The following is a 288,358-nucleotide window of genomic DNA, read 5'->3' as shown; positions in this document are numbered from 1 at the left end:
TAATAAGCGAAAACTATAAAGAATTATTGCTTTTTCTTTTAACTATCATATTCGGTAAAATAAATTAGTAATCGATTGATTGAAAATAAGTGTAATTAACGAAAATTGTTTGGTCGTTTTTTATTTATTAAATACATTAAATTTTAATGTTAAGTTTAAATCATGAAAGTCTTTTATAAATTTGTTGAAAATATTGAACTAAATTAAAATCTCTACGAAACTTTCATTAGTGTAAACCATTTAATGAAAATTTATTTTCCCGTGCAACATTATTTTTAAAAACTATCATTTCTGTAGCAATTTTGTTTACGGACCCTTTGTTTTCTGTATGAACACATTATTAAGTTGGCCATTAGACATCAGCCAATTTCTTAGTAAGTGATTATTTAGATTGCATCTTATACTTTATTTTGATTTTGCCGCACTGTATTTAAGAATGATTTGAATATTTTTAAAAAGCATAAAGAAACAAACAAAATGGTTCTTCACAAAAAATTCCAAAGCTGAACAAATTAATGATTTTTAAGCAAATTATATTTTAACTTAAAAATTGTTTACTTCAAAACTGTTAAAAAAAAAGTTTTCAGCTTCTATTCATAAGAGAATCTTCAAAAAAAAGGATTTCGAATGCAACCCACACTGATAACATTCTTATTTGGTGCCTTTTGAAATAATTTTGTTAAAATGCTCAAAATTGTCATTTAGACATTTTTTTAAATTGAGATTATTCAATAATTGTAGCTTAAACTGTTTAATTTTGTATGATGTTTGGAACGGTTTGTGAGATTTTTGTTTACTGTGGAATTTTTGTTAGTATTTAATTCTTGTGTAAAATGTTTTTTTAATAATAAACTATTATTTATTTTTAGGTTATTCTAGTTCAAAACTATTTTTTTCCAATTTTTATTGACATTTGAGGGATTATATTTTTGTAAGAAAAAAAATATCAATGACATTTTTCAAGCACATTTACGAAATACTACCAACAATTTTTTTTAATACGTTCTTAGGATATTTGAGCCAAAAATTCAATTTTTACTAACTTTTGTTTGTATTTTCTTAGATTCTTATTACATATTAGCAGACAAATTGTCAAGTAGTATTTTTTTAAATTATTTTGGAGTAAAAATCATTGTTTTGTTCTTTAAATGTTGAAAATTACAATTTGTCAGTTTTTTTGATTTGTCACATTCTTGATGTGTAGCTGAAAAATCAATCTCTCCAGTTGACAATATGTGCAAAATTGAGCACAATTAGGGTTATAATTTCAAATGAGATTCTAATAAAGCTTTTGACGTAAATATCTTAAGATCGACTCGAAAAAAGTTATACATATTATTTTAATGGAAATATCAATCTCTCAGCAGATAAGTTAAATAAAAATGGTAGACAAAACAATGTTTTTCTCCGTAGCACAACAAAACAATGCTTTTTGAAAGGATTAAGAAGTTAGGTTAAAGTAGCTATCCGTGATGGAATAGGACACATTTAGGCCCATTGTGATATTACATGAATCTTGAGGCTTCTCCTAAGCTTAATTAAACCAGTTTGCGTCCCTTACGAAACGTGAGAGGTTGATTATGCTAATATAGTTTAGATCGTTTAGCACGTTATAAAAGAATTCTCCTAGGTAATTCTTGCGTTTTTAAGCTAGGGCATGTACAGAGAAGGTGGAGAACTGTTTCCTCCTCTTCCACATTCGTAGCTTCTGCAAAAGCCATTTGAGAATGCACGTGGCGTGCTTTCCTATTAGACAGTGACCGGTTATGACACCTATTATCGAGCTTATATGCGATCTGCTTAGAGATATCAAGCACCTTGATTGCTTTAAATCTAGTTTAGGCCAGATGTTTTTTGTGTTTGCCTTCTTCATAGCTTTTGTCATTAGCAATAGTTTACAAGTAGCGATTGGTTTCCCAGCATTTGCCAAACGTGGTAGAAGGGGCTGTACTATACTGTTCCTGGCGAGTTCATCTGCCTTACAGTTACCTGGAATGTCTCTATGGCCCGGCACCCAGCAAAAGTGAATATTAAACTATTGAGCCATCTCCATTAGAGATGATCGACAGTTATGGACTATTAAAGATTTTGTAGAGACAGAGTCTAGAGATTTGACAGCAGAATGACTATCTGAGAAAAAACGGATTTCAGATGTTGATATCACGTTTTCTTTAAGCCAATACAAGTCTTCTTTAATTGTCAAAAGTTCCGCCTAGAACACGCTACAACTATTGGGAAGGCGGAATGAGAGACTTAACTTCAGTCGTTCAGAGTACACACCTCCCCTATAATAATAAATACCATAAATATTTCAATTAATTATTGAACAAAGGGATTATAAATTTAGAAAACCATCACGAATTTTATTGGAAAAAAGCTAACTACTTTTTCGCATTTCAAGTGATCATTTTGAAATGGGATTTAAATAATACTAAAGAACCAATAAAACCTATTTGAAAAGTTCAATTTTACTGCCAATAAGAAAAACCTAGTGGACCAGAATTATTTTTCCTTACTAATTCATAGGAAGAAATAAGCGGGGACAAATTGCCATTAACAAAATTATTGATACTTGAATTTTGAAAATTGTTTGGAAACCTTTTTTTTGTGTAAAGCTGATCACGACAAAATGATGGTCAATCCAAAAGATTCAGACACAATTTTTACGATATAAAAATAATTTTAAAACTTTTTTAAAAAATATAACTTAATTAACGCCTTAGAAAAGCTTACAGGTAAAAAGAACTAGGGTTTTTGGTGATTAAATTTTCAGAAATTATTTGTATAATTTCTGAAAACTTAATCACCAAAATTTAGATGAAATGAGAAACGAGATTTTTCTTTGAATAGTTACAATAATTTTCGAAACGATTTATTTAAAATGTTGGCTAGGCAATGTCGCTTTTTGGCGATGACATTTCTCAGGGCTTTTACGAGAGTAAAAATTTTTCAAAATTTGAGTTGAAAATTGTTGAAAAATTGTTAATATAAACGAAGTTTGTAATATTGAAAATGTATTATTCATGATATATTTAAAGTTTTAAGACAACTGTCTAAATATGAGTCTGGCTACATTAATAAATATAATATTAGGTATGCGTTTTTGAAATTTTGAGTAGTACAAAATCTTACAACCCCCCATTTCATACTAATAATTAAAATCCATGTTCTCAAAAGAGATCCTAATAGACTATTAAAAAATCTATTTTTCAAAAAATTTTAGTGGTGGCCTAAGAAAATATGTGAAAAAATATGGGTTCATTTTTACTCAAAGAGTTTTGAATAGCTTTAATATGAAAAAGGAGACACAGTAATCTCCATTGTAAAGCTTTTTTTTGAAAAATTGACAATAAAAAAGCTGAGGAATTACAAAAAACTTCACTTATTAAAATCCGAAAGTTTTGGCCTATTCATTTTTTAATTCGTGAGGAAAATTATCCTTCACATTTTAACTCTTTTTAAATGGGTATTTCTTTCCATTTTGTATGCTTTATTTGAAATGTAGAATCGTATTCCAAAATCTCTGAAGTATTTCAAAAAGCGGAAATGAGTTCTTAGTAAAATGATTTTTTCTTTAGTTCGTATTACCTAAGTCTTAGAATGGAATGTTTGAAAGACTGTTTTTTGTAAACGTATTTTTTAATAGACACATTCATATTTTTTGTAAAAGTGTCTTCATCCAGAATTATTCTCATATTCGAGAAATAGGATTAAAGAGATTTTTCCAAAAAACAGGAAAAATTCAACAGAAAAAAAGGATTTAAAAACAACTCGATGATGATCCTAAATAATTTCATTTTGAAACGAGGAAATAACTTTTACAGCCTTGCATTGTCTTTCATTCCTGTACTTTAAATCCTATCAATACATTTTCCATCATCAGTGACATCTGCGATTTCCTTAAAAAGGGCCTAACATATACCTGTGAAGGAATAAAATTCAAGGACATTCTAACACTCTTTCCTTAGTTCATCTGTTTATCTAGCTCTGAATATAGGTCGAAAATTGCACTCATTAGGCACCCATGTACCTTACCTACCTCACATCACTCCCTTTTTCCAATAGAAACAAATACTTACAAGAACGATGTGTTTACTTTATTTTTATTATTTAACTTTCTCATTTTCTATCATTATATCCTTTTTCCACACACATTACCGCCAAAAAATCTTCTTATACCAGAAGCATCTTAAACTTATCTCATCAGCAGGCAGCAGCTAGCTCAGCGCCAGAGTCCTTATTGTATAAAGGAGGTAAAAGTTCATTTTCCACGTGCTTAACTGATAGTCGGTTTGGGTATAGGTATATATCTTCATCATTAGATGTGATATCCTTTTCACCTCTATACCTACCCCCCCACCTCCCCCGAAATATCCCATCACATTAATTTCTTTCTCTCTCTTCTTACTTATTTCTTGAATAAAAACAAAATAAAAAACAAAAAAAAAGAAAGAAAGAAATGAATAAAATAAAAATGAGAAAAAACAAAAAAATGTGACTTGAGCGAGAATAAGTATATCCTTGTGCAGGATGCTGCTCCTGATGCTGCTGCTGATGCTGCTTCATTTTGTCTGTTGAATGTTTAAATAAGGATTAAGCAACGAGCTTCGCTCCTTATGGTGTATTTCTTTCTTTTTATCTTATATATATTTTTTTTCTCTTTGCTCATTTTCATTACTTTATACTTCGACCCCACTTTCACTTGCTTGACGCTGCTACTGCTGCTGATGCTGCTACTCGGGTTACCCTTGCCGCCTGCCACCGCGCCGCCTGATGATGCTGATGACGATGGCAATGGCAAGGATATAATGATAATGACGTTGATGATGATGAGATAATGGCGCTAACGATAAATGTGGGTTTCAAGGTCAAGGTGAAAGCGCCGCTATACGTCTATGTCTGGCTTTTTGACTCCTTGCTGTCTCTCACTCCCACCTCTCCTTTTGGTAGAATGCCTCTTGCTTCCTTCCATATCGTCGCGCTAAAAAGAAAAGAAAATGAGATAAGAAAAAGAAGATAAGATCCTTGGATTAATTATTATTATTTGTTGAGGTTAAAGTCTTGATGGATAGATGGATTTTTTAATCGATTTGTTTTTCTTAAGATTGTGATGAAAAGTTACAACGGGATATAGAATTTCATATTGGGAGGAGCTGATGATGACGATGATGGGGGTGGGTGATGTTTGGTGGATGGTGTTTTAAAGAACAAAGAGTAGAATGGGGATGATTGATGCTGCACACACATGATGCTGATGCCACCATATGTCAAATTTCGTTTCAAAATGGTTGAAGTGACATACGCACGTTTGCAATTTTTCCATTCCATCTACATAACATATAAACATACATATATATGTATAGTATCCTGGAAGATTGCTTGCTCCCTGTCTTTGGCAGTTTCTTACGCCACCTCGCCCACCCTCTGCAAGTGACAGCATCAGTACAAACTTAGAGTGGTGGTCGGATAGAGAGATGGGGTGACATATACTTTGTGTGATGTTGGTTAAGAATCCTCACACTTCTTCCGACCTCTCCTGATGGTGTATACCATTTCCATTTCCGTGAAGAAGAAAAAAGGAAAAACTCTTTGAATTTTCCATGTCATATGATACATACAAAAATAGGTTTAGGTAAAAGGTACAGGTTAGAAAGGTATACAACATATGTACATAAGCTTCGTCGTTGGTGGCGGTGGCTGTGGAGGGTGTAAGTTGGTGGCAACAAGACGGGTGTAAGACGGATTCGTAGAGGAAATTGTTTCGCTTTTGACTGACATTTTTCATAAAAACGAAACGATATTCGCCACACAGTTGGTGTCACAGAAGAAGGTTGTTTTTTTTTTGTTTTGGCACAAAGAGGCTGAGATGGATGGGTTGTTGGTGGATATATATGACCCTACCCACAAAACAAGAATATACCCATTTATCCCCCGCAAAGCTGACAACGACAAACAAAGTCTAGGTATAGGTATAAATGTTCTATGTCCTTGGTTACCAAATTTGTCTTATTTTCGACCCCTTTGGAAAAAGAATCGTTTTTCGGTGGTTTAAAATTCTTATGTGAAGTTAAAGAAGATATGATTTAAAACTAAGATCGGTTTAACGGTTTTTCCCAAAACGAATAGTGGCAACCATGAAAATATAAATATTCAAATAGAAAGGTTGAATTTAGGCAAAAGAAAGAAAGGAAAAGATTAAGACAGAAAACATCATGGATGACATGTGCGAACCCAAAAGTCAGATCACGTCCCTTTTGCTTTTCTTATTTTACGTGTACCTTCATATGAACATACATATATAATAGCAATAGAATCGAATTGCAAATTTGATGGAAGTTGGGCGTTTTTTTGAGAGTTTCTGTTTCTGTCTTTCTTCTTAGCTTAACTCAAAAGCTTAAGAATCAAAAAAAGAACATATATAGCTCAACCAAAAACAAAATTAAATAAATAAATAGCTATTGCACGCAGCATGATAAAAACGAGGGCAATAAATTGCAGATTCTTATCACAAATGTTGAATGATGTTGAAGGGTTTAGGAATATCTACGCAGTTTTATTTTTTCTTTCTTCTTTTATAAGTTATACACTTTAAGTAAAAAGGGATGAATGAAAATTTCATGGAGTGGAAAAGAGTTTGTGTCTACTTTTCAAAAATAAAAAATAGAAACTCAACAGAAACAACAACAAAATGATGGATTTCCTTATCGAAACAAAAAGACGATTGAAAGTTCACAAAAAAAGAAAAAGCAATCATTTTTAAAGCCTGTAGATAAGATAAAAGTTCAAAAAACTTTTAAATCTAAAATAAATTTGATGAGAAATAATAATTTGTCTTATGTTTAATGTTCTTTGTGTTTAAAGTACGTTTAACGATAATGATTTGCACAACGTACTTTGTGTTAAGGTTGTAGAGGTTTTTGAAGATCTTGTATCTTAACAATTTGAGGTATTTGAAATAATATCGTTATTTTTGTTTGAAAAATTAACGAAGTAAAATTTACATGCAAAAATTTTGCTAAAAATCAACAAAAAAGTACTCATACGCCTCAGTGAGCAACAAATGTTTTGAGCGATAGGGAAAAGAACTAAAAGTGTATTTGCAACATAATTTTGTGACCATTATCATCGTTTTTAGGATACAATATGGATCTTAGAGGCCATTCAAATGATTAATTGACTTTATTGTTGAATGAAAGACATCTCTTAGACTAATTTTAGTGAACTTTTTGACTTCTTAAAAGAGTTTTTATAAAAATAAATTATAATAGCTTAATTCATTTTGCCTTCAGAAATGGTTTATTCTGAACATTAGCAAGTTTTCGAAAAGACATTGCTACAAAAGGCCACAAATGTTGTAACAGTTGATCCGCACCTTTTAAACTTGTCATAGGGAGTTATCGTAATCTGTCCAATTTGTTGAATTGACTATTTAAATAATTGAGAGGTTTCACGATCCCTAGAGTCTCAATTCATTCAAGTTTTTTTCACTTGTCCGTACGGATACATCTCGAAAATTGATAACAAATATTGTTTTGCAAATAAAAATGCCAATACATGATAAGAGGAACTCAAACAAATTTACGAAGCGTTTTCTTATAAAAATCGTGCTCTAAAGTTACAAAAATAATAGAGTGAGCAAGAAGTCATTCTGGTTAATGACTTTGAACCCGAAAAACCAGGTCTTTGATTTCAACTTCATGGTAAGCCTGCATAACTGAGCTCTGAATATGTCGTAGAAGACCTATAAGCTATTCACTAAGAATTTCAACCTAAAAAGTGAGTAAAAGAAGACCTGCCTTAGTGGAAACACGTAGAAAACATGGAAACCAATGCTGCGAAAAGTCTTCAGATACACTCCCACAGGACAGCGCACTGCCAGGCCACGGATGAGGTGCCGCGCAAAAGTGGAAAGTGACTTCACCCAATTTGGAGTGCGCAACTGGAGACATCTAGCTATGGGACGAGATATGTGAAGAAGTTTGTTGGGTGAGTCCCTAGAACGCATAGGATTGTAGTACCCCTTAAGGTAAGTAAGTAAAAGAAAAATTAAACTCGAACATTTTAGTATGTTCAACATTGGTTAATAGAAATTTTATAACTTGCGATTTTCCGCTGGCATTCACAGCCACGCCGTTCTCGAAGCCATTATATTTTGTTTTTCTTTAAATTTACTTTCCAATTTCTTACCACAATTCTTTTTCTATTGGAGTCGAAAAATCCTTTTAAAATGAGTTGAATAATCAAATTTGGACGTTTTTGAAATCTTATTAAACTTTTTAAAAATTCAAATGACAAAAATAAACAACTTTAGTCAGTTAGAAAAGTCAACGTATCAAAAAAATCAAATGGGGTGGCGCAACAGTCCGTTGTGAACCAGGGCCTAGTGACTTACAATTTTCAACCATTATTGAGTGCGAGTACTGTTGTCAGGAATGGAAGGGACCTACAATTTTAGGCCGAATCCGAACGGCTAGTTTGAGAAAGCACTTTTTTCATGACAAGAATTATACTCTTGAAGGATTTGTCAATTCCTCGCAGTACCCGCGAAAATTATTTTTTTTTAATTAAGGTGGCACTGGCAGGGATTGAACCCAAGACCCCTTGCATGACAGTCCAACGCACTAACCATCATGCCACGGGAACTACGTATAGCTTGTTTATTTCGTGTGTGATATTTGAATAATATTGTTGAAAATGGAAAAGAAGAGTGAAACCGCAATTGAAATAAAAAATGTAATTATAAAGCATAGAAACGAAGGGAAAAGTTATGCTATTGGAAAAATTGTGGGTAAGAGTTCCTCAATGTACAAACAATAATACAAAATTATAATGAAAGGGACCATGTAGCAAATAATCTCCGTTCTGGTCGTCCGAAAAAATTAAGTATCCGAAGCATTATTCGGAAAGTTAACCACAATCCTCGAATAAGCGCACCTAAATTGGTGGAAGACATTGCAAATACGTTGGGAAAAGAAGTCCACTCAGAGTTTTATGATATGAAGGGTTTAATGGGAGAGTGCCATGACAAAAACCAATAATCAACAACGCTAATCGAGAAAAACGGCTAGAGGTCGCGAACCGGTACACAGTTTTTGGAAAACGGTACTTTTAACTGATGAAAGTGAATTCAACATTTTTGGATCCGTTGGCAGGGGAAAAATATGGCAGAAGGTGAACCAAGCCATGGATATGAAAAATCTTGTTGCTACAGTGAAGCACGGAGGAGGAAATGTGATGGTTTGGGGGGCTGTAGCAGCCTCTGGTGTAGGGAGGCTAGTTTTAAATGATGGGACTATGGATCGCTTTCAATGTCTGGACATTTTGCGTAATAATTTGCACACCTCTGCTGAAGCACTGGTGCTCGGAAGCAGCTGGATCCTGCACCAAGACAACGACCCCAAACATACGGCAAAGATTATAAAGAAGTGGCTGGTGTGTGGGGTCCCAAAACAGCTGGGATGAACTGAAACGGAGGGTTCGCAAATTTAGGATAACAGAGCAAAATTCACTGAGAACGGCTCTTGTGAATGTTTGGTCTTCAATAACCCCTGACGTCACCCAAAATTTAATTCAGTCTATACCTCGAAGACTCAAAGCTGTCCAGGACCCACAAGGTGGTCCAACAAAATATTAAATTAAATTTATTTAATTTTTGATTAGTTTAATTTTGATCCTATGTAGAATTTCGTGCATAATTTGTTTTTATTTTTCTCGTTTTTTTTTTTAATTTTGTCTAATAAAATGATTAATTTTGTTAATTAATTGTTTTAAATAATAAATTCTCCAATTAATGAATTTTAACTAAAAGTGGTAATTAAGAACTTTTCAACACTATACGTACACTTTTGTGGCTGACTGTATATACAAAAAATTAAACTCAATATTGGCGAAAATTGTTTTTTTCAACGAAAATTTCTTGAGGAAAAATGAAAAACATTGTGTTCAAATTTATTTTAGTTTTATTTAAATGTTGTTTTTAATATTTGGTAAAATGTTTAGAAAAATAAATCAGTTAGATTTTTTTTCAAAACATTAAATGGAAGCATGTTGAAATATTTTGTTTCAAATTTCTGTATGATCCAAAATTTAGTTAAATAATAAATGATTCTTAAAAATGTTGTATCTCTTAAATTATTTTCTTTAAAATACTGCAAATATAAGAAACTGCATGCCAAAATGGTTTATGAAAAATTAACAGTTTCTTATAAGTATTATCGATCGTATGATTGCTTATCCCAAACTAATGTGTCCCGTATTCTTCGATATAATACCTATTAAAAATCGGAACAAATCAGATAGCAGTGCCCAACAAAAAAATACTGCACAAACAAAATAACAGTTTTTTTTAAGAATAAGGATGTTTTGTATTCAAAATTCACTTCAAAAATTTTATATCACAACAGTATTTTAAAATATGCTTTTAAGACTAAGTTTTAAGACTAAGTTAAAACACAACATATCCCTTAACAATTAATGCACGATGATTTTGCTAAGTGCAACTCTTTATTTTCATGAAAAAAAGTTTTAAAAATTTTAGTGTCTCACTTAAAGGTAATTTTTAACTTCCCATAGGAAGTTATTGTAATGGGTCCGATTTGTCAAAATAAAAATTTTGACATTTCTCGACGTTTCAGGGTCCCTAGATTCGAAATAAAAGATTTTTAGAAAGATGTCTAAGCGTGCGTGTGTACGTATGTTCGTCCATAGCTCAAGAAATTTTGTTATATAGATAATAAAGCAGAAAGATGCAGAAAGCGCTCTCAAGAAAATAGCGTGGGTAGTTTGTTTACCATAGCAGTTTGAAAAAATTGTCACCTCCAAAATTTTACGACTTAAATATGATTTCATCTCCAAAACAATTTTGAAAAACGAAAAATAATGTTTTTGACATCTGATAAAATTTTGAGGAAAATCGAATTGACAGTTTTTTTTTATAAAAAATAAAAATCTAAAAATAACATTACTCAAAGTTAGTAAAAATTGAATATCGATTCAAATATCTTTTCAAAAACTTGAAATTTAGGCTTCAAACTTATTTTATCATATAACAAATATAGTCTTCAACATTCTGAAAAATGTTGAGAAAAATTGAATTGATTGTTTTTTTACAAAAAATAAAACTCTTAAAATAAGCAATACTAAAACTTGGTAAAAACTTACTTTCGACTGAAATAGCTTTTCAAAAATTAAAAATATTTGCTTCAAACTTATTTTATTTAACAAAAATATTGTTTTTGATATTCGGTAATTTTTATATAAAAATCCAAGAGTCCGTTTTTTCATAAAAAATAAAATCTACAAAAAATAGTACGTAATTTGGTAAAAATTGATACGAGTACATATAGACAAACTTTTAAGCAAGACAAATCGACAGACGGGATCTGAAGTTATTAGTGTGGGTCGCATTCCAGCCTCTTTTTAATTATTGTAATGTGAACACTAATTGGTTTTCATTTGACTCTTTCTAAAGTTTAAAAAAAAAAACTTGAATGTAAATCTTTTATGTGTTTGAAATAGTTCGTTTCAGAGTTAATTTTGAATTAATTTCAGCTATATGTGCTATAAAACACCTGTATTCAGCTCTGTTTTTATAACTTGAATGTTTGATCTTAAGGAAACGAGGTTATAATAAGAACTACAATCGCTTTTCTAATGTTTTCGTTTTTCTGTGAAGAACTGTTTGAGCAGAGTAAATGCTTCAGTTTTCTTTTAAAGTTTATGTACATCACTAGAATATTTAAAACTGATGAATATTTTTTGGACAATAAGTAAGATGCTTAACATGTTACAATAGAATATTTAAGTAAAGGATTCAAAAATCGTTAAGAAATTTTTAATTTTAATAACACCTTCTTAACCGTGTTGTGATAATTTAGATTAACAATGGACAACAATTATATGAACAAAATTAAAAATATGTGTGAACACATAATGTATTTAGAAAATAATAAAAAATTCAACATTTGAAAATATTTCTTATCTTAGGAGCACTTAATTAATAAAATGAACGAATGTTTAACAAAAATTATTGATTGATGTTCAACACAATAATTCAAAAACTGTTATTCTGTAATTCGAAATACTTTAATAGAAGATTGAAAAATATTTAAATCATTTTGACGAATAAGAATTTTAAAATACATAATTTTGACCAAACAGTTAATTGTACAAACAGAATATTTTAATACATTTTTTATACCGTACAGTATTTAAAGCACATTATTAGAACATGTACAGTATTTCAACCTAGAAAATACCAAATTACCAAAAATTATTCAATATTGATGTACAACTGAATAAAACAATCAAATTTGTATGTTGCACACTAAAATTGTTATAAACATTTTGTAAAACAATTTTAAAAATATGGAACTAAATTAAACTACGGAAGTTATTGATTTGATATTTCCTATATTTTGTTTATTTTAAAGGTCTCTTAAATGTGCCTAATCACACAAAATATCAAGTGCGAGTTGTTAAGAGACAGAATAAGGGAATTCAGCAGCTTCATTCTTTCAATAAAATTAAAACTGTCAATACTTTTCAAAACATTATAGATTCGCTTCAAAAGCGCCTGAAAGTATTTTTTGGGTTTAATTAAAATTAAAAGAAATTGAAATTTTCTTCTAGAACGATTTTTTTTAATTGTGTTGAAATATTATTTTGTGTCATATAAATTAAAAACATACTTAATCAATCTTGTTTGTTGGTTATATTGCGTTCCTTTTTTCTAAACCATTTTTGATATGAAAAAAATCGAGCTTTTTAAAAATGATTTCAACAGAAAATTTCAACTTGATGTCCGAATCGAAAACATTATTTTTGTTTAAGGATTTAGAAAAATGGAGTCATAACATTTTTGAAAGGAAATAAACAAAGAATTATTATGTTGTATAGGCATCACTTTGTTGTATACACAATTAAGTTCTTAGATACCCCACAATAGCCAGACGAAGAATTTTGAATGGATTGGAACCTTGCCATAGTTTGCAGAAAGAAATAGAAGTACATAGAACCCATCGCCATTTTACTATCATCGCATATCACATTGTTATAGAACTTTTCTTCTTTTTTGAAGGAAAACGATATAAAGAAAAACTACTTCAGTTTTGGGTTGGTTTTTGTATACTATATTATATTGATGGTGATGCCTTATGTCTCGTCCTTCAAAATTGGAAAATCTTTCATTCTTATATAGGTTCTGCTGCTGGAACGTCTTACTCCCACGGACCGACCCAACCGACCGACCACCGTCTCTCTAACCCCATTATAAAGCCAACCAAACCTCTCTCTATAGGTACCTCTTTTATTCTCAAACTCTAACTTTTTTTCTTATACAATCCACCACCATCATCTCGTCCTAAGTCGTACTCGTAGTCGTATAGTCGTCGTCCTTACAATTCCCATTTCTCTTTGTGTGTACTCATCCAAATAAATAATACGAAAAACTAAATTTATTTCCTTCACTCCTATGTGCACATAAGTGTCTATCTATGTGCTTCTGGATGGATGTGCACGAGTCAGCACTTGAATGAGATTTCGTCCAATTTTCTTCGTAAAGTTTATTATCCTTTTTCGATGTGCTGATGCTCTGCTTTCTATACATACCTATACACATATTTATATAGGAGTAGATAGATATAGGAGCTGATGTCGTCGTTTTGTCGTATAGTCGTAGTTGTTGTTGCTATGGTATTTCCGATTTTCTTTGCGCTCCTCTTTTGTGAATTTTGCAGTGAAAACTGACGAAGAAAAGAAAATTGAAAAAAGAAAATCAAATCGCAAAAGATAGGAGCGAGGAAAAGATTCAATCCTTTTTTGTGTGCTCCTTCTAGTTCCCAGCATACACTCCTGCTACTCCTGCTGCCGATATATGTAGGGATGATGCTGTTATGGGATGAGAAGAACACCCAACCCCCCTCAAACCAACAGCAACGCCATCACGCAGCAAAAGCTCTTTATTTCTTGTTATGTTGGAGGAAAAAGTTTAGAGATTCCTTTTTTCTTCTGAACTGTTGTTGGCTCCATTTTGAAAGGAGAAAAAGGGAGTAATGGGATTTCCTTCAGCCAAAAAAAAAAACAGAAAAACTGAAGGAACTCCAAATGATGTCAAAATCATTCGTAGACTTTGGGTTCCCGAAAAAACAGATACTTTGGCGTCAGCTTGCACCGCCATCTTTTGCTATGCACCCACATTTTTGCCTTACATAAGAACATAGAGGATTGAAGTCCTGACGAATGGTCCTCAACTTTTTTGTTACTTCCTTTCAATATATGCATGTACCTTACCTACTCTCGTATTGTTCAAAGGTGAGCTCTCTTATATCGCGCAGCCAGAACACAAAGGACGAACGGCATCGTATTGAGAATACGAGAGAGAGTTCAATTTTGAAAAGTTTTCCATTGTTCACGCGAATAAGCCGGGCCAAAACTTTTGCTATATTCCGATGCATCAGCTTCTTGAAGACTTTATTTTTTTTTATTTGTTCTTGTCATATGTGTGCCGACCGCCCCCAGAAGTGGCTTGATACAGTATATTTCAAGTTTCTTTCCCAACAAGACTTACAAAAAGGATCAAAAGGATCGCAACGAAAAAAACTTACGTGTTCGAAGAGAGTGTGCTCGGGTGTTTGCAAACAATACAACAACAATACCAATGCAACTTATTTTTCTTTTCTTTTTCAGACGTGAAATTCAAGCACAAGGTAACCACCTTGCTATGAATCAGCAGCACCATCAGCAGCAGGTAAGTTCGATCCGAAATATTATACAAAATGAAAAAATGACTTCAAATTAAAATACTTAATTGCATCTATTTATTAAGATGGGAGGACGTTTTGGTTTTAATTAAATGTTTATTACGCGGCAATATCCTTCATCTGCTTCATCTGATATAATATTATGTTTCAAGCGATTATTTTAAGAGGCTAATTGTTTAATTGAGGCAAGGTTAATATATCTGTTGTAAAGTTCTTTAACTTTGTGTGTATCAAGCAACACAACGGTTTTGAATTAATTATTGTTAACAATTTGTGTTGACAAATGGAGGTCGTTTGAGTTTTTAAGATTATTTGCTCCAATTTTGTTATTAAGTATATTTATTTGAGAAACACTCCTTTGGAGTATCAGAGCATATTTACAGTGATTGATGTTGTGTCAAGTGGATTATAATTATATGGGAAGACTTGCAAAGCGATGTTTAGAAAATGAAGGAACTTCTTCTGGTTGAGATAACGTAATGACACCATATGTATAGGTTCCCAGTCTATGGTTGTCTTATCTCACAGTTTAAGAATACTAAAAAGTTATTGAGGAAGTCTACTTGTCGTGTTTTTTTTTTGTTTAGATTATCAAAAGGTATAGGAATGGGAAATGAAGCTGATAGAACATGAGTGTTGTTATAGGTTCTTGCATTGAAAAAAGAAAAAATGAGTATTAGAACTTCACATTCAAAACATTTAATTTTCAAGAAAGGACGAAAATCCAAACTAGGATAGAGGAGACAAAAATGTTGGGCTTTTGATTTTCGTTATTTATGTTTCTGTTCATGTAAAAAATTACAGACAGGGCAATTCGTCTTAAATTTAGTATAATTTCAAGATTGATAGTAAATTTTTTGAAAAACTTTGAAATGCTTTTGGAAGAAGCACAAAGTTTATGAATTTTTCAAGTTTAGCCAGGAAATATTTATATTTTAGATCAGGGAATGTTTTATTTCTTCGATTATCCAAAAGTTAAAAACATGTTAAAAATGTATTTGTTTTCATAGTAATTTTTTCAGATTCTTAGACTTCAGAAATATGTTTTTTTTTTTAATTTTCAAATGTAATTCAAGTTTGATATTAACATCCGTTAATACCATCCGAAAAAACATAGACATTTATAAAAACAAATTTGTTGAAGTAGGAGCATCATCTTCTTCAGATCCCCTTTTCAAGTTTATTTTAAGCTAGTTCTAAAGGACCCTTGGAAGATTTTTATTAATACTTTCAGAAACTTAAAAATTGTTTTTTAGATATTTTTTGAAATGTTTACGTTGATACTCCATCTGAGGTTTAAATAAATAAAATATATAAACAATTTTTTTTTAATTTTAAAGCAAAATAAACTGTTGTTCTTCTGATCTGAATTTCAATTTTTGTAACCCCCCTTTCCCCCCAAAACATTTATTTTCGAAAATAAGACTTTTACTTTCACTACAAACAAATATTTTTTTAAAAATTAAACCATGGTTCAGTTCATGTAGGTAATGTTTTGTTGAGCTTTTCATAACTAATGACGCTTTGATATAATTGCCGATTTTTTACTTTAAGGATCGACGAAAAATTTTTGGATATACTCGTAGTTTAAGATTTTTCTACTCATTCTGTCCTTAAAATGTCCAAAAAAAACTTAAGATCGCTAAAACTGTTTTCACAGTTTCACTAGAAAATAAAAGTCCTGACTATGTGGCACGAACTTGTTAATGTATCTAAGGAGTCTTTTTAAAATTATTTCATGTACTTTAAAATTCAAAAATGTATCTGCAAATAAAGTTTATTTTCGAAAATATTTGAAAATCGTTAAATTTTTTAAAATGAATTTTGTGTATATACAATTTTTCATTTTTGGTTTAAAAATAGTTTTAGTATGCAGTCATTTAGAACTTATTAAAATACGTTTTACTTTTTAATTTGGTAAAAAAATAACAACCCGTTTCTAAGATATCGAAACTATATCTTATATATAAATAATTTTTTTTTTAATCCAAAATAGAAACAATGACATTTTTTATTAACAAATATAATTGAACAATATAAGGGCTTGTGCAGAAAACAAAACGGATTGAAATCGGTTCATTAGTTTTTGCAAAACCTTAACACAAATGGAACTTATCTACGGAAGGTACCCGCCTGGAGTTTTAAAAAAATATTTGTTTTATTAAAAAAAACATTAAGACAAATTTTTTGGAGAAAATTCAACTAAAAATGATGCGTTCGTTTTTGAGAAAATTTCGATTTTAGATTTTTAAACAAAAAAATTGTGTGTCATTTTAAGTCTGAAAAAAAAAAAATTAAACAGATTCCTTAAGCGAATCTGCTTCAATCCTTAACTTTGAGGTTTGAGCTCTATCGACCGAATTAGAGAATGTAATGTTTGATTGAATCGAAAATGACCACTTTGTAAAAATTATCATTTTTTTTATTCTGATGCACTAGAAGATTTTACAGAAAAAAACTATGAAGACATTAAATTAAGGTCAATTAAGAGCTCTTTAACTTTTATAACAACATTTTTTTGATCAAAGGAACAAGAAAAACTAATCCAATAACACTTTCAAATTAAAATATATTGTTACTTTTTAACGATAGTCATGAGTAACAATAATTAATGAGAGTTGTTTGGTAGAAAATTTTATTTGCTGAAATATTGTGGCTCATGTATTTTATAAATTCAAAAGCAAATGACTTATGGGGAAATTTAAAAGAAGGGTTTTCGAGTCTTTTAAATCGTTTTCGGTTTGAATTAGTAAATGTTTCAATTTTTGGTGTTTATTCAAAATTATTTAAATTATTAATTACTATTAAGTAATATTTTAAGGGAGTTTTTCATTTCCCATTCGATGAAAATATTTTAATTAAAACTTAATTTTCATGCAAAACGGTCGAAATCATGAAAGTTTGACATTTGACCAATAAAATTCGGATGACTTTGAGTTTTAAGAATAAAGAATTTCTCTTCATAATGAGTGTTAATTATAACATTTTATTTTAACAGATGAACAAAAAAATCCTTTTTGGAGGATTAAGGTTTCCTGAATTCAAATCTGATCTTACAATTCTCTATCACATCAGCTTAGGATTCCTGTCGTTTTTCAAATATTTTATCAAATACTATAAATATTTCAATTGCATATTAAAGAAAAAAAATTTCAAACCTGTACGAATATCATTGAAAAAATATATTCTAGGAATCTAGATATAGCCTCACAAAACCTTAAATATGTGTTTCATGAAAGAATAATATTGAAGCTATATTTGAATTAAAGCCATCAAGCCATGATTATCATGAATAAAACCTTGTCGACCACTGTTATCTTATCTAAAATAATTTTTGTTTTGGAAAACTAGTTTTTACTATTCAAAAAGCCATTTGCCCTTAAAATTAAAGAGAAATTGCATCCCTACTTTAATGTATTGTAGTTTTCTTGTATTCTCTTTGATTTTCGAAAACGTAAATACTTGGCACAATACCTTGAACATAAACATGAACAAGCTTAACTGAAAATTGAGGTTTTTGAACTTCTGATCTTGTGTTCTTGCTTTTTATTTAATATGTAACTCTCTTAAAAAAGAGTGAGTTTAAAAGAAAAAATAATATTTCAAAATCAAACAAAAAATAGTGGTTCTAGTTTTATTATATTTGAAAAGTTATAGTTATATATATAAGTGTTTAAGTATAATACAAATGTTCAACTTTCTTTGAAATATTTAACAATAATCATATTATTGGAAAATTTGATATGTACTTTGCAACAATTCCGACAAAGCTAAATTTTGCTGGAGAGCACATTTTAACATCCTTAAAACTCTTAAAAATGTCCTTTTTTTACTAAAGCATAAATTACATATTTTCAAAAAAAAATGTAAAGGAACTTTAAATGACCACTCCATCAAAATTAAATTGTATTCGAATGTTTGCGAGATGAATATCTAATTTCCCAATACCATAATTAATTTAAAAAAGAGGCTGGGATGCGACCCACCATCATGTCAATTTGTCTGGCTTTAAAGATTTGTAGGTTTTCGTGTTTTGCTAAAGAAGTTGTCAATTGAATTATTCTAAACATTTTAAAAATTAATATCAATATTTTGCATGGTGATGAAATAGTTTGATTTCAAAATCTATTTTTGTTAACGAGATTTATTAGTCGTTTACCAATTTTTACAAATTTAAGTCAAAACCTTCTATTGTTAACGTGATATCAAGAACCGAATAACATTTTTACAAAATGTCGTACTGGCTTTTATAGATTTTATTTTTTTATGAAAAAACCGACTGTTGGATTTTTATCAAAAATTCACTGAATGTCGAAAACAATATTTTATGTGAGATAAAATAAGTTTGAAACCAATATTTTTATTATTGAAAAGACATTTGAATCAAAAATCTGTTTTTACCTTCTTTTGTTAATTATTTTGTAAGTTTTTAATTTTTTGTTAAAAACTGTGAGTTTGATTTTTTTCAAAGTTTTAAAAAGTTATTTGAGTCGAAAATCAATTTTAACTAATTTTTATTAATTTTGGGTTAGGTTTTTATTTTTTGCAAAAAAACTATCCATTCGATTTTTCTCAAAATTTGTTTGAATGTTGAAAACAATATTTTTTATAAGTTAGAATAGGTGTAAGCCATAATCTAAAATTTTTAAAAAGATATTTGAGTCGAAATGCAATTTTAACCAACTTTGAGTAATTTTTGTTTAGGTTTTTATTTTTTATAAAAAAAATTGAAACGTTTAGAAATGTCAAAATTTTCAATTTCACAAGTCGGACTCATTACAATAACTTCCTATGGGAAGTTACAAATGTTTTAAATGAAGCTGAGTGTTGAGGACATGAAGTTTTGAACCAAAATTCAGCTTTGTCTTAATTCGTTCGACCTTTATTTTTTTTGTATTTTTCTGCATAAATAATAAATTTTGAAAATAAACAAATTATTTTACTTCTAATTTAACAGCATTTGCAAGATCGTACATGTTTTAAGATTTTACGAAACTTAAATAAACTGTTCACTGCATTTTAATTATCATAAACAATTACAACTTACAAGTGCAGTTTTGTAACTTTCACTTAATATCAGCACTTATTTTTTATTAAGATTAACAAACGGCATGTCACAATAAAACTTGGACTTTAAAAAAATGTATTTAATAAAAGATCACATTTCTATAATATTTACATTTTTAACCACATCATCTTAGCTAAGCCATCTGTTTTGGTATTATTTATTTTCCAGAAGAAAGTTCTAGGTACCACGCGTAACCCTTATTCAAATAATATTCAAAATCGAATAACATAATGCAAAGTGAAAAATTGCGATTTGCCTCTTGTAAAAGATCACTCAGGCATTGATCCCTTCTTTAATGCCTACAATATAATATCCTTGCAGACAAAATTCACTTCATCCATGAAAGTGAATAATATATCCTTTCCGATCACTTCCTGATTCTGTAGGTACCTTCAAATAAAAAAAGGATGCGCGCGCTTATAAAAAGGGTGGACGTTCGTCGGTCGTATGCTGTATGTGCACAGGTAACACAACACAACCTTATGTCTATCTGATTTATACCTCCAGAGAAAATCTAAATAATAATAAATAGGTATCTTCTTCCGGGTGCATAAATTAAAAATAAAATTGGAATCCTTTTGTTTGCCTACTATCAAGTATCCCATATGATTAAAGTGTAATGATATATCCTTTGATCCCTTGAGCTATAGTTTTAAAATAAAAACTCCCTAAAGAAGATAAATAATCAAAATTCAATAAACACAAATTTTTACCTACGTATATGAGTACGAGGATTTTTGATCTTATGGAAGGTGAACCATCAGTAGTCAAATTATGAAAGGAGTAAAATGCATGTAAATTCATCATCAGGAGATTGATTTGCGTGCTTTGGGCCACATGGGGTGCGTTTTTGTATGTTCACTCATATGAACGTATTTTTGGAGGTGTTTACCAGAGTTAACGTTCAAAACTGAAGGCGCAAAACTCACAAATTTAAATTTCTCGGCTATGTAAAAAATAACGAATAAAAATGGGCGGAATGTTGAATTTGATTGAGTGTCAAATTATTGGATTAGAAAAAATAGAAACAGAATTAAAATTTTAAAGAGCCGTAACATTAACCCAAAATAGAAAAAAATGTGTTCTTTATGAGATACAGCTTTTTCTTATTCCCTTAAAAATTTTAAGAAAAGGATTAAAATAAATAAATACACAAATTTTGCTGACGCTACAACCCACGCTACGGAAAACCCATTTTTCTAACTCTTGAATGCAGATTTAAAAAAATACTGAACATTTTGGATGAAATTCCTTACGAGGGCGAGTGTGACATAGAAAAATCATCAAATCAATGAAATCAAAAAAAAAAAAACAAAACAAAACCTTTGGAAATGTCAGCATTTCAATAGCTTAGTTAAAAAATATTGAAACTCAGGATACAAAATGTATAACGTTCGTTTATACAACTTAGATAGATTCGCACAACATTTAACCCACATAATATTCCAATAGAAATCTCTAACACTCTTTTCTAAGCCTAAAATGCATATGTTTCACGCTATTGGTAAAAATCAAATTTTCCAAATTCAAAACTAAATCGACCGGAAATTATTTTGCATATAAATTTAATTTGACAAAAACACCAAATGTGAACATTTGAATATTATGATGATGCAGAGACACACTAAAAAATAAAATAAAAGAAAAAAAAACTATGGACCCATTAAAATTGAACCAAATCCTTTTTCTCTATCAATATTCATATATAAAAGGGTAGAAAAGGATCATCACTTCTGGTCTTTTTTGTATCTCTCAACAACAACAAAAACTAGAACTCAAAACATAAAACAAATTCAAACCACAAAAGCCATCATCATACACTCTACCACTTCACTATTTTATTCACCGTGTATAGTTTATACAATATGTGTCCTGTGAAGGTCTATACGAGATACCTGGATAAACCAAAAAGGATGCATTCATCCTCGACACAATCAAATAAAATAAAATCAAACACAAAAAAACCCATCACACAAAAGATACAGAAGCGTGAAAGGGTATGTCTGGATGTTCCATAGGTATCCTTGGAAGGTCTATACTCTCGATTTAATGCATATTTTTCAAAAATTTTATGCATGTCGCAGGATAATAATCGAAAGTAGGACATAAATTATCCAAATCGATTGTTTTTTCAAGGCGTCGTCATCGTCGCGCTGTTTGTTGCCGTTCCCGTTTTTAATAAAGTTCTATAGGAGTACTAAAAACTATCCTGGTATACATCCAATAACATGGGTTTTATGGTTTATGAGTTTTGCCTATATTTCCCGTATATTCAGAAAATCGTATTCGAGTGGTGTTGTATTTTTTGAGTATCCCAATATGCAAACAACTGCGTATAATAGTTAAGCAACCCTTTTTTAAAAATTCAAAAAATAAAAAAACACACAAACACAATTTTTCTATGCTCTGTTGCATTTATGAATTTGCGCATAAATTATTATCCTGACACAGGATCGAGATCATTGTGTGTATTAAAAAAAAACAACAAAGGATTCAAGGATAAATCAAAATTGCAAGTGTAAGGTATGTTTGCGCATCTAATGGTTAAAAACACTGTTATTCAAGAATATCAGGGCTTCCTTTTAAGTGCTTAGGGAATTATTTTCCACTTTCGGTGGCTTAAGATCGGTTGGAAATGATTTTATATATTCGTTTTCAAAGAACGAGGATTCTCAGCAAAACTTGTCAAAATTTAATTTTTTAGTGCACTTTGTCACCAAAAGCATAAAAAAAAGAGGCATTTCATTGATTTTCTTAACAAATTCCGATTAAGTCAACAAGGTTTTCTAATTGGCAATAAAATTACAATTTTTCAATGGATTTTGGAATTTTTATTAAAATCTAGCTTCAAAATTAATAAATCCCGACAGAAAAAACATGTGTGTAAGGCTTTTTGAGGCTATCAAAATTTTATGAAGCAGACGTTTTTTTTTAACAATAAGGATGTGGTATATAAATGGGAGAGTTAAAGAGCACAGTAAACAGCGATAAAATATTAAATTAAATCACCAAACAAATTTTGGATTAGTTCAAAAACTCAGTTGGATAATTTACAGCTTCGGTAGCATCACAAACTGTATCAATAGATTTGTATGATACCAAGTGTCCTGGTAACAAATGTTGTATCTTGAGATTTAATTCATTGACTTCCAAATTTTTTTCTGCTAAAATTGCTCTTTCTGATGCCAGCCACGCATGATTTTTATATTGTCTGTGTACATCGGAAATATCTGGTCAATAAGAGCATCTTGTGAATCAACAATCTTGGAGAAATTGACCGGTAATTTTATGCATCCAGTTTCATCTGTAGTAACTTTTCCGTCCGTCGCCTATATCTAACAGTTGTTTTGAATTGCATTTGAACACGCATATTTATTTTCAGTTGTACTTTTTCAACATTACGCCACAGTGGTGCGCCTTTATCTCATCAGCGTACGTTAAACGCGGAATGACGGGAAGTGTTTGTGTGCCATAGTGTATTCATCCCAGATGATAATTTTGCAATCTTTCAGCACTGGATAGTTGTTTTCTTTATATTGCACAAGACTAGGTTATTTTGAGTATTTAGTGGCAGTTACAATACTGAATGCGCAGTTCTGCCTCCATCCCATAAAGTTGCCAAAAAGTTGGCAATGATAATGCAAAGATCCTCAATAGCAATCAATGCTTCACTGTAGATTGCTGAATACTATCGTAAGATCGTTGCGTCGTGTACGATGTTGATGCAATTAAACAAAAGCATTTAGGAATATAAAAAATAGATAAAAACCAATTCTCAGACCTACCGAATGTATGTGCAAAATTTCGTTAAAATTGTTTAAGCCATTTCTGAGGATTATGGCTACTAACATTGTGGCAGGAGGATTTTTATATTAAAAATTTAATATAATTTTCGAAAAATCTTCATAAGTTGTCAGATTTCACCTGGCTTACCAGTCTAAGAAAAACCGCTGATCAATTTGTGTTTAAACGGTTTTGAAGAAAAAAATCGTTTTGAAAGTTATACAAATATACGTTGTCTTAACGATTTTACTATAACAAGCTTTTTATAATATTGAAAACGGGTATTTTTAAAACTTGAGCAAAGTATTCGAAAGCAGTACCGAACATTACCTCCAAACGCACTCATAAATAATGAGGATTAACAGAAACTTAGTAAGATGATTTAAATTTTATCTAGAAGAGAAAGATTTCTATTTTGAAAAACCATCATACAATTTATTGTTAAGAAATATTTTGAGTTTGATCTTAGTCTTAAAAAACCCCGATTTTGTTTGTTTAAAGCAGTTTCAAAAGAGCAAATTTTAAAAACCATATGTTGTTTGTGGGAGAGAAAAAAACATAATTCTGTAAAGCAGTGTTTTTCATTAAAAAATAAAATACACGGCTGAGTCACACGAACTTGCTCCTGGATGCAAACCGCCTTTTTAAAAAAGTACCTTTATATATGTAACATTTAAAATTTTACCTGAAAAATAAGTTTGTATTAAAAAAATGGTATTTTATAGAGCGTTTTTTTTTGTTTAAATTAATTTGTTATATATAATTTTTATATTGTTCTAAAAAATATTTTTGGCATGCAGTTGTTTAGTGATTTTAAATGTACGCTCTACATTTGAATTTCGTAAAATAATGTCGACCCGTTTTTGAGATATAGAATTTTGAAAAAAAAATTTAATATTTTTTTATATCCAAACAAAGAAAAAACGGCACTTTTGATAATCAAATATTGTTAAGGCATATTGCCTTGTTCGTGGAGTCGCTAAAAAAATTATTAAAATCAGTTCAGTAACTTAAGATAATTAAAAACAAAAAAACGGTTCTATGAGCGCTACTTATCCCAATCAATTCAAAAATAAGTTTTTTTTTACCAAAAGATGCCATGTTAAAAAATAAAATTTTAGAAAGAAATACAAAAAAATCTCTTGGTTTGCTTCTGAGAAAACTCGAATTTTCGTTTTTTGACCAAAAAAATTGTATAGGGGCCACTGTTAGTTTTGATCTTAAAAAAAAATAAAAACAATTCTTAACGCGAATCTGCTCAAAACCTTAACTTCCAAGTTTGAACTCAATCGACCTAATGGTTTAGGCTGTAGGAGCGTGGACAGACAGACAAAACCGACCGGACGGAATCGCGGGACTCACTTTTTTTCGACTTCTCTACCATCGTAATATTATGTTTGATTTAAATCTCGAGTTTGAAATTTTTTCCGAATGCAAAACGTGCCATATACAGTGGACGTCCAATATAACGAATGCCCGATATAGCGAATTTTCGATATAACGAACGCTTTTGAAATTTACATTAACATCTCTAAATAACGAACGATGATAAAAATTTGCTATCCGATATAACGAACGCGTATATATATATATTGCCTTAAAAAGATTTTTTTTCTTGCCATTGTGATTTGTGCATATATTTTTATGACAACACATAAGTTTATTCTCGTACATATGTATGTGTGTGCGCCAAAGGTTCAAAACTGTAACAAGCTTTCTGTTTTTCGTTTAGTCTTCGCATCGCCTACTAAAACATTTTTGTTAGAATTCTTTTTTTTTGGTTTGTCTATCGCTATGCAGTTTTCAATTGTATGTACGGTCTTACACACACATATTCAATGACACGACGGCAAGATAATGTTAGCAGTTAAATACTGTTTTTGTTGTTTAAAGTCTCGTCTGGTTGAAACGCTCCGTAATAATTTTGTAGATTTAGTTTTGTGTACAAAATATTAAAATGAATACAAAATCTCAACGTACTCGGCTTTCATTAAAGGACAAAGTCAAAATTATTGATGAGTGCAACAAAGGCGTTTCACTTAAGGAAATTTCAATAAAATTCCGTGTGCTAAAATTATTAATAAAATAAATAAATCAACCACTTACTTAAATTTTTTTGAATGGAAAAGTCGATCGATATAACGAACGCTCTCGATATAGAGAATGACCTCGAACATTATATCATTCGTTATACTGGACGTCCACTGTAGTTCCTATATGTCGCAAGTAAAAATCAAAAAATATGTAATCAAAAAGTGAAAAGAGATATTGAAAACTTTAAGTGAATTTAGTAAAAATTTTGACAGGATTTTTATTTGTTGCACAAGACAGTTTTAGTTGGCTTTTTAATTAATTCCTTACTTAACTAATACATTCCTTTTGAAAAACGTTTAATGTTAAAAACGTTATTTTTATTTATAAACAATATTTTGGATGCAATAAAGTCCAGTAATAATATGCTTTTATACGATGTTCGGCTGATAAATAATTCAAGTTTTCGACTTCAATTCTATTTTATTTTTTTAGTAACCTTGTCAATTATGTATTAAATATCAAAAAGCCAAATAAAAAAATATATTTTAGTTTTTTTTTGAGAATATTGAAAACAATATTGAATCAACTATACTACTTTTTAGTGAAGGAATCTTTTCATTGGACAAAAAGAGTCGTTGCCTGAAACCTGGTAGATCAATTTGATTTGACGTTGCGTTGGTCCTATAACTAATACAAGTTTTTGGCCTCGATATTGGAATGCAACACTGGAAAAGTCGAAAAAACCTTGAAAATCGTTAGTTCTTTGTTTTTAATTATTGACGATTTTAGTTAAATATACAATTTCGAAAAGGGCGCATTTCCGATATTTTGTCAAATACGTTTACACCCATTAAGATCGAAAACCGCACATCTCTGGTATTAATTCTCATAACGTCATAAAATGCATGCATTAGTTTGAAAAATAACCTGCCTTTTTCAATTCCTAAACATTTTAAATTATCAGAATTGTGCTTTTTTCGAAATTGCATATTCAATTCAAATATACCTTTATGATATTAAGCTAATGCAAAATTTTGACTAAATTCCATCTCTTTATACCCAATACTTTCCAAAATACTCCTAAAAAAAATGGACAATTTTCCAAACAAAAAAATTGCATTTACTCCAAAATAATTGTATGCGACAAAAATACCGTTTTTCACATTTGGTAAAATTTCTCTAAAAATTAAAGTGGCAGAAGTTTTTGTTGATAGAAATTTAACTTAAAAAAAACACTTCTAAATATTTGGAAAAATTGGTTTTGAAGCAAATATCTTTTCAAAATTAAAGTTATTGATCTTTAACTATTTTTTTTATTAAAACCATCATTCTGAATATTTGGAAAAATTAAACAGAAAGTTTTTTTTTATGAAAATAGAGATCTGAATAAAATAAATAAAAAACTTCAAAATTAGTACTTTTTCGTATAAAAATATTGTATGAATTGGTATGCATTTCAACAAAAATATTTTGAAAACAAAATAAAAATATTTATATCAAGCTTATTTTTTGATATGCAAAATTAATTTACTTTTCGTTTTAAGAAATCAATATCAATAAATATATTTGAAGTCGAAGTCTCTCCTTGTTCTTGAGATATGACCGATGAAAAAAGGTATCTCGAACGTACGTAGGAACATGATTAATTAATGAAAGGTCTTTTCATTGAGTTCTTGAATTTGTAAAAGGTTCTCAAAAATTACGAACTTTGAATATTTTTTGAGAACACTCTTCTTCCTGATAATTGAATATACCTTAGTACTTCTACTTTATAAGCCTATTTCAAGCTTGTATAAACGCTGTTGTAAGTTTTGAAAACACTTTACTTTCTAAACGATCCAATCATCTCTACCGTAATTCATATTCCACACACATAAATCCTCTCAATTTTAATATACCTCTGCCTACTTTTTCCATTTTAAAACTTTTTTATTTCCACGAAATTATGCAAACCTAAATATAGGGCCAGGTTTATGAGAAGATGAAGATACATCATGAAATAAAAATCGTTCTTCATGAAAATCATTTCATTTGTTCGCACATCAAATTCTACATAATAATACACCATCCAAAAGCATATCCCTCCGTTCTTATACCTTCCCTCATAGCTCTACTCTGCGCTGACTATAGTGTATATTGTATACGATTGGTGCAAAACCTAAATGAAAATCCCAAACGCTCAAGTCACTTATTTTATACCTATATGTAGGTAGAACCGCTTTTGACGTGACTTAATACCGAAGGATTAGCTCAAATTAAGTTTATTATCATCAATCTATCGACTTCCTTAAGCTGGAACATCAATTTCCTTAACTCAATAGCTACCGCCATCTTCCCGCCAACGGCAGCGCAATTCCATCAAATATCTTATATCGTACCTTACGTGCAGGTAGGTATATATAGAATCGTCTTCGTCTTAAAATTGCGCTACATGATGTCTCTCTGTGCATAGTTTGATGGTGTAGGTATAAAAGGTATATCTAAGATAGCAAAACTCCTGTTCCGCATGCAAGCAACAAGGACATCTTTACTCTCTATACTATATTATACTCAACTCATTCTCATCTTTATAGAAGCCCTGGCTCGATGGTATATCCAACACTCATTCCAAAGCTTGCGTATGCTTATTTGCGTTAAATTACCATCAAACCAAAGATCCAGAACGAACCTCATCATCTTGGGCTTCTTCTTGTATTTGGAATTGAAAGGATGTTGATACAATCACGTGCGCCATCATCATTCCATACCTTACCTACCTCCTACCATCACACCTACATGCATATAAAGGTACAGTAGAAAACCCAAGACGAAGCTCAAACCCCTATCAACATTAGCATCACCATCATTTGGGATACCAAGTCGATGATGCCTTGGATTGGGAATCCCTCAAATCTTAACGATCGTATTCCTTCTTTTTTATGTCATCATCAGGAAATTAAGAACAAGAAGAAAAATAAAAAAAAATGTTGTTTTGCTTCCAAAACTCGTCTTTCCGATTTAACCCCTCCCCCAACCCATTCAAAACCATCATCAAGCAACAGCAACACTTTCACTTTTCATTTTCATTACGGAAAATTCTTCCTCCTTCGTGTCACCTCATTTCGCGTTGCCATGTGTTGAGTCGTTGGTTGGTAGGTGAAGGAGAGGAAATTTAATTTTCCATTTCATTTTCTTTGCAAAAATGTCCTTTACCATCTCTCCTCCCTCCACCTCTTTCCCATCCCTTTGGAGGTCCTTGTGCCGCTGCCGTACAATCGTTTTCATTAAATACAAATTTCATTCATAAAATTGCCTTCCCATCTTCGTTTGTAACACCACCATCCGCACCCTTAAGTTTGCTCCACCATTTTATTCGCATACACCCGACAAACGAACGGAACGTTGCCAAAGTAAATGTTATAATGAGTGCCATTGCAAGGGGTTGCGGAGTGGTGGGGGTGTTTTTTGGGGGCAGGAAACTCGGGATAGAGTAATTCAAAAACCGGGCCAACAAAAACTACACGACCGACACGACACGACGACGAAAACAACAACAACAACCAAAAGGACGATGATGATGAGGACGAGGACGATGACTACGACTACAACAACGATGAAGAGAAAATGAAAGTAAACCGTTATTTTTTTGTTCATCTTGTTTTTGTTTCTCATTTTGTTGTTTTTTTTTTTCTTTTTTATTTTATTCTTGTTAGATGAGTTTTGGTTGCCTGTGGGGTGTGAGTTAAAACAGGACGAAGGTGGGTGGTGGGATGTTGATGATGGGAGATGGGGTAGAGGAGGGTGATGTTATAAAATGTTTTGGGATGTTCGTGGTTCGTTTATTTGCAATTAATTAAAATTTTGTTAGGGTTGGTTAGGGATGGAAAATCCGTGTCAGTGTTATGTCTGGCGTTTGGGTTTTTGGCTTTTCTTTTTTTTTCTTTCTTCTCATTTTATTCTCGTTTTTCATTGCAACATGATGATGAGAGGGTGGAGGAGGAGGAAAAGGGAAAATTAATTTGTTATACCGATGTATCTACTATATAAAGGTGTAGGTATACTATATACATATATATTTTGAAAGCAGACGGAGTTATTGAACTTTTGTGCGCCATACTGACTGTCTGTGTCTTATATATGTATGTTTCTATATGAAATGAGGATGCCAAGAAGCAAGCTGCTAATAAGGAATGTTAACGAGGGAAGTCTTCATTTTGAGTTGGCTTTTGACTTTTTTTATTCACCTTAGACTGTGCTGTAAATGACTGAAGGTTGTGTGTCCTTGTCCTATATTTTCACGTCTGAGTGCGGGGGAATCATATTTTTTCCGAGGCTAATTTAATTAATTTTGAAAGGAAAATTAGGGCAAGGTTAAATCTAACGACGACTCGACGTTGCCGCCGCCAAGCCGCCACCGGTATAAAGGTCTTTAAGGTTGTTATGAAGATATGTTTTTGGGGTTGGTATATTTAATAAGGGTTAATGACTGAGGATGAATATGAAAGTTGAGAAAACAGGAAGCATGTATTTAGGATGTTAATTTTATTTCGTGTTAATTGGTATACACATTTACATAATTATACAGACGCTTTGTTTACACTTGGAAAAAGGTTGGATTTAATGGGATTTTATAGGCAATGTGATGTCTGGGTGGAATTATAATATGTTTGATGTTATTAAGCTGACTGTTTTTCATGGTTAAATAGACGTGTTGTTTAATGTGGGACATAATTACACAATGAAATACAGTTGCATTTTTAAAAGATATTTGACTGTACATGATATATGAAATTGAAAATAGTAGATGCAGTTCTACTCGTCGCAATAATATATATTATCATTTTTTAAAAGAAACGAAAGGCCTTTTTTGATTGGAGTATGATTTGAAATGAGAATGGCTTAAAAATAACATTCATGTTTTATAACCTTATAACTTTACAAGATTTATTGAACTTAGGAGTATGATTTTTGAAGTGCATTTTAATAGATTTGTGGTAAAAAAAAACACTAACTGCTCAAATATATTTTAAAGAATCGATGTTTATGATAAAATAAGCTTAATGCATTAGTCTTTTAGCTTGGTCATTCCAGAGCTAAGGTATTTAAAATGTTCTTACTATAGAGTAATTTTGCAATACTGCTAAATTTTCTTCTTTAAATATAACGTACTAGCTGACCCAACAGACGTTGTATATTTATATTTATACATATGGAAGACAAATAATATATAAATGTAATTATTCTATTTTTTGAAATAACATACATTTAATAATTCGTTGTAGTTAAAAATGATTTTTAAAAATTTATGTTAATGAGAGTTGATGAACAGTATTTTAGATTTAAATAAGTCAATTGACTCGTTGAAAGAAAATGAAAAATATACAATATTTAATTTGATGATAAACAAATTGTTTATTTATAAAAATGTACAAAGGTTTCATAAGAGTTGTTTCAGTTGACTTAAATCTGAGAGTGGAAAAAATGGTTTACCAAACCATACCAAATAAACCTTATATCATTTTTTATTAATTTTTAAGTTGAAAAAGATTTACATTGATTTTTTTAACTGTTTTGGAATATTTGCAAAGGAAAATGTTAGAAGATGGTATTATTGTTATGTTATGATATTTTATATATGACATTTTTCTAAACTAATTTATAAAAGGTTAAGTTTAATAAAGTTTTAACATAAAAGATTTTAAAGCATGGCTTAAAAGCCGTCTGCCGATTATATCTAAAATTATCACATTGCAATTAACATTTATACATTTTAAACACAGCAAGAAAATTGAAAACGAAAAAGTGTAGAATATTTCAACATTAAATATAATTTGACATTCATTTGAGTTTAAGACTTTATTTTAATCAAATCTAATTAAAACTAATAGAAATTAATATAAATATATTACAAAAGTTACATTGTTTAAATTTAAAAGATTGATGAATTAATCGATTAAAGAGTAATGCAAGATTAAGGGATTTAACATTAACTTAAAGATGGGCTTTTAGTTTAGCTAAAATAAAAAAAATAGATCGATTCTAAAAGAGATTTAAATAAGTATTTATGTGAGCGATAGCTTCAGTAACAAACCGGATAAGAACTTTCCAAACACACTCACCATTTAGAATTGAGTAACCCTCTTCTGTAGAAAGAAAGCATTGTATTAGAGATCTTGCTAGGAAGTGATAGACGTCTTCGATTTGATTAAGGTTTCAAATATTATTATGATTAATATCAACCCCATGAGGTCTGTATTTTAGCTCTAGCATTTCAGTTTGGATCTTGAATCAATGATTCAGTTTGCTGTTATGACATGGACTCTTTAGCACTGTTCAAAGAATTTTGAAATATTTTTTCGTTAATTGCTGAGATGCAGTCATAGAATTCATCCTTCCATGAAATAAAGTTATTCAAGGCTAAATTCAATGTCATATTATATTTAGCAGCTAATTCTTGCCAATCTTTGAACGGCGTGTAACAACGCTGAAGTGCAATCATGAGTATTTTTCTTTGAAGATTATTGTCACATCTCTTTAAAACTTTGACAATATACTCCGCATTTGCTTTAAGGTTTTCTAATAAAATTGGAGTAAGTCCAGATTCGACATATATTGCATAGTTAGATGTGTTTAAAGGGACCTTAAATCCAGGTTTAAGATATATCTCTGGATAACTTCAAAGTCTTCACATACTTCGTAACTTCGTGTAAACGCTAAGTATTTAAAATTTTTAACTACCTACATTCTTTCGCTATTAAGGTTCAAAGAACGGTCATTTCTGGCATCACGATTATGAGATCTAAAAACCATAGTCTTCGACTTAGATGTATATATTTAAAGATCCCAAGAGTTACAATAGGTTAAGTTTGTTAATTTGCAGTTGTAGAGTTACCGGATTTTCAGTAAGAATGACAATGTCATCCAAAAATAATAGCACCTTAATAAGCAAATCACCATAATATACACTCCCTGGAACACTGTCTTCAATGTCGTTCATAAAAAGTGAGAAGAGCAAAGGACTCAAAATGTAACCTTGCGGGATACCGACTTCCGTCTTAAATTGCTGTGAAGAGATTCTATCATTAGAAACTACCGCTGATGCATTTGAAAGAAGTTTCCCATACATAATTCAACACCTGCTAGTTTGAAAAGTTATAGTTTTCTGTTTAAAGTATTAAAGGCAGCTTTAAAATCTAGAAAAAAGCACAGAGATTAGTTTCCTTATCCAAAAAACGTTTAGCGACATTAGTTGGAGTACAAATTTGATCAACTCGATACCCAGCCTGAAAACAACTTATTTTGTTGTTTGTTTCAATCCAAGGTAGCATAACAGTTTTAGTAATGAATTGAGAACAGAAATACATCAGTAGTTTTCGGGAAAATTAGGATTTCCTTTTTTATAGATCGCTAAAATGGATGACTTTTTGAAATTCTTTGGTATTTCTTCGTTGTTGAACACTCGGTAAAGTAAGAACCATATAATGTTCTAAAAATTGAGAGCTAGCATTTTTCAAAAACTCGGCTGGGATGCCATCTAAACCCAAATTGTTTTTCATTTTTTCTAAGGCAAACAGTATTTCAGTTCTTCGATGTAAATAAAAGGCAACGCAAAACATATGTAAGATTGGTTAGGATCTACTTTTGTAAGTTTTAGTGTGCTACCTTAATTAAAAAAAAAATATATTATAATTTTCGCGGGTACTGCCTTTTGCGAGGAATTGACAAATCCTTCAAGAGTAATTCTTGTCATGAAAAAGTGCTTCCCAAAACTAGCCGTTCGGATTTGGCCTTAAATTGTAGGTCCCTTCCATTCCTGACAACAGTACTCGCACACAGGAATGGTTGAGAGTTGTAAGTCACTAGGCCCTGGTTCACAACGGACTGTTACGCCACCCCATTTGATTTGATTTGTTTCGGTTACATAAAATTCGTAAATTTTTCCAGAATTCTTTAGCATCCCATCCATTTTAAAAGGTATTCATATATAAAGTTGAAATTGTCATAAATCTAAAAGTAAACTCATGCCTTTAAAATTGCGTTTTTCATGAAACGCAATTTGAAGAGAAAAGAATTTATTTCTACAAAAAAAAGTGTTAGTTGAATTATTTAAAAAAACTACCAACAATATTTGCATATCACGAATTAGTTTCAATTCAAAATCTGTTTAAGAAAACGAATTTTCAATAATTTTCAAAGGATTTCTTAAAAAATTCTATTTCTTATATAAACAAATATAAATTGGATGAATGAAATTAATTTAAAGTCAACGCTTCACGAGATACCGAACACCGAACACCAATTTAACAATTTTGCGTACTATTTTTTGTAGATTTTAATAAAGAACTTAGTGTTGCATTTAATGATTTTTTTTAAGATAAAAATAGTTTGAAGCCAATATTTTTAAAATTTTAAAAGATATTTGAAGCGAAAGTAAATTTTTACCAAGTTTCAGTATTGTTTTTTTCTAGGTTTCTATTGTTTATAAAAAAAAACTGTCAATTATTTTCTTAAAATTTTACTGAATATTGACAACAATATTTTTTAAAAGACAAAATTAGTTTCAAAACAATATCTCAAAGTTTTAAGAATATATTTGTGTCGAAAATCAATGACTGTAATGTTTTTCTTATGGTTTTTATTTTTTATAAAAAAAAAGGTGTCAATTCGATTTTTTGAAAATTTGACCAGATGTTAAAAACGTTATTCTTCTTTGCACACAATTATTTTCTAGATAAAATATTTTTTTTTTCGTAAAATTTTCAAGGTTACCAATAATTTTTTCAGTATATATTTATTAAAAAAAAAACGTTAATTGGATTTTTTTCGAAAAATATTTTTGTTTGGTATCAGGGTACAATATATAATATCTTTTCTGCATCTTTTTGCATTATTATCTGTTTAACAAAATTTATTTAAAGTCGATTTCTTTACTGATTTTTGAGCTATGGACGACGAAAAAAACTTCCCGAATATACGAACTTACAAACGAACGTACACACGCACGCACAGACATCTCTCTAAAAATCTTTTATCTCGACCTTGAAAAGTCGAGAAATGTCAACATTTTCAATTCGACAAATCGGACTGATTACATTAACTTAGTATTGGATGTTAAAAAAATGATAGGTGAAATTATTTTTGCGTTTCTGGTAAATTCATCGCATTCAAAAATTCAAGGATAGTTGATTGCCTCGTCAGGAGCAGTAACATAGTCGAGTGATTTGAATAATATTCCATTGCTGGATAATGGCTTTTATATTTTGAAGTTAAAAGCTTTTGTATCGATATTTTTGCAGTTGAAATAGATGTTTTAAGAAGTTACACATAATTAATATAAAATATTGTTTTTTTTTTTTCAAAGTAAGACTTAAGCACCTGTTATTTAATGACCAAAACTATATAAACTTAAATCCTTGTTTTTAAATTTCTAATATCTTTTGTATTGCTAAATGTTTTTACTATATTCACAGCAACCAAAGTTTGAAAACATTATTTTTTTATAGCAACACAATAAAATAATTCTATTTTTGTCTTCCCAACACTAAAGAAACTTTAAAGAAAAAATCATAATGGTATAAATAAAAAAATTTTATTTGGGACTTTCGTAAATAAAAGACCCCACAAAGTTCTTACCATCTTCAAAAAAATTTCTTTGTTGCGATAAATTCTGAAGGGAATTGTCATGAATATCCTGAACAAAGTGACCAAAAGATCTGGAAAACTTTTGCCAAAAGTGATGTCTACTTCATTAGTTTTTTGAGACTAAGAATTTTTCGATCTAGAATTTTCTACAGATTATTCTAGTGATTCAATCCAAAAGGCTATGCTAAACATTCTAAAATATTAATATAGCATACAATTGTTCTCGACATTCTTATATATTATTCTTTTCCAGAGAGTCCTTGAGATATCTTGGAATAAAAATGGTGTTTCTGTCAAAAACCATGAACTTAGAATTTTTGACTTTAAAACGGCTAAGAGCTTTTAATTAAGCAAAATAGGCCACTTCCAATAACTTCCTATCTACAGTAAAAATCATCGCTTAAATGTCATAACAGACAAATATTAGATTATTACCTCTCCGCTGAGAGAATACTTAATTTTTAACGAATTATATCAATAAATAAAATAAATACTATTATAAAGTGCTTTAAATTCAAGCAGTATTAATCTGTCCTATTACGAATTCTATGGTAAACAGAAATTTTCTGAAAAAAAACATTACCAAATAAGTTCGTAGTGAAAAGTCTTGCCTTACGAACAAATTTTGTAAAACGGTTTGCCGAAATTAAATATTAAGAGTAGTTGAGAAGAACTTAGAGGCATACGAAATATGAAAAAATCTTTCATAAAAATAATACAGAAATTATAATAATAAAATGGACTCTATGGCAAATACGTGTCCTTTTTTAAACAATTTATCTTTAATACTACGGCTTGTAACATATCAACATTTTACGACAAGCTTAATTTTCCTTTTTATTAAAAACACCACTCAAGCTTTAGAAGAATGGAAGAAACCTACCTATAGACTTTTAAGAAGAAACTCAATATTTAATAGACAAACAGTTTCTTATATCAAAAAAATGGAGATTTTTCAATTTTTCGGCGACAGTATTGCCGTTACTAACTTTGACGTTTTTAATTGAAAGAATTAAACCCTTTAAATAAAGTAAAGTTCTTCCTAAAGTAAAAACCACTTTTTGAAGAAATCTAAACTTTTTTTTGTATTACTTGTTATTCAAAACCAGCCAATTAAAAAGTCGTCTGCGTGTGGTGTCTTGATACTTAAAATTTGCCTGCGTAATGAGGCTTATTTAAGTATGCACATGCATCTCATTCTCTTGTCGTCGTCATCATCATCATCATCAAAAATTAACGATATGTAAATCAAATTTCATATAATGCACGGATAATTTGCTGCTTTTATTTTGTATTCACGTTTTAGTCCTTTCGCTTCTGTATATTGTGCGGCTCAGGCGAGGTTTCTTGACACCTGGTCCTCAACACATTTCATATAATTACTTGCAAACACTCGAACCACCACATGTCATAGCTATTTTTTATGTTCACATTAAAAAATGAAGAAAAGAAGAAAAAAAAAAGCAAATATCCTTGAGATGTGTATAGGAAATCCTTGAGTTTTCAAAAGAATATAAACTCACAATCTACCTCTCTTATACTCTTCATCTCTTACACGAGCTTGTACATATATTTGCACGTATAGAGAAATTTTAAATTAACATAACAAACAAAAACAAGGCATAGCAACATTTATTAAAAGGAGGTATAAGAATAAAAATATATAAAATGCGGGAACAATATAAAAGGATTCAAAGATGATGACAAAAATATAAAACGACAAAAACACTCAACGGGTTCCCTCTGGCAAGGAAAGGCAAGACAAGGCAAGGTAAGGTATCCTAACGACACGTTCCCCATGTCATACATCACAATCACAACACTCTCACTCAACATATCATATGACGAAGAAAGGACTAACTATGGAAGCGTCGGTGGCGGCGGTACCCGTATGTGCGCTACAGGGTTATACACACCTCCACCATCATTCCCTCAGTTGTGTATATGAGCTATATGAGATCGAGCACCACGCAGAGGAAATGTCACGCCATTGTCACATAATCACCCAGAAGATGTACCTACTTTCAATTTCAGGATTCAGGACCTCAATGCTGCAAAACAATAAATGAAGTCTCCCACTTGCTTTTTATACACACTGTATGCTTATTATTTTTATGATTATTTTATTTTCTCATTCTTCTGATTGTGTTTTTGTTGTTGTTGTTGGGGTTGAGGACTTTGTGTTTGTTGTTTATTTTTCCACATACATTTATTATGATTATTTTTTTTTGCAATAATTTCTTTTGTGCCATTGAATCCTTTTGATATGGGGACATGACGACAACGAGTGTTTAAGGAACATATACGCTGCCGCCACCACCGTCGCCGCTGAGTGGGATATGTCGTTCGTCGTCTTCGTATCGTTTTCTCAAGAATCTCTATGGTCTATGGCCGGCATATCGAGGGCTTATATCCTGATACCGATTCCGATTCCGTCACCATCTTCTGACACAATACAACCCATCCCTCTATACATACAAACAAGTATTGGAAAGGAAAGGAACTCTACTCTACAAAAGTATATCCTTATAAAAAGAGAGTGCGATATCCTTGAACCGGTATAATATTATCCACAAGCAGCACAACAATACGATTTTGAATTAATTTGAATTGAAGCGAATAATTTGGATATCGTTATATTTTCGTTTCGCATACATAACATATACATAAAGTCGAGGGGGCGACTCACGACTCACGAGTTGTTTTGCGTTACGTTGTGTTGTGAGTAATACGTAATTTTGCTTTATTGTTCGCCGATATGGAATTTTGTTCGACATACTAAAATATAAAACGTTTCCACTTGGATTGTGGTAATGCTTTCTCTAGCTCAGTTCACGCCCGCTGCCGCCCTCCTATTTCTATACATATTTATTGTATATTATAGATATGTTAATGATGTGTGTTGTTCGACGAATACTTTATTTTTATTTAAAATGTTAAACGTTCTATAGCAAAATGTTGAGTAAAGGTATGGGATGAAATATAAAATTGAATTTGTTTAGCGATTGCGATTTTCTCAACACAAAAAACAACCATTCGTGCACAAAACGAATACAAATATTATGTACATACGAAATGTTTACAATTATTGTGATAGAAATTACAAAAATTTAACTTTTCTTGGAACTTTGTATAATTTTAGATTTGTTAGGTTAGGAGGTTATGGACGTGGAATGATATTCATCCTAACATCCCAAAAATGAAACAAAAAACAACCATTTTGAAGTTTTGTTCTTTTTTTGACATGTCCGGTTTTCATCTTAATAACTTTAATCCGGTCAAATTTAATGACTAATTTGGCTTTTGAATAGAAGGTGTTATGATAAATAAGATACTTTCACAATAATTGTTCTTTTTTAGTTTATGAGTATCGATAGAAATTTTGTTAACGAAATCAATAAAAAAAGTACGTATACGCCACAGTCTATATTTATTTGCTCAGAATACCATAGCGACGTAATGAAAGTTTTTGATTAAAAGATTAACTAAAAATTATCAAAACCTGTTGATTTTATGTTCAATAAAGTTTGCTATGCTAAATTATTTCATCGTTTGTGTAAATCGTTGGTATTTTCATAGTAACTTGCCAGCATTTTGTTGGAACTAGATCTTGACTTTCATTTATTTAGTCTGCTTTTTTTTACAAAAGTTTTGTTCAAAAAACATTTCTTGTGTTTTTATCATTGCGTCGGGTATGGAGAAGCCGGTTTTAGTGGTTAATGAGGGCAAGACCAAATCTTAAATGAAACGTCATCATGGGCGTCAATAATTTTGAAGTAGTAAAGGACTGCCATGAATTCTGGCAACGACACCAGTGCTCAATTCAATGAGGAATAACTCTTGCACATCGCTGCTTCCTTGGACTTAAAAAGTAATTGAATAGTAAAGTTCTTTCTTGAGCATCTAAAGTCACCATTCATAAGACGCCTTGCCTAGACCATGTCAAAGAAAGATGTGAGCGTTAAGATGCTTCGAAGGAAAAATACTTCGGACGGATGGAGATTAAACGAAAAGAACGAACAACGAACTGTACAGTGAATTGACCTAGTTAAAAGAATAAAAGTCCAACTAATGAGATAACTGCGTCTGTAAACGGAATGAGCATCAACGGTCCAGTCTGGAAGGTGTTCGAATCCAATCAGGAGCCACAGCGCATAAGAGGAAGGCCGTGACTCAGGTGGCGCAAGCATTTGGAAGAGGACCTCAAACAATTTAGTGTGTGAAACTGGAGACAGTAAGCTAATGACCGAGTTTGATGGAGACGCATGTCGGTTGTGGTCCAGATCCGTCTCTGACTGTAATGTCAGCTAAAGTAAGTAAATAATTATGTAAGTTAAGTTTACGGTCGAAATAATCGTTCTGCGAAGCTGACAATTGTAGAACTCGTAGCGTGAATATTATTGAGTAGGATGATCACCCCACAAGTCTTGGGTTAAATACCTCCCTGTGCAACCATAAATTTTTAAACGGGTGCGAGGAATTGATAAATCCTCCAAGAATAATTCTTGTTATGAAAAATTCTTTCTCAAATTATCAGATTTGGCATATAATCTGTAGGTCTCCTCAATCTCTGACATTCCTCGCACATATGACTGGTTCTAGGCCTAGTTCTCTACGAGCTGTTACACTACCTAATTTTCTTTTTTTTAAGCTGATATTTTGTTGTCTTGGCCAAATAATAATTTTAATCTTGTGTCTTTGTAAACGATCAACCAATCTTTGCATCCTTCCATCAAAGAAGTCTGCAAAGATGACTGTCCATAACTTTAACATAACATAACCTTCCAAGTGCTGCAGCCATAAAGAAGCATCACAGATTCGACATTTGTGCAAAACAGTCGTAGCTTTGTTCTTAAGCTGATAGAGTTATTCCTCCAAATTTTTTACAGCATACCGACGCTTTTGCTTTGCCAGTGCGGCAGATGACATCTTGTTTGGTCCCGCCTTTGATGGAAACGATGCTTCCAAGGTATTGAAAGCTCTCTACTTTTCCACCGTTTGTGAGATATTATTTATTTGAGAGAATGGTCGGGTTCCGAGGCTGATCATTTTTGTTTTGCTGGAATTAATTTTCAGCCCCACAACTTCTGCTTCTCTCTCCACACTTGTTGTCATTTGATGGAGATCCATTATCCTATGAATGAGTAAGCAAACATCGTCCGCGTAATTCAAGTGCTTTAAATAGGATGTCAAAGTCCATTGGATTCCTCCGCTACCTGCCAGAGCTGAGCGCAGTACATCGCTTATCACCAACAAAAACAATATTGGTTACAGAATACAGCCCTGTCTGACTCCGCTTCGGATTTTAAAATCGTCTGACATCCTACCATTCGTGCAGAACGTGACACTTGGATCCATCATATGTTGCTTTAATAAAAGCAATTACTTTTTATGGCATGCCTCTCCTCCACAAAGCTAACCAGATATTCTCACTGTTTACGCTATCAAAGGTCTTTTCGAAGTCGATGAACAACAAGCTAGAAATCAGATCGGTAAAATTCAGCTTATTTATGATCAGATCCATTGAAAATATTTGGGAAGCGCGCCACTTAGAAAAGTTGTTGCAGACTTTTGAACGAAGTTATGTTAAAAACGGCAACGAAAGGTTTTAATTAAAATGTTTCTATGAGATCTTCTCATCATCATAATTTTTCCAACCGAGATCTAGTAGTTACCGGATGTAATTTAGACTCTCTACCCACGATTTATTAGCCAACATAATCCCTTTGCGCACCCTAAGCCTTCGAGCGTCTTTGTCTGTGCCATCTTTTGCCAACGAAAGCATAGTCTGGAAGGCTCTGTTGTCTAACACGAAATTTACTGCAAGTACTTTACAAGCTTGTTCGTCTTCGCAAACTAGGCTAGTTACCGGATTCACCTGATCCTAATTTTATTCGCGATATATGGTTCAATTCTTCACGTATGGAATAATATTCAGTACAGTTTTCCTCTCGAATGAGGCTAAGATATTGGAATGCCATCTCGGCTCCATATGTAAGTACGGGCATTAGCATTTTCCTGTACAGTTACAGCTAATAGTTATAGAAAAATCTCTGGATTGAAAATGATTTTCCAGTTTTTAGTTTCAATAATATCAACACACTTAATGGAAGATCCTGTACGTGTTAATCTAGTTTATAGAGCACAAGACACTTTTATTTTAAGAAACTTTTCGCATTTGTCACTTTTCAGATGTGATTGCTTACGAATGACTTTGAGCATCAATTTATTCTTTTAATTTGCGAAGCACTGCACTACCGACATCGTACAAATGATATTTTCCACACGTGTTCCACAAAACTAACCACCATACTCATTTCTCTATTTGCTATTTAGAAAATAAAAAAAAATGTAATTTACTATCCCCACCCTTGGATTGATTTTACTCCGAATTTATTAGTTTTCAATATCATCCCTTATCGGCCAATAACTCCGAAAAAACAGCACCAAAAAAAAAACAACCCTCGTCTATATGGAAAAGGATATTCGATATATTGGTATATATATAAAAAGAAATAACATACCAATCAATCACGTATACGCATAATTTTTCATGTGTGCCGTTATGATCACAAGTAAAGTATAACCAGCCCAACAAACATCCCTATTTAACGGGTGATGCGAGTCCTTGCAGCACGAGGAGCTCGACAAAGCCGTAAAAGAAGAGCCAAAATAGAATTTATAAGGGTTGAAAAAGAAAACAACATACCTACCTACATGCGAGTATACACACGTGTATGTGAATTCTAAATCTATGTACAGAACATATATAGATATAGACATATCTATATGTGAAATCCTTTTCTAAGCCAAATCGGGAGAAATGGAAAATGAAATTCTTTATCATTTTATAGCGGGCTCCTTGTGAACAAAAAAGGAATGATGAGAAGCTGGAGCACTATGCTTTAGCATTACCTTTCGTCCTTTTTCAGAGGCAGCAACTGGAGAGGCAACAATGTGAGACTTCACGTCGTCGTCGCTAAAGCAAATATGTGTCCTAGCAAACATTTGTAGTGGCAACACAAGTATAAGCAGGGTGGGTGCGGCCTAAAGGGATAAAAGGATTCGTTTTCTTTTATACTCGCTGTGATGTTCATCCTTGTTTTCTTGTTTTTTTTTTTTATTTCTTGTTAAAGAATAAGAAAAATAAAACGAAGATATCTGAACGCACACAAACACAAGATCTTATAGTCGCTATAAGAAGAAGTATGAGTGAATGTGTTATTCTATTGAATCCTTCCACGTCGTCGGTCTGCCGAAATTATTCAAATTCAAAGAGAAGAACAAAAAAAAATATTCAAATTCATAATAAAAGAACGTGCAAAACAAATATGGCACAAAAGGAAAAAAAAACAACAACAGAATCCTTGCGAGGACTTTTTCGACATGTTCGAGTAGTATAACGGCAACGTATACCTCTACCCTGGGCAAAATTGATGTTTCACGAAGAGAAACAAAAAATAAATAAAACACCAAACAGAGCTCAAGAAACCTCCATCAAGCAGGATGTTGAAAGCAAAAAACAAGCACCACAAGAAGCTTCACCTAAGCTTCCCTCCATCCCTTCTTCTAGATACATATACGACCTGTGATGGTTGGTAGTGGATGTACGAGTATACTGGCCCAAGTATTGTGATTTTGGGATGTCGTTATGTGACATGTGTGTTATGTATGAGTGCTATGGTGACGGTCCTGGTTCAGCTCAGCAACTAAAAGGGTTGATTTCCGCCACAAAAAAAAGTTTAGCTGATGGTGTTTCCGTGATGAATTTCGCGGTGTTGCTGCATAAAGTACCTTCCCAAAATATGATGAAAGTGGTTTTGCCTTTGTGTTGTTGTGTGTGTCTGAGGTCTCTGTCTACTTTATATTGATGTTTAACCTTTTTTTCGGGTACCTATAAGAGATTTTTTGATGTTCATTGCCTAGCGACCTAAGGCTCAGACAAACTTAGCCTTAGAAAGATAAATACAAAACTTTAGCTTGTTTGAAAGTTTGTTTTACCTATAAGCTTATGGAAAATAACTTTTTCTAAAGACTTCTTTATAACGCATTTATAATTCTATATAATTCTAGATTACAATATTAACTCAAAATTGATTTCTTTTTTAGAAAAGCATGAAAAGATTTGACGTTAGGAAAAAAAAATATGATATAACTTATTTCAAATAAAAACACTCGAAGTTCAAAATTCTTAGCCGTTTTACATCCGAAATTTCTTATAAGCATTTTCTGACGAAGAATTGCATCTCATAATGTCCAAAAGTGAGGTAATTCTTCCAACATTTCAATCTCAGTATAAAGCGAGTTACCTATAGTTTTTAATTTTCGCTAGAAGCTATTACGGAAGTGGTCCAAATTATCCTTACGTTAAGAAAACCTTTTTCTTTTACGCCATATATCACTGACAGCAATTCAAGGAAAGTTGATCTCAATTTTCTTGTGCAGGCAAAATGCTAGAGACTTAAATCAAATTTGTATTCTTCATAATTTAATATTGCCCAAAATTGGTACAAGTAATTAAAATTGTGAAATAGTTTTTTTTTTGTTATAAATGAAAGAACACTGACAAAATTGTATTACAGTTCGAAATTTAGAAACACAAATATTAAATTTTATTCAGAAATATCTTATATTTCGAAGAAGGACAATTTTGACGTTTATGTAGTTCGTTACCATTTAGTAAAATTTAAATTTAATACAGTTTTAAGTAAAATTTTGTATTATAAAGAGTGAGGTATAAAATTTTGAAATGTAGGAAAACAAATATGATTTTTTTTTAAATTGACAAGACATTTATTTTTTTGACCTCCACGAATGGCTCCGACATAGTCTAATGTGGAGTTCCAATTTTCGATTACCTTTTCCAATAAATGGTCGTATACGAGTAGAATATTGTGTTTGAAGTAGTCAATCGTTTCCAGCATATCAGAAGCATAAACTACCTTCTTTACGTATTTCCAAGAATATATTCAAGGCTACATATATGGCCACTTAAAATGGCGTTAAATCAAACGATCTTGTAGGACAATTCACGGGTCCGTAATGCGAAACCATGAGATTTTCAAAAGTTTTCTTCTATTAATCAATTGTGACGCAAACTGTTCAACATGTTGTTCTGCACCGTCTTGTTCATTAAATTCAGTTATCATGGCTAGTTCGAAAACGTTACTCAGGTGCACAGTGGGCCGTTTATGTAAAACTGCTTGCAATATTCATTTTTCAAGTGGGTTTATATGCAAATCTTTTTATTTCACTGGATTCAAAAATATTTGAAGCTAGAGTAATCGAAAAATTATTCAATTTGGGTTATTCGTGTTTTTTTAGTTGTTTAATTTAATGTTTTTGAAAACACTACTTTTTGCACACTTTTTCGACTTCAAATTGTATAGAAAGAAAAGATTCAACGAGTGGTGCTAAGATCTCCACTGATTTGGAAATATATATTATATATTTCTTAACATAAATCCAAAAGATCAACTGCCTCATTTTGCATCGAATTGAGCTAGGGAGATTTGAATTGATAAAGGCAGTCATTTTTGTAGCGTCTTCTTTTTCATGGAAAATTCTTTGGAAGTATGATTTCTCTGTTTTGTGTGTGGTGTGGTGGATTTGAATAAAATGGTTTTATTTAAAAAATGTTAATCATTTTTGATTTATGTTTATTACCTTAGAGTCCTAGAGCTAATTTTTTAATCCTGTAATAAAATTTTAAACAGTCTACGCGGTCATGTCCGATATGAAAAAGGACACAAAAGAACTTCAATAAAGAAGAATCAACTCAATACGAACATCATTACGACTATGGAATCTCTTTACTGCACGCTAGAATCATATGCATGGAATTTATTTTGAAGCTTGCATTTACTTTTCAACAACAAGAAGGAGGCGGAAAAAATAAGAAAACAAGAGATCCAAAGGTGGCGTTGATGTAGATAAACCAAAGCAAGGGTTTGGAAACACTAATGACAGAAACACTGCAAGAAGATTTTTCGAACAGTCAGATGCAACCGCTCTAATAACTGGAGTCAGTTGAGAAGTTATAATGAGGCCCAAAGTATTATTGCAAGTTTTGGATTGCAGAAATGCAGATAAAATTGGGGAATGTACTAAGATAACGACAGAGCTTTTAAAGCAAAAGTATCCTGAAAAACTACTCACACCTACTCTAAACAAAATATTGGTTCATAGTAAAAATATCATTGAATATCAATCACTTCCACTTGCAGAACTATCAGAAGAAGCCCAGGAATGCAAAAATAAAGACTACAAGAAATATCGATATCAGGATACGTGTAAAGTTTCAAGGATTCGGCAGAATAAGTACCTATTTAACATGCTAACACCCTCTTTGGATCCACTTATTTCATCCTGTGAGAAGACAAAAAGATCTGAAAGAACGATACTCTCCAGAAATGATGACATTTCCCCGGACTTAGAAAATAGTTTTCAAGAAATTTAGTGCTTATACAATTATACATATATTAATTTGTTTTGTCTTTATTTCTTTTTCCACTATTTGACTCTTGATTATATTGGTTTTTATTTTGATAACGTTGATTAAAATTTTGTTTTACAAGCAAAACATAACATAGCTCAATAATATATTTAATAACTTTAATCTATAATTCTAATTCCATATTGATAAGCAATAGTATAACTTGATTTTGCGTCAGTATTTCGCTTGCAAAAGTAATCCTTCTTATTTCTTTAAGAACTGGACATCTTCCAAAAAAGTGTAAAACTTTTGATATATCACCAAAATACATTATCTACTCTTGATTGTTCAAGATAAAAAAAAATAAGCAATATCTTTAACCTATTTTGCAACATGACCACAATTTCAAAACGTAACAATGCAATTCTTTTGCAAATTTAAAACACCTAAAATTAACAAACAAAAATTATTAAAAGTGGATTTATCTCAGCAAAACTAATGCATCAATTTTCCTTTAGCTATTCTTCAAAATATTTTGATACAAGTATTGAATTTTTTGTGGGGTAAAAGAAGCAAAACTTAATTTAAGCTGTTTTTAATGACTGAACGATTAAACTTAGGAATAAAAACTAAAGTCGACATAAAACTGGATAATCTAACACGATAGAGAACTAGGAGCCCTAGTGACTTACAACTCTCAAAAGTGATGGAGGGGACCTAAAGTTTTTGTGTCAAGTCCTAACGATTAACTTGAGAAAGCACTTTTCATTTCTATAGAATTACTCTTTGAGGATTTGACAATTCTTCGCAAGAGGCAGTACCCGTGGAAAAACTTTGCGGTACACAAGCATGGATTGAACTCTGACTGTCTATACTTCTTCAAATCTTACACGCGTTAATTTCAATACTTCATTTTTAAGTTGGCTGGATTCATAACTCAGAAAATTTTCCGCCGATTGACTTGAAATTTTGTTTTTTTTTCGGCCAAAAATCCATATATCACACAAATTCTACGTACTTCTATAAAAGTAGCCATTTTGAAATAAATCAAATACAGTATCTTGTACTCTTAATTTGTTTTATAATATTTCTCAAAGAAAAATCCCTAAAAAAGACCCTCGTTGACTTAAGTTCAACAATATGAAGTTATGACTGTATTTAACATTTGTTTAAGATTTTAAAATAATTAATTTCGTTAGCCAAAAACTTTAAATTTAAATGTTTCAAACTAGCTCTTAAAATTAATAAATGTTTAGGAAGGTTAAGTAAATTAAGAGTTTCACAGACAAAAAATAAGTTGTATTTTCTACAAACTTCTTTGCATTTTGAGTTTTTTTTACACTTCAGAATTTCAGAAAGAAATTAGCTTATAGCAAGCTTCAAACTACATTCAGAGGCTCATCATAAGTACATGTGTTAGTTGTAAGTAAGATAATTATACAATTAAAGCCTAACACACGCATAATATACAAAACATAATTAACATTTAACATGAATTAATACAGAACAACAAAAGATAAAATAAAGACGTTTACGATAGTGGAGCACTGGTTCTTAACAATGATTTTAATCCCACTTTATTTAAATTTAATTCTATCAATCGTTCAAGTTAAGTTTGAAATGCTCGCACTATTTTAAGATTTTTTTCGAAAAAATTAGATGTAAATTAAAATGACTCATTCAGTGTTGTATTATTTTTATTATTTGAAGTTCAATCTATCAATTTAAAAAAAATCTAGAAAATGTTCTTAAAAACTAAAAAAAAATTGATATCACCCGTTTTCACAAACCGCACATAAACGTTAAAGTCAACTTTAGACAATGCCGTCTTTTGAAATATGACCACAATTTCAAAACGTAATTAAAAGAAGTTGTCTAAAATTCATTCAAGATAATATATGTTAAGGAATGATAAATCATTTTGATTTTAGATAGTTTTTGTTTTTTACTGGAGGGGGGAGTATAGCAAAATTTAAGTTAAGCTGTTTTCCCTTTCAATTAATAAATGTCATAAAAACGGAATAGTCAAACAGAATTGACAAGTAAACTTTCATTAAGGACAAACTTAACTTAAACTAGGAATATTTATGATGGTAAACTTAAGAGGCTCTTACGATAAACTTTTTGTCTTTTAAATACAATTGTTTCCAACATTTATGTTGAAAGAAATATATTTTTTAACAATCTTTATGGAGTTTCCAATTGAGTTATTTTTTAACTTCATGTCTTTTTAAAAAAAATATAAAACAGATTTGTATATAAATTTTCCTTTTCGTCAAACAGTTTAAAACTTATTTTGAATATTTTTTGATTTCCTGAATTTTCTGTCTAATGCATTTTAAAATTTAGTTTTTATTTTTAAGTCTGGATTTATTTTAATTTATTTAAGATAAGCCTCCTATATAAATATTAATATAGCCCGACTTTTAACATACATTATTTTTGAATTTGTTTAGATTCTAAAATATATTCTTTGCTAAAAAACAAGCCAGTTCTTAACCCGTGATGTGAAACAAGGAAAATTGAAATAAGACCAACTTTCCAAAATTTGACTTATTGCACCTGCGTTTGATCTCAGCGCTGGTGTTGTTTTCTGCGGAGCCTAGGTAGACGAAAACCTTGACTACCTCAAAGTTACGTATGCCGATGGTGACATTTTGACCAAGACGTTGAGGTTGTATGTCCTTTCTTGACGACAGCATGTACTTTGTTTTGACCTCATTAACCGTTTAACCCATTTTTACTGCCTCTGCCTCAATACTCACAAAAGCCCCATTAACAACACGCTGAGTTTTTCAGATTTTGTCAATGTCATCAGCATATGCCAATAATTTGACAGACTTTTGAAAGATAGTGCCTCTAGTGTTGACGTGTGAGCTCTGCACTATTCTTTCAAGCACGATGTTAAAAAAATCACATGAAAGCGCATCACCTTGTCTAAAACCTTTTTTACATCGAAGTTCTGTTAAGTTGTTTCCAACCTTTATGGAGCAGTGTGAATTTTTCATGGTCAGCCTGCACAAACGGACTTGTTTGGCAGGGATGCCAAAACTAGACATGGCTCTATACAGCTCGTCCCTGTATATGCTGTTACATGCTGTTATATGCGGCCTTGAAATCGATGAAAAGATGGTGGGTGTCGATTTGACGTTCTTGGTTTTTTTTCTAGGATCTGCCGTAATTTGAATATTTGATCAACTGTGGACTTTCCTGGTCTAAAACCACATTGATAAGGACCTTTTAGGTTGTTGACGATGGGCTTTAGACGTTCACATATTACGGCAGAGAAGATTTTATAGGCGATGTAACGTAGGCTGATTCCTATATAGTTGGTCCAGTTTAGATTGTCTCCTTTTTTCAGGATCGGTTCTTTTTTTTTTCATCCTCTTTTTTTCCGGCCCATCCCATCGTATTTCCTAGATGGCGGTAATGTCTGCTTTATAGCGGTCTATTAAGGGACCTAACATTCAACGTGCATATCCGAAATTCGTTGTCCTTAATTTGTTTGCGTTGGTTGTCAACAGTAAATCCGTCCGTATCCGAGGCTTGTAGGTGCTTCGCAACTATGAAAGCTTTCACGTGGCCAGGAAGTCACCCCGACGGCACAACTTCCAACCTGGAGGGCCAGATCCTAAGTATAACTCCAAGGATGGGGAGCCGGATAAGTCGAAGAAGCCCTATAAGGTGTTCACTAAGTAGTTCTACCTTACTGGAACTGTAGACGCCACCGTTGATTCCATCACGGGAATTCCTCCGCTGCCGTCTTGATAAGGAGAGGTGCCTTAGTGGAAACACCTCTCCTCTCCCCCCCTCTCTCGTTTGCTGCCCCAAACAACTTTCCACTGGGGTTGGAACCCAACCATGGGCAGGTGAGAGTAGGAGTTGATAAACAGAGGTGAGTTTGGAGAAAAACCTGTGGACGCTTGTGTCCTCTTGAATGCACATGTCTACCATTTGAACATCTATATCACCTTACAATAGTGAATTAAGTTCAATTTTAAGCAGTTAGTTTTTGCACTTTAAAATGTTTAAAATTTGGCCTTATTTGCTTTATTTCATGGCATTTTTTAACCAACCTGTTAACTCATTCTAACTGTGTAAAGTAGTTGATTGAAAATTGTGTGGTACAATAAAAAATTCCAATTTGGAATCATCTGAAGTCTTTTGATATAAAGTATGTTTGATGTGTAATATGACCTCAATTTTTTTACCTAAGCATACAAATGTCCTTTAAATGTTACACAAAAAAACAAAAAAGTTACTTGTTGTTAATTACCTGTGACATTTATTTCTTCAAGTATTTCATAAAAATCTTTGAGTTGACAAATCTTAACGAAAAACCACAAAACCCACAAGTAAATAATTATGTTTTTAAAATGACGTACCTAAGGTATAGGAGAATGCACAAAGTTATAGTCCTTATTTATTTTCAAACTTATTATAATAGTTTTGCCTTTAAATACAAATCCCATATATGTTTGACGTTTGCTATGCAAACAAGAACTATACACACAAATCTGTAAGTAGAACAAAAAGAGTCCCAAAAAACACAAAAATCCAGAACATGGAATCAAGAACCTTTATAATTCAACAAATCCACTATACCATAAAATGGAGCACATTCCTTTTGTGTATATTCACTCTCATATCGTAATTACGCATAAGCTTCCCTTGTATTCGTCATATACGTTAGTTGAGGAGGCTTCAAGGGAAACCGATCCACATTTTTATTTTTGTATACTTTATTTTATTTCTTTATATCAAGGAGTAACAAAATATATATGTATAATTGTATATCCCCTTTTCGTCATATATCCACCCCACCGCAACAGCAAAAGCATCAGCATCATATACACAGAAAAAAACCGGGCTAATTTAATAATATTTCTAATAATATAAAAATAATATAGAAGAAGAAAAAAAAAGAAAACAAATTCCCAACAAAAAGAAGGAAATTCCTTTCAAAATAGTTTCAATCTTTTTTCGTCCTTCTCCGAGCATCAGCCAGCATCTCTCAGTTGCCTCATGTCCCTCATTACCAATTCTTTCCTTCAGTTCAGTACAAATCTCTCAAAAAAGGGAAGTATCCTTTCAGGATAAAAATGAAATATTTTCTACTTTATACTCGCTCGCAGGAGTATATAGAATCAGCCACAGTATAGGGAGCTGTAGGAGCTGCACCATCAAGCACTAAACCAGGATAAAAAGGAATACTTTGCGAGTCTATGGATATTTTTATTTTCTTCTTATTCTGTGGAGGGAAGGTACCTATATTATTCTTTGCCAAAGGATGATGGTATAAGAATACCACCAGTATCAGACCAAGCCATATCGCATCCTTCATATAGACCTATAGATCGAAAAAACAACAACAACAACAACAACATAACGACAAGAAAATGAAAATAGAAAAAGAAAATATTATTGTGCTTGTATATTTTTCGCAAATTGGAAATTTGGTTAGACGGGCAAATAGTGCAATGCCAGCAACAACAACACCAACAAAAATAAAAAATAGAAACAACAACATCATCAACAAGGACATCACGATGATGATGGACGATGTTTATGGAGCCCTTTTCCCAGCCATCGCTCGCCACCGGATGTCCATTGGCAGCATATGAATTTGAATATATGTATGTGTTTGTGTTTTTGCTATACACTGTGCCGTTATGATGTTCATTTATCTGGTTGTCTGTCCGTGAAGATGATAAAAATAATCTCAGTCATAGTTGAGAACAATTTTTCTTTTCTTTCTTAGTTTTTCATTTTTTTTCTGTGTCCTGTTGTTTTTGTTCATACTTTCCTATCAATGTCCTGGCCGAAATAATTTGTTCCTTTTTCATTCATTCACTCACTCGCCCAGTCGCTTATGTCGTTCGGAATGTCCCGCATTATCAGTCAAAGGATATCATACCATTCTCATCCTTACCATCCTCATCATCATCATCAACATCAAACTAACAAGCAATATTGTGAAAAATCGTATATATACAAAACTTGGATTTTCCCAAGCAAAAGAAAATGGAATCCATACTTCAGAAGGATTTGGAATTTTTTTCCTACACGAGGATCTATGTTATCTTGCGTGATACGTGAAGAAGAGGAAGAGTATAGAACGAATATCTCTGGATGTGATGTTATTGGGATATAGAGAGATATGATATCCTTTTGCAAATATAACGAGCAAAAGGATGTGATGGTGATAAGGATGAGTACGAGGATGAGGACGTTCTGAAAATTCAACGAAAATACATTCAGATATAGGAAAAGGAGTAGGTATAGGAGTATGAAGCAATGTGATCAGTATTGAATTTGAAATTGAAATGTAGGTACATTGGAATTTTCTGTCACCAAATCAAACTGAAGACGACGACGACGAATACGAATATGCGATATGTGACATCGGCTTCCACTTCGACTTAGCATCTCGCACATATATGAGTAGAACATAAAAGGACGAAGCTAGCTATTGGCACAAAACAAATTTAATACGGAAGAAAAAAGGATTTATCATGAAAGATATTCCATCATGTGTATCTATCTCTGTACGATACGACGTATGGATCCTGTGATAACTTTTAACACAAAAAATAAAGGACGAAAAAAAATAACCGCTAGTGGCAACTGTCTCTAGTATTTTTCCTATACTCGTACAAGAACATTGTACACACACAATAGGTAGAAGTATCTAAATATTATATGTTATGTGTTTTCTTTCTTTTTGGTACATACATATTTTCATTCTTCTCCCCCTCATCAATAATAAGATATATGTATCAAGGAAAGCTTAGATATCTACATACATACATATATTGAATTTCGTTGCGCATAATAAGATACCCTTCAACTCAAATCAAATTTTATTTTCCGGGGGTTTAATCCGTACAGCCTTCAGTTTTGAATGAGTTTTCTTCTTCTTCGATTTAGGGAGTTCGTTCCAATGTGTTATGTGGGATGAAGAGGGCTGGGGTTGGGTTTGAATTTGCTATTGTATTTTTATTTTATATATTCAACATTTTTTTTATATTTATTTCTATGCATAAAGTGTCGAAAGAAGATAATATGATTTATTAAAGATTTAAGTAAAAGTTGAAATTACATTAGACCAGGTACACCATCTTTTTTCTTGTTATCTATACCAGAGAATTCAAAATTTTCTATGCATTGGGTTCCTATATCTTCTAGAGTCGGTAAAGTAGTTATAAATAGAAATATCAAGGTAACCGAAGTATTGATTTTTATTCAAAAATCAGGAAAGCTTAAAAAGATAATCTAGAAATTGTCAATTCAGTTAAGTCTTAATTACAAACCAAGCTCTGTTTTTTGACTACGAATTTTCGAAATTTCTTAAATACTGCAGTTTTATATTTTTGAGATAAGACTCATATATTAAAGCTTTTAAAGTTGTTTGTAGGGTTGTGTTTTTTAAAAGTGCTTGAATTCATATTCAGAAAACGAAAAAGATTCCGGATTTGAAATAGAAAATTTTCAAAATACATTCAAATTAAACTGACAATAATCTTTGTGTAAAATTTAATGATTATGCAAATCGAAAATTTTTAATTTTTTTGTTAATTTTGTATTTAAATTTTTATATATTTTTTCAAAGATTTATTTCTCTTATTTCGAGAACGTAAAGTAACTTTGAAGTCGGTTTTTTGCTTTGTTATCAAGATATTTGAGTCTTAATACAATTTTCAGTACTTATTTTAAGGTTTTTATTATTCTATAAAAAAATTGTCAATTGAATTCTGTATAAGTTGAAAAAAGTCTTAAGGCAATTGTTTATCAATTTTAAGTGCTTTGTTTTTAGGAAAAATTTGACGCGATGGCAAAAACGTTATTTTTATTTGCAAACAAATAATCTAGATGTAATATTATTTTTGGCATTATAATTTGTAATGTAAAATTCGACTGAATGCTATCGACCATTAATGGTTCGTGAGATATTGAGGATCAAACTAATATTTTTGAAAACATAAAATTTAGACAAAATGTTTAAATTCCTATATATTTTTTGATTTTAAAAATGCTTTTATTTATTAAACTAAATTTATTTGAAGTTGGTCATATCCCAAAAACTTGGCCGACAAAAATATGTATTACTTAAACACGGATATTAAGTCGTACGTACGCACTCATCTCACAGAAATCTGCCTTTAAACCTTTGATTTAGTTTCTAGGGTCCACAAAACGTGGAGATATGTAAGAAAATATAAATTTTTAAAATCGGACGGATTACAAAAACTTTGTGTGGGACGTTAAAAATGTGTTGGGCATCAGCGCTACCACTTTCTTCAATTAAAGTAGATCTACTTCTTTTTTTCAAATAATTTTAAAATCTACTTCCTACTTCGCAACGTCATCAAAAAATTGAAAACTACTTACTTCAATTTCAATAAAAATAGACTGAATCTACTCTTTTTTCTCCTTATCTACTTTTGTATTTAGTCTGAATTTTTTCTAGAGAATTAAAAAACGATTGAGTGTTTGCATTTGCAGCGAGGTTCCGTTTTATCTATTGTATTCTAGTTTAACCCTTTTGTAATTTTTACTTGTGACACATAGGACTTGTATGGTAAGTTTTGCATTCTTAAAGAAATATGAACTCAAGATTTTAATCAAACACCACATTACGATGGTACAGAATTAAAAAAAAGTTGATCCCCCGATTTCTTTCGTTTGTCTTTTTTTACACTTAAAATAACAGAAGTCCCCTTACAAATTTGTACGTTAAAAATCGATAATTTGAATTTTCTCAAAAACAAGCCGATAGATTTTTTTCTTAATTTTTACCAACATTTTTGTTCTTAGTTTGGCTTCTTTCAAAATAAGAAAATATTTTTTTATTGCTCCAAAAGGTTACCCGAAATTGTTATTTTGTTTTTTAAGTTTTCTCAATTACTATACTATTTTTTTATGGAAAAGATCTTTTACTGTCTCAATAATATTTGGTGACGAAAAATGTCATTGTTTTTATTTTTGAAATACTATTTTTTTCGATATTTCATATCTTAAAAATGGGCCATCAATCATATTTTACAAAATTGAAATACGTGACGTCTTTAAACAAGTTCAAAATTCAAACATAACACATATATTTTTTTGAGAAATCAAATGGCATTTATATTTATGAAAACAAACTTTTTTTGCAGGTACCTACATTTTAAGTTTTTAAATACAGGAAATAGTTTTAAACAGACTTTTTTGGATACATGAGGGAGATCATGTGAACTAGTCGCATTTTATTTTTTTTCTGTTTGTTATTTTTACTTGTGTTCAGTTGTGCCATAGTATTATTTTGGATTTGGTTTTTTTGTTTTCGATATAAAAATATATATTCAAGATGTCCAAAAAAAAAAGATAAAAGGTTTTTTGAACTCTATTTCTTGTTGAACTCGTCTTTGCAACTAAAACGTCCTTAAGTCATTTCATTTGATCAACACGAGCACAATCTTTGTATTTTCGATGCTAACAATACAAATTTTTCACCCCTTCTGATCTGGCTATGGTCTACAAAACTTTCATACGTCCAAAGCTTGAATATAATTCGCATATCTGGGCAGGTGTCCCCAAAACAAGTTTAAATCTTTTAGATAGAATTCAAAAAAGGGATTTAAAATGAAAGGCGACAGAACTATAATCGAAACATTTACATCGCTAGAACACCGCAGCAATGTTTCATGCTTTTCGTTGTTTTATAGATATTTTTACAAACAATGTTCTGTCGAATTAGCCAGTTGCATTCCACCCCTTAAACAATTTAGCCGTAATACTCGCACTTCTAGGAATGCTTATTAGCTTACCCTTGAGCTTAATTTCGGGCGAACTGTCAAGTATAGATATTCTTTCTTAAATCGCACATCGCGAATGTGGAATACTTTGGCCAACTCTGTTTTTCCCTCCCATTTTGATGATCAGAACCTTAAGACCAATGTGCACTGGTATCTCGTTTTAAATCCTACCCCATTTTCCTAACGCTCGCACTGTGTTTAAATATAAACATACAAAGGGTACTAATAACCCCTTGAGTGCTTGTGAATTAAAAACAAAAAATTGTGTAAGAAATGTTACATTAAGACATTGAATTTTATGATATGAAGACTTAAATAATTCTAGAATTTTATGATATGAAGGCTTAAATAATTCTAGTTTTTCTTAAATTTTTCATTTACATATCGTATTTTAAAAATATTGAGAATAATATGAAAAAGTTCATTATTAAAATCTACTTCCATTTTTCTCAATCTACTTCCGCTTTTTTGAGAAGTGGTAACGCTGAATGGGCATTAATACATACGAATTAAAAACCTTATTGACTTACACTTTTTGAAGACACATAAAATATATAAAAAATATGCATGAATTCTTGAAAAAGTTAACCAAACATTTGTATCACGTTGAATACTTTAAGATTAACGAAAAAATAATATAACATCCAAAAAATTGTAGAGCAAAAAATACTGAAGTGACAGTATTTTGAGAGTTGATTGCAATTTTTTGTAAAAATTTAATCATTCCTAACATAAAATTCTTTTGAAAATTATAACCATAGTAAGTATTGTAGTGTAAAATAGTAAACCTATGAAAAAAATCTGTCACCAGTAATAACCCAGTAATAACTCGGAGAATGGTAAAAAAGTATTATTCAATAACTTCTTATATCATCTTGTAAACATGTTGATTAAGTTTTCGAAATAGTTGCCAAAAAGTATGTGTTTTCATTATTTTCCAAAATATTTTAGATTAAAAACATTAATTAATTTTAAATAGAAAAATATTACAAATGTATTTGTCAATGAAACCTTGTCTAATAGAAAAGTTGAACTAGTAACTTATCAGAAAAGTTGGTAAACTTTAATTCTGCATTTACGATAAATGACTTTATAAATCCAAATTATTGAATTTAAATAATTTACTGACTTTCAAAATAGACTGGCATTAATTTCATAAAATCAAAGAGGCTGCAGACTAATTGAATTTTTACATTGACGTTAAGTCACGACTTTTAAAAATGACAAAGCTTTTATATCAAAAGTCACAGTTATTTTGGAAGTCAAAACACTGAAAAAAGAGTTTTTCATTTACATGATTTAACTGCAACCACTTAAATATTTGAAGTTTTACAACTATTATTTTAAATTATTTAAAACCTAAACAAAAATGTTCGGATCCTTATAATGATTATTTATATTTATATGACATCTTTTGTCAAAGATCGTATTTTGCTTTTAATGTTGATTTTTTAACGTCTGGAAATCGACTAAATGTTTTTTGTAATTTTTTAAGTATTTCTTTCCATTTGAACAGATTTTCATAAAACTCCTTACTTATTCTATAAGAAACGTTAAAGCATAGAAAATACGAGTAATATCAAGAAAATTGAAAACATGATTTCTGGGTAATATATAGATTTTTAATTTTAGAGTCTTTTATTAAAGAACAATAAAAAGTCAACAGAGAACTCCAAACTCGAAAACAAATTAGTCTTTTTTTGAAATAAAAACATCACAATTTTTAGGTGAATGAATTAATTTTCTTCCTGAGAAAGAAAAACTGAGAAATTTCTTAATGAGTTATAGATACTTTTAAATTTCTATTTAAATCTTAAAAATTTGCAATGAATAATTTGTAATAATAGTTTCTCACTGCAAAACACATATTTTTTAGTTAATACTCTTCCCAAATATTCCTTACGCCCTAAATAAATTATAACACAATCTTCCTACACCTTAAATTACTTTTCCATCACCGCTATCACCCACAATTCTAATTCCCTTAATAATTAATTCAAATGATTTCAAAAACAAATAGAAAAATTCAATTTCCTGACAACCGTCAACCTTCAGTGCAGTCAGACCCTTCTATATATTTCAAACAAAACCCAAAGATCTTAATCATTTAAAGTCTTCCCCAAATTACCCTCAACACACTAATCCTTTTTGAACCCAACTTTTATAGATATCCTTTAAAATATGTCATTAGGAACATTTAAATATCAACGTTTGTATAAACCATATCATTATCAACCTGCCCTGTCTTTCTATAATAATCAACCTACATCCATATTATTTCTAACCGTTTTACATTTTCTCTGACTTCTCTTAAAATAAAATAACCCAGAAGACGAAGAAGTATAATATGTCGGCGAAGACGAAGTAGGAAAAAATAGGAAAAAACAACAACCAAGAAAGCAAAATGTCATTGCAAATTAACTCCACAAGGAAAAATGTCATCCCCAGGATAAGTATAAAAATCGAACACCATCACATCACCCCCCACCGCCACCAAACTGATGGGATACCAACAATCTTATTCTCTGCATATACCGCTGCTGTTCCACGCAAATTAGTTCCGGATATGGATTTTGAATAAGAAAAAAAAAATAAGAAAAGCGTTTCGATACGTGCTACACACATAGCACCCTACCCTCTCTATAAGCCCCAACCCTTCGAATTTGCAAAATAATACAAAAAAAAACAAACAGTCTTCTTATCCATCAGTCATTTTAGCGTTTATACGCCTTTCTTTTTTGCCATACCTACCCCTCCTCCCCACCCCTAAAATCACCCTTCATGTATCTTTCATCCAAGAGCATAAGTAATCAAATAGTAGGACCTCTATACGTCTACAACACCAACCAAAAACAACAACAACAAAGCCAAAAGTAAATGACGTTAGCAAAAAAGCGAATGTGAACTAGTGATAAGGCCACACCAACAACCAAAATCTAAGACAAAAAAAAGGGTTCCCAGAAACCACCCTATACACAGAGTATAGATTTAGCAACCCACACCCCCACCCACAGTATATATATTGTAGCTATAACTTTCCACCCCCTAAGCAAAAAAGCAACCCATAATAAAAAAAAAGCGCCATCGTTTAAAATGTTCGCATATCGCACGCATAACTCAAAACTTTACTTCGTTTTTATTCCTTTTTCCATCCCCCTTCTCCACTGTGCCACCATCACCCCCTCAGTTCAGCTCGATAAACACTTTGGGTCGCTAAACAGAACACAGCGACGAAGACGAGCAACACAAAATCTAAAAAAAAAAAATAAGGACGAAAAGGCTGACATAGGGAAAAATCAAGAAACCGCCGAAAAAGAATTTCCAAATCCACTCGCAGGGGCAGAATTTGAATTCAATTCCCCTTCTCGTGTCTTTCGTTTTGTATTCTTTTTCCAGTTTTCTCCTTAAAAACAGAAAACAAAATCGTCAGTGTATTTGTGGCGAGAACAACTGGAAAAAAACGTCGAAAAAAAGCGCAGGACTATAAATTCTCAATATGTACCTCGATGGAAAAGTAACAATTTTTGTCAGCGGACCGAACAAAGCGTAGGAACGGAAAACGGGAAATGGGAAAGAAAAATCCACCCTCATCATCATACAAACCCCTGGAAGGCTGCTTAACACAGTGTGGGTGAAAAAACTATCCCCTTTTACGCATTTTTGCCTCGCTTTATACTTACTTTGATGTCCTTGCTTCTGTTGCTGCTGCTGCTAAACACACTACACTAGAGCTCCTGTGTTATGTCGGTATATCGGCTGTCGGCTTTAGGGTGGGCGGTATGGCAAAGCGGAGACGAAGAAGGAGAGTCTTGCGGTTGTATTGGAATATATCGTTGAAGGAGTGCGGGCAGACGTCAGCTCCTTGTTCTACATCACCAACCTGTGCGTGAAGTGGAGTGGGCGATGATGGTTGGAAAAGGACAAATTTCGTTTGCGAATGACTTTTGTCATGCTTTCAAGTGTTTTTCCATTTATTTTCTCGATTTTTTTTCTGTGTTTGTCTTTTTCGTACTTTTGCGTGTTTCTTGTTTGACGCCGCCACTGAGTACGCGCACAAGAACAACACAACGACTACGAATACGTCGCCCTCATCCCAATCCTTGGCACGCGATATGACACATTTGTATTCAACCATCAGAAAACGCCACTTCCACTGCCACTGCCACCGCCACCATATACTAGTTCGGGTGGCGCACATCATCGGGCTTCTATCAGGCACTGCAAACGACATCAAGGACTAAGGACGACCGATTTTCCTTGTGGCATCAGCAGTAGCATTTGATTGCTTGACTTGCAAGCTTTCGGTCCAAAAATGTATCCACATCTCGTCGAGTTTGATTCTAACGTCGAATTTACGAAAATAAGGCCAAGAAAGTTCCGTTTTCTTTTTTGGTTGATACAAAATTTTTGTTGCGAGAATAAGAAAATCATCGAACTTTGCGAATAGAAAGGACGACTTTAGGCAAATTCGGGTGTCTATTGAATTTTCGGTTTTTGGTTGGTTTTCCGTGAGTGATACGCAGTCGTGTATTATCCTTGGAGTCCTTTTTCTTCTGTGTTTTTTTTTTTTGGGAATACAAATTTATTGGCAAAGTAGAGAAATTCACAGGAATATCTTTGAGCGATTAAGGATACTCGTCATTCCTTAAGTTGACGCGTTACGAATTGGACAGAACTTTTGTGATTTTATTTCGGTTATGCGTTTTTTTTTTCAAAAGGACTTTGACTTTTAACAAAGAATTAAAATAATAAAAGACAAAAGTTCATAAATATTAAATTAAAGTGAATTAAGTGTTTTTATTTTTTAAATAATATTTAGTTGAGAAAAAAAAATTAAATCAACTTTTTCAGGTGAGTGATTTTATTAAAAAAAATAAACTTTTGTCCTTTAAGTTCAAAACTTTCAACCGATTCGTTCTCTTCGTTAAGCGGGCTAATTGAACACTGAGGAGCATGGACTCATTTTCGCTTCGAACATTCCTTTTCTTTTTTTTTAATTAGAATTCATTGGGATTCATCATGATGATGGTTCGTAGTGTGTGCGTGTACCTACAAATATATCTGTGTGTATATAGAGCCGTGTCCTTGGCCGTGACATAGTACGAGAGTATTTCCATGCCATTCATAAGAATTAACTCATTAACATATTAAAATTCTGAGGCTTCAAAAAAGGGTAAAATAATAATTGTTGTTCGTTTGGCAAATACAAAAAAAAAGCAGATGCTCAACGAGTTCTAGGATAACATTTATTTTTTTTTCTATTGGTATGTTAATGAGAATAACCCTATATAGGGTCGCGAGGATCGAGTCCTTGTGATTTATGCAAATTAAAATATTCGGGAAAAAGAATTTACAAAAAAAAAAGGTGTGCAGTGTTGAACAATAGTTTTTAGGAAGGTAGGTAAATGAAGTTTTGAATTCCTCCTGATAGGCATGTGTAAGGATGTCGTGAAATTTATTTAAATTTTTTAAGGTTGCAGTAGAGAAATTCTTGTATAAGTTGTTTGGCCAATATATCGACTCTTTTTTGTTGGAAGTATAATTTGCATATTTAAGGATTAGGTGTGCAATATTGGAAAGGATACGCGAGTGGTAGTTATTCGTTTGCTCATCTGCTTTTAATGGTTGCATTACCCTCATGGTATTTTTTTTTATAAATTGACAGGATGCAACTATACGTTAAGGATTTTTTTGTTTTGTTATTCAAATTAGTTTTTGCAAGCATTTGCAAATTTTAGAAAAATTAAGTGACTCTAAGTGTGTGTTGCTTAACTAAACCTATACAGCTTGGTATTTTTGCATGGTTCGTTGAGGGATTTAAGAGGTTGTTAAGGATCTTGTTAAGAGCTTATTTTGTAGTTTATTTTTCTCTGTAAGACAAGGGTACTAATCTTCTATAGTTTTACTACGTTTCAACATATTATAGTTTTATAAAAAAATGTCGACGTTTAAAAATAAATCAATTGATTCAGAAAATGTTTTAAAATATATTCAATTCAATTCATAGTTGTTTACAATTAAAACAAATATTTTTCCTTTTATAAAAAAAGGAAAGTAGAGAAAGTAGTGTTTAAATGTCGGAAATAAATAGTTTGATGTTAAAAATTCTGTTTTTGATGTAAAATTCTTAAGACACAATTTCTGACAATGTTGGAATTGAAAACGATTCATTAAACTAAAAAAAAAATGGATGCAGAACAAAAAATTAAGATTTAAAGTTTTTTGAATTGAAATTATTTCTAAGTGGCACAAAAGTTAAAGTTTTTGAAGTGAAACTCTTAAAACACATTTTAAGTAAAGGTTCGAATTGAAAATAATTTATTGAACTCCAAAAACATGCGAGCAAATCAAAAATTGAAAATTGGAGTTTTGAAATTATTTTTAAGTGACATGAAGGTTTCTGTTTATTTTTAAATTTAGAAGGAAATAATTGTATTTGAAAAAAGTCAAGAAACTGCAATAATTTCTTTTACTTTCCATTTAAAACAAACTTAAAATTAAAACATTAAAGAAATAAACATTTTTTTTTTTAAATTTGACTATGAAAAGCCCAGATTTTAAAGCGTTGTTAAAACTGAAGAAAAAAAAAACAATTTAAGCTTTAAACATATTATTAGATTTTTTTATATTTAAAAACTCATCACTGATAAGAAATTACAAAAACTAGAAGACTAAGATTTGTTTTTTTTTTGCAAATTGTTTCAACTTTAAAAAACCCTGTTTTTATAATTTAAGAACTTCAAGTGGTAGCGAATTTAAAGTTAGGTTTCCGAACATCTTAATCCCAAAAAATTACTCAATTTTGTCCACAAGTGTAATTTTGTTGCATTTGAAATATATTTTAAAAGTAATGAATATTGTTTTTGAGCTTAGATTTTAAATAAAAATGTATTTATATGCATTATTAAATAATGAAGATATCAAAGTACTCATTTTTAAACTTCTAAAAAACAATAAATTAACACTCGTTTTAACAAAATAGGTTTTTGAAGTTTTGCTTGTGATAAAAAAAAATAATAATTGAAATAAAATATTGTGAGTGAAATCCTGAAAAATACTTGTTTACTTTTTTTTCAAAAAATCTACACTTAAAAATTATTGAATAAACAAATTATTAACAACGTGAAAATAGACTAATAGAAAATACTTATTTGCATCGACTTAGAATTGTGTGTACTCAAAAAAGGAAACAATTCAAAAACTCAATGAACTTAAGATACTAATATAAAAACAAATACCCATTTCCATGTCTTGTTGTCAACAGGAAAAATTAGTTATTTTATATTCAAGTTGTTAATATAAATCGTAACATATAAAAAAGTCAGTTAAATCAAATCAAAAACCTGTTAACTCAAGAACCTTTAAGCTTAGCGCCCTAGATTTTTCTAATTCCTTTTCAGTTTTGAAACCAACACACTCAATTCCGGTTTTGAGTCACCATTTTTTTTTAAATTATGAAGACCATAAATTTAAATATTTATAATAATATAAAAAAAAATTAATTTATTTAAATCTTGCAATTTTTTATCTTTAAAAAATACAATTTTAAAATTCATTCATCATTTTCTTCTGGAATAAAAAACTAAAATACTTAAAGTGTCAGAAATAATAAATAAAGCTTAATATAATACAAAAAATATCAATAGTTGTGTTAAAAATGTGTGAGTAAATTTATATACAATTTAATTTAAATGAATTTTATGCAACTAATCAATTTAAAAAAAAAATGACTTTTCTGGCTTAATTTTTCAACGAATGAAAACCACATATTTTTTCGACAATGTTCAAAATATAACGAAGGAAAAAACATACAAATTAAGAAAAATAATACGTGTTATAAAATAAAAATATTGCTTATTTTATTTACAATCGCAAAATTTTAATAACTTAAAATTTCAATCAAAAAAGTTAAAAAATATTTGTACCTTTGTTAGAATAAAACTCAGAGCTTAATTTCCAAAATTTGCCACTACGGAAACGTAGACACTGAAGTCTTCTCATTTATTTTGGTCTTTGAAGAAATAATTTCATATGTCAATTGTTTTGAAATTCAATAAAATACAAAAATATAATTTTAGAAAATAATGTTTACGTTTTAAGTGATATCTAAATTTGTGTGGTAAAAAAGTACTCTTTGTTTTTTATTTTAGAATTACACAAAAACTTATTCAAAATATTTGTTGTTTTTTTCAAAAGTTTAGAAATTGTTCAGGATCATCACTTGGGTTAAAAACAAAACTTCCAATAATTAGCTTTCCAACATTTCGTGAATTTTTGAAACCTTACATATTTTTTCCCAATTGTTTGAATAACTTATAAATAAAATCAGTTTTCAATTTTTATAAAAATCGTTTCAAAAGATCAATTTCATATTCTGAAAAATGAATTTAACACATTTTTATTGATAGAAGATGATGTCTAAAGTAAACTCCGAAACATTGGTCCTTCAATTCATAAAAACCTCTTCCTGTATTTATATTCTTGCCTTGTTTGCCTTGTGTGTCCTTGACAACCAATTCATTTGTTTACAGAAGCGCTAGATGATCAAAGTTGATATAAAAATAGCTTTTAATCTCAGACAAAATGCTATTAAGATATTTTTAAAATAAATCACTCAAAAAAATAAACGAAGCACACTCCCTGTATTTCAAACGTCTATAAACACATATTCCGCTTTAAATAAAAATATAGTAGTTATATGTAGGTAAAGTTTTACTTGTATATGTACCTTTGCAAAATATTCATGTACAAGAAGGTACCTACCTTGTTTTTACCTTTCTAATGTCCTTCAGTTCCTCTTGTGCAAAGAGATTCAGAACCTCAAAAGCAATATTAGCAATTGGTTAGGTTACCTATACCTAAAATAGCGATACATTGGTATTTGTAGGTAGGTAGGTACACCAAGGAGCAAACCTCTGGTGGATAATCCAAAAAGCCAATCCAGAGTCCTTGTTTCTTCAAAAAAAAATTTTAAAAAAAAAATAAAACAAAAAGAAAAACAGAGAAAATCAAATTCAAAATGTCTGTACTTGTTCAAAAATTGTATACCTCATACCCATTTCTTCTTCGTTCTTTCCAATCCTTGACGGCTTGTGAAGGATATCAAAAGGAGTAAATCTAAAATCCAGTTAGGTATGCATATACAAACATACATACATACAGACAGAAAAAAAAAACTTATTTTCTGGAATGAGAAATGTATATTTAGATATATGAACGAATCCCTACATCAATATATACGAAGTCCCGTTTTAAAAATCGAAAATAACACACACTCAATCAATTCCAGAGGAATAGTTGAATATTGCAAAAGAAAAATCCTTTAACCTGGAAAAATTGTGTCGCACAAAAATTGCCATACAAGAGAGAGAGGGCCAGGACGATGATAATGGTGGGGGTGGTGTCCTGAATCCTGACTCCTGACTTGTGATGTTCTACACAAGGACTCTTCGCATCCCAAAATCATATATCTTCAATAAATCGAAGGATATGTGTACATTATTTTTTTTTCTCTCCTTCTTCCATTTTTGCAAATCAAATATACGGGATATAGTTAGGAAAAGGATGTATGCTCACTCGTATGTAAGGGTGGGTTTTATGGTGGTGCGTGGTGCACAAAGATTGACATTTGTATTAGCTCAAGCGCCATTATTGACGAAAAATGAGGTATTGAGGAAGCAATGGTACACGACCCATGCAAAATCACACGGGTTGGTGGCACCTTGAAAGGGTTTAACCAAAGAAAATGGATTCCTTGGCTTTTTCTTTATTTGCATGTGGGGAGCATCAATGATCTCGAAGGATAAATTAGCAATAACGAAAAAAAAACACATTAACAAGGATCTCAAAAAGCCATACCTATTGGTTATATTGATGCAGCTTATGCAAATCACTTTCACTACCCAAAAGGATATGTGATTAATTTGTCCGTTGCGTGACATTCGTTTTTTTTTATTCTAGTTAACCGGATAGAATTTCACCCCTCTGCTGATGTGATCCTTGCGATTGATCCTGTGTGCGGGTTAGAGTTTCTGCTGTTCTGCTATGTTATTGCAAAAATGACATCCTTTCCGCACAGCGTATATGCAAATTAACTAACATCAGTTTTGGCATTTTCGCCACTAGGTACTGGCTTCGAGATTGAGCACGTTACAGCGAGTATAGATTTTAGCTTATATATCCCCTTGGCAGGATACAAAAGTCATTTTCGTTCGTTCGTTTTTTTGCATACTTTTTTTGTTACATCCTTGCAAACATTACAAAGAGTCGTAGAAAGACTGAGAAGGAAAGAAAACTGGATAAATTTAAATGACAATACTGTCAAATTCTCGTCCTTCACAAAGAGGAGGGTTAAATACGAAAAAATATCCTGCAAATCTCTTCAAGTATAAAAATAAAAATAATAAAAAATAGAAAATCCTTTTGCATTTTTTATGAGAATTTTATTTCAAAAAATTTCTATATCTAAATACAAAATATTCACATGGAAAATCCTTTTTGCTAACTGAAACTTAAGAGCAAGGATATATTTTGAATTCAGTACAGCAGAAGAAACAAATGACGAAATAAATCTTAGAATATGTTTTTCTTTTATTTTTATATATTTTGTTTTTTTTTTTTTGTTCTTTTTGGCCACGGAATTGGCCTTTCTCCCAACCAATGGTGGACTGAGCTGAACTGGAGCTGGGTTGGGTTGATATGGCAGAGTATAGTTCTCTTTCTTGTACCTCGAATTCTTCTGATGGCATAAGCAATCATTGTTCTTTTCTTTTATTTTTTTTTTATTTTTTGAGTGCGGGTTGAAAAGCATGGGTCTTAGTTTCGGGTCGTTGGGTTATCGCGCGTGCACTTGACACCGAACCAATATGCAGTAAATCTGCCAAAAAATGTCTGTTCACGAGGTTGAATTCCAAAAATAAATGTTTCCGAAAATGTATGTAAGAAAGATTATAAGAAAGGTTGAAGAGAATATTGAAGAAAGTAATTGTTACAGCATTAGAAGAAAGGGGACGCGGTTTTCTTTGGCAAATAAGATGATAAAGGACAAGGATATTTTGAAGAGAAATCTATTTAAAAATAGCATATTTTTTATTTTTAAAAATATGAAACTTACAAAATTATTTCGAAATGCAAATTTGAGTTCAATTCACTTTTCTTTTATTTCGATGTCTTTTTAGCACAATGTGAATAAAATTATTCCAAATTCTTATGTTTGTAAATGAAGAATTTCAGAAAATTGGAGACATTTTAATGCATTCATAAATTTTGGAGTTTTGAAACAATCATAATTATAAATATAATAATACTTCGAGTTTAGAAATATTACTTATTGGAAAATAACAATGAATCTACGATCGAGAAATTAAAAAAAAAAAAAAACGATATTGATGCAGCTAAATTAATTGAATTTGTTAAAAAATGACTGTTTTTAAGAATTTTAGTAAATAATATTTTGATATTTGATAGTTGTTATTAATCAAGTATCAACGTTTACCATTAATTTAATTAAATGATACAAATTTTGAAAATTTAAAATTATAAATATTGGTTTTGAATACTAAACAAGTTTATAGTTATAAATAAAAAGTTGTTTGTTTTTTTTATAGATAAGATTTTAAAGTGTCAAATGTCAATTTTTTCAAATAACAATTGATAAAATACAAAATTATGGTTGATATGTTTCATAGTTTTGTGAAATAATTTATTTGCCTAAAGAAATAATTCGTAATCTTCAAATAACGATATTATTTTATTTAAAACCACACTAAGGGGATTATTTTTGTAAATATGTAGTTCTATATTTTCAAATAATTCCTAAAACTCCTTGACCGTTCGAAGTTTTATAGAAAAGCACTTAGTCAGCTGCATCAAATTTAATAGTATTTGGAAGGTCAAAACATATCTTCAAATTGTGTTTGGAGATTTAAAAAAGTTGATAGGTTTTGAAAATATAATAACTAAAAAAGAAAAAACATTTGAGAGGTTATATTTGGTCAGCGGAGAAGAAAAGCTCGTTTTTTGGAATTGATGATATTTTTGGGCTATGTTTAACAACATTATGTTTCGCAAAAATTGTCACCAACTAAGCAGATTCCACTTATAATCTGAATTGTTCTAAGCTTTTGTATTGCAGGTAATATCAAAAACTAGGTTAAGTTAAAATGGCTACTAATGAAAAAACCAACGCATAGTAGACAAATAGTTGGTCCGTTGTGATACCAAATGGATCTTAAGATCTTCGAAACTCCTTAAAATAATTATTGAGCGTTTGAAATAATAGATCTAGGAATTTCTTAGATCACAAGGATCATTGTAGTAAAAGCCTCCGATTTGGAGTTTTCGTCTTTGTGATAGGGCGGCACTATGCAGCTTCTGCTAAATTCGTTTGCAGGGGCTCCATCATGCCTACTCATAGAGCATCTATTATCAAGCATTGACCAAATGTATTTGATTGACAAGTGGTTGTATTAGACCATCTCTTTACATTGTCATGCTTAAGCATAAGTTTGCAAATTAGTAGGGATATACCAATGTTATATTTGTTGCCCAGCAAAGGTAAAGTTCTTCCATTTGTACAAGTTCGTCAGATTTACAAGTTCCTGAAAACCCAAATAATTTGAATGTCAGACCGCTTCACCATCGAAACAAAAGAGATGGTCCACAGTTTTAAGCTGTTGGTGAGTTTATTCAGACAGAGTCCAAAGATTTTATGGCAGCTTGACTATCAGAGAAAATTGCTTACATTGGTTGATATCACGTTTTCTCTGGGCTTCTTTGATTTTCAGAAGTTTTGCAAGAAACAATCCACAATGATTCCAACACAAAATATCGAAGATAATAAACGTCTAGATTTTATTTAAATATTGTTTTTTAAGATATCGTGTGATAAAACAGTAAACAGTAAAAATGGCCGTAACTTGCTCAATTTTGAAACGATGGAAAAAAAAATGATTCAAAAACAATTTTGGAATTTTATTATGTGACTTGAGATTTTTTTTTAACTCTTCTTTTCGTAAATGCCTAAATTTTATGAGCTCTACTCAAATTATAATAAAAAATTGAGATGTTACGAAGAATATCATTCAATTCTTTTATATTTTTATAAGTAAAAGTAAGTTTTTAGAACAAAATTTTGATTTCATTTTCTGTTTTTTTATAATTTTGAAGAATATTAAAATTAGTTTTATAAAACCCGTTTTATTAGTCGTCGTTTTATCATTCTTCAAGAAGAAATTAAGTTAGTTGTATGCTTTCGCGCTCAAATTTCGGACCTATTTTTCAACGATGGATTGCGAAAAAACTTTACATGATTATTTGAACAACATTTTTTTATTTGATTAGTCAATTCTTGAACTGTATTGACAAACAAAAAAAGGCTGATTTGTCTTCATACAAATTGTCCTTGACACGTCGTTGGATGCACTGAGGCCAGTGTGACGTAGTAGAACGGCTGGCACGATATATCAGCTTCATATATCTTCTTTCAATCGTTTCGTGAAAATCGTGCCAACAGTTTTGGAAATGTTACAATGTAAATAGGCATCTATTATTAAGAAAAAGGGTTAGCAAAAATGGTTTCGGGCAAGTGGGCGTGGCAGGATCCAACAAAATTAATGTCGAAATGTTCAATTTTCTAGCACTTTTACAGCAATTCAGATCTTACGTCAACATTAACGCACCAAATATTCTCTTTCAAAGCGTCAATTGTCTTGAGCTTTTCTACGTAAAAAAGCGATTTCACATTATACTACAAATAATAGTCCAGCAGTGTTAAATTACATGATCTTGAAACTTGGAGGCTACGTCATGCCACAAGCTTATGACGCGAGGTAATGCAATTAATAAAAGTTTTACGTAAATAAATTGATTGTTTCGTTGGCGTCATTTTGTTGGAACAAAGGATGTCCACGTCAACTGCCTCCAAGGATTTTAATTCTAAGCAAAAAGAAATCTTAAACCAAACTGAGAATTAATCAAGTGAAAGCTGTCAAAAAGACCGAAACAAGTATTGTCAAATTGAAAACCAAACGTCTAAGCCAAAATGCGTTATTTCGTTTTAAGCTTTGACAAGTAACAGATATCAATTGATAATTGGACAATATTGAAATTCAACATTTTGTGATTGAATTTATTAAACACTTTTCGATTGTTATTAAAAACAGTTTGAATTTTTCTCAACTATCAAGAATCTTATGGATTAGCTTCTTGAATCTTGACTCTTGATACTTCCTCGGACCAAAAACTTACATTGAAGATTTTTTGGACGGAAAAAAGAAAAACATTTTGTAACTCCTTCAAAACTTATAACAAAAAATAAGTAAATGTCCTTTGAATACATGATTTTTAAACTCAAGTAAATAAAAAAGTCAATGGCAAAGGATCTGACCGAACGATTGTAACAAAGTTTTTGACGAAATTTCTCTTTTTAAAAAATTAACAAGCTGATTTCAGGACATATTTTAGTTTATTTACGTACATGTATAGCTTAAGTTTTCCGGATTTGAGGTTTTCGATAGTTATATTATTTGGAAACCTTTTTGAGAAGAAATGGAACATTTTATTTGATATTTCTTCGACAATTATATTACTAAAACGCTATTTTTCAAATATATATTTAATATATAATCTATTGATATATTCTTTTAGATAAATAACTGTATGTATCCATATCCTGTTAGATAAAATGTCCTTATAGGTTTGTCTAAGAAACATTTTAAAATCTTGAAACCATTTTAGGATAAACAGCTATACAACACATTTACCAATATCTACTTTTTTGAGCTCATTGAGATTCTAAACATCACAAGGACGATATACTTACGGGGTTGGTATTGTTGCATGAATATATATCTAATACCCATATCCTGATAAAGGAAAAAAACTGAAAACGATATAGCAGGTTAGAGATGATACTATATATACTTACTTGAGAGTATGATGTCGACACAAAATGTCCTCATCATCATTATACTTTGTGATGATTTTTGACGCATTTAAAAAACACTCACATAAACAAAGTACCTATTTACAAATATATATAGATACATGTAATGTATAATGTATCTTTTATCCTGGATGGCTCAAGAAAATTACGGATGCGAGATATCAAAACCATTTCACGATAATTCGACACATCGTTTCTTCATATATATACCTACATATTTAAGTGGGTATACCTCTGCATACGAGGCGGTACGGTATTGAAGCGGTGCTAACCCAGGTTATGGGGTTTCATCTTGTATCTTTTATAGTATAGGTACGTTCGTAGGAGGAACCAAACAAAAAGGGAAAGCCCTTCACATTCTATAGTTGGCTTTCTTTTAATGGTGCACCATTTCAAGAATCTGTATTATACGTTTCGTACTTGAGATTTTCTCTTCTTTTTTTTTATTCTTGCTTTTATGTTCAAAAGGATACATTTTTATAGTACCTATTTTATCTCGACAAGAAGAGCTAAAAAAAAAGAAAAATATGTAAGAATTGGATTGAATCTTTCTTCCGTGCGATAAAATGGCATAATTTAACGATATATTCCTATATGCTATGATGTTCAGTTCAGGACATGAGTGCGGCTTTCGTTTGTGTTGTTGTTCTTGTTCTTGAGTGAGTAAGGCAACAGAGAAAAAGAGAAGAAAAAAAAACACCACTTTCAAAAGGACACTTGAGATCTTATTCACGTTAGGGATATCAATTTGATGGTCCTTTTTGATGTGATACTTCGTTGTCAATTTAAATTTGAACAATTCGATGGATTTGTCATTTGTAAGAAATACATATATGTACCTACCTATACCCGTATATAGAGACTGATGGTGACATAAGAACTCATATCGATATGTCTTCTATAGCATACATATAAGAAGAAGTTTGAGTGAAAGGATATACAGCATCTTCATCATCGTCGTTGCCGTTGTCGTTGTAGCAAGGACAAATTGACACGTATCGAAGCAAATTATGCTAATGTCAAATCCAATATTCTGGCACGCTGATGTCATTGCTGCTCCTCTCTCTCTCCGTTCTTTCTTTTGCTCTTAAAAGGATATGATGTTTCTATATATGTTTGTACCGTACCACTACCTCAACCACCTATACCTATGAGCCTCGACGACAACGACGGTATATGGCAGCGGCAGTATCGGCGGCGGTGGTGGTGGCGAGTATATTTCCAATTCCCAAAGTACAAAATGTTATTACGATAAAAGCTCAATGTATTTGTTTATTTATTTATTTTAAGATACATTTATATATACAAAATTTACCTATAGATAGATATTTATGTACGTATGTTTATGGTATGTGCTTTTTTATAAGAAACGAAAGGACATCCTTCTTCAAAAAGGTTTTCAATCAAATTCGTTTATGTTTCTCTTGTTTCGTTTCGTTTTTTTTTATTTTATTTTATTTTTTCTTTTCTTTTGGTTTTATTTTACATTTCAAGTAGATTTGTATAAAAATACAGAGAGATAGTAGACATTGGAAACAGCATTAGGATAATTCGCAACAGTGAAATGACAGGCATTTCGTTTTCCCATGTTGTTCGGTCTTTTTTACAATTCTTATTTTATTTTTTATTCATTGGTAAACAACAACAAGAAAAAATTTTATATCCTCGATATCCTGATTTTTTTGTATGTATGTATATATTTTTGTTGCTTATCCTTGTGTCTAATGTTTTTTGTTGTCAGCTTCGATGAAGATTATGCAGAGTTTTTGAGAAGGAGGATGTGCGGTATGAGTAGATGACAACATCATATGACATGGGAATGAGAGATGATCTTTGGAGAATTGTTGTCAGAAGGATAAAAGAGTAATATTTTGAAAGCACTATAACATAATACACGAGAATAAATGGAATTTTATTTTGAATAAATAATTATTTTTTTATTTTTGTAAAATGATTGCGTGAAAAAAAGGGCGGCGGCGGTCGCGTTGACGACAAGAGACATCGAATATGGATAGTTGATAGAGATACAGAACTTTTATATATACGATTTTACTAAAAGTTTTTTAAGATATGAAAACATTTAAGACTTTAGACTATCCATGAATGACACAAATTCTCGTTAGATTTCTTCAAATACCTCTTGTGGAATGATCACATACGGAATGTTTCCAAAAGTGCCACAAGATATTTGGGTTTCCTTAGGTGATGCAAGAAGTTTTTCTTTATCTCTATTCTCTTCCTGTTATCTAAAAGACTTTTATACGACCAAAGCTTGAGTAAACTTACATTTCTGGTCTGGTGCTCTTGCAACTTATTCAAGACCCTTGAATTATAGTTTTAAATGCATATAGCAATCAAATTGTTGATGATATATCATCGTTGAATCATTTACGTCACTTAACCACCGTCCTAAAGTTTCTTCTCTCATCCTTTTTTACCGTTATTTTAATGGATCATGCTCTAGAGAAATAACCAGTTGTATTCCTCACCCTAAGCAATTCAAACGTAATACTCGCTTCTACAAGATTCCTCATGAGCATACCTTCGATTCCCATATAAATTGTACTGTAAAATACAGATTTTCGTTCCTTAACTTCGTGAATGTGAAATGCTTTACCAAACTGTGTCTTTCCCAGTCTTTGCATTCAGAAATTTAAAACCGATGTGCAGTAAATTTTTCTTTCAAACCCACTTTTCTTTCCAAATGCGCGTCCTTGCGTTATATGTCTTTGCATAACAAGGGTATCAACATTTCCTTTAAAACTAAATGTTACCATTAACTTTTAGTCATGGAAGTCACTAGGCCTTAGTTCACAAAGGACTGTTGTGATACCTAATTTATTTCTTTATTTTTTTTAAAGACAAGTTTTGTTTATTTTAAGTCTTCTTAGAGCTATTTGCCCATCAAAATCGTGCTTCCATAAGAGTGTTAGGGTCAATTTAATAGTTGCTGAGTTTGAGAGAATAACTTATCGATATGCTGTATTGTAGAAGATCTTTGAGCTTAGAATATCGTAAATTTGCTGAAACAGGTGACTACGAAAGTCACCTTAAAAAATTAAGTCTGTTGCACTTTAAAAAGTTGTTCTCTTGAAGTTTGCCTTTAATTATCTTGGCTTTATTTCAAAGTACCGAAATTAAATTTCAAGGAATTCGAACAGTAAAAACTATATATTGGCCTTGACGAAAAATCTGTAAAAAGGGTGTTTTTTTGGCCGCACGAGAAGTTTCAATGGTTTTGTGTCTATGATATCAGAGTTTCACCTTTCTGTTCAGTAATATTTGGCAATTTATCATGAAATGTTTAACATTAGAAAAACTCTTGAAAACGTGGAAATTTACTTTGAAAAAAAAAAACATATTCCTGACTTCATAGAACACTTCTCCTATTTTGAATTGTTGGATCATTTTTGGATAAATGGATTTGTAAAAAGCGAAATTTCCGTAATTTAGCAAAGACATTAAGCCTTTTAAATAAAGTAAAAGATGGCGTTTCGGTAAATAGCAAGCGATATGGAAATTCTATGGTAAAATTCTTTTCTTTGATGTTGCTAGTGCTGTTTACTTCGGATTCTTTCCTTGTGCCAAACTTATAAAGGGTGATTTTTTTGAGGTTAGGATTTTCATGCATTAGTATTTGACAGATCACGGGATTTCAGACATGGTGTCAAAGAGAAAGATGCTCAGTATGCTTTGACATTTCATCATGAATAGACCTACTAACGAGCAACGCTTGCAAATCATTGAATTTTATTACCAAAATGATGAGGCTCATTTCTGGTTGAATGGCTACGTAAATAAGCAAAATTGCCGCTTTTGGAGTGAAGAGCAACCAGAAGCCGTTCAAGAACTGCCCATGCATCCCGAAAAATGCACTGTTTGATGTGGTTTGTACGCTGGTGGAATCATTGGACCGTATTTTTTCAAAGATGCTGTTGGACGCAACGTTACGGTGAATGGCGATCGCTATCGTTCAATGCTAACAAACTTTTTGTTGCCAAAAATGGAAGAACTGAACTTGGTTGACATGTGGTTTGAAGAAGATGGCGCTACATGCCACACAGCTTGCGATTCTATGGCCATTTTGAGGGAAAACTTCGGAATCTCAAGGAATGGACCGGTAAGTTGGCCACCAAGATCATGCGATTTGACGCCTTTAGACTATTTTCTGTGGGGCTACGTCAAGTTTAAAGTCTACACAAATAAGCCAGCAACTATTAGCTTTGGAAGACAACATTTCCGAAGAAATTCGGGCTATTCCGGCCGAAATGCTCGAAAAAGATACCCATAATTGGACTTTCCGAATGGACCACCTAAGACGCAGCCGCGGTCAACATTTAAATGAAATTATCTTCAAAAAGTAAATGTCATGGACCAATCTAACGTTTCAAATAAAGAATCGATGAGATTTTGCAAATTTTATGCGTTTTTTTTTTTTTTTAATTCTCAAGCTCTTAAAAAATCACCGTTTATATTAACATTATTTGAGCGTTGTGCTTCATTAATGTCTATCTATTTGTCTGAAACGGCCGGAATTATTGGCGAATAACTCTTTATAACGATTATGCACAATGTCGCCTCTTATGCCAATATGTACGGAGTTCATGTTTTGAAACGATTTTGGAGATACGAACAGATTCGAAGGAGGTCTTAAAGGCTATACCGCAAAATGACTATTCCGACTGTTATGAGGATTTGAAAAATCGTTGATAAAAGTACGTTTTATTTTACACGTATTAATTTGAAGTGGATGGAATTGATTTGAAAAAATGAACACAAATTCAATGTACATCTTGATCACAAAAGTAAAAATCGAAGAGATTTGATTCCAAAAAGACTGTAACTACATTACTTCTAGGAGTGGTCCTGAACTAGTCAAACACCTCTAAAATAATTTGTATGTGGCTATGCTAAATTATTGGCTTATGCCGACAAACTGCCAGCCTTAAGTATTGAAATACACGCAAGGCCAGATTTAAAAAAAAATTGTGAAAAATTGGACTGATCTAATTTACAATGTCATTCATAACCGCTGCGGAAATATCCCAAAAATCATTGGTAACAAATTATAAAGAATTGCATTAAAACAAATTATTTAAGGTTTTTTCAAGTTCTAAAAACACATCATTTAAACAAATATGAAAACTAACCCTTTATTTCTGAAGGTGTAAATTACATTTTGAGCAAATGAATTATGTTTTCGCCATGAAACCTCTAGAAACATATCAAAAAAGGAACAATTAGGGAACAACGATTTAAGAGTGAATGAATTTATAGAAATTTCATTTCTTGTTAGGAGGCAAAGTGAATTTTTCAAAGATTCTTAAAATCGTACTGGTTAAATTTCGGATACATTTTAAAGAACTAGTATCAACATTAAACTTTCAAAATTCAAAAATCACAAGGCAGCTTTCTTATAAAAAAAACAGGTAAACTTTAACAAGGATTTTTTGAATATGTTGTTAGGAAAAACTTGAGTAAAAATAAGTTTATAATGAAAAATTCACCAATATTAGTCCTCAATCATAACAAATTATATGTCTCTTCCGTAGTTATTTTTTAAAAAGACAAATTAAATTTCGCTTCCGTAGTTATTTTTGAAAAAGAAGTAAAAAAAACAGTAACCTAAAAAATTGTGTCAATAGTAAAAACACTGATACTCAAAGGTTTGAAACATCCAACAACCTCATCAACAAGTTTCTTCTAAATCCCACACAAAATACGAAAGCAATTAATCCTTTGAATAACACATAAATCTTTCAGAGTCTAAAACAAAACCAACAACAACAACAAACTCTCACTTTCTACAAAAATTAAAATAATCTCAAGTTCCTGACCTAGATAAAAATGCAAAAAGAAATAATACGATGGCAATGAAAATAAAATAAACAAAGAGAAAAAAAACCTATAAAAGGAAATAAAATGAAAAATTAAAATCCTGCCATTACACCATCTAGAGAATAAACGAGGGAGAAATTAGTCTCTGTGTGCACAAAAGTAGGACACACCGAAACTCTGTCTTCTCCATATATACAGTGGGGGTTTGTGGAGGAGACGACAGAGGTAAAGGCGACGACAGCGTACGACGATGATGACGACGAAGAACGGTGGCGGTAAAGCTAGTACAAGAACTCTGGTATATCCTGCAACAGCAGAAGCAGCAGCGCCATCAGCACGAGTAAAAGAAATAATACTCTTCTCTTATTCTGCAAGGACAAAGTTTTGTGCCGGCTCGACCTATTCTTTTTATTTTGTTGTTTTTAATTTCATTTTCATTCCAACATTTTACTCAGACACACCCACAAATGCAAATTAGATATTCATTATCCTCTTTTTTACTCTCATCTCCCTGCTCCTTCCCCTTGCATATCCTTATACCTACCACCCAACCGAGTGTCGTATAGTCTTCTGTTTCTGGGGGTTGTAGGATGTGGGGGTGTCAGACATGAAACAAAATGATTAAAAAAAACGAAGTAAAACGGAAGACGACGACGAAACTTCCGGTAGACAAATTCCGGTGAATGAACGTATAGTCTTCATCATTGTCCTTGTGAATGAGCTGGGAATTTATGTATTTATTTGTGACTGTGTGTGTGTTGAGGTTTGTGTTGGTGTATGAACGCCGCCGAGTGGGAGAAGGGGTGATTACATTTTTGTCTCATTTGAAATTTTCTCATTAGTGTTGTGCATAGAGAAAGCTTTCAACCTTTTTGATGCAACACGTCTGATGAACGAGAGGGATGAGAGGATGGTTTTTGGTTTGGGGGGTGGTGGAAAAGCTTTTGTGAATTTATTCATTATTTTGTGTTTATTTATGTTGAAGGTCCTTTTTGTTTGTTTTTTTTGCAAAATAATCCATCTGTATAATTGTAAGCTTCATTGATCACTTGTTGCTTTTTGAAAGAGTTGTTTCCGTTTTCCGGTGATGGTGATGGCGATGGGTGGTGGGTCTCTCACTATATATTGGCAATTATTCTACTTCATTTTGTTTCCCCTTTTTTCTCGCTAATGATTCATCATCCCCTTTTCGAGGGGGATTACCTTCATTTTGCTTCAAGGAAAAGGTTGATTTTAATGGCGCCAAAATGAAAATGAAAATGAAAATGAAGATGAAGATGAAGACAAGATGACTAAGATGTTGATGGTGATGACGAAGACGAAGACGACGACGATGAAGACGTGCTATATGCCGCAATCATGGTCTCTGTTTTGTTTTTGTATACCGTTCTCACAATCTTTGTTAATAAGCTCGCTCTTTTCAAAAAAAAAAAAGGAAAGAGGAATGGGGCTCTTCCTCTTCGTCCTTCGTTGTAGTCCTCGTCGTTGGTTTGGTGGATTCTTGATGAAGTTTCTCCTCTTCTCTGTTTTGTTTTTTCCAAAAAATAAATGGAAGAGGGGGTTGATTTTTTTTTGTTGCTGTTGTTTGTAATTGTATTCGTGGCGCTTGAACTAATTTTCTGTTCTTCTTCGTCTTTTTCCTCGCATTTTGGGGCAATTTTTCGTCTTCATCTCACTTTTGTGTACATTCTTCGCTTTCTTCTGCTTCTTCTTTTATACGAACAAAAAATGTCTCTCTTTTCATTTGAGTTCTTAAATAACGGTAGTAGGTACTTATATGTATATTTTATGATTATTCATATACATATATAGTATACTATATAATTAGAGAAAAGTATAGCGCAATGAGGAGCAGATGTTGTCTACCGAAGCGTCTAGCAAGGATTTTATTTTTTGTTGTGCTGTGTCGGTAACTAGCAAGGATTCCCCCAAAGATGAAGATGGAGAAAATGATGATGAGAATTTCGTACGTCATATCATATTTAGCATCATGACCTTGTCCAACTTTCAATACTGATGCTGTTTTTGTGCCAGTATACCTATTTAATTAAATATGATGATGTTGATGAGAAAGGATCTCAAGGATGACTTTATATTGAACTTGGGAAAGTTTTAAGAGTTTAAGAAAATTTAAACGTGTGTACATTGCAGGAAAGTGAAAATGAAGACATTTTTTTCGATTCTTCAATTTGCATCGTTAATTTTGTGCGTATTTTCATTGACAAGGATTTAATTTCTTTTTTGGTTTAATTGTATTTTTTTTAATTATTCTTTAATTTTAAACTGAAATGTTTTATAGTTTTGTTTTCATTTCATTCATTTGATTTAATTTAATAAAAGTAAATTTTATTTTATTTTATTGTATTGTATTGTATTTCATTTCATTTCATTTTATTTTCATTTTGATTTAATTTTATTTAGGTTTTATTTATTTAGACTTCACATATTTTTCTATTTTTATATTTAAAGTTATATTTACATTTTATTTATATTTAAATTTAATTTTCTTTTGTTGTTATATTTTTTTGATTTTTAAATGTAAAATTCCTAATTTTCTTACGTTTTAGTGGAATTTATTTTGTTAAATTTCAATTTATTTTACTCTCTTCTAGTTTATTTATTTTTTAAATTTTGTATTTATTCATATTTTGTTAAATTCTATTTTATTACTTTGAATCATATTTTGTTTAATTTCTTTTTCTGTATTTAACTTTCTTTTATTTTTCATATTTTAATTTTTTATTTATTTGTATTTTAAGATTTTATTTTATTTATCTTTTCTTTTGTATTTATTTTGCTTATTTTTTTAATTCACTGAAAAATTGTCAATTTGTCTGTTTTTCGATATATTTTATTTTTTGAATTTTCAGTTCTAATCAAATTATTTTCCTATGTCCTTAAAGCCGGTTTTTCGTGTTAATCATAGTTTTTGAGGCTTTAAAAAAAATAAAGTCTTCTAAACATTGTTATCGACTCAACATCAAAGTATTTTACAAAGTAAAAGACAACAAATAAAGATGACATACGATTTCAAGGGGGAAGGTATGTATCCTTTTACATCCTTAAAATGGGGTTGAAGAAAAACACATACCTTAGCTTTATGTATGACCATAGAAGACATACATACTTTAGTCCTTTTTTTCCTTCAGTATTGAAATGGTCAAAGTGGCCTTTCAGAATTTATACATCAAGAATTTTATAAAATAAGTATCCCTTTCTTATTGAGCTTTAAGGCCTTTTTTATTTTATTTGAAGAAATAGAATCAATTTATTTGAAATTTAGGTAAACATATATGGTACGAGTATATGTGCTCTTTTGATCTCTTCTTTTGTGCTAAGGGTTTTCTTCTACCCTTTTCTTGACTATTTTATTTTATACAAATATGTAAAACCAATAAAATCTCTTAGATATAAGATAAAAGAATCTTCCTTTTTAAAAGATGTTTATGGTCATTTAACAGGCTTTTCAATGAAAATCATTATTTAATTTATATAAGATTGGAAAGTTTTCTATTGTAAATATTAATTCGAGCATGTGATTAGCAGTCTCCTCTTTTAATTTTTAAAGAGAGACTTAAACATGAGCCATCAGGTAACTTTTCTTACTTATTAAAAAATAGCTACTTCTCGTTACTCGCATTATTTATTTTAGAACAAGTTTGGTTAGCATGAAAATGGTTATAGTCAAACATCTTTAAGACATAGCCATATGCTTTAGGGGGCTTGTTTTAAGAACCATTAAAGAGGAACAATTTTGTCATACACTATTTTATCAACACTTTAACTTTTTCTCAGAACACACAGTGGAAGCTCTTTAAAAGAAACTAATACTTGATTTCAACGAATTCTTTCTTGGTGCTTTGTTTGCATTAGTCTTAGCGTGATTTTATATAGCCATTAGCCTCAATAAATGATCTGTCTACCACTGAAAGAATTTTTTACATCGGACCATTAGTTCCTTAGATTATTGCGTTCAAACAAACAAACAAGCAAACAAACACAAACAATCTTTTCAGCTTTAGAATATAAGCATAGATTATTAAAATTATCAGCAACTTCGAAAGCATTAGGTATGATGTAGTCTAACCTGGAGGTCTAATTTTCGATTATTTTTTCCGAAATTTGAATGTTGTTTTTAAATTGGTTAATCGTTTCGGGTTTATTGCCGTAAACTAGCAACTTTACATTACTTGAACTCTTGCACATCACGGTTGTTCAATATTACATATTTTTTACAGTTAACGAACTTAATTAACAATAAAAAATGTCTGTCTAAATGTCTATTTTCTTCAGCTAATCTTTTTAAGTCTTTGAAATCACTAAAGAAGTATCGTTGATCAATTCCGTAAACAACAAGTCTTATACGAGAAATGCTAAAAGTAAAATACAAAAAGTGTCTGCTTACAACTTTTCAAACTAATTGATACTTAATCCGGAGCTATGAATCTTTAAGAAAAGTTGAAATCTTGTTTTTTAAGTGCCAAAAAATAAGAGTTTTTCTAATCAAAAATTAACATCTTTTAAAAAGACTTCTTTCTCATTAAACGACTATAAAATTAAGCCAGTTGAGTGAAGTGGTCATCAGATTGGAATGCAAATTGCAACACCACTCAAACATAAACTCAAACTACCTGCTAATCCCGCATACGTTAAGCTACAGCTACTTTGTTTCCAGCTTTAGCTCCAGCGATAAGGTTTACCTCTATTTAAGCCCGGACATTATTACTTTCTGATCTTCGTATATAAGTCCTCTGACATTTTAACAGCAATTTTATCACACATTTCGACGTCGCGTTGCGAAGTGATTTGTGTTGATGCTGATTTACCAATAAAACCAAAACAACATCAAACATTTAATAGAAGACGACGAGCACGTCGTTTACGGTAGTTCCAATATAAGCTCAAACTTTCTCATACCACACCCCTCTTGAATACGTCGGTGGGAAATTTGACTATACCATAGGTACCGTTCCAATATATTTACATATGCATCTACGTATTTGGCCTTAAGCCACCCATGTTGGTAAAAAATGTGTATCTTTCAATTATGTAGCTACATGCGGCATTCCGAGGCGAAATAGTTTTTATTGTCTGATGTTGATGCTGCTACTGCTATTGCTGCAACTGCAACTCCACTGCTGCCTTATTTTTGTATTGATCGCAGCTCTCTCGCACGTCACCCCACATTGCATGCTGTCGGTTTGTTGTTGTCCAAAATACTTGTCGCTCCCCGCATTCCTAAGTGCAGTGCACCCGTTGCAGTGCCTGCGATACGATGTCGCGACATTCTTACATACATAAATACTTTATACAAAATGCCAGAAAGAAAATCCAACTCTGATGGCTAAAAAAAATAAATGCAAAGTGCACCAGGTTCCCAGGAAGTAAATACCCTCTTGCTCCACTCCAAGGACACTTGCAAGTCCCACTCCGTATATAATTGTTGGTTTGGATCGCTATAGGAACATATGTAGGTATAAGGTATGCTTTGCTATGTTATGGTGCAACATTATGGTTTGTTGTTATTGCTATATTTGAGTTGCACTTCATAGACGAGAGATAGAACGATTTTGCAGAGACACATCATATAGAAAGATACTCAAAGCATTGAAGATAGATATTTTTTGTAGGAGGTAGGCTTAGATACATTGAAAAATTATAGAAGAATTTTCATTTGAGTTATTGTTAGGCTGATCGAATTTGACGGATTCTTTGAATCCGTGAGATTAATTTTCAAGCAATCAATCATCATCGTTGTTGTATATTTTTGAATCTGTTCTATAAGTTTAAAGCTTGACAAACCTTTGGCAAGTAAAAATGTAGAGTCGTCATCATCATCGTCGTCGTCGTGGAACCTAGTTTATAGTTGTCCCCTATATACAGTCCCGTCCAATTCGGATTGAACGGTATGAGTTTCCGTTTGGATTTATTATTATGGAATTGAAATTGAACGACGAATGTTGTTTTTTCTTTATTTTTTCATGAAATAAATTGGAATGCTGTCGCATTTCCTTATAGTTTTGGTTTTGGTATATCCACCAGAAAGGAGGAGGGAATATGTGTTTAGTTATGAAGAGTAGAAGTGTATCAAGAAGCATAGCATATACCTTATGGAAGCCGTAACAAGTTAAATAAGCTACTGGGTTATGTATATTCTACATTGGTATCGATTTATCTGATTGATTTTAATGTCAATATGCACTGAGAGCGGATTTGAAAAATGTAAAAATATAAAAGGAGGCTTTATGGGAAAAGTGATGTGACGAAATCTTATCATCGTTTTGTAGCTAACGCTGTGACCGCATAACTAATTTTGCTACTTAACATATCCAAGCCATTCATCCAAAAATGTGCCTCGGCACTAAAGATAATTGTTTGCCCAAAAGTCTTCTTCCAAACGACTGAAAGCCCAGTCAGCGAACAAACGACATTGTATATTGTCGTGAACATGAGTTCCTGGGTCATTTAAATCTTTTATGGGTGTAGACCCAAGTCCTCACCGAAATTCGACAAGTTGAAGTTCTGCTTTACAATTTTACGGACCGTGGCGATGTCCTTGGCCGATCTTGCGTGTCTTGAACGTACAGGTGTTGGCTGATTGTTTACTGAGCCGATGGTCTCAAATTCGGCCCCTAAACGTTTAAGAGTCGACTTTAAAACAGGCGCAATTCGCTCTACGTTTGCGTTAAAGAACACTCATTTTGATAATAAAGTTTTATCATTTGAAAGTTCTTTTCAATCGTGTAACTTGCCATGATGATTTGACAAAAACAACTGAATAATAAACAAAAGATTTCACAAATGGCACCAAAACGAAATGGCCGTCACGGGGTGCCAAAATCTACCTGCGCCAAATAAAAAACTTGTAGTATACGGTTTACAACATATAAGGGTATAGTTTACTTTGCGAAGTGATGTCTTGAAAAAAAGTTCCTTTAAAAGATTTTTATTGATAGAGCATATCTTAATATCACTACCGTCGGCGATCTATATTCATTTATAAAAAATGACAAAAAATCTTGTTTTAGGGGTGTGAAAAGTCAAATGAACCAAACCAATTTTATATGGATTATGAGTAAGGTTTAAGCTTTATTTGTGAGCCCTATTATTCACACTATGTTTGAAATAATACATCGTTTAAATAACCTTCGCAACTTTGCTGGATTGCACGCAATCTTCGAATGGTCCAGTTTTCATTGACTTTGGTGCACAAATCAGGGTCCGATCGAATCGAATAGGTTGTCTTTGCTAACCGCTGTGGTTTTTTATCTTTTTCACATAAACCTGCGCCTTAAAAAAACCCCACAGCAAAAAGTCTTATCAATTGTGAATTAACACAATCGTGGTGCAGTCAATTGACGTGGCTTTGGCTGGAGATGACTATGCCATGGAACCGCTCGCGCAGAATATAGATTGTGTCTTGAGCTTTATGGCACGAAACGCCATCCATCCTGTTGAAAAAATATATTTTTGGTGTCTATATCAACCACCTGCCTACAAGAAAAGTTGGTAATCATCAAATTAAAAATGTACCTCATTCCTATCTATGAATATTGGACTCAAATAGCGATCAACTTTCAACTACGAGTGCAGAAATTGACACATAATTTTATATGTTACAAAAGTAAAAAAAAATTGAACGACATCACGAGCTTCCCAAAAGTCCACTTGTCGCTGTAGAAAAATATTTCCGATAAATCTGGGTGTCTATCGAAGATACAAAAATGCCATCAAAATTACCCCACTTATTTCTATCATGAAATGTTGCATCAAAAATCTACAAACGAAAAAGAAGGTCCAAATAACAATTGAACTCCCATCATATCACCACTTTAATGACTTTTGCATGTTATATTTCATGTTCGATTGAATCAGCAATCCATTCTACTCGTATACTGTAGCCATGTTCGGACCATTAAGTCGCATGTCTATCAAACAGACCCAGATACCAAAAAAAAGGCAACAACTATCAAACCAAGTCAGCCATCAAAGAGTTGAAAATCTATCCTAAATTGACAATTAAAAGTCTTAAAAGCGCCACCACCATCGATCGCTCGTCTATTATTATTGACTTTGTGTGCCGTCAATTATTATTTCAAAATTATTTCACTTTTCAACAGCAGAGTAAAAGGCCACCAAGTCTGAGAACCATCACACGGAGAACAGATGCCAATGACGACGGTAGAGATGACTTCGACAATGGCGATGGCATAGAGTGCAAAGATACGAAGTACGAAGACGACGACGAACGTCGTCTAAAGTCGCAAGCACAAAGCGTGCGATTATCAACTTCAATATAATTGTGTAATAATTTAAGCGATCGCTTTTGCAAAAACAACAAAGCAGCAGAAGCTCTTGGAACTCACCATCATCATCGAGCAATTACCAGCATAAACAACAACACTGATTGGGATCACTCATGGCGAGAGAGAGAGACTCCTCCAGCCACCAGCTTCATCCAAAAAAGTTCCATCCAAATCCAAATCAGTTGTTTTTGAAGCCAGCAGTTAAGATCCATCAATATTTTAAACCCATAAAAAAGGTACCTCTTCGACTTGCACATAGAAAATGCAGGCCAAAACCAAATGAAGGTGGTGGCGACGATGGTGGCGGTGGTGGTGGTTTGCAAGCTCAAGCATCCATCTTACAACCTGCCAAATGAACACTTCTGTGTGCCAGTGCACGAGAGTTATTACACGATCCTCTTTCTGTCGGACCTCATGAAATATCCATAAATCCGTTTTACTGATCGCTTTTCGTGAGGCATGAAACACCGATTCGATGATGATGATGATGCTGGTTGTAAGTCCACTTACAAGCTCGAGATTCCGTCTATGGATTATTACCCCCACAGTTCACGATCCACCATAACCATCATCATCATCATCCACGCTCCAGAAAAATATTACACGAGATACACAAACAGAAGAGTGAGGGAAAGAGCGAGAGGGTTTGAGAATAAAAAGATGAATGGACCATTGGACCTCATCTGTGCGCTGATTGTGGCCACCATCTGGACGTAATTATATGCAAAGTGCCTCCTGTGCATTCTTATTTACGACCAGCACCGTTGCATTACTCAGACTTACCTCTTTACTTAGTCTAGTCTCAAATCTCAAGTCTCAAGTGTATCTGTGTCTGAATATGGTTAAAGTTGGAGTTTTGTTGTGCCACAGTCAAGACAGAGTCAAGTCAGAGAGTTAGATGATGTGGCAGCAACGTGATTCTCTTGAACTATTGCGCTGAATCTTATATGTTGGTCTGGGTCGTTTGCTGCGCTCTGCGCTGGTCGCTCGGCTGGACTTCACTTCAGAGCCACGATATCGTTGAGAGTTGATTAGTCGTGATGCCACAACAACACACCACAACTTTATAGACCAATGGGTAAACATTTGTTTTCATGAACGGATGTTCACATCTTTAATGGGGGCCTATACCTATAGTAGAGTTTACCTTACCTTACGTTACTTTACTCGTGCGTCGTCGTAATAATATAAGGCCGGTGTTTATTTTATTTTTGTTCTGTTTCTGTTTTCTGTTGGCAAACAATGTTGTTGCATAAGTCTGCAGGAGTTATGTGATCGAAATGACCTGGTTTACTCTTCGAAAACGAAGATAGTGAGACGGGTGGGCGGCCGTTCTGTGTGGTATGTTTACGGATACCACGAGAATGCGACTTTTAGGAAAATAAAAGACTATTGGCCTAGTGATTGGTAGTAGTCCTGGGAGACATGATGTTTCTTAGAACCCTTCTGGTCATTTTTTGACACTAAGATTAGGATGTTCAAAGGGGAATATTTTGCAAAATGGAGATTGCTACAGCATTTTTGTGATGATGTCGATTTTTTTCATTTAGGGCACTTCTAAAGTTGAAATCGAAAAAGCTGTGTAGTAAATCGCTTAAAAAATGTTCGAGTTTGAGTTATGAGACCGGATATAATTTAAAAAGTGCAGTATTTGGATAAACGTGTTTTAAGTTTTGAGAAGTAGGATATTATGAATAAGTTTGCAAATACCCATAATACTAATAATTAAGAAGTTTATGATCTCATAATTTTTGAACTCCTTAAGGATGCCTTATGCCCCAAAATACTGATCCCACAAACTAAAGATACAATCTTGGCACAAAAGAGCCAATAGAGTTCTCAAAAATACTAAGTTTAAAGCTATTTTTGCAAGAACACAAATGATCCAAAAAGGTGACTCACATTTCAAAACTGCTTAAACAATTTTTTCAGTTAATTTTAGTGAGAAAATGGGAAATAAATATCTGCCTCCTATCGCCGCCACACCCTATTGAGTTCAAACTTGGAATTAGGGTTTGAACCGGATTTGGTTAGTCGTTTTTTTTATAAATTCGCTTTCTCAAAATACTGGTCAACATTTTTTACGAAATTAAAATATAAAACCTAAATTCTTCAGCACTAAAAAGCTAAAACTAAAAATGTTGTGCACGAAATGTATTAAAGAAAAATTTGCTGTATTTAATTTCGAAATAAAAACTAATGAAAGATTTTTTGAGAAATTAATTGGGATTTAAATTTTTGATGTTACTTGAAATTATTTTGTAGGTTGATTCTTAAATCTTAAAATACATACGTAGAGGTACTATTTTTAAACAGACTCTTTTGATACAGTAGCATTTTATTAATATTCAATTTTGTTAAACTTATTTGACATTTCAAAACCAGAAATTAGAGTAAGAAATGTTAAGGAAGAAAAATAAAATTCAATAAGACGCACGAGTATATCCCACATAATCATTTTTGCACTACGGGGGATGGTTTGGTTTTGCGAACTTCACATAGAAGAGTAAAGGTACGCCCTTTTTTTTTCTAACTCAGTTATAGGTACACACGATGACGACGACGACGTTTGTTCATCTTCATCTTTTGCGTTTCGTGACGCTTATACTTTTTTTTAAGGTGTACCTACGCAAAAATATACAATTTCATCAAAACTCACACCAAAAGTCGATATAGGATTTTGAATGTTGGGGGGATATGTGATGATGTTGACGGTGGGTGTTCTATGTAACATATTCAAAGGGATGAAGATGGATCATGAAGAATGGTATGGGATTTTGCCGTACTGGTTTTGGAATGATGGTATGTTTCCAGATCCAGAAAAAGAATGAAAAAAACCCGAAGGGTAATAAAAGGAAAGGAGACTTAATATCAAACAGTAAGTGACAAAAAGGAAATGCGACATCCATTTGTGAATATAAAAAAATTCGTTTATCTGGTTATACAAATGTATGTATACCTATAGTCAACCACCCTCTCTCTCTATATAATGTAACACTAGATATCTACATTTCTACAACCCTTATACTCCAAAATGATGCGACTTTGCAATACCTTCACATCTGGTAGAGCATCCTTTTTTCCAAATTTTGTTCTACATATTTTTTGAGGGTATAGGTACAGCGACAACTGTTTTTATTATATACATACTTTTATATTGAAATATACGTTTTTATATATATATTTTTATTATTATCCTTTTTTATGTTTGGTTTTTGCATTGAAATTGAAGATCGAGTCTCAAGGAGGATGGGGTTTCCTCTATAGGTACATAGTGTGCATTTTATTATTTTTTTCAATTTTTAGTGTGGGGTAGGAAAAAATGCAAAACAAATCATCCTAGAAGCTGACAAAAATATTACATTCATGTTGTCTCCATTTCCTGGCTGATAGGAGGGTATAGGGAGCTTTATCTACTATAGGTTTTAAAAGGTACAGAAACAGTTTTTTTTGTTCATAGAATATCGAAAAGGAGCTACAGTTTCATCTATACTGCTTTTTGTTTGGAACTAGTACGTTGTTCCTAAAGTTTCTTTACCTTTTTTCATTTTTCAAGCTTGTGGCTAAAGATATTAACGTCACATCAGAAATGTTTAAGCATGAATTAAGGCATTTTGAGTAAATGAAAAGGTGTCGAAAATTCCATAGTAACTCGAAAATAGAAATATAATGACGTAACTGAATTATTGTTTTTCTCAATTAGGAGAACTCAAATTGTAGCTGAAAAATCAGGACCAAGACAAGACGGGTCAACCGGAGGCGATTGAAACTTCCAAGTTCAATAAGTTCAAGGTAGTCAGCCTTTTCTCATCTTTGTCTGTTCTATCATGTTTTGCTTTTTAAATTAAAACAAATATTAAAACCATATACGCAAAATGTTTAAACACAAAAAGGGTATACATGAATCTATCAGTTACGCAATGACAAATTTCGAATACATGTGAAGATATACATTTTTCAAAGAAGGAACAAATTTTGAAAGCACCGAAAAAAACAAATCTCCATATTTATACAAGAATTTGCATATATTCTATTTTTTCGAAGGAATAAAATTACTTTATTCGTCTTTCTTTTCTGATGATGGGGTTTTATATTTATTTTTATTTTTTCAATTTTCTTACAACTCCATCACCGCATCTAAAACTGTCAAATAAAAACGAAAGCCGTCACTCTTGTGGGAGAGTCTTCTTTTTTTCAAATAAGGCGCATATTGTATATTTTTGTTACAGTCTTTTCATATTCAATTCCCATAGGTGTAGGCGAGTTAATTGGTATTTGATACATACGCAGAAAAATAAAAAGAAGAAAGATATTAAAAAGAAATATTGTACAACAAATTGATGGAAAAATAAGAAGAACACACTTTTCTTTTTATTTAAATTTATAAATTCATGGAAAATTTAACCTTTTCAGAGTTTGGACAAATATGTTGCATATTTCAAAAATATACTCTCAGAGATCTTTCAAGAAAAATATCTTTAATTTAATTTTAAAGATGTAATCAAGGTTGAAGTACCAAAAATATACAGTTTTTCAATGCACCCAGAAACCACCTTTAAATCTCAAAGTTTGAATATAAATTTGATGTTATATCATTCATATTTTTCAGTTTTAAAACCAGATAAAATCAATGAAATTTTCTTTTGTCTTAAAAATAAGTTTTTAGCATTGGAAAAACCCTCAAACCTGAATTTTAATCTATAGAGTCTCATTTACAAGAATGCATATTAAATCTCAAATGATTGTAATCAATTGGTTTTTATACTGAAGTCAAAAAAAGATTTCATTCCCAAAAGATTTCATTCCCAAAAGATTACATTCTTCTACAAATCGTTTTCAATATAAAATCAATAGGTTGCATTTATTTGAGAATCAATGCATTCTCTGTATTCATTTGAAACTTTTGTATTATTTTGAAGTATTTTCATTCACTTGACGTCTTTGCATTATTGACTTTACTACCCAATTTTAAAGTGTTGATTTTAATTTCTGTTGTCTGACATCTGAAATTGATGTCTGACATGTATATGGGCCAATATTTTGTGTACTGATATTTCACTTAAAAATGCAAAAGAATGCAAAAACTTCAAGTGAATGCAAAAGAATGCAAAAACTTCAAGTGAATGCTGGCTTCAAATGATTGAAAAGACTTCAAAAGAATACAAAAACTTCAAACCTATGTAAAGACTTCAAGTAAATACAAAGAATGCATGAATTGTAAAATGAATTCAATCAACTGATTGCATTCAAATGATTGGAGAAAAAATAATTGCATTCCTTTTAAGGTCAAATGATTGATGACTGCGAAATTTGAAATCAAAATCTTTAGTTGAAATGAAATCAATGAATGTAATCTTTAAGTTGTATAAAATAAGTTTTGTTTAGTGATTGCATTCCCAAAAGATTGCATTCTTTTATAAGCTTAAAATGTACTCGAAAATTATAATTTTTTTTTTGGAAAAATGGAAGGATACTTTGAAGTTACTGAATTTTTATACACACAAAATATTAAACCATTTTAATTTTATATACATAATTATTTGAAATATTTTTTAGAAATTGACCATATTTAATGAAAAAATGTATGAACTTGAAATACGTGGAAAATTGTTTTCTTGTAAAAGCAAAGTTCTAAAACAATTCTTTTTTCACAAAATGATGTCAATAAAATTGTTTAACAGTTTAAAATTACATATTCACGACGTCAATTTGTTTTTAAGCTTTACGGTTAGTTTTCTGTCACAAATATTTTTGTTTTCATTTGTTGGATAATGGTCATACACTTTTTTAAAGTGCTTGGTACAACCTTATAGGCATCGCATGAATTTAGTTTTCAGGACGTTGTAAAAAATTGGAATCTACAGTGATCTAAGTGTGGCAATTGCTACAAAAATCGCAAGCCCATTTACCTAGCTTAGAATATTTGAATGACTAACACTTTGTTTTGTCTGACCTTTTCAAAGTAAAGGTGTTCCTTAGGATTACATCCTCAGTCCAAAGGTAAAATATTGCAAACATTGTTCAACTAAATTAATTTCTTACATAATTTTTCTGATCTTAAAAGTGGTATTGTTATAGATATTTGTAGAGACATTGAAAGATATTTGTAGCTACCATGAATTACCATTACTTTGTTTTTAATAACTTCTGATTTAATTTTATTTCCTTAAACATATTCTTTTCTGTTAATTAGTGGAATTTACTTTGTAACCTTCGATATTATGTACCTATGATAAAGATTAACTTTTAAACTGCTAAAAAATTCCTTTAAATATTTAAATATGTTTGCCCTAGGTTCAATCTAAAAACCTTATTGAAATCACGCAATGATTGTAGTTCTTAACTGATTATATTTATGTATCTTGATCCATGTTATAACTATTAAACAAAACACAATGTCAAGGAAGAAAATGTCTTTAGGTAACCTATCCAATACCATAAATGATTACAATCACATTGTCTGAATAATAATCTATTCCAATTGTCATACAATGTATTTGCAAAAGTGTTGTTTTACAAATCTCACTCAATGCATTTTTCATGCTCCATGTCCATAGGTGATCAGATACAAAGTTGCAAATTCTTCAAGGTCACCAATTATTGTTATATTTTTCCCCTGCAAATAGATGTAGTCTAAAACAGTTCCGTATATGTAATTTACAATTGTTGCCCTCAATCAACCTCCTTCGTCGTTATTGTCGTGGTTGTATAGTTGAATTCTTTTGTTTTGAAATTCTATATATTTCGCAACATAAAAGCGAGCTGTACCTATGTACATCATTTTCATGAGCACTCTACAATTGTTTCACCACCTCGCATTACTTATTCGAATTCAACACCTCGACACTATTATAAAACAAAATATGCATAAATCTATAGTACATACCATAAGTACACCTATAAACTATAACTGAACCTGAGAATTGAGAAAATGATGGATGCCTTTTGCTTTACTTGCATCAAGCATGATGCAGGCCCCCTCATATAACCCAATTGGAATGTTTAACTTGTTCGGTCGTCCGCTAAAAAAAAAAAACAATTGTGGCACAATATGCGCTGCCATACAAAATGATTGATGGCCAGCTGGGTCTATAAATGATAAAAGAGTGTTTTGTTTACGCTGACGCTGCGCTGGCCTGGCTGTTTGGATATAGCTGGCTAGTTGCCTTAAAAAAACTTTGGGTCAGTCAGTAGCAGGTTCCATGCTGCTGTTACACACTTCGATTCTCTGTTATAGTGATGTGTTTAGTATGATATGCAATTTTGCATTCCAATCAAAGTGCAATAAAATTTTTGTACCATGTCGATTTCCTTTGTATGGAAATTATGATCTCTGCATTTTCTGATGTTATACCTGCTGCGTACATATATGCCTACTTAAAGAGAATTGTGGAAGTAAATACAATTACAATACTTGCCTGCTGGGCCACATTTACTGATTTGAAACACTCTATCTTAGGATCAGATATCGAGAGGTATAACACTCATGGTAAATAGTCGTCATTCATTACAAGTTTACTAAACCTTCGATGTTTCGAAAATACCCACCCACCATTTTGAGTGATGAAATGGACGAAGGAAAAAGGACAATGTTCCTAATGCACTAACCAATCAAATTGCAATCCACAATTCTAGAGGATACTGTGGCTATATACACGAGTAGGTACTTGGGATGGAAATCATTTTGTCTTCAAAAACATCGACCCTTCCACAAAATTCGTTCTTTTTTGTGTTTGCTTACAATACCCTCTCTCATGAGATAATGTATCTTTTTGTGTGCAAAAATGAGTTTATTTTGCGCATATATATAGAAAAAAGGGGATTGACCCTTGTGCAATTTGTTATTGAGTAAGTATTTTTGTTGGGAGAGTAGAGAAAGAACTGTGTGGCCACTTTACTGGTGACACAATTTATAATACATACAATATCTTAATTTGGCAAAGTGACAGATGTAGTGTGAAAATAGGAAGGGTTTTCATACCAAAATTGTATCACTCAAGGAAGAAGAAGATAGGAAATCTATTAGTGAAAAGAAATATAAAAATTGGATTTAATAAAATTCCCAAAAACTTTGGAATAACGGTAAATTTTAGTATTAAGTTTATACTTTCTTCACTTACCACTGAGAAAAATAAAAAAATTATTTTAATGTCAAAAAGTCAATAATAAATGCTTCAAAATATGAAACAAAACACAAAAACCCATGCAAATGAAAGAGCTGAGGTCAAAACTTGAAACTAGTTTGTTTTCTATAAATTCCAGATGACATGTAAATTTAAGCTAACAATAGGTTTTTATTCTATTTTAAGTCTAATGCTTTGCAAATATGAACATGAATGAAGTCACTATATGGGTAAGGTACTTCAATTCCAATTGTTTACACTGAGAATAATAAAATTCATTAAATTATAATTTCAATGCCTAAGTAATTCAAAAAGATTCACAATGCACGACAGCGACAGCAACGACGACGACGACACAGAAGCCATCACATCTACCACCATGTCAGTGAAACGTTGCGCTGCACCTCTATTATAACCAATTTTTTTTGGGTGTGCCTTTAGTTTTGGTTTTTGCTTCAAAGTTAATTTGCATGCTGAAAAGCTGTGTAACCAATCCATCTTGCGAAGTCTCAACGTTTGCGTGTAAATCAGTTGAATGCGTTTTTTTTTGTATTCTGATGGTTGATGGTTATTTTAGGATGGCTTTACTACTTCTTAATACAATTAGCATAATCACATGGAAGTTTCTATGTATACCTTACCTACCATCACCATATTAAAGCAGAAACGATACAGCTCCATTGCATTGTGGCATGGCGGAGCAGTGGCATAGCGGGGCGCTCAAAAAGGTGCAATCAACAATCATCAGTCAACATTTGAGTTGAATGATGGAGGTACACATAACCAGCAGAACGCAGTACTTGACTCTCCATCGCCACCATCATGTAACTTTAATTTTCCAACCACAAGCATCTCTTTTCTCAAGATACAATTGGCGTTTATAGTAAGTTAGGTCTGTGGAAAAATTCAAAGCGGTAGTCTCTCCATAGAAAATGGGTTGGGTCTATGGTGGTTTGTGCACACAATAAGTGGCTACATCATGTTCTTTTAGTATAGTTAAGGTTGTGCTAGATTTTGTTTGTGACGCTACAACAAGAGTGGGCGTCTATTACGTGAATCTACAATAACTTCTGTTAGAAGCTCTATTGTCATTTAGATTTTACCATAAGATATACAAAGCGTAACCAGTAAAGCCTCGTTCTTTAAAATTGAATAATTGTTTTGTAAGTGGAATGGGGTTAAATTAATTATATTGGCAAATGGCAATTCAATTATTGTTATGAGAAAAAATTACATTATATACTTTTAGAGTCGTTTAAAAATGCTGCTACATCAGCTTTTGAAAAGATCTGCGATGTTGGAGTTCAATTTATGTAAATTTCTCATGATCAGATAGATTAATGACATTTTTTATCTGGGAAATGTATTTTTCTTTTGTTATTTCACTTTAACGAGGTATCAGCATGTGAAAACTATTTTAAGAATTCAACATTGGGAGTTTTGGAATTTAATTCTGAATAAGCAGTCAGCTCAGTAAAAATTGATTCATTTCGAAGGCAGTTGTATCAACACTGCTTAAGCGCTCCTACTTTCATCTTGTATTATTAACATTGTTGCACTTTTTAATAACCTAAGTAAAGAACACACGTTTAAGACATGTTTTTCCTATCGGAATCAACTTCGGATTAGCCAAGAAATTAATTGTATACTGTTTCTCGTAAAATTAAGCTAACTAGTAAAACAGTATTGCTCGTAAATTGGTTATAATTTAAAAGCAAAACTGTTTTGTTAACTTCGTTACCTTAACTGTCCATAAACTTTGAGGTTGTAATTTAAAAAAAAAGCCGCTAATTCCATAAGTCAATGGAAGTTCTAAGTCTACAAATATTTACTCTCCAACTGCTTCTTATGACCATTTATGGCCCTCCACGACCACTGACATTTAACCAAAGTTGCAACTTTTAATGTTCTTGGTCTTCATTAAGAAAAAAATCACAAATTAATAGCAATTTATTTTAAAAGATTTAAACGTGATTATATCCGATTAGAGATGCAATAAGCTTGTAAGTTCATTATTAGTTCCTATTGAATATGCATAAGGAAATTACAAAATCCCCCAAATATGTATAATCCGTTATTCCGAAAAAAAAGAAAAGACCCTTACTTTCACACATTTTGTCCGTTCAAACTTATACCTAGCTACTTGATTTTTATTACTCTACAGTTTGCTGAAGCTGATGATGTGCTTGTCTCGACCATGATTCGTTTTTTTTTTTGTTAAGTGTTCCCTCGCAGTGTTGGTCCTTGATAGACACATATGCAAATAGACTTTGGGGCTGGTTTAATGTTGGCTAAAAGTCTTATGGCCAAATCGTTAAAAGAGAAGAAAAAAGTGCATGTCTATTTCTGTAGAGAAGGTAAGTAGGTACCTTTATATTATGGAATGTGGTTTCTGACGTGATGGAATATTTACTTGGGTACTTTTTTATGATTATTCGCTAATAAAATAAGGATATTAAAATTGAGAGGCTATTTAATTTGAATGAGTTTCCGGGTTTGTATATGTATGTATTTGAATTTTCAATTTATGATGTTGGTTTTGGTTCCTTTCTCTTTTATTAGCTACCAAGAAAATACATTTTTATTTTATAAGTTGACAGACTAAAAAAAAACAACAGAACCTATATAGAAAGGATATTGAAAAGAAAATACATACATATGTACATGTATCATTAAAAAGTAAGAACGACAGCGGTGATTTTATGATTTTTTGTTGGTCTGAGTTTCTGTATGTGTGCAATTCTATCAACGATAGGATTATCCTTTTTTATTGGAAAAAAATGGTACATGCAAACATTCAAAAGGTAGGTAAATGTATACAAATTTTATTTTTTATTTTATACATTTTTAAAATAAATATACTTAAACACATTTATATTTAAAGCAAAGATTTTATGAGTGAATATAAATTGAAAGTGAAAAATTGTGAGGTTTACAACTACGAATATATAAATTTAATCGCCTTTTTGCCATTAGCGAGGTATAGAGTTCCTACGTGTCATTTTGAAAATTGTAGGAACTTAATACCGTGCTCTTGGAGGGCTGATGCTCATCATTATAACAAAACAAAATTAATCAAGTGAAAAACAGAGTAAAGGATAAATATTGATTATGTTTTAAACATAAGTGAATAATTTCTAAGTACTTTTAAATTGTTATAAAAATGTGGATTTTATTTTCAACCATTTTTGTCATTTAATTAATTTTTCTTACTTTTACTACTTGATATTGTTTCTATTTAGTGAAATGAAAATAACTATTTTTTGGTTTAAAATACACAAATTAAAGCATTTATTTAGAATAGTACAGAAAAAATATATTGAAATTTCAGAGAGTTTATTAAGGATTCTCTCTGAAATGTAATAATGTATCAACAAATTGTCATTGGTTTTCCGGGTTTTAAAAGATTTAAGTGCCTTTTTTTAGTTATTTTCATTTCAAACATTTTGTTACAAAAGTTTTTCCAAAAAAATATATTTTCTCTTCAAATGTTTGATTTTAAAATCTTTTTTTTTAAACATAATTTTGTAATAACAAAAACCTAAAAAAATTATTTTACTTTATTTTTGAAATTATCATATTGTATTAGATTGAATGCAATACTATTCCACAGACAAATAACAGGTGTTTTTTTAGACATGTGACTTTCAATCTGTAATAATTTTCTCAAAGTTGGTTTCTTAATAGCTTTCACTTGTTTTATACTACATTGGGTTTGTCATTTCATAATTAATACACTTACTTGTTAAGAACGTTTGACAATTTTGCAAATTTATTACCAAAATAATGTTTGTCCGCAAGAAGCATGAACACAATCATTTGATACATAACCTTTTGGTAGGAGTGTCTTGGGTCTTTGCCGTGGCATCGAAGATTGTACGAACAATTTTTTGTTTTGTGGTTATGTAAAGTAATTTGAAGACGAAAAAAGGTCCCCCAAATCCGTTCGTCTATTTGTCTCTTTTGTAAGACAAAAATAACCCTCATACAAATTTCTTGGCATCAAAAATCGAGGACTAAAATTTTCTTGGCAACAAAAATTGGGGACTCAAATTTTCACAAAAACAAACCGATAAATTTTACCTAAAATTTTGTTTCTTAATTTGGCTTATTTTTACAAAAACAAAAACTATTTTTAAATTGCTCCAGAAATTAATACCAATTAGAAGCGTTATTTTGTTTTTAAGAACTAATGATCCGACTTTGATTATTTTTGATGGTCAATAATGTTTTGGATTTAAAAAAAAAAATATTTTTTTTCAAAGTTCGATGTCTCCAAAACAGGTCGAGACATTTTACAAAAATCACATACAAAATTTACATTGATATATTTTAAATAAATAAAAATATTTTTCAACAAAAATTAAAAAATGTTTGCATACAAAATTAATTTAAGAACAGCTATAATGGTTTTAAGCCAATTTTTAAGACAAACTTATTTTGCAGGTTTATGCTTAGATTTAAAACTATAGGTACTATATTTAAACACACTTTTTTTTATTAAAGAAGCAAGTTCGTGCGACCCAGTCATGAATTTTATTTTTGTTGGTTATGTGAAGTCGAATAGTTTTATTCGCTTTGACTTAAAGGGTTTTCCTTGGTATGATCCTTATGATAATAGGAAATGAACATCGTATTCTGCTTCTTCAAATGCAATCTCTCCATCAAAGGCGTGTTAATAATGACTTAATGGTCAAATTGCCTTGCTATCTTGTGTACATTTGAATTACCGATTCGGAACTCATCACCTGCGTGCTTATAACTTTATACATAATTGACTTCCATAGAACTAACTATGGAAATAATGAAGCTTTAAGTCGAATGAGCATTTCATATAACTTAAACTGTTCATCGATTGATTTAAATTTAAATAGGGTATGATTAAAATCATTGTTTTGAACCAATGCTCCACTATCGTCAACGTCTTTGTTTTAGTTTTTTTTGTACTGTAATAATTTAAATAATAATGTTGAATGTTAATAATTATTATGTGTCGTATTTTGTGCATAGGTTAGGCTATAATTGTATTAGTTTCTTACTAACAACTAACACATGCTCTTATGATGAGCCTCTGATCGTATTTTGACGCTTGCTATAAGCTAACTACTTTCTGAAAATTCTGAAGCGTACAAAAATTGTATGCAATTTATTTATTCTTGAAAATTAAACGTCTAAAAAACGTCCTTTATTATTGACGTATTGTACATAAATAAGAATGGTTCTAGTAATTTTTTAAAATATTAACTTTACACTAGAAGTTTAAAACTGTTAAAAGGTTTCCAAGTTGGAAATACCTTCATTCCTTCACGATATTTATAAATAACGAACAGATTAGAATTAAGTGATATATCTATTTGTTAACTTTTTAAATTCAGATCTAATAGAAATTATTGTGGAAAAATAATTTTGAAGAAAATAAACTTTATTATTGTTTTCCGACTATATCAAATTTAAATTTTAAAAACTTTGCTTACCTAGGCTAGCTTAACTTTCGACTTCAATTCAAATCTATTTTACATTTATTTTTTGAGCTCGAACCTGCTCTTGAATTCAAAGACTATTGACAATAGTAATTTAAGAATAACCTATAAAATAAGTTCGTCTTCAAAAATTTTAATGTCATTTAATAAATAAAAAATACCTTGATTTACAAAATTTTTTTTGCGAAAATAGTTAGAGCGGTTTATTTTTTAAATCAATGTTGGATAAATAAAATTTTTCAGTTTTAGTTAAAAAAAATTTTAGTAGGTATAAGTTTTATATTTGATGTTTGTAAAAAAATGATGACCCATTATCGAGACATCGAATTTTGAAATAAGAACTGTTTAATATTTAAAAAAAATTATCAAATATTATTACACGTGTTTTTTGGAAAATCGGTGTAGTAGGATATTAGACGAATAACAAAAACAATATCCGTAGTATGAATACTACCGATAAAAGTTAAAGTAGAATCTTACTACGGATGGGGTTTTAACATTTATACGAGTCTCGAATACATATGATGTGATTTCATTTTCAAATGTTGGTACAATTGATACTGCACTCGTATCTCTATGGCAGTGTTCGTTGAGTAGTTGTGCATTTAGAATCATCTGTTTTCCATTTGCGAAAAAAATCAATCTGTTACTGTTGATATTATTTAGTTTTATTACTGAAAATGAACTAACTTCGCTTATTTTGCAAGAATAGAAAAGATAATTAAGTTTTCCACTAAAGTTTAATCTTAGTTTAGATTAAATAAATCTTTTTGGTGTATCAACCGCACAAAAAGATTTAAAAATGGTTAAGCTTGACAGCACTTTCTAAAATGCAAATGGTGTTTCTTATGAAGTGCAAATGAGATAGTTTGAATCGTGTTAAACAATAAAGAACTTTTCATAGTTCACCAACATTTACGAATACGCTACCTGCGCCATGTGCAATTTTTTAACTTCCCATAGGAAGTTATTGTAATAGGTCCGATTTGTCAAATTGAAAATTTTGACATTTCTCGACGTTTCAAGGTCCCTAGAGTCGAAATAAAAGATTTTTAGAAAGATGTCTGTGCGTGCTTATGTACGTACATTTGCGATATTGATTTCTTGATAAATTTTGTTATACAGATAATAAGGCAGAAAGTTGCAGAAAGGGCTGTCAAGAAAATTGCGTGGGTGGTTTTATTACCATAGCAGTTTGAAAAAAAAGGTGAACATTTTGGTTAACCCTAAATATCTTACGAACCAAAAACGCTTGAGACTTGAATTAAATTTAATATAATATATTGTAACGTGATATCAAAGAAGTATATTTTTTGAAAAAAAAATCCATTAAACGGTTTTTTTTTTAAAATGAAAAAAACTGAAAAAAAAATTGGTCACCTCCAAAATTTTACGACTAAAATATGATTTCATCTCCAAAACAATTTTGTACAACGAAGAATAATGTTTTTGACATGTGATAAAATTTTGAGAAAATCGAATTGACAATAAAAACCTAAAAATAACATTACTCAAAGTTAGTAGAAATTGAATATCGATTCAAATATCTTTTCAAAAGCTTGAAATTGAGGCTTCAAACTTATTTTATCTTATAAGTTATATTGTTTCTAACATTCTGAAAAATGTTGAGAAAAATCGAATGGACAGTTTTTTACAAAAAATAAAAACATAAAAAAAATTATAAAAAAGTTGTTAAAAATTGATATTCGACTCGAATATACTTTCAAAACTTTGAGATATTGGCTTTAATTTACTTTTATCTTTCGAAAATTATTGTTGTCAACATTCAGTAAAATTTTGAAAAAATCAAATTGACAGGTTTTCTTACAAAAAATAAAAACCTAGAAAAAAATTAATAAAAGTTGGTAAAAATTGATTTTCGACCCTAATATCTTTTCAAAACTTTGAAATATTGGCTTCAAACTAATTTTATTTCACAGAAAATATTGTTTTCGATATTCAGTAATTTTTATATAAAAATCCAACAGTCCGTTTTTCATAAAAAATTAAATCTACAAAAAATAGTACGCAAATTTGTTAAAAATTAATACGAGTACATATCGACAAACTTTTAAGCAAGACAAATCGACAGACGGGATGCAAACTTATCAGTGTGGGTCGCATCCCAGCCTCTTTTTATTTTTATTAATTTGATTAAAACAAAACTATATTTTTTGTACACAAACATGCAAACAGACCATAATGCATTATCTGTAAAACCAACACCTCCACATAGGATTTTCTTCACAAATTTTGAATCGACTCCGATCCCCGTCTGGAATCGAATCAAATCAAGCCCATTTCAACTCGATTAAGTTATATAAAGAATTGAGACAAGCTTCAAGCTCGCTTCATGTGGTATGTTAATGTAGTAGTCTACGAACTAACCCCCTCCTTTGAAGTATTTATTTTATGTCAAAGCTCAAATTGTTCAATGAACTTTTTTATGGAATCGCAATTCCCAATTGTTTTCTTACCATTTCTTCTTTAAAATTGTCCATTTTATTAGTTTCAGTTAGTTTTTGTTGCTGAAATTAATTTTAACTTTTGATTTTCACAAAACTTTTTTCTATTTGTGTGTTTTTGTAAATTATTATTATGACGGATCTTCTTTCAGTTGTACAAATTTTTAAATACAAAATTCTGGCTACTGCCGATGCGTTTTCTTGGGAATTTTCTACTTTACTACTTATAGAATGCCAAAAAACACGAGTATTGATACATTTTAAGGGCTTGTGCATAAAAAATCATTAAAATCGGTTTATTTATTCTTATAAGAAAACAAAAATATTTGTTTTTGTAATTGAAAGAAAAAAAGTTAAGAAAACAAAATTTAATAAAAAATTACCAGTTTGTTTATGAGAAAATTGAAATTTTCGAATTTTTACACAAAAACTTCTATTGTTATTTTTAGTTTTAAAAAGTTTAACATTACTATGCTAAGAACCATAAAATCTTAGATTGAGCTCAATCAACTCATTTGGTTAGGCAGTAGATATGAGAACAGACAAATAGCTAGAAGACGGACGAAATCAGGGGACCCACTTTTCAACTTCCAACTTCTCAAGTATCGTAATTCCCACATAGTTCTTATATGTCACAAGGTAAAACACTACCCGAAATAGTTTGACTTCAAAAAAATTATTTTCTTATAATTATTTAAAAAATCATTTTTTATTCTCCAATCACAAAAATTATTTCAAAAAAAATTTTATTTTTGAGATTTGTTTAGACATCAACAATGACTAAATATGACATTTTTCTTAAAAGAATTAATCAGTTTTAAAGACACCAGAAAACGGTTTGGTGATGTTAAAAACAACGTGTTTTGTGTCAAACTACTTTTCATTTAATTTTACAATATTTAAAGTTAAGTCTTCATGTTTTAATCTGGGATATGATACAAAAGAAAACAAATATGGGTTACAAAAAAGTAAATCTTGAAAATTTCTTTGGTTTTTTTTTCTGACATGTGGAGCAATTAGTTTGCCTCGAATAAATATGGCAGTATACGAGGAGCTCAAAAAAGTATTGCTTCAGATACAATTATTGTTCATTTTTGGATCCATCCAGAGATTTCATTTAAGGGCTTAGAATTTATTAGGCTCACAAATTATTATGAAGTTAAAAATTGTAGAAGTTAAACATTTTTTTTCTTATTTGGTATGTCTTATAACAATTTAAGCTTCATTCATACAAACAAGCTACAATCTATATTTTTTGTTTGATCTAATAAAAATTAACATTTTACTTACTTCTCATGATCTCAATCCAATGAAAAAGGCAGTCAGAAAATTTAAAATTCAATTTGATGTACAAATACGAGTGTACTGATACTACCTCCAAAACGCATAAAGAAAAATAAATGTTCAAATAAAATTGACAAAAGTTGACAAACAGTCACAAGAAGTGTCTTCTTCAATCAAAACAAAGCACCACACGTAGATAATACCACTCTAACTTAATTATGTCCCATCACGTCCTTTTTGTTTGTGTGTATATAAGATGTATAAATGTACCTATACTTCTGAAGTCAAAGAAAAATTCTTTTCCAAATGAAATTGCTCATATCCTCTTCCATACGAATTATACCACTTTGCTTCTTTTTCTTACATTTTCCTTTGCAACAGAGAACAACCGGCAAAAATAAGAATAAGAAAAAAAAAGAATCAAATTAGATTGAGGTGAGAGAAAAATGAAAATGAAAATGCAAGAAAATATAAAAAAGAAAAACTTAAAAAGCTTTTCCATTTCTGATTTTTCTCTTAAGAATATTCGATTATGCTCCAATCCACTTCACAACAGGCGACATCACGTCGACAACGAGAACGATAACTAAAAAGACGACGACGATGTCGACGGAAAGGACGATTCCAAGGAAGACCAACAAAAAAATAAAACAACATCCTTTTCCGTGCTCCTGTAAGCATTTAGCTAATTGAACATACATATGCCATCAAACACAACTACAAAAAAAGTTATACACGATTCGTCCTTTTTTTCTCTACCTCCAGCCCCTACCCCGGCCACAAAGGATGCTACAAGAACAAACACTACATATTACACATGTCTGTTCCAACCATCAGGGAAAACAAAAGGCATAGCATTTGTTTTATTATTCATAACTTTACGGATGAATTGAGATTTCCAATAAGGATCATTGCAAATCCGAAACAAAAACTCTCCCCATACCTACCCAAAAAAAAAAACTTGCAACTCATATAAGGACGAGCGTATAATATGCAGATAGACGCACTCTAAATAACATCCATGCAAAAAGGCAGATAAATATAAAGAACTCTGTTGTAGTATTGTGTGTGCATCAATTTTAATATCGGCCGGAAAATTTGCACACGCAATCAACCGAAGGACGATTTTTCATTATTTTTCAATTTTGCAACCAACTCTTTTCTCTATGCAGGATCATTGATGCAAATGGGTTTGTCTTAACCCTTTTTTATTGCAATTTATTGCCATACAGGCAATCCTTGTATCTATACGGCGATGCCTCCGATGATGCCTCTCTAGAGAACTTCCCCTATCCTTGCAAGGATATATGCAATGGATTCAAAGGTCGTTGCACCTTTTTTTGAATGATATCTGAAAAACTATCTTCATGAGAACCCATCAGACGAATATGAATTGCGGTCTAACCGAAAAGATTCTCACTGGCAAAAATCTCCAGACAAAAAGAAAGATCAAAAGAAAGTGAAAAGTCTTTCTCTCTTCTCTTCCTATCATTCAAATTAATGGCTCTTGTTTGATGACGATGAAGACTATGAAGACGACGATGTTATCGGTTCAATTGTTCACCTTTTTCGATAAAGGCATAAAGGGTGATCGATGACCCATAAGATATTATCCTTCAATTAATCAAGGACTATAGATTTTAAAGGATTTTCTGATGTGTGCATATTTCGAAAGTAAGAGGATTTTGATTTTTGTTTTTAAATACATCAGACTAATAGCCTTTAGGTTTTGGTATTGAAATTTTGTGCTAATATTTTTTTACTTTCGAAGCCTTACAATAGAATCAAATATTTGTATCTGTTTTGGAATTGGGAATATGCTTTTTGTTGCTCATAAAAGTACAACTCAATATTTTAAAAAACTTTTAGGAATTATTAAAAAATAAATGTTTGGTAGTTCCAATTTTTACATGAATTTCTATGTTATACAGAAAGAAGTCATAAATATAGAAAACATTATAAAAATATTATTTGTAATGTTTGACGTTTGGTTGAAAAATTAGAATCGGATTGCATGCCGATATTAACCAAAAAAAAAAATATTTATGCAAGTTGAAAACATTTTGGGATTTTTGTAAAATCATCATATAAATAAATTTTGTTTACTTCTCATTGATACAATTAAAACTTTAACGACCTTTTAAACTTGAAAAACAAAAGAACTAATGGGTGACTTTTTTTTATTATTTTATTTTTGGCAAATTTGGTTTTGACAGCTTAGGCACGTTAAATTGTTTGTTACCATGAATAATCCTACAAATGAAGAACGTTGTTGAGGTATTTCCACGCTTTTTTTAAGTTTATGTTCACTTTAACTTTCATGACAGGGATTTATTGATTGGGCACGTTTTCCAGCGTAGAAAATTCGTTCCTTTAATACGTGAAACCATTTGCTGATGAATTAAAGTGTGAAGGCTTTCAAAATACAGTTGGTTCAAAAAATAATGCCGAATTTTTATGATAAAAGTAAAGTTTTCAAAACTTTTTTATTTTTATTTTATTTTGCAAAAAAAGTAATATCCTGCAAAGTAAAAGTGCAAGTGTTTCACAAAATTTGCAAAGTGAAAATAATTCTTAATTTTTCAGACCTTATTCCACGCATAGATGCAACACCCTGATATTGGCTTCTATTTTCAGCCCAATGTAGTGTAACACAAAAGTTGTTTTAAGGGACTTAAACACATTTTCCTTTGGCTATTGAATTACAGATCAATTGCAAAGCTGCATATAATTTCTAAGGTTTTTGAAGATGTAGTAAGAACAAATTGTATAATCTTATTCACAATAACATTTCAGTTTATTAACATGGTTTTTTAAAAGGTGGATCCACTACTACAAATTTATCAGTATTTTCAAATTTTTCTCAAGTCGACACTATTTACACTGATTTTTCAAAGGCTTTCAACCGCGTTCAACATAGTGTTCTCTTAAAAAGCTAGAGATATATGGATTTCACTCTCAGCTCCTAATGGGGATAAAGAGCTATTTAGTAGGTAGAAAACAGGTGGTAAGAAATGATAATGCCTTGTTTAGGGAAATATACATTTTTTGAGTGTTCCTCAAGGTAGTCACCTTGGACCATTTCTTTTTATTATTTTTATTAACGACTTACCATTACATCATACTTTTTCTAAATGTCTTCTATTTGTTGACGACTTGAAAATATTCAGTTCCATAAATTCACTTAACGATGCAAAAAAAGTTCAAAATGATTTAAATAATTAAATTAAATAGTGAAATATCAATGGGCGATATTTTAACAATAAAAAATTTAGCGTTGTGAAATTTTCTAGAAATCACAGACTTATATATTATAAATATAAATTTGAAAGCGACATTTTACAAGGACTTGGATTCTAAAATGAATTTCTCAAATCACTTAGACCATGCGATCTCAAAAGCAAACTCTATGCTAGGGTTTGTTTTCGAAATTCAAAAGATTTCAAAGACCCCTATACATTAAAAACTCTTTGTTCAAGTCTTGTCAGACGACATTTAAAATATTGTACTGTGTTATGGAGCGTCTAGTATTTGTCGTATAGAAAAAGTTTAAAAAAGGTTCACAAAGTTTGCCTTACGAAAAATAGTCTCTTGATCAGAAAAGAAAATTAAACCCACTAATTTTGCATTTAATGCCTTGAATTTTAATATTGACTGTATAGTTTTGTTTACTACTTTTTTATTTATGCGCCTTCTAGAAACTTGCGCCCTCGTAACTGATAGATAGATAGATACATAGATAGATAATTTTTTTATTTTTTCGATTCGAAGTTGATACAATTATAATCTTAAGAATACGGACATGGCTATCTGCCGTCTGCCGGGATCTGCCGTCTTTCCGGCTGTCAAAAAGTTATAAGACGACATAAATAACTAAAAATGGCCGACGTTTATGTAGATGTTCCCTCAGCTGCCCCAGTTATTGCAGGTGCCATGGATATCAACACTGCTTTGCAAGGATTTTGAAGAAATCCTTGATTGCCGAATAGAGTGTGAAACTCTTAAGACTAATAATTAAATACATTATTTTTCAATTTTTGGCAACATAAATTCGATGGTACTATTCGTTAATCGAAATCAAAAATCATTTCCGATATGGAAGTTGATTTTTAGTTCTCACTGCTCACTATTGCTAACTTCTTCGTTTTCAAAATATTCTTCAATGCAACCTACGAGTAGGTCTATTGTCTTGTTAACAATTATTTACTTCTTCATTTTCAAAACGGTTCATATATTTTTACTAGTTTTCAAATTTTTTTCAAAAAAAAAATGTAAATGAACATTTCTCTTTGCATAAAACTGAAAAGCTTTTCAAAATTCTAAATAAAATTTGTGCAAAATGTATTGTTTGTTAAAACAAAAAGAACAACTACTTTGGAATATAGCAACATTCTTTACTTTTCGAAGAGACTTTGCACTTCGCTTATTTGAGTTTGGTTAAACTTATTTTGCTAAGTAAAAAAATTATCAATTTAATAATTTCCCTCTTTTGCAAATTTGCTTTTGGTAAAATTAAAATTGCAAAGAAAAAGTGCAAAGTTGCAAAGTAAAAACTGTTTCGTGAAATAGGTTAAATGAATACGTGAATAAAAAAAGCTGAAATATTTGCAGTAAAGGGCAGGACTAAGCATAGGGAGAGCTGCCAATGCGTTCAGAAAAAGTTTTTGTTTGGTGCTTTCTATGGGCTGGCAATTGTTCTGCTCCATCGTGAAAAAATGTTGAACTCGAAATTTTAGTAAAACTTGAAAGATGACAAAATCCAATTTTCTTTAGAAAGATCTGATGGATTTGCATGAATTTTTCTCTATTTTATTTTTCTTAACGTTGGTTCTTTCATTATTAAAATTATATTGTTTTCCGAATTGCTTCGGACAATAGAACAGTTATTTTCTTTTTATTTTTTTCTTAAGCTATTTAAATTATTTATTTATTATTATTTTTTTCATCAAGCTCTTATATTGTCTTAATAATATTTGATGATCTAAAACATCGAATTTTTGTTTGCAATTTTTTAAAACATGATGCTTTTTTTCCAACGTTCGATATTTGCCAGACGGCAAAAAAATAAAACGTTAGTAAGGTTTTTTAAAAACTTAATTGATATTAAAATCTTTAAAAATAAACTTATTTTGCTGGTATATTTTTAGATCTTAAAATGCACGTTTGATTTCCTTACCAAGTTAACAAAAACCCCATAGGTATGAACAGTTTTAAAGGTCTTGTCAAAATCAAAACGAAGTTAACCAAAATACCATAGCCTTGAAGAGTTTCAAAGATTTTATTAAAATCAAAATGGACTTGTATAAAATTTAAATATTCAGAAACTGGAAAATTTTGTTTAAATAGAGATTTGGAAGTTTCGTATTTTTGTCTTCTTTATTTTACTAAATTAAAATATGACATAAACTAAATTTCAAACTGTCGCAAAATAAAATTAAAAAATGTTATTATTTTTGATAGGATACACTTAAAAAAATGAGAATTCAATAAAAAAAGTCTTTTTTGATATTTTTCCATGATTTAATTATTTCTTTAATCAACAACATTTCTAGCCATAGTTTAGTGGTTTTTTAAATCATTCGTATAATTAAATTTTCTTTAATAAATACAGATGCAATTTTGCAAACTTAAGTCTTTATTTTAGAAATTTTAGTATACTATTTTCACAAAACCAGACACTCGAACAAATAATCAAGTAACATCTTATAAAATCATTGGTTGTTGTTGCTATAGTGGCTTAAAAAGGACGTAAGTCGAGAGTATATAACGTTGTCATTGTAGTCGATTTTATTATTTCGTGTTCCAGGTAAGTTAAACTAAATATAGCTCTAAACAATCAAACGATGTGATGAAACTGAAATCTTTTCAATATACACATGAACATGATTCCCTTATTCAACAAAAACTTTAAATTTCACCACAGTCATTTTTTTAACTCACCCTGCTTCATTCATGAACCGTTTTAAATATGTATTCAAATACTCACTTTATACTCTTCTAGATGGCGCAGTTTTAAAATAGGATAGATGAAAATATTGTCGATAATGCAGTGTATAAAAAAAAATGTGTCCTAGATAAAGTGTCCTTGTTCTATGATTTCAATGAGCTGAAATATTTTATTTGAAACTCAAAAGTAGAAATCTTATTTGAAGGGTCAAAGTTGGGTTTCTAATAAGAATCACAAGATTCGAAAATACTAACTAGAATGTACCGATCAACTTCCTTTACTTGAAATATTTTTTTTTCGAAATGCCGTACCTACTTTCTAAACAAATTTTCGAAATCCAATGGATGGTAGCTGGAAGCAAAGTCTTATTGTCCCAATTCAACTTGAATCATGCCATCTGAAAATGGAATGTTTTTTAATACCTGACGCACAAAACTAACGATTTTTCACAAATAATAGTAATTTCAAATTAATTTGAAAAAAAAATTAAAACTTAATGAAGCATCAAAGAGTTGAGTTTGAATTTCAGTTTTATTTCTTGTTATTGGGCAATCATCTGTCATTATGATCTTAAACAGTTTTGGTTTTAGAGATTAAAGGTTCCAGTAGAAACGGGATGATTTAGAACTTCATTGATATGAGATGAGCCCATAAATACCAACGCTTTGCGTTCGTTTTTTAAGAGTTATAATTTTGGGAATATCAAACATATTTTTTTCGTTAACACTTAGTCTTTTTTAAGAGGAATAATTAATGAAAAATTAGCAGTTGTCGTCGTATTTAAATATTTGCGACTTTAAAGCATTCAAAAAAGCTACAAATTTAATTGCTAAAAATTAAAAAAATAGGCTGGGATGCAACCCACACTGATAACTTCCCATCCCGTCTGTCGATTTGTCTTGCTTAAAATGTTTGTTGGTTTTCGTGTTTTGTAAAAAAAGTTGTCAGTTAAATTATTCTTACAAATGTAAAAATTAACAACAATATTTTGCATATAATGAAATAGTTTGATTTCAAAACTTACTCGTATTTTAGTTAACGAGATTTTTAATCGAAAACCAATTTTAGTAGCATTTCTTAAAAGTTCTTATTTCCTATTTATACAAATACAAATTAGATAAGGGAAATTAATTTAAAGTTTATATTTCTATTATTTTTTGTAAGAAAGCTGTTAATTCGGTTTTTCTCAAAATTTTACAGAATATTGATACAAATATTTCTTATGATATTTAATTAGTTTGAAGCCATAATCTTAAAGCTTGGAAGATATTTAAGTCTAAAATCAATTTTTACCAACTTTTATTCATTTTTTGTATCTTTTTGTTATTTTTCGTAAAAAACTATCAATTTGATATTTCTCAAAATTTTACTGAATGTCGAAAATGATAGTTTTTGCAAAATAAAATAAGTTTGAAGCCAATTTCTCAAATTTTTGAAAAGATATTTGAGTCGAAAGTCAATTTATGTACCAACTTTTATTAATTTTGTGTATCTTTTTTATTTTTCGTAAACAAATTGTCAATTCGATTTTTCTCAAAATTTTACCAGATGTCAAAAACATTATTTCTCGTTGTATAAAATTATTTATTATTATTGAGATAAGACCTTTTTTCTGCGTAAAATAATCGAGGTGAAAAATATTTTTTTTTCAGTTTTTTTATTTATAAAAAAAACCTTTTGTTGGAATTTTTCCAAAAATGTACTAGTTTGGTATCACGATGCAATTATAATATACAATTTACTTTAAGTCGCTAGCTTTATTAATTCGTGAGATATTTAGGGTTAACCAAAACTTTCACCTTTTTTTAAATTGCTATGGTAAAAAAACCACCCACTTAATTTTTTGAGAGTACTTTCTGAATCTTTCTGTACAGCAAAATTAATTTGAAGTCGATATCTCTACTGGTTCTTGAGCTATAGACAACAAAAAAAGTCTCCGCGAACGTACAGACATACGTACGCATCTTTTATTTCGACTCTAAGGACCTTTTTTTTAAAACGTCAAAATTTTCAATTTGAAAAATTGGAATAATTGCAATAACTTCATACGGGAAGTTAAAAAAGTCAATAGAAAGTTAAAAATTATTTAAATATCTTGTTAATAAAACTCATGCAGCTTAAAACATCCATTTAACTTACTTTGTGTCGGTGATACCACAAAAAAAAACATAACTGCTACTTACGTGTTTCAATATTATTTTTTTTTTTGGAAAGTAATCAGCCCTTAAATTAAATTTGTTTATGTGTAGTATAAAAAAAACAAACAACCATTGATCCGTATTAATGCTAAAATAAACGATTACCTCATGATGTTCGTGTTGAATTTCTGCAAAGTCATTCATTAAATTCTAATTTAACTGTGTAAACACGATGATGTCAACCATCGACATCGACATCGATACCACGACGAATTGACAGCCGCTAATGATTTGTATCTTTTTTGTTTGTAATCTTATTGCAAAGGGTGCATAATAATTACCTATAAAGATATTACTTTGCTCCATCATCAGCTAAAAAAAAGTATCTTATTGTCTCGTTCTGGGGCAAGAGATTTGAATCTTGATGCAGCAAAACATCAAATAATGCACCGCAGGTGGCATTTACGAAACAAAATTGATTTTATAGGATTGGTATTGGTACAAGGCTTCACATTGCCTGAGACTTTTTTTTTTGTTAAAGCTTTATTAAATCGGTAAAATGTAATTATTTTAACTTTCAATTTATGTGTACATATTGTGAATGGAATTTTAAACAACGTCAATAGGCAAAGAATAAATACATACAAACAAATATTTAAGAGCTTAGAAGCTATCAATTTTAATTTAAGATACAAATTAGCCAATTAAAGAAAATGATAATTTTAATTGGAATTATTGGAAGAGGATTTTCCATAAATCCAATTATAATTCTTCAATTATAGAAATCGTTTAATTTCTAGGAATAAGCAAGTTTCTAATAGATATGTCAAGATTATATAAATCAACCTGAGGAAGAAAAGTTTCCGTTACTCATCAACCATTCAATCTTTTATACCCATGGCTTAAGAACTTTTTAAAAAATTAATTTCTATCCGAACACAAAAATGTTCACTAATTCGGTGGACATCACTTTATGGCGGAATCAAAAAATATTGGTCTACAAAATTTCAGCTATAATTAAATGCAAATTTACTGTAATGTAAACCAAAAGTGTATTTCTTAGCATGGTTTTGAATTAAGTAATTGATTTTTCTGCTAAAATAATCCAAAGTTTCAAAATGTATTTCTATAGCTAACAACACCTAATTTGTTATTCAATGCTGCTTAAATACGACTGAAGTTAGTAGATAAACTAACAAAAGTAATACTTTTTTAAGTCCAAAACTGTATCTTTTAATTTTTCTTCCTATATTTTAAATTTCAAAAGACTAATTTCGTATTGTTGAGCCTAGTGGAGAGAATAAAAGAAATGAAGAAATGTTGGTTGAGTTTGAGATTGAATGTTTTCTAAGACTTTTGCAATTTATTAAAAAAATGAAGCGTCTGCTTAAAAAAGACTAAATTTAGAGGAAAATGGTATCAAAATAATAATTTACTAATTTACGTATTTGAATTTTAGTCACATTTATATCCATTGATAATCTTAAAAAATATATAATTAGAATAGTTGTTTGTAATTGACTTTAAAATGGAAATTTTGCATTTATTGAGTTTTTAAATGTTTAATTTTATCTGAACTAACAAAATTGGTGAGTTTTCAAATAGTAGTTAAAGTCCCAGCCTGTGCCACCTTAATTTAAAAAAAATAATTTTTGCTGGTACTGCCTCTTGCGAGGAATTGACAATTCCGTTAAGAGTAATTCTTGTCGTGAAAAAGTGCTCTCTTAAATTAGCCAATCGGATTTGGCCTAAAATTGTAGGTCCTTTCCATTCCTGACAACAGTACTCGCACACAGGAATGGTTGAGAGTTGTAAGTCACTAGGCCATGGTTCACAACGGACTGTTGCGCCACACCATTTATTTATTTATTTAATTTAAAATACTATAAGTAAAAAATTTGTACTACAAAATTCTGCATTTCAAAATTCGGTATTTCAAAAGTCTGGTCAATATTTTAAAAAGGAAAAAATGTCAACTTTTTGATATTATCAACTCGATTTTTCTTTATTTTTGCAACCTATTTACAGCATTTTGAAATACAGAATTTTTAAAATCAAAATTTTTTGATAATTACCTAGGTAGGTATCATACACATTTTTCACCACCCCCACTTTAGCAAAACATTTAAAGACAGTAACTAGACTAAGACTAAGAAGGTGTTAGTTTTCAAGTTTTAAGTAAAATTTTTTGATGGAGTTATCAAAATTTTCTTTAAAATTAAACTGTATCAACCTCGAATTTCTAAAATTCTAATTCTAATTCAACATTTGTTCAGGTTTTCAAAAAATAAGTATACTAAACAAATTAAGTGCTAGTTTGTTTTCTACAGATAGTTAAAAAACAGAACTATCAAAAACACACTTTACAGTATGATGACATACAATCTATTGTTCATGCAAATTTTTTCTGTACAGAATTCTTTGTTTACATTGTTCTGAAATAAAAAATTTAAAGCATACAACATTAAGATCTTACAAAGTTCCGAAAAGCAGAATTTCAAACGACTCCCGTTTAATATAGAGATTCAGCAATAGCAAACTAAATCATACAATTATTTTTCGAATTCTACTCAAAATTTACTTTTTTAATTTCTACTTGTAATATACAAAAACCTTACATTTTTACTAGAGCGAATTAGAGGCACTTCCCGCACTGAAACCAACATGACCACAAATCAGAAAAATAGCGACATTTTCAAACTTTTTCCGTTTATTGTTCTTCTTTACCCTGAAAGAAATTTTTTTGAATACTAGAGTAAATTTAATTTAGCTAAAGGAAGGCATAAATGATGGATGTTTTAAACTTCCTTGATGATCGAGAGATATAATTTTTCAAAAAAGTAAGTTGATATACAAAATCAAAGAAGGGAAAACAACTTCCACACCTATGTACATTATTGTGATACTATTTTTCTTAGAGCTACAAACTTATTCTTGCAATTGATTTTGAAAAAGGTTTGCTTTTCTCCATAGTCTCAGCAAAAAATAGTTTTAAAACTTGAAGTTAAAAACAATCTATGAATTAAAAAAAACTTTAAAATTTTTCATTATTAGTCGCTTTTATTTTCTTTTAGTAATCTACATCCTGTCAATTTTTAGTTTTTGAAAAAAAATTGTACACAAGTTAATCAACTTTGTCTTCTAATTGTTCGTCAACTAGTTTTGTTTCTGGACAAAAAGAATTGTAGATCCTTTAATTCCTAGGTGCTTATATTTATGACGTTTGTCTTACAAATTATCCGTGTTTTCGACTTGAGGTCTGAACGCAACATATCAAAATATCGACAAAAAAGCGAAGATAGCTATTTTTTCTAGATATTGTTGAGTATTTTACACTGATGAGCTAATTTCTTTACGTAAGGAAGGCTTCTGGAGTTGAATTCACAATTCCTCATAAGTTAGATCAATAAATATTGAAGAATTTGTTTTAGATGAGTTAAAACTTCATAAGTGTCTTTACTCTGGCACTGAAGCTAACAATCATCAAATATTTTTGATTTATATAAGAACTTATTGCAAACTAAATACTGTGATGCCGGGCACTTAAATCTAGCACCCGGTCTTAATTTTAACCAGATATAAGTGCATTTAAACAATTCAAATAAAAATAAATGGTCGTCAAGGTTTTCAAGATTTGTAAAAATCTTTAAGTTCTAAGTTTTCGAATTTAAGTAATAAAAGTATTTCAAACTTATTTATGATTTTTCTCTATGTACTTGAAGCTTCTAACGCTATTTATTTCTATACTGAATATATTTATGTTGGTCAGACTTATAACTCTGACAATTTTCAAACGAATAACTTGGCATTTTAAATATATGTATGCATGTTCAAAAATAAATTTTCTTTGGAAATGTGTAGTACATTTGAGTATTGCATATAAGGGCTGGAAACTCAACGAGACGCCACGAAATTTTTGGTAATTTCGTCTCGGTCTCGTCAAAATCGAAAAATTTAAAACCTTGTCTCGATATTGGAATCGGTCTCGTCAAGGACGGATCCAGACTTCTAATCAGGGCGGGGGGATTATATCACACACTTAGATGAGTTTTTACTCACCGCTTAAAAAATGCTCTTTAATGTTTTGTAAAGGAGGCTCAACAAATGTTAATAACATAATGTGTATCTTAACCTTACGTTTACACATTTCAAGGGCTAAAGTGACCACTTTAGTTATCAAATTATCATAGAATAAAATGAGAGAAGATCTGATATGAAGAATTATCGTGCTTTTTTGACGTAGTTTTTTTTAACTTAATTTTCGGGAGTCTATTATTGCTATCTGTCTGCTCAAGGGCGGATCCAGACTTTTCGTCAGGGGGGGGGGGGGGGTCACACTTAGATGAGTTTTTACACACCGATTAAAAATGTTCTTTAATGTTTTGTAAAGGATGCTAACAAAATTTAATAATTGCTAAAATGACAACTTTAGTATCAAAATATTTAGAACACTGTTGTCCAGCAAGTTTTGGTCCAACTATTTAATTTGGATGACTTATATGAAAACATTGCAAGATTCGAACAGTTGTCTAAATATGCCATATTTAAAAGCTTAAATACAATAGCTTAGAATGTTTTGGTGCATTTTGCGCATAAATGTAGGAAATTGTTTTGAAACGTTGCTTTTTAAAAAAAACAAAACACACTTTTCTTTTTTTCATTTCTATTAATGCGAAGAAATCTGCAAAAATTAAAAAATCCAGAAAATTAGAGAGGATCTGATATGTAAAAATGTCGGGCTTTTTTTGACGTAGTTTTTTCGAAATCTATTTCCGGGAGTCTTTTATTATTATCGTTATTAATCGAGCTTACTCGTATTTGGATCTTATAAAGGCGTCAAGAAAACTTAAAAATTGTAGAGACAAAAAGGTTTGTTTCTTGAATTTAAGGAAATAGTTGTATTTAAGAACATGATTTGGGAAGAAAAGTTTTGTGGTACTCACAAATTACACCTTTCAAAGCTTTTATATCAATAGATATAAAACGTTTATTATGTTTTTCACTTTGCTATCAGTTTAACAAAAGTGAGACTTGATTTTTTGGGACATTTGTATTATTGAAATTCGTGTTTAAATCTCAGTTCTAGAGCATACAAAGCAAATTCACTTCCAAGGTATATTTATTTAATTTTTTAAGATCTTTTGTATTGAACAGAAAACCAATTTTGAAAGAAATGAAATGCACGACTGGGTCGCAAGAGCTTGACAATTTCTTCCAAAAAGTCTGTTTAAAAATATTGCTAATATTTTAAGATTTAAAAATGTACCACCAAAATAAGTTCTTCTCAAAAGTTTAAATGCCATTTTCTGGTCGAAAAATCTAGATCAACCTATTTTTTTTCGGAAATCATTTTAAATTTTGTGTTAAAAATATTTTCGGTATAGGCACTAAATAAAAAGCTTTTAAATATATGAACATTTTACATTTAAATTTCTTAAAAAAATGTTGTCCCCTTTCTGAGATATCGAGTTTTGTAAACAAAATTAGTATTTTATTAAAAATAAAAAAATACATTTTTGATCATAACAAATCATCATCAATTTGATCATTGACAAGAGCTTGCACAGAAAAAGAAGAATTTTGAAATCGTTCCATTAGTTCTTGAGAACAAAATAAAGATCTTTTTGAGGTGTACCCTTCTGGAGCAATACGAAAATATGCTTTTCTTGTAGAAAGAAGCCAAATTAAGAAAACATAATTTTGAGAAAGTTTTAGAAAAATCACATATTTGAACCAAAAAATTTGTGTGGGGACTGCTGTTATGCTTTGTATTAATAAAATGATAAAAACGCCTTACACTTGTCATATGAAAATCTTAAATTCAATCAACACAATTGTTTGAACTGTAGGGGCCAGGAAAGACAGACAGACGGAAGGAATCGAGGTACCCACTTTTTTCGACTTCTCTACCGTCGTAATATCATATTCGATTAAAAACTCTAGTTTGAAATAAATAATCACTATTTATGTGTGTCAACAAAATTTAAAATTTAATAAAATTGAAGGCTAGTTTAAGGAATTCAAAGGCAACTTAATATACAATTGATGATCTCTTATTCAAGGTTTCTTCTTAAGAACCTGAATATTTTCTCTTTTTTTTAGAACCAATTTTTATGAAAATAATTTAAAGCATGACTAAAGTTTTTTCTAGTTCAAAATCAAAATTTGAGTTGTTTTTGACAGCAAACCACTTTTTGGTGAATGTGGTCAAATTACTAACAAATCCTTAAATGAAGTCTTTACTTATACAACTTAAATGTATAAGCTTTATGGCTCATATGACCCCCAATTCTGGATCGTCCATTGGTCAAAAGTTGATGAATTTGTGCTGTGTTTTTGGAGTAGGGCTAAATAGTGATTCATATTATGTTTTTGGTCCAATCTTTACCTAAAAGTAGTTCTCTTAGCAACAAAGTTTAAGGAAGTAAAATACAAATTTTGTTTTCATATATGTATGTACCTACCTACGAAAAAAATAAAGATATTCAAAATATAAAGGGGGTCAAATCCACTAACCCAAAATAATTAGTTTCGAATTGAGGGGGGTGGGGTCATGACCCCAACGGCCCCCACAACAGCTTATGGGTTGGCATACATGCAGTTAATTATTTTTTGATGTATACCTACACACAAATCATCCTTTTCTGGGTAACAATTCAAAATTCAAATTTTTAGAAGTTTCTTTATGCATTGAAGCCATTTTGTTGGTTATATAGTAGGTATATCCTAAAATAAAACGTTGTAATTTAAACAATTCAAATCCATGCTTATAGTTTTGAACGTTTTTATACCCAAATATTATTTGGTTTCATTTAACCAATCGTCTAGGTAATCTCGATCTCTTTTAACTGAGTCTCGTCTTAATCTTGTCACAAAAGCTTCAGAAGTTGTTTAAATATGAATAATATTACTAAGTAAATCTAATTTATTTCATCAATTATTACTTTTGTTTTAAAAAGAGGCGTTCGAAACTAGGTACCTGCCTACTTAATTAAAAACAACATTAACTTCAACTCATTTAAAAAGTAAAAAACATGGAACTAAGTAGGAGCTACGTTCACTACTTACAAACGACTTTCCTACCATAATGTTTGCCATAATTATAATAAATTTAATTAATTTCAAGCAAATAATATCCAATCATCTATCCATAAGTAAAAAATTGAATTTGTATCTTTAACTGACTGAAATTTTCATTTGCGTATTGTTGGTTAATAAAATAAATTTTTCTATATTTATTAGGTGCCTAACCTACAATGAACGTATCAATATAAAAACATCGCATCTTTCTCACTCAGCTCAATCAAAACATTTGTTACTCACAAAAATCTGTTCCCATTAAAACTCTCCTCATTTCTCCTTCGCATTCTTCACAATTGAGTAACTTAACCAAATTCTAATTCCACTCATTCTATGTTTAACTTTAGTACAAAATCCATCAAAATAACTCAATTCTATTGAAAACAGTTTCATAGCTTCAACCATCCACCGGTAGATGTCGCCGCATTCTATGTTATATCTCCCCTTAAAAACAAAACAAAAAGGGCGGAGCTCTTTTTTATTTATGAGTAACAACGCCAAAACATCGCCACAAACATAGCATCATAAGAATTAACATTATTTTTCGCCTATCTCAACATATCTCAACGGGCGGTGACAATTTCTCATCCCCTTTTTACCAACCATTTTTCTAGAAAAAAAAAAGTTCATGGGACATTTTCCTACCCCTAAGTGGATTTTGCGCATCCGGAAATTAAGAGAGATGTAATTCCATCTCCTTCATACACACTGGCGAATGATTTGAAATTTCATCAAGGGGCAAAGCGGAAACACTCTCATAGTCGACGAACTCAGTTTCCTTGAGAATTTCACTCGGAGTTGTTCAGTGCAGTGCATATTGCGATGGCGATGTGTGCCTCACTCACTTCACTCATCGTTTTCACTGTAGTGAGATATTTACAACGGTTAATGGGGATTTTCTATGCATAAAAGTAAAAGAGCTTCTCCGGGAGCGGTGTGTAAAAGTTGGTTTTGGTGGCGGGGTAGTGCTGTATGGCGGAATTATTTCGCGAGTGAGTAGGGGGCGGCTTTTTTCAGTGTGAATTTTTTTGCATTAAAAACAGGGGAGTCTCGCTCGGTTAAGCGAGCGAGAGTAGCGAGTGTGTAACAAGGTGTGAGTGACTCTTACGCGATGTTAATTTTTTTTTTAAAGAATCTATGGAAATGCCGCGGGTTGCGCTGCTAGGAATAGGAAACAGTTTTTAAAATTTTGTTTGTGGTAAACTGTGAAACTCGTGGAAAGTGGAATGTGGAGAGTAAATATAGTACCGTCACGACAAGTCAATTGCAACAACACGAAATGTTTCTAATGTGTGTGCGAGAGTGTTTTAAAGTGTCAGTGGGGAGAAGGGAGGAAATTGTATACGATTTTTTTTCTGTAAAATAAAAATGGCACCATGGTTTGAAGAGGGGGTGCATTTTTGCACGTTTTTTTTTTTATATTTCTGGCCGTAGTCTTCGTGGAAGTCGTCGTATCGTTGCGTTGTGGGGTGGGAAGAAATGGCATGGTCGACAACACAAGGTACGCAAGCGCCTCCAAGAGGCGGAGTTTTTTTTAAGTTTTTTTTCCTTCAAATAAAAAAGTTTATTTTATAGATAGGTAGGTAGGTATAACGTACTTATAGGTGCCTATTCTATTTGTTGGCCGCTATATCCCTTAACTCAGGCCATATTGGCGATTTCCACATTTCCACCCTCGGAAGAAGAAAATACATCGCAGCAGCAGCAAGCATGTTAGCTGTTGCTATTAGGCAAGGGGTTGAGGGGTTGAGAAGGGCGGGTGGTGTTGAGGGTCGTTTTTTATTTTTTTTTAATTTTTGAGTTTTTATTTAGACTTCTTTACAAGTGGAATGAGGGTGGAAATTAAATGTCTGCAAGACAAACCAGCCATCTCTGTTACTCCTTCAGCGGCAAGAATCCTTACCTCCGTCCTCGGTCGGCTTTGGCTTGGGATGCATTATACACACCCCTCTACTACCCCTATTCCATCATATATGAACTTTACTGTACTTGTGCATGCATTATTTTCGCAATGGAATGATGGCGTGTGGAAAGAGTGTAAGTAGGTTTGTTGGCCCACCGACCACCACCGACAACCACCATCGGAGCCAGCCGGAGATGGCCTTCAATGCGGAGTGAAGGTGGTTCTCGATAATGATGGGGTTTTTTTTATGTGTGCGTTGGTGGTGGTATAATCATGTACCTCCATAGAGTAGTGTGTGTTTTTGTGTGTTGCTTCGCCAGTTCAGTTCATATGATTTATCAGTGCAAGAGACTCCTTGGGTTATCCTGTTGTCAAGTCTCAGCCAGTTTCTAGTCGACAGCCGGTCTACGCAGTAGTTTTTTCTCCGTTACACCATAATTTATAGACAAAAATTAGTCACACAATTTTATTATATTAGATTGTCACACACAAGAGTCACACAAACAACACAAAAATATATAAATATCTATAAAATATAAAGAAAAGTAAAAACACAGGTGAATGACAGTTTAAATAGGATTTGTTTGATACGACTGTCCGAGGATATAATTAATTTTGAAAAAATCGTCGCGGAATTATTAACTACGAACTTTTTGTATAAATCTTTACGCTGCATTACAGTCCGCCAAAAAAGTTATATCCTTGCTATAAATTCAAAGAGAATAAAAGAGTATCTATAAAGTACAGAAGTTAAAGAGGATGTTAACTGTTTTTTTTTATTCTTAATTTCTCATCTCACATTTTGACGGATTTTTGAGAGAAAAGAGCGAAAGTTAATAGCTACCTATGCCTCTATCAGTGGAAGACCTTAATGCTAATAAGCTCAAATTTTTAGAATCACATCCGTTTGGCTGGCAGAACGTTTCGGTTGGAAGTGCGCGTTCCAATAAAAAATATCTAAATGATTTAAAAAAATAAAAACATCACAAAATTCAAGTTCGTTTTTATTTAAAAAGGTATGCCTTACCTCAAGGTGTACTCAATATGGATATAAAATGAAGTGAACAAGTGCACATTGAAACATGTTGTTCCAAAGTTATACCTTCCAGTGACAGTGAAACACTATTTTACAATCCTTAAGTGGCGCCCAAGAGAAAATTAAAAAAAAAATCAAATAGAAAAATGTAAGTTTCAATAATTCAATTCTTAATAATTTTATTTAATTTTTTTGGATGTTTGATATATAAATATATATCTACCTGTGTGTGTGTTTGTTCCTTTTTTGTATGAATTTAAAAATAAACACACTGAAGAAAAAAAAATATATTTATGTTCGTTCCTTTGGTGACCTATTTAACGTGATGTTGATTCCCGCAAGTTCTTCCCAAGATTCTCAACGATCTCGATCGTGATTTCTTGCTTAAGGTAGAGAGATAGGTATAAAGATCAGATACAGATAGGTTTAAAAAAGGGGAAGATATTATATCTTCCATCAAAAATAAGGTAGATAAGAAGGAAGGGAACAACATATAAGGTTATGTTCAAAAGGAAAGGAATAATTAAGGGTTTGTCAATCTTATGAGTTTTTTTGTATGAGACTTTAAACTGTAAGGAACAAAGAAACCCTTGAGGAATTTTTAAAAATAAATCCTAAGCGAGTGAGATGTTCAGAAAAAAATAAGACCGATACGTTTTCATAACAATTAAATTCTCATTTTGGAATCTTCTTGGATTCATAAGCAAACTTAGTTTACGAAGTTTCTTATTGGGAAATTAGTTTTTAAAACACAAACAGCTTAAACAATTTAAACTAAGTTCGAAATTTCTGCAAAGTGTCTAATTTTGTTGTGCCTTTCCGAATCGAACTTCCTCCTCCGAAATAAGGTAATCTGCACCAAGTCTTCTTTAATACGTTTCTACTAACATTTTTGCGATATAGTTGATTAAGAAATGATCAACATTTTTCGAATTATTATCAATTTAAAAGTATTTCAGCAAATTAACTTACAACCTCAATAAATTTTCAACATGTTTCCATTTTTAGAATCTTGTTTTTAATTCAAGAAATATAATCTTTATTTGTAAAGAAGTTTTATGCAACTCTTAACGAAGTTAAAACTTCTATAGAGAGCTTATTTTATTAAATAATCTATCATAAGGCGTATATTATCAATAATTGGTGTTTATTTTGTATATTGAATTCTTCTAACTTTCTTTCGTTCAACAATATCTTAAAACATTTCAACAAAAATGTTGAAACATCGACAAATTTTTTTGTAGCACACTAAAGAAGTTGCAATATTTTATTGAAAAAGAACTCCAAGGACTAAATATCATTAATTAACTAGAGAAAATATAATTTTTTATTAATATTAAAATTAATAAACAAATTCGTTGTCTTCAAGTAAGATTCATTATCCCAATAAAAAATTTAATTGAAAACTATTTTTGTAGTTTTAATGAAATCTTACGTTTGCAGAGCCAGGAATAGAAGGCTTTTAACCAAATTTTCTCGCAGAGAGAAATCCATTTCACAAATGAACAATTTTAATGAAATCAATTTTCATGATTTTAATGAAATATTTCTTAATATTTCCGCGTTTTCTTAATGAAAGAAAAATTATTTTATCAATAAAAAAACTTATTTTATAGCTAAACGCATTTTATCATTGAAACAAATCTTTTTATCAATGAAAACATTATTTTTTTTTAATGAACAAATTAATTATATCCATGAATAATTTCATTCAAAACAATTTTCGTAGTTTTATTGAAATTTATAGTTTGCAAAATAATAGGAATGCAATTTCCATACTTCCTTAATTCAATATTCGTTGTACCTACGAAATTTCATGAAACATTATTTTCGTAATTTCAATGAAAGTTTTCGTCTGCAGAAAAAAAAAATTATCATTCTTTTGCGTTGTAAATTGTTTATAATTAGAAGATATTCTAGGTAAAGCACATTTTCAAAATGTATATTTATGCAACTTCTTTTTAAAAACAAATAACAGATTATCTGTTTTTGTACGACTTGTGTTCTTAAAGTGATGTTCATCCCAAAATTAAATCACTTCTCGAACAACAACTAAAATTACCAATTTCAAACCAGTTCGAACATTACTGTGTTTTATTATCCTCCTATACCAAAGTAAAGTCTCATAATTGCTACCTTTTTTGTATAGGCCTTTTCTTATTTCCAATAACAAACCTTTTCAATAGCTCCATAAAATTAGCAGTTACACGTATCAAAAAGCACCACACTGCAATTTTTTCTCCAAACAAAAAAACTCCCATCTCCCAAGTGACCCTATTAAATCCCGTAATTTACGTAAAACTAAATCATTTTTGAATTAAGACCAAAAAGCCAAAACAAAAAAAAGGAAGACAATCTCAAAAAAACATCAGACCATCATTCAGAGCTCTGAATTACACATAATTGCCTGATGCCTGATTCCTTTTTACGTACGAGATATATACTCAGAGCCTTTTATATACGCAAAAGAATTCCAATAGAACGCAAAAAAAAAAAAAAAAATACCAACCAAAACCCATCGAAAACCATTAAAGGGTCAGTTGCGCCAGGCAAGTCCATCATCATCATCAGAAGCAGCAGTAAAAGAGCAACAGCCATCATCAGCAAAGAGTCTAAGGCAGAGTCAGAGTCAGATATCCCCCCACATCAAATAAAGGAAACACAACGCTTAAAACTTTCTCTTTCCGGCAAAAAGAAGTAATTGTTGTTGACAAACTCATTGCTTCCCAAGTGGCCCAATTTCCAGAGAAGCCTCAAAATATAATACACCAACAACAACAACAACCACCGCCACCATCATCGTCTTCGTCATCACAGCCAAACAAAACAACATCCAGGAAGAGCAAAAAAAGATTGCAGTGCGGTTAGGTTCGGCGCGGTCGGGGGCGAGACGCGGCGACTTAATGCTTGCGATTCCTGCCCCCTTTTTGGGTTGATTATTACAGTGCGATTATTTTTGCTGCTGTACCGACACATATATATAACAAACTACCTTACCTAACTGCTGCTGCAAGTCCTTTCCGATTGCGACTTATGACGATGTCCAGGTAGAGGGACCAAAGTAGAGTAGAGGTCTGCTGCAGGTTGTGAAGCAATAAAGGCTATCTCTGATTTCCCCGAGAGCTCTTATATGTACCTACGTCTTTGATTTAATTCTTTTCGTATTATTATTTTTTTGTTGTTATTGTTGTTGCCTTACTTTGGTTTCTGGAGCATCAAGATGGTTTTGAGTTGCGTCCGTTTGCTCCCAATATCCCGCAAGTAAACAGGTAAATCGCGAGAAATCTTATTTCGCGAAGGAATAAACGAATAAAAACAACATTTGTAAGAAACCCGTTTGCTTCTTCTTTCTTCTTCTTCTTCATCTTTGGGGTTTTATGTCGAACGATTTTTTACTTTTTTTTTTTTGAAGGTTTGAGATTTTTCGTTTTGTTTGCCTTGAAGGATTTTATGGTATCTTAACACTGAAGGACTTCTTTTTGCGAAATCAAAACAACAAAACTTTTTTTTCTTTTTATTTCTTTTTTTTTTTTTTAATTCAATGATGCACCACAAAAATGATGGTTGTAAAACATTTTATAACGTTGGATAGTGGTGTGTGACGAAATGGCCAGAACAAACGAGTTGGTCATTTATTTTAAGTAAAGGAACCATCAAGTATTTTGTAGAAGACCAAAAAAAGGAGTAGGTATTTTATTCCGTTCGTTGAAAATTCACCACAAAAAAAAGAAGAAGTCTGAAAAGAATTTAAGTCGACTTTTCTGGAGGTGTATATATGGCAACCCAAAAAAGGTGGACATATAAACAAGATTGTACTCTGTGCTACTCTACTCTATACCTAAAAGACCACAAGACTATCGACAAAAACAACAACCACCGAAAATAAAAACAAAATCGAACAAAGACTTAAAAAAAGACCAAAAATTCAAAAAAAAATCACACACAAAACCAAACAACAACTGACCATAAAAAGAGAACCTCTCAAGTTGAGTGTCCTCAGGACTGCGAGTCCTCAGGTCTTTGGGAGGCTTTTTATAGCCATATAAAAGGTTTTTTTTTGGTTTTTACGGTTTATTTTTTAACCTAAACTATAAAAGTGGGTTCGTCGTTTTTCGATCTTTGCTGAGCTTATCCGCAAAAAACCTATAAAATACAATGTTGCATTTGATATGGTGCGCCGAGAGTCGACATCATCAAAATATCGACATATCGACCCGCACAAGAAATCGAGTATATATCCGTCTTGAATAATGATTAAAAAAAAGGTTCTGCCACTTTGTGTGAGGTTATAATGTTTTCTATATCTTTTTTCTTGTTGACTTTTTTATTTTTTGTTTACCAATCAACGAATATCAGCTACCGAATTCAATTCGAAAACATCAAAATACTGAAAACGAAGAAGAAAAAGAAGTTGAAACAAAAACAATCTACACGTTTTGGTGTTTTGATTTTATTGCGCAAATCGTGGTTTCAGATAGAGTTAAATAAAATGGTTTGAGATTTAATTCGAAAATTATTAAGTGGATCTCGTTTCTTTTTGAAAAATTGGAGACACAAGAAGTTTTTTAAATTTTTGTATTCAAAATCTGAACTTTTCTTTGGGGTCTTTGAAAATACAAGAAAATTGAAACTTAGGAACTCTGGCTTCAAATTTTCCTAATAAACTTTAGAAAATTCTGGTAGTAACCAATATCCAAATCCTTCATAAGGCTTCTATTAAATGTTTTCTCAGAATTTTTAGAGACAGAAACACAGCTTCATAAGACTGGTTCATAAAATGGTATATAAAATTATTAATTTATTTTTAGTGCTTAAATTCATATGGATATAAAAATTTAAAACAATTATAAGCTCGTCCAATGTCCTGAATTAATCAAATTAAACTTTATACGTTTGTTGGTCTAATTAATTTATATTAATTGCCTATACCTTTATTCATCGAGTATGATATTCGACCTCAAATGCAGTACATTTTTTATTACGTAAATCAATCACTGTCTAATAAATTTTATTTTTGTGTACAAAATTACACATTAAACTATTTATAATCAAGTTAGAAATAAAAACTTGTCACACCAATAAATATCGTTAAAAGTGAATAAAGAATTGTAGATTGTAAAAGTTGTAAAACATCTATAACCTAAGTAAATAAAATTGAGAATTACTTCCATTTTAAAGTAATGGACTTTAGGATAGGCTTTTAGCTATTTGTTTATTGTTCAATTTATATTTTTACCTACATTTAATTTGAAAAACCAACTTAAAGTAGAAAAGCACATAAAAAGTAAATTTTATATAAATGATACGAATACTTGTTAAGCTAGTTTTTGAGCGTGCCGTAGACAGATATAATATATTCATTTTATTAATAATATAATTTATAATAAAAATTAATAAGAAAATGTATATGATGCAGAAATGAAAAGACAGTCGTACAACTTGTAGTATAAAACGCTTTTAAAATGTTTAATTTATGGCACAAAGCTCGCAAAATAATGATGGTTATATAAATAAATTTTAAGAAGCTGACAAAAATTTAATTTTCGATAATAATAATAGTAAATCACCTCCAAGTAGACACCATTAACCATGGTTTCTCTTAAGGAAAGTTAAAAACTTTCAATCTATAGAATTACTAGAATTAGAAGAAAATCATTTAAGAAACTACTAAAAACTTTTAAATCGAATGGAATGCAAATTACTAAGGAATTAATTAATTAATTTCTTTAAGAGTTTAACATTTTGAATTCTTTAAATTTCACAACAACTTCAAATCTAGTAAAATAATCTTCAGCCACACGATTAGTTGCTTCAAAAAACTGAACGAACTAATGTGACGCTTTGATTTGGCTTCTAAAAAAATTTAAATTTAATGTGTTTTTTCTCTTATAACTAACAACAAATTAAATATGAATTATAATTGATGTTTTAATTCATATTTTCAATTCGAAAAAACACCAAAACAACTGAAATAATAGATGAAAAATAAAATAAAAAAGTGTTGGCACTAAATGGCTACCTTGAGTGCATCCATAATAAAGATATAATTATCATATTAAGGTTGATCAGATCTGTTCCCAACGAATTTTTGGTATAATCCAGTGATTTGTGTTTTCATTTTGTGACAAGAAAATTTGTCATTTTAATTAAAGAAACAAAAATAAATAAGTTAAAAACAACAATTATTGTTTTTAGAATTAATACCTTAATAAATGTCTGATATTTGAATTTTGATTTATTTTTATAAGAAACGGAATAGATTTTAAAATGAAACAAAGTTTTAACCTTTTTAGGGAACGGGATCTGATGATATAACCTCAAACTTCATATATTTGAGTTTAACATATGTTCTACTTTTTAATCTACGTAAACTCTCACTTGAGAGCTCATTGTATATTTAAGCTTCTCAAGTTTCGTTTCAGCAAATTGGCCTCAATGACTTTGTCGATAGTTAAACTTCCAATCGAAAATCTAGTATTTTTTATTTTCAAACACGAAGTTAGCAAAAATTGCAAATGAAGAGAGCTAGATAGAAAAATATTACGATTTTTTCAAGTAAATAAATCAGAAGGATATCAATTTAGCAGACTTATTTCAATTGGTGTAAGAATTAAAATTGACTTGAAATTTTTTATCTTAGTGATTCATAGATTTGAACATTTTTGAAATTTGGTGATTTATAGTTTTCTATATTTCAAATTTCATCCTTTTAAAATTGAAAACCTTGCCTACATGAAAAAATAAAGTGATTTCATCTTTAAGCATTTTACTATTATTTCGTTGAGCTGCAATATTTTACACAGAAATTATCTTAAAACCAAATTTTCACTAAAATTTTCAGTTAATATTTCTGGATATTGTTAAGATTTTTTGAATGGTTTGTTTTTCAATAAAAATATTGGACATATTTTTTTATACTAGAAAGATGAAGAGTAAATAAATATTTAAAAAACTGGGTAGGACGCTCCTTACATTATCATGGCTTCATGTAATCTATTATAATTTTATAAAGATGAAGAGTTTGTTTGTTTTGCTTGCTTGTTTGTTTGGACGCGCTTATCTTAGGAACTCCTAGCACGATATGAAAAACTCTTTCAAAGCTAAATAGCACATTTGTTGAGAATGCTATAGGAACTGCTTGCGCTGCGGAAACTGTTAAAATTTTGCTAAAATAATGTAGGAACCAATTGTTTCCCTTTTAATAGTTTAAAAAAAAAACAACCGCAACCTCACTTATGCCTTTCTTTTAAAGTTGGGACATTATAACCTTTTAAATTAAATTTGTTGTTGCTAGGACGCAGCTATTTTCTTATAACTAGCTAGTTCAATAGTTCAAAAAAGTCTATTTTGAAAAAAATATTTTGTTTTAGCAGGATCATGCTGAAAAAAATAAATTTCAATTATTTTTTACTCTGATTTTTGATAAAATACTATTTATCAGGTATCATTTCGTTCGAAATTTAACGAAATTCAAATTTATTTAAAATCGAAACATTGGCCTAGTTCTTGAATCTTGTTTAAAATCTTGATTTTAACTCAAAAATAAATTTCGTTCATGTGAAATTCATTCATAAGGACCTAACAGTTTTAAAAATTCCGAAGCAACAAAAATGTTTAAGTACAAATATATACCTTTTGAATCTGATGATAAAGCTGAAAACCTTTGTTGAATATTTTTCCCAGTGACATACGTAATTCATTAAAATCCCTGTCCTCTTGCAAAAATGAAATCTTACTCAAAACAAAATTCCTGTCTACGTCTATCAACCTCAACTTTCCAGCACAAAACCTGCATATCTAACACATTCTAGGTTTTTTAGGTATGTACATCTTCTTCTTTGAAGCAACAAGCAAAATTATAAAAATAGGTATAATAAAATTAAAATTAAAATCGTATTTAATTTTCATCTTGTCTGTTTTTAACAAATCATAACCAGAAACTTTTCTAACAAACATGTAGTATAGGTAGGTACCTAGAAATTATATAGTTCCACATTAAGCAGTCTGTAAAAATTAAAAGGAACAAAAAATAAAACTAAAACTAAAACCAACAAAAATATTCATAACACACATAAGGTTGACCATATCAAATTTTCATAAAACCACATCCATGTTCCAACCATATCCATCCATCCATTCATTTCTATACCACATTTGAATGTATATGGGTACCTTCATATATAATATCTTTAAGATACATATATTTTTAACCAAGTAGTTATTCTCAATATTATCAACTTCGTTTCACTTTAACATGAAAACATCATCATTATCATCATCATCTCCAAAAACCAACCGCATCCCCCAATATTTTTAACCACAAAAACCCTAAAAACGAACAATATATATATAAAAGGATACCCTATACCAAGACCCCAGACCCCAGACTACCATACCTCTATATAGCACTTTAGACTCTCACACAATTATTCAATTTATATCTATCTATAGAAAAGTCACACCATATATCTCTCATCATTCTCTTCTTTTTTTTGTTGGGGGGATGGGGGTTGGGTAAAAAGTTTTCAAAATACTCTTAAAATAAATCATTTTATGTCAAACATATTAGAGAATCAAGGGATGAATACTTTATTTTCAATTTTCAACACAGAAGATTTCTCGTCTCCCCCTTCTCAGAGCATGCCTACCTTTAAGCCTTGGGAGTTCTCACAACACAACCACCTCTCACTCCCTATCTCTGTTTTTCAGTACTTCCTTTCTTTTGTGTAGGTATTAAAAACCCCATTATCGGCACATTACAAAAGCTATTATAAAGTTATACAATGTTTTTAAAATTAGCCCTGACCTTCAAACCGCATCAAATGACCAAACATTCTCATTCTCATAAGATAGATAAATATCTATCTCTACAAGTACAAAAGATACAATGTCATTTCTAATTTGAGATGCTGTTAATTTAATGAAATTTTAATACCCCTATACACACATTCAAATACAACAAAAAGAAACAAAAAAAAATTGATAATTCTATTTTCCATTACAACGAACTAATTGGTGCGAAAATTCCCTCCAATAGCAACATGGGTTCGGTTCACGTTCAGTTCGGTTTGGTTTGGTTGGGTTCGGGGTAACTACTCCACCCCAATCAACCATATCAAGTGTTTAAGTCATGTGTTATTAATAGCCCATACATGTAACACCCACAATATTTTTCTTTTTTCGTTTTTCTTGTTGTTGCTGCCCTCCTTTCCTTTTTTCTTTTTTCCTTTTATTGTTTGTTTGTTTTTCTTTTTCTTTTTGCTTCCACCCAGGTAAAGAGAACGACATTCATGAAAACATGAAAATCATTTTTCCATTTGATATGCCGTCGAACTTCGAATACTTAACGCTGAACGTTGAACGCCGAAGCCGATTCCGTTTAGAAATATACTTTTAAGGGGGTTGTTGTGAGGTGAGAAGGAAAGGGGCTGTATAATAAAACTATACGGTGAAATGTATAATTATCAAGTACAAAACTCACCACACATAAGGTGATAAGAATGCGTGGTGACATTTGCGCAGAAAAATTCTATAGAAATCCCCACTTTTCGAACACAGGTGAGTCTTCTATTTAGAGAATCCAGGAGTCCAGAGTGCACCTACCAAACTACCCCTTTAAACAAAAAGTTACGATTTCAAAAACCGGTTTTTCGATTCACTTGTATGAAATGGATGCAGTTATTTTTGTAATTAATAATAAATTTGTTTTAAAACAACAAAAAGGGTTGTTGGCTGCATTCAACCCTTTTTTTACTTTGCGAATACGTGTAATGGTGAGTTTCCATTCAGTCAAAAACAAATTCCCCTTTTTTTGTTGGTGTTGTTGAATTTTTATTAAGGGGGGAAATGCATTCATACAAAATTCCGCTCGGGTGAATTTTCATTTTTCCCTTAAAACTGAACTGAACTTACTCACTCGCACATTAACGGTGTTCCGCTTTGTTGATTTCCATTTTTGCCTTTGTCGGTATTTGTGCAGTGTACAATTTTCCCCAAAAACACCCCTGCTACCCCACCGCCCTTGCTTTTCAAGTGGTAAAAATTGCAATCGACTTCTTACTCCTCGCCCCAACCCCCTCCATTGATGCATCGAAAAAAAGGGGAGCCATTTGTTTTAAGGCGCAGATACACTTTTTAACGAGAGTGGTGAATATAATAATTTTGCCACCTCATTCGGCATCGGCAGTAGCGGGGCGTTGCATTTTTTTCCATTTTGTTGTTGTTCTTAGTGATGTGTTTCTCGTTTTCTTCTTTATGTTTCGTCTTTGGCTCCCTCCGTCAAACAACTGGCACTGGCTGTGGCACTGACTGGCTTACCACACATAAGGTTGAATAAATATGGGAGGAGAAGGATCACGAGACATAGTTTAAGACTGATGGAAAAAAAGTAGGTAAGGTAGAAAATACAAATTTTGTAAAAAAAAACATGCAAAAGATACTTCAATGTCCATCAACTTGCCATCAAAGTTTCAATACGCCGCACAGTGACGTGGATGACGGTTGTGTGTAGGAAATCGCGCTGAATTTTTGAACGTTTCGCTTTTGGTGTTGTTTTTTTGGTGGAAATATATTTATCTACCCCAAGCAAACCACACAACACCACACTACCGACACCACATCGACATCCACCACCATCACCACCCCCACTACCGTCCCATCTACATCATCATCATCTCCTTCCAGATATAGTCGTACCTAACCTTACCTACCTACCTTCACCACCGAAAGACTGAACGACTCAGTCTCGGACTTGGACGGATCGGATCGAAAGACCGACCGACCGGGAGAGTGTACATGGAGAGTGTAATATTAACTTTGTACAAAGTGGATGTGGATGTGGATCCGCATGCAAAAAGGTGTATTTGCTGCTGTTGCTGCCACTTTTTGTTGTTGTTGTATGGATTTTGGTCTGAAAACAACCTCATTTTGGGTTCACGGTTCGTGCAAAAATTCATCTAAAGCCAGAATCGCAACTGCCGTCGCGGCAGCAGCAACAACTACAAAACATCAGCAGCAAGTACTCTTAACTTATACGGCAGCGGCATCAGCGACGGCGAGCATCAAACTTCGTCGTCGTCTCGTCGTTCAATCTAATCCAATCCAATCCAAACTATATAAAAAAATAGTACTCTCATATACTCAGTGTGTAAAAGTGTATCTGAAAGATACGAACCATATCTTTTCCTACTTCCTTTGTATCTTTCGCATTCACTACGACTGCTGCTGGTGTATAAATATTTTTATTTTTAATTTTGTTAATAATTTTGCAATACTATAATTTTTTGCATGGCGGAAATAAAGTGTGATGTGGTGGTGGTGAATATTTCCACTTTAGATACTTTGTACTTTGTTTAATAAAACTTACTTAAAACACAAACAAAAACCATAACTTTAAACGAAGTGGTATACGATTGAAGAAAATGCTTTTGAGATTAAGTCAAGTCGTGAGGCTCTGTTTGAAGAGTTATTTTAGCTAAGATCGCATTCGCTTTTAAATGCTCGTTCTGTGCGGCGGGTTTTACAAGATTGAATATCCGTCATTTAAAAAAAATGAAATCTAGCAAAATTAACGCGTTAAAAAATTTACACAAAATGACAAAACTATGCAATTTTTTTAAACAAAAAAAAATAAACTTAAGTGAAAATTTTTGTGGATTGAAAAATAATATAATTTTGTTTATGTAACAAAAAATCATAAATAAATAAATGTGATTAATAAAAAAAAAATATTAAAAATATTGACACAGTGAGAGTGAAAAATATTGATAAAGATATTCTTCCTAAAAATATGCAACACAAAAATAGGATAAAACAAAAAATCAACCTAAGAAAAATTCTTAAAAAAGAGTGAAATAGGTAAAGATTTTTATTTTTTATTTAAGTTTTAAGATTTTTTGAATTTTTTTGAAAATTTTTAGAATTTTTCTGAGCTAAAAATCTTCTCGAGAAAAATAGTTTGATGTCTCTAAAAAATCAAATCTCGTGTTCAATTCTTATTCGATTTCATGTTGTTCCTTATTTTTCCAATTTTTTTTTCAAAATATACAAAAACACTAAATCCAAGAGGGCGTTAATAGGATAAGAGAATAAGAAGGCGCACACGAAATGGCGCTTACAGTCCTACCCTGAAAATTATATACTCGTACAAGAAAAAGAAAAAAATGCCGAAACTATAACCAACCCAAAAATTTAATACAATAATTGAAGCCAATTTAGTGTAATTTTCTTTATTTTATTTTTGTTTTGTTTTATTTTTTAATTTTTTTTGAGTTAAACTCATTTTGCTCTTGGGTGTATAGAATTCGTTTTAAAATAAAATACATCAAGGACAAAAATTCTCGCTCTATATAATATGAACCTACCTATAGCCGTACTTCCCGAATGAAAGAGTTTTTAAATTAAAATGTTGTGTTACCATGCAATATACAATTTTGTATTTTTTGTATTTCATGCCGACTTATATTTCGGTATTTTAAACTTGTATTTCTTTTTTGGAGACAAATTGCTGTTAGATTGAGAATTAGAAAGAGTTAAGAGGCGGCAGGTTAAATGGTAATGGCATGTGCTTTTAATGATTTTATAAGATGATTTATGTATACGTTTTTATTTCTTCTTGTTTTTGAAAATGTTTTTCTTTTTTTTTGATAATATCGTGAGTTGAGTATTTTGAAGGCATTAAGGCAACACGGAAAGAATTAAGTGGTGATTTTTCTTCAATGTTTTCTTTTCTTTGGAAAATTTAAAAATAATGTAATTATAACTAAATTAAGGCCACAGTAATTTAAAACACTAAATCAAAGGATTAAGTGTGACATTTTTGGCACTTGAGCCTTTTTTGTGATCACATACATTTCTAATATTTAATTGGAAGATAATTATATTGGTTTTGAGTATAATATTTCGATACTTGGAAAAGATTTTGAATATTTTAAGAATTTAACTTGACTTGACTTTGATATAAGGAAAATAATTGATTTAATCTTGTCATAAACAGTATTGGTTTTAGTTTTCAATTACTTTTTAAAATGATTTTTTTTGTTAAATGCCGGTACGTGCGTCTGCGCAGAAATGTTACCGACCCTACATAAATATTGATACATTGAAAATTCTGAATAATGGCACGTGGTTGGCATCAAATTACACGTGTTTTTCTTACATTAAAAAAGTTTAAGATAGGCAAGCTAAAAATTTAAATTGAATTAAATTAAATTAAGAATTTAGAAAAATATTGTTTTTTGTTATTATTCATTTTAGAAAATAATCTTTTGGTTAAATTGTCTTTTTGAGAGCAATTTATAATCATATAAAAGATTCTTCAGAGTGAACAGTAATTCAAAAAATAATTTTCGAACAAACTTGCATTTGGTCGAAATTAATATGCATCATTTTTTTTTCAAATTCTTGTAAAGTGAACAATATTTCAAATAAAAAGTTTCCAAACAAAGTTGGAGCTCCTAAGACTTACCGGTCATATTAAAGTCCAATAACACACGAATTTAAGCGAAATTATTATAAATTTATGAACCAGTTAATACTATTTTAATATTTTTCGAATTTTTAGGAAATATTTTTTTCTCTAAAATTAGGATTTTTTTTTTTAAATAATTGAAGCATTCATTTTTGTATTATCCTTATGCGTTTCTGTATTCATAAAGCTTAAACATATTTCTATGAAAATTGTTGGAATTTAAAAAAGTTCAAACACACAAAATGTTAGAAACTTTTTCTAAACATTTGAAACGATCTTTAAATATTTATAAGACAAAAACACTTCTTGCTGTAAAACTCTGTTCGGTATTTAATGTTGTCGATATCTTTTTTTATTTGTTGTCTTTTTTTAATTGTTCGAAAAACCTTTTGACCATTTTTTTAAAATAATTTTTCATGGTTTATGAATTTTGTAAATTGTTTAGAATTTTTTTAAAAATATTTCAATAAATTATTTTGCTAAAATACTGAAACATAGTATCCGCTAAAATACTTCTTTCTTCTGTATACGAACAATCAAAACAAAATTTAATAAATTTTAATAATAGAACAATTAAATATAACAAAACTCTAAGACTTAACTGTTGAACATTATTTTGATGTTCGCTTAAAACATTTTTTAACGCTGAGGCATTTATATGCTTATTTTAAGGATTTGAAAACACTTTTAACAAACAATAATTGGGACTTTTTTGAAATGTTAGCTTAAAATATTTAAAAAAAATACTTTGTGATGTTAAAAATAAATATGCAACAATTTATTAGTTATAATTCGTTGTTCTACTTTGTGGATATTTTGTCATTAAATTAAAAAAAATGTCTCTTTGAATATTAATTAAAAACAAAATGAATAGTCCGTAAGACCTTCTATTTTTCTTCTTTCATTTTTCATAATTAAATTTTGTCAATTGCTTCGATTTTTTATTTTCTATAAGAAAAATCAAAACAATTCTATTAACGCTGAGGCATTTCGATGTAAAGGATTTAAACAAAGAAAACCTTTTACCAAACAATAATTGGGTCTTTTCTTTAATGTTTGAAAAGTAGCTTTAAATACTTATTAAATATTCGCGATGTTCAAAAATAATTGTTCAACATTTTATTAGTTATAATTCGTTATTCTACTTTGTCCTTAATTTTGAAAATGTCTCTTTAAATATCAATTAAAAACAAAATGATTAATTCGTAAAATCTTCTATGTTATTGTTTTAAATTTTTTGAAAAGACTTAAATAATAAATTATTTTGCAAAAATACCGCAGCATAGTATTCGCTTAAGTATTTATTTTCTATAGGAGAAATCAAAACAATTTTATTAATTTTTTTTTAAAGTAAGATTTGAACTAAAAAACAGTTTTGGATTCCTCAATACTTGAACAACATATTCATTTAAGATCTTTGCAAATAAAATTCAAAGTCTACACAAAAATAAACAAAAATATTGTTTTTAGTTAATTTTAATTTAAAAAATCATTTATTTTGCTACATTTAAAAAAATATTCCATGTCTACTTTTTAAGTTGAACATTATATATAATAATATTAAAAAATAAGCTACGACAAATATTTCGTCCCTTAAAACTGAATTATAGAAAATCATTTTCATGTTCTGTTAAAAGTATGTAATTTCTAACGATGTGGCATTTTTATGTGAATTCTAAGGATTTGAAAAAAACTCAGAACAAACAAAAATTGAGACTTTTCTTTTATTGGCTAAAAAGTAGCTGAAAATATTAATAAAACACTTCGTAATCTTCAAAAAACGGTCCCGCAGCAAATAAGTTTTAATTATGTAGATATTTGTTTCCTAATTTTGAAAACGTCTTCTTTGAATATTAATTGTAAGAACCATGTATTTTTCTTGTACCTTTTTTCACATTCTTTGAGTTTTGCCAATTGTTTTGATATTTTTTGGGAAATTAAAAAAAATAATTTTGCAAATATATTGAAAAATTATTTGCACTAGAACTGTGTTTGTGTAAAATAGAAGAACATTTGTTAATTTTTTTATTAATATAGAATTTGTTGGAAACAAAACTTAAGCACTCGATCAAAGTTTTGGGTTCTCCAAAATGAATCAACTTCACGAGTTCATTTGGTCCATAAAAAGAAAGAAACGTATCTGCAAAAAATTGCTTACAAGTTACCGACGGTAAAACAATTTTTTGCATTATGAACGATTTTTCTAATCATTTATTTTCCTCAAAAACTTTAATATTTCTATAAGTTTTATAAGGTTCCTAAGAATCATTATAAATTAGTTTTAACAAAACGTAGTTTAGATTCTAAAAATAAAAACAAAACTTTCCCTATGGCGTACCTTAGGGTTCCATTTTAGGACCGATTTTGTTTTGAATTAAGTATGTTTGAAAATCGATCGGTATTTTGTTAAATTTGAAAAGGTTTTAAGATAGTTTGAAACCAAAGAAATGGTCATCTTATTTTGAACTTAATTTCTTAGAATACCACTCCTTTTGTTTTGAGTTTAAAATAGAATCAAATAGATTCGGAACACTTTCAAATATTATACCAAGTGACAAATGATTCAAAATCCCTCGTAAACTTCTTCATTTTTGCATTGTTTTTTATTCTGCAAATGGTTTTTATAAAATCGACGTTTAAAAATATTTAAAATAAAATACAAAATTTATTATTTCTCATCTTACAATTTTTATACTTAAACAGCTTGAAATTTAAACAAATTTATGGGTTAAATAAAAATAAAATTTTATTTTTTAATATTTCATTAAAAATCATGAAAGAATTTCCATTTATTTATTTTCTTACTTTGTATATCTTTTAATTATAAGAATAAATAAAAGAATTAAGTGATTATACGGCTACCGCAATATCTTCAAAATGTTTAATTTTTCTGTTCTCTAATGCAAAAAATAAAAATAAAAACCTTTAAAATTCAAATAAATCAATCTTTTAATTTAATTGTTGTCATTATAAATGAAGAATTAAGGATTTTATAATGTCAAATAAAAATTCGAAATTCATTTATTCTAATTTTTAATATGTTTTTATTTCTTTAGAAGAGAGAAAAAGAGATGTCATTGGAATTAAAATAAAAACGCATTATAAATTTTGTTATCCGCTTGACTAAATATTAAATAATAAATTCATATTGTGTATTTTTGAATAACAAGTTCAAATATTAAAAAAAAAATCATAATTTATTCTTAAAAAAGAATATTATTTAACTTGCTCTGACACATCACCGATGGTATTTGAATTAGCATTTTGTTTTTATATAAGAAAAATCATATCAAAATGATATAAAAATTTAATTTTATACAAAACGCAATGTATAGGAAATTTAATATAAAATGCATAAAACAGCGGAAATATTAAAAAGTAGTAAAACTCAGAGAAAAACAATTAATTTTAATTTAAAAGTTGATTTGGTATTTCTTTTTGTGTTTTTGTTTATATTCTTACGTGTGCAGAATAAAAAGATACAAAATACGTGTTTTTAGAAAGATACAATTTTCTTTTCTATGATATTGCAATAGTCATAATTTTTGAATGTATCTTTGTTTTTGTTTCTGTTTTTAATTTTTCGCTGTCCTAAAATGACAAGACTTAAAAACAAAAATAAATGTCTAATATTAATGTCACACTAAAATAAATTTATATTATTAATCTTTCAAAATTTGAAAAAGTGCAGTGGCATTAATGCAATGCCATATGTTGCATTCATGATGTTGCATCTACTTTTTCTGATATGTATATTGGCAATGGAATAAAATAGTATTTTTAATTATAAACTATACAGTGAAATATTTATTCGTACGTAGTTCATATGCATTAAAATTTAGCGTTAAATTAAATCTGGTGGGAAATTAGTTTTGAAAATTGCGTAAAGCGATGACAGCAATATGATAATTTATTGTATAAAAAGGAAAAGAGGGAATTTTTGTGACTTTTTACATTTGCCAATAAGAGTTTTGTGTATGAATTGCATAATGGAATATTTATGACCGAATTGAATGTCCTTGGGCAAAGTACAGTTCAAGTAGTGATTATAAGTTTGTAGATTATATTTTGAGATCGTGTGCAGGAAATGGGGATATTTTAGATGATAGATCAAATTTTTCTTTGAATGCACTTTTTCATTCAGATCATATAATAATTGTATCTTATAATAAACTATACGGACAGAATCACAGAATTAGTGTGGATATATTTATTGAAGGAATTTTAGCTTTTTGATAGAGAATGTTTGTGAATTTTATTTTATTTTTAGAGTGTGTGCGAAATTAAATGGGGTAAATGAAGCCCCTATATTATTGCAGCAGGTTTAAATGGATGAATAATTATGATTTGTATTTTTTTTTTCCATTACAAAATTTTAAATAAGAATTTAATGGAAAAAATAATCTTATAAAATAATATAAAACATATTTTTTGACTTTGTCTTAGAAATATGTTTTAACACTAAGACATTCTCCTATAAATACAGAAAAGATGTCAAGACATGGCAAGGCTCTTTTGGGCTTATCTAAAATTATTAATAAGACACTTTGTGATGATTAAAAATGTGGTATCTCTCAGAAATTTGATACTTATTGTTCCATGTTTTGATTATTTTAATTAAATCTATAAAAGTTAACCCTTCACAATAAATTGGTAAAATTTCTTAAAAATGGTTTTTTTTCTCATGTCAAAACTTCTTGATTTTAGAATTATTTAAAAATACTGAATTTTCATAGAAAGTAACTTAAAACTCTTTTATTTAAATTATCAAAAAAAAGAAAATTCAATAAAAAATTTACACTAAATTGATGAGTTAAATATTAGCCGAAAATTGTATTTTTAGAAGTTAAATTTTTGTCAAAAAATTAGGAAATGATTATTTTATTCAATTGTATTTTTCATAATTTGAATATTCTCAAACTTCGCTTGCAAATCCACATAAAATTGTATGTAAATGTTTTTTTTAATTCAACTATAAAAAGTGGAACCTATGTCAAATTTTTCTTTGAATTTGGTCAAAAAAGTGTACTTATTTTTATAAAGCTTTTTGTATATTTTCCATTTTTAGTTTTTTTCCATTTAAGTTTGAATTTTTGTTAACAATTATCTTAGCACTGTTTTCGTATCTTCAGAAGCAAAGTGACTCTCATTGAACACACAAAAAATGTTTAGATTTCTTTAAGGAAATACCAATCTATTACCTTAACAAAAAAGACTGGGCGGCGGCGACCCAAACTAGAAATTTTTTATTGGACTTCTAAAAGTTTGTAAATCACATTTTTAAAACCCAATTTCTCATTTTAAATTAAACTGATTTCTATCCGGATAATGGAGATGTTTAATACATTGTAGTAGTATGTTTCAAAAACCTTCGTAAGGAACTCTGTAAATGCGACAGTTCAAGGATTCATGTGAAAAATAATGTTATGTGTAAGAAGACAAAAGCTTAGATTCAATTTCTTAATCATTTTTTTTCAGAATAAACTTAATTTTTTGTCAATTTTTAAATTCCTATAGGAAGCTATTGGAATCGATGATTTGTCGAATTGAATTTTCTCGACATTTAAAGGTCCCTAGAATCTTAAAAATTAAGAGATTTAAGATGTATGTCGCCCTACTTATATATAACTTTTTTCGTTTACCATATCCCAAGAACCGGTTAAGATGTAGTCTTCAAATAAGTTATATATTAAAAAAAGTAACATCACAAGATGCAGAAATTACTTTTAAAAAATTGAATAGGTAGGTGTTTTTTTTACTATATTAACTTGTTTGACTCAAAATATCTCTCAAACAAATAACTCCAACACCCAGTTCTCAAATGAATTTTTTAAAATGTATAATTTGAAAAAGCTTACAAATAATATTTGTCACCTTGAATATTTTGCAAACAAAAAATGACGTAAATTCCAAAATGATTTTATGCATCAAAGAAAAACATTTTCATATTTAAGTGTTAGTAAATTTTTTAGACTGAATGCACATTTTCTTTTTTTCAAAAAGTTGTTAAAACTTGATTTTCGACTTGAATATCTTGACAACAATGAAATATATTGAAAATAAAATTTACTTCTTCTTATAAGAATATTGTTTCTTATATTTCTTTAAATTTTCAATTTCACAGTTTTTTGGAAAAATCAAAATCTACACAAAATCGGTAACAACTGATTTCCGACTTGAATATTTTGAAAATAATACAATTAAGGCATTTAGGTACTTCAAAACTATTTAATTTTGCAATAAATAGTTGTTTTCTTAAAAAAATGCATTTTTATGAGAAATAAGAACTTTCAGAAAAAAACTACTTAAAATTGGTAAAAATTGTTATTCGACTAAATTGTCTTTGAAACAAAACCAATTGTCAAAGACAAATCAAATTGAGAACTTTTTTTACCGAAAACCTTAAAAATTGCTTGGAAATTATTTTGGAATCAAGTATTTTGAGAACAAAGAATGATCATGACTTTTAAAGTTTTTGTATCTTACACAAAATGTTGTTATTATTTTGTGTTGTAAAACTTTCAGAAATATTGACAAATGGGCACGATTGGGAAGTTAAGAGTGTTCGTTGAATCCCAGATTCTTTTTAAACGTCGCACTTCGTATTAAAAATATTTATTTCAATTCATAAAATAATTATTATTAAATGTCGACAAAATGAAATGTATACAAAAAATATACTAATGTAATTTTCATACATTGACGCCAAAAAATCAGATTATAAATACAAAAAATTGCACACAAACTTCCATTGACACACCACCCAGAAAATTAAAAAACTTAACCAAAACAACAATTCATCAGATCTTATTATATTCATCAAATCCGGATTTTTCCACTTTATTTGTATCCCATTATATCTGATTGATGACATTTAAAAATACACAATAAATACAATTATTTCTAAAAAAAAGTTCTCTAAAAAATATAATGATTAAGAAAATAAATAGAAAAAACAACACACCTTAGTGTATTCAACTTTAAAGCTCATTCATGCATCAAACAGTCATCAAAAATAAAAAGTATCTATGTATCTTTCAACTTCAACACTACCAAAGCTTATAGATACAAAAATACGCTTTCAAAATCATTTAAAGGTACCTACCTACCTGTATACAAAAAAACTACCTTCCATAAATGTATCTGTCAAGGTTTTTTTAATGCTGTCATTAAGCCAAATAGTCATTGAGAAGAGGTCGTAGAGAGCCCTCTCTCTATAAAAAAAACCCGCAACTCCCTTCTTCGCTTTTAAACTTTGTTTTTTAGATTAATCTCTTCTGTTTTTATTCATAATGGAAACATTTTGATTAAAAAAAATTCACACATTTCAATGATTAATATTTTCTACAAAATACAAAATATTCAAATCATTTTTTAATGAATTAAGGAAGGTACAAAATAGTTGTAGATACATTTTGTTCTACAATCTTCATATAGAGATACAATTTGTAGGTATATGAAAGAAGTGCAGTGGGTTTGAATAAATTAAAACAAGTGGGGTTAGAAAAAAAAACCAAGCATCCGACCACACAGCAACTGATTTTTTACTCACTTCTATTTTATGGGAAGGTAGGTTCGCAGTACCTACGTAGGTACTAAGGAATGCAATAAAAATGAGATACTTTTTTTGCAAGATAGAAAATGCGAAAGTCAACAAGTTAACATACCTCCCTAGCAACTATATAGCAACAATTTTACCTTACCAACTTTTTATTATTATTATTATTAAAAAAAAGATACTGTAGCTAGCAAAACTAAAACTGAATATAAAACTAAAATTGCAAAGTGAAACACACAAAAGCAAACTCAAATGCAAAACTAGCAATTTTATTATCAATCTATTCAAGCAAGTTTCACAATTGTGATTAATATGCAAGGTACATGCTGAAGCTGAAACTGAAGTTGAAGCTAAAGCTGATGGGGGATGTGTGCTTCTGCTGCTGCTACTGCTACTTCTACTCTTGACTCTAGACTCTAGACCCTGGCTTCTGCTTCAATACTGCTGCTGTATCTAAATGCATTGTTCAGATACATATTGTAGATATAATTTTTTGTAGGTTTTTGTTTGCAATTTTTTTTGAGACTGCACAATGTATTTTTATGTTGACTATGCAATTTACTCCGTTTCGCAACATATAACTAGGCGAACTCATCTCAGCTCGAGTTGAACCTTTTGCTTTTTTGTGCCCAAAACTCTTAAAAAAAAAGAATTGAAAAAAAGACGGCATTCGCAACCCAAAGCAATAACAGTGAATTGTCTATATTAACGTTTGTTGTTGGAAGAGATTTTTATATTAAATGCCAGCTACTGCTGCTGTTCTACAAAACGCTTTTGCTCCATCATCATCATCATCATCATCAAACAGAGCACAAGTAACAATTCAAAGAGCGATACACTTCGTATATATTCGTATCGTATACAGAAGCTCGTCGAAAAAATGCATTTATAAAACTATACAGATACAGTATCTATCTTTCAGAAGGGTCTCTGGGAACAGGGCAAATATACAATAACAAAAAAATCAAATAATAACACAAACAATCCCCCTTTTTGAGCAAATAAATAAAATGCATGGCATTTTATATATTTTTGCGCGGCCTGACTTTTACAATCGCCTTCATTTATATATAGATACTTTTTTTTGATTTAAACAAAAAAAATCATTTTTGCTCTCTCACTTGCTCTTGAGGTATGTTTGGTTGAAATATGAAGTTTTTGTTGTATTTTGCGATTGCCTCGCGACCCAATATTCTCGCAATATCTGTGCTTCTGCATCCCCCAGATACCCTCTATTTTCCAACATCAGGGTTGCCAGATCCTTATGAGCAATTCATGTAATTTTTAAACGCAAAATAAAAAAAATCAAATTTACGACTATATCCAAAAAGCCCGATTATCTTCAAAAACTTAAATTCCGTTTATTTTCTTAAAAAAAAAACTTTAATTACTTACTTGTTTTTCAAGATCGTTAGGGTTTTTTTTAGATAAACTATTTGACTTTTTTTTCATATGCTGCAAATTTCTTGAAATCGCAAGTTTATTATCAGCTCAAGAATATCTTAATCACCAATAGTTTTTCTTAAGCAGCATTAGGTCCATTAGTGATCTCAAGGTTTATTTAACAAAACAGTGAAACAGCTCTTATCATCTTTATTGCCCTTGATATTTCAAAAGCTTTTGATAGGGTTTGGAACCTTTGGGATAACTTTATCGAAAATTCGTACCTTTGGTTAAGATATATCCCTATGTCGTTCAGGTTCAATAAAAGAAGTGTTTTAATGGGTTCAATACCGAAAATTGCAAAGTAAATACTGGTATTCCTCAGGGCTCTGTCCTGTTTCCGACACTTTTTATCATTTTTATTAATGATCTTTTGTTTGAAACTTTCAAACTACTTGACTGCTTTGGTTACAAAAGATTCTCATTTTTGTTCTTCGCTTCAAATCCCTTCTCTTTGGATGTGGACCTTCAATGGCAATCATTAAATTCTGACCTAATCCAAATTTTTCAATTGGGAATTAAAAGTGAAACTGAATTTATTTCATCGAAAATTAAATGCAATTTACTGTCTGACAGCGTTGATCCATGAAAAGTGAGCATCAAAAACGTCTTCACACGATCACTTATGTGATATCGACAAATATGCCGCAAGGGGTTTGGGTTTCTTAAACAGGTTCAAGGCTTTTATATCCTCCTCGGATATGGCTGTTATCTTTAAGACTAATATACGTTCCAAGCCCATCTCGAGGCTTCTGTAGCTTAGTTAAGCATCTTGGATAGTATTAAACGAAGAGGATTCAAATTAATTAGTGAACGAATTCTCGTAAAGTTTCTTGGCTCCGTTTTTTAATGAAATTCTAGAGAAAAAGACGCTTTGAGTCTTCTTCTTAGAACGTTCAACAGTAATACTTGCGTTTTTAAGAACGTTTATTAGTTTATTTTCGAACCCAAACTCGGACGGAACTTAAGTACAGAGATTCCTTCTTTTGCCAAACTAAACGAATGTAGAATGTCTTACCACACTCTGTTTTTCGCAGTCATTTCATTATTTAAGAGTTCAAAACCATTATCCATTTCCTAATCTTCACACTATGTCCCAATAATATCATCTTAAGTGTGTACTTATTAAAGAAGTCAAGTTTTAATAAAAATTAGGAACTAAGGCATCAAAACATTTTGGGTTCTTTTAGAGAAAATTTGGATTTTCGACCAACACATTTTTATAAAGTCTACTGATATTTTTGATCTTAAAAAATGAAAAAAAAATACCTCTCATTTTACGATCTATCAGGAAATCTGGCAACCCTTACCAAATGTGTGAATGCAATTTAATCTATACACGATGTAGTTGCATCTAGATACAAAAAAGAATATACATAGATACAATATGCTTTGCTTGTGTCCGCACTTTGGCTTTATTAAAAAATAAAGCTTAACCACCAACAAGCCATAATACAACAAAAACAACAACACTATGAAAAATTGAAAAAAATAAAAAAAAATCGAACAAAGTGAACGGGAATTATATCGTCTGACCATTTTGTGTGTTTGGGGACTTTATATTTTAATCAAGCGCGACACACTCAGAACTCACTTAATGTGACATAGAATTAAATATAAATGGCAACAAACGACGACAGCAAACAAGAACACCGAAACCAGATACAAATTTGTATCTGCAACTCAATAAAAGTCACCATTTAAATACTTATTTTATGTTTTGTTATTTATATGCACATTTTTTTTTTCTTTTAACTGGATTTTTATTTTTTTATAAATATTATTTGTGGATAAAGATACAATTTTTATTTTTTTTTATTTATTCAAATGGCGTTTGATTTCGATGAAAGGCAGCAGCAACCAACACCGAGGTGTATTACCAATTTTGGGAGATTTTTTAGTTGTATTTTGTGGTTATTGAGAGCTTTTTTGCTTAATAGTGTTTTAAATTATTATTATTTATTTATTTTTTGTTTTTGTATTTTTGAAAGGCTCTGAATATTGTTGTTTTTTTGGTTGAGCTTAAAAAGGTCAGAACGACAGTTAGGATGGGTGGACAATAATTAATTCAGTTGGATTTATAAAATAGTATCTACTCCTGTTGAAATAACTATAACTTATATTTAATTTAACTTTGTTTTAATTGAGAGCCACCCAAATTATATAAATTGGATTTATTGAAATTGTTTTAAATTAAAAGTGTGGTTGCCACTTAATCCTCAAAAAAAATGAATGACATTTAAATAAGAGATAATTTGATAGAAATTATTATTTTTTTCGATTTAAATAAAAAAACATCTAGAGTTGTTGTTTTTACTTAAACGAACGTTTTAGATTTTTGGCGCCAAAAACTATCACTTTCTTATGATAATTTAACTCCTACGGAAATAGAAATATTTTTTGGTTTGTTATTTTAGATAAATACAAAAGTGCCTAATCATTTAGACATCTTATTTTTTGTGTAGGTAAATGAACTTAAAATAGATTTTGAGTAGGGTATTTTTGAAATTCTCGGAAATCTAATTTTGATGCATACAAATGTCTTCTTAAGCTTAAAAGAATTTTAATAATAGCTGTTTAAAATTCTAATTGGTAAAAAAATAGAACAAAAACACCGAAATCTATATTTTTATAGAGTTTGAGACATTGTTCTATAGTACAAAGTTTTTTTTTTCTCGTAATAGCTTGAAAAGTAAACAAGGGGTATTCCTAACATAGGTTTTTCCAATTCGAGGTTTTATTTTGGTATTTTACAAAAACTAGTATTTTTTTATGGACATCAATATTATTTTATATAATTTTGAAGAAGGATGCATGCCATTTAAAATTAAAGAAATACTAGTTAAATATTTACCATCTGTACGATTGCAGCACCATGCCCTTTTCATGATATTTTTAAATGATCAATTCGTATATTTGCGGTTCTAACAAATTTAATCTTAAATGTCTTAAATTGATTCTAAATTGTTAGCCGTCCTGAGGTGTTAAATAGCAGTATTTTGGTTGATAAGTTCTTTGAGAAATATCACTTGTGATGAAACTTTTCATTATAAAACTGCAAACTTTGACATTTTTAGAAGTACATTTTGAAAATTGTATTCATGCGTTTGTTTTTCTTGTAAACTTGAAAAAATAACGTCTTCAAAAGTAACAGCTGCCTAGCCGACCGGGAATATTACAATAAAACCGCTTGTTGGAAAACACTATTATTTATTGTTTTTGGACTAAATTTATTTTGACTTGTAATTAAAAAATAAATTTAATTTTAATGATAGATATTTATTTACATGTATCAATAAAGTTGTAAATATTCTTACCTTACCCCACTCAAAAACTCAAATTTAAATAATAATGGAGTTCCTTACATTCATTATAAAACGATAAACACAAATTTCAACATTAAAAAATAAATTCCAAATACGCCCTGGTGACCCATTTCCACAAAAATCATTTTAATTCTGTAATATTTTAAGTATTCAACATTTTTCAATTTTTTAAATGTCAACAATTATACTGTTAACTTAATATATATAACACAAAACAATAAGAACAAGTGTTAAAATTTAAAATAAAAAAAATATTCCACATACGCCCAGTGACCCGTTTTTAATAAAATCATTTAATTCTGTACTTTTTAGAGAAATAAAAATGTGTCAAATTTTTATGTTTTAACAATTATATTTTGCTGTCAATAACACAAAACAATAACCACAAATTTTAACATTTAAAAGAAAAATGTTCCACATACGCCCTGGTTGTCACTTTCAAGAAAATCATTTAATTCTGTAATTTTTTGAGTTTTTAAAATTTTGCAATTTCATGTCTTTAACTGTTATGTTTGTCTGCCAATATTGTATAATTTTAAGTATATTCTAGCTAAATAAAGAAAAAAGAGGTTAACAGATTATTCGAATGATAATTTTTATTATTTGAAAAAAAATTGCATAAATTGTAGAAATTATTCAAATATGAAGCTGTCAGTGGCCCTGTACTAATACATATTTTATTTAAAACTTAAAAATATATTTCTAATACATTGACGACCATTTTCTATAAAAATTTGTTTCTTGCAAAAATTATAGTTTACTTTGTAAAACTAAGGTCGAATTATTTTTAAGAAAACTTTTTTTAGATTTAGCTAAAAAATATTTGTTTAAGTATTTTTGAAAATACGTTGGACAAGCTAAATAACTTGAACTTCCTTTGTTTTAAAAGATTTATAAGCTCAGATAAGATAAAAGTGTTATTAAACCTTATATCTAAATAAATAAATAATAATAAATTAGTTGGCGCAACAGTCCGTAAAAAACCAGGGCCTAGTGACTTACAACTCTTACAACCATTCCTGTGTGCGAGAAATGTTGTCAGGGATAGAAGGGAACTACAGATAATATGCAGAATCCGAAAGGCTTATTTTGAGAAAGCACTTCTTCATGACGAGAATTAATCTTGGAGGATTTGTCAATTCCTCGCAAGAGGCGGTACCCGTGAAAACTTTTTTTTTTGTTTAAATTAAGGTGGCAAAGGCAGTGATTGAACCCCTCGTATGACAGTCCAAAGCACTAACCATCACGGGTACTACCCCTACAAAAATTGAGTACATTTTATAATTTTTAAAAACTTTGATGATATTTCTCTAGAGAATTTGGCAGTACCCTATTACTTATGTTTGTTTCTAGACAAAAAGTTTTAAGCTTAATTTGTTTAATTTAATTTTATTTTACTTAATTTGTATACATTTTATTTCATTTAAGATTCTAATTTGAATTTATTTTTTATTTTGTTCAAAGCCAATCTTATTCACCACCAGCAATTTGTGTGTCCGAACCCAAGATTCTGTTTTAGAATATTTATAGTTTCTTTTCTAATTTTCATGAGGTCAATTTCAATAAATAAATTCTCCAATTAATCCTCTAATCTAAAGACTTTTCTATATCACCTCGTTTTTTTATATGTACGAAAAAGAAATCAAACATTAGTTCCGCCGTACACATGTCTTTTTATATTTTCTTTAAAGCTTTGAAGTTTTGAGTATTTCTTATAATTAACAAATTAACTTTAGTATGAACCTTATCATATTTTTAATATAAATATAAATACAATTTATGGTCCCTAAAACTGTCTTTATCATTTTTTAAATTTATGTATTTAGAAACTTCAAAGTAATAAATACCGCTCGCTCTATACCGCTTAATTGTTATTGTCTTTTAATGAAAAAAAAAATTATATTCATTACATTGTCATTTCATTTGTCTCGGGATTTTGCCATTGCCCTGACCAGTTGCCGTGTGTTGCCGCTTCAAATAGATTGACTCTTCGTGTTGATTATAATAAAGCCGACATCATCAGTCGAACCTAATGATAGATTAATTAACTTTAAATCGACAGTAGTTCTCTTTTTCTTACAAAAATATAAAAAAATGTATATTTTTTTGCAAAAACTATCGACACAAAATACACAACCTAGAGAATGTATCTTTTTTAAAATTAAAAGTAAATAAAACCCAACAGAAGGAGCGATAGAAATAAACACACAAAAACAACAAAATAAAAATTTCAAAATTCCAACTAAATTATCGTACACCATGATCATGATGAGAAAATTACATAAAAGAATATAACAACACTTCTTCTAAATGCCTCCCAGCTTAAACGAAACGAAGAAGACGACGAGCGCGGCGCGTAATAGGAAAAAGATACTCTGATGGAATAATGTTGCATCTATCTATAGAGAAAAAGATACATGTGTGCATCCATCGCCATCCTAAGACGGACCGGACGACGATGACTACGACGACGACGGCCCAGTAATCGCCTAATCTTTGACTCACAAGAAACAGGTGCAAACGATTTTTTATCCTTTATCCATAGAAATGAATATATGTGTGGAAAAAAAATGTATCTATGTATCTAAATGAACACAAAAAAAATATATCTGATATCTATTTTCATAATATTTTTTAATCTCCTATAATGGGGTTTCATTTAAAGGAGCATATAAGATGCATGCGTATTATTTGAGCTGTCCATCCGTCCAACATCCCGCTGAGTGTTGGTTATTTTTTTTGGTATAGGTATTATTTTCCTCAATCTCAATTCCTTGCACTTGTATCTATAACCTTCCCAGAGAGTATATTATATAGATGAAGGTACGAGACGAACGAGGTTTTGTTCACTGTTGTTTCGATTGTAAATTATATGGAAAAAGATAAATATTTTATTTCAATTTAACTGTCTTCTTCTTCTTCTTATGTCCGATGCACACTGAGTCACAACTCATTAGATAATGACATCTAAAGTTGAAAAGATACAACATCGAAAGGAAACATAATTCTTTTGGAGATATAAAGCGTCATCACGTCACGTCACTTTACTTTATTCTTTGTTCGTTTTCCTAAAACTACAGAAACAAAGATCATCATGAGGATGATAATGAAGTTGTTCATGATGATGATGATGATTACAAAAAAAAGGATGGTAAAAGTACCTGCTGAACTATTCTGATTCATATATGAAAAGAGCCTCATAAAAACAACCATTCGCTAGGGCTTTTTACTCCACAAATCATATGAAAAAATAGAAGAAAGATACAACTAGTATCTATGAGATACTTTTCTATCTTAGGCGAAAGAAACAAACAAACAAACAAACAAAAAAAACTTCACTTCTGTGGTGTAATTGAAAGAAGATCGTTAGTGTCGAGATAAGCATTTTGATCGATGGTACTCTTGGTCACCTTATAGGTAGTTCTTGAACTTCTCTATCTCTACAGCTGAGGCTGACTATATATATGACTATGATGATGACGATGACGATGATTCTGACTCTGACGCTGACTCTTTGACTATAAAGTGAGTGAGGGAGGTGATATCAAGAACGAAAAGGTGAAAGGAACCTATGTAATATATCTATGTATCTATAGACCCCTGAAGAGGATACACTACACACAGCACACCTGTACCTATGTTTCCCTTTTTGTTGTTGTTGTTAGTTCTTCTCTATTGCATTATAGGCATCAGGTCGCCTTGCCACATCGCAACGGTCCTTCTATACATTCACATAATCTTTTCTTTTCACAGTCATGTTTTTTTTTTTGTTCTTTTTTCTCGAATGTATCTTTTGTAGAAAAGAATGGTGATAAAGTTGTAAAGTTGTGATCATAAATTGCACTCTGGAAGAGTGCAAGGTGTAGTTTTAGATGTCAGTTCTTTTCTAATAAAATGAAGGAAAAAAGATACAAAACAAACAGAATACAACAAAAAAACATTGAGTTGATCTTTTTTCCATGAAGACATCTTTATATTGTGGCGCCACATGTGCAGGTGATTTTTCAACTTAAATTGGCTAAAAATAGGTTTAATTGATTTTTCAAAAAAATAAAAATAATAATAAGAAAAGACAGAGTTATGGGCGAATATATACAAAGCTTTTTTTTATAAATTAAAATTTACTGACAAGGATGTGCAGGCGAGGTATTCGAATGTACAAAAAAAGAAAGAGTTGTTAAAAAGATGGAAAAAATGAACATCAGCTAAATTTTGTTAGACAGTAAATTATGACATTCATAATTTTAGATAAAAGAGAAAGAATGTCTTTGAAGGAATAATTTAGATCAATTAAAAAAAAGATAATTTTGTTCGTTAAATCAACAAATAATTTTATAATTTATAATCATTTACAGAATAGAATTTTAAAAACTTCTTTTATTCAATTAGTAAACTATTCAAAAGATAGTTTTATATAGAAAGAGTCGATTTTTGATGTGATTTTAACTCACTTTTAATTAAACAAAGACTAAAGCAAATACGTATCTATAATGAACATATCATGAAGGCGTGTTACTGCATCTATTAAAGTTTACGAACGCCTCTTCTTATATAGTTTAAAGATCACACCAACAACAAAAAAAACGAGATGTCTCACATCTAGAGTGTTATAAAACTTTTTATAACTTTTAAATTGGTTTTCAACGTAAATTACACGCAATAAAACGAGACATTACTTTTTTTTGTTGTTTTTTCTCTGCATATATAGAATCATCAAATTTACATGTAAATAGCTTGACAAAGTTTTGTTGTCCGTCATAAAAATTTACAAAAAAAAACTATACAAGTCTTGAAATTTTGTGATACTATTAAATGATAAAAATGCACAAAGGTGGTATCTATAGGCAGTTATTTTTAACATTTAAGGTTTTGTTTTAAATATTTATATCGATGATAATGATCTCTGGAGGAACTATTAAAAAACCCACAATCATGATTTTATTAAAACAACTAAAAAAATAAATTTTAATATACAATTAGGTAAATGTTTTAAAATATAAAAAAATGCATAATTACATGTGTAAAAGGTTAAATTGTTCCATGACTAATAAGTAGGTGGCGCTTTCCCTCTCAAAACCATCCATACATTTATTTTCTTAAATTTTATAGAGAATCAGTGTTTGATATGTTGTTTAAGTTATGATTTTTAAATTTAAATATTTGTACAAATTATTCAATATTATTACTTTCTGATGATTTTTAGCTAATAAAATGTTTTCTTTTTTTTCCAGGATCTTTTATTGATGGAATTACAATTCGCACTTTTAAAAGATTTAAAGGTAAGTGATGTACAACTTTTTTCTTAAATAAGAATTTGTCAATTATACTAGCAGAAATAAAATTTTCAGAGACATTTTTAATCTCCAAAAATTGATAAGTCTAATTAATAAAGTATAATGCTTAAAAGGTGTGTTCTTCTAGGAGCTATAGAACTTTAATAGTAGAAGACATAAAATATCTTGAGTATGTTTTGTCTTTATTAAAATATTGTAGGTTATTGACTGACGCTTATTTTTTACTATGATTTAAAGCATATTCCGACTATGACTACGATCTGTACGTCCCTTCCATCGCTGACAACAGTACTCGCACACAGAAATGGTTGAAAGTTGTAAGTCACTAAGTCTTAGTTTTAACGGACTGTTGCGCCACCCTATTTGAACCATTATCCCTTAAGACTTGGTTAAAAGGTGTTTAGTTACATGAACGGGAGGTGCAGTTAAAAGGACTTCTATTAAAAATAGAGTTTTCCCTGAACTGATTTTGGAATAAATTGGTGATAAAGCGCCCTGTATGACAAGTAGCTCCGCCTTAAAAGAATCTAATGTCTGCATCGTTTAGCGTTCGTCATTCATTTTAAATATTCTATATTTGAATATTAATGTTATGGGGATTTGTTAACGCCTTTTGAATCATCTTTGCACTGCAATCTATATACTGCAATTTTGCTAATTGACAAAGATACCTTATCAGAAAAAAAACGGATGAAGTATTCTATGAGTTTCTCGAACGGTTGTATATCTGTTTGAAGTTAATTTCTACAAATTTGTTCTTTCGCTAAACGATCCATGATACTTACTTACTTACTTACTTAAGGTGGTGCTTTAGTCCGGGTAGACCTGTGGTTCAACCAACATACGTCTCCAGCCAGCTCGGTCCCTAGCTCCAGTCTCCAGCTGAGGTCTTCACTCACCTCACCTCACCTTAGGAACCTAAGTCGCAGTCTTCCTCTACTGCGCCATTCATCGTAATTGGATTCAAAGACCTTCCGGGCTGGAGCTTTGATGTACATTCGCTCCACATGACCTAGCCATCTAAGCCTTTGGACTTTAATGCTACTAACTAGGTGAGTGTCGCTGTAAAACCCGTACAGTTTGTCGCTATATCTTCTCCTTCATTCTCAATCGATGCATACGGAAGCATCACCCGAAGTATTGTTCTCATCTTTCTTTGACAGGGTAAACGATCCATGATAATTTAATTAAACTTACAGAGTAGAAAATGATAACATAGTTTTACATTCTTAACTTTAAAACTATAGACAACAGTATTCTCATGCAGCTAAAAAAAATTAACCAGTACTTTAAATTTTAAAACTTTTACCACTTAAGACCTATCTCAAATTCGACAATTGACAATTAAAAATTAAAGTTTGAAAATCCATCAAATTATATTTTTGATTTTTAATATTTAGCAATTAGGTAAAATCTAGCTTTTCAGAAACTTGAATCCATTTGTTTTTGTTTTGCTAGAAATGGTGATCTCAAGGCAATCTAGCCTGAGATCCAATTAGCGCTGTAGTGCGCCGTTTTGATATTTGCTAACTAGTAAACATTTCTAAATAGTTAAATTAAAAAAAAAATTGCAAATATCAGAAGTCATAAGAAAATTACTAAAACCTAATTTAGGAGTGAGGCGCTAAAGGCAATAGAATCTCAATTGCTACCTTACATAGATAAGAAATTACTTTTTGCGAAATTTTTTTGCTTTAAAAACCATTGGAAACAGAAATTAGTCACCGGCGCACAAAGCTCTTCGGAATATAATGTCCAGAGAATTGGATATATTTAAAAGATTCATCAGAATGTTTATTTAACTTTAACTGTGGCAAGCGATAAATAAGTTTGAAATAATTTTTGTATCCAATGGAAAACTTTTACAATTAATGCGACAGCATTTTATCAAACTAAAACTGTTGTTCAAAGGATCAAACGTAGCCATTACCACGCTTCTGCAAAGATTTGGTTAAGAGTTTCATTTTTGGAAACGAATATTAAAACGGTTGCTAAGTTTTAGCATAGGGACATAGCAAAGGGTTTACAAAATGCCCTTTTCAATGGTGATAGATGCATTCTTCTACAGAATTCTGGTGCGACAAACAAAGCCAAGAAAACACAAAAGTTTGTTTGGGTCAATATCTCGGGAAGTCCATATTTTAGTCCTCAAGACTGTGACCAGTATTGGAGAACGTCCCTGAAAGACTTCTTATAGGACTCTTAAGATGGAGTTAATGGAAGCAGGGTCAAACATATCAGTAGAAACAGTGTGTGCACCACTATAGGTGGATAACCACAACGTTTAAGGGCTGGTTTTAAAGTTGAGGTCAATCATTTTGAGTTTCACTCATACTTTTTTAAATTAACTAATTTTATGGCCAAACACAGGAAACAACAATTAATACAAAATATTGTATTGTTTTTGTCTTATGGGGGTTATGGCTTGTAACAGAGCTCAGGACTAGGTATAATATACTTTCCCATAGCTTTTGCACTATGAGGCGTGGTTCTTCTTAATCTCCGCATAGTGTCTCGTTTATTGGGATCCAATCACCAATTTATGTTGCACCCATATTGCAATACCATTAGCAAATGTGACCATGACTCTAATATTTTTGTAAGCAAAAGCTTTTACCTTTGGTCCTAGGACACTGCCTTGCGGTACACCGACACATATTTGTTTTTAATTCCGAATAAAAAGTATTTTGTTTTGTTAGGGTTGTCTCACTCAAATCGAGATGGTGGAAACAAAGAATGAGATGTTTTGTTTAACCAAAGATTTAAACTTCCAATCTAATATCCCTAAATAATCTCATGACTTACTCAATTTTCAAATTTAATGATAAGAAACAAAGTTGAAATATACCTACATAAACATTATTTTTATTTGCATAATCATTTATGTCTACTTGAGTTGATATAAAGTGCAACGCCATTAAAAAACTCGCAAACTTATGATCCTCACTTCAATAAACCGGCACAAATTTTATATAAAAATTAAAAAAAAAAAACTGAAATCTTTTATAGTTGCGAGATGTATATTTATTTTTTACTGATTAACATATCAGATGCGGTCATAACCTCCTTCAGAATTTATACAGCCTCAAAAATAAAAGATAAAAACTTAAGTACATGTGTATATACACCAACTTTCATGTATATTTAAAACTTGCACACATGTTTATTAAAATTAAACCAATGAAATAATAAAATTAATTTGCATTAAAGTTAAAACAAAAAAAAATAATAATAATAATAAAAACACAATAGTATAAAACATTACATACAAAGACATGTCTCTCGCGCTGTTTTTTTGAATCTCAACAAGTGCATTCGAAATTGTTTCACGCAAATGATGATGATAAGCCCTCAAGAGTGTATAGATACAAAAGTATATAACACCATTATTATTATTATTCTGGTGTGCCCCATAAAAACTGAAGACCACAATAAAATGTTAATCAAGTAAAACAATTAAATTTCGCTGTTCTTTTTTTTTGTTGTTGCTTTTATTGAGTTGTTATTTTTGTTTTTTATTTTCTTTTTATTGTTTGGGGATGTTTCTCTTTACTATAAAATATAAAAATATAATTTATCATATAGACACAGTGGCAGCAAAAATAAAATATTAACAAAAAAAAACAACAAATTCAAAAACAAGAAAAACAATTATTCGTACAAATACACGATATCACACTTTAATATGCTTATTGCCCATCAGTCTTTATTTCTTTGCCCTTCCCCCTCCCCTTCGCTGACTTTTTGTTTCTGAGTCAAATTATTATAATCACAATAAAACAAAAACAACAACACAAAAAAAAATGAAATAATAATAATTTTTAGTAAGCTGATAAGTTCTGATGACTTAAATGCCCATAAATTGAGATCATCATCATCATTAGTTGAGGGTTGATGACTTTTAATGGATAAGAAGATTAAAACATGCCCCTCAGCACTTTGTGTCGCTGCCACACCACGCCTCTTCCAGAACACATCAGATGCATTATTTAACTGTTGATTCTTTTGTTTTTTTTTTTTTATAACTTTGAAAAAATTAAAAAAGTAATGTAAATGTCTTTGTTAATTGTTGAGAATATTGAAGCACCTGCGCGAAAACAAAAATAGAAAAACGTAATCTACCTAATTTTTGACGAGGGTGAATGTTTGTATTTTTTGAGGTGGCAAGATTTGTATCTCATAATTCAGTCATTTAAAGGCTCTTTTCCGAATAAATTCAAATACTTTTTTAAATTTGACATCTTTGAGAAATTGTAAAAATACACAATGAACTCCAGTTTCGAAATTTGGCGCATTTAAAGAATTGTATATAAATACCTCTAATGACCCGTAATATTTTTAAATTTTCTCATTTTGAAGAAAAAGTACTTAGGAACCTAAGTTGGGCCCGAATGGTGTTTTAAATTCGAGACATTTGACAGATTTTAAATTAAGTCCCAATAAATACGATATCAGCTCCAGCCAGCGGTAATAGTTTTAAAATTCAGTACATTTAAGGAACTGTTAAAAAATTCCTAAGAGTCTGAGTTAAGTTGCAGTGGAAGTCGTTTTTAAAATCTCGGCAATAAGCCATAATGAGTCAGAATTTAGATGCAGTCGCAATTTAAACATTCCAGAAACTGTTGATTCTTAAATTATCCTTAATACATCTCCAGTTGCAATAATATTCAAATTTGGCACATTTAAGGAACTGCTAAAGAGTCGTAATGAACCTGAGTTCAACACCAGTATTGATTTTTTTTTAAATTGTAAAAAAATGCAAATTTTGTACCATTTATGACTTAAAAGAAAATGACTCTTTTTCACACCAAAGATTAAAAATTTAGGCCATTTGAGGAACTTAAGAAAAAGTGCAAATGATCCTGAATTGAGTTTCAGACGAAATAGTTTTTATATTTGGAACATTTAAGGAACTCAAAAATAAGAAAAAAAGAACATGAATAAATGTAGAGAGTTTTGAAATTTGGTACATTTGAAAAACTGTTGAAAAGCCGTAACTTAATTTTGTATATGTGATAAAATGTAAAAAACGCAACAGTTTTGAAATTTAGTACAGTTTATGACACACAATAAAATGTCTCTGTGTTTTAAATGAGCCACACTAGCTTTAAAATGTATACCATTTGATGAACTTAATAAAAGCTCAAGTTAAGATCCAGTGGCAGTAGTTTTGAAATTTGAGTCTCTTGAAGAACATTAAAAACACAAGTTGACTAACAGTTGAAAATTCCCAATTAACTTAAGTTCACCTTCAGAGGCATTAGTTTTAAAATTTGGCTCCAGCGACAATAGATTTGAAATTTGACACATATAACAAACTGAACCTAAGTAAAGCTTCAGTGGAAAACATTTTGAAATTTGCCACATTTCATGAATTTTAGAATATGCCTAATCAACGCACGTTGATGCCTTACATTTAATGAATTGCGAAAAATACACCATAAAAGAAAAAACCCTTAAATTTAAGACCATTTGAAGAACTTACTAAAAACTCCTCATGAACTTAAATTAAGTTACAGGAGTTTTATATTTTAAATTTAGTACATTTGAAAAACTCAAATATAAGACTTATTGGAGAAATATAAATAAATGTAAAAAAGATTTGAAATTTAGTACATTTGAAAAACTGTTGAAATATCGCAAAGAATCTTCTTGAGCTTCAAAGGCAATAGTTTTAGAATTTTGTACCGAGGAACTTAAAAATAAACTCCAATGAAATCAATCTATCGGCAATAATTGTGTGTCACTTTGAGTAACAGAGGCAATAGCCTTAAAATTGACATTTGAGGCACTGCTAAAAACTCGCAATGAAACTGAGGTTACAATTTTAAGAATTGTTAAGAAAATGGAATGTTGTGAAAAATGCCAAATTAACGGAAACAATTTTGAAATTTGGTACAGTTGATGACTTATAAGAATTTAAAGAAAAAGCACTGATTTATCTCTTGCAGCTAATGTATTTAAATGTGGTACATTTCTGAAACTGTTGAAAAGTCCCCAGAATTTAGATCATTTATAAAATGCTGAAAATTCCAAAACTTAACGAGCATTTGCAATGTTTTTAAATTGTTGGAACATTTGATAAATTAAAGGAAATAAGCATTTGGTACAATTTAAGACTTATAACAAAATGCTTTATGAGACCCAATAGCTTGAAAATTTAGTTAATTTGAATATTTTAAATATAAGTCCCAAGTGGAGTTGTGCTCCAAGGAAAAATTTTTGAAATTTGGAACATTTAAGAGACTCAGAAATAGGCTCAATGAACATGAATAAGTTTGGAGTTAATCACAATTGAGAAACTGTCATAAATCCATCGGAAAAAATTTTGAAATTTGGAACAGTTGAGAAATTGTATAATAGTACAAAATAACTGTATTGAGTTCCAGTGGTAATAATTATAAAATTTGGCACACTTGAAGAGTTTTAAAAAATATCCCAAAGTTTCCTCGTTGAGCTTCGGCGGGGCAATGGTTTAAAAATTTTACCAATTTTATTTTTTAAACTAAGGCCCAAAATATTCTAAGCATTGGGTTTAACAATACAGTACTCCTTGATTTATTTCTTGAAGATCCCACAATGTCCCGCAGTGGATAAGTGTCTCAATAAAACTTATTCTTTAATCCAACTTAAGCAAGAGATTTCATAATAATTTTATCAATAGTTAAATAAAAGGTTTCATTTTTAATATAGCCCGCTATGGGAGCAGCTTTCACTTTTAATGCTGTCGTCTTTTGATATTTGACAAATAAATACTAAGCAATTTTCAAAAATGAAATTACGTGCTTTGCAAAAAAGTATTGAAATTCAATACAAAAATGCTCTAAGCACAAGCAACGAAACAACCGTGGTTTAAAAACTTTGTTTAGGCTTTTTTCTTTCAAGCTTCTTGAAAAATATGCCAATGCAGCCATATGGCTTTTATCTTTACCCATTATTAAAATAACACACTTTATTCTTATAGAAAAATAAAAACCCTTTGATTTTTCTTAAGAACCACTCATTTCTTTTAACATTTAAAAATGGAACTTCTTATTGGAAAACTCTGTAACTCTTTTATTTTTCAACTTAAAATAAAAAGGAGATTTTAGATCATTGCACTTAATTTCTAATAGAAAATCATACTTTCTAGTCTCAAGAACTAAAGCCATTCAATTGTATTCTGTTATCCACACACTTTCATTGTAAAGTGAAATGTTTTCTTTTAAATAATAGTTTATATTATTATGAAAGCAATCATATCTTTAATTGGTTTGGCTAGACTTGTCGTCGTTATATTACATTCAGTGTCAGATAATATTAAAAAAAGAGATATGTACTCCTAGTCCTAACAACAACCGTCTTACGTTCCACAAACATTTATCTATTTGCTGTATTAAGTGATATTTACTTTAGAAAATAGAGATAAGTTTTCATTTTTAATGTTTGTAGTTTTCCTTAAACAAAACTTACAAAAAAAAAAATTAAGATGTCACTTTCACATACAAACTCAAGACTTAAAATACAAAAATTTAAAAGTTTTTTGATACTCACCGGCTTTATGTTTTTCATTATACAAATATTTGATTATGTCCATAGTTTTAGCTTCTTAGGTAGCAACCAAAGCAACAAACAAACATAAGACCATGAGATCAACATCGAAAAAGGATTGACTTACTGTACATACAAACGACGACGACTATAATGTTTAAGTAAACCCTCGAAAATTGTAATCTTTCGGTGAAATCAACAATTATAAATTTATCTTTTGTTTGATAAACAATTTCTAAATACTAAAGTGAGAGCAAACAAAATAAAAAGAAGAAGATGATGATGAAAAACAAGTATCTTTGAGATACACTTAATGCTCGTATCTTAAATTTTGTTGTTTTTTGTCTTCTTTTCTTTTTATTTGAAAATGTCACAATTTTATGAGACTTTAGTTGTTGTTGATTGAATGAAAAGAAAACACAATTTAATCGTAAGATAAATAGATAAACAAATGAAATCGATAATGGTTAATTCAACTTGTAATACACTTGAAAAATTAATTTGTACTTTACTATACCTATAGATATTTTAGAAGATAGCATCATACTCTCATAGATATAGCTTTGGAGATGGCTTATTATGAAGCTATATGAACATCAAGAAGAAGATATTGGAAGTTGTTTGAATAAGTAGACTTATTATGTTGAACAAACATACCCAGTTGGCCTTATTTGGAAAAAAAGAGTAGCTGTATCTAGACAATATTGATTTTTGTAAGTGTGTTATTTATAATCGAACAAATATGTAAACATTTATTTTGTCTTTTAAAATTATTGTAAACTGCACTGCTGAGGGTTTGGTTCAAGTGTTGAAGATCATTGACATTGTATTTTTTGCAATGCCTTAGCTGCATTAAAAATACAAAAAATATTTGGATAGAAATTTAGAACCAACATCATTTTGGAATTTTACCTCAAACAAATAAAAAGAAAAATATATTTTTGCAGGCCTACAATGAAAAAAGGTATTTTTGGACTTTGAGCAATAATTCGAAAAGATGACCTATTCATGAGTAACCATTGTAACGAGAACACTAAAGGGCTTTCAGTATGGTATGTGCATCAAGAGAAAATGGGTGGTGTTTATTCAATTATGTTGTATTTGACGTCCACGTTAATTTGCGGCTTATTCGCACTGACTTACAACTTAGAAAAGCCCCACAAGAAAAAGTCTAAAGGAGTCAAATCACACGATCTTAGATTTTTAGCGTAGCGCCGTCTTGTTGAAACCATATTTGCTCGGTTTACATCTCATCCAATTTAGCCCACAAAAAGTTGGTGATTGTCGATCTGTACCGATCGTCGTTGAAGGGGTTGACCCCTGGCTTTCATCATTTTCCAAAAACATCTCATGAATCCCCCGTGGATGATTTCTCTGCTCCAAAATTCAATTAGCTAACACGCGTGTCTGCCTTTGATCAGCTTAATTTTTGGTAGTTGCAGGCCTAATTCATGTTGTCGTCTGCGACTGACCAAGTTCTTGTGAGCGACGTTAAAACGGAATTGACTGCCTCACTAACAGCCATGATATTTTCAGCAGACCTTGCATTTCATTATAGTCCCTTCTTTCCAAGATCATGGAAACGCTGATTAATCATCAGCTTAAGAAGTAGCTTGAGTAACGTCTTACTGACATGCAACGGCTTTCGTACCAATAGGTCCAATGGTGATCTCATATGGTTAATCTCACCGAACGGATGTGGAACTGCAACGGCAAAATATGATAAGCTCATTTAATTCCGACCTAAACAGAATTGTACAATGAGGAGTAAAAAACCGCGTGTAATTTCATGCTTCGAAAACCCAATACTGTCTTGTATCCTTAAAGCGAGTTATACCCTCTTTGCCACTATCCATGAGTGGCACTTGCACCAACGAAACTGAAAATCTCGACATGCTCGGAATGTGCATGAGCAACCACTTTTTGTGGTGCGATCACGTGATTTCGCCAAAAATGCCGCAAGATGTCTAGATTTTCTGAGAAGATGAAAGAAATGTTTCTCCCGTCTGATCTGGCTACAATCTACAAAACCTATATACGTCCAAAAATTGAATATAACTCTCACCTCAGGGCTGGTGCTTATTTAAGCCTCCTGGACAGTATTCAAAGAAGAGCTTTTAAATTGATTGCTGACATTAATATCATCTAGTCGTTTACGTCACTTGAACATCGAAGAAAAGTTTTTTGTCTCAAGCTTTTTTACAGTTATTTCAATGGAATATGCTCTAGTGAAATACCCAGTTGTATTCCTCCCCTCAAACAATTTAACCCACGCTTCTAGGAATGCCCATTAGTTTATCCTTGAGCCCAACTTCGGCCGCACTTTGAAGTACAGGGAACATTTTTAGGCGTACTACGCGAATGTGGAATGCCTTGCCAAGCTCTATCTTTTCCTGTCATTGCAATGTTCAGGAATTTAAAACCAATGTAGACCGACACCTCCTATCCAACCCTTCCCTCTTTTCCTAATGCTAACACTGTGTCTTTGGTATATTAAAGGTATACAAATTCCTCTTAGTGTTCGCTAATAAATAAATACAAAATTAGAGTGATAGCTGATAGTTCACACTTAGCCGGCAAATTCCAACTTGGCCACCCGCAAACGTTTAATAGTCGACTTGGAAGGACGACCATGTACTCTTTCTTTTTGGGGTCAATGCTTGTGGTTTGCTTTAGAGAACAAAAATTCTATCTTTTGCACGTGTTGCTCGATGCTGATTAAATAAAATAGTCCCACAGAAAGTAAAAGATACAAAATATTTTTGTTCCTGAAGAAAACATCTTACGTTGCTTAAAATCTTATGCAAAAAATAACTATGTGTATTAACGGTTAGCAATGTAAAGTAAGGTACTTCATTGTGTTGTCAAGATGCCTTCAAAACACGCACCACATAAATATTTTAAACTTAAATCCTGTCCTAAATTCATTTTGATATGAATTATTCTACTATAAAATCTGATTTAAAATTAATTGTTATTAACTTATTTGAATAAAATATGGACACCTTCTCTACATTAAAATAAAAATAAATACACAAAATCAAACAAAAAATTAAAACAGCTTTAGGCTCAAGGTTTTATAATAATATACTTTTGATTTTTTTTTTTTTTTATTCCAATCACATCTCATTTTGAATGTTTGATTAAATTAATGCTTAAGGCATATTTTTGGATAAAAAAAATCAAAATCAAAATCAAAAACAAAATCTAATTTTTCGTGCGATGACCCAGTAGATTATTTTGTTTTTTTATTTTGTATCTTTTGTAAAAGTCATGTATTGATTTAGTTTTTTATTTTAATATCAACGATTAGCCTTAGCATAATTTAATATTTCATAAGCTAATTTATGCATTTTGTATAAGTTTATTTTCTGTCTTCAAATTTCTATATGAAGTTGAAGTTTAATATCATTTTTATTAGCCAAAAAAAATAATATAATTATGAGATACAATATTGGAAATTAAAGTGTGGATAAATTGATTTATAAATCAAAATTAAATACAACACAAAAATTAAATTAAACCTTAAAGGGGTTTGTTCAAGCATAACGTTATGGGTATAATTAAAATTGTATATTTATTTTATTTTTCTATTTTTGATTTTTGTATAGAAAAATTTGGAAATAAAAAATCATAAAAAAATATCAATAATTTACATAAACCTTCGATACTTTCATATATGGACTTAAAATTGTTATTCATCTTAAGATATAACTTTGAATTATACAAATAAACTTTTATAGATAAAGGTAAAAGTTTTTCATTTTTCTTATTTCTATATTTTGATATCTATTCGAACAACACGTTTCAAAATAATTAAGAGCACGCAGAGTCTTATACAAACAACTTAAATATTATAAATAGTTAATATGATTGTGACTTTTTTTGAATTATATTTATTCTATATATGTAAGTGGTTACTGGTTATAGACCTAAGTTGTTTTATAGATTTATGACTAAATAAAGAGAAAAGAAATTAAAAATTTAAATGAGATAACATAAAGAATATAAGTCGACTACCAACACGAGGAGGCGAGCGATGAACGACGAACGACGACAACGATAACGACACGACGCGAAGTGACGGGGTGGAAATGTTTGATAAATAAATTATCACTTTATTGACATTTATTATAACACTCTCTCTTATTTTTTACATATAAGTTTATAGATACTCAGATACTCAGATACTTGTTTAAAGGTGGGTTTTTGCATAATGCAGTTACAAGTTAGTTTTTATCTTGTCTTTTTTTATTTGATTCGATATCAATATGTCAATGAGAAAATTGTGATTTATTGAATCAACATAATCAAGTTTTTGTATTTGGAGATTTGGTCCTAAAGTCCTAAGGTCCTAAGAAAAACTTCAATGTAAATAAGCCCATTTTATTGATTGTAAAAAAAACATTTTTTCAAAACGGAACCACTTTCTTTGATATTGATTTTCAAAATCGAAGTTCATACAGAAAAAAACTTTTGTTATAATAAGTGAAGTTTCTTTACTCAGAATCATAGTCGCTCGATATTTGTTAAGCCCTTCGAAGACAGCTTTATGTTAGTAAAAAAGGAAAAAAATATGGAGTTTTCTCAATTTTCAAAAGAATTTCTACTTCTGTTAAAAAAAATCAAAAAATCAGCGCAATGTCCACTATTAATATAGATACGGACCCTTCGATATTTTTTTTATAGACATACAGTTGTGTTCATAAAAATAGCAGTCCTGGTCACATTTTATTAAATTACCAATTATTTAAATAAAGGAAATTATTTAAAAAAAAATAACATGTTACTTGCATCTAACGGTCTTTCGTTTTCATATTAGAGAATCTTAGTTTGAAGTTATACTCTACTTCTCCCGGTGAACACATATTATTTCAAACTCTCTGGATATAGAGTGTTCGTAACAATAGCAATTTTTATTTATTTGTTTTATTTTTCGATAAGTGAATATTTCACTATTTAAAGTTTTAAGTATTAGTTACATACTAGCATATACAAAATTAATAAATATTAGCTTAAAAATGAACAATGGGAAGGTCAAGACCTTGCACCGAAGAAATTCGAAAATTTGTTCGAAAAATGCGTTTGGAGGGAAAAACCTACCAAAATATTCAAGACATCCTAGACTGCTCAGGAAAAATGGTCAGTAAAGCCTTAAAATAGCTAAATAAACCGAAAACGCGAGGCCCAAAAAGGATGACTACTGAAAGAACTGACAGAAAAATTGTTCAGCTAGCAAAACAGATCCCTACCATAGGCTCTTGGAAAATAAGAAATGGACTTCAACTGTCTGTTAGCGCTGTCACAATACGAAGACGTCTTTTGAAGCGAAGTTACCAGCCTGTAGTCCACGTAGGTACCATTCTTGACGAAAAGGCATGTGGCCAAGGGAATGGAGTTTGCCAAAGTGCATAGAGAATGGGCAAAAGAGCAATAGAGCAATGTTCTGTGGAGCGATGAAAACAAAGTCGTCCTTTTTGGTTCCAAGGGTCGTCGAGAATATGTGAGAAGACCCCATAATGCAGCAAACGATTCCCGGTACACTTTAAAAACAGAGAAGCATGGTGGAGGAAAAATTATGATATGGGTTTGTTTCTCATACTACAGGGTCGGTCCTATCTATCCCATCGGGGGTATAATTGATGCAGCCGAGTATGTGAAAATGATCGAGGAGGTTATGTAACCCTATGCTGAAGAGGAAATGCCGTTGGTTTGGGTATACCAACAAGACTATGACCCAAAGCATACGCCAAAAAATGCAAAATCATGGGTTGCGCAGAAGAAGTTATCCGTTATGGAGTGGCCCGTTCGATCCCCCGACCTTAACCCCTTCGAAAATTTATGGAGGGATGTTAAGAACGCAGTTCATAAATTAAATCCCAAGAATTCGAAAGAATTGTGGGAAGCAGTGCGTGATTCGTGGAACGCAATACCAATCGAGATGTGTCAGGTTTTAGTGGACTCGATGCCACGTAGATGCGAAGCAGTCATAAAAAACAATCGTTTTTCAACAAAGTACTAATTGTAAGCTAACATTATTTGTATACTTTTATATAACTTATTACAGTTTTTCTTACTCCTTTAGTAATAAATCTAGTTCTTTGTCATGCACTGCTATTTTTATGAACAGCCATATATTTAAAAAACGGTTTTTACTCTGACGAAACTAACGGTAAAAATCGATAATACTTATTTTCTGTTATTTTGAATAAAATATTTTAGTTTGTTATTAGAAGTTTAATGAAACATTTTATAACGTTGATATTGAAGGCCTTTTTGTTTTATTTGGAGAGCACTGCTATTTTTATGAACACAACTGTAAGTAACGTTTAACGAATGTTAAAGTTTCTCTTAAGCTATGTTTACAAAACGTCTTCTAAGTTTCTGACATTCTGACAGATTACTCAAATTAGCGCAGTTTTTATAAAGGGAAATAGATGTTTTACTTTAGTGAAGAAAATGCTTACAATTTGAAATATCTTGTTAAATTATTTGTAAATATTCAGATCACTAACACCATAATGGCTGAAACACAAACACGCTCCAGCTTCGGCTTCGCCTTACGTTTAGGAGTTCAGCCACAAGAATTCAATGCATGCTATCACAATGTAGCTTCGACCCCAAGTTTTCTTTCACAATCGTAAGGAAAAAAACGTAATGTTACGTAATATGACTGTAAACGGAAGTTCTAGTTTAAATTTGCTGAACATTTGCTTTGTCTGACAGCTCAAAAGCTTGAAAAAAGTACATTTGCTTCTGGAGGGAATCCCATTGGTTATTATTGGCTATGTAAGCTACTTTCGCGATAAATTTAATTTTTTCGGTTTCAAAACTCATTTTTTTTTGTATTTTGAAAAAAAAAAAAATAACAGCTACTAATGACAGAAGTCCCATTTTAGAAATGTCATATTGGAAGCGTCAATCAAAGCAACCTCGAAGCAGGCTAACGCAGACAAAGCTGAAGCGTGTTTGTGTTTCAGTCATAAATACTAAACCCTTATCAATAGGGTGTTTCAAATTTTGCTAAAAACTTCTGGAGGATACAGTTTAATTTTTTTTGTATAGAGTGTACACAAAATGAGTTCTAACTCTCGTATAACCTTAAAATTTTTAAAGTTCAAATACAATGTGAGCCTAAGGAAAATAGGGACGGAATGGTGCACATGAGTCTTAGAGTTTTGAATATCAAAATAAAAGGTTAACCAGACTTGGGTTAAATAATTTACGTTCTTGATGTGCGACTGGAATAACAAAACTCTTCACTTGAAAATACATCAAATATTGAACTGAAGAGTAATTTGATGGTCATTTTTAAAAGGTGAAGTATTATGGCTAAATTGTAAGAGGGGATAAGTGGGTATGCAAGTGGTGATTGTGGTAAAACATAAATATTATTCAAATAACAACAAATAAAACAAATTGCGAAAACAGTTCGTTGCCTTTCATTTCAAATTGATTTATCCAAAAGACTTTTCAAAAAACCTTTTTTATTTTGAATAGAGACACTATAGGGCCCCAAAAGTGTTATTTCAAAAATTTACAACCAGAGAAAAGCTTTAAATGTATAGTTTTTGAATTTTTACTACCTAATTAAAAATTCCAACTCGTTAATCTCAATACTGCGTGTTGTAAGTTTCCAAGACTCATAACTCACACATTTTCAACCTATTGACTTGACATTTTGAATGAGTCTTCCGAAATAATTTTTTTTTTAAGTACGCAGATTTGTCTTTTATAAAATAACATCCCCACTAAATGTATTTGAAATTAATAACTTTTCTGATTCTTGAAATTATGTCGACAGAAAAATGTATAAGCATGTTCGAACGTTCAAGCTAGGACTTAGATCCTAAGGACATTGAAAAACCAAACAATTTAAGAATTTTAATTTGAAAAATCAGACCGCATGCAATACATAGAAATGGAAAGTTAAAAAGAAAAACAGACAAATCAATCGAAAGCCTTTCGTAGAAGGAAAAAGAGTCATAGGAAATCACATGGTATTTTAATAATTTAGTGAATCTGAACACGTCTTAAAAGTGTGACAGTTCTTGTAAAAATAAAAAAGGAAACAGAGCTTAACCTGTCAAACAGACCAATTTGTTTGAATTGTCAAAAACTTAGGACTCATAACGATTTAAGAAAAGACTTCATGTTGAAGTACACATTTTGTACTTTTTAAATTTAGCTTTGTAAAGTACTAATGGGTTAAACAATTGACTAAATTCTTGACAACATAGCGTGGACTTGGTTAGATGGTTTTTTTCTGAGTGTATTTTCTAAAAATGCAGTTTAAACAAGAAAATAAAACTTCTAATTAAACTTCGACAACTATCAACTGATGTTTTTTCTTTATTATAATCCAACTTTTATAAGTACTTATCTTATACCTTTCAAACAAGAATTAACACATTCCACTTCAATTCAATTCGATTCAATTCAAGTTTATGATTATTATTATTGAATTACAACAATCACAATTTTAATAACAATAAACATTAAAGAAAAACCACCACCACAAATAACAACAACAAAAGCAACTACAACAATAAGAAAAGTGAATGTAATTCTATCTTATGAGAGACTTAATGTCATCTTAAGCCTCATATTATTCAGCGTTAGACAATATCCACCCACTAGTAGTTTTTTCTTTTGCCGGCTTAATTTGCACCACAAAGGCGTACCGATATTTTGTAAAAATAAATTGCTCGAACATAATAACGAAAAAAAAAACAGAAATCAAGATACATGATATTTGTGTTCTGTGTCTTAAGTTACTTGATATAGGTAAATTATATACCTTACCTTTAGATACTTTACTTTTTTTGTTAATATTTATGCAAAGCGATCAAAGCTTCTGTAATTACAGCTGCTATATGTCTGGCTGACTAGCTCAGGAGCGACTGTCTATTATTATTGTCCACCCCCGAATTTGAGCTTGGCGGTGTACTTTGAAAATCATATAATAAAACCAACGCAGAAAACTATCTCTGAGATACGAATTTTTTGTTTTGTCACAAACAAAGGCAAAGCTAAGTTTGACACTTTAAAATGTTTTAAATTGAAAATGACATCATAAATTAAATTCCAAGGAGTCATAATATTTTTCATTTATGGTCTCATAAGTTTCAAAATCTATCTTTGCAATTAACTTGCAATTTTTTATAATAAAAAAATTAAAACTATCTATCTCTGGGTTAGGTTTGTATCTATCCAGTTTCTATATTCATATTTTAGATTAAAAAAACGAAAACTGGTGAGACTTCTACTTCAAGCTCTAAAAAATTGGAATATACAATTTAAAAAAATTATTGATTGTCTCCTCAGGCAAAAAAAAGATATTGACTATCTAGATGCAAATACTGACCACTGCTTGTCACTAAGCATTCATATATGAAATTCTATCCCATATAGATACAATCTACATCCATCCATGAGAAACAAAAATGTATCTTGAAAATATATGTAGCTCACTAGCTTGAGGTTGGATTTGGATTGGGTGATTGGGCGTAGAGTGCGGATTATATTTCTTAAACAAAATAATTCGAACAAAAAAAGAAACTTTTGCAAGTTGCATATTTTTAAATTCGATATTAATGAGTGTTCATAATTCATATGACGTATCTTTGAACTTCATCTCATTTCAAATGTTTTGACTTTATCTTTGAGAAATACTTCAATATTCATTTAATAATCATTAAACCACACCACACACCTCTCACTGCACCACCTCTCGCTCCTCGATCAATGAGGGACATACAAAAAAGTATCTATAGATTTACAAAAAAAAAAGGTTTTTCAACAACATCCTTTTAAGGCATAAGTGTGGTGATGGTAAATGGTGAGAGGCAGAGGAAAGGAAAACAAGCTGACATTTTGAAGAGAACAGTGCAAAAAAAAAAGTATCTGCAAATTAATAGGACAACTATCGGCTTCGACTTCGACTATAGCGACTTGCGAAAGCGTATGTAGGAAGGTAGGTAGCAGAGCGATATACAATTTGTATCTGTACTTAACCCTGTGTGTATATCTGATGGACTGTGTTTTGCTGCTATAGATACATTTTCCTGCTACCTGTGTCAAGATAAATTAAAAATAAAATCAACTCTGCTCTATAATATAAAAATTGATTGGTGTCGGTAAGTTGTTGTTGTTACTGTTCTGCAGTTGGATGATGTTGGTTACTTCGTTCGGTTGTGGTAAAGTGCTGAAGTTGCTTTGGAATAATAATAATGAAAATAATAAATAGTGGCAAAGGGGACTTGGTCCAGAGGGGGTTTTAAGGAAGAAACAAAAATCCCACCAAGCCAGAAAAACAAGACAAGCTTAAAATTAGTTAGCATCGCACTTAGGAACACTCAAACATCTAGTACCTATACTTGTTCGCACTCCTCGTTGTCGTCGTCTCGTTGTGTTCTAGATACTTTTTTTTTTGTTCTAGATACTTTTTTTTTATTTTTTTTTTATTTTATATATTTTTTTGTTTAATTTTGTTGTTCCTGTTTATTTAAGTGGACAACGAAAAGATATTTATTTATTTTTTTTTTGTTCTATACAACGACATGTTGCATGGGGATGTTGACTAAAGCTGATGCTGATTCTGAAGCTAAAGCTGATGATGATGATGATGGGGATGTGGATTTGCGGTGTGTTGCTGTTTCTGTTGCTGTTGCCTTCGATTAATTGTATCTATATGAGGCTTTTGCTTTTGCTTTAACTGTGTTGTTGATGATGTTCTTCTGGTGATCTTGTTTTTGCAGAGTTTTAGTATTTTATATATTTTTTTTGTGTTAAATGATGGCTTTTTGTTTATGAATTAAAGTGAAGGGAATTTGAATTAATGCAATCAGGTTTATTTTGCTTGGCTTTTTTGTTGTTGTTGTTATGTTTGCTTCTGTACTTTTCCTTCTACGTGTGTGCTGATTTTTAATTTATTTCCTAGAAACAATTTAAAAAAAAGGAACACAAGAAGAAAAATAATGTTATTAAAATTTGAAAAAAAAAAGAAAAATAAGAACAGAACACACCGAGGGGGATGACAAATTGATTCAGTAGAATGAATATTTATTAGTATAATGCTTATAAGGAAAAGTTATGAATATACATGTAACAATTTAAAACAACATTCATACAAAAACAATATGAAATTGTATCTTATTGTGTAAGTTAGTTAGTATAATTAAATTAAACTCATTATCTTAATGAAATTTTATTAATTGGTGTTTTCTTGTTCGAAAAAATTACTTGAAACTTTGATAGGTTTGAAGCTATGTCTAAATGTTCCTTAAACTCACAGAAGTTTTAAATAGTTAGTTCTAGGTCGCTGAAATAAATTATAAAACTAATACGTATGGGAGACCTAAAGTTTTCAATAATACAATGAGAAGGACAATTTTTTTTTAGTTTAGTTTATTAACCAAGCTTTACAATAGGTACTTTAGTGATTACTAGATAATGTAAAACATACAATTTAAAATTTTAAACTTCACCCCCAGTAAAGTTATTTAGAATTAGCAATAAATTTGATTTAAATAAATATCTACTAACATTGAAATCAATCATGTCGCAAACAGTGTTTGTTTCCCTTAAACATCTGGATAATGGTTCCTTGACAGCATTCACAGTTCTATGATAAGGAACATTAAAAAACGATTGGTTTCGAAGCAATATCGCAGAAGTATTATGTCTAAAATGATCATAACCTCTGTGAACTTTATAAGAATGTTAAAAGGCAAAATACCAAGTAATTTATTTTTCCATTAAAGTCTTTTTACTATAACTCTCGTTAATTGTTTTTGGATCTTTTCGATTCCAAATGAATGAAGAAAATATAAAGGAATCCAGATTATACTGCATTTTTAAAGATTAGACCTTACAAACGCAAAATATAAACACTTTAAAATGTGTGGATCGGAAAACTCATTTGAGCTTCGCAATATGAAGCCTAACATTGAACTGCCTTTAGCAACTTAAAAATCTATATGCTTTACAAAGTCAAGTTTTTTGTCAAAAATCACACCAAGATCTTTTTTAAAGGTTATAACGGACAATGGCATATGATTGATTTTATAGATAAATTTATTTGGACAACGGTTTCGAGAAAACGTTAGGCTTTGGCATTTTTAATGTTCAAATGTAAACAGTTAGCTAAACACCAGTCCGATAAAAGATCAAGATCTTGTTGCAGAACAATCATGTTCAGTTTTTATACAACGAAATACTTTTAGATCGTCAGCGTATATCAAGCAGGAATGTCGTTAAATAAACAACAAAAAAAGAAGAGGACCAAGATAGCTTCCTTTCGGGACACCAGACGTAACATATACCGGTGCAGAAATAAATTGAATAGAAAAAAACATTCCACATTCTTCATATGCGGTTTAAAAAAAGAATCTTGACAGCAATTTTGAAATTGAGTTCAAGTGTAAATTAATGACTTTTCTAAGAACTTAGGGGGGGGGGGAGGTGCATCGAAATTGGATATTTTATGTTTTATTATAAAATGTTTTATATAAATATTGGTAACGTAACAATTTATTTGGAACATTACTACAGCACTCGAGATAAAATTCTTCTAGTACCAAATGTTAACCATAACATAACCTTCTTTGCCCCTCCTTCTTTCGGATGCTCATGAAAATATCGACTACAGTTAAGAGTTAGTAAAAACGAGCCAAAGGACAACTTGATTTATGCATTGAAAAAAAAAACATAAAATATCTTTTCTAATTTTAATACTTTCATCAAATAAAAACAAAAACAAGTCTTGGCGCCAAATCATTGGACAATATTTCAACAAAGCTATCTGATTTCATTTCAGAGATCTTATCTCATATATGGAAAGAAAGCTTCAATTTTAATTAATTTCTATCGAATAAACCCGTGGCATGTATTAAAAGATTAAAATTCAATAATTTCAAATAAATCAACAGTTCTCTTTAAAAACTTAACAAAAAAAAACGTAATAAATCTCAATAGTATAAATAATTAAGTTTGAACTTAATCGAATAATATTAATCACTATTGTTCTTGACAAACCTTTATCCGCCCATATTCAATACTTTCAAGTCTTTTAAGCTAACCTAAACCTACCTTACCTTATCCTAAGGCTAAAAATCTGAATAGGCAAATTTAAAGGAGGTGTTAAATTGAACATAGCAACAGAATATTTATTATATTCGTTAAATAACACAAAGAAAAAAAAATAAAAAAAAATAAAAAGATACAAAATCATTAACAATTTATTTTTGTTCATTATCAAGTGACAATTTATTATCAAATGTCAACCGCCTTAGTTTTTCTCCAACTAATTTGAATTTATAATTTTTTTTCTTTTACATTTTTTTTTCTTATAATTTTTAACTTTGAATCGAATTGGATTTTCTATAAATCTTTAATAAATGAGTATAATATAGATTTTGAATATTTATTAATTTTTTTTGTTTATCTTAATAGATCTAAACATATTTTAATAGCTTAAGCGCTCTTAATTGCGAACACGTAGAGAAGATAAAAAGAAACAACACAACACAAATGTATATAAATATCCTACAAGTATATTCATTTATTATAAATCGACGCACGTTGATTTAATTAAATACAAAACAAATAATTATTATAATCCAAAAAACAATCACCACGCATTTGAATAAATTAAACAAAAAACTAAAAAAAAAAAAATGGTGTATATAAATACAATGAACTTTCATTAAAAGACATTTACTTAAGCTTAAATTTGTGTTGTTTTAAATAAATGAGTAACAAAGTATACTTTTTAATTTTTATTTAATTCAGTCTGATGGCAATTGTGATGATGGTAAAAATAAAAAATGTAATTAGGAACACAATATCAATAATAATAATTAGATAAGGTATATTAAATTTACATATTTTTATTTTTAATCTAATTTTATTCGAAAATATCGAAGTTTTGAAAAATAAAATCTTAAACAATAATTTCTAGAAGTGAATGGAATTCTTTAAGTCGCATTGTCAAATATATGATAGATGATATTTATGTCTTTTAAAGTTTAATACCAAATTTTGAAACTTGTTCCATAAAATAACAACAAGATACGAAAAGAATGTTTTTCAATGCATATAAACTTGATGTCTTGGTATTGCACATTAAGTTAAGTTACCAATTAAAGTAGAGGCTACAGTTTTTCAAATCTTAACAAATATTCACCTATTTTTCAATTGATATTTGATAAATATTGATAAAAATTACTGAAACACTTTGATTTTTGATACAAACTGAAACTCGGAATTTTGAAATTGAACTTTTTAAAAATAAATAAGTTCATTAGGTATAAAATTTCAAGTTTGAAAACTATTTTCAATTCACAGGATTAATATTGATATTTATCAAAAATCAATTGATACAGTCGTAACTCGAGTTATATATATATTGATTTCTAGCATCACAATAGCACATGAAGATAGTTTAAGGATATTTTATACTCAAGAATTCTGTTTATGTTTTCTAAAATGCAACATTTTGTCTTTGACTATTTTGGTCAAAACTGAGTTGTTTTTGTATCTGGATTCTTGTTCGATCACTTGTGGTTGTTTTATATTTCCTGCACACTTCAGACCAATATTCATCGATATCGCAACGAACATTATTGACTATGGCAGGAGAGAACTATTTTTGTAAAACTTGTTGCATTAATTTAAAAAAAAAATATATATTGAAAAATGTATATGTACATAATTGTATTTATCCAAAACCTCCTACATGCGGGGAAAGATTGTAGTTAGATATGGTTTTAGCTTAGGATATCAACAGAGGTTGCAATATTGATGTTAGACATTCTAAAACCATTTTGTTGGAACTTTTGTTGTTGTTGTTTACCTGTAGTGCGTCTAACCAGTAGCCAGATAACATAGTGACGTGGTATAAAAATATATTGCAGTAGCAATATAAGTTTAGTTTAAGACTTCTAAGGTCCTCGGGGGCAACATAAACGAACATATTGTATCTATGATGGGAGCGATTTTCAAAGTCCATATAATATCTTTCTAAAGATAGACACTTAGCCAGTATGGTATATATGACTTGGTGTAGGCATAAGTTAGGTAGGTATATGATTTGATAGATATTGGCGCCTAAATAGTAATTTTACCATTTAGTTGCAGATGGACGAGCGTGGTGTTGCAGAATTAAAAAGACAAAAAAAACAACCTAATATAACAAACATTCAAGTAAACACACTTTATAGCTTATAACTTGTCGGTCTTGAAGTTTTATATACTTAGATATATTTTATAAAGTATTTTTGGCTTTAAAGAAAACGACGGCAACAATTTTCGCACACGTGTTAACGTATTCAGGTAGCTTAAGCTAAAGTGATGTTGTGTAATTATTGTGGATTGGTATAATTCTGTGTTAAATTGCCTTGAGGAATTGGTTATTTTTCAAAAGTGATTAAAGTGAAATAAATAAATTAGACGTTTAATAAGACTTAAATAAGATTTTTGAGAATATTGCTTGTCCGTTTGGAAAGATATTTCAACAAATAAATACATTTAAGCACTGGATTAGTAGATTTTAGCATATTTTGTGTTACTATTAGGAATATACCTCGAAATCAGTACAAATGTCTGATCAAGGTTTTGAGACATTCTTGTCCAAAAAAAATAGTAGCAGTCTTTTTAATTTTTCATAGATAGTTATTGTAATGATCCGACTTGTCGAATTGAAAACTTTGACATTTCTCGACGTTTCAAGGTCCCTAGAGTCGAAATAAGAGATTTTTAGAGAGATGTCTGTGCGTCCGTATATAGGTACGTTCGTACGTCCGTACGTATGTTCGCGACGTTTTTTTCGTCGTCCATAGCTCAAGAACCAGGAGAGATATCGATTTTAAATAAAATTTGTTACACAGATAATAATGCAGAAAGGGCTGTCAAGAAAATTGCGTGTGTGGTTTTTAAAAAGTTAAAAAATGGTTCACATTTTGGTTAACCCTAAATATCTCACGGGTCAAAAAAGCTAGGGACTTGAATTAGATTCCATAAAAGAGGCTGGGATGCGACCCACACTGATAACTTCATATCTTGCTTAAAAGTTTGTCTACATGTACTCGTATCAATTTTTACCAAATTTGCGTACTATTTTTTGTAGATTTTATTTTTTATGAAAAAACGGACATATGGATTTTTATATTATAATTAATGAATATCGAAAACAACATTTTCTGTGAAATAAAATAAAATTGAAGCCAATATATTTAATTTTTGAAAAAATATTTGAGTCGAAAATAAATTTTTACCATGTTTTAGATTTGTTTTTTTTTAGTTTTATTTTTTGTAAGAAAACTGTCTATTCGATTTTTTTTTCAAAAATTTATCGAATGTTGAAAACAATATTTCTTATAAGTAAAAATTAGTTAAAAGCTATTATCTCAAATCATTTTTTACCAACTTTTGTTAATTTTTTTTAGTTTTTAATTGTTTGTAAAATAAACTGTCAATTTGAGTTTTTTCGAAATTGGAATGAATGTTGAAAACAATATTTTTTGAAAGATTAAAGTAAATTAAAGACAATATCTCAAAGTTTTGAAAAGATATTTGAGTCGAAAATCAATTTTTACCAACTTTTATACATTTTTTTTTTTGTTTTTATTTTTTGTAATAAAACTGTCAATTCGATTTTTTTCAACATTTTTCAGAATGTTGCAAACAATATCCCTTATAAGATAGAATAAGTTTGAAGCCTAAATTTCAAGTTTTTGGAAAAGATATTTGAATCGATATTCAATTTTTACCAACTTTGAGTATTGTTTTTTTCAGATTTTTATTTTTTATAAAAAAATTATCAATTCGATTTTTCTCAAAATTTTTTCAGATGCCAAAAACATTATTCTTCGTTGCACAAAATTGTTTTGGAGATGAAATCATATTTAAGTCGTAAAATTTTCGAGGTGACAATTTTGTTTTGTTCAGTTTTTTTGATTTATAAAAAATGATTTTATTTTCAAATTTATTTTGTGCAACAAAAAACAACGTTTTCAACATCTGGTAACATTGTGAGGAAAATCAAATTGAAAATTTTTTTATAAAAAATAAAAACCTTTAAAAAACATTGCTCAAAGTTGGTAAAAATCAAATTTCTACTCAAATATCTTCTCAAAAATCTTTGAGTATGGCTTCCAATTTATTTACACTTATAAGAAATATTTTTTTCAACATTCTGCAAAATTTTGAAAAAAAAAAACAAATTAACAGTTTTTTACAAAAAATAAAAACCTTAAAAAAATAGTAAAAATTGATTTTCGACCAAAATATCTTTCTAAACTTTGAGGCATTGGCTTTAAACTAAGTTTATTTGTTTTAATATTGTTGTCAAAGTGGAGTACAATTTTGAGAAAAATCGAATTGACAGATTTTTTTACAAAAAATTAAAAACCGAAACAAAAATTAACAAAAGTTTGTAAAAATAGATTTAGGACTTCAATATCTTTCAAAATTTTGAGATATTGGCTTCAAAATAATTTTATCTTATAGAAAATATTGTTTTCAAAACTCGATAATACTCGAAAACAATACTTAAACTTGCGAAAAATGTACTATCGACTCAAATATTAAAAATATCGGTTTTAAACTTCATTAATCTCACACAAAACAATGTTTGTGACATTCAGTGATTTTTTGATAAAAACAACAGACGGGATGGGAAGTTATCAGTGTGGGTCACATCCCAGCCTCTTTTATTAGATTTTTGTTTTCTTCTTACTTGGATTTTCATCAAAAATTTACCAGAGGTATCAAAGACTTTATTTCTGTATACATTGAATTATTTTAGATTTTTGGTTTTGGTCGAAATATGTCTACATTTTCAATTCGAAAAATCAGACACTTTACAATAACTTCTCATAAGTAGTTAAAATATTGTACAAAAAAAAAAAACACTTTTCAAATAAATTTTAATCGAATATTGAAAAATTTTAAATAATTAACTGATTTATAAAATTTCGATGTGAAATCTTGTCAACATATTTATTTTTCTTAAACTTTAATAATTAAGACAAACAAAATAAAATAAATAAAATTACCATAATTTGTTGGTTGCCATTTAATTTTATTAATTAACTATCAATCATTGCGAAAAGCTTCATTCATTCTTCTTATGTCACTTTGTATTCAAATCAAACACCTATCCATTCACTTTTCTACATGTTTTCAATCTCAATCTCCTTTCATAAAAATGAATTTCTTCAATTTTTTTTAAGTTCATATTTTATTTATAATATTATGGTTATAAAACGTGCTTTCACTTTGTTTTTATTATTTTTCCATTCCCATAATTTATCATTTAATTCAGTGTGCCATGGCATGCCGGCCGTGTGCGGTTTAGGTACTACATCTTTTTGGCCAGGCCGGAGGCATGAATATGAGAGCCTCCCTTCAATTATCCACGTTCGCATTATGATATTCGGTTTTGTTCCATAATTTCGAAGGAGCATTCGGTCGGTCGGTTGGTTGGTTAGCCCATCCCTAAAATTAAAGGGATTTCAACTTACATCAATATAAGAAGAACAACTTACAACAACAATAGCCCATTCAATTCAATCTGGAATGGATTTTCGCACATCATAAAGGCCACCGATCAGTCGACACGATATTCTTCGCATCAGATACGCATAATTTTGGAGCTCCCCAAAAACTTGTATTTTAAGAAAGCCTTCTTTTTCCTTTTGAATCTTATTCACAGGTATGGGTATAGCATCATCTTCGAAACACCGTATAACATCGTAATTATTATGCTTCGATGGTACGAACAAAAAATAAATTGGAATGTTAAGCAAATTCACGTTCGGAGGTTTTCAAATTTTCAATATTCTTTCGCTTTTTACAATTCACAAAATAAAAATATGAAAATAAGAAAAAAAGGAAAAAAGAAAGAGAATTGATCGATTGGAATCGTGAGTAATGCGCGATCGCAGGAACTGATTTGAGGTGTATAGAAGGTTTACAAATTTATATTTCAAAACCTTATTTTTACCGAACTTACGAGTATACCCAAGGATAGGTTTTGAGTTTTGGTTACCCACCGACTTTCATCACAAAAAAAGGACCATTTTGTGTCTTAATTTTGTTTAAAGTCCTTTTTGGGAGCCACGCAGCGGAAAAAAAAGTTCAACGGATGTGAATTGCCGACGGCGGCCGCGTCCGCAGCGGTGGTGGCGATGAGCGTTCTCTTTGCCAAGACCATAAGAGTCGAGTCGATTTCGAGTGCAATGTGCTGAAAATTATGAGTTTTATGATTTTTTTATTTCACTCGATCAGAAATGCAATAAAAAGTAATCATAAAACAATTGAAAGGAGAGACAAACCAAGGAGTCAGACAAAGGTGAAGGGGGAGGAGGTCAAACTCTGTTTTCGTCCTTTTTGAAGAGTACCTATGTAATTATGTAAATTTATATTGCCTGAGTAAAAGGATAGACATCACACAAACCATCAGCAGCACTCCTTGTTGCTTATGATTTTATTTTTATAAAATTTAAATTTTTATATATCATTTTATTTTTTTTACATGATATTGGCGTGTGTACACGTTTTATAGGGTTGGCAGGGGATAGTCACTATATTCAGTTCATTGCCACACACACAGCAGATGTGTCAGTTTATAGTCAGAAGACTGTTAAAGTAAAATGGACAACGTGTGAAAGGAGCATGCGGGCTAAGTCGAAGCCGGCCAATTTAGGATGGAGTTAAGTTTCATAGAGAGAGGAAGGATAACAACGATTCGAAAATTGGTATATTTAGCATAGATGCGCGTGTTATGGTGTCAAAATTGAACATTTAGAAGGTTTGAAGAGGGCTTTTTGGCTAATGAATGATTAAAATCTGATGCATACTTTAGTTAAAGTATGTCTTGAAAGAAAGTTTTATATTACTAAGTTCTTAAATTTAAAAATGGGAACAAACAAAATGAAAATTAAGGCCCCCAATATCAAAAATGAGAATCTCTGTTTGGGATTTTGAAATTTGTGATATTCAAAATTCCCCATCAAATTATAAAGAATATTGAATTCAATTGGAAAATAGCAACATACAAAATGCTAGTCAAAAAAAGTTTCTTTAACTTTGACTCTTTTGAATTTTCAGTTTTTGTGATTGAAAACAGAAGACACTTACAATTTTGATAAAATCAAAACTACTGCTGAAAACTTGAGCCAATTTTTGTAAAATAGTTTTTCTGCTGGTGTTGCAACTTCTACGTATCCAAAAATTGAAAGTCGCAAAATTATTAAAATCTGTATATTAAAAATATAAAGCTGAAGAGTTTGTTTGTTTGTTTGCTTGTTTGTTTGAACGCACTTGTCTCAAAAACTACTAGTCCGATTTGAAAAATTGTATCAGTGTTAGATAGCAAATCTATTGTGGAAGGTTATAGGCTAACATCACGCTAAGATGGAAGTTTGTCTCATCAATTGATTTCAATTAGCATCTTAGAAGATATCGTAGTTCTAAAATAGCACAGAATCAAAATAGTCGCGTTGTTGGCCGCCCGGTACGCTGCTGTAGAGAACAAATAAACTGCGCCCGTGGGGAGAGGGGGGAAACTGAGGTTTCTAGCTTATAACTTCAAAACCGTGATTAGTTTTTACAAAAATTGAGTGAACTTTGATGGTGATTTTTACATATAAAAAGTGCAAACACGTTGTCGAAAATATCAATTTTTTACATATTCCTTTTAAAGGTCTGTTCCTTGAACTAAAACTAGCCCCAATAATTCGTATTGATTGTTCTAGAAAAACATTCTTTTATTCTGAGAACAATTTTTGAGTAGTGAAAAAAAATTCAACTTTTCGTTTTAGTCCTCAAAGGATTATGCCAAAAGTCAGTTAAAAAATATTGGGAATAACAAAATTGGTACAATTTTATTGAAATAAGGTACAAATTTACTTTTTCAGCAACTCTTTTATATTTAAGGTTTTTACGAGTATAAGTTCCAAAAAGTGTTTGTAGAATTTTTTCAAATCCGAATTTCACTGAGGTTAAAACTTAATTAAAATAAATCAGGGTACATATTGAATTTTAAAAAATTACATTTTAAGAAATCGTTGGCAATTTATTAGGAAGAATTTGAAAGTCCGTTGATAGACAAATTCTTAAAACATTTTTATGGACAAAATGAACCTTTTATTTATATTTATTTAAGAACCTTTTATTTCAAAGTTGATTCCAGACATTTAAATTAAATGCGTCAAATATTTTAACCAACTTACATTATTTTAAGGTCCCAACTGATAGAAATCACTTATTAAATTTTTAAAATACTTTAAAAATATGAAAATTAGGGCCTCAAAATTAAAAATTCTTCTTATATTCCTCAAAAAATGTAACGTTGTTTGTAGAATTACATCAAGTTAGTACTATCTGCATAATTGACTTTTCAAAAATGTTAAAATTTAAAACTTAAAACTCGTATACTACTTGTCCACAATACTGTTTTTTTTTTCTGCTTTAAATAGTTAATTTAAAAGAACATCGTCGTTTATGAATATGTGAAGTGCCAATTTCAAACCAGCAGCAGCCGTCCTTATAACCAAACTACTACTACTATAATACTGATTGTTATCGAATTAAAATAAAACAACAAAAAATTACATTGCATGTCTGCCTTTTTGAAGACACGACACAAGACTTAACGAAACCTAACACACAAAAAACCTACTATATCATCCAGTCATTATAAAAATACATCTAATGCATTTAATATGTAAATTAAGGACCCTTTTTTTAATCCTTTTATATAATGCCGACGACCGTCAGGAATCCTGCCAAAAGGTGTGAATTTATATGCCATTAAGTCAGGTGTCAAAGGCTTAAACATCATTATATAGGAACCTCTTCAGGTATATTTTTTTTTGTTTAGTCCTTTATTTTCATATTTTAATTAAATAATGTGCAAAAAAAACAAAAACAATTTGTCACAGCAATCGATCAATCGAATTGATATCAGGGTACATCATCAGTGGTATCCTTTTTCTAATCCTTTAAAAATGTACCATCAACAAAAGAACAACCAGTTGATATTAAATTGACGTTTAGGTATGTTATTCAATTTTTGCACACATACCATCTTTTTATGTTACATTGTTTTGTTAGGGTAGGAAGGGATTTTCGTTTAAAAAGTATCCTTGTTCACATAACACACATACATACTTATCCCTTTTGTGTGTTTATGTCCCGCAACATCATTGCGATGAAAGGTTGTTTGTTTTTTCTTTTAATTTTTTGCACAATATAATTTTATAAATACACACTCACTGTAACTGTATATACTCGTAGAGGTATAACCACCAACCCATTGTCAGGGTAATTTACAAACAATATGCACATTGACATGTTATTTGCATACTTAATTCGATGCACGGCGGGCTTGACTTTACCGACATCCTACAATAAAATAATAAATAAAACCAAACGAACAAAAATAATAATAAGATACAAAAAGATAGGTACTCTCGTATTGTATAATGATATATGGAAAGATGAGGAAGGAAACAACAACACACATCGCATCGTTTCAAAATGATTTAATATCATTTAAATCTCATTAATGGCAAATAACCATTTATTAGAATTTGCACAACATCACGCATTCAATAAAAAGATTATGATTTTTATTTTTTTGTGGACAGGTAAAAATGAACAAAATATAAGAACCTATTGTTTGAGTTTTTTTTAAAGGGTGGTTGGCAATGCATTGGAAGGAAAATGAAATTGCAACGCATGACGGTTACGCATCTAAAGGGGAATTAAATTTATACAATTAGTATAGAAGCCAGAATAGGTACTTATGAAAGTTGTACTTTTATCAGATTTCTGATGGGGATTTTTCGGTGTTATGATTTTCGTGGTATTAAAGAAGGTTGAAAAGGGCGCCTTTTAAATATCAATATTAAAAACGGCAGGACTTTTGAGACATTAAGTTCATACCACAGGGAACATCATCTTAAAAGAAGCTTCCAAAAATGTTTTACTTAAAAATATTGATTTTGAAATGTGAGATTTTCTCGTCTTCTATACATTAACGTTCATTTTTTATTACCTCTTAATTCTTTTTTGGAAGTACCCGTAAAATGATAGTAAGTGCTTTGAACTGTCATGCCAGAGGCCTTGGGTTCGATTCCGCCTTTGCAATCTAAAGTTTTTTTTTGTACGGTTACTGCCTCTTGCGAGGAATTGACAAATTCTCCAAGATTAATTCTTGTAATGAAAAGTGTTTTTAGCTTAAAACTATAGGTAATGGTTGAGAGTTTTAATTCACAAGGCCCTAGTTTTCAACGGACTATTGAGCTACGAAATTTTATTTTTCTCAATTCGATTTTGCTAGTTTTCCGAAATACAAAAATCTATTTAAAAAGTTAGAAAAACGAATATTTGTTGATTTGAGTTTTTAAATGAACAATTTATTATGTTTAAATATTTATTTTGAAATAATGTTTCGTTTACATAGATAAAGGACACTTAGGAGTATATTGCATTTTTATTGCTCAAAAAGTTTTAGAGTATTTATAGGCAGTACCTCATAATGAGCCAAAGCGAAATCTCGTAAGCTTAGAAGATAAATGATTTATGATACGAGTTTTGTCATTTGTGAAAAATTTCCAGAACATTATTATTTAAATGAAGATACGAAAAGATGAAGATAACGAGGTTATAGAGCTTAACCGTCGATATCGTAGGTTTATTCATTGTTTTGTAAGATTTTCTAGAAAAAATGGATTCTATACATTTTGTATAAAGTTAGTTTCGAAAATGTCTCAAAACGTTTTGAGATTGTTGCAGATCGTTTATCTTACTAAAAAAGTTATAAGAAAAATGTTTGAACCGCACTTGATATCCTGATTTTTTTTTCTGCATTCTGCATATTAGACCAAAAATGTAATATTGTAAAACTGATTTAAATTTGACTTGAAGTTGTGAAAATTTCGGAAACTACTCCAATATTTCATATAACCATGGAAATTGGTAACAATTAAGAATTTGTTTTGAATAAATTACTTAAAGTCTATAAAAGTATTATGTAGTACACTTACTTACTTACTTAAGGTGGCGCTACAGTCCGGGGTGGACCTGGGCCTCAACCAACATGGCCTCGAGCCAAATCAGTCCCTGGCTAGCTGTCTCCAGTTTCGCACGCCAAGTTGTTTGAGGTCTTCACCCACCTGAGTGCGCCACCTGAGTCGCGGTCTTCCTCTACTGCGCCAGCCCTCGGGATTGGATGCGAGAACCTTCCGGGCTGAAGTGTTGAGTCCATCCGCTCTACATAACCTAGCCATCTAAGCCGTTAAACTTTAATTCTGTTTACTAGGTCAGTGTCGCTGTACAGCCCGTACAGTTTGTCGTTATATCTTCTCCTTCATTCTCCATCTATGCATACAGAACCCAAAATCACCCGAAGAATGTTTCTCCCGAAGCATCCTAAGACGCTCTCATATTTCTTTGACAGGGCCAAGGCCTTGTAGTATACTACAAGTTTTTTTATTCGAAAATTACTGGTTTTAGCTTATAATTTTTTAACGGTGATCATTAAAACAATTTATGAAATTGCTTAAATTTCTTTTTAATACGAGTAGGAGCTACGAACTCGAACTTAAAGTGGTTTCTAAACTGTATCGTCTGAGACTTTGTATGCAAAAGTACCCTTTGAAAAACGTTAACTTGTGTTTTGAGAGCCGTGTTCTGAAAATTAAAAAAATCCGTTTGTTAACATAAAAGCATTTATAAAAAGGTGAACAGAGAAAAGCGCAAATAAATTGCAATGTATTTCCATTTGAAGATGCAACAAAATCACAAACAAAGACTAAAGTGAACCTCAATTATCAGACATTTTTATAGAAATCAAGCTTTAGAAATAATCTTACTCAGGGTCAATTTTTTGACAAAAATGCCCTTAAATTAGAAATGAAAGGTTCTTGCGTCAAAATTAAATTCTCAAATCGGGATTATTCCTGATTCATATCAATAAGTTATAAGGCTCTTTTCTTACTTTCTTTTCTTAGACTTATTGAAACAAGCTTGTGCCAGAAGTACTAGAGTTCTAGGTCTTTCTATTAAGCATCGAGTACTTGTTAAAATACGGTATTTGTTACTTTGAAATTGCTAGTAGACGAAACTAATATTGAAATCAATATTGGAACTTTTCGACAACAGAAATAAGCAAATCAATTGCAAAAATATTCCGTCAAAAAATCATTCTTCCAATTCTTGTAATAAAAAATATTAATATTAATATTTGAATTTTTTGTTTCTAAAATAACTATAAAAAGCAATTTTTGAAATTATAATTCAGTGTCAAAATTAAAATTTGATAAGTTTTAAACGTGTTAGTTCTTACAGCATTGATTCTTTGTGGCCTGAATTGAAGAAATTGTTTGTTTTTGAGTAAACGCCGCTGAATTTTAGGTCTTCAGGAATAAATTCGGTTTAGATCTAAATTTAGCACCTAAGAGTATGCTCAACAAAAATAAAAAGAGATGGTGGTACACAAAAAAAAAGCTTATAAAGATACTTACTACTCTTAACCACTTATTTTATCCTTCAGAAATGTTATAAGGAGGACATAAGTAGACTTACAATATTGAATATGAAACGTATAATCTGAATGAACAAAAAGATTTTTTTATTACTGAAGATTGTCTATAGAAAAAGGTGGGATATATATGGAACGATCTCATCTACTTTCTCGCTGAATAGTCTAAGTTATTAGCAAAAATTTAAAATAAGGTGTCTTTTAGAAACAAATTCAGAATGTCTTTAATTTTAAATACAACTTGTTTCTTTTTTTATAAATATATTCATCTCATGTGGTTAAAGCTGATAAATTTAACAGGTGACCTAAACAACCTTAAAACATAAATTTTATTGAAAACTTAAATATATTTGAAAAGAGTGAACTTATGAAAAAATATATTAAGAACTTTTTTAAGGGCTATTCAAATTAATTTAAGAAAAGCTAAGACTCATTATTCAGATTCATAACTTATAAGATCAATAGGTGAGAAACAAAAAGCAGCACTTACAAAATTCGCATAAGAAATAATATCAGTCCAAAAAGCTGAAATGCGGAAATGAACGTCATTTTTCTTTCATTAACCAAAAAGGTAGTTGCATCTAAAATCAAAGACTTTTCAGTAAATATCTCTAAAGTTGGCTGATAAATTAAATGACAGTTGAGGCCTAAGCTTGTATCAATCAATATGCATTTCTTCGAATTTAACTATTCCTGAAGATCGATCCGATTGTTTTATTACATTTTCAAGTCATTAAATTTACAGAAAACCACCATTAATTTCAAAACCAAAGAATTAAACAACATCTAAATGTTGAAAGGCTAATTTTTATCGCATCGTATATCTTCTCTCTATTTATAAATAGTTCTAATTGATCTTAATCTGCCTTAGCATGAAAAAAAAGAAGCATCCCATTCCTACATTAAACCTTTTTAAAATAAATAATAAAACGAAAAAGTTATTTATCAAACTAAATAGCTTTCCTTTTTTTTTAATATATGTACCTTCAAACATATCTCTACGCAACTTTAATTAGCATATTTTGAAACTTTATACTTCAATGAACTCAATTTAAAAGTTGTTAAACGCGTATTGATAGCATTTTGGTTATCTACGTGTATACTGAGAATAATATGATCGATTATTTCACTTAATTTTATTTTCTATTTTGGTGACTTTTTTGTATAAATCTTTGATTATATTTAATCGATCGAGATTTAAGATTTTCAGTGGTTTTAAAAGAGACTCCATTTAATAGCAATTTTTGGGTTCAATTTGCATAAACATACATTTATCGACAGAGAAGAAATACAAAACTCAATTTATAGATCATTATCAATGAGCTAATGAGAACTAATAGGGTTAGATTAGTTTCGTTATCAATCTTCTAGTATATCTGTGAATACTAAAACCAATGCGAGGACAACGCTTTTAAAGTGATGATGATCGATCTTAATCTTTTTTGAAAGTCGTATAAATGGAATTTAATTTATTTTTGGATTTCGTTCTTCTTTTTTTTAACTACTGTCATTACCTAGTTTATGGGTTTACATAAATTTAAGTTATCAATTAAGCTTGAATCGGTGATCGATCGTTAGTTTTTTGAGGCATTCGGTGTAGGAAACTTTGTCAGCTTCTAGTGGTCGTTGTTACGCACACTTCATGATGTAAATTAAAATAAATTAATGGATTATGTAAAATATGTAATAGTTACACTTTACTAATTGATTATGAAAAGTCTATGGGGTCTGATGACATTTTTGAATGATTACCATGTCATTATTATTCATAGTTAAATAAATAAATTTTAATGACAATCTTCTAAAAACTACATAAAATTCAACTCCATAATGATTTAAGTGTTTTGTTTCAAAAGAAATGTAAAAAGTGACACTCGAAAATATCAGTCAAATTGTTAGAAATCGAGAGTTTATACCTCAATTGTTTGAACAATAAGTGACAAGGTGCAGTTAAAGTCTCTTCCTTTTTCAATGGCTACGCATCAATTTATGTAAATGAGGACATTTCCAAAAAAACCAAAACTTCCTGATTTATCTCTTGTCCTTTAATGCAACGCATTTAAAAAATAGACAAAGTTGAAAGACAAATATTCTTTCAAAGGTAAAAAACCTAAAACCTGTTTAGCGCATTTGAAATTCCTATCCTTTTTTCAAATCGATAAAAAGGATTAAAAGAAAAGGAACTTCATCCGGGTGAATGTATACAATTTGACAATTTAACATGATTTTGACAAATATTCGAATTGACATTTCTCACGGTTTGTTTTTTTTTCATTTTCTACGTTCAAACCATTTGAGAGTTTTGTGTGTATGAATAAGCAAAAACCATTTGAATATCAAACAACAATTGTGAATACAAAAATATATAAATATGTATACTGAGAAATTATTCCAAATCATGAATATCCTTTTTTTGTTGTTGTTGTGTGTGTTTAGATTGTAGATGTAGACCACTTACCTCCATCATCGTCATTGCATGCTGAGGTATTAAACTACTCTTAGGAAATCCGTGGCACTCATATGCAAATTTCTAAGGCAGATGTTTTTTCAAAGATTTCTTATTCTCTTCTCATAATAAAATGGAGGGTTAGTTCGTCCTTTGCTACGAGTAGATGAACAGTGAACTAAAGGTTTTTAAAGTGAATACCTATAGTTGAAAATGAAATGAAAAGTATTATGATTGTAGAATTAATTAGCATTTGGTTTCTTAACCTTGATTTTGAGACACGTATTTTGACATTATTCAGCTTCTTATAGGTTACCCGGAGTAAGTAGCTACTTGACATGTCCATTTCCTTTCGATTTCCTTAAATACATTTGAAAAAAAAAACTAAACAAAAGGCATTTAAAATATAATAACGATTATTTTAAAAAACTTATGAAAAAATGATCAATTATGGTCCAACATTTTTTAAAACTATGAAACAATTTTTCTCTCGCAGTTTTATTTGTCTTTACATTCAGATTTTTTAAGTCATATACGGCTATAATTTCTCAAATAAATTTACCTTAAAAATTCAGTTAAAGGTGTAGTTAGGGCTGAATACTCTGTCGAGAAATAGGCAGTTATTTATTTGAAAAAATTACATTTTATCTCAAATAAAAGTTCTATAAAATTAAAAGAAAAGGAATAGGTGAATTTTCAAAAATTACTATAAATTATTCATAGGATATAGATTTTTAAGGTAGAAATTCTACATGAGCGATAATATTGAACTCAGGAACTGTTGGAAAAAAAGTGTATTTCAAAATACTGCAGGAACTACATCCTCTATGGACATGATACTAAAAGTCAAAATTCTGCATTTTTTTTTAAATTCTGGACTTATTGAAAAATTCTGAACTTATTTGAAAATTCTTGTAACAAAAGACTAACAGAATTCGTGTTCGTAATGATTTTTTTTCATATTATAATATTTGATTTGGTAATGGTTCAAAATTATCCTCTGGTTTTAAATATTCAAATATTTATTTTTGTAATAGTTTTACATTTGCAATTAGTTAATATTTACTTTTCTTCAATATTGAATACAATGCTTAATAGAAAACTTATAAATGTTTCTTTTTTTTCTTTCAGATAATTTTGTGGATAGCTTTGATACAGAACCAAAAGGTAAATAGGGATTTAAGTCATTTTGCTGCATTACAATATTTTTTTTTTAGTTTTTGCTGAATTCAATATTAAATTTTGGTTTTATTGGTAAAAGTGGTGTTCAACGGGTAAAGTCACTTAAAAGGCCGACAAAAATTGAATTTTTTGGGATTTAAAACTATAAAATAAATGGAGATTACAGAAACAGGTTTTTCGTATTAGTGACTGCTTTTAATAATTTGTTGAGCAATTTAATTTGAAATGATGGGTGTGCAACGTTTCAGAAATGAATCAGATCCCACGGCCGGACTCACAACTTCTGTAATCTGTTAGGTTAAAGTGGTTGTCCATGATAGAAACGGACACACTTTGCCAGTTTAATATCCCATTGTGAATCCACATGAATCTAGAGGCTTCCTCCTAAGCTCAATTAAACCAGTTTGAGTCCCTTACGAAACGTGAGAGGCTGATTATGCTGATATGATTTAGATCGTTTAGATCGTTAAAGAAGAATTCGCCTAGGTAATTCTTGCGTTTTTGAGCCAGAGCAGGGCATATACAGAAAAGGTGAAGAATTGTTTCCTCCTCTTCCTCGTCCATACAGCTTCTGCAAAAGTCTTTTGAAAATACGCCTAGTTGAGTGGCGTGCTTTCCTATTAGATAATGACTGGTTATAACACCTATTATCGAGCTTATATGCGATCTGCTTAGAGATAACAAGCACCTTGAACGCTTTAAATCTAGCAATCCGTATAATAATATTAAAAAACGAGGAGTTTGTTTGTTTGTTTGAAGGCACTAATCTCAAGAACTATGTGAGAATACGCCTAGTCGAGTGGCGTGCTTTCCTGTTAGACAGTGACCGCTTATAATACCTATTATCGAGCTTATATGCGATGTGCTAGAGATAACAAGCACCTTGAACGCTTTAAATCTAGCAATCCGTATAATAATATTAAAAAACGAGGAGTTTGTTTGTTTGTTTGAAGGCACTAATCTCAAGAACTATTGGTACGATTTTCATTTGTGTTTAAGAGTTTGTTTGTTTGGGTGAACGCTCTAATCGTAGGAACTATTCGTCCGATTTTAATTTTAAAAAAGCCCATTTATTGAGACTAATACGAAGGGATCACCAATAAAGAATACTTTAAAAATCGTGGACATGCTGCGGAACCGTTTAAACTTTTGCTAAATAATGTTTGACAGAATCGTTCCCCTTTATAAATCTAAACAAAATTTCGAGACATCATCTTCTTTCATATTTGGCTTACTATATATAGACAACTATATGAAACTTTAAAAAGGAAAAAGCATTTCAAGATACGAATACACTCAAAATTTCAATAAAATCGGCTAAAAACTGTCTGAATTATAATTCTGGTCATTAAAAACTGCATTATTTAGGAATATTGAGTAGGAAGAAATCAAAAAACCCTATAATACATCAGTTCAAAACCCAAGTTCTTAAAGGATTTTCCCGGCCATAGTATTTGATATCAGGAAAGTCAAAGATAAAGTTAATTCACTATCCAACAAAATTCGAAATCCTAAACTGATCTTATATAAAATTGACGCTTTAATCATAAAGCTTGATCAGTAACTGAGAAACAAGATAATATACCAGTTATAGCTATTATTGGGTCCTATCATAGAAAATTATGTTTCGAGTTTTAATAGAGATAAGGAACCTTTCTTTGTAATGCTTGAGATTGTATATGAAGCTTATGATATATAAATAAAAAAAAAACAGTTTATCTTTTTTTTTTAGATCATTCTAATTTTTTAAATGATGAAGTATTTTTCAATGAACAGCTAATTTTCGATTCAATAATTCACAATAAAATCGTTCCACTAGAAACGTTCATTGTTTTAATTTCAGTAATCTCTCTTACTCTTACCTCAAATGCTTGGTTCCTATCAAAAAATGCTTGAAAATGACATACATTTTAAATTGTTGCTTTTATCAACCTTTTAAAAATATTGCAATAATTATGAGTTACAATATTGAAAACTAATGATTATATTAGTGTACATTTTTGGAAAGTAAAAAAACATACACATATTAATTTGGTTTAAGTCATTAGACAAATCTTAGTTTCATAGTTCAGAAAAATACAGATCAAATCATGGACTATTACTTCTTTCTGAAATCCTTTTTGTCGAAGACCAGAAAGTTTTCGATAACAATTAATTTCACAACTTAATTTTGTGGGAGCCTTATATTTGGTACATTAATTCTTTGTGATCTTGGTAAAAGCTTAAAAACTACCTGTATCCAAAATTATTTACTAATTACTTTCTAAAGGAGAATGTCCCAAAAAATTAGCAACTTTTAATTGACGTTGGATTAAAAATAAAACAAAAATTTAGTTATCGTTAGTCGAACCCTTTTAAGCTAAATTTAAGTAAATTTCACTAACCATGTCTCAATTCATTAATTAAATGAAGAATATACTATTTTGAGAACATTTAGTGACCAAAAAGTGTATCTTGGTCATTTAAAAAAGTCATGCTCAGCTCATACATTGAAGACTGGCACCTTAGCACAACACGATTTGAAATTCATAAAAGTGAGTATGCAGCTGTTTGTAGCTTCCTTGTTTAGAAATAGTTTTGAAAATAAAAACACCATTTTATTTAAATTCGCAAATAAATTACAATCAAAAAGATATAGCTAAATATAACAAACATCATAAATCCATACTTCGTCATTATTCCATATGAAATAATGAGTCCTTCACATGGAACGTTTTTTTCATAAAATTTATAAATTCATACAACTTTTAAACAAATACGTTATCAAACCAAAAAATAATCTCAAAACAAATTTTAAAAGTTATTGAAATTTTTAAAAATTATAACTTTTTCCACGCATGAAATATTAGTTCATCCTATTTATCCTCAAGGCTCTTCTTCAATAAAACTGCATCTTTATTCTCAAATCACCTAAAACTCTACATTCTATACCTTAGATACAATGTTTCTTTTCCTGAATTTAACAAAAAACAAGTTTTCGAAAAAGGTGAACATTTTCCACTTGACTAAAAATATTCAAAAAATAAAACAACAAGTTTGACATTCTATCTATCTGTCGTATGCATGCCTGAAAATCCGCAACTTAAATTCTTTAAGTTTCTTTAAGTTTTGTGTTTAAATTAAACTCTCATCATTAATAAAACGGAATAAAATGACATCATCTTTTTATAAGTTATTTATTATAGTAAATTTGCATCGTCATCGACCTAATTTTTTCTATATTTGTCTTCTATATGCCAAAGGGTAGCTATGAGTTCTCATATAAAACATTTTGACCAACTTTTTGTATATTTTTGAATATGCGATATGACAACCAAAGAGATTAATTAGGTTATATTATAAAAAGATGAGACACACAAAGTCTTATTGATTGGTTAGACCAACAATTACATCATCATCGTCTTTATATAATCATCTTGATGATGCGATAGTTTTTTCTAAAACAAACTATAAGCCTTTGTGTGCACTCAGCTTGTCATCGACCTAACCCCACTCCCCTTTTCCATCTCTTTACACATCTCTCCACTCCAAGAGAAAAAATAAAGTCAGCATAAGCATTGAAGACAGAAAAAAAAGTGTCAGAAAAATATCTTAAAATTGATTATCATCCATTAATTATGATTATGAGTCTTGCAGGCATAAGATACAGATACAGTATCTTTCATATGCAGATACCTACTTGATGATAGTAAAAACTTAATTTAAATAATCATATTTTAAGGAGTGTGTGAATGTGAACTAAATATGTTGAGTGTGTTTTTCTTTTTTTTTAAACTGCAGCTTCCTCACTTAAGCTTCGATCTTTGACCTTTTTTCATCTTGTTTTTCTTCACTTCACATACAATGTTAGAATATTCATTTACCCGCCGCCTGAAGATACTTTTTTTCCCCTGTTTGTTCGTCTTTTAAACAAAATTAAGACCCATTCATACATTTTTTTTTTAGTTGTAAATTTCAGTTTCAAGAAGCGCGAAATATGAATTATCGCCCAAAGCGATACAAGAATACAACACTCGGAAACAAAAAAAAATCTCAAGTCATATAAAATATTTAGACTTTAATTGATTGAAAGTACAACAATGATTATAAAATGATGCCCCTGTGCCCTGACTTGATGTTGCCACTACTTTTTTTATTCTTAACTTAGCCGCAAGCGTAAACAGATTAATTTGCGAAGAAATGTTTTTTTTTACATTTCTTTTTGGGTTGGTGGCCGAGTCGGCTTTATGATGTTTTCATTAAAAGAGCGATAATCTCTCAAATCAAAAACAAAAACATAAGCAACAAATCTAAATCAAAATTAGGGGTGAGGTTGACAGCAACACCAACTGACTGTCGTGAGACTATGAGACTTCCTAAAATATGCGCACCCAAAAGTGAGGAGGGTATTACCAATGGCAAAGCACAGCATAGCCAAAAACCCAAAATGCCAAATAGTTTTGTGGTTTAATATATCACGGGTGTAATTAAAATTCTTCATCAATCAGAATTAATGTTAAACGTTAAGTATTAGAGATGGCTTTTTTGGTTGGTATGCCACAAGGTTCCTAAAGAAGACTCATATCATACCTTGGGAACGACATCAAGGGGGAGGTGTTTTTATTATTTCGTCATTTATGTGGCGGGTATTTTTTTTGTTGTACTTTTATACTATGATGGCGTGAAGATATCAAGACAGACAAAATTTAATTTTAATTATGTATTACTCGTACCTTTAGGCCTTCATTTGATTTTTTTTTCAAAGTTTATGACCAAAGTGGGCAAAGGTAATGGATGGGCGGCAAGAATAAATAAAAATGACTTAAGAGATGTGCTTGCGCTGTAAAAATATATATATTCGGCGGAAGATGAAAGAAACTTTTTGTTGGTGTCAATAATTTTTAGATTTACGATTTTTTTAAGACTTGGTTTTTTTCGATATAGGAATAAATCATCAGTCGTTGTATTTGTGAAGATTGCTCAAGAATATTTTGTTTTTGTATTTTAGTATAGTCATTGACTATAAAGTGCATTCTATGTACGTTAAGTTTGAAAGACTCTTATTAGCGCGTCTTAAGTCATAACTGTTCTACCTTTGAAGTGCTAATGAAGATTCAGACATTTTTATGATTTATTTGCTTAAGAAGGTTAGAATTGAGACATACGGAATTCTGGAGAATTGTTGGGAAACCTATTTAGTAGAAATGTGAAAAAGTGTTAACATCATTTAAGCGTCTAGTCTGTTTAAATATTTTAAGCTTTTAGTCACAACTGACCACAGGACAAAAGATCTGAGCATATATTAAATTTTTCCTAAAGATTTTCTGTCCTGATTTCATTTTTAAACATTAAAACTAATCTGAAACAAGAAACTAATAAAACATTGTCTTAAGATACTTAATAAAACAATTCGTTAAGTTAATAATTTTAATTATGGGATCAATGAATTTATTCGTAATTTTTTTATGTGATTCTTTGATTTTTCGTTATTTTTAAGGTTTAAAAACACATTGCTTTTCAATTTTTCTAATTACGGAACACATAGGTAACATAGAAGCAATTTTGTATGAATATTTTTGATATAAAGATTCTCAATAAGAAGTTTTATTTTTAATGAACTAAAAAAGTATTTTTAAGCAGGAATCAAAGAATTTTGATTTCATTATATGAATAAATTAGTTGGTGCAACAGTCCACTGAGAACTAGGGCCTAATGACTTACAACTCTTAACTTTTCCAGCCTGCGAGTAATGTTGTCTGGGATGAAGGGGACCTACAGTTATAAGCCGAATTTGAACGGCTAACTTGAGAAAGCACTTTTCATGACAATAATTACTCTTGGAAGATCTGTCAATTCGTCACAAGAGGCAGTACAAGTTTTAACAAATTTACATGGCACAGGCAGGTTTCGAACCCAAGACCTCTGTCATGACAGTCCTATACACTAACCATCACCACACGGAAAAAGCCAAATATTCGTCACAGAAATTTTCAATGAATGTCATTGATAACTTTATTAATTCCATTTTTAAGAACTTAAATCAATTGTGGAACATTTTCATAAGTCTTATCTTTCTCTTGACTCTAAGGAAAAAATTCCAAATGGTGTTAAGTTACAAGACCACAATGGCCAAATGTGATGACTTTTACTATAAATAATACGACAAGAGGCAAATTTTCTTACAAAATTAGTAAAAATATAGTTCTTGCTTATCAAATGTCAAAAAATGATAAATTCAAAAATGACAGCAAGCCAAATAGCGGGTTATTTAAAATTAAACCTAAATGAGAGGATTCAGTTTACATGAATGTAGTTTAATAAAGAAATTAAAACTTATGTTGAATGGAATTTATTTCAACGAAAAGTTTCATTGGGACAGTAAATTATAAATTAAGTCAACGAAACTTTTGTTAAATCAATAAATTGATTTCATTGTTTAAAAACACTGGTGAATATGGTTTAATTTCAGGAAATCAAATTGCACTTTTCTGGTGGGTTTTTATGGCCTTAATTCAATCCAACTATAAAATTACTGAATTAAGGCAAATTCTTGAGGTAATACTTTTTTAAATTCGAAAAACATTTACAAGGCTTCTAAATGCTACATAAATTCAAGACCTAAGTTTTTCAAAACTTCATATACCTACATTCAAATGAAAGCTCCTAACTTATTAGAATTTTCAGAAACTAACTAAAATATTTAAATTATTTAAAATGTACCTAAGATTTCTATTTTCTATATTTTAGCTTAACCTTAAAAACCTCATTTTTGATTGTCTTTACTGTTTTGAAATTTGATTTTTTGTTTTCAATCTGGTATAATAGAAAATTCTCTCTCGAGGTTCGAATTCCGGACAACTTATTCCTTGAAAAAATTATTGTTATTGAAAAAATAATATTATAAATAAAACTGAACCACTTTTGAACTCAAGTATTGGAAATGGTATGTCGAAGCCTACTAGTTTATTTAAAAGGCTCTTTTCTTGTTACAAAAGTTGTTTTTTGAAAGAGATTTCTGCTCTTGCCTTCAATAAACCATTTTTGCCATCAATCTTTCTCCAACTTTTAAAAACTCTGATATTTCAAGAACTTTTAAAGTTTTACCAAGAATTTCAATTGAATTTTGACGGCTGTTGCCATAATTATACACATCAAGTGTATAGTAATTGAAAGTAAATTCAGTTGTAATCCAGAAAAAGGTTTACTTCCGTTTCAAAACATATTCCCTGCAAATTAGTTATTATCTCAAAACCCATGCCCTGAAACCATCAAGACAGCTGATAAAATCTGTTTTCTTCTTTTTATACGCCAGTATCCTTTTTTAACCTCTTTAATCCCTTTTTGAAACCTTTATTTTAAAGGATCAAAACGAATTCTATTATATTTGTGTGCTGTGTCCTTTTGTTGACCAATTTGAGCTCATGTTGGTCGGCGGCGTGTTCGTCAATGACCCTTTTCTTTTTGTTTCCAAATAACAAAAAAAAAAGGGATGTTTTACTGATGACGACGATGATGATGAGGAGGACGGTTTTATTTCGTGTATATTTTGATGGTCTTTCATTTATAATTTATGCGATTCAAAAGGTAATAATAACCATAGACCTAGGATAGGAATTGAAATTAGGATATTTAGAACTTGTATTTTGTTTTGTTCCTTTTGAGTCCTTGATTAGAATATTTCCTTGCGTTTGGTCATTTTTCGTATATCCCAAAAAAAAAACTTGTCCCGTTTGCATTCGATAATTAGTGTCATCATTATCTAATGTAAATAATTAATGAAGGTATATCTCAAAAAAAAATGTGTGTCCTTTTTTAGTTCTAGTAACTTTCTTATCGGAACATTTACATCTGTTATAAATAATGAAGGCCATTTCATTAAATTTGGTTCCTACAGTGAAATCTATTAATTAACGTTAAATTACCAAATGTTGATTGTAGGTATATTCAGTATCTACGACCTATGTACGTATAAAACTTGAAGAGGGTGACTTTTTTTTTCGGCGGGGGCTAAATGGTTAAAATGCACGCAATGTAAACAAAAAAAAAGAAAGAAATAATTAGATCAAGATAAAGCTTTGCTATAGAGTCTTTACTTGGAAAAGACAGGAACAATATGGGTTGGGCGCAGTGTTTTAATGCAATCAGTAGATTTTCATCATTTGTCATCTTAATGTGACATAAAAACAAAAAAAAAAAACAAACAATTGCATTTGAAATAAGAGGGGGGGGTTAGTTAATAGACAAATTCATGTAATATATATCAAGCCTTCGATGGGAAACTCGGGTCTTTCTATCTTCTTGAGTTTTATCTTTCTTTTTGGGGGTGAAAATAAAAGACAAAATCGAAAATATTTCTGTCACTGGAAAATTTCGAAATTTCCAAATCAGAAATCCATGTCCTCTGCATAAATTCATTGAATCTCAAGACTCATCAAGATTAAAATTTCAAATAAATAAAAGATATAAATATTAAGTTACGTATGTATGTCGTCTGCGATGATGGTGTGTGGCAAACTCCTTCCCACATGGGGTGACACGTGAAATTCCACACATCCCATTTATCCAAATCCACACCTGTTTTGAATTCAGTGGAGCATCTCGACGAACTCGCGCCATTAAGTTAAAAGCTATACAAGAATATTTATATAATAATTTACAACGCTTTACCTTGCTTCCATGTTAAATTCAATATATGTACATATGTAGGTATAACCTATGTATAGGAATAGGAACTTAAACAGAGAGACCCATTGTGACTTATAATCATGATTTATAGCCGTCAAACTCTCCCATATGCAAATGTTGCTGCACATCAAGACTGCGCGCAACGAAACGCAGCGCAGCGCATTTCGCTGCACCTTAAAAAAACAAATCTGTTTTTTGTTTTGTTTGATGTGTTGTGTGTTTTGTTTTCGTAAGAATGACACTCAATTTGACACACAAAATGCAAACTGCGTGGCCTATACAGGCATCCACACGACTCCGACTTCGACGACACTAATCTAGCAAAACTAACAAGTATTTAGGTACCCAGGGAGTTGAGCCATCCTCGTGTGTAGATATGTTAAATTCCTCATCTGAGATTCTTTGTATCTTTTTTTTTATAATGTTGACATTCGAAACCACAAAGCGAACGTTTAGTATTTAGATAGTTTTACTCATTGATCTAGTCTCCGCAGAGTAATGTTGAGATACATACCAAGTTAGACCACGATCGGTGGAATTCCTTGACATATACCTACACACAAAAATAGAAACATGCATCCTTAAGATACATTCCGTTCCAATGAAAGCAATGTTCATGTATTGTTCATCTTTAGCCTTTAAGAAAAAGTCAAGTTTCGCTAATATTGATTTGTAAAGCAAGAGGTAAAAGGCACCTGAGTGGATTGAAAAATGCACACAAGTGGGAAATCCTTGAGATTCATTGTAAATTGATCTTATGTTTTGTATCTTTTGAATTAAAAAGAATGTGATAGAAATGTACAAATTTGTCAAAATGTCAAGGAATGAAAGAAGGTGATGAAGAATGGCTTGAACAAAACAAAAATGTTTCGTATGCAAAACAAGCTAAAGCATAGAAAAGAGGCATCATATCTGCGGTTTTATGGAAGAAGAGGCCGTTTATATACAGGGTTATCCATTTGGAGGTTTCAAAAGTAAACGTAAATAAAACACATATAAAATATCTTTTTTTGGCACATAACTTATGTGTGAAACACTACATCATTTAAATGACGACATGTTGCAAGCGTCAAATCTTTTGAGGTAATTTTCGACCAATTTTTGATAGATATTGGGCGGTATCTCAGCCATAATTTGATGAATATTGGTTTTAAAATGCTGAAGAGTTAAAAGTTTATTTGCATAAGCCCCGTAGCCCCCCAAAAAAAGTCCAGCGGCGTTATATCGAATGATCTTGGTTGCCAGCTTATATTACCATATAGTGATAGTGGTTCCATTGTCGTTTTCGAAGAAGTAAGGTCCAATAACTCCTCCGGACCAAAGAGCAGCAAACAATGACTTTTTGTGGATGTAATGGCCTCTCCTAGTAGTACCCGTGGCATGATGGTTAGTGCGTTGGACTGTCATGCAAGATGTCTTGGGTTCAATCCCTGCCTGTGCCACCTTAATTTAAAAAAAAATAATTTTCGCGGGTACTGCCTCTTGCGAGGAATTGACAATTCCTTAAAGAGTAAATCTTGTCATGAAAAAGTATTTTCTCAAATTAGCCGTTCGGATTTGACCTAAAATTGTAGGTCCCTCCTATTCCTGACAACAGTACTCGCACACAGGAATGGTTGAGAGTTGTAAGTCACTAGGCCCTGGTTCCCAACGGACTGTTCTCCACCCAATTTTTTTAATGGCCTTTCCCAATTATTTGAGAATACTGAGAACTCCAGATATGACAATTTTGTTTATTAGCTTACCCAACGAGTGGGAAATATTCTTCGTCGCTTAAGAAACATTTGTTCGGAAAATCGCCATCTACCGCCTGTTGTTCAAGCACCCATTCCACGTATCTATGACGTTGTGAATGGTCAGCTGGCTTCAGTTATTGTGTGAGCTGGACTTCACATATACATATGTAGGTGTAGATCAAAAGGTACCCTAAGGCAGTCTTAATTCTTGAGTACGACGAGGAATCGACACATTCGTGCAATACTTTCACTTACAGCAGCAGTATTTTCAGTGTACGAGCAAAACGATATTCACAGGCCTTACAATATTCGTAACCAATCAGTCTCTTGAAATTTCTTCACAATTTTTGCAATTGCTTGCATAGTTTGACGTGTAAACCATAATCTCCTCTTTAAGCACTACATGTTGCTGTGGCAGAATCACCATTCTTGTAGTAGGTTTTAACATTTTGTATGTATTGTGCGATATTTAAGCGATCCATTTTAGTAAATTTCAGACTTTCAACTGAAAAAAAAATTGGGTTTACAACTTAGTTCGACAGATGTCAGTTCCTGTCCTATATTTTTGAATCCAAAAAGTGGATAATCCGTTATTAATTGTATTGTACAAAAAATATTAATGTTCATAACAGTGAATTTAATTTTGTGGCTATTTATTCAAAAAAAAGCAAGTGTACGCCACAGTGTCCGTTTTTGTTTATTTTGATTTTTAGAGCTAATTAATGTTAAATTCAACAAAAACTCTCAAAACGTGGAACACGCCTCCATTTTCTCTTCGATTGCACCATAGATTAAGATCTGGATGGTGAGAAATACAATTTAAGCTGAGGAGTTCACCTCTTACTTAGCTTAAGATTGTACTGGTTTTGCGTAAGGAATGATCGGCAAAGAAGTCAATTAACCATTAAATCATCACATTTCGCGTTAAGTGAAGAAAAGTTATCTTTAGTTGATATTGAAAAAGTTGTTGAGCAATCATTCTCCATTTTATATCACTCACCTACGCATGAAGCCTCGGAATCCTGTTTTCTCCCCTCTCCATAATTCTTGCCAAATAATTTTACTGTATTTTGAGAGTATGCAAAAAAGGAGGACCAGTTACTAAGTTCAGCATAGTTTTCGACATCCTCAAAGCGTTTTTCAATGAAAAAACTTAGGAACTTTTCCACTGCATCGAATGACATGTATTCTCACACTTGCGCTCCGTAAAAAAAAAATTGAAGATTCGGTTGCTCGAAAAACTTTTTATTTAGCAGTATGTGAAACGTCATTTTAAATTACTGCTTCTCCACAAGCTACACATTCCATCCTTAGCTTCCGGTTCGAGGGATTACACCCAGATGCTTGTTCTCCTTAACTATTTCTACAAGTTCTTCTAGAAAAGTCGATTTTTCCACTTTAGAGTATCTCCCTAAACAGCTTCTAAATATCATTATTTTAGACTTTGTTAAATGCACTGTTAGGTTCCAGACTTTGCAATAGCACTTAAGTCTATTCATCATCAGCTGCAATCTTTTTTATAAATTTGTGCAGGAAGACTTTATCGACAGTATATATGAGACTAGAAATGGATTTTCCACCTAGCACTTTAGCGCCTCTCAATGAGTTTGTTATATCGTTTATGTATAGTCATAACAGTAGCGCTCTTAAAACGCATTCTGTTTAACTGCTATTGAAGTTTAAAACTTATCGGAAAGTTGTTTTCGATTCCACAATCGTGCTAAGTTTTGTTTGTACATCGCTGATCAAAAACTTACGGGAGTATTGGCCGTCTAAAAAATGTTGTTTAATTCGACAGGAAAGAGTTGTAGAAATTTCGCGGTAAGATTTTTATAAAATTTAAAAGATGTTCTAACCTCCCCGGAAGTTTTGCCATCTTTAGAGTTTTCTATAGCTGCTTTAACTTCGGATATAGAAAATGGAGCATAGGCTATTAAAGGGGTTGCATATTGAACTGTTGGCGATATTTCAGTTGTGTTGAGAAGACTCGAAAAATCTGTTTTAAGAAGGTCTATGTGCAGAGCTGCAGACATTGAAGTCGTTTTTTTATTGTTCAAATATTTCTGAGGTCAAAATTTTGTTTTTTAAACTTATAAAGCTCTTTGTATTTTTTTAAGGACACTTTATTTTAGAAATGCAATGGAACTGAACGTGTAAGTCCTCAAATTTCTACTGGTAAACGAATATTTCACATATCATTTCCTTAGTACCCCTGGCATGAAGGTAAGTGCGATTTACTGTCATGCGAGAGGTCTTGGTTTTGATCCCTACCTATGCCACCTAAAGTTTTTTTCACGGGTACAGCCTCTTTCCATGAAAAGTGAATTCTCAAATTTGCCGTTCGGATTCGAAACTGTAGGTAGGAATTGTTGAGAGTTGTCAATCACTAGGCCCTAATTCTCAAACGGACTGTCGCGCCACCCAATTTTACTTTTTAACGTATTATTTCTTTGTAGGAAATATTTTGCAATTTCAGGAACCATTCGTTTTCAGACACATTGTAAAAATTTCTAATTTTAACCCAAATTCTTGAAATCTATTAATTCCCTCCATAAAAACAATCGAAGCTCACATCCTTATTAATGATCAAATTTCTTCTTTAAAAAATTAATAAAAAAAGACAATAAATAACGACGAAAAAAAAATACCATAAGACGACGAACTCTTTACCAAGAATTAAAAAAAAAATAATTTTTTAAAATAATAAAATTTCTTGATTTTTTATGATAATGCGTTTCAAGAAACAATCAATATGAAAAATTTTATGACACATTTTAAATATTCAGGTAAGAAAAAAAATTGTTCGAGTGAACAAAAATGAAAAAGTAAAAATGCCTTTTGATTTTTGACTTAACTCTATAAAAAGGCAAGTCAGTCGAGACCCATTGAGATAGAGTTGAATAACCTGAAAGGAAGTCGAAACGACATTCTGGAATGATTAACATAGGTAAAGATATAGTATAGGTTTAAGGTATGTCTTTGCCTATGCCTCGAAACCTATCTACAAAAAATTTCTATGTGTATATATTTTATATTAAGAGTCAGGTTCGAATTTTGATTACAAAATTAATTCGGGAACGACATAGGTAGTAGGTTTAGGTAGGTAGGCCCATATACCTTACCTACTATAAAGAGGATAGGCGTAGGTAGGTAGGTATAACAAATGAAACTAACAACAAAAAATGGAAGGAAGAGACGACAACGTGTTTTTTATTTTTTGGTTCATCTATTAACATTTTTTTTTTGTTTTTTTGGAAGGGACAACCTATTTAGATTTTTACTTTTAATAAAAATGTAAACTGAGACCAAATATAAAAACAAAAATAAAATAAAATAACACATCAGACAACATTTTCAACGAAAGAGTTCACACCCAGGCAAAAGTCAATCTCGTCGTCTAAGAAATCCTACGCGCGAAATATTTTAAAAATTTGTTTTTTTTTTTTCAAGCCTAATTTCATTTCAATAGAAGACAAGTTTTAGAAAGAAAAATCCAAAAAATATATGTACATATATACTTTTACCTATGTGGATATATTTTACGTGTGTTATGGAAGTTTTTTAAAGGTTTTTATTTTTGTCTGTTTTTCTGAGGAGCAGCAACCTGATAGTTTTATACCCAAAAGGAACTGGTTGAAAGCAAATCCCAAACTAAGTAGACAAGATTGAGTGTAGGTATCTAATTCCTTTCTATACCATATCTACCATTTGAGACTCAGTCGACAGCAGTAACAATAACAACAACAGCGATAACCGTACAATAACACAAAAACACGGATCCTTTAACTTTAGATCTCAGGGATGTATAGTGTAGTAGTAGTAGTAGTATTTGTTGTTGTTATGGTTGTTGATGCCATGTCTTAGGCATTTCTACAATTCTCTTCTTCTTGTCTCCTCAATATCACCATAAAACTGACCGGAATATCATTAATATGCAGAACCAAAGGTTCACGGGAGGTATTTGCTTTTGCCTTTAAGTCTGTGTTGTCATCTTGCGTCGTTTTCGTCGCGTCGTAGTCGTCGTCGTTATTCTACGTCTAAAAAAATGGAATAGAATATCCCCCATGTTTCTCCCAGGAAGAAATAAAATATAAAAATACACAATTTATGGTTATGCGGTGGTAGAGAGGTTTATGGAACCTTTTTTTATTTTTTATATTTGTTGGTATATTAACTTTGCGTACCAAATTTGGAATTTAATATAATCGAGTAGTTTTATTGTTAGCATTTTTTTTTCAGTCACTTTGAAGTTATAATAAGCTGTGAAGCCATGAATGAAATTCATCTTAAATTTTTGATTTACTGAAAAATTAAGTTATTGTGTTTTAGCCTACATATTTTTTTCACTTCAGGAATGTTCTTTTGAATTCTGGATAGATTGTCAAGATGCCTATAAATTTTGAAAAAATTAGAATTAAATGACAGAAATTTAACAATTTATGCGTCTACCAGTTCTAGAACTTCCGAAATATAAAACCTTTCAGCAAAATTTAACAATTCTTATATATCTTTCTTACTGAATTTTAACATTTCCAAAAGAGAAGTGTAAAGGACAAGTTGATATTTCTTGATTTGGAAATTTATTCACGTTTTTTCAAAACTTCACTTTATTCGGACAAATTCATCTACACTCTTTTCTTGCAAATCCTTAGTATTGTACTTCTTTTGGGCTTAATAAAACTACAATACCACATTTCTTTCAAAAACTTAAATTTGTTTTAAGATCGACTTATTTCTTTGTTTCGTTTTACAGGAATGTTTAAGTTAGAGAAACTTGTGCATTTCGTTTATCTTAATGTTTGCTCTGAAGCCATAAAAGTTATAGCTGTATAAACTTTCATTTTTAACTAAGTATTTCTAGGAATTAATTAATTCTAGGAAGGAAGAAACAGAAAACAAAAATTCTATTACTCAAAATTCAGACAAATTTTTGCTACAAGAAATCAACTTTAAAATGATCCCTGCTTCCAAGATTTAACAACGTTATTAAAAGCAAAGCTGAGATTATTGAATTATTAAATTCGAATATTTTAAGCCCCTTTTAAGAAATTAAAACATTATTTTAATATTTTACTAAAGCTATCTATCGCTTTTTAATGATTGTAAAGCTTATTCTTGTTCTTCGCTTCAAGGAACTCATTGCAAAATTTGATTTTCATTATGAGTCATTTCTTTCAATATAAATATTTGTAACAGTAACTATTGAACTGAGTTGACTTAAAAACTTCATAATTGGTAGTTTGATACAAAGTTTAAATATTTGATGTTTTTTGATAATTAATTTAACCAGTATTCAATTTTTTTGGTTTGAAAAGCGCAGGAAAATGTATCAATTTATTTATAAATTAGACATTTTTTAGTTTGTTGTTTTTGAATTTTGAATCAGATTGTTCGCAAGATAACTTTCTAAATGGTCTTAAATAGAAGGAATTTCTCCCTGTTAACATGATGGATATAAACCCCCGTGCTAAACCTTTTTTATTCTTCTTTTAGCTTAATCTTTTCCACACAAAATTGTCTATTTTCTTAGGTTAATATAAATTATTGAATTTTTTAAAGCTTTTGTTTTACATAATTTTTGAACACTTTTATTCTGAAAATCGTTAGATCTGCAAAAACATCGTCAGGCTCACATTGTAATTTAAGAGGCTTTTCTAATTTTTGGGGATGTTGCGTTTAGCGTTTGAGGTCGAAACCTTGGACAACGTCATGAATGATTAACCAACCAGCTTATGACTGATGGAATCGATTATTTTGTCTTTGAGGTCCACTGTGACTTGTTGCTTATTGTCATGGACCGGCGACTTAAGCCTCACAATAAAAAGTATAAAGGGGTCAGTTCACACGATCTTTGTTGTCAATTCATGTCACCTCGGCGAGAGATAACAAAGAATATGGACTGTGTCTTCGGTATCTTTATCATCCAGTTAAGGGCTCTAGAAGTTATTGATCATCGACCTATAACGATCGCAGTTGACGGTGATTTTATGGCCAGAGGAAGTACGGGCCGATGACGCCTGCAGCCCAAAATCCACACCTAACACTTGCTTTATTTGGATGCACTGGAACTTCGTCAATCTGAGGGGATTAGTGTCGTACCCAATCATTCATTCAAAAATGGACCTCATCGCTAATGACTTTTTGAGCAAAATTGGAATCATCTTCAAACTGCTCTAAAAATCCAATTCACGAACGCACAACGCTGCATATAGTCGTTTGTTTTCAGCTTCTGGGATAGTCGGATTTTTTATGGGTGAAGGCTAAAATCAAGAGGCAAAATTAGTCATGTTTCGGTCTACAACAGGCTGAAATGACTGCCTCAGATTCTGCTGCACACTTTCACAAACAGTGGCCAAGTTTTTCAGTAGATCTTGAGATTCGTTGACGAACCGGTGTTAGCTAATTGTTCACAGAGTCGTTGCACTCAAATTTCCCCACCAAACGTTGAATAGTCGACTTGGAAGCACGTCCATGTACAAAAAAAAGGCCTACTAGAAAACACCCATTTTTAAAAAAATGTTATCATTTCCACGTGTTTCTTGACAAGTTTACTTGTATTTGGTGGCTGATAAAAACAAAATATTTTGACAGAAAGTAAAAGAATCTATTTAGCCGCCACAAACCGTCACGAAATCAACCCGTTTTTATTGGAAAACTCTTTAGTTTCTAGACTAATATTGGATTTCCTCTTTAAAAGTTTTTAATATTAATAGAAGTTCAAACCAATTTTATATACCCTTAGATATTAAATGCGTGTTTTCAAACAATATTTTAATATAATATTACATTATATTTGAATATAAATAATAATTTCTTGTCTTTTTCTTTTTCTTGCAGATCGAAAAAACTTCATTCCTTAAAATACAACAAGGTAAGAATATTACTTCAATCTCAAAGCCCACATTTTCCCCTAGTCCCAAGCACGTTAAACTTACACTTCCTAAAATTTTAACGGACAAAAAGAATCACTTAGTGAACTTTACACCATTTGGTAAATGTATGACACACAAAAAAGTAACACAAATCAATAGTTAACAATTATTATACTTGTTCAAGGCATGGGAATGGCAAATATTCTCCCATCATCTTCTCCATTATCATCACTCCCATGATACTATCAAATTTTAGTACATATCTATGTGATGCACAAACATATCCCATCTCAAACAAAAACAACATCCATTCTGTGAAACAAGATGAACAAACATAAAACCACACATAAATACAAAACAAATGTATGTCAAACCAAATTTTTAACCACACTCCAATGATAGTGGAATAAGCCTACATCTTTAGAAAAAAGATACATGAATACAAATTAAGTAAAAACTATCTAACTATGTATCTATGTATCTACAGATAGGTATAGAATCTCTGTGTTATGTATCTAATGAGGTGTATTTAAAAAAATACGAATGACATTTTTCAAACTGCAACTTTTTATGAATCTATATTCCGACACAAGATTCTGATGCACTGTCAGATACGCATATTATGTCAGTAACATGCGTGAAACGCAACAACCATGGCAAAGCTTCAAAATGCGTACAAAAAAATGCATCCTACCATAAACTCTCAATATACATAAAAATATACAGTATATAAAAAATATAGTTATTTATAGGATTCATAAAAATTATTATGATTAAACAAAACAATATTTATTTCTGGTACTAACATAAATAGTATCTTGCTTTTCTGTCACTTTATACAAAGATACAAAACAAGACAATACACATATCTGTGTATGTATATTCCTATTTCACTTTCAATCATATCTCTCCTCTCAATTTTTAATATAAAAGATACAAATACAATATCTATTATAGCTTTTGGGATAGATATGGATAATACTCTAGGTGGTATAGATAGATAGTGTTTTTCTTTGTCAAGCCTAATGAGCTATTGGTGACTAAACGATATCTCCGTAAAGTCACACCGCCACAACCTCTGCTTTACTCGTTGTAGAGAGAGAGATTGTTGTTTATGAATATGAAAGATAAATTGCTCGAAGATACAAACCGAAGCACCTGCCAAAAGATATTTTCTAAAAATATTAAACATATTTTTGTCGAAGAAAAAAATAAACACAAATAAAATTTTAGAGAGTGAGTTCTGTTCAGTTCCGCCGTCTTCAGCCGTCGCGGTCGTCCCTGATTCGGGGTGATATGGTGTTCTTTACCGCTACAGCACCGCGATGGTCGATGATCGGGGCGACGGGACGACACGGGTTGGTGTTAATGACAAAGTGTATATTATAAATCTGCAACTAAGGACTCCGATGAATCGGGCACATAAAACAAAGTTGAGATATGAAAATCAGAAACACTCCTGCTTTGATTCGAATTTGAAAAAAGTAACAAAAAAGTATCTTGTGTCGAAAATAAAACCGGGAAAGTATGTCAAAAAGCCATAATAGCGAATTTTCTCATTCATTTTGTTTAATTTTTTTTCGTATTTTTTATTACAAATCATAAAATAAATTTAAGACTTGATTGTGCTCTGATCGTATGTTCTTTATTTTTTTTTCTGACGGTTTTTTTAAGCGTTTTTTTTGTGACACAAAGATCGGGATCGGGATTTTTATCGACAACGTAACGACGCGGATAGATGCACTAATTCGGTGTACGAAAGTGTATTAACATCTCGATTATACAAATGTCTATGGGAACATTTTCAAGTGTTGCGGCTTCTTTTTTGTATTGAAGTTGACTTTTTTTTTAATTACTTTTTCCTATTTTAATGGCTGTCATTAAGTTTTACCCATTTGGACAGACTATATAGAAGATTTTTGAAACCTAACTAGAAACAAAAATAGTTCAGAGTATTTAAGCCGGGAAAATCGGGAAAGAGAAGATTATATAGCCTGCTGGATGGCAGGTTTATTATAGGACAAGTGCAAGTTGTTTTATGGATCTAGAAAAATGTGGGAGGGATAATAGTCTTGATGTGCGCTGGTTTTTGTTGTTGTTTGAATTATAGAGAGAGTGTTAGATAACAATGTATTTTTTAGTGACACAAATTAGATAGAATTTCGGTAGTTTTATTACTTTTTGTTTTATTATAGGAAGAAGTCAACAACGAGTGATTGTGTGTCAGCGTCTAAAAAACGTATTTTTAGGGGAAAAATGCGTGGATTTTATTTATAGTGGGAATTTGGAGATGTTTATTCTGTCCATGAAATTAATCTTTTTCATCCACTTTGGAAGATTTTGTTTCAAGTCAGTATTAAATGACATGAATAATGAATATTAAAAGCTAAAGAAAAGGTGTGAAGAACTTTAAAATCAATTGAATTCCCTCAGGAAATAAAGTAGCAGTATCAGCGTTACAATAATATTTTACGGTCATCAAGTTTATCATGAGACCTCTCTGGCATCACAAATAATTTTAAGTTAGTCGAAGAGAATTAGATATTTTTTGGTAGAGCAATTTTTATTTTTGACCAGAGGGGGATGGGGGTAAAAAGAGTCAAGTAATTTTACTTCGAAAATAACTTAAAAACTGAAAATTGTGTTAAAAAAAAGTGGAGATAATGTGCAAAGTAAATTGGTTAACACATTTTTTCAAACGGTTGATAGATTTTCAGTAAACTATTAGTTGAAAATATTGGAGTGTATTGTATTAAGTGAAACAAATTAAATACAATTAGATTTTTGGGTGAGGAATTTTGTATTATAAGACCAAGGACTGAGTGGTTCATAATGATTTGACAACGTGTGTCCTCATTTATTTCTGAAATTACAGCAGTCTTCATTTTTTTCGTCAAGATGGGAGTACAAAGATTCAAACTTTTACTGCAGTATCTTATAACCTTTTTTGAGTTCTTATTACCTTTATATCATGAATCGATTAAAGAATCAGTTATTTCAATATATTCACTAAATCGCAAAAAACTACGGAAGAGTAGACAAATCTGAAATTTGCACAAAATCCGTTTATTTTGTTTTGAGGACTGATATTCAGTCATTTCGGAAGTCCTATACCTGACTTGGATTAGACCTTATTAATGTGTTATTACATAGCTTTATGAATAATTTCCAATAATATTATGAAAAACTTGTTGGCATTTTGCATTCTAACACTTCAATCTTTCAAAACCTTGTCAATAGTTTCGGGTTTAAAATTGAACTTTCTTTCATAATATCAATCTTTCACGATTGGTCATCAACAAAATCTGAAGGTGTCAAATTACAGGTCACCAATAAGCATCCCCAAAATCGTTGACAACAAGATTAGGAAATTTGGTTCGCAACGGATTGATTATAAGCTTCTTTAAATCCATATCTTCAAAATGGAGCAAACACCTAGTTTTGACCAAAAAGTTATTTCCAGTTGGAAGAAAAATAGTTCCACTAGAGCATTAATCTGACACTTTCTATGAATGAAATAGCTTACCGACAATAAAGTTAGGGTTTTTTTGATTACCAGATTCGGCAATTTTGGTTGTTAACATAGCTTCCACCGAGATGATCTTCGTCAGAAAATATGATTTTTTATCTAAATTCCTTGTCCAATTGATGTTCGTTGTCTTGAATTGATGAATCAATTATACCTTGTAAGCAAATAACCTGGGATCTTCTCAGGTTTGTGCATGGATATATGTGATTTCTTCCTGTCAAAAGCAACACAAAACTCAATTTAAAAATAAGCTCTCAGTATTAAGCGTAATGTGAGGTATGATACAGCCTTGTTTACAATATTTCAAATAGAAATCAGTTCTTAGTGACAAAAAAACCTATGATTCGAAATGAAAGCACAAGACAGCGCACCCGGTTATAATTTTCAATAAAATTTGTTTTTTTTCCACTGAAAGAGAATTTAAAAAATGTTTATCAAAAATTCCCTTCACATAATTTTTTCGGGCAGATAAATAAAATCCCAATCTTTTAAGATTACTGATATATATATAAAAAAAAGACCATGTAATTGTTAACTTATCTAAAAACATTGTTGATTTAGTTAAAATTTTATTTAAAATGCAGTTTTCTTTTCAAATCTCAAAACCATATATATTTGGTGATCTTTTAATGAGTTTCTATTTAGCATTCTTATAAAGTCATTCTTTTGTACCAATTCTGTATGTTTTGATAACAAACTATCACTTATTCATACATCGGATATTTTCTCTTTTACAATAAGGTCACATATGAAAAAGGTAGAAATAAAACAACTTCATAACTTCATAATCATTTTTTAATATTCACTTTATTAACCGCGCTATTGTGATTCTATGACCTTTTTTTAACAATATGAATAAATCATAAATCATAATCTAAATAATGAAAGTCTTAAATCAAAAAAATTGAAGAAAAACAAAAACAACAACTTTCTGCGATTGAATGCATATTTGTATAATAAATACCTTTTTATTATAATATGCTAAAATCATCAAGATAAAGTTAGATATGTATAAATTAAGTTTTCATTCCTTAGACCAAAAAATAAACTATGCCATATAATTCGATATAGGAATAACATTTTAAATTAATTTAATAGCTTCTAAGCTGGGATTGATGCAAGAAAAAAATACGAAAAAACTCATAAAACTTCTATTTTAATCCCCATATAATATAAGTCTCATAAATGGACTTTTGTGAGCGCGCCTCCAATGAATATAATTTACCATAAACAGAATCATGATTTTTCCATTTATAGGTTTCTTAGCTGTTTTTTGTTTTCAAAAATAATAATATAAAAATTTATATATTTCCATTCCTCGATTCAACACTAATGAACCACGAAATATGACCAATTTCCATTTATTATTCATTAGATCTCTTTCTATTGATATTTACGTATTTATTATTGTTTCAATTTCAAAGCTAATTTGCACCCACTCCCACTCAGCAATCATGTGGTGCGTTCGCTGCTGCGAGTTGACAAGCTGCGTTAAGTGGCAGTCTTCTATAAGACCAACAACAAGATATCTTTCAATACTTAGTGTTGTTTTTTTTTTGCAAAGCTATAAATGGAGAAAAGCTATAAAAAAGATAAAGATACATTTTTATATTTATTTATAATAAAAATAAAATAAAAAACTTGTAAATTTTATGCAGCCATCAACAAAATCCAGTCCACCTTTTTGGGTATTTTGCATTTTTAACAAATAAAAAATATTACATGACAATCTTTCGATTTTTTTGTTTATTTATTTTTATTTTTCCGTTTCTTAAGGATTTTAACAATTTTTTAAAGTTGTGGTTTTTATTGGATTCAAAAGCCAACAGGATTGTAACAATTATTTTGAAAATCTTGTTACGAAATTAACAAAAGCCAACAGGATTGTAACAATTATTTTGAAAATCTTGTTACGAAATTAACCGTGTTTTTTATAGAATTCTTAATTCAATTGTTCCTTAAAAACCGGCTTTCTTAAAAAATTAGAGAGAAATATAAGCCGTAGTAATTTTCAACTAAAAACACCCAAAGTTCAATTATATACCTAGAAAAATTCATAATATTGTGGTGACCATTATGTTTCCAACTTTAAGTTATAATGACCTGAAAAAAAACTGTCAGTTTAATATTTGAGAATCTGGTATTCCGCTTTTTCTCTTATAATTTTCCATTCTGAATTTTTTCCTATTTTTTGACACCCATTTGATCTTTCGAAACAGAAACTTTTATGCTCCTAAATCACTATAAAAAGGCTAAAGGACTATTAAAACGTTATAAGATGACAACCAGTGTTAATATTAGTTGAACATTTATAGAGGGTTAGTCATTTTTTGGTTTCAAAAGCATGTCAAGCTCAAATTTTTCATTTAGAATGAAAACTTTATCATTCAATAGATGCCTTAGAAAAATTCACACCATGCCATTCTTTTGAAATCATTTATAACCACTTTTTCCAACATTTCGGGTGTATTGTCAGCAATAACTTAAGTATAATGTTGGTTTTAAGCATCTGGAATTTGGAGATTATTTGCGTAAACACCAATAAATTGTGTCAAATCTTCAAAATTTGATATTAAAAACGACCAGGAAAATATTTAGGCAATATGGAAATAATTGGTATCATACTGTTTGACGCCTTAAACCGTCTTATCTTAGCAGCATATCGTGCAAGCCATGATTAGTCCTTAATTGAGCAAAAATGTTGATACGACTCTTTCAAGTGCTGCGAATGCTCGAAAATCGATACAATTGGATCAAATTTGCAGTAGAAATACTTTCGACTAATCGACCTTGCATTATGATGATGCACATCATTCTTTCAACATTAGTAACGTTTATCTTCTCTTCGAATTTCTTCAAAATTTTATCGATTTCTTTTGAAATCGGTCGACTATTAACACCATTATAATCTCATGCAAAGTGGTTGCGTTTAAATCACTGTACTTTTTTAGTAAATTTCTAAATTAAAAAATGCAATTTCTGAAAAACTCTACAAACTTATTTGAGAATACCGAAAATTGATCTTATTACAAATATCAATACAGTCAAAAAAGCTTTAAAAACAAATATTTTAAAAGACGGGCAACTGTGAAACGCTTTTGCCATGAGACGTCTTTTTTTCAAACTATACGGCTGGATTTAACAGCTCCCCTTATTTTTAAACAGGATGAGCCTATGAATTTTTTTTTAATGCACATAAAAACTGCGTATAGAATTTTTACGATATGTTGATTTTTGTCTCAATGGCGAACTTTAAAAGTATAAAGAGAAAAACTTATCTAAATATCGTGCGATAATAACAATCAGTTGCTAATTCTCTGAGTCCGACTAACAAAAAAATTGCAGTTTTGAGATAAAAGCCAAAACCTTTAATCATCAGGCCGTAATGCTGTCATTCCAGAGGTTTTTGGTGAAATCCCTGCCTGTGCCACTTAAAAGTTTATGTTTTTCCAACGCCTCTTGCAAGGAATTCATAAATTGTCTAAGGGAATTTTTTGTCATACAAAACGCTCTTGAACTATAGGTCCTCTTAATCCCTGAACTGAATCACACAAAGAATTGATTAAGAGTTTTAGACTCTAGCCCACGGTTTCCGACGGACTTTTGCACCACTTAATTGGTTTGTAAGACATAAGATGTCCAACATCGCAAATTGCAAACATTTCACAGATACATGACACTTCTAATGACAGCTGAGTTTGACAAGTGTCACTTTCCAGAACTACCTACTAAATAAATGAATTATTTAAAATCGCAGAATAGTACGATTTTTATTCTGAAAATGTGGTAAAACCTTTTAACCGCTTTGGATGGTTTTTATTGTTTTCTATTCTATTTTCATTTCATATTCCACAAAATTTCACATATGAGTTCTCATTGACATAAAAGACTAAAAGACATACAAAACCTCAATATAACTTTCTTCACTCAACTGTATAATTTTCAATTTCCAAAAAAATAAAAAACAATTCCTACAAAACTTTTGTAACAACTCAAGTGAAAGCAGTTTTCCACGAAGTTTTTTTTTTTTTGGTATTTATTGTTGAAAGGTCTCTTTGTGAAATTTGAAGTGTGGTACATTTAGGTACATAATATATGACAGCAGAAAATATAACTGGAAACCAATTCTAAAAATTCAAAAACCCCAACACACCACATTCAGAGAAGAAAGAAGACAACTGACAATCAATTCAAACAAAAGTTAAAAATAAAGAATAGTTGGCATGTCTGCTACTTAATATATCCCTCGTCTCGTCGTTGTCGTTTTATTGAAACAGGAGATACCTATACTTATGTACTTATACAATATTTTCGAATTATTCGTTTTGTATATCTTCAATTGAAAGCCTGTGATTAAAAAACATGAAAACACAAAAAACTACAAACGAATCGAGTATGTTTCGTTTTTTATTATAAATATTCACCCCAGAGGCCCAGAGGCTTGTTTTTAGTTCTTGCTGTTGTTGTTGTTGGTGGATAGTCGACTTCTTCTCATCCAATGATGATGATGATGATGATGATTGCTGTGGTTCTTCATAAGAGAGAACCATGATGATGATGATCCATCTACACAATTCTACATGACAATTTTACTGCTCCGGTGCTTTCTGGCTGGCTGATGGCTGTGTTCAATGTTCGTGTTTGCTTCATCATTTTCATGGTCGGAAATGTAGTCCTCGTCAAGTTGTCAAAAATTATGACAACCATTATACAACTCACATCAGAATACACATCAAGGCAGGCCAAAAGCAATAAAAACAACAACTGAAAAAAAAGTGAGTTTCGTGTTTGCGGCTCACACCGCTACCGCCCCCTCTAGCGGCGGCGGCGGCGGCCGTTGTCGTTGTCATCATTATCATCATCATCAACATCGGGCGAGTTTATATGTTTCTACAGTGGAATTGTTGCAGACAAAACCGAAAATTAATTGTAATTGTTTGTCAACAGTCATTTAGAAGTCCATCTCTCTCTCTGACAATGCAACTGATGACGGTGACGGATCAACAAACCAACCGACGCAACGGACGACTGACTCCTTCAACGACGACGATACGCCAATAGTTCAGTGAAACTCAACATCGACAACATAACGACTACGAGAACGTCGACGTAGCTTCGGTGACGATGTCTATCTCTTCTTGTTCTGGAAGAGGAACGAATATGAAAGCCAAACGACAGAACACAATGGAACCACCTATTATCGGGAATCAAGCCCTCTCACATGCAATCCTGAGCCCGATCCCGATTTCAATTCCAATTCCAATCCAGAAACCCGAATGCAATGTGTTTGAAATGTTTAACAGGTTTGCTTCTTTTTCTGTTTTTGTAACTTCTTTTATTGTTACGTTTTGCGGTCAAATATGACGAGTGAAATTGTTTCATTTTCGAGTGAAGTAATTGTTTAACAAAAAATACAATTTAAGTTCAGAAAAGCGGGGGACGTCATCGTCATCATCATCATAGTCATCGTCATCATCGTTTTCGTCGTTCGTCAACGTAGAGGAAGAAGACTGATGGCACAGAGGTATGCGTGACAGTTGTAGTTTTGTCTGTAATTGATGTTAAATGTTGTCGAAAAAAAAAATAATTTAACAAAACAAAAAATTAAAAAAAAAACAAACGCTATCATAATTAGCGACACAATCGTGCGTTCAGTCGTGCATGGAAAGATCTCAAAATAACAACAACAATAGGAACGAAAAAATACCATCAGTTTTTGGTAGATAGGTAAGGTACAAAACCAAAGCGATGTATGTTTTTTTTCTTTAGGCATTTCCTCATAAATGACTTAAGGCTAAAAAAGTCGTCAGTGAAAAACGCAACTTGAATCAATCAAATATTTGAACCGAAAATTCTGAAATACTTTTGACACAATCAAGGTTTGTTATCTTAAGGAAAAAAGAGACTATAATAACAAATCAAGAAATTATATTACCCTTAGGCTGATAGCGAACTTCCGATTTTCTGGCACTACGTTTAAGAAAAGTGGTAAGCGTCATTTTTACCCCAGATGGTAGGCAAGAGAATTATACATATTTAATCGGAATAGCCAGTTGTATTCCCCTCACCCCCTTACCTAACACAAATACCGATAACTTTAACGAATGACCATCAGTTTTTTCATGATTCTGTTACAGATATGTTCTTAACCGCACATCAAGAATGTGAAATGTTTTACACAATTCAGGTTTTATCTAATAAATTTCTTCTTTTAAGAACGTTCCTATTTAAGAAAGTCACTATAGTCAAATATTTTCAATGTGTGTCAGATATATAATATTTAAAACAATAGGATAGCTACACCTGCGGACTACTTTAATCAATACCATTTCGAAAATTTCCTAATATGTTTAGGTAGAAAACGTATATATGCAGTGTTTTTTTGCAACTAACTAGTTTTCAAAATACCTGAAGAATTACTTAAATTTGATATTTGATAAAGAATTTTGATAAAGATTAAAATTGGTAAATATAGATTTTTTCCTCTTGTACTTATTTTTGTGACAGAGTTCTTAAAAAAATTTGGTTACTCTCAACCGATTCAAAAAGAAGTCAATGTGACTCCGATAGCAAACTTATCTTACACATAGTAATTATTCAAACATTAATTTTCGACGAAAAGTGTGATTATGTGATCTTTAATCCATGACAGATTTCGTTACAAGTGTTAAAGTCCGAATCTAGATCATATTTTGTGTAACACCCGTAAAAGGATTGAAAAATGAAATGTAACAATTTTAGAGTAATTTTTGTTGGCCACATAATAATTTTATGTGATAATGATTTGAGTAAAATAAGTTTTTCAAAAAATACATTTTGCTGAATATTTTAGAAAATAATGAACGCGTCAGTTTCCAAAAGTTATTTCTTCATTTTGTAGTATATTGATCAATTTTCAGAAAATGTTGAATTCTTAATCATTTCAAACATAATTTTTCAAACCTTTTAAAGACTTTTTTAAAACTAGTTTCTTCATTTTTAAATTTATTGATCAATACATTTTCGGAAAATGTACGACTGAATTATGTATTTCCATTTCTAAGTTTTTGTGTATATTGTAGCTTAAGTCGGTAATTTCATCATTGTTCATTGAATCAGTGGACTTCTAACTACTTTTCTAGTAATAAATTAACTTCCAATTTCTTAATAGACTTCTAAAATCATTTTAAACTCTTATATTTAGCTCAAAGTTAAAGAAATTGAGTGTTAATAAAACCCTTAAACCAAATTTTAAGCTAGAATTTTGCTGAGAAATTGTCCCCAAAATTTAGAGCAAATTTAAAAATCTAGAATTTCTCTGATGTTCCTAGCTCTGTCAATTTTCTTTTTTAATCGTGGTAAGAGAAGTTGTATATTCTAAAAATAGAAAACACAATTTTGTGTCTTCCAAAACTGTTTATGCATTAGGCTGTGTTAATGATACAAATCATTAAATATGTGGAATCGTTTTCAGGTTTAGTTCAGTACAAAAAATGTACTTACTTTACTTTAGTTGGGCTCCAGGGCATAGTGCTCCTGGTCCTCAAGTAATAACTTTCGCCGGCTTACTCAATGTCTAGCTTGCTGCCTTCAGTTTCGAATACCAAGTTGACATGCGTCGGCCTCAACTTGAACACTCCACCGAAGATGAGGCCTGCATCAGCTTTTTGTTCCCTCATGCTTGGCGTTGAATACCTTACGGGCTGGAGCGTCGATTTTCATGCCCTAGCCATCTTAAGCGTTGTACACGCAGTTTTTTGACTAGTGGCAAGTCACTATAAAGCTCGTATAGCTCCTGATTAAATCTTCTCCGCCTGTCGACACAAAAAAATATATCGTATGCAGAACCTTCCTCTCGAAGATACCGAGAGATCCTTCATCCGCGTGGGAGAGGGTCTGCACCATACCTTTCTTCCTTTTCTTTGGTACTTCGCGATAGGACCTTATTCCTCAATTGCTTACTTAAGCCAAAGAAACAGCGATTAGTAAGGGTAATTTTGCGTTTGATCTTAGCGACATTTGCAGAATTAACAGCAGTACTAAGATAAACAAATTCGTTTACCACCTTGAAGTTGTACCTGTCAATTGTCACATTTTGACCAAGTCTAAGGTGTGAATCGCATCTATTTGACGACAGTAAATACTTCGTCTTGTCCTCGTTAATGTCAGGACCCATTATCTTCGCCTCAGACTCGACATTACATAAAGCACCCGTCACTGCTCGTTTAGTTCTTCCCATAATGTCGATGTCATCTGCATATCCAAGATTTTGTGTAGATTTTTGAAAGATGGTTCCACTTGTATTGGCGTTGGTGTTGCGCACCACTCTTTCAAGAACAATATTGAAGCAGCTACATCAGCTTTTTTCGAAGGCTTCAGTCGAGTCTCTTCCAATTTTGACGCAGCAACGAGCATTTTCCAGCGTCATCCTGATAAGTGGTATCAGTTTGGTAGGGATACCATAACTCATCTAGGCTCGGTATAGTTCGTTCCTGTCTACATTGTCATAAGCTGCTTTAAAATCGATGAAAAGATGGTGTGTTTCGATGTTATGTTCTTGGGACTTTTCCAGGATTTGGTGTAGAGTGAAAATTTGGTCGATGGTAGATTTTCCAGGCCTGAAGCCACACTAGTAATGGTCAATTAGTTTGTCAGTAAATGGCTTCAGTCATTCTCATAATACGCTGGATAAGATTTTGTACGCGATGTTTAAAAGGCTAATGCCTCTTTCACCCAAAGAAAAATAAAACGTATAAGTTCGTATGTGCTCTTTAAATATTCAACGGAACTGTTATTGAGTTTCTTTAAAACTAGTTTCATCTCAAATTGGTTTTATAATGGTTTCGAGTTTTACATTTCTCAGGAAAATTTAATTTAAATATCAATAAATTTATATATTTATTAATATTTTTATTAACATCGAAATAAATTTGTTGAAAAACTTAAAACTTAAAGCCGCTTTGAATTTAATTTAGCCGTAAAACTAGTTTTAAAGAAACTTAGTAATAAAATAATCATAATTTTTGTATAGAAACAAATTGTTTTTTATCATTTTTCTCAAATGAACTAGCATTAAATATTTTACAAGTCTCTCTGAAGTCTCAGCAATTTAATTTTTTGACGAACAGTTAAGAGCTTTATGGCACTTAATTTATTGTTGATGGTAAAAAAACGAGAATTTTTTTAAAAGAAATCAGTTTTATTGAAAACAGTAAGTCATGTAATATTAACAAAGGAAAATGATCCCAGTTTAATGGTTCCCTCTTACTTTTGCTGTAACTTATCTTTTTGTGAAAATGTAGTACCTATCGCTTATTTGATAATAGATGTCGCCGATATAACTTGAAGCATTGGTATAATCCTCAAATTTTATGTGGCTCAAAAAATAAAGTCTAAGGGTGTAAAATTATTAATAAGATCTGTGTGTGGTCAACTTTGATCACCTTTTACACGTTCGGACTTTAAAAGTTCTTGTAGTCAATTTTAAAAAGTTGTTTGCATTGTTGAAACGTGTATCTTTCCTTTTTTTGGTAATGGTGTAGTTAAGTCAAATATCAAAAGATGACAGCTTTAAAAGTAGCTGACACTTTTAAAGCTGTTATCTTTTCATCTTGCTCAAATAGTGACCTATTCAAAATGAAATCTTTTACTGAAAGCTCTTAAAAGTCAATGAATTAATGTTTGCAAAATTTCAAATATTTCATAACCATTTATTGCTTTTATAAAAGAAACAACAGTAAAAAAAAAGAAATTTTATGGCAAACATTTTGATTAACTATAAAAACATGTCAAATACCATAAAATCAAAATTATACTATCCGTCTCAAAATTTTTAACGTTGACTATCAATAAGAGAGAATTTTACTATCTATTATTTTTGTTTTAGAATTTGCCAGCACGTGACAACATTTCTTAAATGAGTTCAAATTCTAAATTTTATATTTGTATCCTACTTTTTTTAAGTCAATTTTATAATAAAAATAAACACTACTTAACTGAATTGACCAAACCAAACTATCTGCAATACACATAACCCACATACCAGAACATTCCTTAAGTCTGTTTCAAAAAGTCGTAAAAATCAAACTATATTATGCTGAAGAACGTAAATTTAATTAAAATTGTGTCCATTAAAGCACGAAAACTATAATACTGGTGATATATGTATTTAGAAAATTTGAGTATGAGTCCGAGTCTGGAATTCGAGTGAGCATATAGTTAATTACCATAATATCTACAACAACGCGCTATCAAATAAAAATATCTTAAAGCGTGTAGTTTAGGTTAGGTACACTTTAACTATCTTAAAAGTCGATGAACCCTTAATTGCATAAACACCATACCGTGTATACTGCTTGGTTGTCTAGTTGCTACTTTTTCCACCAGATGGTTCTTTGAGTCTGGCCATAATGTCAATGGGAAATATTTTATTAATTAATAAACATAATAAAGTGACTTTGCTTATCGTTACATCAAAACAGAAGAGAGGTGGGTTGTTATTTCGCAACTGTTATGGAGTTTAAGCTTAGGTATAGGAAAGAGTTTTGAACTCCTGAAATGTATCTCCTTTCGAGGATCAACTACTGTGGATTTACATTCATTCATTTCTGGATTTTCTTCTCATTTATGTGGAGATCTTTATATTTCGTAATGAAAATCTCTTTAAATTACAGAACAGTGGGAAACAGGAAATAAATCAGGTAACAAACATGGAGACCGGTTGTTGTGTGAATTTGTTGAAGTCACTTCATACTCGTATGTATCTCCTGATGACCATACGAAACAAAAAGAGAGAGATAGATACGTAATGTGCGGAGTGATATGTTTGCATGTCCTGTAGTTCCTGTGGGCTGTCACTGTGTTATTTTGTATATTTATGCATATTGCGCGCAATTACGTAGCGATTTTTATCTTAAGTGAAAATTGTATGTTACCAACTTTAGGAACATTGACATTGCCAACGGCGGCCGGGCGTAGAAGCGGCAGTGAATTCAGCAGGAGCAGGAGCAGTGGTGCCAAATTAGGAAGTCTATCATATTTCTTTTTGACAAGTCCCTTTTTTGAATTTTTATTTGCTTTTACAGTGTTATATAAATTAATTTTTTTTATTTACTTTTTTTTTCTTGTTGTATCTACGAGTATAAAGATACTTTTGATTGGCCATGCATGTCGAAGTCGAAGTCAATGTGAATGATTATGTATTTAACACACTTAATGAAATTACATTTTGGCTTTTGAGTACCTACATACGTACATATATATGTGAAAAAATGTCGGGAGGTTTTGTGCCCATGTCCAACATGGGCATTGCCACACACAAAAGGTAAACCTTTCTATCTAAGTCCATAGCACTTTTATGGTTTTCACAAAAAGAGAAACGACAAATTATGAACGACAAATTAATGAAAAGGATAACATATTAGTGCGCACGTTGGTAAAGGACATTCACATTCGTTTCATTAGTCAACCTTGGCTGGAGAGCTATTGTATAGTTTTTGTGAATTGGAAAGGTGTAAAAATTGAATGAAAAACAAAAATGGAAAAAGGGTTGATAATGAAATGAAATTGTGAAATATATTTTCATGTTATAGTTTTTAAATGGAATGAGTTTCATAAAATTTCATTTTTATATAACTCTTGAAAAAGGATAATTTGATGATTTCTATGCCTAGACTTGTAACGACTTTTCATTGTATTTTAAGGATATTACAAAAAATTACATGATTCTTAATGTCGATATGACATATGGAAAGGATGTCATCAAAATAAATTACACACCAATAAGAATGACGAAGCAATTTAAAATATGATCGGTTTTTTTTAAAGGGTTATAGGATGAAATTTTAAAATTGAAGTACCTAAGTTTGTTTTTGGTTCCATATCATTGAGGAAGCAAATTAATATAAGTTATGATAGTTTCAGACGTCAGAGTCATTAATTCTTCTTTATCTTTTGAGTTGTCTGAAGTTGGTTTTAGTAGCTTGAACTTTTTCTTAGAAATGAGTAAATAATTAAATCTACCAATGTAGCCTTCAAAATTCAGAAGTTACAATTCCTTCATAATTTTGGGTGAGTCATTAGAAGAAGTTACTTTGTGAAACTAGCTTCAAAGTTGATAGCATTTGAATTTTCTTCTTCGGTAGTATTTTTTTGTATTCCAATTTTCAAGTCATTTAAATTTTTTGCAGGACTTTTTTTTTCAAGAAAATTGTCCATTGGATTTTTATGGTATCCACTATGCCGACATGACTTGTGACCTTTTCGCATAGACCTGCTTATTGCGACTTATTAAAGCCGAATAACAAAAAATCTAAAGGGGTTAAATCACTCGATCTTAGTGGCTAATTCACACCGCCTCGTCACGAGATAACCATGTCATGAAACCTATTATTTGGAACATAGTCTTATTCTGTTGAAACCATAATATGACTTCGCTGTAAGTATCATCAAATTCAGGCTACAAGATGTTGGTTATCCTCGACCTTTACCAATCACCGTTTACGTGATGGTCTCGCCTGCATCATTTTTGAAGAAGTACGAAATGATGACCCCTCCAGCTAAATGGGCTAAAGATGATTTTTTGACCAAAATTTTGATCAACTTCCAATTGCTCAAAAATCCAATTAGCGAATACACGAAACTGCGTTATTTGTTCGGTTTCAGATCTAGGGTCAGTTGGTATTGGTTCAGGCCGTATTCACTACGCAATATTCGTCCAAATTGTAGTTTGCAAGAGGTCAATTCCTTGTAAGCGACGCGGAATTGACTACCTCGGATTCTGCTGTCATAATATTCGTCTTTAGTGTCTAAAATTAATGAAGATATTTTGACAGAAAGTTTTAGTACCCTTGGCATGGTGGTTAGTGCGTTGGACTGTCCAACCCGTCAAATCTTCGGTCGATAAGTCTTCTTATGAGCATCAGCAAAGTTTTCGAAAAGATCATCAACAGGGTTCTGACTAAGTGGGCTGCGGACAACAAAATAATTCCGGATAAATAAATGAATAATGCATATTATCCAGTGCATTTGAAGTTCATCCTCTCCCGAAAAAGGGAAAGGACAACTCCAACCCGTCACATCTTCGGTCGATAAGTCTTCTTACGAGCATTAGCAAACTTTTCGAAAAGATCATCAATAGGGCTCTGACTAAGTGGGCTGTGGACAACAAAATAATTCCGGATAAACAATTCGACTTCAAGGCGGGTCATTACACAATTCATGCTGCGTCTAAACTCGTTTCTGATATCCAATAGAATAAATCAAAACAATAATGCACAGATGATGTTCTGGCTGATTTGGAAAAGTTTTTGAGGTTCTTTACCTAAAACTGAGCAGGCTTGGCATTAGCAAGCCATTGTTGTATATACTTTATGATATGCTTAATAGTAGAAAGTTTGTTGTCAAAAGTGGTAATGTAGCTTCTACCACAACATTCTTAACTCAAAATGGTCTTCAACAGCGAGCGGTGAATACGCCGATTCTCTTCCGCATTTACACCACCGATCTGATAGGCAGTCTTACAAAGGCAATTGCGTACACCGACGATTTAATTGCTACAGAACGGCCCGAAAGGTTGAGGTTATTAGGTTGAGGCTTTGACCAGAGCCAGAGGAACCTTCGCCCTGACGAAACTGCTGTTATTTAGCAGTCGGCTTGACCCCAGAGTGAAGGTAATTTGCTACATACCTCATACAGCCTATGATCGTTTATGGTTGTCCTGTGTGGTTCAACGTTGCCCCTTCCCAGATAGAAAAGTTTCGGGTGTTCGAAAAGCAGTGTTTACGACGCTGTACCGGCTTATATCGAGGTCACATTGCAAGAGCTATGTTTTCAACTATCTATTCAATTTCTATCCGAACGATGAGTATTTTGAGAGTACACGCTAGTGCTCCACCAGGGACATTCCTTTTTTTAGGCAGATGTGGTCTGGATACAGGATTGATTATCAGTTTTGCTAATCTACCACGTCAGACGAAACACCGTGGATAGGCGACTCCTGTACAATCGAGACGTCATGGCACAAGGCGGAGCAGAGCTCCTTCGGTTCAGTAGGGCTGTGTCCGAACGGGACCGAACTGATAGGGTGAAGCTGGAGAACCAGTTTTGGTGGTCAGACGATGAACTGTGGATAGGAGACTCCTGTACAATCGGGACGTCATGGCACAAGGCGGAGCACAGCTCCTTCGGTTCAGTAGGGCTGTGTCCGAATGGGACCAAACTGATAGGGTAAAGCAGGAAAACCAGTTTTGGTATCTTCAATCGGCAATTGATAGTGGATAGGCAACGGCCTAGTCACTGATAAAGCTTCCGTTCCCATCGATCACCGAAATCAAGCATCAGTAAACGTGGTAGAAAGATGGCGGACCGTCTCGAAACCTACCGCGTGCTGTTCTCATGTGTTCTTTTGTTATCACCTTACATAGTGTAGTTGTTCAAGGTGCTGTGTTCTCTACTCTGAACATTTATGTGCAGAGTAGTGTTAAATGTAATGTGATGATAGTGGGTAGTTTGGATGGATGGTTTTAAGCCTTGGCCGGCTTACATACTTGTTTTATAGTTTTAGAGTTTAGTTTTAAGTGGAATAGGCATGATGGCACAAAAAAAAAATACTGCCTCTTGGGAGTAACTGACAAATTCTCCAAGAGTAATTATAGTCATGAAAAGTGCATTCATAAATTAGCCATTCGGATTTGGCAAAGAACTGTAGGTCCCTTCGATCACTGACAGCAGTTCAAATATAAATATAAATCGAAACAAATAGAAGAAAAAACAAGTTAAACATTTCAAAACCCCAATTTTCAATGCAATATTTATTTCCTTGTCATTTTTTGATGAAATGTTTACTTCTGATAAAAATTCTTAACCTGCTGTTTCTTTATTTATTAACAATTGCAGATTGTGTCCTCCTTTATTTATTGTTTATTATCATTTTATTGTATAATTTATCAACATATCTTTTCTATATAAACAATGAACAAGTGGCTACAATATTTTACACAAACCCCATCTTCATCATCATCACCAACCAGCTTATTGATAAAATTGATTATATTGTTCGTATTTTTTATAATATTATCATTCAACCAAAATAAAAAAATTAATTGTTATCAGAACAACAAAAAAAGACATCATTTTATTCAAGTATTCAAGTATACACGAGTATCAAAACAAAAATATCAACAAACTGCTGAAAAACCTGCTGCTTCCAATAAAAAAAATCTCCAATACCTCGATTGAGGAGCTTTAGGTTTACGAAAGACGAAAGTGTTATAAATAATTTAAAATTTCCGCGCAATTCGATGATAAAATCGCAAGTTTAAAATTAAATAATTTATTTTTAGCAATTTTATTATCACAACAAAATATTAACGAGTTAAAAAAATATAAATTTAAAATAGGTGACGAAGAGTCAACAACAAGTTCGTCGACGAACGATGACGACGACGCAACGACCTGATGAGTGTTGAAGTGTGGGCTTGTTTTAAAATTGTATTTTATTTAATCACAATTAAGCTTTGTTTGTTTAAATGAAAAATGAAAAAAAATACTAAACGAAACATTGTAAAATTGGTCGAAGAGAGAAAGAGGCAACACTTAATTTTGCAAAAGTCATTAAAACTTGTATCTTATCTGGTGCAGTCATCCAATAGAATGTGATGGCGATGCATGGTGCTCTTTTGCAAAGTTTTGTATCTCAAAGATACACCACATATTGTTTCCTTTTATGGTAATTAAATTTATAACTTCTCTCTAGTCCTTCTAGAGTCTTTGTCTACGAGTTTAGTGTGAATGTTGTGACTTGTAGAAGTCGGTTTTATGATGCGAAAAATCTAGACTGGCTTTGGTCTTGTATCGTTGTTGTTTTTTCTTTGTTTGGCTTTGGATAGAATTTTTGAATTTTAAACATAAATCTATCTATCCGATGCAGTGGTGGCGGTAAACACGATGTATCTCAAGACTACTTAGTCATGAAAAGGAGACACATAGATATTCCTTGTATGGCATCAAAAACTCATTAAACAAGTGGCAATGTGTATATTTTATTTAATTAATGTATTTTGTTGTTGATGCTAAAGTCAGAGAGTCAGAAGTCGGAATCAGAGTCTGGAATATGTAACATGTACAAAAGGTGCTAAAGAGTAAAAGAAATCATTTAACAAAAATGATACTTTTTCAACAAAGCATACAATAATTATTTATGAGTAGGTTAAAGCAAATGTATGTCTTTATATAAACCTAAAACCTTATACATTGCAACAATTGACGGTCACGTAATATAAATTAAAATTAATTATAAAAATATACAATTATTATTCGTGGCAAAACGTGGACTCTACTTATAGCTTTGCCACCATTTTTGTTTTTAATAATATGTTTGCATTTATTTCTGGCATTTGGAAAATGTTCTTGTTTTGTATAATTTAGCACAAAATTAAAAATTCCGTAAAGGAGAAAAATTATAAAACGTAGAAAAATAAAAAAAGATTGAAATAACAATCTCTTAACGTGGATTGGAACTTTAAAGATAGAGAACGTGATACAAATGCGAATTTATAATTATTGATTTTGTTGCAATATTGTTGCAAAGAAAAATATTGGTTTAATATGTTTGAATTTGATTTTTATATCAAAATCAGTGGGATTTATTAATTATTGTTAAGTATTTGACGCAAGGCGAACAATGAATAAGTGTTTGACGGACGTTGGACAAGGTGCAATCAAAATGGCTCGTGATGTGATTAGAATTTTGTATTTTGATTTGTTTTTTTCTTCTGTTTCTCTCTTGCTTTTTTTCCAGCTATTGAAGGACCAATTTACATTTTTGAGTGACAGATTTAGTTTTGTTAACACGCGAAGTGAATTGATAATAATCAAAACACCATCATTATAGTACGTTTTTTATTTTTCTTCTGATACAAAAATGTAAAGTTAATGACGAATGAAAAGTTGTATGTTCGATTTTTTCGATGGTATCTTTTTCTGTCAATACTTTCAAAACGAATGCATCAAGTTTTAGAAAGGGTTGTTTTTTCCTTGAAACTAAAACGTGCTTAGAAAGGTAGTAACTATATTTGCTACTCTCATGGATTGTGATTTGATTTGATAATTGGATGATTTAACACCAAGTTAAGTCAGGAATTGACCTTCTGGTAAAAATAATGATTGGAACTTAAATGCTTAAGATATAAACTTATAAGCTATTCACAATCGATTACCCCTGATTCTCCTGCCTCTTTCTAGGGACAGTGACGATTTGTTGAAAGATCTTACGTTGCATGGAATCAACGTGTAGTGATTGATCGGATATAAATGTATCAACCGAATAGTCCCATTTAGACAAGCTGAACCAGCTGACAGCTAGTTTGACAGACTGTTAAAGCTCAGGGGGGCACCTTGAAATCTATTTTAGTGTATTACATCCACGTACGTCAATTTATAGGTGCATTAATCTGAAGTCTCCGTAAAGGCACCAAAATGTAGTCGTTCCATTTGTCGAATTGAAAATTTTGATATTTCTCGACGTTGCAATATTACAAGAATCTAAGCAATTATTCTTGGAAAATGTTCGAACGTTCGTAGGTTCCTCATACTTTTCTTCGTGGGTCGTATCTTAAGAACTTGCAGAGATAAGGACTTCAAGTAAATTTTGTTATGCATGTGATAGCATCAAAATATTCTGAGAGTATATTAATCCAAAGGCATTTTTTGTAATATAGAAATTTCAAAACAAGGAAAACATTTGGTTGACTGCCAATATTGTGATATCGTACCAAATTGTTCACATCTTCATTCTTCATTACTAATTGATCAAGTCCCCCGGCTTTTCCGAAATTGCGCCATATTTTCCTTTAATGTTTCGGATCCCACGAGCCGGTTCAACAAAAAAATTGCCAAATATTCCCACGCTAGAAATTAGAATGCACTCAAAACTGTTGAAAGAAAACTGGGCGAAATGATGGAAATTTGCCAAACGTGTTATTTCAGCAAACCTGTCTATACCTAACCTCGATGATTAGTAGGTTAGGCAGCTTCCTCATTGCATCTTTTAAAACATCATGAACTGAATTGAAAATTATAACAATACATTACTGACATCACAATTACTTTAAGCTTGTTACTTGACGTCAACTAGACACTTGACCATCTGTCAATTTTTGCACTTTTCTTCTTCTTTAAATAATATATTAAAATAATCTAGTTCGTGCGTAAATTGCATTTATTTACATTACTAATTTTCTTCTTTTTTTTCTGTGTCACATCTCAATCATTTTTCCATCACTCATCCTTAAAAACTAAATCAAAAACCGAAACGAATGTCTTAATCAAGTAGATTTTTTTTCTCTTTCTAGATTCTCAACAACTTGGATTTATTCCAGAACAAAAAGATAGAAAGCCTCAAGAACAAATTTGCTTCATCTAATAATATGTGTGGAACTGACAGAGTAAGGCACAAAGAGCAATCATTATTTCAGAATAAAAAAAAAAACAATAAAAACAAATAAAATAATAGAAAAACCATGATCGATTACGCAATCATAATATATAAAAACTTCAACTACCTACTCGTACTCGTATTCGTACTTGAAGTCATATAGCCGTATCTCGTATTTATAATATGCAAGCCAATAATCAAAAGATAGATCTGTGGAGTGCAGTGAAAAATTCCTCATCGCATTGCATCGCAGTCGAAGTCGAAGTCGAAGTCGCAGTCGCAGAGCACTTTACAGATACACTCACGTCACCACTTGAAATATGACATACCCTAGAAGAGAATCTGTCAGATATGTCATAATTCATTTGCATTTCAATAATGCTCACGATGTATCTACTATCTATACCCTTAGCCATAGAGCCTCTATACTCTATACTACGGTTACGCTCAAAGCCGATAGCTCTATAGCTGCTGTTGCTGCTGATGGTGATAGTGATGGTGGCTTGACTTGGCTTGGCTTTGGCTTCGGTGTGGCGCGTATCTATCCGCCTGTATAGATTGTAGATACCTATATATCTTTGTTTAATCGGCGGCGCGGCAGCGTGTATCTTTTTTCCTACATATACGGTACCGGGTGTTTATGGTTTAGTGTGAAAATTGTTCGCTTTGGTTCATCGTTGAAGCGATCTTTTGTGGCGCGCGGATCTATCTATAATTGGTGAGAAAGGGCGGGAGTGCGCGGTGAGCTTTGGGAGTTTGAAGGAAAATGTCAATTGATTTGCATTTAACGAATCACTTAAGGAATGAAAAGAATTTTCAACTTACACTCTCGTGTGTAGAAAGTCTTCTTATTTTTTTTGTCTTACCCTTTGATGAGGTTGAGGTTCTCTATCTTCATCTTTCGGATGATGGGATGTGTTGTCCGAAGACGGGATTTCTAGCAGTCATCGGCGGCGCGGCGGTGGCGTCGTCGTCGTCTCCGTCATCACGGCATCGTCTTCATCGTGTTCTTTTGAGAATTCTACAAAACGTCAGTTGTCATAATTGAATTGCAATTTACACACAAAAGCCAACAACTGCAGCACAATCGCATATAAAAGTTCTATGCATTGAAAAGAGTTAGCCATAGGAATGGCATCAATATTAGAATCAGAAGGATTTGAGTGTTCAAGAGGGTAAAGATTTGAGTTTTTTCTTTCATCTTTTAATCGAGATTGGACTTGAGATTTTTTCCTTTCAACATCATCATCATCGTCATCGTAATCATCGTCATCCTTCGTCTCACCCACATCTTGATTTAGAGAATTCAAATAGAAATGAATAGAAGATAGAAAATAGGAATTTCAAGCTTCCAGTTTTTTTTTTAATTCATGTTGTTACGAATGCGATGTGTTGATTGAAGATAGAGTCACTCAAAATTATACGAATAATATACAAATAAATAAACAATATTAAAATTTAGTTTATGATCCCAAATTGGGCGCCACTTAGTAAAATATCAAAAGAATTTAGCTATTCTTTAATTGAGCTCAGATTAAGTTTATGATTATGTCTAAAGTTTATTATATTAAACATGAGTAAGCAAAAATTATAATATCATACTAAGTTTTCTTTTAATTCAACCGTTTCAATTTATTTTCTAATAAATTTATGTCAAAATGTTAATCTTTGAACAGTTGTTCGTACACACTACAAAATATATATTTATTTATTTATTGTTTTTTTGAGAATTATTTCTTTTTGAAAAAAAACTTAGTATTTTTATCTGAAATAAACTTAATAAATTAAAGAAAATAAAACAACAACGTCATTGAAGCCATTAATCTCTAACACGTCAAACATTGTTGTTTAACTAACAGTTAACGAACTTTTGTGTCCCCACAGAAGTAATAACTCATTCTGTACAGAATAAAAAAAAAAAAACAGACAAAGAGATTTTTCTGACAAGACGAACGCTGGCTGATTCCTGACTGTTCTGACTAAGAACATTTTATTTATTTGTATTATTTAGATATTTTTTGTGTGGGAATAGTTATGATCTATTGTTTCTATGCCAGACAGATGTTATGCGAATGCAGGAGAATTTATAAGAAAATACAATATTTTCTTCGTGAATTTTGTATTTTTTAACGCAGTGTTTTTCTGTCTAATTTGTTGAAGTAATCTTTTTATTTATTGTTTTAAAGAAACAAGCATTTTCAATTGACTAAATCGAAAACAACAACCACAGTTGGGCGCCATTTAACGACAAGATCATAGATATATATTCAAACCTTTACAAATTTCTTAGACCCTTTTTATATGTAATATCTCCAGCAGAGACAAGCCTAATTGATCTTCATAATTTTAAAATTTCTCTATCTAACACAAAAATCAAGTTTCCGTTGGGCGCCAATTAATATGGAGTTAATGTCTGTAGTAGAATTATTTTTTTTTTTAATTAAAATAGTTAATCTAACTATTATGCTATAAACTGAACATTTTAAGGAACAGATTTAAAAATACCTTTTGACTCTATAAGAATGAGAGACAAAGAACTGACTCAGGTGACACCAAGAAAATGATATAAGGATGAGCTGCATCTCAAAACAAATTATTGAATACAATTTAAGAATCTAACCCATCGTTGTTAAGCAATACTTAATGAGATGGTGGAATTTAATGTGTTCAGGGAGACAATTGGACAAATGAGGCAGTTTACCCAAAAACTAAGCAATATTGGTATTTTAAAGAAAACGTATATGTAGCTGTTGGGCGCCACTTAACGTTGTACATTGCTTTTTTGATCTATTATTGGTAGTTTTGAATACCTTTTTGTGTCATATTGGTCCAATTTTCACTAGAAAAGCGTATCTTCCTGTAAATGCATTCAAGAAAGAAGGATTTCACATTTGTTTTTCTGTTGGGTGCCATTTAGGAACAATATTTCTTTAAACTATCAATTCAGTTGAAAACGTTAATAATGTGTCTGTCATCGTTGGGCGCCACTTAACATTGAATGTTTTTACTTGTTCATATGTCAGTAATTTGTCTTATCATTCCATTTGATATTTCGTAAAATATGCTTATCTTTAAAATAAAGCATTGCCTCAAAAAGAAGACAAAAAATATAAAATTTAGTTTTCTGTTGGGCGCCATTTAATACGAAGATTTAATTAAACTGTGATTTCAGTTGAAACTTTTTAAATAAATGTTTATAAACTGTGCAACAAATATTCAACCAAGCAGAATAAATCTACCAGTTTGTTGGGCGCCAATTAGCAAAACAATTTATCAATTTCCACAAACAGAAGTACAAAATTCTCTTGAATAACTGGTATAGAAATAGAAAACCACCATTTATTTCCCTATAAGAAATTTAACAGAGAAAAAATAAAGTACCCTTGATGTAAGAATATGATAATAACTTTACATGAATAGAAAAAAAAATAAAATACCACCACAATTCGCCAAATCAAAACAAATCACTCAGAGACACTCAGACTACGTATGCGACATTAAAATAGATACGCGCGGTAAGCTGCTTTTTTTCACCATACTACAAGCCACAACTATGTACTTAAGTTCATATATAGGTATAGTACAATAACCATTCCGCCATTCACTTATTTATCAACAACAACTGAAAAAAAGCCATCCATCCAAAAATACAACAACAACAACAAAACATCTGATGTCACCTCTTGGGAATGATGAAGCTAATAATTTCAGTATTTCTTTTTTTTTTATTTGAAATATTTAAATTGGCTTGCTAGCTAACTAGGAGTGCTATATAAGAGGAGTATCTTCTACAAAAACCCGCAAGTGAATGTAAATATGTGGATAGATGTCTTGTATCTTTTTGCAATTATAAGGTATAGATACACATATGTGGGTTTTGCTCTTATCTAGATAAATTATATATTTAGATGCACAAACTTATATTCAAGTCATATTATATTATATTGTGATGTGATGCGATGAGCGAGAGTAGAGCGAGAGCACATTCGCAGTGAAAAAACGAAGAAAACCCAAGACCAAAATCAAAAATGGGTAAAGTATCTAAAAATAAAATAAACACTTTGTTTGTGTTTAAATTAGAGCTCAACGTGTCCCGCGTAATTTTCGGTTCGTTATATTTGTCAATTTTTTTTTTTAAATTTTTTGCTTTACTTTTGCGTAACAATTCGAAATTGCGGAATTTCAATTGTGAGTTCGACCTTTTTATGTTGTTGTTGTTGTTTTTTTTTTTATTTTTTTTTTGCATAAAATGAATGAGTGTGGCACGTAGCAGAATTCAGATGGAAAAATATACACTTAGCGTGTGTTGTGCTTATGATGCGGTAGCAGCAGCAAGCATCAGAACAGAAATTGTGTTTATTTTATACTCCTTATAGCCCAGCATTTTGAATATAGGGTAAATCGCAATTTTTGAGGAACTTTGAGCATATAAAGATTATCGATTCCATCTTTAGTCGTACGTCAAGCACAGAGATTCGTTCTTTAACCATACTTAAAGAATGTGGAATGCTTCAAAACACTCTGTTATTCACAGTCATTGCAGTACTCAAGAATTTAAAAACTAATGTGCACGACACATCATTTCAAACCTTCTCTCTCATTCCCGGAGCTTTTGAACTAGAGTTTCGAGCAATGCAAACTAAACACTTATTTTTGTTCGAAAACTCCTCTGTTGCCTATTTTCGTAAATGAATAGAATTAGATTTTTGGGATATAAACTGTGTAAACGTGGTTGAAACCCTTAAAACTTAAATAAAGCACAAAAGCTTCTAAAATTAACAAAAGCTTAAAGTCAATGTTTCAAAATTTGTATATGATATTGTTTACCTTGAACAAACAAGATCATCTCTTATTAAGAAAAAAGTATATAAGACTCAATATAAATTAGGTTTTAAAAGCTTTTCGAGGATTTGTATGTAACAGTCTTCTATTAGGTGCAAAAGCTCCGAAAATTCTATGTCACTTCTTTTGCGAAGATAGGTAAAAGAATTAATTCTCTTTAACAAATAACATCTTTTCAAATGAAGAAAAAGTAAATAAGACTTAAGTTCAAGTAATAAGACTTAAGTTCAAGTTATAAAAAAGCTCATAAAAGCTTTTTTAACACTCTCCAATTAAAGGGCTACATCTTCAAAAATTACTCGTCTTCCACAGATATGTAGGTGTAATGGAATATAAAGTCCAAAATCTTAAGAGATTAACTGTTAGACCAAACATTTGATAAAAAGCTCTAAAGCTTTCTTTTAGTGTGTAATACAAAAAGCACATTAATTATAGGGTATTGTGTATTGTATGCAAAACAAATAACACATTTTGTATGACATATTGCATTCTTCCGAGATGAACGAGTTCATTGACGCTGGGCATCATCATCATCATCATATGCACATTCATACATCTTTCCACACACTACATCATACACAAGGATGTTTGAAATGCTCAACTTTTTATCGTAGTTGTTGTTGTTGGTGATGGTTTGGATTGTGTATAAAGTAGACATTCAGAGCTTGTTATAATTTGTCTCTGTAGATATGACAAGAATTTTTTGTCAAGCACGCTATTTTTTTTGTATCTTTTGTGTGTGTTCTATATAAGCGGAGGAGAGCATTCTATGCATTTAAAAAACATCTATGTCTTCGTGTGTTGTTCATACACATATGTATAAATCTATAACAAAACATCTGGGGAATGTTATGGCTAATTTTAGACAAATGTCTAATTTTGCAAATTGCCATGACAAAATGTCAAAAAGAACAAGAGTTAGAGTGTAAAATTACTGCATTCACAAAGAGCGATAACATCGCTCGCAACCCACATAAAATATTTTATTTTATTATTACGAAATGCGAACTTGTCATCTTTTTTTTATTTTTTTGATATGACAGAGAAAATTTGTATGACGAAGTTTAATTTAGTTTTTCATTTTGTTTTTTTGATGATTTTTATGTGGAATTATGTTTTATGTCAAATTGTATGTAAAAGAGAGAGAGAGTGGGTTTTGGAAGGATATGTTTATTGTGTACTGGGTGTTAATAGTGACATTTATGGGTCTGTTCTAGATGTCAAATTTTGACAGAGGTTCATGTAAAGTTTACCGTTCAAGACAAAAGTTAGGAAATTGGTGAGTTTTTTGGATTAAACTGTTTGTTTGTTAGAATATTGTTAATTTTTCAATTTTAACATAATCAACGTAAATTGTGTAATCAATGACTTTTTAACATCGAATTGGCTGCTTTTGCAATGTTCCGATTTATCAAGTTAAAAGTTTTGACATTTCTCAACGTTTCGAGGTTGTTCAAATAAAAATCTATGTTTTCAAGGAAAAACGTCTACATATACAGAAAAGCTTTTTTCGCTCTCCATATAAGCTGCAAAGATATTGACTTGAAATAAATTTTGAAAAAAAAAAACTAATATAAATGTTAAAACTAATTTCAACTCAAATTTCTAGGGAACAAAAATAGATATTGATATTGACTGTTGACAAAATATGTCTTTGGTGATATGGACACCAATTCAGGCCACAAGAGTTTAGGGATCATTGCCCAGCACCAATCGCCGTTGACGGTGACAGAATGGCCCGCATAATTTTCGAAGAAGTACGAGCCAATGACACCTCCAGCCTAAAATTAAAACTAAACAGTAACTATATTTTGATGTATTGCCAAATCCGTCAAATTTGTTTATTCACGTACTCATTCTTCCAAAAACGGAATCAACGCTAAAAATGATCTTTCGACCAAATTCCAAGAGTTCCAAAATCTAAATAGCGACCCTATGAAATTGCGTTTGGTTGTTTTCGTTTAGATCGTGGGTTAGTTGAATTTTCTCTGAGTGCAGGCCTAAATTGCGAAGCAAAATTCACCAAAATGTGGTCTTCGACAGGCCAAGATCTTGTGAGCGACACGGAATTGCCTACCTCAGATTTTTCTGCACACTTTAATGAACAGCTAAGATTTTTCTGCAGATCTTGCGTTCCATGGAAGTACCGGTAACTTATTATTCGCTGAGCTGGAGTTAAAATTTGAACGCTGAACGTTGAATAGTCGAATTAAGAGAACGACCATGTACCCCATAAAAAGAACGTAACGCATGCATGTGCGAGCTAGGGTTGGGTGAGGTCACTTTGCAATTGTGAGCGCCACCGGATCCGCGGTCTTCCTCTACTGCGCTGTCCTGTAGGTGGGGATTCGAAGACTTTGCGGACCACAGCATTGGTTTCCATGCGCTCTACGTGACCCAACCATCTTAGTCGTTAGACTTTTACTCTTCTGGCTAAGTCTACGTGACTGTACAGCACGTACAGGTAGTCGTTCCACTCCCCTTCGATGCATACGGGACCGTAGATCACACGAAGAACTTTTCTCTCGAAACGAACCAAGGTGCTTTCATCTGTTTTTGTCATTGTCCATACTTTTGCATGCATCGTTGCTAAAGATTTTGAAAATAAAGTTTTATCATTGCTGTAACTTGTCATGGTTATTTGTCTTTAACAGAAAGTAAAAGAGACGATGTGGTCATTGCGAGCTGTCAAAATTACCCCCTCAATATTGTAAAACACCTTATTTATTAAGTTAATTTCATCTCATGCTTCATCAATGGAAAAATATCAGTTTGGGAACAAAGGATTTCGTCCAGAGACACAATGTGAGCATTAAAATAGATAGAACGTGCTAAAGCTTTCCACATTCTCATTGTACGTCAAAAGAACAAAACTCTGTGCTTCATAGTTGAACTCGGGGGTAAATACTTGTAACATAATCACTGAATTCTTTCAGCCAAAAATTACTATCTTTTTGTTAAATACAACTTATTCATATTTAAATTTGACCCTTCTTTGACCTTGGTCCCAAAAATAATTCGCATAGATTTCTATCTCTCCGCTAATCCATTTCCAAAAAAAGGGACTGCAAACAAAACGTTGCTTTTATTTGTTTTATGAATGCATCAACATGAATCAATTTGTCTCATCTAAGCTTAATGTCATCCCTCGAATAAAAAGTTTAAAAAAATCAATTTTACAACAGAACGAATCTTACATATTTTCCAAGTATTATCATCCCAAAGGTAGGTATAACCTAACCTAAAACAAAGAATCTATTCTTCTCAAGACCCAATCTTTTCCACCTTTTCTTCTTGTGTTGTTTTTTTTTTGTATAATGCCATCATAATTCTCTTTAAATGGCTGTTATACAAATCCCTTAATAAATTTCCACCAAAACGAAAACTTTATTCCTCCAGACCCAGAAAAGACCCCGCACCAACAACCCAATACACAATACACCCCCTCACCATATATTTTGCCATCGCTCGCACCAAAGCAGCGCCACTCACGCACTTTAACAACACGAATTTATTTTCTATAACTAAACTCGTATACACGACACAACAACAACAACAAAAAAATCATTTGATTTGCATAAATATGGTCGCCCATCCTCTTTTGCATAAAAATACCAACAACAACATGAGGAGGGGTTGGGGTCTGCATATAAAGAAGTGAAAGTAATAAATTTTATTACCAATTTTTCATAAAGCAACCTGACAAGAGGACTAAGGGTACGGTGGTGTGGCGGCGACGACGCGAGGCAACGCGACGCGGTTATAAGGCAGCGTTGGTGGGACGCATAAGATATAGGCACTCTATAGTGAGTTAACTTTCGAGTGCTCCATAGGAAGAAGAAAGGTATTTTTTTAAGGGAGGAGAGTGAGAGAAGGTTATATTAAAATCAGCTAAGCTATAAGGGTTGTTATGTCATAACAAAGTTTGAACTTTTTTTTTGTTATTTCATTTTCTTGTTATGAATTATGATTGTTTTAAAAGAGAAACACGCACATGCTGTGGCAATTCATTTGTTTCAACATGCGTAAATATTGCAAGCAATCCCCTTTATACCCTTCATAATATACCCGTTAGTTTAGTTTTATATGTACGGTATGGGATGATTAAGGGGGGTTTGGGTAAATCAATAAACCTTTGTAGAATATGGTATTCAAAAGGAATATCCACAAGAGAAGCCATCAGAAGAAGAAGAAGAAGCAGACAAAAAAATCCAATCCAATTTAAGGGCTCGTTTCCTGTCATTCACGGTAGAGGAAATCGACATCCGTTTTGCTACAATCGCGTTAGGTTGTGAGTTCTCGAGTGTGTTACGCATGAAATTTTTGGGGCGGGACATCCACATATACACAAATCCTTCATACGAGTATATCGCCTTGTGACTATACTCATATGAGGGTTACACCCTCTATCTATCATATTTGAGTTGCACTTGTACGCACGCATGACGTGCATTTGCCACCATGTTTAGATTCTATACTATACACCGAATGTGTGATGGTGTCTTATTTCTATTTCTATACACAAATAGGGATTTGGAATGTCCTCGAATGGGGGAAGGAAGGACGACGGCGACGACGACAAATTCTAATCGATTTGGGACAGTTTTTTTTCCTCACATTCTTTGTTGATATATATTTAGTTTAAGGGGCGTTATTGCCGCCATTATCATCATCATCCGATGTTTCGCTCTGTTATATTTGAACCCACAAGAAAGCAAACACATAGCCCACCAACAAATCGACCCTCACGAATAAAACCTAAAGGTAATCATTAGGAGTAATTTTCTTTAGCTCAGCCAAACAAACAAGACGTGACCTAATTACAATCGAAGGACACCTTAATTCATGTGGTTTCCTCACGGTATCAAAATGTTTACCTACCAACGAAAAAGAAAGAACGAGCATAGGGAATCGCCTTAATTAAAGCTTTCTACTAAAACAGAAAGAAAATATATCCACAATAATTCGACCACGAACAGCAATAATCATCAATTTAAAGTTCCCATCATAAAATTTATACAATGTTGCAGTTTTATTAATGGCCATCAGTACCATCACCATCAGCAGCAGCCATCAAGCCATCAGGCTAGCGCGCATATTATAAGGACCCTTTTTTTGATGCTAAAAAATAAAAGATTTCTCTCTTTTCACTCTTTGACCGCAATCAACTGAATTTTTAGTATGCACGTGTACGGCATCAATTGCTGATGATGAGAAGAGTCTCAACAAAATAAAAAAAAGGAAATATCTCAACAATATCAATTGACGATGAGAGAAATCCATAAACACAAACAAAAAAAGATACAAAATTGATTTCCAAAATTGCATATATCCACACGCAAAAGTTAAGGCACTCCGCGCCATATCATATCATCGAACGCTGCCGCTGCAGCTTATATGAATATAAGTCGTATATAGACTCTAAAGCCCGGCAATCATCATTTTTGAACAAATGCATCGTGCATTTCATTTCGACACCACATTCCCATAAAGACTATAGGTATCGATTCGTGAATTTTATGTGCGGTTAAGTTATATCTCTTCACTTCCAAAAGCAACAACAACAACAAAAAAAAACAATATACAATTCTTTTTATTGTTGCAAAAATTGGATACTGCACATTTATTATATCCCAAAAAAAATGAATCAAACACAACAAAATTTATTTTTAAAAAATGAAGCAAATTTAATAAAGAACAAAACGAGAATAAAAAATATATTAAAATTTTGGATATTGCATAGGTATGAAAAAAAAACTGAAGCCTTTTCGTGCCTGAGCGTCGAATACAATTCCCTACGTTCAATGACTCTTTTTGGCATTTATATGCCATCATTGCATATCCCAAAAAATGTGTTGTGAGTGAGAGGAAACATATTTCTACTAACGACCTAGAACCCTGATGATGAATTTTATGTTTTTAATATCTATAGAGATGCATTGATAGGGTGTTTTTTCTCTATACTTTTTTTTTTGCAATCAGACAGAAAATAATATAAATTGTTCCAAAAAAAAACTTATTTGATACGAATACACTCGACTTTAACACTGTACGATGATTTGCATCTATTTTAATGATTTTTTATACATTCTTACATATACATCAATAAAAACCATCGATATTGATAGACTTTGAATATCCAGAGCCCATGATTTTGTCTACGTCCATAGAAGGAAAGCTAGTTAACCTCTGGAATTTTTTTTAAATGACAATTTTTACATTCATAAAAACTAAAATGAACAAAAAATGGTGAATAATCTTGTCAAGTGAAAATTTAACAACATTATACGATAAAACATCTGTTAAATAATTACTTTTTCAATCAGAGAAACGAGGTTTTCAGAAAAAAAAATAAGTGTTGGGCGCCATTTAACCCCTTGACACTGTTTGACAAAGAAACAAATGGTTAAGTGCGGTTTGATTTAGCTTAATGGTAATAACAACATATTTTTAGATAAATTCATTTGAAAACAAATGTTTGTTTCGGTTTGCTCTTTCCTTTTTTTTAATTATAAACCGAGTTTTAAAAAGTGTTGGGCACCATTTAATACTATGTATAAAGTTGTTTAGCTAACAAATAACTGGTTAAGTTTACTAGCAACCTGTCTTTCAGATCAAAATATTTAGTGCAATTGATTTTATTCCGTTTTCTGAATGTAACGCAGAGAAGTGTTGGGCGCCATTTATAATCTTATCACTGTTTGACTAAAGAACAAATGGTTCAATAATTTTCAATAATTTAAACGATAATTACAACATTTCCTTAGAGCTGAGTTTTTAAAAAAAGTATGAATAAAGAGAAGTGTTGGGCGCCATTTAAGTCTAAAACGTTGTTTAACTAAGAAAAAAATGGTTTAGTGATATTTTGTTTAGTTTATTGACTTAATGATAATAACAACAAGATTTTAGATCGAATCATAAAAAACAGTATGTGTCATCTGTTTGTTTTTACTTTTTCTGAGTTTAAACAAAATATTAATAAAAGTGTATGGCGCCATTTAACCCTTTCATATTGTTTTACTAAGAAACAAATGTTTTTGTAAGATTTTACTTAGATAAAGGATAATAATAACATATTTTTAGATTAAGTTATTGAATACAAATAGTCTACTTTATTTGCTATAACTTTTTTCATCGTTAACAGATTTAACACAAAAAAGAAAAACAAAAATGTGTTGGCCGCCATTTAACACTTTAATATTGTTTAGCTGAGAAAACACTAGTTAAGTGATATTTTGTTCAACTTATTTTCTTGCAATATGTTCTCAGATCAAAGCCCTAAAAACAATTTGTTTTATCAGTTTGTAACTTCATTTTCTGACTCTAAAACAAAAATAAAAACAAGTGTTGGGCGCCATTTAAGTATTAAAACTTTGTTTAACTAAGAAACAAATGGTTGAAACTTGTTTGTTTTTACTTTTCTTTAGTTAAACAAAATGTAATAAAAGTGTTGGCCACCATTAAAAAAAAATATGTCACTAATATTTTGTTCCGTTTAATATCTAGCAACATGTTGTTAGATCAAAACAATTAAAACAGTTTGGTTTATCAGATTGGTATTCTGTTGTTAGGCGCCATTTAACTTCTTAACGTCGTTTAACTTGAAAACAAATGTTGTTATGATATTTTGGTTAGCTTAATGATAATTACAATATGTTTTAAGATCAAACCATTGAAAATAGTTTGTTTGTTATTACTTTTAAAAATATAACTGTTGGGCGCCATTTAACTCCGTTTTTTCACTTAGAAACAAATAATTTAGTGATATTTTGTTTAGTTCAATGAAAATTTCTTTTGATCAGTCAATTGGAAACTGTTTTTTGTGTATGTGTTTGCTTGTGAAAGACCCGTTGGGCGCCATTTAACATAAAGTTTGTCTTTTGTCTTCCTGAACCATATGCAAATCAAAAAGAAAATATCAACAAAAAAAAAGAACAAATTAAGGTCACTAAAAGTCACTTAATCGTTCCCAAACAGAAAGTTTTTCTCATTCTTCTCATTCAAGACCAGTTCAGAGATAAAGTGATTTAGTGCATATTCTCAGAATCTGAGAATTAAAATAAAATATATTATCTGATTTACATTAATTTACTTATAAAAAAAATGTATAAATTTAGTTTTGTGTCATATTTCTGGGTGGGTTTACTTTTGTATTGATAATTCTAAGTAGGAAGCGATGATCAAATTCAAATAGGTTTTTATTTTAATCTTTTGAATTTCATCAAATGTCATGTTTTTCCTACTTTTTTTTTGTTTTATTCACACGGGCGTAAATAATGGCATATTTTAATGTTTATTCTTTTTTAATTTTGTATAAATAAGTTAGTAATACAAGTAATAATTTATACGTAATTAAAATATTACGTGACTTAATTCACGTTTTAATCACAAATATAAAATCGTTTAGACATTACTCAGAACTTTCATGTATTCATATGAATACTAGATTTAAGTGAATTGAGTCAGATATACTGACATTCTTACAGTCAATGATAAAAGTCTTTTAAATTCTATTTTTTAACTGCGAAATTAACTATTATTTATCACTTTGTTCTTTTCCGATGCATTATGACTTAAAATCTTTCCGGCAACAAAGAAAAGATTTAAATTGAATTTAAGTGTTTGTGGTTGTTTAAATTTTGTCTGTCCTGTGATTTTGTAAAAGTGCATTTATTGTAAATCATTTCCAGGAAAATACAAACAAATATTTTATCGGTAATTTATAGAGTAATAAAAGTACCTACTCACATTAATTTGTGTAGGTAATTGGATTATTCTTAAAATAATGATTCAACTTCATGAAAATAAAATTCAAACTCGATGATTGACAGTATGCATTTAAGTATTTTATAATATAATCATTTTATAAAGATGATCTAATTTAAAGCTTCTAAGAATTAAATGCAATATATGTATATGTAAATGATTTCTGCAAATGTGCTAAAAAGTGAGGAAATGCAATGAAATATTCTTATATTTGTAAGATTCAGAATCTTTTCTCTTTCCTTATATTTCAATTTCCCTTATTTAACTGCCTTCCCGTCTTTATAAAATTATACAATTTTGCTCTCATTTAAACCATTTTTGATAATTCCGTACCTATTCAGTCAAATTCTTTTGATTTTCCACTCAGCAACACAACTTATAAGAAAGACTCAATGAAAAATTACTTTTATTGGGCGCCATTTAAGAAACACTGTGCTTATATAGTATTTCTGAGACGAAAATTATGGTTTTTAAGAAACCTTGTTTTACCAATTTACGTGATTTTAAATGTTTGCTGCACATAATACTCGTATCATGTTGCCATAGATATTTTGCTGAAAAAGAAAGCCTTCCGTTGGGCGCCATTTAATTTTATTTGTTGATTATTGCGAAAAGGTCTCATAAAAACATATCTCTGAACTGAGATTTGTTTCACTAACGAACTAAGTAATAGATATTTTCCTCATCAACACTTGTTGGGCGCCATTTAACGGTTTATGCCACTTTTAAAAACCTTTTACTCACTCTTCTATAAAAATACACTTTTTCTAAGTGAAATTATTTATATACCCACAATTCTATAGAAAAATAATTACCATTAACAAAAAGGTGTAAAGTGCATACCCACTCGAAACTTTTCACTTAATTTTGTTTTATCTAAAGTCATCAAGTCATATTCTTTAACAAAGCAAAAACCCTCTTATTCAAACCACAACCAAAACTTATTACTATCCTAGACCACTCTAGAACTTCATAAAAAATCCCATTAGCAATAGCACGTGAAAAGCTTAATTATCATCGTACACATCCAAACAGATGTTAATAACAATAAAACCCAAAAAATCACGCACTAAAAATAAAAACAATAGGTACACAAGAAAAATAAAAAAATCAAATTCCTGAAAGCGTTAAAAAAACACACAATAAGTAGGTAAATAGGTATCGGTACTCAAAAACAACAAAAACATAAAATATATCTTACCTACTTTCATCAATGTCAAAATAAAAAATTTAAAAACAAAGACAAGCCGAACAAACAAACAACACCAACAACAACAACAAAAATAAACAGTAAAAATAACCTAAAAGTGTAAATAAGAGTATAAAGCGAATTAAGTCAAATTTTGGCATCAACAAAACCAAAAAAAAGAAAATGAAAAAAAAATTAAGGCAATAAAATAGCATGCCTGACACCGACGCGTAAACAAGCGATCATCGAACTTTTACAGCGTGAAAGCTTCTTTTTTGTTGTTGTTGTTTTCGTAATATTGCTTCAACAATAAAATATATGTGCAAATTGTTGTTCTCATCTTGATCTTTCTTCTTTGTTGTTTTTGTCTCTTTTTTCTTATCCAGTAGCATTTATCCCGTTTTTGGTGATTCGAACGTCAAGTTCGCTTTTCGCTACGCGCGCAGTGAGGCCAACTATAGCCAAATTTAGGCCGCAGACGTATCTATCTACCATAGAGGATGTTGATGCAGAGAATGAGAAAGAATCCAACAAGAAGCGACCACAAGGTATAACGCTACAAAATCAACCTCAACCGAAAAACGTTATAATTGTGACGACCAAATTTTAATGCGTTTGTCAAAGCACGAATACAAAAAAAAGGAGAAAACCGAACGAAAAAAATATGAAGGTACTTCAACTTAAGTTCTTTTAACGGCAAATTTTTAAAATGACAGAGGGTGGGGTGATGTCGTTACTACAAACTACAAAGCTACAAAAATCTACAAAGCGACAAAGTAATAAAATTCGTCTAGAGTGAGACAGATGGTGTGTTACTTATGCACCACAAGCTGTATGCTTGTGCCTGATGATGGAGTCGCGCGCGCGACAAACTGTAAATAAATGTGAGTGTGTATATTATTCCTGCATGCACAGCGAAAACCGTATAAAAAAATGCAGGGGAAACAGTTAATAACGGTGTGTGCGTGTGCAGTTATCATCGTCGACACTGTGTATCGGTCTCTTTTTCACTGCCTTATAAATCAAGTAAGTACTTTTTGTCGTTTTGTGGTTGTGTCGGCTATCAACAACCAACAACGGGTTAATATTCAACAGTCGAGTCAGTGGCCGACGACGTTGCGCCACAGCCGCCTCACTCAACAGTCACTATCGACACTTGGTGGACGTTCGATAGTCGTGTCGGTTCGGTTGTTGGTTCCCCGTTGTACTTGTGTCTTTTCGGTGCCTCGGTGGTGGTGGTGGTTTTTAGGCTTGCTGCTAGCTGGTGGTTTTCCGAGTTCTAATATAACTGTGCTGGTGTAGAGTCAGTTTAACTTGGACCGTTGTTGGTGAATGTTGCTTCGCTTCGTTGGTGGTTTTTCGTGCTCGTTGGAATATGATCGTCGTCTCTTTCTTATTCGAATGTGTTTGCCTTCCAGTTTGAATATTTCTTAACACTCTCCACTACGTCTCCCTAATTGGAAATTCATTCTCAGTGAAAAACCGTTTATTATTTTTCCTTTTTTTTGTCTTTTGTGTTCTGCTGGCTTTGTCTGTATTGTGTGTTGTAAGAAAAACAACTTTTCCGACGAACGTACGGATAAAACGGAATTAGCGTGAATTCGAGTGGCCGTGCATTTTAGTCGATTGTTGGGAACCTAGCGTAACGGAATGTTATTTCATTCAGTCAGTTAACCTCGGTGACTGATCGGCCATAGATCGCGGGTCGTATAAAGTACCACGCATGCGTTTTCTAACTGGATAATGGATATAAAGCCTACTTTGTGTTCAAAAATCAGTGGATAACTCAAGCAAGTGTTTTTTTTTTTTTAGTTTTTCGTCCGCGTTGTTTAATTGAAAACCAACAAAAAGTAATAAAAATTCAAAATAATTTTAAACAATTAAAAAGTAATTAAATGTGATTTATATTTTAATGAACTTCAACCAAACTACTATTTAAAAAAATGTCTGCTTTTTGCCATAAGCGAGGTATAGAGTTCCTACGTGAAATTATTTAAATTGTAGGAACTTCATACCGTGCTCTTGGAGAGCCGATAGCCAACAGAAAAAAAATTAAAATATAAAATTATAATAAAATTCACAAAAACAACATAAGTCTTAATATAATAAAAATTCAAAATAATAAATTCAAAATATTATACCGGTCCGATTAGATCCGATTTTAAATAATAATAAAAAAAAATATATAAAACGAAGAAGCTACGCCTATGATCTGCCCTAAATCAAGTGGACTTATGGTGGTGTTTTTTTTTTTATTTTTCTTAGTTTAGTTTACGTCATCACTCTTGCGGGCTTCCATATAAAATGTGAACATTTTAAACAACAAGTTACGCGCCTTTTTTTGATTTCTTAATGATTCTGATATGTGTAATGCGTAAGAAAGACACGTGGCATATTTAAGTGGTCCCCATAGAAGACGAACTTGGGATTTAAATAAAGCTTGAATTTTTTAAAACTGATTTAAACTTAATTAAGCAAACTTAAATATTTGTTCTTTTGAACAAATTTCAAGTGTTTTGAAAAAATGAAAGAAACAAAATTTAATTTACTCAAATTTACGCCTTAAAATATTTTTTGAAGCTTAAGACTCATTTTTGTTTGTTCAAAAAAAAATCTTTTAATGCATTTATTTTATTTGCTTGTTCAATTTATACTTATTTTTGTAGCGTGTATTTTTTTCACACTCACAGTTTTTTGGAAATTTTAAATAAAAAAGTGTTTTTTTCGTACATAAAAGGTAAATATTTTACAAATTGGAATATTATAAGTAATGGCAAATTAAAAGCATAATTGTCTTTTTTGAAGGAAAATTCATTAATCTAAAAGTGTCAACTATTTGTAAAATAAAATTATACCTATATTTTCATTAAAAGACTTAAATAAACTTGCCAAAAAAAGTTAAAAAAAAACCCAAATGGTTTGGTTAAGAAATTTACCAAAAACTACATATTTTCGTCTTTGAGATATAAATTTAAAAAATTGCATTTATTTAACTTTTAAAAGTATAAAGACACTCAAAAAAAAAATATTATTAATTCTTCGTCAAAAGTGAATATGCAATGAATTAACAAAAAAACAAGGAGTTATTAAAAGCATATAATTCTAAAAGGTTCAAATAATCTTAAACAAATATTAACTTTTGAAAGGAATACATAAAAGACCATAAATCAATGTTTAAATATTTTTTTTTTTAAAATAAACCAAAAAGTGTTTAAATTCACGAGCAAGAAAAGGTATCCATGTTGACATTGATCCAAAGCAATTTTTAACCAGGGAATTTTTCCTAAAGAGTTTTGAAAAAAAATTTAATCAACTTTTATCTGTTTTCTTCTTTTAATTGAGAAATGTAAAGGTTTTAAAATGATATTTTGAGCAATCAAATATTATTTTCGCCAACGGCTAAACAGACTAATTTTTTTTAATCATTCCCATTCCTAAACAAATTTATTTTCCCTATTTTCAAAACTAGAAGGTATTAAAAATAATACAAATAAGATTAGATTAGAATAGGCTTTATTAATACAATAATTCAGGTTTACAATTATAATATTTACAAGTTTTTTAAGACCTGGTTCTTCAACTGTCGGTAGGAATAAAAATAATATTTCAAATATATATTAATGAACGGAAAGGAAAATTCAACTTTCATAGAAATGAAAACCACTTTATTTAAAGCTTCGTTAATATTGATATATTAACACACAAAATTTGAGTAATTCAAAAAAACTCTTCTACAAGAATTTGTTTTGTTAAAAACCCTAAAGAAATTTCAAGTTTTATCAAATTTGTAGAGAGGGTCAAAGCATAAGTTATTGAAAGACCGAATTTTATGTTTAAACAATTAGGAATATATCGTCGGTAAAACGCATTTCATACAAAATATTTGTATGAAATCAAAAACATAATTTGTTTTTCAAATCTGTTCACAAAAGGATGAAATATATTTCCAAATATTATTTTTAGTGTTAGAATTTTTGTTTAAATCATATTTCCATAATTTATATTTATTTTTGAAAATGAGTTTTTCTTTGTACTTGACCGAAGCACGACCATCTGAATAAAATAATTGTAATTCATAAATTAAAGAGTTTGTTTATCAATTTTATTTAAAAAAAAATGTAAGTGAATTCTATCAAAAATTTTATTAAAATTTAAGGAATTTATTATACACGAATTGTATGAAAAAATGATCAGGAAAAAGCGCCAAAAACACTCTTGAGTAATCTGAAAACATCAAAGAATTTAGAGTTTTGCATGTTTCACTTTTTCTTTTATTGAACAAAAGAAATATTAAATATATTAATGAACAGAAAATAAGGTTTATAATTATAATTCACTTATATTTCAAATTTAAAATTTAAACATTATTTATAATAATCAATAAAAGATTTCAAAATTAAGGTTTTTTCAGTATGACAAACAAAAGATTGCTTTGTCCCTAATTTGAATCCTCAAAATTTTCAAATATGGCTTTTAAAAATATAAAATAGGTATCAACAACAGTAATTTTAATTCTTAGGTAAATGTTAAGAAACAAATTCTATTACGATTTTTTTAAATTACAAATATTTTTGTTGAAACTCCAGTTTTAATCTTTTTTTACTTAATTTCTGTAAATTCCCATTAGTTATGAGTTTTCATTTGACTCTATATATGAGGTCTTGTAAAACCTTATATTTAATTGTTTCAGATTTTAAAAATATTGTTGACAACATTTTAATATTTTATACAGACCTACGTTAATTTATTTATTTTTGTATTGTATTTCGAAAACGACAGATTCAAGACAAACAAAATGTTTTCTAAACAGTTTTATATTGTACCCTAATGATCTTTTTTTTAGAAAATGTTATGAAATAAAATGTTGGTTACTGCGTGATTTCTTACCGTTTTTTTATCGTTAAAGAAATAATAATTTTTTTTTGGGAAATTTTAAGATATTCATTTTTTGCAAAGATGGCTGCCGTAAAAATAAATCTACAGAAAACAATTGTCACGGAGAAAGGCATTAATTGGTAGGCATTCTCACTTCTTCTACTGTGATTTAAAATTTAAAAAAAAAAAAATTTGCATTTCTTCTAAAAAATCCAATAAAATATCAAAAAAGAGGCTGGGATGCGACCAACTCTGATAGCTTCCCATTCTTCTGTCGATTTGTTTTGCTTAAGAGTTTGTAGGTTTCCGCGTTTTGTTAAAAAAGTTTTTAGTTGAATTATTCTTAAAAATTTAATAATAACGAACAATATTTTCCATACTATGAAATTGTTTGATTTCGAAACCTATTTTTGATAACGAGATTTTTTGACGAAAACCAATTTTTAGCAATTTCAGTTGCACTTCTTAAAAAACTGTATTTCTTACAAACAAATACAAATTGGATGATTGAAATTAATTTGAAGTCAATATTTTCTATTGTTCACGAGATATCGAAAACCTTACTTCAATTTTCACCAAATATGTGTAATATTTTTTTTTCTGTGACAACAATTTTTTTTAAGCCAATATTTTTAATTTTTGAAAAGATATTTGAGTTGAAAGTAAATTTTTACCAATTTTTATTAATTATTTTTAGGTTTATATTTTTTTAAACTTTCATTTCGATTTTTCTTAAAATTTTTTAAGATGTTAAAAACGTTATTTTTCGTTGAATAAAATTGTATTGGGGATTAAATTATTTTTGTTCATAAAATTTTCAAGGTGAAAAATATTTGTTTTCTTTTTTTTTATTTATAAAAAAATCGTTAATTGGATTGTTGTCAATTAATATAGTTGTTTGGTATCACGTTACAATATATTATACAAAATTTAATTGAAGTCTCTAGCGTTATTGGTTCGTGAGATATTTTAGATGTTACCAACATTTTCAATTTTTTAAACTTTTATTGTAAAAAACACATTCACTCAATTTTTATGAGAGTCCTTTCTGCGAAATGTATTTGAAGTCGATATATCTATTGGTTCTTGAAAAAAACATCGTGAACACACGCACGCACTCTAGGTACCTTGAAACGTCGAGAAAGGTCAAAACTTTCAATTCGGCAAATCGGACCAATAAAATATCTTTCTATGGAAAGTTAAAAAGTAAACAAATCTTTAATTGACGCAAGTCAAAACAAAAGGTTCGATTTTTTCAATGATTTTTTGGTAAGAAGTGTTAATTTTTGAAGTTTTGTTTCCTAATGTTAAAGGTTTACTATAAAGTAAACATGTTCAAGTGAATTAGTTGATAACTTTTTGAACTATCCTGCCCGTCAATTTAAAAAAAAAAATCGTTTTAAGATTTAGCAAACGAAAACTGTTTAAAGCACTTTAATATAATTTGGTTGCTTACCAAGAATCTAAAAATAAAAGACTTTCTGAGTATCTGCTGATACCTGCATCGATCTCATAAACGACATAAATCTGTTAATTCGAAACGCAAGTAGCGAGAATCAATTTCACAGTTACAGACATCAATATTGCTCAAGCGCCGAATTGAGGTATAGATCACTAAAACAAATTTCTAATAGATAAATAATGACAACAGTATTCTCACACAGGAATGGTTGAGAGTTTTCAGTCACTAGGCCCTAGTTCTCAAACGGACTGTTGCTCCACCCAATTTATTTATTTTATAAATAATGACAATTTCATTTTAAAGATTTACAGGCGTATATTTCTTAATTTTAATTAAAACAAAATAATATTTATAAATCAAAACAAATGTATCTATTTTTCTTATAATAAAGTTTCACATCTGATTTTTTTAATTCCTCGACTTTGAATTGGAATATTCTCCGGTATAGATCACAGTTGATGAAGGTCTTCAAGCAGAATCTGTTAAAAAAAAACAGTTTTGAAATTATAGAAATTATGGCGTTTGCAAAAAACGCAGTAATTTCCCGAACATACTTCAATTGCTCAAATCATTCAAATATTTGACTTCGGTACTTTCTCTCTGCAGAACTATTTCAAGTTTTACAATTTTTTAAAATTGTAAATAATCACAAAAAATGACCAAATGAAAAGAAGGGAACAGATATGGACTAATGTGACCAAAGTTGCAACCATCATGTTTACATGTTAAAAAATATCTATGTTAAAAAAACTTTAAACTATTTATAAAGTGTCTTCTTAGTTCAGTATAAATTATTCTTATTTAAAAATTACATTTTTACTTTTGAGTCCGAAAATGTTACCAAGGGGTACTTTTCCTCGCCTAGTTTAATGAAACCCATCAGTTATATGCAGCAGAAGCTTTTCAAGACACTCGCTTTAGTCGATAGTTATCGACACTACATACAAAATCAATTCCACGGCGTTCTCAAGAATTAGGTATCATTCAAACCACATTATAGTATATTTTGCATAAGGATCTTGACTCAAGCCTATTTAAGTATTTTTTAACGAATGCCACTGGTGTACCACAAGGTTCCATACTGGGTCCTCTCTTCTTTTCGGCTTATGTAAATGAACTTCCATCTTCATTAGTTAATTGCAGCTCTCACTTGTATGCCGATGACGTTCAGCTTTACTTCAGCTGTCCACTTGACCTTATCGAACATACGAGTACATATGGAGCTTTCTGCGTAAATGAAGAACTGAAGAGACTGCCAAATTGGTCTTTGTCAAACGGACTTATATTGAACCCAAAAAAATCCAAATGTCTTGTAATTAATAGAAAATCTCTTGACCTTTCTTATTTTCCAAAGATTGTTCTGAGAAATGCTTCAATCGAATATGTGGTTACAGCAAAGTATCTTGGTGTGACTTTTAATCGTCTTTTGACTACTTAAGATGCCCATATAAATGGACTCGTTGGTAAGGTTTACGGAGTACTTCGTACGTTCTGGGTAACACAATCTTTTACTTCACTAAAGACGCGTTTGCTTCTCCCTAAAACCTTGGTAATTCCTATCCTGGTTTATGGTTGTGAAATATATTGTAACTGCACTTTCACGAGCAGGTGAAAACTAAATGCAGCTTTCAACTCAATCTATCGTTATGTTTTTGGATTAAGAAGATATGATAGGATATCTGATTTTGCATCGCGCTTTCTAGGCATGCCTTTCGAAAAATATATAAGACATACTTATCGCACACCAACCACAATATTGTTTTGACAGAGAAGAAGGGCGACTTCAAACAGATCATATTTAACATCGGAACTTATTTTTCTTTGTAAATTCGGGAAAGCTTTGGAACACTTTAACTAGTAGTATAAAAGAAAATCTGAACGCAACAAGCATAAAAAGATTGCTTAGATCTCATTTTTCAATATATATATTTTTAATAATCATGGAATTTTTGTATTTTATGATAGTTTTAATAATTAGAGTAAATTTGTTTGTATTATCTTGGCTCAGCCTTTTTTGTAAAATAAACTAACAGCTACTTTATAAGATCTTAAATCATACTGTTGTTAATCAATTACGATATTTAAATAAAATAAAACGAAAAAAAAGATCAAGCTCATACAAGAATTGAAGCCGCCAGACCATTTGAAGCGGCGAAAGTGCTCCTATTGGGCAAGTAGTCAAGTCCTTTTGTAAAACACTAAGAGATTTATTTATTTCAATAAAATCTGGATTTTTATTTTTATTCATAATATTTTGTTTATTTATTAAATCCAATAAAATTAAAATTTGAATAAAATCGACCAAAATGAAAAGTGAAAAAAAAATAGAACAAGAGTTTAGTTTTAATATATTAGATTTGTTTGTGAACACATGTAAAACAAAAGCTTAAAAGGAACTGACAACATCAAAACATTTAATGATATTTTTAACAATGAATGAATAAATTTGTCTAACAAATTTCTTTGCAGATTAATTTCAAACATAAACATAATCATTACTAAATAAGAAATAAAAAGCTATGTGCAAAATAAAAGGTGAAGGTAGTATCCAACCACTTTGTCTTTTAAGACACGAAAATGTTTTATTCAATTTTCAAAAAATGTCACTTTAGATCATTATCCTCTTTAACCATTAATTTTATGTTTATTCAATATTGCCAAAATAATAAATACTTAATTTTATTTATGTAAAAACCATCATCCCATTTTAGGCTATATCATGTTTTAAATCTTTTTGACTTTATTAGAGCAAAGTAATAAATATTAATGTTTATTTTTTTTTATTTTTAAATCTTAAATCATGTTAATTGACCAAGTAATTAATTCAAAGTTGATTGTTATGCGTGGCTCGGAAATACCTTTTAAGATAAGAACTATTTAAAAAAAAACTAAAGAAAAGAAGACCAAAGTCCAAAATTAAAATAACACTTTAATTAATTTATATTTTATATTCTTTTAATTCGAATTTTCAACCGGATACTGTGACTATAACTATCATCTTGTATAAAATTTGATGAACAATGTAATAAAATAGAAACGGAACATTCTCTATACCATCATGAATTTAAAATAGAAACATTTAATCATTTTATTTAAAAAATATAAACAAAAAAAAAACATTTAATTGCCTATTTAGTGAATATAATTAAGTGTTAAAGATCATAAGATCGTAAAAAGTAACAATCATCCGAAATAAAATTAAAAAATGACATGTGTGCGTCCATTTTGAGACTGTTTATAAAACAAAATAACAAAAAACAATCAAATTTGTCCAAGCTATATAAGTCTCTTCATAATTTCTATTTTCATGTTTTTGTCTAATCAATAGGTTTTTTAATACTCATGAGATATTTTGTGGTTTTCTTTTTATATTTGTTGTTTTGTTAAAAATATTTACCTTTTCAATTTTGATCGATGAAAGAAGAATTACAAACTTTTTAAATTTCTTTATTTAACACAGAAGAAGGAAGTCATCGACATAAAAATCATTTTGTGGTTTTTCCATGAGGATAATTCATTGCTTATTCGTTCGTATTTATTAATTAGCTTATTTCGTCCGAAAATATTTTCAGTTCGAGATGAAAAATGAAATTGAAAATAACATTTTTTAAGATGTGTGGTTTTTAATCTGGCAATACTTTTTTCGGAGTTTGTCTTTTTGACAGCTGTCACTTGATTTATGATCAATTTGTGTTTTCATTCTAAATTAATAATGTTTGCATATAGTGCAAATTTATTACCAAAATAATGGTTCGGTTTCATGCAAAGGCTTCCCTTTTGCAAACAAACACTTGGATCGTGATCGAATGAAACGAAGATCAATTTGTTGGGTTACGATGGAAAAATGTACCGTCAGAATGCTAAAGAACAAGGAATTTACCCTTAAATACACAAAGAAGACAATGAAACACGGTGTTGGAATATAACTATTTGGGGATGTTTTTCAGCGTCTATATTATAGGTCCAATATTTTGATCAAATATAAGATTAGCGCTATGGAGTATGCCTACATCTTAAATTCATAAAAAATATCTTAAGGCACGGAAGCTTCTTAATGACCATCAGCAACACGGCTTTCGTAGCAATAGGTTCACTGGCGATCTCATGGTTCATCTCACCAAACAGTGAAACAAATATTTAAATCGTTTTGGAGAAATTATGATCATTGCACTTGATATTTCAAAGGCATTTTATAAAGTCTGGCATCTTGCTCTCTTAAAGAAACTGTGTGCTTTCTGTATCAACGAATCTCTTCTTCGTTGGATAAGAAATTTCTTTCGAACCGTTCAATACAAGTTGTTTTGGACGGATTTAAGTCTGAAACTCATAAAATAAACGCTGGTGTTCCCCAGGGTTCCGTTTTTTCTCCAACCCTCTTCCTCATTTTTATAAATGGTCTCCTGTCTGCTACTTCTAATCCAATAAATTTGTTTCGCTGGCGATAGCACTCTCAGCTTTTCATATTCTTTTCCAGACGGCAACATATGATAAGCTCATTAAATTCCGATCTACACAGCATTGCACAATAGGGCATTAAAAACCGCGTGCAATTTAATGCTTCAAAACCCAATGCTGTCTTGTATCGTTAAGACGTGATATAATCTCTTTGCCACTATCCATGAGTGGCACTTGCTTTAACGAAACTGAAAATCTGGACATCCTCGGAACTGAAAATCTCGACATCCTCGGAACTGAAAATCTCGACATCCTCGCGATGTCGCCAACTATGCCGCAAGATGTCTAGGTTTTTTGAGTAGATGCAAGAAATTTGTCTCCCCGTCTGATCTGGCTTCAATCTACAAAACCAATATATGTCCGAAACTCTTATATCTGGGCTGGTGCTCTAGTTACTTTTTTAAGCCTCTTGGACAGTATTCAGAGCAGAGCTTTTAAAATGATTGGTGACATTAACATCATCTACTCGTTTTCGTCACTTGAACATCGACGAAAAGTTTCTTGTCTCACCCTTTTTAACCGTTATTTTTTTTGTTGGATTTCTCCCCTTAAACAAGGAAACCGTAATACCCGCGCTGCTAGAAATGCCCATCAGTTTACCCTTGAACTCAACTTTGACCGTATACTATGAAGTACAGAGATTTATTTTTAGCCGTACTACGCGAATGTGGAATGCCTTGCCAAGCTCTATCTTTCCCTGTCATTGCAATATTCAGGAATTCAAAATGAATGTACACCGATACCTCCTATCCAACCCTTCCCTCTTTTCCTAATGCTCACACTGTGTCTTTGGCATATTAAAGATATACAAAACCCTTTTAGTGCTAATTATATAAAAAAATTGCTACCATTAACTGAAGAGGAGGTGTCAATTAAATCGGAGTTCATGCAGGATAATGATGCGAAGCATTCCTTTAAATTGAAAAAAAAAATTACAACAAAATAAAATCAATGTAATGGATTGGATATTGCAATACCCCGACCTAAACCCAATTTAGCACTTATGGGGTATCCTAAAGCGAAGGTTCGGAAACTGTAAATCCAAAAATAAAGACGAGTTGTGTTCGAAAATTTCAAGTAAATGGTACTCAATTTCTATGGAAACATGTGCCAAATTTTGAAATTTAAGGGGAGAGTAGTGGAAATAGTTATTAAAAATAAGGGTATCACTACAAATTACTTAAAAAAGACTGTTTCTATAGTTAAGATAATTCTCAAGAAGTTTTTTTAACAGAAAATGTATTAAACTGCCAATGATTAAGTGCTGTTAGTCCTGAACCCCTATAACCTAAGGAAAAATCAAAGAATTTAAGATTTAGATTGAACCTTTTATCCATTTTCAGCTTTTTTATATTTTCAAACCAATATCAAAACTAATTCCTGACAAAAGTCCAATGAATTGAAGAATAAAAAACCAACTAAGATCATTTTATTTGAAACACCAAAAAGAAATAAATACCGTAACAAATATTTAAATTTTTATTTATGTTGATGATGTCTCAAAAGAAATGATAAGGATAATTAAAAGTGTGTACTTAAAACAAACAACAAAAAAAGAACAACTTACGCACGTTTCTTCAATAAAAAATATTTTCAAGCTTGTTCTAGTTTTTATTTTAATTTTTTTTCCAAAAAAAAAACATCATGTTAAAAAAAATAAACAAAAAAGACAAAAAAAAAATAAAAAAAAACAGACAAAGTAATTAATAAAAAATAAAAAGATATAAAAATTGTTTTATTACTTAGGCTGTGATTCCTAAATACACTATAAAATAAGATACTTTAATAAGAGACATATGAAGCATCATCAAAATGGAAAGCAGACAGAAAGTGTAATGTTACTATTTATTGGTTTTATCTAACATCTTTCCTTAGTGTTTTTTTATTTTCAAGAATATTAATAGATCTTCTTAAAAAACATTAAATTATAAAAAAAGTATCACTTTTTATTACAATATTCACTTAGGAATGTTTAAATATTTATTTAGATAAAATATAGGTATATACTTTTAACTGGAAGATGTGAATTAATATATTATTGTTTTATCTGATAAAATAAAATGTGCTACTAAAATAAATCTAAATAAAAAAAAACTATAGATATTATTATTATTTTATTACATAGTTTTTTCAACTTGTTTTGTTTATATCTTTCACATCACAAAGGCTACTGGGCATTTTTAATGACCTCTTATTGTTTTGAAAGTTTTTAGACTTTAATTAATGAATCTATAAAGTCCTCAAAGATATGAGAAAAACTACAATATTTATAATACTTTTATTTTCTTCTCGAAAGATTTGTTAATTTTAAAAGTTGTTAGTTATAAATTATAAGTATTTACATTCTTGTACTTGATTCAATAGAAGTTTTTTTGTTCAAGTATAAAAAGCAAGAAAAATAAACAAGTTAGATCTGTAAGCTTGTCAAGTTGATTAATTCGATAAGAAATTGTTACTCATTTCTTATTTCTATGATAGTAAATAAAAGCGAAGTTAATAATTATTTTTTTTCCACTTCTGGTCAAAAAATTGGCGTGTATCTTTGGCAAGTGGTCGCTATGAAACGAAAAGTTAGAATTCTGAAACTTGTGGTTTTCAGTTCATGCGTTTTTTAAGTGTTACCTATCTTTGACATAATGATTGTGTTAGTGTGTGGCACTCCTAAGTTCTGGCTTTTTTTTTCATTTTTATTAATTCATTCTTGAACCTATCTTAATGCTAGACAAAAATTCATAAAACTAGCCTTATTATCCATAACTTACAACTAACTTAATGGTCCCATACGGACACTCTAAGTTAAACTATGACACTAACTACTAATGCCTTTCGGCCCTAAGATCTATTTAACTTCAATTTAAATTTTATTTATTTTGTATTTATTAGAAAATTATGAGAAAAAACTAATATCAGAGCAGCATCTATATGTATGTCTTTCGAAATATAAATACTGATCTATCCAGATACCGAGGTACTTCACTACACTTTTGCTCGCTAATGGCTGCCCATGAAGATCAACGATGACCATCTTGGGCCAATTCTTACACGTATCCCTCGTGACCCCAGCCAACGGAGTCCGGAACAGAATTGTCTCCGACTTCTGGACATTTATTTTCAGTTTCCAGTCGTCGCAATATCGCTGAATCTTGTCAAAATCACGCTGCAAGAGAATTTTATAACCTCGACCTTTCGGGCCGTTCTGTACGCAATTAGATCGTCGGCGTACGCAATTGCCTTTGTAAGACTACCTATCAGATCGCTGGTGTAAATGCTGAAGAGAATCGGCGAATTCACCGCTCTCTGTTGAAGACCATTTTTAACTAAGAATGTTGTGGTAGAAGTTACATTGCCACTTTTGACAACAAACATTCTACCGTTAAGCATATCATAAAGTATACACAACAATGGCTTGCTTATGCCAAGCCTGCTCAGTTTTAGGTAAAGACCCTCTAACCATACGGTGTCAAAGGCCTTTTCCAAATCAACCAGAACACCACCTGTGCATTGTTGTTTTGATTTATTCCATTGGATATCAGAAACGAGTTTAGACGCAGCATGAATTGTGTCATGACCCGCCTTGAACCCGAACTGTTTATCCGGAATTATTTTGTTGTCCGCAGCCCACTTAGTCAGAGCCCTATTAATGATCTTTTCGAAGACTTTGCTGATGCTCGGAAGAAGACTTATCGACCGAATATTTGACGGGTTGGAGTTGTCCTTTCCCTTTTTCGGGAGAGGATGAACCACAGCGGTCTTCCAATGCACTGGATAATATGCATTATTCAGTGCATTATTGAAGAGTGTGGTGTAAATGTCAATTGCTTCAGTCGGTAAATGTTTTAGTACAACGTTGGATATACCATCGACGCACGCCTGCTGACTTTTTGTTTTTTATTGAATTGATGATGAGCTGAAGCTCAACCTTCGTCACTATCAAGGGACTTGGTCCCGTTTGCTCGGCGATTATGGCATTTGCCAAGGAATCGTCATTGAACCGCATGAAACCACGGTTCTAAGATCGCCATTGTGTTATATCATTTCGAAGGTAAAAGTGATTGAGTAGCACACTAGATTTTTTACCAAGCACCAAAAACTGTACACGTAAATTACTATTCTAGCAGTTTTCCTATTATTTCAGGAGTTCGCAAGTGGACAAAAAGATGTTAATGAGAAAAAAAAATTTCGTCGAAATAATGGAAGTAAAGTTAATTCAAGTTATTCGACTTGTTAAAGATCTTTCGTTGAATTTTTAAGTTATCTTGGTTATTGGAAAAAGATAAGTCATTTGATTTTTATCAAACTAAGCGACTATACCAATGTGAAATGTATACAGTAAGACTTTCGGAATTTTTGAGGAGACAAATACTCAATGATTTTTTTTTAAATAAATGTATTTATAGTTGTTGATGGAAGTGATGTAAATATTAATGACAATTATTTATGTTGTCATGACGTTTCGGTCATGTCTAGTCTATGAACGTCATCAGGTGTGGCAATTAATCTATATTTGCATATATTTATTCTTTGCGTAAAAATACTGATACTTTAATATGGAGAAGACCTTCGCTGGCTTAATATAGCTTAAGATGAAGAATGCAAATTTCGTCAAACTTAAAGTTATTCCATGCACCTAAAGTATTTAAAGTTAAAAAGTCTTAAAGTTTCAATATCCAACGAAATAAAATTCCAAGTCGTTATTTGAATTACAAATCGACCAATTTTGTCCAATCAAAAATATCCTACGTTATTGTGAGAGTAAATAGTACTAAAAATATATTTAGTTGCTCTTTGAGTTACAATGGCAAACAATTAGACAAAATCATAGAAAAATATCAAAAAAAAAAGTGCAAACGGAAACGTTTAAAAAAATTGCAGTTTGAACTCAATTACAGATACGGCCTTCAAACTATAACACAATAGTCTTAAAAAAAACAGAACAAATTATTTCTTGAAGATATGACGTTGTGAACAAAATCACAATTCTTAATGAGCTTAAATGTTTGATATTTTGTTTAGGTTAATATTATTTATTTCTTATTTCAATTGCTTTTTTTCTTTAAATTTTACTATAGGTCAAAAACGTAATTTTTAGTAGTCCACAACTGAAGAAGTTATTACAATTTTTTGTTCTTAAAATATTCGACTTAAAAAATACTTTTTTATTTTCAGATTTGTGGCATCATTCGTGCGCATAAGATTTTTATTTAAGGCTAACCAAAATGTTCACTTTGTTTCTAATTAATGAAATCAAAAACCATCCACTGATTTGTTTTTAAAGTCCATTCTGCACCACCTTTATTTTAGTATCTGTAAAACTAAAATTCTTGAGATATGAAGGCATTTTATAATAAAGGTTATTTTGAAATGAAAAATAGAAGGCTTTATTATTAAGATACTCGTATGCCTTTTTCATTATGTTTTAAAAATTATTTCGGCAAGTGACTGTCGCGAATACATTCTAGCAGAGAGGCCCAATCGACGTCCACATTTTACAGCAATTGAGGCCATTTGTCAGGAATAACGCGTTGAATTATTTTTCCAAACGCGCGAATTATGTCAGACTTATCTGAGTCAGCAAGCGACTTTAAATAACCCAAAACTATAAAGTGGAGCTCTGTTAAATTGCAATGTGCTCACCAAAAGTTTCGTTCAAACCATTGCTTTGGCAACAAATTCGCACGATTTGAAAACATTTTTTAATCGGAAAATTAAAAATCAAACTCAGAATAAATCAAGTGACAACTGTCGAGAGGCCAAGTACACCCATTATATGAGGAATATAATTTTAAAACTCTTTATTTCACTTACCTTTCAAAAATGAGTTGACTATCTGTAAGTGTTCTTTGGAACTTCTTGAGTTCAGACAAACCTGTTGCTTTCCATACATTGGAAAATTTCTAAGGTATTTCTTTCTTTAAACAAAACTATTTAAGTATTTCATTTTATTCAAAAATCATCAAATCAAAATTTGCAACAAAATCATAATTTTTTCTTGTGCAAAAGAAGTCGATTTAAGAACTCACGTACTCCAATGACATAAAAAAGGTGGAGCTAAGAAACCAGGTTTGGTAAGCTCGTAGATGAAAAATACTGACTCGTTATTTTTCAATAATAAAAACATTTTTTGTGATCTTTTGTTTTTTAATTTTCTTTTGGTAATGAAATAAAATGTTCGTAACAGTTCGTTTTCTTTTCAAAACTTTTGTATGCCAATTAGTTGAAGCAAGAATCAACTAAATAATTCAATTGTTATTTTCAAAAAAACTTCTTTTTAAATTAAAATGATATTATTTAGACTTCAAAATAATTTTATACTTTGTTTTTTGTTTTATTCGAAGTTCCCAAAAGTGAAAAAGTAGAGTTTTGAAACTAAACTCTTAATTTTTTCTGAAATGAAGAAAAACAGAAAACAATATTGCAAAGCCGAACATGTTTGTTGGTGGTCCTAATTTCATGTGATTTTTTTTTTTTAATTTTTGTATTTTATTAACATCACAAAATAAATACTTCAGAAAGTTAAAATCTCTTGCGATGCCATAAAGAAAACTAACTCATAGATTTCAAAAATAAAAATAAGTACCCTTAATTTGTAAAATATTGCTGTGTTCACTTAATTTGGTCCTTTTTTATTTTTAAATCAAAAGATAACCAATTTAATTAGTACTTTTTACCAATTTGTAATTTTTTTAAACATCTCATGTTTATACAGAAAAGATCAATTTTAAAAAATAAGAGAACTAAAGAATGCATCAAAAACCCAAAAAAATAGTTTTGTTTTTATTTAAAAAATATTTTTTAATTTTTTTTTTAACTTTTTTTTAAAACCTTTTCTTGACCACCAACATAATTTTTTTTCTTTAAATGTCGAAAAATCAAGGTCTCATAAAATTTTTAAATCTCGTCACATTTATTTAAAATTTAACACAATGTCATCAAATTAGTATTATTTGGCAAAAAAAAGAGGCTGGGATGCAACCCACACTGATAACTTCCCATCCCGTCTGTCGATTTGTCTTGCTTAAAACTTTGTAGGTTTTTCTCTTTTGTTAAAAAAGTTGTTCGTTGAATTATTATATAGTTTTAAAATTACCAACAATATTTTTCATATTAAGAAATAGTTTAGCTTGAAAATTTAGTTTTGTTATAGATTTTTAGTCCAAAACAAATGTTTACCAATTTTAGTAGCATTTCTTAAAATTTTACAAATTGGATGAATGAAATTAATTTGAGAGACATCAAGAACCGAACAACAATTCCTTCCAAATTTGCGTACTTTTTTTTGTAAATTTTATTTTTTAAGAAAAACGGACTGTTATAATATCGAAAGCAATATTTTCTGTGAAATAAAAAACGTTTAAAGACAATATTTTTAATTTGTGAAAAGCTAGTCAAAGGTAAATTTTTACCAAACTTTAGTTTTTTTTATAATTTTTTTTTTCGTAAAAAAAACTGTCAGTTCGATTTTTCTCAAAATTGTATTTAATGTTGAAACCAATATTAAATATTTTGTTTAGGTTTTTATTTTTTGTAAGAAACTCTCAATTCGAGTTTTTTCAACATTTTTCCAAATGTTTAAATCCATAATCTAAGTTTTTGAAAAAGATATTTGAGTCGGTATTCAACTTTTACTAACTTTGAGTATTGTTTTACTAACTTAACATAGGAAGTTATTGTTATGGGTCCGATTTGTCAAATTTTAAATTTTGACATTTCTCGACGTTTCAAGGTCCCTAGAGTCGAAATAAAGGATTTTTAAAAAGATGTCTGTGCGTGCGTCTGTACGTTATACAGATAATAAGGCAGAAAGATGCAGAAATTGCTCTCAAGACAATTGCGTGGGTGATTTTTTTACCATATCAGTTTGAAAAAAAGGTAAAAATTTTGGTTAACCCTAAATATCTTACGAACCAAAAACGCTAGAGACTTGAATTAAATTGTATATAATAAACTGTAATGTGATACCAAACAAATTTATTTTTGGAAAAATTCCATTGAACTATTTTTTTATAAATCGAAAAAACTGAAAAAAAAATTTGTCACCTCCAAAATTTTAAGACTAAATATGATTTTATCTCCAAAACAATTTTGTGCAACGAAGAATAATATTTTTGACATCTGATAAAATTTTGAGAAAAATCGAATTGACAGATTTTTTTATAAAAAATAAAATTAAAAAAAAAAACATTACTCAAAATTGGTAAAAATTGAATATCGATTCAAATATCTTTTCAAAAACTTGAAGTTTGGGCTTTAATCTTATTTTATCTTATAAAAAATATTATTTTTAACATTCAGTAAAAACTTGAGAAAAATCGAATTGACAGTTTTTTTACAAAAAATAAAAACCTAAAAAAAATTAATAAAAGGTAATAAAAATTGATTTTCGACTCAAATATATTTTCAAAACTTTGAGATATTAGCTTTAATTTACTCTAATTTTTCAAAAACTATTGTTGTCAACATTCAGTAACATTGTGAAAAAAATCAAATTGACAGTTTTTTACAAAAAATTAAAAACCGAAAAAAATTAACAAAAGTTGGTAAAAAATGATTTTCGACTCAATTTTTTTTTAAATTTGAGATAATAGCTTTTTATTAATTTTTACTTATAAGAAATTTTGTTTTCAACATTAGGAAAAAGTTTTAGAAAAATCTAATTGACAGTTTTTTAACAAAAAATAAAAACCTTAAAAAAAATGTATAAAAGTCGGTAAAAATTGATTTTCGACTCAAATATATTTTCAAAAATTTTAAATATTGTCTTCAAACTAATTTTATCTTATAAGAAATATTGTTTGCAACATTCGATAAAATTTTGAAAAAAATCAAATTTACAGTTTTCTTACAAAAAATAAAACTCTAAAATAACACAATACTAAAACTTGTTAAATATTTACTTTCGACTCAAATAGCTTTTCAAAAATTAAAAATATTGGCTTCAAACTTATTTTATTTCACAGAACATATTGTTTTTGATATAAAAATCCAACAGTCCGTTTTTTCATAAAAAATAAAATCTACAAAAAATAGTACGCAAATTTGGTTAAAATTGATACGAGTACATAAAGACAAACTTTTAAGCAAGACAAATCTACAGATGGGATGGGAAGTTATCAGTGTGGGTCGCATCCCACCCTCTTTTTAAGTTTTTATTTTGTATAAAAAAACTGTAAATTTGATTTTTCTTATAAGTTGAAATTAGTTGGAAGCCATAGTCTCAATTTTTTGAAAAGATATTTGTGTCGAAAATCAATTCCTACCAACTTTCTTAAATTTTGTTTTAAGTTTTTATTTTTGTAAAAAATAACAATCGATTTTTCTCAAAATTTTACAGAATGTTGAAAACAATATTTCTTATAAGATAAAATAATTTTGAATCCGTAATCTCAAGTTTTTAAAAAGATATTTGAGTAGAAATTCAATATTTACCAACTTTGAGTAATGTTTTTTTAGGTTTTTATTTTTTATAGAAAAAAACTGTCAATTTAATTTTCCTGAAAGTTGTAGAAGTTGTTAAAAAAAAAATATTTTTCTGTGCACAAAATTGTTTTGGATATGAAAACATTTTTTTCTCGTTTAATTTTTGAGGTGACAAATTGATTGATTAATTAATAAAAAAAAACGTTAATTGGATTTTTTTCCAAAAATATATTGGTTATCACGTAACAATATATAATATAACATTTTATCCAAGTCTCTAGCGTCATTGGTTAGCGAGATATTTAGAGTTAACGAAAATTTGCACCTTTTTTTAAAACTGCTCAAGTATTAAAACCATTCACGCAATTTTCTTGAGAGCCATTCCTGCGTCTTTCTGCATTATTATCCTTATAACAAAATTTGGTTGAAGTCAATATCTCTACTGGTTCTTGAGCTATGGACGACATCTTTCTAAAAATCTTTTATTTCGATTCTAGGGACCTTAAAACGTCAAGAAATGTCTAAATTTTCAATTGGACAAATCGGACCCATTACAATAACTTCCTATGGGAAGTTAAAAAGAAATTAAAGTAAATAGACCTATTTTTGGGACCAAGTTAACTAAACATATTTTTGTTTATGTCCAGATCGGTTGAAAGTTTGAAACTGAAATTTTGAATTTCTTTTCAGAAAAAATGCCCAATTTTGAACCAAAAATTTCTAAGTTTAAGGTTTAAATACAATAATATTTGACAAGGTCAAAAATGAAACCGATGTTTTTTTATTAACGTTTCAACTGCACCATCAACTACCAACTTTTCCCTAGAAACTAATATTCTTTTTCAACTAATCACAGTTATTAAAAAGTAGCAAAAATAAACATCTTAGGAAGATACACAGACACAGTACAAGCTCGTATTGCCTCTGGTCGACTCTCTAAAACTTTCAAAGATAACAAATCCAGGCTAATATCTTCTTGTCCAATGATAACATTTCTCAAACCTCTTAACTATCTGAAAATCTTATCTAACTAACATTTTCAAACCCATGAGAGTAAGAAAATAAAAATAAAATAAATTAAAATTTTGTTTTGCATTTTATTCACAATTCACAAGCCATTAAAGCATATCTATTTTTATAAATCTTACACTCAAGCCCACTATAAATGAAGTCACACAAAACTAAGCACGAGTATGGAAGAGTGTAAATTTGTTGTAAATTTCCATTATCATATTGTACAATTTATTATAACGAGAGAGAGAAGAAGATCCTAATCTGGACAAGCATACCGACACGACAAATAGACGCGCGCGTTATTTTCCCTATCTCTGACATTTTTATTTTTAAATTGTTTATTCTTTTTTTTGTCATTTTCTATCTATTTTTATTTATTTATTTATTTTTATTATTCTTTTTTTCACTTACTAACCGCAATACCCATGCCCATTGCCCAACCCTCACTTTACTTCTTTAGACAACAAAAAGTTCCAACATTCAAATGTTGTATATGTGGAATGAGAGTTTTGTTAAGCTAGGGTTTTAAATGTTTGAATATTGTGATGTTACGCTAGGCCCAGCCCGGCCTCGCAGTGCAGCTTTCTAAGGTTAATAGACCTATAGATACTATTTTGATCACAGTCATAGTCATCGCATATTATTATTGTTGCTTTTTTTCTCATTTTAGGTTTTCCCGCCAGAATTTTTTTAGAAGCGCGCTTGGCTTGACTTGACGGGAGTAGCTATAAGCTATACGCACTACACTACGCATTTGAAGAGGCTTGAAGCGAATTTAAAAAAAAACACAAAATTTCATGAATTGAAATTTAAATTTTGTTGTTTTCTTTTTTTTTGATTTATAAAGTATTTTTTTTTTCAAGTTTGCCACACGGGATTTTGCCTATAATCACATTCAAGAGCTTTAAAGAAAAATAAGCGCTGTTTTGCTCAAGAGCCACACCTTTTAAATTGTTATTGTTTTTTTTACTAGGGATTTGGACAATCAAACACGTGGTTTAAGTGGAATTATTATAAGTTTATTTCTTGTTGATATTTTTATTAAATTAATAAAACAAAATAAAAAGAAAAAGAACAAAAATGATTCTTATTCTATTGAGATTGAATTTTGAGTTAAAAATCATAAGGGTTTGTATAAACAGTGATCATGGAGAATTTTCAAAAAAAAACAATGAAAATGTATTTTGATCTGAACTAAAAAGAGAAGTATGAGTTTTTGAGTTTTATAAAATGTATATTAAGTCCCTAGATGAGTCCAAGTAACATACCATATCTCTTCATAGAATTAAGACCTTGGAACCTAATTCAATAAACACAGCATTATTCTATGCTTCCAATTTTTTCTTTCCTTAAAATATGAAAATTGGACCCTGGCAATAAAAATACAGATTTTCGATAACTTTTGATGGCCTTTAATTAACCTTGACTATAAAATTACTCTATTTAGGTTATTGAGACATTTGTTTTGGAAATTCGAAAAAAGCACCATGTAAGTCTTTTAAGGAAGTCTCACATCATAAAGGAGTTTTTATTTCAATAAGATTGCTGATTGTTTTCCAAATCTTTAATCACTATCATCAACATTCAGAAAAATTTTAAAACACGGACCCATTTTACGATTACAAAACTTTTGTTTTTGTAAAAAACTCCTAAAAGACAACTATCATATCAAATTTTTAAAATAAAATAAAAAAAAATATAAATATATTCTTGAAAACGGATATTTTTAAAGTTAAAGTAGACAGATAAAATTGAATATTGAATTCAAAACTGACACTAAAAATAAATTGTAAAACTTACTTTTAAAACCATCAAATCATTCAGTTTAAGGGTTCTGAAAATTTAACTTAGGGTAAAATAAATCAAGACATATAACTAATAAGGATTTATAAAAACTAAGATGAAGAGATAGCTACTTTTTTTCTTTTTTTTTTTTGCATCGTTAAGTGAATTTATGGAACTGAACATCTTTAAATCGTCAGCAAATAAAAGACATTTAGAAAAAGTAAGATGTAATGGTAAGTCGTTAATAAAAATGATAAAAGGAAGTGGTCCATAGTGACTACCTTGAGGAACACCCAAAAAATTTATAATTTCCTTAGATAAGGCATTATCAATTTTTACCACTTTTTTTGTACCTACTAAATAGCTCTTTATCCACATTAGCAGTTGTGAGTTAAATTCATATATCCCTAGTTTTTTTTAAGAAAACATTATGTTGAACACGAGCCTTTGAAAAATCAGTGTAAATTGTGTTGACTTGAGAAACCATTTCCATCTGTGATAGACAAAAATTTGAAAATATTGGCAAACTTTGTAGTAGTAGATCTACCTTTTAAGAAACCATTCTGGTAAACTGAAATGTTATTGTGAATAAGATTATACAATTTCTTTTTTACTACAGCTTAGAAAACCTTAGGAATTAAATGCAGTTTTGCAATTTTTCAATCGAACTTTTTGCACCTGATTTATGTATGAGAGTTATTATAGAGTATTTCCATTCATCTAAGACCTCACAATTACTTAAACAAAGGTTAATTATTATACAAAGTGGTGAAGCAAGTATATTAGTACAAGTATTTAAAAGAATTGGTGGAATAAGAAAGTGGACCGATTGCACTTGCGTCCCTTCTTTCCAGACTCATGGAAACGCTGATTAATTATCAGCTCAAGAAATATCTCGAAGATCGAAAGCTTCTTAATGACCGACAATACGGCTTTGGTAGCAATAGGTCCATGGTTCATCTCACCGAACAGTGGAGCAAATTTTTTGATCGTTTTGGAGGAAGTAAGATTATTGCACTTGATATTTCAAAAGCATTTCATAGTGTTTGCAGGTTCTCTTATAAATGCGTGCTTTCGGTTTTCATGAATCCCTCCTTCATAGGATTAGTAATTACCTTCCGAATCGTTCAATACAAGTTGTATTGGATGGATTCAAGTCTGAAAACCACAAAATAAATGCTGGTGTGCCCCAGGGCTCTGTTCTATCTCCAACACTCTTTCTCATTTTGCTTAATGATCTCTTGTCTGCACCATCTAATCCAATACATTGTTTCGCTGACGATAGTACTCTTAGCTCTTCATATTCGTTTTCAGATTCACACCCTTCTTCTTCGGATGTGGAACTGCAACTACAAAATATGATAAGCTCATTTAATTCCGACATAAACAGCATTGTACAATGGGGAATGAAAAATTTAATGTTTCAAAAACCCAATTCTGTCTTGTATCGTTAAAGCGAGATATACCCAACTTGTCATTATCCATAGCTGGCACTTGCATCGAGGAAACTGGACATCTCGATATTCTCGGTATATCACCAACCACCTTTTGTGGAACGATCACATACGCGATGTCGCTAAAAACGCGGCGGGTTTCCTAAAACGATGCAAGAAGTTTTTCTCCCCGTCTGATCTGGCTGTTATCTACAAGACTTATATACGTCCAAAGCTTCACTATAACTCTTATATCTGAACTGGTGCCTCTTGAACAGTATTGAACGTAGGGATTGGTGATATTAACACTATAAGATCATTTACGGAGATCACCCTTTTTTACCGTCGCAATCCTCTACATAAACAATTCAACCGCAATACTCGCTCTTCTAGGAATGCTCATTAATATACCCTCGAGTCTAACTTCGGTCGTACTATCAAGTACAGAGATCCGTTCTTTAGCCGCACTACGCGAATGCAATTCAGTCTAAATTATATTGCTGACACTAACCTCTTTAACTTTCAATTTCTATGTGAATTCTTTTAAATCTTTGGTTATAAGTACTCAACAAATGCAACCAACTTTTATAAACATACCATTTTTTGCAATGTGTATTTATCGCTCAAAAAAACATCAATTCAAACATTTGTATACGCATTTTATACGATAAATCCAATAAAATTAATTTAAATTTAAGCTCAGCATTATTTTAAAGTTTTTTTTTTTGATATAATTTTATCTGATTTTTTCATAAAAGTCCTATAACTCTTTTTAAAATAAATTTGTCTATTGTGTTAATTTTAATTATTAGACACAAAATATTATGACTTTATGTGATCATACTTTCGTCGCCAGTTACTCTTAACCTCTTTAAATAAGTGTGCACAAATAACCAACAAACGTTTTAATACTTTGAACGCACTTTTCAGGGTATCCCGCTGCAAAATTTTCAATAATTCCAATCCTAAAATTTCATGAATAAACTTTTTGTGACATACACCCTCTTTTTCAAAGACTATACGTTTAAACATCAGAAATCTCATCAATGGCTTTTAAAATGTATTTTATTACAAAAAAATTATACATTTATTAAAATATATTTTTACACTACGCATCCTTTGGGATCAGCCAACATCCAAGTAGATGGGTTAAAGTCCCATTCTATCACGGTCTCTTTTTAAGTATAATAGTAAGACTAGTCCTCCCAAATTTGGGCTAAATCCCAGTGATGCCTTCCTGAGAAAAATCAGAAAAACAAAAACATACGTCTTGAGTAACACTGATGTGATGATAAAGAACGTAATAAGCAATTAAAAATGGTCTTCAACAGGGAGCCATTTCAGCATTTACACCAGCAATCTGATAGGTAGTCTTACAAAGGCAATTGCGTACGCCGACGATCTAATTGCGTACAGAACGGCCCGAAAGGTTAAGGTTATTAGAATTCTCTTGCAGCGTGATTTCGACAAGATTCAGCGATATTGCGACGACTGGAAACTGAAAATAAATGTCCAGTATTCGGAGACAATGCTGTTCCGGACTGTGTTCTGTTAGCTAGGGCCACGAGGGATACGTGCAAGAATTGGAGCAAGATGGTTATCGTTGATCTTCACGGGCAGCCACTGGCGAGCAAATGTGTAGTGAAGTACCTCGGTATCTGGTTAGATCAATATTTATATTTCGACAGACATATATATGCTGCTCTGACTAGGGCTAGAGGAGCCTTCGCTCTGACGAAACGGCTGTTTTTTAGCAGTCGGCTTGACCCCAGAGTGAAGGTAATTTGCTTAATGGCCCTCATACGGCCGATGATTGCTTATGGTTGTCCTGTGTGGTTTAACGTTGCCCCTTAACAGATGAAGAAGTTTCGGGTGTTCAAGCGGCAGTGTTTACGACGCTGTACCGGCTTATATCGAACAGCCGAATCTTCTTATGTGCATTACTATTCCAACGGGCTCCTATACAACGGGCACGAATCAACACAATTGACAATTTCGAGATAAAACTCGTTCGAGGTCACATTGCAAGAGCTATGTCTTCGTCTGGAAAACCTAGAAGAACTTTGTCTGACATGTTCGGTCTAAATTTTTGCCCTAGTAGGAAGGCCATACAAACTTAGTGCAACAATTTTATTCTAAATGTTTTTTCTGTGATATTATCGTGTCAGGTCAAATTGTCAAAAATATCGATGTAATTCGGGCTTCTTACTAAAAGATCCAAATCAGTCAATTTCATGGTGCTCTCAAGAATAGGGCATCGCTCAGGCCTCTCCACCACACAAAATGTGATGCCAATGAGCTATTTTAAAAGACGAGACGAACTTTCTTGGATTGGGCAAGTTTTCAAGTTTATATTAAAAAAAATTTCAAATTTAAATGTCATCGCAAGAATGCAATTTTTAAATAAATTATTGTAAGCAGTTGATATGTTTTATGAAATCTTGTTTTTATAATCTTGATCGTCTGTACTCTTTCTGAAAAAAAAAGTTTAAAAGCCTCTTTTTTCGGCCTCTTAAGTTGCCTCAAGCTTTAAAAAATGATGTTTCTGTGATAGAAACCAAAATCACAATAGATTTTATGAAGCAGATAGTACTCTGTGAAATTGTTCCCTTATTTAAGTCAGCTTTTCAGATCAATTAAGTTTTAAAAAAATAACACAAGATAATTTTTAAAAACATTTGTATAATATAAATAACATGATAATCCGCATCTTAATCTCAAATACATTCAAAACAAAATTGTATTATTTAAAAAAATAAAAAAAAAAACTTTAGAGTCTATAATATTGTTGGAATTATTCATAAGCTTAAGTAAGTACCTACCTGTAACTTAATCGCAGATTTTATTATATTTTCGAATTGATCTTTATGTATCTATTGGATAAATCTCAATATTAAGAATTTGGAACATATTTATAAGCCTTTAAAAAGGTTTATTTTGAAATTGATTTATAAATTCAAAGAACCTCTAATCATTTAATGCACTCACACCCACAAATTCCTATCCATAAATTAGCTTCAGAGTATCTCAGACTTGTGAGAGTTTTCCTGTGGGAAATTCAATAAAATTCGTCTGATACCTCAATTTAAATTCCACTCAACTGTAAATGTTGATAGTTTTTTTTATCTCAACTCAATATTTACTAATTTGAATTTTAATCATTATTTCTGGTTCTCTAAAAAAAACAACAACCCATCATCATTCATTTGTATCTTCTCCAGTATTATCTCGCCTCTAGTTTCTGGCTTTCTTTTTATGACCGAATTCAAATTATCTTAAAGATAAACCTGTCATGTGCGGGACGTGCGTTGATGCGTTATGTTATGTCAGTCTTCGTATCTCTCTCAATAATAGAAACAAAAACTAAAAAACCAATAAAAGAAATTCAAATATAGGCTGCGGACAATATACAACACCCATTAACAAATCAAACCCATCAAAAATATATACGTACTCGTAAATACGATACGGGCACACTTCAGGCCATAATATCGGATTTCGAACTTCAAATTGATGACAAGAATTTAAACAAAAAAAATAAGTAATTCAATTTAAAGTTTCTATAACGAACTGATCGCGTATATATTATGCAACGCAATAATTCGAACCGGAAATTAAATTTGTAATCATAATGAGGAATAGATGTACATAAATATTTAATTTACGTACATACGTACTTACGTATCTACACCTTTAAACTTATGTTGTGCTAGTTAAGCACTTAATCAAACACAAACAGCACCCGCTTCTCTTCAACTGAACTGCATTTTGTGGATGAATTTAATCCACAATTAATAAAAAAGATTATCAATAATGAAAAAAAAGTGCGGTGTGGATTCGCTGATCTTGGCACATTACGTTTTTTTTTTCTCGTAACGTATATAAAACGCAACATGGCTCCTTTTTTCAATTTTTTTCTTTACACTTTATATATACGCTTGAAGAAGTTGATCGCTACTTATATCCATAAGCCTATAAGGTGTGCTATAGCTGCGATGGGCTTAAACGAACATTTACGTTAACTTGGCAACACCACCTGCTGAGCAATTGGTTTATTACGCAACGCACGTACAATTATTGTTCTGTTATAATTGCTTTCAATAAATCGGATGGATAACTATTTTTTTTAAAGCCAATTTTTGAATAGCTTTTGTATGTACGTAACGTAGCTTATGTTGGACATCGTTCAATGAACCGTTAATATTAACTAGGTATGTTTGAAAAGTCATGCTTAGATGGATGGTTAGTAAGGTGTAGCGAGGTTTTTTGTGCTAGAGGTTTGGTGTTCAGTTTTCGAAAGCAAAGCATAACACTTGAAGGCAAACTGTGCAAATATCAGCCTTAGATATTTTAAAAAGCTGCTCATCTGTCTTAAACTAGGTTTTGTATATCCGGCAAAACCTCCAAACTTCAACGCAACGATAAAATGAAGAAAAAAAATCCTGATTAAAAAGGATTTGTGAAAAATTGACAGTCTGTTACGTTTAAATCGCGATCCCATAACATATGATATGAATGACGTTTTGTTTTCAGCTATAGCGCATTCTACTTCATTTACAGAAACAAGTAGAAAAGGCAGGCAGGTATTTAAAATTCCAAACCGCAGCATTATAAGCCAAAACTGTCCACCACCAACTGAGACCAAGCCACTCAAAGTCAATTATTTTTGAAAAATAAGATTCTAAATACTATAGAATAGGCTACTTAAGTGCCTGATGCGGTTCTATAGGCTAACATGCGCGCTCTGTCGTTAAACGTGTTCCCTGTCATATCTGTGCTATTCTTGAACATTTAACATTAAAGCTGGAAGTCAGAAGCAGCTAACTAATGGAGATTTCAAGTTAAAACAAACAAACAAATAAAATAAAAAAGAACAAGAAGATGCAGAAAAATCCAGAGCTAAAGGAATGTCAGCATCTTTCAAAATCAACCCTCCCAACTCCCCCCTCCCCGTTCTCATCCTGGATAACCCTTTGCAGCTTAACGTTCTTTCAATATTAAATATTAACTAAGATAATATGAAATAAACAATTTATGGACCTTTACTGCAACCAATGACAGGGAATTTGAATTTCATACGGAAATCAAGACGCCAAATGGAAAAAAAACAACGAATTCAAATAAACTACGACAACTTATTTGGTTGTCATCTCTTTTATCAGACCAGTTTATCGAGTGCAGCGACACTTAATAATATTATTTTTGTTTTCTTTAATTCGTAGGACAGGTTAGTGTAACAGTGGAGTGTAAAAGTTTGTTAACTCCCTGGATTTGAATGGAGAAATAAGTATAAATTGTAATTGTAATTGTAATTGTAATTGTAATTGTAATTGTAATTGTAATTGTAATTGTAATTGTAATTGTAATTGTAATTGTAATTGTAATTGTAATTGTAATTGTAATTGTAATTGTAATTGTAATTGTAATTGTAATTGTAATTGTAATTGTAATTGTAATTGTAATTGTAATTGTAATTGTAATTGTAATTGTAATTGTAATTGTAATTGTAATTGTAATTGTAATTGTAATTGTGATTGTAATTGTAATTGTAATTGTAATTGTAATTGTAATTGTAATTGTAATTGTAATTGTAATTGTAATTGTAATTGTAATTGTAATTGTAATTGTAATTGTAATTGTAATTGTAATTGTAATTGTAATTGTAATTGTTATTGTAATTGTAATTGTAATTGTAATTGTAATTGTAATTGTTATTGTAATTGTAATTGTAATTGTAATTGTAATTGTAATTGTAATTGTAATTGTAATTGTAATTGTAATTGTAATTGCAATTGTAATTGTAATTGTAATTGTAATTGTAATTGTAATTGTAATTTTTTTATTCTTATTTCCAATGCTTTTCTAATACATATTAAAGTTTGCCAGTTGTTGATTCAGGGTCCCTTCACATGTTGAGAATTCAACTTAGGCGTGGGGTTTATTTAAAACTTTGACTGACATTTATCCGAAGACTTTTAATTGTCACCGTTTGACACCAAAGTATTCATGAAATTCTGATGTTGGAGCACGTTCACATTTTATTTTTTTCACATGCACCAAAGTGCCTTTAAATATAAATACGATTGTATGAAGGGAGGTATATACGAGTATAAATATTTAAATTTCCTTTACAACAATTGAAAGCTAATCCCTATGGATGCACAGTTTGGCTTCCCGAACCGAGCCGAACCGACAGCAAAACCGCGACAACAATGTCAAAGATGTTTACGAAAAAAAAGTAAAGATTAAATCGACCAACATAGAATAACAACAACAACAACAATACAAGCTAAATCCACTTCCCATCATAATGCCCTCTTACTACACCGACCGTCGCGTCGCTTGCGTCGTCGTCGTGTTTATCCAACAGGCAAGCGGGTGACAGATACCCATTGCCCATATCGACTATCATCAGCCTGGAGTGTTGTTTTGCTGCTCATTCCGCTCTGCACCGCTCGATGTGGGGGGTTCCTACCATCAAGGCAGACATAACGTCGTCGACGTCGTCATCTTCATCCTCATCATCGCATCGCTATTATAGCACCACAGCAACATCACCAACAGTACCGCAGCACAACAGCACCATCACCATCATCGTCATCGGTCTTTTGTTGGATTGGAGTAACCTCTTCCTCCATTACTTTATACACCTACCGCACCGGTGCGATGTCCAATGGATTTCAAATAACATTTTTATTTTATTTGTCTTTTCTTTTTAATATGCTTAACAATTACATTTTACATAAATACTCGTATATTGTGTATTCTTAACAAGAGAAAATGCATAGTTTGTATTTAGCATTTAACTCTGAGGTATCCACTTCCCAATCCAAGCAATGTAATATACTTACAGCTATGGCTTAAATTATAGGAGCACTTGCAGACAAATTTCGTCGTCTAGTTTGGTATACGATTTCTGATCTAGGATTGATTTGCATTTGTTTTAAGCTTTTGTTTTGTCAAATTCGACAATTTTATAAACCCTTCCCACTTTAGCCGAATTACTCACACTTCGAGGAATGCCCATCAGTTTATCCTTGAGTTCAATTTTAGTTGTACTGCAAAGAGTAGATATTATTTTTTTAACAGCACATTAAGAATGTGAAATTTTTACCCAACTAATATAAAAATACGTCTTTGAAGGTATATTCTTTCACCTTGGTCTACTGAGAACTTACATCTCACCCTCCAGCAATGCAGCTGCTGTGTCAGGGAACCAAGAAACCCAAAAACAAGAATGGAAATGTATGCATTTTAAGGTCAACGGAGACAGTAAAACTTGAGTGGATATACACTCAAGATTTGGCAGATGTCAAGGCTATCGGCAATTGTCTCATGGGCTCTCTGACTGTGAAGATAGAGTTGTTGGAGCTTGCGAAAGAATGATATCAACGGATAAGGCGAATCTCCTCCTGGAATTTGTATATACTTCGCTTGATCCGAAAGCTCTGACGCAAATTTCAACGTGGAAAAAAACCTTTTTACAACGCAATCAAAAAGAAACCCTAGCGATTCTGTGGCAAAAACTTCGATAGTGACAGGTGTCAAAATGATTTCGACTCTGAAAGTGACTGGTTCAGTAAAGCCCACTAAAGTCTACGAACATGATTAACGGTGCTCAGATACCCTGTTATCTATTACCTTTTCGAAGCTTGGATCCAAAACAGGTTAAAACCGACCGAAGCAAACAAAAATTCATCTAATAAAGAACAATAAGGTAGGCTATCTATATCGAGGTTTCAGACGTTTCGAGCATGCTAGCAAAGCCGTTTGATAGTATGGCAAAAAAGATGTAAATATAATCAATCCTCGGGACCAGCAAAAGCTGATCGCAAGCTAACAGCTTCGCAACATAAAAGCATCGATCTACACAGCCTGAGAAAAACCTGAATCTAAGAGTAACAAGAATGGTGTCTCTTCCCAAACCACAAAAACCATTAACCTGTCCGAGAGTGCAATAAATCTGCCTAAATACGTAAATGATTTGATAGCACAAATCTTTCTTCGCAATGGTAGTCCTGCCTGTAGGTACTTGAGATAATGTAGCTAAAATCTTAAAAGATATGAAGGTACACAAATGCTGGCTGGCAAAACCACTTCGCAAGTTTTTTCATCCATCCCACTCTGAAGGTAATTCTAATGGATAGAAACGGTCAACTGTCCGCTTGTCCAACTCCGCTTCTAATTTTCGAATAATGCACTAACGCAATTTTTCCTGCACTGGATTAGCAATACAAGAAGAATTGAATTGAATCTGTTCTGTCTCCCATTCAATTTTGTATTTTTCACCAATCAACTCTGGTGGAACGATCAAATACACGATTTCATCTAAAAAATGTTTAGATTCTTTAAAACAATGGGAGAAATGTGTCTCTTCTTCTGATCTGGCTACAAATTACAAAACTTGTAAACGTGCATGGGTAGGTCCCATTTATGGACTGGTGCTTTAAAAACCTTACTTAAGCTTCTGCGTCACTTTAAAAAACCAAGCTTCAAATATTATTGTTTACTAGTTTCAATAATTTATTTACGTCCCTGAAACATCGTCTCAAAGTTCCTTGACTCATTTTTTTTACGGATATTTTGTGATCTAATCACACCATCATGCCACGGGTACCACGTGGTACCCGTGGCATGATGGTTAGTGCGTTGGACTGTCATGCTAGAGGTCTTGGGTTCGATCCCTGCCTATGCCATCTAAAGTCTTTTCACGGGTACTGCCTCTTGCGAGGAACTGACAAATTCTCCAAGAGTAACTATTGTCATGAAAAAGTGCTTTCTCAAAATTAGCCGTTCGGAGTCGGCATATAAACTGTAGGTCCCCTCCATTCCTGACAACATTACTCGCACACAGGAATGGTTGAGAGTTGTAAGTCACTAGGCCTTGGTTCTCAACGGACTGTCGCGCCACCCAATTTATTTTTTTTTTAATCAAAGAGGCAGTTGCATTCTTAAATTAAACAGTTTGACTGTAATATTCGGGCTTATAGAAATTGCCGTCAGTTTGGCCTTGATAGCAACTTAATCCGTACTTGGACGAAGTGAAGATTGCCATATCTAAGCTGAAGTCTAATAAAACCACTGGAGCGGATGGCTTGAATGCCGAACTCTTTAAAGCAGCTAGAGATAAGTTGGTTATGAGCATGCACTAACTTATCTGTAAGATATGGTCGGAAGAAAGCATGCCCGATGAATGGAACCTCAGTATTGTTTGCCCGATCCTGAAAAAAAGGCCCTGTAAACTGCCCCAACTATAGAGGAATCATTCGACTTAATATCGCCTATAAAATCTTCTCTGCCGTAATATGTAAACGTCTAAAGCCCATCGTCAACAACCTGATAGGTCCTTATCACTGTGGTTTTAGACCAGGAAAGTCCACAGTCGATCAAATATTCACATTACGGCAGATACTGGAAAAAAAAACCTAAGAAATCAACACCCACCATCTTTTCATTGATTTCAAGGCCGGTCCAATTACTAGCATATGCTGATGACATTGACATAATCAGAAGAACTCAGCGTGATGTCCATGGGGTTTTTGGAGTACTGAGGCAGAGGAGTCAAAAATGGGTTTAACGGTTAATGAGGGCAAAACAAAGTACATGCTGTCGTCAAGAAAGGACCTACAACACTGACGTCTAGGTCAAAACATCACCATCGACAGATTACTTTGAGGTATTCAAGGACTTCGTCTACCTAGGCTCCGCTGTAAACGCAAAAACAACACAAGCGCTGAGTTCGAGGGACCTAGGTTTCGCTATATAAGACCTTCATCATCCCCGTCCTGCGGACAAAAAGCGGATGAAAGCTCCTTTGGTCGGTTCGAGAGAAAAGTTCTTCGTGTGATCTACGGTTCCGTATGCATCGAAGGGAAGTGGAGGAGAAGATGGAACGACGATCTGTACGGCGACGTAGACTTTGCCAGAAGGGTAAAAGTTCAATGACTAAGTTGGCTGGGTCACATAGAGCGCATGTAAACCAATGCTCCTGCCCGGAAAGTCTTCGAATCCACGTCCACAAGATATTGCAGTAGAGGAAGCCCGCGGATCAGGTGCCCGCACAAGTGGAAAAGGACCTCACCCAACTTAAAGCGCGAAACTGGAGACATCTAGCTAGGGACCGAGCTAGATGGTGAAGTTTGTTTTGTAAGGCCCTAGTTCACACATGACTGTAGCGCCACTTTAAGTAAATAAGTAACGCGAATGTGGAGTACCTTACCACACTTTATATCTTTCCTCAATCAATCTCTGGCATATTTAAGGAGAATCCAAAAACCCTTTAAGAGTGCTCCAAACATAGAAAAATTAAAATGTATTACACAAAATTAAGCTTTGTTACTATTATTTTGGCCATAACTGTATTATATGAAAAAAGGAATTTGATGTGTGTCTCTATTTCATATTATGTCGGCATTGGGTCGGTCGGGGCGTTTGCGTTGGCGTGTTGGTTGGAGTGTTGGCTTGAAGTTCGGAGGCGGTTTGAGTCTGGGATTAGGCGCAACTCTCTTACCTTTTTTTTTCTTTTGTTTGACTTATTGCAAATCGATACCGCGTCGAACAATGTGACTGCGACTGTGACACGTGGAGATTATAATAAGAAACAATAAAATTTAAAAAACAGAACAAACCTACATTAATCCGTCAATTTGCTATAAATTTATTATTAGCATTTTTCGTTGTTTACACTAATTTTTATTTGACACCTACTTTGCACCTTTTTGGAGTCAAATATGTAATATTCATTAGACATTCGACAAGAATATAGATATTTAGTATGTTTTTTCTTTGGGTCGGTCGGTAACATTGTTTTTAACTATAAAGTCTTGAGTCGGTGTCATGTAGTCCTCCGCAACGTCGTCGTCGTCGCGTCGGTGATGTAGTCTTGTTCTTGTTGCATTGCACCTTGTTATCTAATTAAAGGTGTGCCTTTTCCGTCTTCTCTAGATGCCTTTCTATGTGAATGTATATTTTTTTCCAAAATAAGCATATTTTTTCAAAAAAAAGTATATTAAGGTAAATAAATAAAAAATAGGTGTGAACGCGTGTTGCTTGTTCTATGATGACGACGATATATGGCGCCTCTATATGGGAGAAGATATACCTTTATTTTTAATTCTTATTTAACATATCTTATTTTACCAGCAACTCAAAGCATTGATTTTTAAAGTGTGAAAAGAATTGTAATCTGTATGTAGGCATAACTGTGGGTTTCTATAGACGTTTTATTTGGAACTTATTCCTCATTTGTTTTTTGGTAAAATAAACAAGACAATCTTTTAGAAAATATCGCATATTCTATTTGCAGTAAAGTGTGATTTTAGACAAAAAAATAAGAAAATGTATATATAAAGGTATTCACTTAATGGTACAGTCAACACTGCTTACTTAATACCTAGACATCCAACCTTTGACAGTTAATAGCGACCATTAAATAAATCCATAAAATTGGCTGTCATTTATACAGTCTCTTTGACTAACAGACAAAGTAACAAACAATACGTGGTACAAAAATAACAAAATTGTCGGTTGGATTACAAAGACGCATCTATGATTTTAAGTCCCTGACTAGAACCTGACATTTCGCAAACCACCAATTTTTCAAACTTGAGCATGTAGACGGGAGAAATTCAGCGGCAAGTAGTTGTATTGTCTTAACATCAAAGTGGAACTAATTTTTACCTGTGAACTATAGAAGCCGTATTTTTAAGTCGAAAATAGTTGATCCGGCGATTCGATTGAGATCAAACTTGAAAATAAAGGTTTAAGGCAGACTCGCATTAGAAGCTTTGTATTTTCAATTTTCCAATGGATGGCCCAATGGTTTTTTTTTTGAAAATTTTTTGTTCGTATTTTGTAACATCATAAGTCATAGCTAGATCAGTTTTTTTCGGGTTCAAACATCATCAAAAGAAGCTCTTTGCGACTTATGCTATAATAAGCAGCTTTGAAGTCAATAAAAAGGTATTGGGCCTTGACTCGAAATTCGTTCATATTTTCAAGAGTTCCGCAAGTAGGCCACCCAAGCCGGTGGATTTGTTCTTTTTAAGCTTGTGGATGGCTCTATCAACCTTCGCAATACTGGGCACTGGGACTGGGTCTCCATCGGCTGATCTCATGGTCTTTATTTACTTACTTACTTAAGGTGGTGCTACAGTCTTGTGTGAAATAGGGCCTGACCCAACAAACTTCTCCTTAAGCTTGGTCCCTACCTAGATGTCTCCAGTTTAGCGCTACAAGTTGGGTGAGGTCACTTTCCATTTGTGCGCGCCACCTGATTCGCGGTCTTCTTCTACTGCGCTGTCCTGTTAATGTGGATTCGAAGACTTTGCGTACCAGAGCATTGGTTTCCATGCGCTCTACGTGACCCAGCAATCTTAGTCGTTTAACTTTTACCCTTCTGGCTAAGTCTACGTCGCTGTACAGCCCGTTCATCTAGTCGTTCCATCTTCTTCTCCACTCCCCTTCGATGCATACCTGACCGTAGATGACACGAAGAACTTTTCTCTCGAACCGATCCAAGGTGCTTTCATCCGCTTTTGTCAAAGTCCATGCTTCTGCACCGTATAGCAGGACAGTGATGATAAGGGTCTTATATAGCAACACTTTGGTCCCTCGAGACCACTCAATTGCTTTCTAAGTCCAAAGAAACAGCGGTTAGCAAAAGTTATTCTGCGTTTAATCTCAGCGCTTGTGTTGTTTTCTGAGTTTACAGCGGAGCCTAGGTAGACGAGGTCCTTGACTACCTCAAAGTTATGTCTGTTATTGGTGACGTTTTGACCAAGACGTCGGTGTTGTATGTCCTTTCTTGATGACAGCATGTACTTTGTTTTGCCCTTATTAACCGTTAAACCCATTTTTTCCGCCTCTGCCTCAATACTGACAAAAGCCCCATTGACATCACGATGAGTTTTTCCGATTATGTCAATGTCATCAGCATATGCCAGTAATTGGACAGACTTTTGAAAGATAGTGCCTCTAGTGTTGACGTGTGAGCACGATGTTAAACAAATCGCATAACGTCACATCAACTTTTCTAAAACCTTTGTTGACATCGAAAGGTTCTGTTAAGTGTTTTCCAAACTTTATAGAGCAGCTTGAATTCTCCATAGTCATCCTGCACAAACGGACGAGTTTGGCAAGGATGCCAAAACTAGACATGGCTCTATACAGCTCGTCCCTGTAGATGCTATCACATGCGGCCTTGAAATCGATGAAAAGATGGTTTGTGTCGATTTGATGTTCTTGGTTTTTTCCAGGATCTGCCGTAATGTAAATATTTGATCGACTGTGGACTTTCCTGGTCTAAAACCACACTGATTAGGACTTATCAGGTTGTTGACGTTCATAATTTACGGCAGAGAATATTTTATGGGCTATGTTTAGTAGACTGATTCCTCTATAGTTGGTGCAGTTTAGAGGGTCTCCTTTTTTAGGATCAGGCAAACAATACTGAGGTTCCATTCATCGGGCATGCTTTCTTCCGACCATGTCTTACAGAAGTTGGTGCATGCTCATAACCAACTTATCTCCAGCTGCTTTTAAGACTTCGGCATTCAAGCCTTCAAGCATTCAAGCTGCAGTGGCTTTATTAGACTTCAGCTTAAATATTGCAATCGTTACTTCGTCTAAGTCGGGAGGACGGGATTGTTGGCTTTCGTCGTCTATGTTGAATGGATCCTCCTGCCTGACAGCGGATTTCGGTTCGTCATTGCCGTTATACTGTTTGTAGAAGTGGTCCTTCCATATCCTCAGCATTGACTGCGGTTACACTATGATGTTTCGACTTTGGTCTTTGCAACCTTCGGTTCTTGGTTTATGTACTTGTAAATTTCGTTTCTCCTGTTCATAAAACTTTCGAACTTCATTCCTGCTTTTAATCCGCTCAACATCTTCGACGTTAAGTAGTCTAACATGTCTAAAATTTCCCGTATTTCCGTAACAAGGTTTTTTTCACTTTTTCGAATAGCCTACTTGACAGATCCATAACAAGATGCCATTTCCTTGTCAGTTTTGGAGAACCAGATGGACTGTGTCTGGAGCGGTTCTGCACACCTCGAGATATCTTAATTTGTTCGATACTCTTCTCTAACTGCTCTTGTGTTGCATTAGAGCATTTGCATGAGTGAATTTTCCGTCTTCTGTTTCACTACCACACATTGAGAGTTCTCTTAATAGCCTATGGTAGTCTGGGCTTCTTCCTTAATCGCAGTACTAGTTCCACTGCTTGTTGGGATTTTATGGATAGGTATACGGCTGAGAGTTTCCCGGTTAATTAATCACAACGAAAAATAAGTGTTTAACCAAAACAAAATGCTGACGATAATTTTTTTCATCGTTCTTAACAATATTTCTGAAGTTGTATTTAAAATTAATACTTCAATTTTCTTAAATTTTGTAATGAACATTACTCGTTCAGAATTGAGGACTTTATGTGTAGTGTAGTCGTAAAGAATATATAAAATTTAGCAATAAGCCAATATTTGTATTTTGACGAAAAGCCTGCACATTCTCAGAAGTTCAATTTTTTTTGAAGTAAAAGAAAGGAAGAGCTGCTTATTGAGCTTTAAAAATGTGTGCATTTTTAAAGATTTTTAAGTCTTCCTATTTTAATTATAAAACCAATTTCCTCATTCTTTAAAATTCTCCCTGATATGTCAAAACTGCATTATCTACAATTTAGTCACCATTTGAATTTACACATATTCCTGTGTTCCCTTCATTTTCAAAAGTAGCCAAATCCTTATCTTCGCTTTTATTACAAGAATCTTTAATTTTTATGAAGCATGACAAACTACATATTTGACGAACCCACAATCGATTCAAAAAATGTAGGAAAAAATAATAAACATAACTAATTTACTACATGGTCGATGCTATTTATATATGGGCAACCGCATATTAAACCTAATTTAAACGCATCTTTTTTCATATAGCCTTTATCTTAATAGTTCCGTTAGATAGCTATAAAAGTTATTGCTCTCTACGCTATTCAGAGTAAAATTATTTATGAACATACACAAAAACTGAACAAAAAACTCCACCATCTGAAGTAGTTTAATCCAACTCCTCATTACCAGAACACCATATCATTAGATTAAGGTTGCCTTGATGTGTTTACAAAAGGTCTTGTTAGGCAGTGCTTCGTATTCATTCGTATATTCGTTCCAGGGTCAATAGCCATATTATCTGCGGGCTTATCTCTGCCTTTCTTTTGTAATAACAATAAAAACCCAAAGAAACTGAAGAAAGTTGAAGATACAAACAAACAAACAAAAAACACGTATTTTATGTAAGTTGTTTATTTTGGCTTGGCTTGGCATGTGCGTACAGCGCTTCAAATGTTATCAATTGCAAATCATCAACGCAATAAGTTGAAGCTACACTTTTGAAGAAAGGGTTGGCCTCGATTTTGGATGATCATCGGTGTAAGTCTTTGAGGAATGTCCATTCGCCCTTTCGCCGCAAAAAAAAAAACTGAAAAATACGATGAAGATCTGTGATGTAAATTAGGTGAACCGATCATTGATCGCACCTTTCTTGTTAAAAACCAAACAAACTAACATTTCCATTATAAGGGTGCATGTCCACGAGTTATATAAATGAGTGGAGAATAAGTCAGTGAGTGTGGACGGTCGGTGGTAGTGAAGAAAATTTGGCGAAAAGTGCAGTTTACCGTTGACTTTCGCCCTTTTATTAAGTTATTTTTTAATTTCGCACATTTTTATCGCAAACTGGGCATCGCCATCGGGGCGTGTAGTTACCCTTTCTTTTTTTTCAATTCTTGTATAGCCTCAACCTAACATCAATCGTTCTCGTCCTCGTAGAAATTTGTTATTTTTAAAGGATCAAAAGGGTCAAGCATGCATATAGTATAGTTAAAAGAAGGAAGCAAGTGTAGAAAGTAATTGCAATGCAATTATGGCATTTCGATTATTTACTGTTAGTTAATCGGTCAAGCGGGATTTTTGTGTGAGCAAATTATATTTATCAGAATCAAGATGAACGCGACCAACAACGACGAGACGTGAGTTGCGTTAAGTAAAGTTATGTAACCTCATGCGGGATGATTGACCTCTTCATTATTATGATCGTAAAAGGCAGTGGATGTGATGGATGGAGAGAGTAGGTTAGGTACATATTATAGGCAATCAATATGGACGCACGCTTGATTGGTGCTTGTTATGACCAAATGGCGTGGCAAAGTTGATTGATATGTGAGCATTTAGTTGAGTGGCGCCCAACAACGGAATAACGGCATGCAGTTGCAAAAAGTATGTTGCAAAGGGTGGTTTGTTCAGAAGTATTGATACATGTGCATTTGGTGCATTGGTGCATTTTCTGATCAGGGCATTGAACTTTGGTAGAGGTTGTTTACTCGTTTTCTATAAAAATTCTGGACACAAGTACAAATATATTTATAAGAGTGTTTTATGAACTTGGATAAAGAAGCGTGGTATGGATATTTTTGTCTAAATAGTTGTACTAAAATGAAGGCATCTTGGTAGTCTGGAGAGATCTTCTCTAGGATTGACAATAACTTCTATCCTCCCCAGTACCCGAGAGATGTGAAGTGAAGTACCAGATTGCTGTAGACTGCTAATAGGGCACACCAATCTCCAAAGAGCAGCTTTTTGTTTTTGTTTTTAGAGGCAATAAGAAAAAACTCGTGTCAGGAGTTGTCCATCATTATTGCACCTAATTTCTTCTTAAGATTTGTCTTCTTACATTTAACATCTGTCACGCTCAGCATAGAGACTGATGAGCTGTTTGTTTTCAACCATCAACCAAATCCACAAATTGAAAGAATCAATATGTAAAGACGAAACTCACCTGCAATTCATTTTTCACATTTGTTGTTGTCGGAGAGCACTGCACCCGACTTATGCCTGATGAGCTATATTTAGTGGATACGTTATAAACTCTGTCACACGCACTCGCACTAAAATTGAAGTAAGTGAGAGAGAAGAAGGGTGGAGAGGAGGTTGTGGTAAAGTGACTTCATATCAATGCAGTCGAGCCCTAAAGACGACCATAATGACGAAAAGCAAACACATCGATCCGTAGTTTCAACGACGAAAACTACAACGACAACGACAACGCGAATGCAAGAAAGATGATGTAGAAAACATGTTTTCCTAAGGTTTGTTATATTTGTTTTGGGGCCCGGTAAAATTAGCATGAGAGTTACACCTTTCCTCCATCCAAACACAGAGTGCAGCACTGTTGTATATAGATTTTGATTGACAAATGAATGGATCATCATCGTCATTGAGGCATGGTTTTCACTGCTTAAAAACCTCGAAAGTCTGCGTTGGCAAAGACTCTCGTACCTGTGATGGTGGTGTGTATGGTAGTGGAGGTATGCTGGATGATGTGTTGACGCTGAGCGTTTTGGGGCCCTTTTCCATAATTGGCAGGCTAACATATCACCATCATCAGCAGCAGCAACTACAGCCAAGAACAAGATCTTTTGGTCGCGGTAAGATTCATGCAAATGATGATTGCCAAGTGAGTTCAAATAAACATTAGACTCATATTACCCTGCTCAAAAATGCACTCAACGTTGCTCCGAGACAATAATAAGTGTGATGAAATAGCGTGTTGTCAACTGCCGAACTAAATATATGAAATGCAATTTGACAGATAAAGCTTCAAAAAAATGGCAGCTATCAACTGCCGAACTGAATAAATGACACCCAAATTGTTAAATGAAGCTTTAGCAATATATGAGAGCTATCAACTGCCGAACTAAATGAATGAGATGCAATTTGACAGATGAAGCTTCAACAATTTGACTGCCAAACTGAATCAATGACAACTAGTTTGACGGATAAAGCTTCAACAACATGGCAGCTATGAATTGCCTAACTAAATAAATGACACCCAAATTGATAGATGAACCTTTAGCAATATATGAAAGCTATCAACTGCCGAACTAAATACATGAGATGCAATTTGACAGATGAAGCTTAAACAGTTTGACTGCCAAACTGAATCAATGACAACTAGTTTGACAGATAAAGCTTTAACAATATGGCAGCTATCAACTGCCGAACTAAATAAATGACACCCAAATTGATAGATGAAGCTTCAACAATAAAGGAGGTACCAACTGCCGAACTAAATAAATGAGATGCGATTTGACAGATGAAGCTTCAACAATTTGACTGACATCCAATTTAACAGATGAAGCTTCAACAATATGGGAGCTATCAACCGCCAAAATAAATAAATAAAATCCACTTGGACAGATGCAGCTTCAACAATAAGACTGCCAAACTGAAATAATGGCAACTTGTTTGACAGATAAAGCTTAAAAAATATGGCAGCTATCAACTGCCGAACTGAATAAATGACACCCAAATTGATAAATGAAGCTTTAGCAATATATGAGAGCTATCAACTGCCGAACTAAATGAATGAGATGCAATTTGACAGATGAAGCTTCAACAATTTGACTGCCAAACTGAATCAATGACAACTAGTTTGACGGATAAAGATTCAACAGCATGGCAGCTACCAACTGCCAAATTAAATAAATGACATCCAATTTGACAGATGAAGCTTCAACAACATGGGAGCTTTTTACTCTCGACCTAAATAAATGAAATCCAATTTGACAGATGAAGCTTGAACAATATGACTGCCAAACTGAATTAATGACAACTAGTATGACGGATAAAGCTTCAAAAACATGGCAGCTACCAACTGCCGAACTAAATAAATGACATTCAATTTGACAGATGAAGCTTGAACAATATGACTGCCAAACTGAATTAATGACAACTAGTTTGACGGATAAAGCTTCAACAACATGGCAGCTATCAACTGCTGAACTAAATAAATGACATCTAATTTGACAGATGAAGCTTCAACAATATGGGAGCTATCAACTGCCGAACTAAATAAATGACATGCAATTAGACAGATGAAGAATTAATGACATCCAATTAGACAGATGAAACTTCAACACTTTTGTCGCTATCAACTGTCAAATTACGTCAGTTTCTTTAAGAAAACCATTTTTATCCATAAAACCAACAACAATTAAAGTTCAATACAAGTATTGGCAACATTTTCACTTAGTCAAATATAAAAACACATTCGTCATCATCCAAAGTCAAGCCCAATATTCCCGCGTCCAATCTCTCTCTTTTCGAAAACTAAAAAACACAAAACAGAACTTTATGTTTGAAAGCTATTCAAATTCTAGCAAATCAAAGCGGTTAAGCATCATCAGCATACTCGTACTCGTATACTGCCTCGACTCGACTTAACTCAACTCGCCTTGACTCGACTTCAGGCAATAAAGTATAAACGCTTGTCAATCTGTCAAACAATGCAATTGTGAGACGCAAAACATGGTCGGCAATTCTTTTCATCTCTCGCGTCATTGTTGTTATTATATTTTATGCTTTTCCCATAGCTTTCTTTTTCGTTTTCGAAAATCCAGAAACAAAAATAAAGAACAAGAATAGGTCATAGGAAAACTCTCCACAAAAGTAAAATGACATTTTGGACACTTTGGGTGCAGGGCAGGGACCAGGGAATGGAAATGGATTGATCTATGGAACTTTGACGACAAACACGCATAAACGCTCCTCGAAAATATCAACGCGCGCAACGTGCTTGTAGCGACAGTGATCGGGCAGCGGCAAGGGTGAAAAGCAATGTATTATGAATATTTTATATAACGAAGACGAAGCGAATTAGGAAAGGTGAAGCGAAAGATGATAAATGGGTTGTGTTTTTGATGGTGTAGTTGTGGGGCCATGCAGTGCAGCGTGCATCAAGCTTGCATATTTAGGTAGTGTGAGGTAGCTATGACGGTTGATGGTTGATGGGAGAGTTCCGGGTTCGCATAAGATCTAGAAATCGTTGTCCTATAACTACAAGCCTACTCATAGTCAGCGAAAAACCCACAAATCAACTTTTATATAGTAGGGCATTGCGTGAGGTGACTGCATCTTTTAGAAGGCTTTAACTATAATAACTGTATACAACAATGCAAGCCTACAGGTATTTCTAATCAAGGAAAATTTGGTTTGAGGTGAATGGTACCTATAAAAAAAGATTTAATCTATTTTTAATTAAAATTTATTTGATAGTTTACTTAGAAAAGCAACCCACAAAAATATACATGTGTTTTTTTGTTTTTTAAATAATTTATATGATGACAAAAAAAGCAATAACAATTGTCATTTGGGTGGTTTAAATTGTGATTTATTTAAACGTGGAGAGTCATTTGTTTTACAATGTGTCGAAAATGAGTTATTGTGACGACAATAGCCTTACACGAAGTTGATGAAGCATCATTGTCGTCGTCGGTCGACACTGAATGTTCAAAGGAATTGACAAATGTTAATTTACATGAATTTTGTTTTATTTTTGAGAAATATAAAATAAAAAACGATTAAAATTTTATTTTGAGTTTCTTTGGAACAATGATTTAAGGTTCTGAAATGTGTTTGAGGCTTTGAAAGTTGTTCTAAGAAAATTCTGGTGATAAAGTTAAAACAAATATTTTTTTTTAAATATACGTCTTTCATTTAGCACTTCTTATATTAAATTATTTATAAAACAAATTGTATAAAGGAAAGTTCTTAATCGTAATATGCGATTTTTTAAAGGTGAGTTTTTGAAATGTCAAATTTTACATAATTCTGACTGATGACAGGAGAGATTATGAGTGGCTTTGAAGGACATAACAACATTGCATGCTCTCACGCATAACGAAAATGTTTTCGTGTTAATACTAGCGGACATACAAGCGAATGAAAAGTGTCGGAAAATGTCATAAATGAATATGAAATAAATAAATAAAAAAAAAAACAAAACTTGGAGTTACAAGGCAAAGTCATAGAATTGCTTGTCATTCTAATTTATAATAAAGATATCAATTTCTGGGGACATGTCACAACACTTCATAACACAGCCAATCTAGCGTCCAGGGGTGTGTTTCCGTCAGAATTAAAATCACTGGAAAATTGGTGGTTCGGGCCGGAATTTCTTAGGAACCAACGGGAATTCGATGCTCCTCATCAACCCATCGAAACTGACACAACTGAAGAAAAGCGGACGGTGAAGATACTCAACATTCGTGTGTCAAACAGCAACAGTATTCTGCAGGCTATATATAACTGCCCGAGTTTACTCAAGGTTGTACGGGTCATTGCACACTGTTCCCGATCCACTAAAAGGTGTCGACCGAATTTGGGGCCTATAAAGGGTCCGTTTAGCTCCAAGGAGATTCACCAAATTGTAGAGAACTCCAGAACTCCCAAAAACTTCCGCGCGTTCAATACCTTCATCGATGCTGATTGGGCCTTACGAATGGTCGGACGTTTAGAGAACTCCCTCCTATCCTATGATGCGCAACAGCTTCATTAAGAAACCCAATTTTAAAACATGCACACCCAATCACTCAGCAACATCAAAAACTCAAAACAGTTCTGGAAAATGGCAAAAGAAATTAACGGTTCACACAACTCTCTTGACTTAAGTGTTTCTGCAGATGATCTATCTGAATATTTCAAAAATCTTCTTTAAATCAATCCAACAACTACTTTCTCATACGCACAGCCGCTCGTTTGTAATAATATTTTGGACTCAGTCATATCAGTTAATGAAATAAAGCTCGTTCTCCAAATAGCCAAGGACGGAAAAGCCCCAGGTGAAGATTTTGAAAATGCAACCTTTACTTTTTATAACCATCTACACAAACTTTTTAATAAGATTTTTGATAATGCTGATGTGCCGCAATCTTTCGAAAAATCTTAAATTTTTCCAATCCATAAGAATGGTGATTTAAATGCAGTTGAAAAATACCGAAGTCATTTCGAAAACATTTTGTGGTGTTCTAATTAACAAGCTTGAAAATTGGGTGGATGTAAACAACACTCTTACAGAAGTTCAAGCAGGCTTTAGAAAGAACTATTCGACGGTTGATCACTTATTTATTTCAACATCCATAGTAAAAGCATTTCAAGCCAGAAACAAAAATGTATACACGTTGTTTGTCGGTTTTAAAGCTGCATTTGATTTGGTGAATCGAAATGCTTTAT

At 31.1% G+C, this 288,358-nt stretch overlaps 2 long non-coding RNA genes across 2 annotated transcripts; one reads left to right on the top strand and one right to left on the bottom strand.

Annotated features, from left to right (window-relative positions):
- Positions 1 to 129,210: 129,210 nt before the first annotated feature.
- Positions 129,211 to 133,083, bottom strand: LOC129948366 (uncharacterized). The gene is made up of 3 exons (XR_008781863.1): positions 130,481 to 133,083; positions 129,523 to 130,414; positions 129,211 to 129,469 (listed from the first exon to the last, which is right to left on the bottom strand). It is a non-coding gene; the product is annotated as an uncharacterized LOC129948366 (long non-coding RNA).
- A 17,982-nt stretch (positions 133,084 to 151,065) lies between these two features.
- Positions 151,066 to 264,090, top strand: LOC129944742 (uncharacterized). The gene is made up of 5 exons (XR_008781484.1): positions 151,066 to 151,115; positions 187,793 to 187,828; positions 205,081 to 205,114; positions 226,974 to 227,066; positions 263,747 to 264,090. It is a non-coding gene; the product is annotated as an uncharacterized LOC129944742 (long non-coding RNA).
- The last annotated feature ends 24,268 nt before the right edge of the window (positions 264,091 to 288,358 follow it).

The sequence above is a fragment of the Eupeodes corollae genome, chromosome 2 (assembly GCF_945859685.1).
Source record: "Eupeodes corollae chromosome 2, idEupCoro1.1, whole genome shotgun sequence".
NCBI lineage: Eukaryota > Metazoa > Arthropoda > Insecta > Diptera > Syrphidae > Eupeodes > Eupeodes corollae.
The sequence above is the reverse complement of the archived record's forward strand: the minus strand, read 5'-3'. Positions and strand labels throughout refer to the sequence as shown.